This window comes from Erithacus rubecula (assembly GCF_903797595.1).
Source record: "Erithacus rubecula genome assembly, chromosome: 2".
NCBI classification, from domain to species: domain Eukaryota; kingdom Metazoa; phylum Chordata; class Aves; order Passeriformes; family Muscicapidae; genus Erithacus; species Erithacus rubecula.
This window is the reverse complement of record NC_136685.1, coordinates 18,192,380-18,480,737: the sequence shown is the minus strand read 5'-3', so window position 1 is coordinate 18,480,737 and position 288,358 is coordinate 18,192,380. Positions and strand designations below refer to the sequence as shown.

Here is a 288,358-nt window from a genome sequence, read left to right as displayed (position 1 = left end):
AATATGATTGCTGTGTACAATTTTTGGGCTACAGAGATAATAGAAATAAAAAAAAAAATAGGGGTGGTGTTTCAAGAACAGTAAAAACTTTTGGATGTCCACAATGATAGACATTACAACTATAGACTGACAATTAATTTAGCAAGGTAGGGGGAAACATGGTATTGTGACACCACAGAGCTGCACACTAATGTCACACAAATTCAAAATCAAAGAAGTGAAACTGCTTTGTAAATACCTTTGTGCAACTGAGAATAAGAAGATTGTGCAACAAGGAGTTTACCACAATCTGTTGATCAAAAAGACTGAACCCACAAAAGAAAATTCACCTTGATTCATGAACTTGTGTCAAAATCTGACTGAACCAAGCCCTGTTTGTTTGTGTTCTTCCTCCATCACCACAAGTCACATGGAAAAGCCACTGCTCATCCTGCTGCTCCTGCCTGGGCTGTCTGTGCACTGCCTAGCCCCAGCTCCAGGCTGATGCTCCCTGCCCATTTGACACAAGTGCTGCTCAGGGAGAACCACAGCTTCTACAGAAACTATCTGCCAGAACAAAAGTTAGCCAATGTTGCCAATCCTTTTTATGTTTTCCTTAGAGCATATTTTCAGGAAACAGTTGCCAAGTGAAGGAATTGAAAAATAGTGTGCCAGCATCTAGGCAAGTGAAAGTGAGGGAGAGTTGTAGATTCAAGGGACTTAACCTAGAGTCAGAGGAGGTCAAGGTTTTATGACCTTTATCTGCCATCAGCTTCTCCTTTCACTGGTTGATGTAAAATCCTATTTGATTCGCTTCCATCAGGATTTAAAAGCCACATGAAATAGAACATTCAGTTTTGTATTCTTTCCCCCACATTGAATTAACTTCTTACACCTTAAAAAGAAAAATTCTCCCAAACCAACAAAACAACAAACCAGCAGCAAAATCCATTATTCTATCCAAATGAAAAGGGACAGTAAAAATATATGATCACTTCTGAATGAGTCCCAGGGAGGAGATGTACTAGCTTTCTAGATATAGTTGTTTGTAGGAACCAAATATTTGGGTAGGAATTATGGTCCCAATCAGAAATAAATTATTGCCAGCATTACCTTTAAATCAATGAAATAGCAAAGCAGGAGTTGTGTTTCAGAGTTGTGTACCAGAGTCAAAATGCTCCCCAGGCCAGGCCTGCCTCTCTGTATGGCATATGCAAAAACATCCTCACAGCCATACTTTAAAAGAACTCTAGCCAACACTGGTTTACAGCTTGCCCTACTTCACATTCCAGTATTTGCTCCACACTTATTATGATCTGTACACAGAGATATTTTTGCTTAAACTAAAGTGGAAAACTGAACTCATTAAAAAAATAAGTAAAAGCCAGTAAGTCTCATATAATGTCCCTTGAAAATGTGTTTTGCAGAGATTATGCACAGCACCACGTTCATCACTAAAACATGTCCTCAGATGACACATCCAGATGGTTTTAAACACATCCAAGTGTCAAAAGTAGGTGTTTTAAGGTCACTTAAAGAATCACCAGCAAAGGTATCAGTAGAAACAGGTTTAATAACAGTGATTTCACTGCTTTCCCAGGCAGCCTATTCCAATGCCTGACCATTCTTTCAGTGGAGAATTTTTTCCTAATATCCATCTAAACCTCCCTTGATGCAACTAGAGACCATTTTTAGTATCCTGTCATTTGTTACTGGGAAAAAAAAAAAACAACCCCCATCTGACTACAACCTGCTTGCAGACAGCTGTAGAGAGCAAGGTTTCCCCTCAGCCTCCTGCTCTCCAGGCTAAACAACCCCAGGTCCTCCAACTACTTCTCATAATGTGTACTGTCTCCATTAGTGTTGAATTTACAAAGCTGCAGGTAGAAAATTTATAATCTTTTCCTTCTCTGAAATCTGTAAGCCAGCTAATAGCTTACATTCTGCTGTTTTCTGGAGATGTCACACCCCTCAATTCTGCAGTTCTGCAGTAGAATGCAAACTCAGATAAATATCAATAAAATTTGGACACGTTTTAAGTAGTTTCTAATTAATGATTCTGGTTTGCAATAAAGCACCTACTGAGGGTATAGTTTGAACAGGGTAATCTTTCTGCTTCTACATGAAGAGACTGATCAGGGTTCAGAAACTGGGTCTGCCATCAGTCAGCAAGTAGTGAGCAATTGTATTGTGAATTCCTTGCTTTTTCTTGGTTGTTTATAATTATTGTTGTTATTTCTACTACATTTTACTTTGTTTCAACTTTTAAACCATATTGGGCTCAAACTACAAGTTTTACCTTGCATTCTCCTTCCCATTCCACTGGGGCAGGGGAAGTGTGTGTGAGTGAGTTAGCTGTGGTGCTTAGTAGACAGCTTGGTTTAAACCATGACAGTACTTTTATATGCAGTATTAGATTCATATAAAGTATAAGATTTTAGGCAATGAATTTTAAAATCCAAAAGTATCACCTGGTTGATCTTTTTCAAAGAAGTGTAATAAACCAGCAATAAGGACAGACTTTTAATATCTTGGCAAAACAAACATTTCCATTCCCTGGAGAATTAATTCCCTAATGTGAAAAGACTCTTGATGTCCCAAAGAGCTTACAGACTGAGACAATGTTGTGTGAACATGGATGGAAGAGGGGAGAGGGGAGGAGTGGGAAAGACAGTGCAGCAGCAAGCAAAGACTGCTTGTCACCCATTGTCCCTAACACACTTAATCACTGATTTATTCCAATTCCAATTCCAGGAACCAGACTCGTGGCCTTTGCTTTTGTATTAATTACAAGGTTTGCCCCTAAGTGGATAGGTTGTATGATGGTACACCAAATAACAGGAAGCAGAAAGTCCTGCATGTAGGAAACATTGTAATTGTTGATTATCCTGTGGTATTTTTGAAAAGCACCCCAGAGCAGTCAGAATGCTTGTCTGAATGCTGTGTAGTGCTTTGCCTTCCCACAAAGTACCAATGTGTTTACTGAAAGGCACTGAACCCTTTCACCGGAACAGAAAGATCAAAACCATTTTGGGGGATTTAGAAACTGCAAAACAAATCAAAGTCATTGCCTTCTCCTTTTTTTTTTTCCAGTTTCTTCACATTTCCATTTATCTCCCTACAAAGAAAATGAAACTCAGAAATACCAAAAAATTCTTCTGTTCCTATAGAGAGTTTCAAAAGAAAAATTGCTTTTAAAATGTAAATCAACCACAGTGTTAATATGAGGAGAAAAACAGGTACAGGGAGGCAAACACTGGAGAAGAAAAAAAAGGAGATGAAATAAGATAATATGAAATATTTCTTATTATAGTTAAAGTAGGATGCAAAGGGATCAGTAGATATGTAAATGTGCAGTCTCTGGTCCTCTGATGAATAGAAAAATATGCCTAGTATTTCTGAAAAGAGTGTGAATAAATCAGATGTCACAAGTTATGCAAAAGTATTTTGTGAATTTGGGAACCTGTCAATTGATACAAAAATAATGTATGCAGTAAAACAATTCCTGTATTATTTATAGGTGTAATTGGGGACAGAAACAGGGAAGAAAAGTTTATTGAGACTACAACACAAAGCAGTTCTGGGTAATGAACCTTAAAAGAAGATATTGTGATTTTCAGAAATTACTGTAATAGAGGAATAAATAAAATTAATTTTAATGAGTACTGAATGTTTTAATGATCCCAGAAAGCTTTTAAAATCTTGCATATCTTTTTTCTCTCATGTCTGATGGTTCTAAACAAGGCCACAGAGATAACTTTAAAAATTTGCAAATAAGTATCCTCAATGAAATTTTCTTCCTTTTTTTTTTCTCCAACTTTTTAAAAGCATCGGCAAGATGAGGTTTTTCAAGGTTTGAAGATTTAGGGAAAACTCAAGTGTTTAACATCATGAGCAGCAATATCACAGAGGCAGTGAGGATCCCTAAAAAGAGCAAGTGAAGGTGGCAGAAAAATAAACTGAGAAATGGCTGATATCCAGTAGTCATCACAAATGTAGCTGCCTTCGAGTCCAAAGCCAGATTCAGCCTTGAGCTAACATTTCAAATGATTGAGAATAATAAATCTGAACATTCAGAGTACCCAAAGAAAAGCTACAATAATCCCAGTGCTCCATGAGCTAGAGCTGTACTTCATGTGAATTGGTACATCTCCACTGAACCCAACAGAGCTGCCCCAGCTGTCAGGGCTTAAGGAAAGAAGCTAAAACATCAAAAACCATCCCTAAAAGATAAACCATCACAACAGGCACAGCTGGAAAACATGAAGGTGTTAATTTCAGGCCTACACAGAGGTGACAGGTTTGGCATTAACACACTGGACAAAATTCCAATGTGCAAACTGTGGAAAAACAGCAAAATGAGGGAGAAGCAGATCTGGATAACTTATCCAGAAGAAAATCCCACCATGGCAAACTGTAGGAAAAGAAGCAGCTGCTTACAGATATGCCATCCCAAGTTGTGGGAATGACACATTATGTCTCTGGATACCTGGGATGTGGACTGTACTTCTATAAGGACACTCCAGAGACACCCACCACCAAGATCAGAAGAAGGGGCAGTGGGAAGCTGCAGGCACCCAAGTGGTGATGATTGCAATCTCTTTCTTCCTCTCTCACTGTCTTTCTTTCCTCTTCTTTTTTCTGTCTCTCTCTTTCTCACATACACTCTTAGTGTTAAATAAAATCCTTGCTATTGACTTTGGCATATGGTCTCATTTGTACCTTAATTCAGGCAGAAATTTCTTTAATAATCAGATTCTAATATTATTTCAGAAGTAGAATCCTGAACTAGTTTTCCCAGACAAAACAACATCAGTATGAAAATGAATTCAATAACTACAAAAGCTGTGGTATCCACAGCACACACAAATAGACTGTACTTGTAGCAGAGAGCACAGAGTTTTAGAAAGCAGCCCATGTATTCTCTTAAGGAACATTCATCTGCCAGTCTTTTACCATCCAAACTGCGTGCCAAAAGAACTTCCCTCTGTGGTGAGCAGAGAGCCAGGAGCTTGTCCAGAGGCAATTCAGGTATCACAGGAGGTCTACCCTACACTCTGGAAGTGCACACTTCTCCTCTGCACACAGATGTTACTGCAACCATCCTCCTACCGTGGATTCCCAAAATTAGATTCCATGACTCCCTGCCTTTCTTTGCTGGAGAGCACAGATGTTATCAAAAGAAACCATTGCCCAGCACAATTTCCTTAAACTTACCAGCTATTCACCCTAAACCAGAGTGCTATTGCACAGTATTCAGCTGAGAAAATTCCAGAGTCAGCAATCTCCTTTTGTCCTTCCTCACACAGATATCACAGATATCACAGAGACATCTTTCCTATTTTTCTTTTACCTCAAAGAAAGCCAAATCACACTAAATTCACAGGAGGTTTCTTGAAGGATGTGAGTTTTACATCTGAAATAAAAAGTAAAAAAACTTGGAGAAGAGGAAAAAGAAGGTATGTCCATGGGGAATAAAGAAGAGGTAACTATTAAAAGGTTTGCAGGAATCTGAATGATCATGTGAATCTAGTGAGACAAATTCAAACAGATCTATTTGAAGTTAGTCCCAGTGCAGTTGGGATGTGATATGGTGGTTGTTAGCAAATTCACTATTAGAATGTTGGAAATCCTTTAAATGACAAAGTGAGAAAGGGGATAATGAGGAAATCCAAAATGTAGCATTGGATAAACCATGTTGGCTGAAGCTGTAAACAAAATATGAAGTCTAGCCCACTGAAAAATAAAGGCAAGAATACTTTTAGTAACTCCTATTAAAAACTTGATCAGGTGAAACACTGTTTATTTCTCTCAAATATAGAAGGTGCTGATGTTTCCAAAGTCACTATTGACAGGGTGGTTATGTGCAGGGCCAGGAGTAGGACTTAATGATCCTTGTGGCTCCTTTCCAACTCAGCATATTCTGTGATTCTGTGACCATGCCACCTGCAGTAATTAATAAATAAATTCCATGTTGAGCAGAATGAATGTGCTTGTCCTTTAAAAATGACATTATTTTGAAGAATCAAAGTGTCTTAGGGATAAATGTAAAAAAAAAAAAAATCTCTTTCTCTTTCTCTTTCTCTTTCTCTTTCTCTTTCTCTTTCTCTTTCTCTTTCTCTTTCTCTTTCTCTTTCTCTTTCTCTTTCTCTTTCTCTTTCTCTTTCTCTTTCTCTTTCTCTTTCTCTTTCTCTTTTGTGACATTATCATAGTTCCCACTAAAATGACCATACTCTCATTGGGCAATGAAGAGGCAACTTCTGGTTAAAAAAAAAAAAATACCTTGAACACCTTGAACAAAAACAACTTTCATGCATGTCTAAAGATTTTTCTCTGCTTTCATGTATTATGCCACAACTCATACTCTAATTTTAGTAAAGAGACTGCTCCAAATTACTGCAAAGCACAATTTTGCATACAGTGTAGCACTGTATGCCATACTTCACTTTAGATCTTGTAAGGGATGTTCAAAGTCAGTCTCTAAAGTACAGAAAAATTAATTTACTCATGATTTAAACCCTTTGCTCTTGTATGATAGTCTGAATTTATGAAACTCAATCACAGATCATCCTGTGTTTTTTATTTACAGAATATTATTTATTTATATTTGCAGCACCAAAGAAAACCATTTATACTGGAAGTGGGTGTGATTGGAGCAGTAAAACGACCAGTTTTTGCAATGGAAAAACCCTGAGTCATCTATAATAGAAAAAGCAAACCGCAAAGCAAACTAATTAACTAACTAATTAACTATCAAACATGTAGCATACCAAATATGTGGCTACATGGCTAGGTAAAATATTTTCTGGAACTTTTACTTTCAGAATTTTGATATTATATTAATCTTCCACAGCAATAATTTGCAATAAAATGATCAACTACCTCTACTAATAGAAGCCTCTACTTGCACTTAGCAGTTGTTACTTTTCTTAGCATTCATCAGAGAATATTCTCTCTGGGTAGAGCTGAGTAAACAGAGGAGTAAACATTGTTTGGACAAATAATTCTGAAGACATTTTTTCCTTTTTTAAAAAAATCACCCTTTGAAATCTGTGGGTCTTTCCTATTTTTCATGCTCTTGAGATAAGGAGAGCTTTTTGTATCAGAAACTTTCTGTGTCATATTTCCCCAAGCAAAAATTGTGATTATTAATATTCACGTGACTGGTGAAGAAAATCTGTGGATTCTCTAGGGCATTCCCTAAGAGTCAGAGTTTCAGCTTCACAAGCTTAACCAGAATATTTGCATAATGCCACCCTTGATCATCGTGCTGATGTAAAGTACAAATTTGATCCAGTTTTCATTGCCTCTGCCTATTTTGTTTACTATTTATCTATGTAATCCACAGTTCTTGAAGCCTCTTCAATGTCCTTCTCTGTGCTGTAGCCTCAATTTGAAATACCAAGTCATAAGAGAAGCATGGGCTTTCACAATAACCCAGTATTATCCTTCTAGACCAACAGAGTCACAACTTTGAAACCAATGTTTCAGTATGTTATTAAAGGAGGAAAACTCCCAAATACCCTTCTCTCTCTCCTACAGTTTTTCATAATTCATAAACAAGAGACCACATTTATGTGTCATTTCCTTTTGCTTTGCAGATGACTGCCTTTATACATCTTATGTTCCTGGAGAGAACGATTCTTTAAAAGTTCTCAAGAGTTCTCAAAAAAACATTGAGCTTGCAAAGAGGCAAAGTAATTTTTTCTAACTTTCTGGAAACAGATACTTTTGCAAATGAAACCAGTCTTAATAGATTTTTCTGTCTCAGTGTTAATTTCTTTAGGGAAATTGAAAAAAACTCATCTTACCTAAAATAAACTTTAGATATTTAAAAGTTACACTTATAACTAAACTCTGTGTGTGGTCTCTAAGCAACCAAGACATATTTTTTTGTGCTATTACTTGCCCACCAGGTAAACCTATTCTAAAGAGAGCATAGGAAATATGATTAAGTCTGACTAAGTCAGACAAGATGCCTAACCTTAGATGCTGAAGTTAATCTCACCAGTATCCCAATAATGCAGTAAGGCAGTGTGTACTGAATATTAAATATTGTCTTTACAATATCATGCATCTGAAAACGAGAGAGACACAGACAAGTCCCAGAAGGAATTTCTGGAATCTGGACTCTGAGGCAGCACTCTCATGCTAAACACTTCTATTGCTCTGGAAAGCAGCAACAGGATCCATCAAACTGGGTTTGACTAGAAACTACAAAGTAATACAGCGAGTCTTTATGAGGAACTAGTGTACAATATCCAAGCCAAAACAGAAGCCTGCTGCCTTTGAGGAGGCCAGGAAAATCATGAAGGGAAGGCAGCACTATAACTGCCTGGATAATACTCATATATAATTAATTAGAAAGAAAATTAAATAGTATATGCTACAGTTTTCCTCACCCAAAGTGAATGTTTCTGCTGTCATTGCTACTGCAGTAGGATTGGGGAACTCTGCTTCTTTTTGCTGGGTGAAATTAACCCTATTTATTTTCATTTTGAATTATCAAGCTGCAACTGAACTGTGATGAAAATTTCCAAAATGTCTGTTTAAAAAACATTTCTCATTGTCATTTTGGGGGGAATTCTACTTAAAATCAGATGCATGTGTTTACAAACACATTTATAAATAAGATATTCAAGTACAAGTAGTTTCCTGGCTGAAGAGCCAGTGCAGTAGACACACAAATGCTGTGTGATTGACAGGGCTTAGCAATGGCTATAGATGGCAAATGGGGATTTTGACATGCAGCTCCTGCTGCTGTCAGAGAGAAAAGTAGATCAAATTCTCACATGCTGTGCTGAAAGATAATCTCCAAGGATCAGATATTCTCTCTCCAAATTAGTTTATTATAGAATTGACTTATGAAAAAACAAACAAAAAACCCCCACAAAAAACAAGCAAACAAAAACAAAAAACCCCAAACCAACAATACAAAAAATTGGCAACAAAAAAATAACCAAAACCAAGAAATCCTATTTGGCAATGCAAAAAATTGCATCACTGACATACATTAGCATGATAACATTAATTCTCCAGCTTTTTCTTGTGGATTTTTTTTCTTTCTATATCTGTTTCTCTACTAAAACGCGATCTTCTCTTCTATTCTGGCTTTACAATGGATGTTCTTACCATCAATTTAAGAAAAACAGGTGTAACTTTTAAAAAAAAATTCAGTCTTGTGGAACACATCTTTCTGGAAAGTATATCTTAGTAAAAGTTCAGAGAAGGGGGGGCAAGGCTTTTAGGATGTCTAAGTAACTGATCTTATAAAAAGTGGTGGAAAAGAGACTATTCAGACAAAAATCAAGAGTATTTTACAAATATTTGAAGATGCAATATGTAACCAGATAATAGAAGAAGTATTTCAGTTATTTGACAATTACAAATTACATTAGATTTTGATATGCAATAAGATAATTTCCTAATTTTTAAAAATTTGTATCTAAAAAATAGACAACAAAAACAAACAACAGAATTATAGACTCAGAAGATCTAGATGTCATCAGAATAACTGTGCTACTTTTCTATATTGAATTTCCTCCATGTTTGAGACACATGATAGACTATCACATGCCTGTAAAATCCTGAAAACATTCATAGCACTATAAAAAAAATCTTAGACCTGTTGGTGTTGTCGTAAATTTCTCATTTTCTGACTCTATTTTTGTCCTTGATATCATGTACCTCTTTTGTCTAAATCCCACTGAAAAACTGATTTTCAGTCTTTCTTATCTGTCACAGTTACTCTCCTGATTTTGAAATCTACTAATCTATGAAAAAAATGAAAAGCATAATTATGGAAATATAATTAATAATACAACATTTTAAATATCTATAAAATATATTACTATTAAATGTAAGAGTAACATTAAGGTTTTAAATAAATATGGTTTTTCAGTCTGATATCAGTATGCTTAAAATTATTTAAAGAAAACATTAATTGTGAAGCAAATGAATGAAAATACTGTGCTCCACATATTCTAAGAAAAAAATGCCTCATGACTTTTTAAATGTAGAAGAGATTGGTCATGCAAATGTAACAAGCAACCAGCAAGGACTCCTTTTAACCTCCTTTTCTAAAAGACTTGTTTTCAAAGGCTGCAACACATTTCTGTTCTCATTGCAGAGCTTCCTTAAGCTGCCTGTGGAATGGTAGATTAATATTAGAGGATTCTCCCTTGTAAATACTGAAAGCTAAAAATTGTGTAGTAAAACATGTAGGGATCATCTTCAGTATAAGTAATATACTGAGTTTAGTTCATTTGAGAGACTGAAAGCTCTCTGTGTGCAAACCCCATCAAAAAATAAAAAGGTGGATAAATTTGAAAGCTGGAAACAGGATAGATTAATTCCATTATCATTATCAAAGCAAATTAAATTTATTTTGAGATAATTATAGGCAAAAACATTTAGCATGCTGCTAAACTGATTCATCAGTTACAAGAAACACAAAACTGATTTTAGACCAAAAAGTTAGTGCAGTAAATTTAAAAAGTGAGTCCTAAATGTGTCACTTGCCCTGACAATACCATTCACCCCTTAATATTCACTTCTTACCCTGCCATAACTCAGAACCCCTTTCAGCCCTGCACTGGTGCCCCAGCTGCCCTGCTCTGGGATGGGAGGTGGGAAATGCCACTCTGGGGAGAATGCACTGCTCCCTGAAAATATTCACAGGGAGAGAACTGCAGTGTGAACCTCTAGAACCAAATAAACACTGTGGAGCAGAGTGGGAGCTAGGAGTTCATTCCCCCTTACAGCTCTGCATGAACTTGCCTGTGTTCCTGAATAGCATTCATCAGAGAAATATAAAAATGTGTGACAGAACTACAGCCACATGCTCTTGCCAGATACATGCAGAGTCTCTCATCGTATGTAAATCCTTATAATTTCAATCTACAGCTGTCAGCACAGTACTGACCAGTGCTTGGCTTCATTTTACTAAGAGTTCTGGGAATAAAATGCATTACTGACTGTTTAAATACTTCTGTTTCCATGAGCCTTTGTATTTCTTCTGCTTTTAGAAGGAATGAATGTGGCAACAGGCCTTAAATTCTGTGCTTAAGATAATACAGTCCAGTTTTAAAATACAAGCAAAATTATTGTTTCAAACAATAAAAACACAGCAGTTTTAGCAAATCTAATGATCAATGTGAACTGCAGAGATGTTCTTTCTGGCAAAGCTTTCATGAATCAACAACCAGGTTGAGTCATGAATCAGGAATTAGCTGTTGGTATTCAAAGATGCCCATACTATGATAATTGTACTTTTTTCATTACAACAGGACTTATATCAAACTGAGATTTATAGTTAGAAGCACTATCATGTGTTTCTAATCAGTTTTTTCACACCCTTTTTTACACAAAAGGACTTCTACAGGGTGATTGTCAAGGCTGGACCAACTTTATCAAAAACCTGCTCACACTGGAAAGAGTGATAAATTGTCATCTACTACAATCACTTATACCTGTGGGTGGACATTTGGGTGCTTTTCATCTAACCTATCTTTAGATATCTACTGCAGAGATACCTACCTGTGACCTTCCCACTCTATGTTACCCTGATAATTAGTAGAAAGAAACAGACTCTAGGGCATGATTCATACAACCTACTTTGGGCATTTATTCTGGGAGGAGATTAATTGCATCCTAGAGGTGTCAATCTCCCCTTTGATTATAAAGAGTTTTAGATCACTAGCCACATGTACAAAGAGATGTCTAGATTTGGGCAGATGAATCTCACCCTGAGTGACATGACTGAATAGGGTCTGAGCTAAGCAAGCTTTCCCTGAAAGCAGCTCAGAGCTGGCAGCAGCAGAACTGTAAACCATCAGTGACCTTGTGACATCCTGTTATTCTAGTCCATTATAAAAAAAAAAAAAAAGGAATACTAGTATCTTGACTCTACTGATTGCATTTTGAACATTTTTTGTCAGATTAAAAAATGTATATGAGATTTATTGCAGAGCATAATCCACCTTTTTTCTTTGATCATATTTTCAAAAGAGTTGCTCTCATAAATCACACAGATGTTGTATTATGTACTGGTTTAATATAGTAACTATTGCTATTTGGGTCAACTTCTTTAAGGTTTTTTCTTTATAATGAGTGTTGCAAAGGTTTGGTTTTTGGGTTTTTTTAATGTTGTTTGTGGTGTCTTGTGGCGCTACATGCCATTTCAGAGATTTCAAATTTTTTACTGCTAATACTCTGTTGAATGCAAATGCAAAATGCATTTTAGTCTGTCCAATTGCATTTTGCACTGAGTGCATATTACAACCAATTATCCCTCATAAAAATGTAGCTGTCTTCTTATGCCAGACCTCATTACTGTGTCTTAGAGTCAGAATTCTGGTACCCAGGAGTTTAAAATAATTGAATGCAAAGAAACCCATGGACCAAACTCTTTTATTTTAAGGATTCCATTTTCATTAGACTGATATTTTAAAATAATTTGACTCTAAGACCTTGACTTCCTTGCTCTTGGAGAGTTGGATAATAGTGCTGTGAAATGAAATATCATGTTTACTGAAACTTATGCAATTAGCTTTTTGTATCAGGAAAATAATTCAGCAGATTGAGACTTTAATAAGTTACAGAATAAAAATTTTAAAAATCCTGATTACTTTTAAAAAAATACAAATTTTCTCATATATTTACATAAAAGTCTGCAGTAAAAAGTATCAAGAGAATTTACATTGAATCATTCTTGAACCCCAGGGATCCAAATATCACATAGGTGTTCATGTAACTACTGTTTTGCTTGAATTTGTGGATATAGGAAAAGAGGCAGCTTGTTTCAATTCCTGTTGGGGACAGCATGCAGCCAAATAAAACAGATATATAGGTACCAGCCCATAAATTGAGTTTTAGATTTAATAATTATATAAAAGAATTTTAAATGTTAAATTTAGTTGCCACCTATGTTTATACTTGTGTGGATGTGTACACACACATGTATGTACATAGGTTACAGGTAAATACCCTGTAAATAAAGGCCACAGATATAAAATATTAGCTCTTTACAAGTTATTGCAACAAATTATTTCTCTCTACAGTTCACACATTATGTACTTTAACAAAGTCAGGCTAAAAATGTCAAAAATCACAAGCTCCACCAAGCACAGGAGCTATATGGATCACATGTAGCAACTGAAAAATGAACTTGTACAAGAACTTGTAACTCTGGTGATGGTTTTTGTGATAGCTGAAGGGGTATTTGAGAAGCTGCCCCCTTTTCTCCTACTCAGGACAGGAAAACACTAAGGTGATGGGATATAAAGGCTTTCCCACTCCAAGATACCTTAGCAAAAAAAAAAAAAAACAGCTGAAGGAAGCAAAAGTTGCATGCCTCAATTTGCTAAAAATAGTGCTTTTAAGTGCCAAAAGAAAAAGAAGCTGCAGAAGAGAAGAAAGAAGCACTGTCAGTTGTAGAGTACAGTCAAGAGAACATGCTTGTTCAGTGAACCCTTTGAAAGGAAAGCAAGGATATAAATGTATATTGCATTACTGACTCTCAGCTGGATATCATACACCTACGAGTTTTAGCACATATCTGACTTCTCAATGTTTGTGGTTCTTTTCTTTCTCTGTTTATTTCCCTTTCAAGTGTTTTCTTTCACAGCTGACTTAATTTTTATACTCTGTCTTACATTTCTCATTGCATGGTCATTTGTCATTTGTTCCTAGTATTTCCTAGTTAATATCTAAGGTGTTCTGCACTGAGCTAACTTCAGAAAGGATGGAGATGCTGCATCTCCCAGGAGCCAGTAAACAGAACATTAACAGTTGTCTGAGGCAGTGCTTCATGTTCCATATTTTCACTCAGCATAACAATTTTAAACTCATTGCTCCACTTAAAGCTATATCACTGAGACAGATCTGTCATCTCTCCAGCAAAAAAGCCCAAATTTACAACAACAAGATGCATAGCACTACTGTCCTTAATATTGATAAGTCTGGTATCCTGTGAGTGCAAAAAGCACCTGTCTCTGGGCATATGGGTACAGTGTACTGCTACTCTGGAGTGCCAAGGTGAGGGGGTGGAGACAGGAACCAGATAAAGCTCTGTGCAGAAAAAATTAAGTCAAAATTAAGGGGGGGGCAGGGGGGAACTAAAGAAAAATAAAATAAAATAAAATAAAATAAAATAAAATAAAATAAAATAAAATAAAATAAAATAAAATAAAATAAAATAAAATAAAATAAAATAAAATAAAATAAAATAAATTTTGTTCTGATAAGTTTCATAATTCAATTTCAGGAAAAAAGCCAAAAACTCCAGGGGGGTTCTTTTACTATGTTCATCTTGCAAGGTCATTGCCCAAATAGCTATTTCCTTTGGAGTCTCCTTTGCTCAAAATGAGGAAAGGATTTTAGGTAAGCCATAGTTCTAGCACTAAATAAAGAAGAAAATAACTATTCAGAACAATAAGATGCCTGAAAATCTTTGCTGCTATATTATTAATTCCCATGACAAAACATTTTAGCCTAATTTAATTTTTTTTATTATTTAACATCACAAAAAGAAACCCATATTTTCATTTTGCTGTGTAAACATTATTTATTTAATTTCTTACTTTGTTTTTATTTTGGCAAGTTCTTACTGTTTTCACAATTTCCCTGAAGTCCACTATACTGTTAACAAAAATACCATACATTTGTGAACTGTTTATATTTGTGTTCAGCAACAAGTTTAGTAAACCCAAATTTATTTATTTTTAATAAAAGGATCATTTGCTTTGTGAATAAGAATAGAAAACTTTAAAGATGTGAACTAATTATTATGACAGAAGAGATATGGTCTATTACTCTGCTATGCAATTCTGAGGTTGGATTTTGCTACTGAAACATAGTGTTTGCATTTTCATATGTAAAAGTACTTTTTTTAAAAAAAAATCACATTTGTTTTATTCTTAGCCACGATAGAATCACATAGAGGGTATAGTTGTTAGAATGCATCCCCTAGAGTTCAGAGGCTTTTCAACCACTGTATAAGTTCACTTGACTGAGCTTTTTATGCTGGCATGGCCATGGCAAAAACCATTATATTTCATGTACACTACCCTCTTCTCAGAAGTAAAGCATTTTTCTTCAAAAAGAGTGGAGACACTTCTCCTCCTGCCTTTATAGAACAATCTATCAGGTCAACTTCAGAGCATTTCCTGCATTTCTCTCTTTAAAAAATTTGTAGTTAACATTACTCTTTACTTTCACTGAATAAGACATATTCATAAGTATCTTCATAACAAAATACTGTCATCTTTACACTTACTGAACAAATTAAGTACAAACTGTATGAATTTAGATCTGTGGGGAAGTATTCATTTATTGCAGAATCATCTTAGAAACATTGAGGGGTTGGGATTGAATTGCAGGGATGCTGCCAACTAAATTAGGTTGCTCAGAGCCCCACTCACCCATACTTCAAATGTTTCCCAGGAAAAACTACAACTTCTCTAGTCAGGTATGAGGACCGTGAAATTGATAGAAACAATGTAAAATATGGTATAATAAGAGTGAACTTCAGTCTCTCAAAAAAATCAAAATTTAATCTGCAAATTCTATCTTCTAATCACTGAATTTGGTAGCAAAATTGATTATTCTTAAAAAATAGTGGTAATAAATAAATCTTTAATACTTTCAATGCAATTAGAATAATTCATCATATCTGTAATATGGTCTTAAAAGATGTATATTCTAGAAAATAAATCACACAGGTGCACCTTTGCAACAATATCAGACAAAGAATACCTTAAAAAGACAATGACAGTTTATTTCTTATGCCAAATTTTGCAAAGGCCTTCAGTTTACATAAAACTGTCTTCCATATAATTAATAATTTCCATGAGATCTTAGGACACAAAAGTTAATTTCTGAATTGTACATGCACAAGTCCCTTATCAACAAATTTCTGTATTAAGGACTTTTCCATGGAAACAAGTTCATCTGAATTGAAAAACTATATATAGTTCTTTAAAAACAGTTTGGGAAAGAAAAAGAATGTGGAAATTATTACAGAATTGCGATTCTTAGTGTTGCAACTCAGACAAATGCTCTACTTCCTCGTGTTTTAAAGAAATAAGTTTGACAACATTTATTACAGAAACTAAAGCATCTGATGTTCCAAAGAGTAATTTCTAGTTCAATCATATGTCTAGTTTAAAGAAAAGTCATCTCTATTCTCTGCTTCAAGAGAACCATATTAATATTTTCATAGAGCAAACATTTACCAACATGATATTAAATATGTGTTTGAGCTCAATGCATCATGTCCATCAAAAATTATGCTAGATTTACCAGAAAACTGAAATATATAATTCAAAATGCTATTTCTGTAGAGCTTATCAGGGGCTTGTTATCATAACAGGCAATTACAACAGAAACAAGTTTCAGTAGTTTTTTCAGACATTCTCTGAATATAATAATCTACCTTTGGAACACAGGTGATAAACATAAACTCAATATAGCTCTATGACTCTTCTTTTACTGTTTCCATAAAACCTGATTAAAAGCTCCATGACATATTAGAAATACAGTCTCTCTTCAATGTTTGAACAAAAAGTAGAATATTTCTACACTATTACAAGTAAAATCATCCAGACTAGATTACATGAAATAAATCTCTCAAAGGAACTACTACTTCAGACAAGATGGAGCTGTTCCAATGTTTTATTGTAAAGATTAGATATAAGTTTCTTAAGTGACTTTTATAGATAAGAGTAAAGGAAAATATATGACATTTCATTTCCATTACTATAGATAAGATGCAGATAAATATTCTCTACAAGTGAATTATACAACGTTCTATAAATAGCTTTGATTAAAATTTGCTTAACAAAGAATTAAAGATCTACTACTACTACTAATACCAGTAAGAATTTACAGTAGGAAGAAAAAACCCGAGTTTATGACTGCAGGCAAAATTGCCAGATAATTTAAGTACAATATAATTAACCAAACTCCAAGAAACCACAATGACATCAAAATTAAAAAAAAAAAAAATTGGAAGATTTATGCAAGAACAGTTTGCAGTAGTCAAGAGAATGAGTAGGCAAGGCATGAAATACTCAAGGCTCAAGCTGAATTTCAGTAATACAGAAACAGATCACATTCCAGGGGCTGAGCACATAAATTAGGCACACCCTGGGTGACTAACTAAAGGAGGTGGATGAACAAACTCAGTATAAGAATTTTAATTTAAGCTTTCACTTGTATTTCATTCTAATAGTAGATATAAAAGATATTCAGGGAAAGAACTAGAACTGAGAAATAGGAAGCGTGACTTTTACCATGGAATTCATTGGTTTAAGCAAAATTCATTTGATTAAGCAAAATTACACACAGATTAGAAAAATTTCATTTTGTATACATTGTTATACATTGTTATTTTAATTTTGCACTGTTATTTCCCATTAGCTTTCCTGCTAATCATTTGGTTTGATCATGTTTAGTTTTGTGGGGACTTATTAAATCTGAGTAGTCTTCCACATCATGTGCAATATCTTTTTACTAAAATTAAATCCTATTTTGAAATAATTATATCCTAAATTCCACATGTGCAAAATGGAGAGGACAATTATAATGTAATTTTAAATATGAAAATGACTTAACTATGAAAAGATTTTGAATATTTCCTAGTGCATTCTCTGAGGGCCCCTTTCATTCATCTGAATATCAATACTTGTACAACCAGCCCACAGAGATGCTCTAAATTTTCAATTGTTACTTTAAAACCTATTTGTCTCCACAGTTCACTTAATTCAGATCTGTCTTTTTTCACACAGAAGTCTAGACTCCTGAGATTCATTTTAAATGATACTTAAGCTTAAAACTAAACTATGTTTTGATTTAGAAGGAAGAGGATATGTTCCTGAATATACTGAAAGATAATAAACTTTGGAAAGCTAGAAAAAGGAAAAATAGAGAAAGGAATTTGATTTTTGCTTGCTGGTTTGTTGTGATTTTTTGGTTTGTTTTTGTTTTGTTTTGGTTTGGTTTTTTTTGTTATTCTTAGCCATTGGATTTCCTTCTAGTGTTCAGGTTTTCCCAAGACTAAATCAACATGGAGTTCTGTCTGTTCAATATCACTCCAATCCCACAGTACTGTAACTTCCTTGTCTCTAGGGCAGCTAAAGCTCTTTCACATTCTCCTCAGTTTCTCAAATACAGAATTCCTGCTGTCTCCAAGATGATCTTTCAGATCCCTTTCCCATGCACTTATGCAGCTTCAGTAACAGAGACAACTATTGACATGCTCATTCTTCATTCTTTGCTTGCTACAAACTATTGATTTAACAAGCAGAACTTTTGTCCTTCCTCTGGGTTTTTCAAGACGTATCTTTCCAGTTTGCCCAGCAATTACTGCTTTGATTTCAGCTTTAATGAGCATAAGATTTGATATCTGTGTGTAGCTCTTTCCAAATTCACAGCTTCTGGCTTACTTTGGCAGTTTTACAAAGATTACAAATGATATTTTAAAAAGAAATTTCTGTATTGAGAGCAATTTTTTCCATTCTCCTTTGCACTGTCTGACTATTCTAGAAATTCATGCTATCAGGATTATTCACTTAAAATGTATCAATGGCTTAATCCTACCTTTATCAGTCTTTGTTAAGTGATATTTCTTGAATAGAAATGTAAAATGAAAGCTCTTATTTAAAAAAGGTTTTTGTTATACTGCAAACTATGTAGGATCTCCTGAACTAATAATAATACATTTTAAAAGTGACTAAATGGGTTTATCATTTTTTTACTCCAATATTTGACCTTAAAATGAGCCCTGACTTTCAAATTATAATTTTTTGAATCTCAGAAAGCTGAGACAAAACCAGAATAAGTAGGAGAAAGAGCTAAAACCTGGCTGGGCATGGTATTTCTGCCTTCTCTGTTGCCCCTTTTTATAGCTTACAGTAGAAAATCAGATATTAGTACTAGAATACATTAAGTTACCTTAAAGGAGGCATCAGATCTCTTTTTAAATGGAGAACTCATTAAAATGAAAAGGACAGAGGGAGGCCAGGCTATGACATCTGTCCAAGAAGGTGCAGGACAAATGGCTCACCTTGTTACAACAGAAAAGCAACATGCACTCTGCTAAACATCCCAGGTAGGGAAGCTCTAAAATCAGACTTCTTTCCAGAGGGCAAGGCATCACTAGTTTTAAAAATTCCCTTGAATGAAAAATTTATCCTTTATATGCTAATTGATTCAGTAAAAAGATCAACTCAGTTATTAAAAGTAAGAATAAAAAAGGAAAACCAGAGGGTGTGGGTATCATAAGTTGCTTTATAAAAAGAAAGAGTAAAAATAACTGGCAAGGAAAGTGCTACCCATTCTCATTATAAAACATGTTTCTCAGTTGATCTAGCTTGAGGAGAGGTATACAGTGGAAGAAAAGATTAGTTTTTGCCACTTGACTGACAGACTAGTTTGTCAACACAACATGTGAAATAGTAAACATTTTAAGGTTCATATACAACATATAAATGACTACTACAAACAATCTTTCACTCTGAGGGAGTGGAATTTAATTTCTTTGTGTGTTCATGTTTCTATTTGCATTCAGTTTCTGTATTTAAGTTTACTTACACAATACCTGCTGTTATGACAAATAAATCAGACCAGTTAGCCCTGAGCAGCCTTTCAAATGTTAGTAAGTATATTGAAGTACACTTTAATGGGGCTCATAACTTATAATATCCCACAGATCTCAGCAGTTGTCCCATCCCAGAGGCTGTTGAAAGAATTCATCCCATGGTAGTGATGCTTTCATTATTTCTCTGGGATGTGGAATGTCAAAGCTTCCAATCATTCTCCAGTGTCATGATGGAAGGTACTTACCTTCAGGTACTGGCTGGTATCACCAGCAGTCTCTCACACTGCAATTTCTTAGTTCTTCATTAAAAATTAAGAAGTTGTAATGTGAGATATCACCACTTGTATCAGTGGCAGACTGAGTTTCTCTGAGCAATTAAATAGCTAACATTTATATTTATACAGTAGAATATTTCCCAAACAAGACAGAGAGTGCTTCTTATACAAATAATATGCTGCTTAAATATAACTGACTCGATCCCACTTGCATCCTGAACATGTCTCTCCTATATACTGGATGGAGAGCTAAAGGTTATGCACTCCAAATTATTGGAGTGCTACCCTTTGCCATTCAGACCATAAAAATCTAATCTGAACCTCAGAAATCTTTCTTTACTTGATTACTGTGGAACTGTGACTTTTGAAAGAAAAAAGTTTTCATTTATCATTCTGGAATTTTATCACAGAAACTGGATACACAAATAAAACAAAAAACAAAACAAAACAAAACAAAACAAAACAAAACAAAACAAGACAAAACAAAACAAAAGCACTTGACAAGCCTGAAATGGAACATGATGCAAAAGTTCAGTATGTTTTATTTGCATTGCTGTGAGAATAAATGTTCAAAGGTTTCCTAAAATGTTTTAACACTTGATTTTTGCAGATGACAAGAGAAAAATTCTAAAAGGGGTAATGTAGCAGAAAACTATTTAATAATGTGTTTATTCCATGTACCCATCTTGCTCCCTATCCTTTGACTGCCCTTAAATGAGATGATGGAGATGGAAAAGTATCATGGGACAGACTCATGGCTCAATCTGCTAAGCATGATCACTAATGTGATCAGGTGGGAGGCACTCAAGATAAAGGGTTTTGAAACATGAGATATTTGAAAGAAAGGTAGGACACAGGTTATCTGGCATCATTTCACTGCCATCAGTAGAGCTGTGATGACTGACTGATAAAAAAACTGACCCAGACATCAAACACTAACTTTCCATTTCATGAACTCAAAACCAAATCTGTGCATGATCCCATACTGTGGGTAGGTTGGAGAGAGTATTTCAGGGATCTCACTGAATATGTATCCTCCATTCCTTTAAAAGCCCTAGGACCCTGCCTCTACATTCCCCTTTCCCCAACCTTCCCCTCCCCCATGGCTTTTGCTCCCAGGAATCTGGTGTCCTCACTTGCCACTGACTTCCCCTGCTTATCTCCTTCACCAGGTTCATCACTGGTGGGTGATGCTGACCACAGAAGAGGATGAGGGTCATTCCTTTCATTACCACCAACATGCATGAGGAAACTGAAACACTAATCTCAGACCCTTGGAACCAGAAATCAGATGAGCAATGCAATACGAGAAAAGTTAATTGCTATCTGATTCCAGAAAAATGACTAAAATTCTGTTTTCCTTCTGTCTTTAACAGAGGCTAAAGAAAAGCCTTTTAAAGAGAGTTATATACTAAAATCTCCATAAGCAAGTCTTATATATTAAAAACTGTAATTCTTGTTTCTGAGTAGAACTAGTACTTTTGATTTTGTACCTCAAAGATTCTCAAAATAATACCACTCTCATAGTAAAGTATAATTTGCTTTTGACAAAAAGATTTTGTTTATTATCAAGACATTTCCTACAAGGGAAGAGCTGTAGAAATCTCTTGGTCCATTAACTCCTGCCTAATTATAATTAATTATTGTATTACAATAGAATAGATATGTGAAAACACCTCAATGCTCCATTGTATTGGGCAGACAATTCACAGAGCAAGAAACAGCCCTTGTCAGGCAGAGATTCTGATCTGAACACAGAGGAGCAGACAGCTAGAGATGAGGAACGTGTACAAAGTCACAAAGCAGATAGGCACTGGACCAGCAACCTGAATCCCTAGCAGAATTTCTCTTCATACTGCTTGATCATATGTGAGAGAAAATTTTTAAGGACCCTTTTCTAGGCATAAAGTATTTTCATTACAAAAAATCACCAAATGTTGGTCCAATAGTAGAGACAATGGATCTGAACAAAAATATAAAACTGTTTATTTTTAACCTACGTCTTTTGGAGCATGCAGTTTACCAATTTGGAGGACAGTAAATGAGGCTGTAATGAGGCTGAACAAAACTAGTCCCTACAATTTTATATAATGTCTTGTTAAAAAGATGTATGATACCAATGACTTTCAATGAGGGTTATACAGGAAACTGAACCACTGTATTGTAAAAATTAGACCCATCACAGGAGAGGATGAAAAAAAGGGATATTCTGCTAAGAGAAACCAAAATGCTGAGTGGGTGTAATTTTCAAGGAAAAAATCATATATACCAAAGATGAAAGATTTTTTCCAAGGAAATGAACTAATTCTGCTATGAAAAACATAGCACATTTCTTATTCAGAAAACCAGAAACATTTATAATTGTCTTTAACATTACATCAATGTAAACTCCATCAATCTCTAGATTTTGTTTTATCAGGTGGCAAATAATGAATGTCATCACAAAAAAACAACAATGCAATTAAATTTAAAGTCTGCTGACACTCACTGACTCACTGAAATAGTGACAGAGGTTTTTATTTTGGAATGACCTACAGGTTCATTTTAGAAAGCATCTTTTCAGAAACCCAGTGTTTTATCTCATCAATTTGTAGTAGTAGTAGTAGGAATAATGAAGTTCTTGTTCCTTGTAATAGAAATACATCAGATCCATGTTCAATGAGGCATGGACACTGCATGTTTCCCCTTAGAGAATGGCAATTGAAGCAGTGAAGTGAAAATTTCTATTCATCACTTTCTCACCACAAAGAGCAGTTTCTGTGTGTATTTACAGCAGAGCTTGTGGGTCCAAGATGATTGTTAATAATGCCCCTTTCTGCTTGGAGATTCATAGCTGGCAATGGAAAGAAACAAATTATCTGCTCTGGTAAGAGCCAGAGAGAGGGGCAATAATGAAAAATACCAAAACCAATAATATTTATTTTGGAAAGAGAGCTCTGTTTCAAAAGTTTTATGAAAGAGTAAAGAACTATAGTAAAAACTAGCATTATTTTAAATTTGTCTTCTTTTTGGGTCTCATTGGTTGGTTGGTTGTTTCTTTGGTTGTTTTTTTTTGGGGTTTTTTTGTTTGTTTGTTTGTTTTGGGAGAGTTTATTGCTGTTTTGTTTGGGGTTTTATTGTTTGGTTTTTGCTTTTTTTTGGTTTTTTTATTTTTGTTTTGTTTTGTTTTAGTTTTGCTTTGTTTTGTTTAAGGATGGTATTCTTTGTGTTGTGGTTTTGTGGGAAAACAGAACACTGAAGATACATTACTACATTTCAAGAAGATGCATTTTCAGTTCCTTTATAAATATCTAGATGTCTCAGAGCAGGGCCAGCTAGAGGAAGGACAGCAGGAACCCACATGTCTAAAGGTACTGCTAAATCCTATAAAATTCAAAGGAAACTGAAAACTACAAAATATGTATCCCTTACATGAACTTCTTGGAGAACATTTACATTATTATAAAGTGAGCCTACAAGTAAACTTGAGAGGGACTTTTTATGAGGGCAAAGACAAGGGGGAATGGCTTCCAATGGCCAGAGGTCAGGTCTGGATTAGATATTAGGAAGAAACTCTTTACTCCGAGACTGGTGAGGCACTGCCCAGAGGGGCTGAGGATGCCCCATCCCTGGCAGTGCTCAGGACCAGCCTGGATGGAGCTCTGAGCAACCTGGTCTAGTGGGAAGTGTCCCTGCCCATGGCAGAGGGGTTGGAAACAGGTTTTATTTCAGGTCCTTTATAACCCAAGCCATTCTATGATTCTGCCTTCATGTTCTAGGGCTTAATATCAGTTTGTTCAGATTACAAGTTTTGTCAATAGCGTAATAATTAATTATTAATTAATAGCTTATTAATTAATTATTCATAATCCTCTTTACATTCATATTATAGTTTCTATTGAATGCAAAACTTTTTGTCTCTTCTTTCTCCTTCTGCATCATTTTGAGAAATTTTTCTTTAAAAAAAAAGTTGAAGATATAGAAATCTACATAATAATTTCATTAATTGTATGTGTGTCTTGTTAGATTTCTAATTATATTTTTCCTTTAAAGGCATTATATAATTTTCTCAGAAAGAGTAAAAATTAACTAATAATGAAATAATGAAAATTATTTCTGGAACAAGTTTTAGTTAAACTGTTCAAGGTTCCTAATTTGAACATGCTATTTTTAAAACTGCAAAGTCTAAATACATGGGGTTTTTTGGGTTTTTTACGAGGCATGAGATAACTATTAGACTGGGAATAGTTTATGAACAAAGCAGTAGGATGGCAAAAGATCAGAATTCTTCTCCTCTCTGTTTTTCTTTAAGAAGAAAGGTAAGCAAGCAAAGGATGCAGCATTTCTCAGCTGAGACCCTAAAATTGATGGGTTTGAAAGCCCCTGTGAATCATTTATCTGTCTGCAAAAAGAATATCAAAATACCAGCTTCAGAGCTGTTGTGAAGTTCAAAGTCTTTTAAAGCCTTTTATTGAGAGATATAAAGCATTACTATTCACTGACCAATTTGCAAACATATGCTGTTGCTTTAAACTACTTTTATTTTAAGTGACTGGAGCAGGTAAGCATATGTCTGCTAAAATTAATGTTTCTCGTATGACCCTCTTTTTCTTTGTCAGACAGCTCTGCACCCTATCATGAAACAAAGCCTATTAAGATACAATGCCACTATATCTGACAAATGAAAACAACATGTTTTCCAAAGTTCACTGTTTTTCTACATTCTAAAAATGAGCCAAAAATACTTATCTTACTTAAAATCTGAAATAAGACATTATAAGATACTCTTTAAAAAGCCAGATTTGCTGATATTTTTACTACTCTAGAGATGGGGCATTTTGATATTTATTGATCATATTCTATCTATTGATACATTCTATCTACACATCTATGTGTACAAACACATTTTCTCGTTGGATTATTTTATTCCTTTACCCTTCTACGACCTGAAGAGTAAGAAAATATTTCTATTTTGCTTACATGGTACAGAGACACTGAGAAAAACAGGTCATTTGCCATAAACCACTGAAAAACAGTAAAATCAAAATTGGTTCTGTGATCAGGGAGCCATTGTGCTCAGAGCACAAAACAAGCTACAGAATCTGCCTTGGGGAATTTACAGAATTTATCCTTGAGGTAGTGTTTGACAGAGATGAGTCTCCAGAGACTCATCTTCTAGCTGCAGGCTAATGTCAGACAGACATTTCTGGTATTACTGCTCCATTTCAATAGAAAACTTGTTTTCTTACTGGATTTCATTGCACTGGCACCCTGTAGACCTCCTGCACTGTTCTTCTCCTGGACCACAACTGCAGCTGCTGCCATCTCCTCCTCCCCTTCCATCACCCACCCAACACCACCCATCCACCACCCAGAGTCTGCTTGGTTCCTCTCAAGAGAATGGCTCACTTGGCAAGTTTATTTTCTTCATCAAAAGAGATTTACTGAAGTGGCTTTTGTTTTCAGTCTTAATTATTTCTATATGTGCTATTTGAAAGAAGAGTAAATTTTATTTAAAAGACCAAAAGTCATGTCAAACTACAAACGTTTTACACTATTCACTTCTAGTATTGTGTACGTTTTCCTAGACCTCAGGCTACTAGATATTATAAGTAAACCAGGATTTAAAAAAGAAATATACTTCTTTCGATATTCCATGCTATAAATGGCATAATTTCAGAAATTAACTCTACAGTAGTGGAAAATGCTTCACATTTCTTCCTGTGTATCTACTTTACCGTCATTATTTTTTGTTTATAATACCTGTTTTGATTTGTTTTTTTCCTGAAAGCCCTTGATGTTAGAGAATGTAAAACTAGATGATGCTTCCTGGATACAAGTTTTATCTTACCTCACCTTTCTGAATAGATTATTTTCTTTGCCATATTTTTGTACTCAGGAGAAATATAAAAAATGTGTAATTCAATATTTTTATCCTTTTTGAATAATATTGATTTTGCTATTTAGTTGGTTGAAGAAGAGAAACATCCTTGGCTAGCTACATTTCCCTGCAGATACTTCAGCTTCTGGATTCACAAAATATTATGTGAAAAATTTTTAACTCATGATGGCTTTGAATTTCCTTCAACATGGTATGGAATTACCCTTTTAAAAATTATTGTGGACATTCCTTTAATCCAGCTAAGAACTTTCTGAAGAAGGTTTCCTACACCTAAGTGAGTCACCAGGTGATTCCCTTGTGACATGAATTTAGAGATATCACACAGAGAATGTGTGAGATTGCAGAAATTGATTTCTGCTCCAGCTGATCTTGCAGAGGTTCCAGATGGGAAGAGTCTGGGAAGGAAGAAAAGCCATATGAGCATCTTGTTCTTTCAAAGTGTTTAATGCTTAAACAGCTGTCATGTGAAAAGGGGAATTTTCTTGAACCCTTATTCAGAGGAGATTTCCCTTGGTGCTTAATTTATCTGTCAGCAGCCCAGGAAAGCTGAGGCCCTTGTGCCTCACCCATTTGTCAGTGCCCCATCATGGGGACCCTTCACTGGGCAGTTCTGCTGGATGGGAGGGCAGGACTGGCTGATTCAGTGAAATGCACCAGCAGCAAAAGGGGAACACCTCAGCAGGTGCTCCTCTTTACCGAGTATGCTACTGCCAGAGACTGCTAGTGACCATGAAGGACTCACACCCACACCCTTTATGAATATGAAATTGTGATAGATTAAGTTTTGATAGGTGCTGGTGATAGCATCTGGCTGTGTCAGATACTGGTGTGACTAGAGGGTTTGCCAATTTTAAATATTTAGTTTCCTTTAGAGATAGGATTTAGGAGTAAAGACAATGCAGGCTTAAAACTTAAAAAGGTACAAGAAGAAATTTATTAATAACACAAAAAAAAAATCAGAAAAACATTCCTAGATTATTCCCTTTTCCCTTAATTCTACATTTCTTACCAACCACATACAGAGAGCACTTCAGTCAGTTATGCACTCAAATAATCATTTCAGTTCACTTAAGAGAGAAAAGTTCCTTTTTCTGCTTTAGACTTGGGAGGTGTCTTCACCTTCACAGTCTGCATCTGTCAGGGACTTACAGAACAATGAATTTCCTCTCATTCCCACGGTCCCTCCAGAGCCGTGTTATGGGTTATGCATACATGGGGTACTGCTTTTAAAGGCAGGCTGCTGAAAAACAAAATCCTCTTCATGTTATTCTCTATCAAATGTCTCTGTTCATATTCCAGTCCCAAAACAGAGAGCTCAATTTCCCGAGGCAAAAAAAGTCTTCATCTCAAGCACCCATCCTCCCCAAGTATATTTCACAGTTTAAAGGAACTTTAGTGTAGTCACAATCCCCTCATAGCCCCACAAAAAAGGTTTTCAGCTACTTATCAGTTGCATCTTTTCAATCTCTTCCCATCAGGAGCTTTATTTTCATTCCGCTGACTTCTGTGGATTCCATGTTTTATTCCTTCTCACTAAGAGGGTTCAGGAGATCGAGCTGTCCATCACCAAATCAGCTCTCTGATTGGTGCCAGCAGCTCACAGGAGAAGCCCCAGGAGACAGGACAGCCCCCTCCATTCCTGGAACACGTGGAGCTTTCCATGAGGGGAAGCCAACCCTCCCGCCAAGCACATGAAACCAACACAGGCTGCAAAAATGTATTCAAGCAATACGTGGCCAAGCTCTAATCCCCAATAATATGTTCAGTGTGCACAGAGTGTGATTCTTGCCCAACAGATATCCCTGCAGGGGAGAAGACAGGCTCACATCGACTGAACCCAGTAGTAAAAATGGAATCTTCCCTCACTTTCCCCCCATTCTCAACTTGATTTTACACTGTTTCCTTATGTTTAGGTGGAGCTTGAGTGACTCTGGCCATACATGTCTTTGCTACTGATCAGTGTAAAATCTTCTCACTTTTCTTTTAAAGATATAGTCAAAAAGAATTTTGAGCACATACCCAGTGAAGGGTTGTTGTGCCTTGGAGATGAGTAACTTTGGGATGGAGATGTGTGTTAATATTACAATTAGGGTGCAGTGAACCAAGTTCATCTGAGGAGAGAGATTTCACCACAGCTGTTGGCTCAGCAGCAGGATATCTCCTCCCCTATCTGCCCTGGCTGACAGGTGTTATGTGGTTTATCACTGCAAATAACATCAGGTTCCTTTCCCTTCAAGGATTCCAACAGAGCCTGGCCACGGTGTCTCCACTCTGCTCCACCCTCTGTTCCATCCCCTAAGCAGGTGTATGTGCATGGGGAATCACTGTGGAATAGGTTTAGAGCAAACCAGATGCATTCCAGACAGGGAGCAGCAATTGTATTTACCCTAAAATTCCTGTACCATTGTAATTTCTTAGGATGTAAATATAACTCCTTGGTTTCCTCAGATTTTTTTTCCCAATCATCTTTCCACAACAGCATTAATAAAAACTAACAATTTTATTTTTTTTTTTTTTTCTTTGGGAAGCAACACAGATTCCCGCTAGTCTTGCAGGTCAAAGTTTATATGGCAGGAACAGATATGCTTAGATTTTCTAAGCTCTGTCTTTCTTCTCAGTTTTTAAAATAAAAGGATTGACATCTTCATGGCCAGGTCACTACTGGAAGACTAAAGACTCTCCAGATAACTGAAATGTTATATCTCTCACCTTGGAGCCAGAGTTACAGAGCCCTCTAAGGTTCATATTACCTCAGAACACTCTCATACAAACCCAATTTTAAACAGAAACTTTTTTGCATACAGCAAATATTTTCAAAATCCTTTCTTTTGAAAGTGTTTATGACTTAAGATTCTTTGTCAAAGAGGTATTCAAGAGGCATAAAGTTTACTCAGGTATCGTATTTTAACATTGCCTTCAATAACAGTTGAGTCTTCAATTTGCACGGCTATAGTTTAAGGATCATTAACATTTCTATTATAAACCTTGATTATTCTCACTGAGGATATCAGCTGTTACCAGCCACACATTTGAAAACAAAGCAAGTTTTCAGCCTCAAATATATTTTAATTCATTATTAGAAAATTTTTAATGGTTGATTGGTTGAAAAAGTACATTATTCAAGAATAAGAAGCAGGGTGTCATGTTCATTGAAATATACAAAGATTTTTTCCTAACATAAAAGCATTTTTTTTCACAATTTCTAACTAAACAGAACTGGATTAAAGAATAGTCCAAAGAAAACACTCACTGGGTTGTTTTTTTTTTTTTTTTAATTTATATAAACAGAGAAAAGGTCAGACTAAAGTTTTAAATGCCTCAGGGTCTTGCCTCTGACAAGGGACAAGAAAAGATGTTATTATGGAACTCTATAGTCTCCACCCCTGATGGAAACCATTGCAAACATTCAGATTCAGAGATATGTAAGTAGTTTCCTCGTGAAAAAGCATACTTAAAAAATCATCATAAATCTACATAATTGATTTGCAGAGCTTGGCAAAAACATGAATTTATGAAGACAAAATCATGCCTGACCAACCTGAAAGCCTTTTACTATGAGGTGAATAGATTGGTAGATGAGGGGAGAGCAGTGGTTGCTGCTTACCTTGAGTTTGATGAAGGCTTTGACACTGCCTCCAGTCATTTGCCACTGTCTCCCTCAACATCATTATAAATAAAGTGTTACATAAGGGGACAGTGAAGCACATTGAAAACTTGCTGAAAAACAGGTCCAGAAGGTTGTGATCACTGGTGTGGAGTGTAGCTGAGGGCAAGCCACAAAGAGTGGCTAAGGGTCAGTACTGGATTCAGAATAGTTCAGTATCTTTGTTAATGACCTGTGCTAGGGAAAGCAAGTTTGCAGATGACACAAAAGCAGGAGAGGCAGCAGATGGTTGTGCTGCTTTTCAGTGACATGGACAGTCTGGAGAACTGGGAAGAGACAGCTCTCATGATGTTCAACAAGGGTAATGAGAAGTCCTGCACTTGGGGAGAGAGAAGCCTGTGTGGCTAAGCATGCTGGGGCTTGACCACCAGGAAAGCAGATGAATGGGACACCTTGGGACCCTGGTGGGCAACTGGCCATACATGGCAACAAGGGCCAGCAGCTTTCTGGGCCTGCATTAGGAGGTGTTTCCAACAGGGATCAGTCCCCTCAGCCCTGCTGTGGTTGTATTGGGGTGTCCCCAGCACAGTATGTGCAAATACTAGGGCAAGCCCAGCACAAGGCCACCAAGATAATGAAGGGACTGGAGCATCTCTCACATGAGCAAAGGCTGTAAGGAGCTGGGAATGTCCAGCTTCATGACAAAAAGGGTGAGGGGTATCTTACCAATTTGTATAACTACCTGATGGGAGGGAAGGAAATCAGAAAAGAAAAGGAAATTACTCTTCTCATTGATACTTACTGGCAGGACAAGAAGTAACAGGAAGAAATGTAAACACCTTTGTGAAAATACATGTTCTGTCTGAACAGAAGAAAAGGCTTTTTTTACTTTGAGGATGGTCAAACACTGAAAAAAGTACAGTCTTGGGCTTTCTGCTTGTTTCAATAGATCTGTAGCTGCTGATATGTTTGAAGATGACTGAAAGGGAAATGTTAGTTAAGGGGCACCAATAGCCAATATCCTCAGGACCAGGAGACAAGTTTGTCAGAATATGAGAGCGCTAGGTCAGGTTTATATAGCAAAGATTTGACTATCAGCATCATGACTATCAGATTATGACCTACAAAGATTTAGAGGTCATAATTTTTTGGAAGTGTCAGAATTTGCAAAAATTTACCATTTTATTCTCTTTAATACAAACCAATTTCAGCTATTTAGGAAGGCAACTGGCCTTTGGAGTGATTTTGGGTATTAGCCCTTAGGGTGCATTACAGCTACATTTTAGATTGAGATTTCCTACTTTTCTTTAAAAAAAAAGTTTTGTGTCTCATCATGCCACCTCTTTAATATTGCAGTGCTTAAAATTTAAAGCTCCCAATATAATTCCTTGCTTGTGTTTCCAAGTCAGCAAATTAGCAACACAACACATGTTGTATAGGGAATAGCTCAGCAACAGAATCAAAGCCCCTCAACATTCTCCTTTTTTTAGATTTATTTTGGCTTACTCTTCCGGATGTGAACCAAATGACACATCATAAACCTCAGAGACTCTTTTGTAGCTTCTGCTCAGACTGGAGAATTCCATCTGCTCTATTAAGGATCATTAACAACCAGGAAAGTATTCCAGACAGTTTCTGTAAAGTCTAAAAGACAAAATTATTATATTATTATAATTAGTTGGGTTTTTTTTTTTTTCTCATTCAGCCAGAATAGCTTTAATCAGCAGCTGGCAGAGGAAAATTCCATGGGACCCAAAGGCACAGGGGCTCATTAAATTACATTGGGAGGATCTGCACATGGTGGAAGGTATAAGCTGCCATAACAGTGAATTGTCTTTGGGACTAGAGTATAAATTGTTTCACACTGCATTTTAAAGAAAAAAGCTTATTTTATGAGGGGAAAAGCAAATGGGAGAGTGTGCAAATTATGTCTGGAAAACAAGTAAACATGCCCACAGAGAATTCAGAATCACACATTGCAATAAACATTTACATCACTAGGATCTGAATATAGAAAGACTGTATTTACCTGTTCTGAATAATGTCTCCACTTCCTCTCAAGTGATATTCTCAAATGAGCTCCAATCCCTTTCAAATTTCACACACTTAGCTCTTCACATAGAGTTGCATACAGTTTTTCAAACTTAATATATGTCATATATTACATGTGTAATATTGTTACCTGAATACAGTGCTTTCAACACTTTATCATCACAAAGCTGGAGAGTTTATCTTTCAAAATCTAACACAGTTTTTGTGCTGCCTTAAATCATAAAGGACTTCAGCATACAGAAGTCACTCCTATAGTCACTCCTATTCTGAGCAACTCAGTCTCAATAAAAATGAGCTGCATGGCCAAGATCTTCCTTTAAAATACCTGTAGGCAATTAAGTCTCTGAATATGCAAGATTATTCAGGAGTAATCCTATTGTTTATGGACACAAAATAGTTTATGTTAGACAAATTATTAATTTATAACTTTTTTTTACCAAACAAGAATGCAATTTCTTCCATGCTATCTTGTGAATAACAGCTGATTTCTTTCTTCAGTCTCCATTACAAATAGAGTCTCTTTAACAGAGGTTTCAAAGCTAGTTTGGGGTATAACGGATTAAAAAACGGGTTTTCTTTTGTTTTCAAAGATCTAGAAACCCATCTAATTGGCTCTATGGTCATTGTTTAATGTTAGTTTATGTTAGACAAATTATTAATTTATAACTTTTTTTTTACCAAACAAGAATGAAATTTCCTCCATGCTATCTTGTGAATAACAGGTATCTCAATATTTTTAAAAAATTGAATCAATAGAATTTCAAACTAAAAGGGGCAGATTAATTAGTGTGATCAGTTCAATTAGTCAACTGGTGCAACATATAATTTCAGTATGACTTTCTTATTAATTATTACCTTTAAAAAGGTTGCAATTTAGTAAATCTCGGTGGTTTTTTATCTCCCAAATAAACATATCCAAATCTGTGCAAAAATACATCTTATAAAAGTTAAAAAACTTACCTTCCTCATATGCAAGAACTGCCAGGAACAGATTTGTAAGAATGATATTTTAAGGTATGACAATGCTTATATTTCTCTTTTGGTTGTAGATGTTGATTTCTTTTTCAATCATAATAAGTTCATAAGAAAGATTTTCAGAGATGAAACCTTCAGGTTTCTAGGAAGAGTGAAATAACAAACACTGCTGAATGCATTTTTGCTTTAGTTAACATGAATAGTGAATAATCCATAAAAGTTCTGGAGTTTTTCCTGCTATTTATAGTTACCTAAGCATCTTTATCTGAACAAAACCCAAACACAAACAAAACACCAACTTACAATGTTACTAGATTGTCCTAGTGTTCTCCAAGAGTAACACATGCAATCACTTGCTTGCATATTTATATCTGAAGAGTAGGCAGGTTTTCCACATATGTTCTCTGTTATTATGAAACCTAAACATTTAATTATGACATCTGGCTTATATGAAAGCTAAAATTTCTTGAAAGTTTTACTACATGAATTTCAGAATTCTAAATTTCAAAGTTCACGTTTCAGAAGAATTCAATAAATAAAACTGCCAGATAATTAATTCAGATTTATATTTCATATTTTCCTATGCAAATTTCACAGAAATTTGGAAAATTTTCTAATGGAGACTACCTTTAAATTTAGTCCTGTTTATAATGAAATTAATGACCAGTTTACATGGTAAGCTATGACTATAAATAGTGGGAAGCTGGTAAAACTCTAAAACACAAAGTATTGAAACCCCTAGGACAGACAGCTAAAAATTAAGTAGGAACATGAAAGTTTTTCATATGATGTTTATAATCAAGGTGTTCAAGGAGAGCTGTAGCAGAAATAAAATTACTGAACTTCACATAATTAACTTTATTTTTAGCATTTTCTCTACTCAGTGGATTGATTCAATTCCCTCAAAGAAACTCACTTTGCTTAAGCAGACAAGGGGTTCTTATAACAAAGCAATCAAGAGAGCCAAGAGACTAGAGGACATGTTTGACAGTTTTCCATCTCTAGTTCCTGAGAGAAGGGATAACAAATAGTTGAGCTCTTCAAAGGTGATTATTTTTTATCAACTTACTTTCTTTCCTTTGGTTAGAAAATCATATGCAGTCCACTTAAACCAGGCATGATTGACTTTGATTGTATCCATAATTCATGGGCAACATTAGGTGAGTGTTTTTCAGAGATGGCTTGTGGGCTTTGGGCATTTGCTGTTAGTCAGATGCAGCATGCATTCAGTCACATGTGATGGTTTCTGCTCTACAAATGGACAGGTATTCTGTTATGAAAATCACACAATGTCACATTGCCAGAGAGTCATGTTCATGACAGTTATTTGTACTAAAACGTGTTTGAATTTCAGATGCACTATCCTTCCTAGCCCAGAGAACTGATGAAAGATAAATGAAAAATGAGTATTGATGATCCTAGAAAATAAAAAAGTGCAATTTCTGACCAAGTGTTTAAAAAAAACCAATTTTGTTTTTAAAAAATTCATACAGAATTTAAAATCTCTCATTTGCCATTTTCCAGGTTTGTGACTGATGTCAGCTTTAACTTTGCATTATCTTCTTATTTAAACCATTAGGGATGTCCTAATAAGGACTTGTTCTTGTCTCTTCTCATACATTTATTAAACTAAAATGAGAGTAAGTAACAAAGTCAATTAAATTATTGTTGTGTGTTGCTGCCTGGAGGTGTTTGTTCTTAGCCAAATTTATAAATATTTCAAAGATCAAGAAACAATCCATCTAGCCACAAAATTTCCAAACTGGAATTAGGATTGGTCAAAAAATGCTAATAATTATCTAAGAATGAATAATCAGATCTGTTTTCAAAATAGTATATAACAGGTGACCCAAACACTGCCACAAACCTAGGAATAAATTAAGGCAACAGGTAAGTCTTATTTAAGTTCAAAAGAAATAATTTATCATGGTTTTATCACACAGATTTTTCTTCATTTTTCTTTTCTTCTTTTAACAAAAGAAAATTTTACTAAGATCCAGAACATATCCAGTGCATTTAAAACAAATACTACTAAGAATAAACAGTAAATGATCAAAAGAAGGGTAGATAAAATTAAAATTATCTACTTTGTTCAACAAACTAAGTTGTAATACATGTTCAACAAAACATATTGATGAAAAGCAATTCTTGTTCCCTAACAATCCATGAAAAAAGTCTAATTTTGTTCAATCAATTGTTTAGTCTGAATTAATTCTACTACTGTTGAAAGAAGACTGATAATCACAGTTTTTTGACAGAATTTCGTGAGAAGTAGTGGCTTAATTTTGCAAGGGCACTTAATAATCAGAAAAAAAATAAAAACCCAAACAAATATTCTTAAAAACCAGTGCATTCCTGTAAACTTTAGAGTTGAAAGCATTTGAAAACCCTTTTCTTAGCTTCACCTGTATAGATATATTTAAGAAAATCATTAGAGTAAGGTTGTCCTTTGAAGGACCATAATGAGTATTTCATAAGGCAGCTGTAAATGCACATTTTAGTGCAGCATTTTATCAGTAAATGAATATTATTTGTAATCTACATTCATTTCATACACACAAAGATACACATATGCATTATTTTTATGAATATTCATGACCCTTAGAGACAATTCGAGAGACAGTTGAATCAAAGATTTCCACAGAATTACTGTGTAAAATATGGCAAACCTATCCTGGAGCCATGAATCCTGGTTTGCCATGACCAGATGCACTATTTCCATGGCAGGGTGAAGGTGGGTTTGGGGTGTCCTGTCTTCAGGCACTTGCTTCTGTCAGAAACCCACCTGTGTCTCAGCTGAAGCACCCTGAGGTGCAAAGTCATCTGATATTTCTAGTACAAAACTTGTATTTTCCTGAAAAATTTTTGATTATCTTTGCTCAAGACAATCCTTCTGCAGGGACACCTTTCTAATTCTCCACTACACAACTGGTCCCTGCAGCCCACAACTCCTTATGGGGTAGCCAGAGTGCCTGAGGGTATCATTGGTTTTGGTGGGATGCCTTCTGCTGCCCCACTCCTTCTTTTAGACCTCTAACACTCAGTGTGCTCCTTTTCTCTCAGGGCAATGGCCCAGTCCCTCCGTGCAGGACAGCGAGTCACAAACAAGGTAAAACCAGAACAAGACCAGGTAACTCACAGCTGATTTCTTTCTTCAGTCTCCATTACAAATAGAGTCTCTTTAACAGAGGTTTCAACACTAGTTTGGGGCACAATGGATTAAAAATAATGTGGGTTTTCTTTGGTTTTCATAGAAAAAAAATTCAAAGATCTAGAAGCCCATATAATTGGCTCTATGGTCATTGTTTAATGTATAGACAACAGTGTAGTATAATACAGAGATTGATAATATTGAGACTGGCTTTTTATGGTGGTGGACAACAGTCTACATTTACTTGATACATAATTGATAATGCTTACTCATTTACAAAGTCAAATATAAATGAATAAGCCTGTTGGGCAATGCCAGCTTTTGGTTTTCAGTCATGTTAAAGAGTGTATGGAGATCAGTTCTTCATTAATTAACTAGACTGAAATGTTTACTGTAGAAAAACTTAATTATGCTTCAAAGAAATTGAATTGTGGAGAAAATTAGCAACAGACACTGAATAGTATAAAGCATAAAACAATTCTAAAAAATAATATTTGACTGAAACTATTAAAACCTCACATATTGATTCAACTGAAAGCCTGTTGGACATCCACAATAATAAGGAAGGAAAAAAGCTGCAAGAAAAGTGCTCAGCACACATGCAAAACCTTATGAATCCTGATCTAAAACTATAATTGCCACTCAAATAAGAATTCTTTTCAAAAGGGAATAAGAACTTAGCAGTTCACATAAATGAGCTGGTTTGATTCAAATGATGCCCATTTGACCATATCCAGTCAGGTTTTGAATATCTCCAGGGGTGTATTTCCCCTTGTGCCCATTGCCCATTGATATGTGCCACTGGGCACACCAAGAAGGGGCTGGTTTCTACCCTCCTATCAGGTACTTCATTAATTCTGCATGTTCCTTGTGCCATAGAGCATGGAACTGGACACAGCACTCCAAATGGGAAGAGGAACACTGTGCATGTACAATTCCAGGTTTTGCACATAACAGTAGGAACAGTTTCACCACTGAAGTGGCACATCAGCATGCTTTGTGCATGCTGTATATGCACCAATTTGTATCATTAAAACTGAGATTGCTCTTGACTACACTTTTTTTAGCTTTTAGAACTGACTATTTTTGGTTCCATTTTTTGTCTATCTGTTAATGTCAATGTGTTATAACATGGTTCATATAGAGTGAGCCCTCTTAAAATAGTACAAGACACTGTTACACAATAGTGCTTTGCATCCATAATATATTACATACCCACTGATTTCAATGGCACCTTCATCAGTTCCACTAATTAACTTGTTTCTAGTATATTGATTCTTTTAATTGACTTTAGCAGAATTCTACAAACTCATTTAGTGTCTTAATATACCATATATTTAATGGCTCAGTAATTTATTCAGCCTGTTAGACATTGCTCCTTGACATTATTGGCCATTATAAGAAATTCTCCTTACTTGTAACAAACACTAAACAAATGGCAAAAGCATTCTGGCAGTGTGAATCAAATATTAAAGATTCATATCAACAAGATTAACTTTTAAAATCCTTGCTGGCATAGTATTTACACATTGTGTAGATTAATGGTTCTCACTTCTACATCTGTAGACTTCTGCAGTTCCTTCACAATCAACTTTATTTCCCTTTGGCTTTACCTAATAGAAGATAATAGAAGATAATTGCTCTGTATAACTGTTCATGGCAGCCCCCAGTATAAAAGAGGACAGTCCTTGTTTGTCCAGGAGTGGTGTGATCTAGCTGAATGTTGTGGTTGGTAGATGTGATCTAAACCCACAACTTTATGAAGGTACACTACAATGTTGAAATGCAGTGTCAAAACAAAATACAAAACTAAGCAGTACTTTCTTGAATTTACTGCAACACTTAGCTGCCAGAGCATCTACCAGTGATGACATCTCATTGGCAATGATACAAGACAAAAATCATTACAGAAGTGAATGAATTTTCAGTTTTCTATAAAAGATGGGTATTTCCTAGAACTGTGCCCAGTTCAAAGAATGGATCTATTACCTGATAATTATTTTACTTACTGGTAATCAGTACTTTTGTTAATAAAGGTAGAGGATATGTGTACTGTTTTGTAAACAAGCTGTTTTAAAAGTAGGACAGACAAAGGTGATAAGATGGATGAAGGGAATGCAGAAACTCCAGAAAAAATAGTTATTATTGGATATTTTATTATTTTATTTCTTAGTCTATTAAGATTACTCTCAGTGGTGACCATTACTGAAATCTTTTGTAATTTCCATCTTGTAATCTGCAAAACTCATTTGTGTTATTTAGGTGTTATCTTCTCTGTTTTCCTCTTATCTGCTGTGTTGCTTTCAAATGTCCTATCTTCAAAACTACCTTCTGCACAATATTGCCTTCACCCTTTTCTGTCACTTTCTAACTGCTGTTTTTCACTTTGCTGAAGAATCTTTCTGCATTCCATACTTAGCACTAGTGACTTGTATTTGTCAATTTTCTACACTTTCTTTACTTTTTCCTTTATCACTGTTCCCATTACCAGGAAGGCAATAGAGCAGAATATGCTCAGAGATGTTCAAAGTTTAAAAAAAACCAGATCCATCATCTTTTGTAAGAGTTTGGGATAGTAGTGCAAGAGCCTTTATTGGTATCTCCGGCTGCAGAAATTCTTCCCCCAGCACATTACCCTTGTTACCTAATTTTTTTCTGAAATAGCCTTGTTGGGTGAAATTAACAGGACTGTTATTCTTCTTTCCTAATGGTTTTTGGAGGATTTTTTGGTTGTAGGTGTGAGAAATACTGGAAAGTAAGCAGAATATGAAGAAGGGATGACCAGCCTACAGGTGCCAAAAGGTACTGTCTCTTGTCACAGTTTTTCAATGTTTCCCCCAGCTACAGAGTGGATAGAACAGAGGATGGCAGAGGCAATGGCAGGATCAACTGCACTCACTGGGTGGGTGAGACATGTCAGTGCACTTTCCCTTCTGTTCCCAGCTGGGCATTCTGCACTATGGCTTGAATTTTAGCTGTGACACCAGAAATCCTTCCTTTCTGCTGTTAAAGTGTGGTATCATGCACTTTACTATTAGCACTGTAAATGTCACTGCATGATTAATGTTCTGGTTTGTGCTAGTGGAGAAGGGGGTAGGACTGAATCACTGGAAAGATTATTCATAGTAAATTTGCCCCTAGTATCCCATAAAAGACATGAATAGCAAATTACAGGCTACTTCTCTGACAAAGTTTTAATCCACCTGCCTTCATGGTTTACAAAGAAGTATGCATCTCAAACCCCTAAATTTTTTGGTTAACAAAAGCAAGGAAGTGTTATCTTACTTATGATATCCATCACATATTCCTCACTTCCCTGAGGATAGTACCTCTATAAACAGAAGCAATATAAATCAATAATTGGTAGTCTGATAGCATATTAGTGCTTTTATATACTGCTTATCCCAGGCAATACTCTTTTCATCAATCAGCTTCTCTTCCTTTCTATCACTTATGTATTCTTTACAGCATGCCTGTATGATGCAATGAAGGTTTTCCCTCAGGTGAAAATAATTACACTGAGATATGAAACATCCAATAATGTACAGCAAGAGAAGCTCAAGTATCGAGGATTCAATTTCTGCCTAAACTTATCCCTAATTCTGCTTAGATTCTACAGATGGCTGAAAAATGCTAAGTGACTTGCTGAACTTCAGCAGCATACACTTACATCTGGTTTCTTTTTGTCACCAACTTGACAGCATCATAAGCCATAACAAACTCACCTGTCACACAGTACTAGCTGAATTGCTAATCAGGTCGCAAGAAATACTGAAAGAAAAGCAACACAATTTTAATTGCACAGCCTGCTCTGGCTGTAGCAGTGGAATGTCTGTTAAGGCAGTGCTTATTACACCATATCACATTTTAATTTAAAAAAAACTTACTTCAGGCTGTTAAGATATTAATAGTCTTGTCAACAAGCTTTTTGGATAGAAAAAAAAATAATTTCTGAACATCTCTGTTTGAAAAAGGCATAAAGTTCCAAGTGAACAAAAACAGAGACCTTACTATCTTGTGTATTATCAGTCTCTAGTACCCATATTCCTGTTTGGTCTTTAAATGCAAGCTTCTCTGTGCAGTCCTTTTTGGTACATAGTCACTTCCCAGTCGAGGATATAGATATTATTTATCAACATTTTGCTGAAATGTTTTTTAAAGGATCCTCAGTTTCATACAGAAAGTGAATTACAATAATATATAAAAATTGTTTCCTTGGTCATTTTGCCCAAGATAAGCACAGGGACAATTCCTCTCATGAAGGATAGGTAGCAGTATGTCCTTGCTGTCTATACTCTCCAACTCCTTTTCCATTTCTGTGCATTTTTCTCCACTATATTTTACTTGATCTCTAATCTCACTCATTATTCAGGATTGTAGAGCACAAGAGAGCCCTTAACAGCATTTCACTGTAGAAGAGCTCAGAGGCCTTGGAAAGCAACTGCCCAGAGACAAAGAGGTACATGTGGATCAGAAAAGGGGCCAGAGGTAAGACTTCCACCACAGGCTCCAGAACTCTACCCCTCACACAGAACAGGTATCTCAGATATTGAAATACTGCACAGTCTGGAAGATCTCCCATCAGTCTCATATTCACTGCAGGCACCCCTGCAATCCTCGTGGAGGTGACCAGAAAAATGCTACAACTGCTTAGTTTTCCTTCAGTTGTTGTCTGTACGGGGTGAGACTGAAAAACTTTTCTTCTTATTAACAGAATTCAAATTGAGGAAATTTTTCATCTTTCAACATAACCCAAAAACCAATTAAAATATAAGAACAGCTAAGACTTGATCATTACAGAGTGTTTTTAATCCTGTGTTCAGAAAAAAAATCCTTTAAAATTCTCACAGCAACAATCAATTTAATTTTGATCTCTGCACTACCCTTTTCAATAGCAGCTGATTCTTTTTTCTTTAAAAAGTAATGAAATGTCATGGACCCCGTTATAATAAGACCACAGAGATATCTTCCTGCACACACTTCTTCATTAATTTTACCTTAATTATTCTATTGAAAATATAATAGTAATGGATTTGGAATTACAGTGGACAGTGGATATTCACAAAATTCATAGAATGAATATTACATTTGCACTGAATAGAAAAATGTATACATTTTTATCCATTTTGCTCACATTTGCAATATTACTGGATGCGATTTGCAAGCTGGACTATATATTAGTACGTATTATCTATTTGTTATGAAAATAGTGGAAAATTATTTCAGCAGCACTTCAAGTGTAGCATGTCCTTGTTTCCACACAATGAGAATATATTTTTGGGTGTGTAACTCACTGTTGGTTTTGAAAGTTAAAAGTAAGATTCTTGCTACCTTTCTCTGAAAATATTTGTGTTGAACTGTCAGGACAGATTACTGTCCAGAACTGAGCAGTTGTGTGATTTACTCTCTGCAGATATAGCATATTATTTGCTATTAAATTAAAGACAGATATTCTGGAGATGGAGCATTAACTTTGCTTTAAACGTGTTTTGGCATTCTTTTTTTTTCCTCAAGCTTGTTTTTCCTGGGAAAAAACAGAAACAGAGCTGGACATTCTTAGAGTTTTTTGTACTCAGAATAAACATTATTATAAAAATAAAATAATATTAGTGATTCAGTCAAGGTCTGATATATTATAAATTGGTTTAATTATTTTTGACAAAAATATGTTTCATTTTATATGGTATATCATTAAAGTTACTGTAGAGTATTATCACACAAGAATAGTTCATCACCTGCATCAAACAAAATTAGCACCTTTTCTGGCAATGAGAATTGAAATATTTAATGTATTCACTATGTGGTTTGAAATCATTCATAGAATCTAAATTAATTTAAAAGCTCCAAAATATGAATAATCAGGCTTTTTTCCATTAGGCTTGGTTTACATTTTTCTTTAAAGACAGTAACAAAAAATGAATTATTAAGCAGTGTATCATTCATGTTATATTACAGACATATTACTGGAAAATATAATTTATAAGAAGTTGTAACACTTCTAATTAAAAGAAATTTTAATTTAAAAGCATATAGCATATCTAATACCCTTTCTAAACAATCTGAACTATTTAAATGGAATCCTGCTCCTGGAAAACTGTGAGAAGAGATTTGAGATTAAATTTTAGTAAATTCTTTTCAATAAAATTTCTAAATTCCCACACTTGGTAAAGTGTCCTCTACACATCAATTCAGGTTTTCCCTGGCTCCTCACATGTTTTAGGAGACACAGAAAATATTAAATACTGAACACTGAACAGCTGCCAAAAGATTATTGGATTTTTGGAAAAAGTGGGGTGAAAATCCACATGATCCCAGTTAAATCTAACTCAACTGGAAAGCTGGCAGCAGAATGGAAAATGAATAAATGAGGTGTTTTCTCCAAGTCCCACAGTAAGGCAGAAGGAGTCACTAGAACTCCATAACCCTGCACTAAATCTAGGTGGTTAATGTATAACAAAGTTTGATCTCTATTCCTAAACATATCTTCCTCCTTTGCACTGAAACCAACTTGAATAAAAGACCAGGAGATACATGTTTAAATTACTGAGACTCTCTTTCTCAGGTAAATAAAGCATGTAATTTGGAAAGTCAATATTTGCTAAAAGTTTTCACCATGCAGTCACACCTAAAATGACTCAGCTCTTTGAATTTCATTTTCTACCTACAATAAATCATAGCTGTCATCATAAAATTCAAGTAGTTTGCAGAAGAAATAACTTTACATCTTGTTCAGCCATAAACTGAATATTATAAACTGGTGACTGCTGATGAGCTGTAATGTTATCCAGGGTACTATAAGTTCACTTTATTGCTCTGCATGTGTTAGTATTCAAGTGAAAATCTATCTACTATTTAAACCTTTGATTGATCCTTTGTATTCTACTAGTTTTCAAGAAAACAAAATAAAATAAAAGCCCCATGATTATTTCTAGTTTATTATGTTGCTTATGCAAACATGAAACAAGAAGTCATGGATAGTTTTTTTATTCAGCAAGGTCTTACACTTTAAGAATTTAGATAACCTGGACAACTATCCAGGATCTGCAGTGCTCATTATACCTGATTTTCAGGGGTCTTCATCATTATCGAAAGCTTTTCTATTTTTTTTCTTTGAAACTTGTTTGATTACAAGTCAAGTAATGTTTCATTAATCATAGTAATGTTTCATAGTCATGTTTCATTATATACTGTATTTCCATAAATACTTCATAAAGTCTTTGAACATGAAACAAGTTATTCCGTGTCATAAAACTTTTTAACATTTGTCTCAGCTTTTCTACAGCAACAGAACCTTATAGAAACTTCCACTGTCTGTACTCCTGTCCACACTCTAGGCTCTAATCCCAGAAAAGTGTAAGAGCATCTGACTTACATTGTCTCTTGCCCTTCAAATTCCTATTGCTGTCCAAAAGGCTCTACTAGCTCTCCAACTAATCTATTTGCATGTACACATTTATGCACTTACAGTGGCCCCTCCCTTTGAACTGCAATGCAGTGGGACCATCCAGCATCCCCACAGATGCTGCTACTCCCACATATCACCAGAAAGACTCAAATCCCAGCACAGGGGTAGAACCATGATCCTGAATGCTCTGCTCCTCTCAGAGTCCAGGAAGTCATGACAGAGACCACAGACTTTAGCCAGGCATCAAAATCAACAAACTTTGGCCCTGAAACATGCATATTATTGGACAAATTAGTGGAAAAAAACCTGAAAACTTAGAGTTCGGTGTCCCTGTTTTAGGAACCTCTTAACTGCTGTGTGAATGGATGTTATAACAATGTTTTTTCTGTAGTGTTGTGTGTTAACCCCAGCTGGTAGCTCAGCCCCACATAGCTGGTCTCTCCTCACCATAGTGAGATGGGGGAGAGAGTGGGAAGGTGGATTGTTAGCACAGTGCAGGAGGCAATCTTTCCCAAGGAATTACAGCTGTACTGATTACTAAGGAGTAGAAGCAGCCTCACCTGCCCAATGAGGTCAGGTGTTATAAAAAAGTGGGTTAGGTGGCCAGAAGTTGCAGTTTGGGGTGAGAGGCTGCTGGATGTGTGGTCCTTCAAGAGACAGGTAAGGTGATGATGTGTGGGGGGACAGGAAGGGTAAGGCAGATGGATAAGGGGGAAAATTGATGTCTTAAAATTTAAGTTTTTCTGTTCTTCTTGTGTGGTGAAGACAAAACTGTCCTGTTCCAGCTGGGGACTCAAGCACAATTTCTTCAAACTTCAGACACTAACCATAAGCAACATGAAAAGAGGAGCATGGGCAAGCAAATAAGGAGGATGAAACTTCATGATTTGAGGCTGTTAATTGGACAAATGGCTCTTGCATGCAAACGGACTAAAACCTATAAATGTGTGAGATCTCAAGACCAAGCCCTCTTTTGCTTCCATCTTGGAGCAGGGGCCACAACTGTGGCACTGGTGCTGCCAGGGTGTGGCCTTTGAAGGCTCCTCAATAAATATCCAGACTTTTAACTCTGTCCAGCCTCTGTTCTGGCCCCTCTAGGCATCAAGGGGGCAAGTTAGGTTTAGCCTGTCATGCAGAAGGAAGGAGGAAAGGAGTGCTGTGAGGGAAGAAGTCAGAGTTGGATGAGAGAAGTCCATTTAAAGAAGGCACAAGAAGTTTTATTAAAAGACTAGTGTTGGTGCAAGTTGTGTCCATATTGACATAATTACAACAGAAGAGAATCAGAAAGGCAAATGTGACAAAACTCATGGGTCAAGATAAAGACAGTGCAGTAAGAAAAATGGGAGTGGTCTGTGCATGCAGAACAAACCCAGGAATTCATGCACCCCTTTCCCATGGGCAGGCAGGTGTTCAGCCAAGCCCAGGACAGCAGGGCTCTGCCAGTGTAGGTGGTGACTCACAAAACAATGCCATTGCTCTGAACAGTCCCTGCCTTCCTCCCTCTTGTCTATGGGATATCCCATTAACACTGAAATTGCTACAACAGGTGCACTATAATGGATAATGACAGAAAAAATGTGTCTTGAGCCTGGTTTAGCAAAGCACTTGGATCTACACTTTATAGTAATAAAGACACATGAAAGAAAATTTCACAAAAAAAAAAGTACGAAATTAAACTCTGGCAAATATTTTTTCAACCCATGTGTTTGATATTTTTCATTATCCAATTCAATATCTATACAATCAGTGGTGCTATACTGCAACAGAAACAAATCAAAGGTTGTTTTATCAGTAAGTGTAGTACAAGATATGTCTGATTATACTGCAGGATGGTCCAGTTTGGATCTAAATAACATACCTTTTCCTAAGTTTTTCTCTGAAAATGAGGAAATTGAAACCATCAAACCATATTTTGCTTTATACTTTTGCTCATTTTCCTGTGGCAAGCCTAAATTCAATTTCAGGACACTATTCCCCAACTAAGAGTAAATTTTTCATGTTTCATTTTAGCAGAGAAAAAAATTTAAAATCCCACAGCCAACCAATGAACCAATCAACCAGCTGTCTAACCAACCATCCAAAAACTGAGAAAAGATATTTAAAATATTATATAGGGATTTTCTGTATCTTATGTACTCCTTTTAGGAGGACTAATATCTCTTTCCTTAATTTATTTGATAAGTAGGAAGATACTGTTACCTCTTGAATTTTAAATATTTATTCTCTATAGCAAAACCATGGGTTTGCTGTCTTTAAGAAGACTAAGAGTAGGTTTGCACACAAAATGTGATGCAGTTCAAATTCAATAAATCATTTGTTGAAAGGCCCCAAGATTACATTGTTTTGAACTGTTTTTATGCATATGCATTTTACTCTGATCCTGGCAAATAAAATTTATATGTGAATGTTAACAATTAAAAAATCTGTAATTTTACTTTTTTTTTTTTTTCCAAATTTAATTAGGGTCTCATGTATAATCCTTGTTAATTCTTTGTTTTTAAATTTTTTAATTTGACCATTATTTCAGCTGTAAATAGTAACCAAATTTAAATTAGTGAAGATTTTGAAGGACAATGACAAGTAAAATATGTATTTATAAAAAGAAAATCAAAAATATGCAAATTGTCAAGTCCTCTGTCTTATATCTGACATTATTTCTATTATTACCCACAGTGTGTCTAATGCCTTTGTTCTTGGCTATATCAAGAAATATGATTTCCATCTCTGTTTGTGCTCCATCCTCATTTTCCTCTGAAGAGACATAAATAAAGCATCAGTTCAGCAAATCTGTTGTTCTTTTATCCTTTCTATCCCTTCTCAGCTACAATTTCAGTGCAGCAATTTTCATTTTATCTTCAGTCTCCTGTAAATATATTTGCAGAACTATTTACTATTAGCTGAAAAGCCCTCTGCAATGCAATGAAAGTGCATTTTTGTGTCCCTGATTATCCTTATAGTGGTTTTCTGATCAGTTTTAGGTCTGCTTAGCAGATAGCGTGTAGCTTGAAAATCTTAGATTAATATTTTATTCTGAGGTCAAAAGCTCTGCTACCCTGGGTTCAGGATTTGAGCTCAACTCTTTCAATCTATAAATCTCAAGGGGAAAACAGCAGGTTCTGGTTAAAAATAAAATATATATATATAATTTTTATTTTTAAGTATCACCTATTTATATGCTTAAGTGTTCATGTAGCCATTACCCTCTCATTTTTTTTATTTATCTGATTTATTTGATCGCCAACTATTTAAGAGCAACATATCTAGCTGAATTTCTCTTCTTATCTCACTTCTTAAAGAGACATATCCATCCAGCTGTGACAGGAAGCTACAAATGGAAAGTAAGCAGAAGAGATAAATGTTGGTTTTATTATAGTACATGTGAAAAATTTCAGTGATTCTTTTCTGCTGCACTGGTGGGCATCAATTCTGGTCCAAAATGAAAACTCAGTTCTCAGAAGATCATGGACCTCCCAGGACTAGCTGACCTCTCCAGCTGGGCCAGCAAATAGAGCTGAAAGGAAAGAGAAGTGATCTCTGAAGTTGTGAGGGACTGGTCCATGAAGAAGTCAATCTCTGAACTGCATTTTACAGATATTCACTTTTCCTTCTTTATGTTCATTCCATTTTTGGAAGTGGTGCTATTTTTTGATCTGGCAATTCAAGAATAACTCTGAAGAATCACCCTATGTAGTCCAGGAATTCACATTTCAAGGAAAAAAAAAAATCACTCAAACCCCTGCCAAGCCAAAACTCTAACCTAACATCAAAACCTAATTCCAAAACATAACAAACACCAAACATGCCAAAGATATCGTGGTATCAACTTTTAATTGATCCAATGCACAGTTTAAGATATCTTAGAAGAGACTTATTGTGCTATAAACTTTAACTGTGGAGTTTTGAGAAGTGCAAAATTACTGCACAAATACCTACAATACAAAAGATAATCTCTCTTTATCATGCTGAACTTTCCTCATATAACGCAGTCACAACAATTTTAACAGTTTTTGCCTAAAGGCTTGGGATATTTAAGTTTCATTCTGTGTGTAAATTGGATTGGTCAAATGCAGGATGAACTAATTTGCTAATATTATACAAAAGAAATATCCTACTGTTACATGCTAGCTCATATTAGTTGTTATTTATGACTAGTTATTTATTCATGAAAATATTCATAAATCCTTAAAGGATTACAAAGTTAAGCATAAACAAGGGCATGTCAAAAATATGCTCTGGCTATTTTTTGTTTTCCTTCAGTATTTACCATTCATTATTCTCTATTTTTTAAAGAGTTTCAGTCATCTAACTAAAGAAACAATATATAATTTGATTTATGAGGCATATCACACTCACTGAGCAGTCAATATAAATAGTTTCTAAAGAATACATAGATGGAAATTTTTTGAGAAGTCATTCATTTCACCTGTCTGAATAATGAATACATCAGCCAGAAAGAGAAGGTATTTTTGCATAATCTTTATAAACAGGAACAAAAATAAGCAGACCTAAATACAGTCAAGAACTGGTTTATAATTTAACCAGGAGTACTAATGATACTTGAACGATTGCAGTATATGGTAATTCAGTGGTGTTCCCCTCAGTATTACATTTGTCTGTTCAAACACAGAACTCTTAAGCATGTATATATGCACAAATATGTGTGGATATATAAATTCAGATTATATTCATGGAATATATATATACACCTTCAGCTTTTATTAGCTATTTCATTTCATTTGTAATTTTTCTTTTTGCCTTTCCACATCTTCATAGAATTTCTATCTAAGAGCCCACAAAGCTCTGGTTGCAAACAGCTGTTCATGAAGAACTCCAATAATAAAGTTCTTGAATTTATGTGAGCATATTTTTACACCTCTGTATTACAGACAGTGTAAGTCAGCAGACAGAATGCCATAAATTATTGATGATGGTGATGACAAGCAGAAGCTGAGGGTCTTGTAAGCTAAGCTACCTTCAGAGTTTCTGTTTGTCTTCTGATGGGCATTAGAATGAAAAACATTAATTATCTACACACAGCAGAGCATGGCTTATATTATTTCATCCTTATGCCTCCCACACAGCCAATTCCAAGAGTTGTTGCATACAGTAAGGCATATATTCCTTTATCTGGCCCCACCATTCATTTTTCTTGCACTATTCTTGCTTATTATTCTTTATTTCTATGAATACTTCTAAAATACACTCTTCCTATGAAAACTGTTGAAGAAACTGCAAAAACAAACTTCTGCAACTTATAAAAAAAAAACAAACTTGTCTAATCAATGGCAATCTAAATTTCTGATTTCTTTGAAAGGTTTTCTTCAATTACCTTGAATTGTTATCACTTTTCCAATTATTCTGGGAATACACATATTTCTAGAAATACAATTAAATAATATAAATTATTTTTAAACTCTGTCAGGAAGCCTTTTTTCTTCTCTTATTAATTTCCACTTAGATTTGCTCATTATTTCAACCTAAATAGTGATATATCAGCAGCTCACCACTCTACTGCATCGAATTTGCCATTTCCTGTTTTATTTTCCTTATCCCTTCAGTAAATTCTGAAATGTGGTATTTCAAACCCCTGATGAATTTCCAATTCAGTGTCCCTGTCATTCTAATATTAATCTCATACAGTGCTTATCTTTGAAAACATGAAAAAAAGATGAAAGAGAAAAAGACATTAGAATTCTTTTTAATATATTATGCTATGCCATACCAGCATAAGGCTTACAGTTTTACTGCTGTCCTTAGTGATGAAACAGAATCATGTCTTCAACTCTCCTTGTTTCCACAGTTATCTGCCTTAGGGATTTTGTTCAATTTTATTTTTAAAGTGTTAAGCTTTCACTAATGATTTTTCAATTTCTAACCTGTTTCTGTCAGCTGCAACTGCAAATCAACTCTTAAAGTTTTTCTAGTTAAGACCTGCCAAAGGTTGGGCTCTTATTGGTTTGCTGTTATGTGGCCTCAATTCAGCAAAACACTTGAAGTAATTACCAATGTCCTGCCTAGACACAGACTGAGACTACATTCATGTCTGAAATCAGAGACCAACACCAATCCAGCCTAATATTAGGTGTGTTTGAAGAAATCTTCTAGAAAGAGCACTCCTTTTTCAAAGTCAAATTAAAATTTCAAGAATTCCACTCTCTTTTTACTTTTTTGGGAAAATTTTCACAGCAAAGGTACAAACTCTGCAAATTGCTGTGTAAAACTTGGTGGTAGGATTAGAGTTTGCAACTTCTTATGCTTTTATAGATATCCTTTTCTTGACATAAGCAGGGCATTTCTTTACTTGAATCATTACAGAAAATGAAACATTTGGCTTTTTCTGCATCAATGGAAAGAAAACTCTTCAGAGATTCACAATGCCTTATAACTTTGTGCAATTTGTGGCAAGTAAAAGTAGCCGGCATGCAGAAATGGCTTTCCACTTATCTGTTGGAGTTGTTTAAAGAATTTGTGATAAGATTTCACTGCTTGTTGCTTTTATTATTCATGTTGTGGTGGTACTGTGTAACTCTTACCAGAAAAAAGGCCCTCCTATGCCAAGAGCATATTCTAGAGCCATGCTTCAATTATGTCCCTTAAAGAGCCAGAACAAGAAAACACAGATATCAACCTGCTTGAGTCTGTAGATTGGAAAGCACTGACCTCTGCAGGCAGTTTGCACCTGCAAATGGGGTGGCTCTGGCATTACCATGAAGTTTGCAGGTGAGAGAAGATTCCTGATGATTATGATGCTGTTACCTCAGTCACACAGATTCTCTACTGAGCCATTTAAAACAAATGATAAATGAGCAATTCAAAAAGACACTAGTTTTCAGCCTGGAATTAGAGCTGCTGACATCAATAGAATGCTTATATCACTCAACATGTGAGTTTTACCATCTCTTCCACATTTTACATACAAAATTTTGTGATTAGTTAGATTTCAATTGTTTGTGGCATTAGCATAGGATCAGGAAAGATCTTGAAGAAAAAATACACTTTGAATTTGCTCATCAAAGGAATTTGTCTCAATGTGGATACTCAATTTTGCAATACAAAATCACAGAATCATAGAATGGTTGAGATTAGAAGGGGCTTTAGAGGAGAGCTTTTCTAACCCTCCTGCTTGAGCAGGGTCAGTTCCACAGGACCATGACCACATGGCTTTTGAACATCTTCCAAGGGAGAAGACTGCACAACTTCTCTGGACAACCTGTGACAGAGCTAGATCACCCTAACAATAACAAAGTATTGCCTGATGTTCTGATGCTGCTTGTGTTCCAACTCATGCCCATTACTGGTGCTCATGTCAGGAGGCACCACTGGAAACAGGATAGCTCCATCCCCTCAGCTATTTATGTACATTAATTAGATCCCCCTGAGCCTTCTCCAGGCTGAACAGTCCCAGCTCTCCCACTCTTTCCTCACAGCATAGATGCTCACATCCTTTCATCTCTGCAGCTCTTCAATGGACTCTCTCCAGTATGTTTCTTTGTTGTGCCTGTAACTGTAGACAGCACTCCAGGGCAGGCTTCAGCAGTGCTGAATAAAGGAGAAGGATCACTTCTTGTGATCTGGTCACAATGTGTTGTCTAAAGCAGCCCAGACTCCCTAAGCCTTCCTTGTGGCAAGGCCACATTGCTGGCTCCACCAGGACTCATGACTCTGGAACTTAGATAACCCTTTTTTTTTCTTTTTTTTCTTTTTTTTTTTTTTTTTTCCATACTGTAAAATATGTCTTTGTTTTTAAATAATTTTCAGGCTGGTGTAACGTGTTTCAGTATAGTAGCTTTAAATTACACTGGACTTTTTAAGTAGTTAAAAATTATATGGTATGAGTTCTGAATAAATAGATGCTAAGGAGAGAAAGGGAGAAAGGAATTACTTTAAAGAAAGTCAGAAGGACCTGTAACATCCTGTGACCTAATTTGTAACATAGTCTAATCTTATAAATTGACTGAATAAAAAGAAATTTAGCATATAGTGCTCTCATCATGTTCAGCCTTCAGGCTGCCTTTAGTATATATTTTTTCATTAGATTAGGGACTTCTACTCAGTCAGAAGCAGTGCTAGAGGAAATTCATTTTCATTAATAGATTTTGTGGCAAAGCTATGCAAGCTTTTCTATGCCAGATTTCAATTTCTTTTTCCTTTCTCACTTTTCAGGAAGTCAAAGTCCACTATTAAAATAAACAAGCATGCATTTCCTCTCAATGCCATGAATATTGACCAGTTATGTTCACAATAGCCACATATAATTCTCCTATTGGGGAAAAAAGAGTGCTCTCCATCTGAAAACCAGTTTGGGTTTTTGACCTTCAGCATAAGATTGTCTCTTTCCAGTTTATTAATTTAATTTATGCAGACAAATTTTAAGAGTGTTTCTATGGAACAGAGCATCAAACCAGGGCAGAATGTCAGATCAAACAAAGCAACTGAAGACTAAGCCAAGCAGCACCAATAGAATATGTACTTCCCTTTGATGCTAATAATAGTACTTACATATATAGCAACACTAGATATGAGAGTGATAACTTTTGCATGTCAGGTTCTGAACTAAGATATATGCACAGCTAATGGCTTTCTTATTTTCAAAATACAGATGGCTCCACCTCTTCTGCCAGTCATGGGCACTAATTGGTTGTTACACAGTTCTACAAATGTTGAAGTAATACCCTAAAATCAATCCTATCCAGCCCCAAAGGTTTGGGTTTTTTGAAATGATCATTAATTGGTCAGTTACACTTACAATTTTACCTATAGGGCTTATGTTATCCTGCTCTTATATTTCCATGGCCACCCTGTTCTTAGACTTTCTCTTTTGCAGTCTCTGGTTTTTCTTCCACAGCCTTGAAGAGGTGATTTGCTGCAGACATAACTAATGTTTGATGAGCCTGTTGTTGCCCAAGGGTCAGTGAATAGTTCACCTCACAGACACAGTGGATTCAGGACATACAGATACAATACCTGGGTAAGCATCATGAGCAATGGGAAAACAACTGGTGTTTTTAGTAAAATTGCTTTCCAATGGAAGCAAGCTGCCATGGTTTGAAGTCAAGGTTCAGATCAAAATGACAAACTGCATGCCAGTGGCTGAGAGTAACTAACCTGAGAAACAGGTCACCAGGAGATTCACTACTAGCACATCTCTGTGCTGGCTTTGAATACAGGCAAAGGTAGTGCAGGCACATCTACTATTGAAACAACATCATCATACCCTACAATTTTCTTCTTAAGCAACCTGGAGTCAGAAACAGTTCTCTGAGTATGTCCCACAATTTGCAGGTTCTTTAGATCAATATCTAAATATCAATATCTCATCAGCAGGTATCTTTAGTTGTCTCATAATAAGTGCATTTGAATTGTTCAGTATTGCTCTACCAATTGTTTTTGTGAAAGCATTGTACAAGCTGGATTTCTGACCTAATTTTTTTAGTTAAATTTCTTTTACATATATGAAGATGTAACTTCACTGTGTATCTATTTTCTTCAGAATGTTAATGGTGAAATATTCAATAAGGTGCATTTTCTCTATATTTCTTGAGCATTCATTAATGCACTTGATGACTGTTTGAATATTCAATACACTGGAATATTCTGGATCTTATTTAGCTGCTACTTGATAAAAGAATTAGGATCATTATGCAAGATGTTTAGTCCCAACAAAAGGTTTGCTTCCATGGACACAATTCAGTAGCAAATGACAATGTGTCAATAACATAAGGAGAAAAAACACTTAACCTTATAATGGGGGCAGTTCTTTAGTCTTCATCCATATGCTCCACAATCCAAAAAATCTTAAATTAATCTTTTGGTGGTTAAGCAAGGACTAATCACTGTTGTACCACAGTTGTTAGACTACAGTTCCAGGGCTGTTCTCTCGTGTTATTGCACAAAATTAAAGTAAATCAGGTGATTGCAGTGATCCTGACTAGAAAACCATTGTATAAGCTGATTTGGTGATGCACACAGAGTCTCTAGCACCATTACATTGTGTTGAGCTGCACAAATCCTATGGCTGCATGACAGCCTCAGCTGTCTGCTCATAACAGATTAACCTGGGGACAGCTCCCACCTGGGGACAGCTCCCACCTGGTGTCAGCAATTATGCCACCTCCATAGTCTTGCCTTTATCTAAAACTGCAGAAGGAAGTTCTCCTGTTCTCCTCTCTCTTTTATGAATACTTTTTTTTTTCTAACAAAATTATTTATTACCTCAAATGATCAACAGGGAGGAACCTGCCCCCATGGACAGGGTCTGCAGTGTGACATGGAAAATCCTCACAGGGCCAGTCTGATGCTGCACAAACACAGATGCCTGCATCTAAAGTGGCATATCATTGACTTGCTTTTTGTATTCCTCCTCTTATCCTGTCTCAATAAAGCTATTAACTTATTAGCTTTTATTACTGAGCCTTTGGTACCGAGAATCATTAGGAACCCTGCAGCAGCAAGCTCTCACTCTCTCCCTCCCTCCCCCTCTCTCCCTCCCCCCTCACCTCCACCCCAGTACAGAACAGTGACATGATGTCTAATCAGTGCAAATCACACAGGCACTAAAATTAGTAAGCAACATTTGTTTGTTTCATCAAGTTCTTGTGTTAAGGCAGAACAAATAGTATATTGAAGTGACACAATATTTTTCAAGCACTCAGAATGAGGAAATTTTTAGTACCTTTTCCTCTTCTCTGTGCTCCTGAAAAACATTTCCAAGATTCAGATTTCTTAGCATTATGTGTAGCATCTAAATATATTATACAATCATCTAAAGGTTAGTGGAAGAACATACTTACAACCCAGCACCCAGGCTCCATGAAGCTCTACCTATGGTACTTCTTATTTTAACATAGAAAGTTTATTCCATGGCATAATTAGACTACTCATGTTACTCAGTTCAAAGTAGCACTTAAATAATTGTGATGACATCTGCTAAGTGCATCTTGAGAGAGTGCTTTATAATTAATTACTCATTTTCATGAATCATGCATCCACCCAAAGTATACCTGTAACCAGCAAGATGGTGGCAGTGGAAATTTGATATAATTTTGGTAGTGCATTGCAGGGTTGAGATTTTAGTCCATGATTGGTGGACATTATATGTGAGTTGTTTCATTTATATGGCTTGGCAGCCTTGATTCCTGGGCTGCATCTATAACTGCTAAATCTTTTAATGTTTAGACACTGGTAATGGGCTCAGGTTGACAGAGATGCAGAGGCTGCAAAGCTGTAGCCCTTCTTTTCTGAGCAAAGGAGGACTTCTCTGTTAAATTACTACTGAGTATATCTGACAAATGACAAGACTTATGGAACAGTCTGCCTGTGTGCTTCTAACATGGTTTCAAATATCATATTATTTTAATAGTACAATGGGCATATATACTTCTCCCTATTTATGTTTGGTTTCTTATTTTTAAAAAGAATTTCTGCTAATCCATGGATGTATAAAATTTGCTGAGGTGGAAATTGTTGAGTTTTAGTTTACAGCCATTGTTCCTCACCCTGTTGCTGGGAATCACTGAGAAGAGTCTGATATATTTACAGGCATTATTGAGATCCCCTTTCAGTCTTCTCTTCTCCAGACTAAACAGGCCCACGTCTCACAGCCTCTCCTCATAAGAAAGATGCTCCAGACCCTTTCAGGTGAATCAGGCACTCCCCCCAGTTTCATACCATCAGCAGACTTGCTGAGGGTGCATTCTGTATCTTCATCCAAGTTGCTGATAAACAGGTTGAATAAGACCAGACCCCGGTACTGATCCCTGGGGAATGCCACTGACCACAGGCTTCCAAGTGGATTTGCTCTGCTGATCATGACCTTCTGAGCTCTGCCCCTCAGCCAGTTTTTGATACACCCCACTGTCCATTCATCTAACCCACACTTCCTGAGCTTACCTATGAAGATGTTAAGGGAGACAGAGTCAAAGCCTTGCTGAAGGCAAGGTAGACTACATTCACTGCTGTCTCCTTGTCACTCCATCCTGCCATGTCATCATGGTGGGTTATCAGATTGGTCAAGCATGATTTTCCCCTGATGAATTCATGTTGACTACTCCTCATGACTTTCTGTGCTTTACATGCTTGGTGATGGCCTCCAGAAGGATCTGTTCCATTCCCTCTCAAGAGTGGAGGTTAGGTTAGGCTGATTGAACTGCAGCTTCCCAGGTCCTCATCCTTGCCCTTTTTGAAGATGGGGGAACACTGGTCTTCCTCCAGTCATCGAGCACCTCTCCTGTTACACTTTTTCAAAGATGATGGAGAGAGGCTTAGCAAAAACATTTGCCTCAGCACCTATGGGTGCATCCCATCAGGACCCATGGATTAGTGGGTGTTAAATGTGTCTAACCACTCTCTAATCCAACCCTCTACAAAAAGGGAAACTTCAACAATCAATACTATACAAAAGAAAATTCTTTAACTTCTAAAATCTGAAACTACTTCTATGAAAATGTTACCAAGAGTGGTCAGTGCTACAGAGCAGCTTAAACAGGTGGAAAGGCCATCAGTAATATGTGGAAAGACCACCACTGAAACAGAATTCTGCACCCAAAAAAAAGGCCCTAAATCTGGAATACAATGAAAGACAATACTTCTTTTTTTTTTTTTTTTTTTTTTTTAATTTCAAATAGTGCCTGACTAAATTGCAGAACTCTCTCATAGGATCTCACCCAAAAGTATATATGCTGTTTAAGGGTAAGGGACACTCATGGAGGAGGGGATTCAATTATGTCTCTAAAGGATAGTGGGCCAAAGAGACTTTTGGATTGCTAATTCACTAAAACACATCTTGTTCAAAGACAAGTTTTACTGAGATCTAGATATAACATTGTTCCTATACTCTTTCCTTAAATATCTGCTCCTGACCAGATTTGAGGTAATATAAAAAGTGTTTTGTATGAGTATTTGACCTACATGTACAGATGAAAGGCTAGTGAATACAACTGGAGAATGTATCCAGAGAAAGCCATGGGAATTTTACTTCAGTGCTGCAGATGCATACCTTAAATTTGTTGCCCCTGGATCCATTAAAACCAGTTATTTCCCTCAATTTTCATTATAATAAAAATATATATCTCCACAAACAGTGGAACTAGTGATGTTTGATTTCCTTTAGAGTTTACCTCTTGGTCAGCTTTGAACTTAGAAAAAATATTGGCCATCATTGTGGCATTATAACACATCAGATCATTGATGTCTAACTGTTCTTCAGTAGTTCTTTTCTTTATTCCATTGTTAGTTTGTTCTTTTTCATTATTATAATGCTGTGGCAGTCTTTTTAACAGCCTCTGCCCTTGCTTACTGTAATAATATGTAGCAACTGCTCAGTGACACACACCTAGCATTTTTTCTTTCCTATAACTGTTCACAACCATTACCCAGATACCTAAGAAATCTCAAACATTCTGGAACAATTCTACCCAAATAAAACAGAGATTGTGATCCCATCACACTTAAGAAAAAATAATTCAATATTAAATTATAAACATTTAAAACAGATTTGTATGTTCAATTTCATTGTCTTGAATTATGCTTTTAAATTATTCACAACATGTAGTAATTATGCATTTTTTACTAAATCAGTCTAATATACATAAGCAATAGTGGCAGTGAGTCTGTCACCAGTTGTTTTCAGAATTAGCACAACATTGAGACAAATATAGGAGTACCCTAAATTTCAGCTATATGTTTGCTCTCATCAAAGACTCAGAAATGTTTAATTCTATTTTATGAAAAGCTGAATAACATATGGGAAAAGGAAAGAAAAAATAATTAGTCCTGTTTTCTTGTGCTCCAGGGCAGATTTGGCTCAGAGATTTTGGTTATGCAGAGATGTGATTTCTGAAGTCTTTTTCCTGCCTGAACCAAGATGATTCTATCAATTTCTGAGAATGTATACTATATAAATCTAACTTATTTTACTCTTATGTTGAAATCCAAAGAGATAAGATTGCTAGACAGTTAAATATGTTGCTGAAATAACTGTTTTTGGTAGAAAATTCTTCTATTTCTTCTGGCAGCTGTATTGGTGAATAAATGCTCACCTGATTTAGTGCATTCTTGACATGGATATATACACTTGCATAGGTACACTAACAAGGTCAGCAGGCAGTAAACGCATAAAAAACAAGAAAATATTGTGAATTTCATTCATTCATTCATTCAGTGATAATCTCCTTCAGTGCTAAGCCAATTTTCCTAAGTTATATTATGTCTTGACTTATTTTATTTGATTCTTCATGGTCTCCTGCTGGGCCAAGTGAAATCTTCCCATATTGGAATCACTACAACACTACATTTTAGGTACTTCCTGTAACAAAATGCAGTCATGAAAACAGCAGAAGAAAATTATTTTATTTTAGCCTGGGTCCATGTAGCTCTGTGTGAAGAAGAGCTTAGATCTCAAAGAACAACGATTTTGCTCAGAAGGATTATTTTAGCACCTTTTGAGAGATTGCAAAGCAGTTGTTGTATTGCTAATCATTCAAGACACATGAATCCCAGCTAATGAATCAATTTGTGGCATTCCCACAGTGAGACTCAGCAGGCAGCCCAATGTGTCCCTTCACTCCTCAGCTGCTCTCTGCTCACTGGAGAAAACAGAGACACGACTGCCTTCCTATGTGCTCTGACCAGCTGAGGTACAGCCTTGTGTGGGACTTATCCAGCACAATCAGGGCTCATGCTCACCCCTTTCCTGCCATCCCTGAAGGAAGGAGATTTCAGGGGAAAAAGGCATGAGCTGCATCTACCCTTTCCCAGCCAAGCTCCTTTCTCCCACAGCTTGGCATTGACGGTATCACCTTTATTCCCTGAATTTCCTCCTTCAACTTGTGCTACACAATGAAATAATCAACCTTCAGACAAAATTATAAAAAAGTTTGCATCTGAGGCTGTGAGATGAGTGATGTCAATAGGTGATGAAGTAGACAGCAGTTTCATACTCCATGTTTAACATTTCTTATTCAAACTTCAGTTTTGTTCATTCCTACCCTTTCACAAAACACTGATGCATCTAATTAATCATTGCTTCAACTGAGTTGTTGTAGTCATTTTGCCTATGCTTCTCACCAAGATAAAAAAAATTACTTCAATAAATAATGAGATGCAAAGTTATCTATCTCCAGGACTGTCACCAAAAAAAACCCCAATATTGGCAGGTATACAATATACATCTATACAGATGTATAGAAGAAAATCAGGCTTGCTTCTAAAAGAATGACCAAACCACCTGTCAAACTTTCTTTTGTGGAACATGAGAATGTCAGTCTTACAGTGTGATCTAAAACTTCTTGTAATCCCCTTCAGTTGCTGTATTAATCTTATTATATGGGACAATTAAGAAAAATAAGACACATTAAAAACTTAAGAGGACACTTATTGCTAATACATAAAAACATTTAATAAAAGAATTCATACTACCAATCTGAATTCAATGTGGCAGCTTGGCATGCAACAGTATGTGAACCAAAGTGCAAGGCAGGCAGAGAGTGGGATGGCAGTGGCAGTGGTCTGCAGGCCAGGAAAGCAAGGGGCAAAGCACACACTAGTGTGGGAGAAGTGAGGAGGCAGGAATAACAGAAGAAGCATCTGGTCTCAGATTTAAAGGCAGAAAGATTACTAATCCCTCATTAGGAATTAGGCATTCTTTTTAACAAGCATTCCTATTTCTTTCTACATATTTGCCACTTTTGTGTACTTCTGTTGCTTAAAATAAGTGCTCATAGCTATTTCTTGTGCACTTTATTTTTAGAGAGCTAGCAGCAGATAGGATCCTTCATACATCCATATTTCAGAGTTTGCTGCTGCAGGTTTGACTGTCAGCTGTGAATTCTATGGTTTGAAAATTTTCTGCTTTGACACTGCTCTTTTAAAGAAAATCCCATTACTGAAAACAGAGATGCTTGCAAAAATTAGCCAAGGGCATTAAATGAAAGAAGTTGCTGTTTAATATTTTTCTATAAATAGCATAGTGTTTCTCTTCTCAAGAGACCAGCTGCTGTATCTGTTTAAGAAATTCACACCTATTAGACAAGAAGCTGAATAAATAAATGTGATAAATATAAAAATGTAAATATACATAAGTGTATATATATGCAGAATATATTCGATTTATTCACTGAATTTGGAATACATATTTCAAGATTATATTTCAAATATATTTGAAATATATGTGTGTATATATACACGTGTATAATATATATTTTTTATATATATATATATATATATATATATATATATATATATGTATATGTATAATTTGGTGTTTAAAGGATCAAACTGACATTACCACAATAGACCTTTTAGCCTGTCACAGGAATTGGACTTGTTAGAGAGAAGGAGTCCCCAGAGCACCTATTCAGGATCATTTTTCTAGGGCTACTTGGAGTTAGGGTAGTTTCAGACTAGATATTTGCTCTACAGTTGGTCTTCCAGACCAGATGTCTGGATTCAAAGTTTCAGTGATATTTACTTAAGTGTGATTAAAATTATATAAATTTTTCAATTGAAATTTCTATTTTCTTTTAATGCCTGCTTCTGCCTTTCTTAGTATGACTATATGAGGTAAAACATCCAAGCTCACATTTTCTCCTGTTAGACCAATATTGCATGTATGTACAACAGTTGCATATAGCAGAAATTTCTGAAAGTAGATTCTATCCTGCCATCTCTAGCTTCTTTAGAAACCTAAAGCTGTTAAAGGATGGATCAGAGTCCTGCAAAGATATGTAAAAATCTCTGAATATACCAGATTCAGCCCCAGCACAATCCATGTAGCACAGCCACTGGCACTCCTCCTGAGCAGGAGGTTAAATAGAATTAGACTGATGTGAACCCTTCCTCAAAACCAGGAAAAAACCATACCCATTTGGAGTTATTTCCCAGCTCTGAGAGAGCAAGGAAAGGGCCCAACATGTTTGCAGCTGAACTTCAGAGCTGTAATCTATGCCAAGTCAGAAAATATTCCAGGTGTCTATGTTTCTATATATAACCATCTACCACACACAGGCGGATTTTGGGTCCAGGTCATGTAACAGATCTCCCAAAGAATTCCTGATTGTTTGAAAGAAGTGTGCCTCTGCCATCCCCTTCCAAATTTCAGGCTAACCTTAAATTGTTGCTTGTTAACAGCTTCAGAGGCAGAGAATGGCCCTTGGCATATTTAATTTGCTGGTATTGATACAGCCAGAGGGTCTATGAAGAGCATTGTCAGCAGCACAGCAGATTTGAGACATCATCTGAACTGCTGTGATTCTTTAGGCTCATAGGGATTGTAAAACAGACTGACAGTAATTATACATAAGAAAATGTGAAATATGGCTTGAAAGCATTCTGCTGATTTATTTCAAAATCTATACATATTGATTATAAACCAGAGGAACATGACTCTAAAGTTAAACAAAGTAGAAGTCTAGTAATTCTCTGCAGACAGAGAATTTTATAGCATTGTAAGTACACATGCCATATATCATGCTCATATTTTTAAAGATAATATTTTAATTGTACTTCAGCTAATAAATTATTCTCATACAAACATAAAGCAGTAACAAAAGCAGCAATAGGCTTACTAATACTTACAACTTTAATTTTCTACTAAATGAAAATAAGGTCATTAGTGAGCTCAGAACATTGTCCCTCTGGAGTAAAATAAACTGGCTTAATATTTTTGGAGCTGCTTAAAGCATAGAGATACTGTATTTTCCCAAAATTAAAGTATTTTCATTTCATTGTGCTGAAGAAATAATCCCTCAAGTATTTATAATGCATGGATATATAACAATTGGTAATTTTGTTTAATAGTGCATAGAAAATAAGGATAATGGATTTTTGAAAAGTAAGATTAAGCAGCTTCAGGGACCTGAGGAGGCAATATGTAGTCAAAGTATTTGAATGGCTGCTTAAAAGTGGCTTCCTGGTTTACACAAGATGTAATATCCAAAGACTTGGTCCAGTGATCTTATCTCTCCATTTTAAAAGATTGCCATCCATGTTGGTAGCTTAACAGTTTGTACTTTCCAGACCTTTTTCATTCACACGAACCTCAAAAAAAACTCACTGTGATGGTAGAGCAAAAATAATAGAAAGGGCAGAACTGAAGAGAAAATCTCAAAATGCTGGCATTGAAAAAAAAAAGCAACTAAAATGTGGAAGCAATTTAGAGTTCAAATGCAAGACAGGGAATGCAGGTGAAATAAGGCTTGGAAAAAACTCCAACCATTTTTTTCTTCATGAAGGTGAGAAGAGTCGCAGAAAGCAATTGCATAAATATATTTTCAAAACTAAATTGCTATCTTGGAGACATGTAACTACCTTCAATTAAGTCAGGAAGAACAAGTTATCAGATAATGCCTCAGAAGTTTGCAGATCATTGCACTCCTAAGAAGAATAAAGCTTTTGAAAGAATAAAGCTTTTGAAAGATCCTTCTTTAATCTCATAAAGCAAGAAAAAATAAGAATATAAAATATTTCAGTCAGATTTTTGTTTAATTGAGTTAAACACTGAGCTTTGATGACTATTTAGACTCTGCAAGGGATCAGATTTTAGCAGGCTCAGTAGCCCAAGAGTGGGGTAGTGGCACAAAAGAAGTTGATGGAAGGCACTAAACCAAAGTGAATTAGAAGCCAGTGCTGTTCACTCAGCCCAGATTGCATGTTCTGGCAAGGCAAAAGGAAGCACTGCACTGCAGAACAGAAAATCAGGCTCCCACACAGCCATTTACCCCATCAAGTACACAAAATGCTAACATCTTAGCCTTTTTGTCAAGACACAAGTACCACAGTAGATGTGGAATAAAACCATTACAGTGTGTGCCTTTAACTGGAGCTGCTGTAAGGGTTTGAACAGGCTCTCAGTGCTGGGGCACTGAAATGCTGGAGCTGAACCTAATCCTAAAAATACTGGAGCATGAACCTAATCCTAAAAATATAATTGATTTGACGCCTAAATGACTATTCTATGAATATATGAACTATACCTTAGAAGTCAGTTTCTTCCCATCTTTGACTCAGCTGCAAAAGTCCATATGAATCACTGAGATGTAGCTTAGGTAAGTTGTACAACATTAGTTAAATATATTCTAAGTCAGGCATCACAAGAACATAAGAAGACAGAAACAAAACACATATATAAAGAACACAAAAATGCAGCTTAAGAGAACAAACTGATTAAAAATAAATCTAATTAAAGAAATTGAAAGCCTAAAAATACATAAAGACAATAACATAACAAAGAAGAAATCACAATATTAAGCTCCCTCTGAAAATGCATTGCCCAAGAAGAATTGTCCAATTTATGCTGCAAGTTTTGCATAGGTTTATTTATACTGAATAAATAATTATACCCTGCTTCTGGACTGTTATTCCCATAATTACATCCATTTGTTTCAGGAACCTGTAGCAAGAAAGCCAGCCTGCACTGTTGACATCTAGATTAGACATGGATTCCAACTTTGATAAGGACAGGAATGAAATCACAAGTAATTGTTAAGAACTTAAATATTTTACAAAAGAGGATGGATCCCTGTATCAGCAAGTGGGAATCAGATTCATAAGGAAAATCTTGGTGCTTAGGACCCTACACTCACACTTATAATCCTCCCAAAGTACTCTTATGTAAAAGCATTGTAATTGCTACAAAGATTTTGAAGGAAAATTTGGGCGAGCTGCTATAGACTCCATCTGCTGGATCATTAATCTTGCATGCTCCTTATATAATATTGACTGTGAAAGAGACTGTCATGCACCTAGCAGTGATCAGGCATTAGTCTTGGTAACACAAAGATGGTAGTACACATACACTCTGCAGGTATCAAAAGAAAAGTGTAGGTTTCCATCTTTCTTTCATGAGTGCTATCTTTATGATTGAAAGGTGATCTTGCATTACTGAGGCTCTTTTCTGCTATGTGCTACAGAACAACCTAACAGAGCTGTAAGCAAACAGCTGGGCTGTCCTCCCTGCTGGGCACCAGCACATAACCCAGAGAGTGTGCAGTGTGTGCTGCTGAAGACTGTGAGCAAAGAAGAGTGTGAGCAGCTGCCTGACACTAACCAGAGAAGCTTGATTTTGTTAATAGTAACAATTAAGGAGATTCTAAAAAATTATGGGTGTCATCTCTGTGTCCCCCTAGCTCAATCAATTGCCAGAGAAGGAAGTTTAAAATGGTCCATCCAGCCAACCTTCAGCTATCTCAGGGCCTCTCCAGAGACTGCAAATACCACACTGTATCAACCAAACACCAAATGTATTAACTTTTAAGGAGTTTCATACCTTTGGCACTTACATGCCTTTTCTCTTTTGACTACCAAAAGGGCTTGTATAGGCCTGGAATAAACACCAAGCTTTCAGAAGGTTGAAGCAGGATGAAGCCTTGTCACAATAATATGTTAACGTCAAAATAATACATAAAACACTTTCAGGGACATTGCTTTTTCCATAGCAAAGATATGTGTATATCACACATATGAGAATTATATCCAAAAATGACTTCTTAGGGACTTACTTATCTCCAAAGATTTGTCATTTCCCTGCACGCTGATAAAGAACAAAGGAAGAGTTTTGCTAGAGGCAAATCCTATTGTGAAAAAATTAAGGCTCTAAAATTAAAAGTCCTGAGCACCTCAAACTTTTTAGTTGTACATAATCCTCAATGAATGAACCAATTTAGAGAATAACAGTTCATTTACATTTTAAAGAAATTACTACATCCCTGGATTTTGACGTTCTTATGACTAATGAGATACTACATAACCATGAACATAGACAAAAACATCAAGTGAAACATTCACATCAACTTATACTCACTCACCTTTGAATATTGAATATGCTTTGAATCTACCCACTTTTTACACTGATGTGAAAATTTGCATCTCTCAGTAGTTCCAGTGGAATGTAACGTTAAAAGGTGCCATGAAATTGGATAGCTTGACAGCCTGTAAATCATGAACCATAACCTTCACTCTGCTTCTTCTCTTTTTGGTCTAATAATACACTTTTGAACTGAGCAGCACTTACATTTTACTCGGTGGCTTTAATCTGATACTTTAACTTTGCGTTAATTTTTTCCAGGGTAAAAAACAGTAAGAGTTTCGAGCAAGGTGCTGGACAGAGAAGAGTTTTGAAATAAAATCTTGCAGAATAAAACCATTGACAGGAAATGCTTATTAATTTAAAACTTTAATTAGTGCTGTAGTATGTAGGATGTTTTCTCCCTCTGTGTCAGATATCACTACAATATATTTTGAATATTGTCTCAGAATCACACTTGTTATCATAGAATAGACATACCTTTGAAGGAAGGCTATCCCTAGGCAGAGACTTCAGGTGAATTTCTTATAATAACAGAGGAAAAATACCTGGATTCACTCTTTATCTGAATTAGGTGCCCTGCCTTGACTTGTGTGGGCATACTTGCAGAAGGGTGTCCCACCTTGAGGCATCTTGTGGATTCCCTATGCCTGGAAGAGTTCAAGGCCAGGTGTGAACCTGGGAAACCTGATGTAGAGGGTGGCATTCCCCCATGGCAGATGGGTTTGGAATTACATGATCCTAAGAAATCCTCAAACCCAAGCCATTCATATCCAGTGAGGAACCATACCCTCATGCCCAAAAGATGGAAACTATTCCCACAGAGCAAAGGACCCCAAGACTAGTTCTTGTGCATGAGACCCCCAAATTATGTAAGAGGGGAAGGGAGCAGAATGACAGCTATGTGAGTTTTGAGGCTTCCTGGGAAGAAAAGAAAATGGAGCTTTTGATTCCTGCAGAGAACAGGTCCTATGAGGAGCAGCTGAGAGAAACTGGGTGGCTTATCCTGCTGAAAAGGAGACACAGAGAGTTTGCTCTCTCCAACTACCCAAAAGAAGGTTGCAGCAATGTGGGGTCAGTCTCTTTTCCCAGGTAATGAGTGACAGGAAGAGAAGTCCTCAAGTTGTACCTTTCACAGAAAGGATTCTCAAGCACTGGATGCTCAGGCAAGCGGTTGAGTCCATTCCTGGAGGTATTTCAAATACATGTGGATATGACCTTTAGGGAAGTGGTTTAATGGTGGACCTGGATGTGTTAAGTTTACTGTTAGATTCAATAATATGAAAGGTCTTTTCCAATCAAAATCATTCTATGTTTCTAGTCTATGACCTCACATTCTGCATTGCAGTAATGACTTTGATGAATGTTACCAACAGCAGGCAGGACTCCTGCTGAAGTTTTTCCTCAGATCTATGCACCTGCAGAACACCAGCATAGGAGATAGCCTTAATATATTAGAAACTTAGCAAAAATGGGCAAAGTAAATCTAGTAAATTTAGTAAATCTATTGTACGTACTCTGTGTGTGATTTGTGAACTCACAACTTGGTCAATTCAAAACAAATGTTTACTAGAACATGCAGACATACTTTTCCACAGAAAGAGAGTTTTCCTTGCCACGTTTCATCACTTGATACCAGCAGCAGTGGAAGCAGTCCTGTTAAAAAAAGAAACAAACAAAAAATAAACCAAAAAACCCCAAAAAAACAAAACAAAACAAAAAAACAACCAAAAAAACCCCCCAAAAAACAAAGCAAAAAAAAAAAAAAACCAAAACAGAGAGAGAGAAAAGTAGCAACTGTTCCTCAAAGTTTGAAGTTTAGGAAAGTGAAAGGCAAGTGAAATATGTGCTTTGAGACTTCATTGCTTTGAGACTTTTTCACTGCAGTTGCTGCTTTCTGCAATGAAAAAGATTTTCAGGAGACCTTTCTGAAACCCATTAAAAATTTTGAAAATGCAAGGAAATCCATGGAGTTCACTTATTTTATTTAATTTTTATATCCTCAAAATTTATTTAAATATTTTGATTCTGATTGAATTATGGCATATCCCTGCACTTTAAGGGATCAAAATACAAAGGGGCTGAATGTTTTTGTGCACACTAGGGAACATGTGCACGGAAGGTCAGGTATTACAGGTGTTCCTTACTTGAGTCTCTGTGTACCAAAGGGGAAAAGCAAACTCCCTGCAAATCTTCTCACTCACACAAATATTTATATTGAAGAGCAGGCTGAGAGAAAAGAAAAACAGAAATTATTTTTAGCTAGGTGACCACAAGATTTTAACAATTCTAAATGCATCAAATGAGATAGATTTAAAAAGACAGCAGTCTGAAGATATGGAGGCCTGAAATTCTTGTCACTAATGGATACTGTGTTTATCATTAAGTATCTCCACTTGTAATAACATTGAAAAAAATGCTATTATGCTGCCAAAAAGATGAAATACTATCAGCAGCAGCAGGGACAAATCCCATATAAAAAGGAAGCAAGAAAAAAAAAAAAAAAGGAAACAAACCCCTTGGTGTTTTCTACTTCCTATCTCCCCTTAAAAAAATGATAGTGTTTTTAATAAGTATTCTTTTAATACTTAATTAAATATTTAGTTTTAATACACAATTTAACATGTATTTACAGCAACAGACTGTGAGGCTTAGAGACTGCACATACATTCTCTTTTTAGTGTCAGTTTACCTATAGATAAAACTATACTTATGATTCCACCTGCATATATCAAGATGCCATGCCTTCACCAAAGATGAAGAGGACAAAATCTTTGGAGGGGCTGCAATTCTCTTTGTCAACTACCCTGGCCAGGCAATGGAAGCTAGATGGGATAGTAGGTCCACAGAAAAAACCTGTTTAAATCACAGAAGCAATCTTGCTTGGGGTGATTACCCAACTATGCTAGCCAATATGATGACAGCTCATGGTGTTGTTTTTAATATCCAGATTGTTTTAAATCAACATAGTTTAGCGGTCTATTTTTAAATTTCTCGAAGACACATTGGTTTAGTTTATTCAAATTAAGACTCCATGTCAGCAGCGGCAGAATGTGAAAAACTGAATAATGACAACTGATCATTAAATTTTAAATGTAAATTGTAATTCTCACTGAACTGTGATAATGTCAGTAAATGAACACAGAAGCCCACAAGTATTTTGCAAAAATAACACTAGAATTTCAAAAGAGAGACACTTGTTCATAATTTTTTAAACATTAAAGGCCTATTTTAAGATTAATAGACAAGAAATTGGAAGAAATGCTAATATGACATTAATTGTCCATAACATACCACACCTTGTTCCCAAACACAGCACCTGGAAGGTTTTTTTATGACCAATATTATGACCACTTACTCAAGAGAAAGGGACCTGGGGGTGCTGGGGATGACAAGCTCAGTGTGAGTGGTACAGCTGGGGCACAGGGAGCCAGCTGGGCTGCATCAACAAGGGCATGGCCACAGAGACACAGAATCCATTGTCCCATCATTGTCCCATCATTGTCCCATCAGGACACACCTGGAACATGGGGCTCAGTTCAGGCTCACACTGTGCAAAAGGATGTGGATCAGTTGGAAGGGGTCTAGAGAAGGACCAAAAAGGTGATCCAAGGACTGTAATTCTGTCAAGGAAAGTGTAAATAGATGATCCTCAAGGACTCTTCCAACCTGGTATTCTATGAGTCTATGAAGAGTAATAGCACAAATTAGACACAAACCTTCACAATTCAAAATATAATTTGCAGATTCAAGCAGACATACTATCAGTGGTGCACACAAAACTGGGCTTTTAAATTAGAGACTTCCTTTGAAAATTTGGCCCACTTTAAAATGTATTCATAATGTTCTAACTTGATGAATTTAGTAGAAAGACTATTGTACTATATGCTGATCATTTGATTCAGATTTTAGTTTTTACTTCTTAGCCATCTCAGTGAGGTAGAAGATGGATTCTTTAACAAACAAGAATAAATACGAAGAAGTGTGTTAGGGAAACAAATCTTCACAAATTTAGTTCTAGTTTAGTTTAATGTTCTTAGATTTAAGTGACTCTTAAACACAAGAAGGGAAAAAATCATGAACCAGGTTATCATTTGTTGGAACTATGGTTGATCTTCTATTCCATGATACAATGGAGAAATATGCTTGACTATGAAAGATATCTTTACATTAGAGGCCGTAGGTTTTGATTTTGTTCTGTTTTTTTTTTAAAAAAAGCATCTGACCTTTCTATAAGAAGACAGTCTTTGTGTCTTGAACTTTATGGACACACTGATGTTCCTGTTAAGCTATAAATAATATACTCTTGGGAACAAGTTTTTCTTAGTTTAAAAAATTTTTCTGAGTACATCAAAGCACTTGACATATGTTGATATCAACTCTTTCAGGAAAAATATTTACCTAAAAGATTAATTATGAAAGCACTAATTATTCCATATTTCTGTAAGGCAAACTGTTTCTGTCTAGAAAAGCTTTATAATTCTGACCTAGTGAGGCATTTCTGTCAGGAACTAAAAATTAACATACAAATTCACTGAACCATTAGTGAACTTTGATGTTTAAATTCTTTCTGCTATGAAATGGGATGATCTTTTATTTCATGAGTAATCTTTGATGTTGGCAGTTACACAAATAAATTAGGAAAATCCCAGTGACAGGAATAGTGCTGATGAATTATTGTATTGCACTAATAGTTTCTTAAAAGTGCAGAAAAGACTGACTCACTACAAATACATTTATGCTTCATGGAAATTCTTGCTCAATCAACCTGGGCATATAGGTTGCCTAATCAGTACTCTATAGCTACTGCACAGATATATGGGGAAGTAGTTTTATAGACATGGCTTTTTAGGAGGTGACTTACCATTTCTTTGAAGTGATGATCTCTGCTTCATTCAGTGTGATATCATATTTTTAAACTTGAATACAGGTTGCAGACAATAGAGAGCAGAGCAGCAAGATTGTTCAACATCTTTTTCTGTTGTGCAGTTAAAAGTCATAGCCCAAAACTTTGACTTTGCCTGAAGTATTTTTATTAAATTCTCTAATATTTATAAATCTTAAGTAACAGAATCAATTCATCTCATGCTTCCTATTAAACACTGCAAAACTGGAGGTGGCCTATGGTCAAATGCTATACTGGTGAGAGGACAGAAAACAAGCCCCTCTTTTCTGGAATTTTTTTCCTAATCAAGGGGAGGGCACAGTTTTGGCTTTTAGGTCATCATAAATTTCAGAAAATCTTATAGCTTTAGTAATCAAAGGTTTTTGTATTGAGATGATATTAAGCATGAGTTGTTCTCACTCGTGTTCCCCACACTGGGTTGTTCTTGTGGATCTTCATTCCTATCACAGAGAGAAGCAATAAGCAAATTTTAGATCTTTTCACTTTCTCAGGAGAGAGCTGGATGGAAAACAATACATCTGTGTCAGAGTTTTAGTTTGGATTCACTTTTGAAGTGCATCTCCTGACTTACCATGCTTGGATTGGCACCATGGAGTGAACTCTCAGTGTTTAAACTGCCTTTGGGTATTCTTCCAGGATAATGATGATGTGTTGTCTAGAAATAAATTGAAGGTCTTGAGTATTCAGCTCAGGAGGCCAGACAAAAATTACTCTCCTTGAAACATGCATTGTGTAGGCATAAGGTCCTCACACCTGTTCTCTCCTTCTGCATCATATTTTTGAACCACACTAATTACATTATTGCTTGGTTAGTCATAGCTGATAAATTCAAGGAGTGATGGAATATTAGGGGATATATTGGATTGGTTGGTTGGTTTTTATTTTCAGCATTTCAAGTCTTTTGTTTCCTGGGACATATGCAAATAATTTGTCTGAAATTTTGATTTATGAGGGATTTACAAGCAATACTGGCTGTGGATACTCTGTTGTATCTCCTACCTTAGCAGCTCATTCCCCTTATTTGGTAATTTTTAACATTGATTTTTTCATGCATGTGGTCTACAGCACAAGTCAAGGGGTAGCACACAGGAGGGATGTGAAAGTTTCTTAATCAACTGCCAAAGCAAATATGTTCTTCCTTCAGTTTTGAATCAATCATATGATTTTATGTGGTGATTCATCCTATTTAACGTTATTTTTTACTCCTAAATTTTAAACAGCCTAAGATAATGCCTCTTCACTTTGCATAATCTATTATTGATTTTTTCCCATTCTCCCCAAATGCAAAATCACAGGCACTGCCTCAGACCAGATTAATTTTTGTACCAGTAAATGCAATAAGTGTCTTGACCTAATTCTGTTGATTGTGTCCTGAAGTTAGTTTTATTTCTCAATATTTCTAGTTTGTTTTTCCCAAAACACTCCTTTAATAAAACCAGCCTAATTATATGAAGTAAAATAGTGAAAATAGAGACAATAAGCCATTTGCCCACCAATACTTAAGAAGTCAATGACATTTTTCTAAGTGAGCTTCCTTTGTTTTTCTTCTTTAGCTCTCCTTGCATTGCAATGTGAGTTCCTCAACCCTCCCTTACACATCAGACAAAAATTCCAATTCAAATTTGATCCTGTTTCATTGCTCTGTATTAACACCTGAATTGTAGCCTCCTTTCTTGTTCTTTGTGGGAGCCTAGATCTGAACTTCACTTTGTTTGGCACTCTGAAATGTGGCTGGAGTCTCTGGATCTTCTTGAACTATTCAGTAATCTAGATTGTTTCTCCAGTTCTATACATTATATTAAAACATAATATTAAAATAGAGTGTACTGAAAATAATATTAAAATAGTTCATTTTTAAGTCCAGATTTCTTTTTCTTGATGCTGCTTTTCTCTGGTCATAATTAATTAACAGTGGGTGTCTTCAGAGCCAAAAATATATTTGAGCTTTTGATAAACATTTTCTATTTCCACCACAAAAATGATGCAGGTACACATATCACTGCATTCTTTTTAAATATTGCAATAGAAAATGAAATCAGTTTCTTAATTTATAGAACCTAAAATAGAATAGTTCACTTTCAAAGGAGAAGAAACAAAAATAAATAGAATGAAGAATGCTAGAAGCAAGTAAACCAATAAACAAAAAAGACCTGTCAACACTTTTGCAGAAATACTTTTTCTGCTTACTATACAAATAACGACCCATACAATCCTCTTTCATTCTTCAGCTGATAAATTCTAAGTAAAAAAAGCACCCTATTTATATTAATTATCTTTTGCCCAAATGATCCTATTGCATAAAAAATTAAAATGCATTTTGCAATACAAACTTGGTGAGTGGAGAATGCTTCAGCTGATTTCTCTACAGTGTATAGCCTATCCATATATATATATATATATAATTAATTTCAGGTCCACCTAAAACCTAAAAAAATGCTGATTGGTATCAAAAATAGAAGGAGGCTAGCAATTGGTAAGAAGCCAATTAGAAGTAAAATTGGAAGAATTCAAAGTCATGACTGATCAATTACAGTATGTATAAAACATGACATAATAGTTATATGCAGATTATTTTTACTGATTGTCTGTATTCAATAAAAACTAGATCTGAGCATATGGAGAAGAGACTGTTGACCTGATATATTTTATATAGATCAGAAAACAGCATTTTTACTCAAAGTATGACATTTACAGCTGGACCTGCATCTCAGTGAAGATCATTTTAAACTCCTTTGCACACAGATGTTAATAAATATTTAGAGCAAACAGGTCTCATTTGAAAGAAAGAGTAGCCACTGAATTGGTGGCTAGGTTTTTGTACTTTCTTTAAGTAAACTTTTCTTTGTTTTCAAAACAAAACTGTTAAGTAAAATCTGAAGGAAATTAATGGAACAAGTCTCTTACTGAATAGATCAGCTCATAAGAGAAATCACAGAAATGTGTGCGTGGGGAAACAGGTATCAGGATTATAGACACACTCCTATGTATTGATTAAATTTAGAACTTCTGCTGTGATATGCACTTGAAATTGTATCTAATCCCTACCCCTACTACATAAATCCTACCTGGGATTTAAAAAACTCACATAATTTTACATTCCTCATAGAGAGTGTCCGTAGCATATTAGATACAGGTCTCGCACTTGAACTGGTAAAAGTTTGAGAACATAAGCTCATTTAAAATACTCTAAATTTGAGCAGGCTCTTTCTTCCTGAAAGTGTATCAAAGTTATTTATACTTGACATAGTTTTGATTGAATAACTACTTTCACTGAGGTACTAAGGTCATTTGGGACATACATAACTTAATGCATAATTTTAATGCATCTAAAACATAATCATCTTGTTTGCATGCAATTTATTTTGGTAGCTCCATACATGCATCCCCAATTACTACTAGTACAAGACATTTTACTGTCTTTAATTGGCATTTTGCTTTTTGGTCTTTACCTCACTTCAGAGTTTAAGCCTGTTCTACAGAATCGGAGCCTCCCCTTCCCCCACCAAACCAGGACTGAACTGGGTCATCCAGGTGAGCCTGGGTAAATGTGGATGTGAGACAGTGAATCTCCTAGAAACTTCTTGAGAAATCCTGATCCAGCAGGGTTTTATTTCCTCTTCCCTTTCCCCTTTTTATATTTTATCCCCTCTATAGAGCTATAGGGTTTCATTCCTTATCTCTTTGAGCTTTCATGTCTACCCCCTAAATTCAGAACTACTCTACTCCAGGGAAAAAGCAGAAGATTGCTCCTTGGCCAAGGAGATTAGGAGTTCTTCAGATTACTCCTTCTCATGAACAGCACAAACTTCCCACAGCTCACTCTTGTCTTCCTCTCCCTCTCAGATTTTCAGCAAGTCCTCTCAGCAGCAGTTGCCCACATTGAGCTCATACACCACCACTTTGTTGCATTAGCCATGGGCAATTTGTTTTGGCTTAACAGGGCACTCATCATATGCAGATCCATGAATTTATTAGTAGTCTAATTAGTGTTTTGGCAGCATAATACAACAAAGACATACATTAATCCAGTTACAATGATACTAACACATGTATTCCAAATTATCCAATTATTGTTAATCCCCATTAACTTGATTCTTTCAGTTGTATACTGACTTTCTGCAATCTAATCCTGCCTTCTTGTGTTATGCCTACCCTCCCCATGACCTTCAGGATACTGAAATTGCTGCTGTGAGCCTCACTCCAGAAGAGGAAGGGTTTGTACTGAGTCACCAATGACTAGACTTTGCTGGGAAGTTTGCTCTTGCTGTTCTCTCTGCTCCTGGGTCTTCTCATGGTTATTTTATACAGGTTTGTTTGACTGGCCTGCCTCTTCTATTCCCCTCAGGTTGGTTACACAACAACCACTCTCATTGCTGCACTTCCTGAGGCTACACACACAGCTGCAGCCAGTGCTAAGCTAATGCAAAACCTATTGCAGTGGGGCAACAGCCTCCCATGGGATTTTGCTGTTACACACCCACAGTTACCCAAGACATCAGTGAAAAATCCTGAAGTCAGTTGTTAAGTTTATTAGAAAGTCTATGGTCAAGGGTGTATAAAAGATACTGGTTGGTTTTGTTTAGTTTCACTTAATACTTGCATTTAATTCCTCTGTAAATAAATTAAATTAGCTTAATCAGCACTTTGTCCAACCTACGTCTATGACTGAATATGTAGAAATAAAATAAGATTTAAAATAAATTGGCAGCTAAATGTATTTGAAAAAATATTTTGAAGATTTGGTATATTTTTCCTATGTCTTATAATACACAACTATGACTCTAAACCTTAGAGCATTAAAAGCTGGAGAAAAGCCTGTTTAAAACAATTAATATTTTGTGGTGCTAGTACACAGAGCAAACTTTTGTTCTGACTGTTACAGAAAGATGAGAGAAATGGGATATTACCACTGCAGTGAACATTTGCTTGTATTTCCTGTTCTGTACTGCATGGGGACTATTAAGTATAGATTCTCCTAGCACTTTCCAGGCAATAAAATTCTTACTTTCTTCTAATTGTCTGTCTCAAATGAAACCCTTTGAAAATTTGCTATAAATTGATTCAAAATAGTATGAGGATGGGATGGGATGGGATGGGATGGGATGGGATGGGATGGGATGGGATGGGATGGGATGGGATGGGATGGGATGGGATGGGATGGGATGGGATGGGATGAAGCTACTTGAACAATTCAAAAACTATATTGTACCCTTGCTTCTGCTAATGAATTACTCATAAATGAAGCAACAAAAAAAAAAAATCATGTCCATCTGTAATGAAAATATTGATAGACAAGGCAATGGAGTTTTTGATAGAAGTTGGCCATGAATTATGTACTCATATGTTCCCATCTGATTTATCTATTTGTGACACAAACCACATATTATTGCCTTGGTTCACTGTTTATAACTTACCAGTGCTTTGAATTACAGTCAAGGTTACTTTCTTTGGGAAACACATTTTCTTTCTTAGTTAAATGGGGTCTTGGTTACTTGCATATATTTATTGCATAAGAGAGATTTTGGTCAAGTAATGTTAAAGCACAAATAAAGAATCTATGAATACAAACTATGTGATATGATAAATAGCTCACAATGAGACTTATACATTGGCTACTAAATGTAATGAGCAGAAACCAGTGTGAAATGGAAAGCTGAAAAGAGCATCACATCCTATCTCAGTGAGACAGGCACTTCCTGAGAAGGAAGGATTTCTATATTTTACTGTCTCTTCCCAGAACTGGCAACTATTTTGGAGCCAAGCAATTTCTGGATAAAACTGAGTAATGACAGTAGGTTTCCAGAACTTAATTCCTCCCCCTCTCACAAGCTGAATACTTGTTTGCTTTTCCTTTGGCCATGAAATACCATATTTCCTTTTGCATATTGGCAGAGCTTCCACAGAATGTCTCGGCACAATGTTGTCGGCAAAGAACTCATACACACAAAATACTCAAGTTTGCAGAACATCAGCTCCTCCACTTGGTAATACAAGGCAGATTTCAAGGACAGGCAAGAATGAATATTTTATCAGCAGCTGTTTCAAGAAGCAGCATAAAATCCTGCTGGTTCCACAGTGCCATTTAGCCAACTGCTTGCCACTTGTTACTTGCTCCTTTTCCTCAGCTGGTGAAAAGCACTGGAAGTCTACACTGATGTTTTCAGTGTTATCAAAACTGTCTGATTTTGAACAATACATGCTGATCAGTTCAATGTTCCTCTATAAACACCCACTGGGAATACGTATTTTAGATACCCAGTTGCTCAGCTATCCATTTTTGATCATCTTTCATAATAACTTGCCCAGGACAGCAGTGATGAGTTGTTCCCTTGAATAGCCTGGGATGCTGAATTCCTGATTGATACAGTCAATACTCACTCCTGTGATAGTTACAGCCAGAATAGTACTGGTTTGCCCTAGCTAACCCTTTACTTTGGCAGCATGGTGCCCTGGTAATGTGGTCCTATGCCTCAATAAGGGGTGGGGAAAGACAGTTCAGCAAACTTTTAGTCTCTTCCACATGCTGCTCAAGCTGCCTGCCCCAAAGAATGAGACACTTATTACAACCTCCCTTTCTCAATGAACAGGAATTCAAGGAAAGTTTTTGTTTGTTCGTTTTTCTGAAATACAGCAGTCTCTTCCTTTCCTTTAATGTTACAGACAATTTTACCCTTTCAAGTTTGCTACTGCTATATGTTCCATTTTTTTGCTCTACTCAATGAACTGAAGAAACGTCTGGAACAACTTACAGGGTATTTGATGCACATTATAGTTTTGGGAGAACAAGGGAATGTTGATCCATTGAATCGAACATATCTGTGAAATTTTAGTGATCTAGTAGTGTATGTTTTAAGAAGCCTTAAACATTGTTGTCCTCTGAAAGGCTGTCCAGTTGTTATTTCCTGTAATTAGCCCCTTATTCCTGAGTTTGACACAATAAGAGTGGCAAATGGAAGGCAGATTGAGATTGGGATCTAAGGCTGGTTGTCAGCATACTAGTGCCTTCTCTACTTAATTGGAAAGCACTGGTGGCTAAATGGCAGAATCCTTATCAGGATAGGCAGCAGTTTCTTTGGGATATCTGGCATTTTTACAATGCCTTACCTACGATTTCCAAGTCAAAAACTTTTTTTTCTAGTTGATTGACTCTGACCGAATTCCAGGTACCCAGGAAAGCTGCTCTCTCATTCCCCTTTACAGCTGGACAGGGGAGAGATAACATAACAAAGAGTTCATAGGTTGACTTAAGGACTGGGAGAGATCACCAAATACTGTCAAAGACAAAGCAGATGCCAATTACAAATTTATTACTAAAAAAATTGAAGCAGGATAATAGAAAGCAAAATGAGACCTTAAAAATATCTTCCCCGACCCCTCACTTCTTCCCAGCTCTACCTCCTCCTCCCCAGTAGTGCAGGGATATGGGAATGGGGGTTATGGTCTGGACAGGTTGTTTCTCCTCTCTCCACAGGTCTACAGGTCCCTGCCAGGACCCAGCTCCAGCACGGGTCTCCCATGGGTCACAGCCTCCTCTCAGCCACACACTGCTCCAGCATGGGCTCCTCCAGGGGCTGTGGGTGTTTCTCTGCACCCCTGTGGTTCTCCATGGGCTGTGGGTGTTTCTCTGCATCCCTGTGGTTCTCCATGGGCTGTGGGTGTTTCTCTGCATCCCTGTGGTTCTCCAAGGGCTGTGGGTGTTTCTCTGCATCCCTGTGGTTCTCCAGGGGCTGTGGATGGATCTCTGCATCCCTGTGGTTCTCCATGGGCTGCACCAGGGGCTGCAGGGGAATCTCAGCTCTGGTGCCTGGAGCACCCCCTGCCCCTCCTTCTGCACTGACCTTGGTGTCTGCAGAATTGTCCCTCTCATGTCCTCATCCTGCTCTGCTCTGGCTACAATTACAACTGTGCAATCAGTTTATTTTTTCTTCTTAATTCTGTTATCTCACAGTCATTACCACCATTTCTAATTGGCCCAGCCTTGGCCAGGGGCATGTCCATCCTGGAGCTGTCTGGCATTGGCTCTGCTGGACATGGAGGAAGCTTCTGGCAGCTGCTCACAGAAGCCACCCCTGTAGCCCCCCACGACCAAAGCATGGCCACGCAAACCCAATATACTTTAAAAAGTATTATTTGCTTCCCCATATCTTTTATTTCTTCCCAAAACACAAAATTAAAGGGCAGAGCTTTTTATTATATTAGATGTAATAAAGTTCACAAAGCAATTAAGTTTTACAAAAGGCCTCCTTCCTGATTAATACAGGAAATATTAACATCTCAAAACTAAAATGGCATCTGCAAATTTTGGAGTTTGTATTAAAACAACAAAGTGACTTCAATAGCTTTGTGAAGGTTTTTGTATAGACAGAGCTATGTTTTAATGTCTGCATACCTACATTTCCTGGAAAACCAAATCATACTGTTTCATCCACTTCTCTGGAAGAAGTCTTTATCTTTGACATCTTAATAAAATAAACTATTTATTTATTGTTTTAGTGCTAATAGTCTTCTGTTTCCATTCTCTAAGCCAGGTGTCATCTGTGTGTGTGTGTGTGTGTGTTCTTGTATGTACAAATGCAAAGTATGTCTTATGAAAACAGAAGGAAATAAAGACAGGTCTGTAATACCTTCCAGATTCAGTTGTTTGCATCTCTTTTCAAGCATGCTGATTTCATTCAAATCTTTGGAACTATTTTCGATTTTCCTGTTGTGACCCAAGTCAGATCTGAATGAAACTTCTTGGCAATTACATAATGTAACACCCGGAAATAATGAGTTTGGCTTAAAGTCATCTTATTGAAAACATTCCACAGTGTTGTGCACTGCTGTCTCTTTGCATGATTACTTTCATGATATTTTGTAGATTTTTTTGAAATTTTCAAATAATTGCCTTATTTCAAACTATAGGGTTTAATGTAATCCAGAAAAACAAAAACTGTCATCACTAAAATAGCTACGTGACAGCTAGCTTCCATTTGCTTTATTTCAGAAATGGCAAAAGCAAATGAATTTACAGGATCAGAGATGCAGTAAAATTGAAAAAGTATCAAAAAAAAAAAAGAAAGGGAAAAATGCATACATGCTTTCAGCTAGTAACAAACTAGAGAAGACATCAACTCCTAAAGAAGCTCATGGGTTTCTTAAGTTATTAAACCTGATCACCCCTTTGAATAAAGCATTAGACGAGGCTATCACAAATTGGCTTAGCTCAACTTAAGTAAAAAATATTTAATTTATTTTTTCTAATCCTTCCCCAAATTCTATGTACCCACTTACGTTCATTACAGCAATACCACAGGAAAATATAATTCAGTGAAGGGCACTTGCTCATTCCAAAAATAAATTAACATTAATAGTTCCTTGGCTGTCTGATTCTATTCCGTTTCTGACAAATTCCAGAAATCATTTATGTAATTGTCAGTGTTAAGATAAGCCACTAAGGAAGTAATATATTGTGTATAAGGTTTAATTATATCAAATGACAAAGATTTTTAAGTTAGAAAAGCACAGCTTGAAGGTAAATATTATAGAAAGTAAATTATTTCTATTTTACTTATCTTTGTTAGTAATTTCTCATATATATTCTCTGTATATTATCATACAGCTATGCCATTTATTTTATATTTACACTAACATGCATCTCCACTTTTTAACCCCACTTATGTGCAATATTTATGAAGAAGAACCATGAGAAGCAATGCTGGATTAGGCAACAAGTTTGTAATCACAGGAAATCTATTATCCATACTAACGAATATCCTCCAGCACTGCTGCTGCTATTTGCTGGTGCCTGGCAACCCCATGGAGCCTGGAGCAGTCCACCTCAAAAGTGATGCAGCTCACCTGGGGGCTTTGTTTTCTTTGATTGTCTTTAGCCTGAAGCAGACTCATCCCTCTCACAGTGTCTGCATGCACCTCAGTTTGGATGGTCAAGTGTGGCAGTGGCCCAGTCTCATCTCTTCCAACATTTCACACTCTGGTGTGCTGTCACACAATTTTCTACAGGCACAGAGTGAGATAAATGCCTTTTCACGCACAGGATGGATTGGGGCAGATTGGCCTGAGTACTCCAGCTCCTTAGCAGAATGGCATCGACTCTGCTGCATGTTGAACTCCACACCTCCGTGCATAAAACAATAAAACAACTCAGGCACATGTGGAGAGCCATGAGCAGCACTGGAGAACAAATGAGTCCCACAGAGCAAACTGCCCTCTTGTCTACTCCTCCCCATCTTCTCTGGTACCTATGAAGATGAAACAGCAGACAGGGATAATGTCAGGTATTTTCTGACCAGGAAAACCTATGTGTCTCATTTATGATACCTGGGAAAAGAGGAATTCATTCTAGGGTAAAATATAGCAGTGACAATCAATGTTTCATATGGATTTACCTCCAAGAAAAAGATGATGCATGTTTCTTTCCTGCTTTACTCATGCATTTTAGCAGGGGGAAAAAAACTCCCAACTTTAAAAGCAACTTTGTAAAAAGACCAGCCAACTCCAGTCATACTTTGTTATTTATTTGTGCATGACAAAGGTAGAGTTGTCAAAACAGGAGCAGAGATATCTTTCTGTCTTCATACCTAAATGCAATTTGAAAAGGCATATGCATGAAGCACATATTTTTAAATCAACAGATAGGAAAAATTAAAAGCATTCCCTTCTTTCCCCTTGAAGTAGAAATATGTGTCTACTAATAAAGTAGTATGTTAAGGACCAGGATGAACTTCTTTGCCTTCCAGCTTCGCTACTGGACTGCAAGGAGCTCCCCCAAAACTGATTGTCAGGAATTGGATGGAAACTAAAGATGCAAGGAAGAGCAAAATCTCATGACAGTGTTTAGCGACTGGGGACTTTTCCTGGCCATGTGTTACACAATGCCAAGGGATACCAAGAATACTCGAGGGATGTCAAACTACTCTCTTGGGTTTGATTCAGAGATCAGCGAGCAAGGGCCACGTGCGGTTGTCGCTTTTGACCCACGAGGCTCAACTGGCTGCTACGGGCGGGGACAAGGCGCGGGGGGCTGCGCCCGGAGCGGCAGCACCCGCACCCCCAGAGCGCCGGCAACAGCCCCCAGCAGGCCCCCAGCAGCATCCCCCAGCAGCCCCCCAGCAGCATCCCCCCAGCAGCATCCCCCAGCAGCATCCCCCCAGCAGCATCCCCCCAGCAGCATCCCCCAGCAGCATCCCCCCAGCATCCCCCCAGCAGCAGCCCCCCAGCAGCAGCCCCCGGCAGCAGCCCCCTGCCCCGCGGGGCGGCGCGGGCGGGCCGAGCGGAGCCGTGCGGTGCCGGGGAGGAGCGCGGCAGCGCTCGCAGGAGCACCCAGAGCTCGGCTGTCGGGATGCGCCGCGGAGGGGAGGGGAGCGGGAGCGCCGGCACCTTCCCCCGGCGAAGAGCCAAGTTAAATAGCCAGCGCCACGCCGCCGCCTTCCTCTCCCCTCCCGGCTCCGAGCTCTCGGCGAACGCCCCCCGTGCCACCCCGCCCCGCCCGGGCCGCGGAGGGCAGCGCGGAGCCCGCCTGCCCTGCCGAGCCCACCGAGCCCGCCTGCCCCGCCGAGCCGGGACGCCGGCGCTGCCGGGAGGGGCAGGCGCTTGGGAGTCGGTGCCGGAGGCGCCGCGTCCCGCCGAGCCGCCCGAGTGCGAGGACTACGGCAGCTGCATGGGAGGAGATGAGCGTGGCGGGGAAGCAGCCTGCTCCAGCACCGCTCGAGCGGCCCGGCAGCCTCCTGGTCCCCACCTGGGCAAGTACCGCTCCCCCTCAGCCCGTCCCGGTGCCAACTCCCGCGGCGGGGCGGGGGTGGGGAGGGTCCCGCCGGCGGCGCTGCCCGGAGCGCGGGAGGGAGGCGCCTGCGGGAGGGACAGCGAGCGGGGCGGTGCGGCCCGGGCTGCCCGCGGGGCTCTCCCGGCCCGGGCTGCCCGCGGGGCTCTCCCGGCTCGGGCTGCCCGCGGGGCTCTCCCGGCTTGGACTGATCGCGGGGCTCACATGGCCCGGGCTGCCCGCGGGGCTGCCCCGGACCGGGCGGCAGCTGCCGCCGTGTCCCGCCTCCCTCCCGCCGCTGGACAGCTCCGGGCCCCGGGCGCGGCCGCGCGGGACGGGTCCCGGCTGATCCTTGCGATTCCCAACGCGCCGTGACAGCCTGCAGCGGGAGGGTGCCGGAGTTTCCCGGGACCGCGTTGAATCACTCAGTTTGAAACCCAGCTGCAAGCCTGCGATGTGATATTAAAACAAACCAGCAAAAAAAAAGTCAGCTACTTGGATCTATTTAGCACCTCATGCACTTTTAGGAGAAGCCCGTGAGGGAGTTAGAAAATAACTTGCTACTTCACGGCAGCGTATTTGGCAAATCATTCATGAATGATGCCCTCTGATGGCGGTTCTCCGCTGTCCTGGTTTATATAAAATGCAGTAGGTCTGCCCTGCGGACCTTTTAGAATCATTACAGATTCCATGGTTTAACATGCCGCTATTTTTGGCATATAATGATGTTTTGTTGAAGCGTCATCGCAGTCGTTTTCGATCACCAGCTAAAACATTATTCATTGTATTTATATAAAATATGTACTGTGCTAATTTTTTTTTTTTCCCTGTCCTTCGAGCTGTTTCAGTGGTCACAGCCTTGCAATTTTTAAAAGAAAAACTGTGTTTATCTGCCTGGTGTTTTACCCAGAGAGTAGTTTAGAAGGTGCCTCAGCTGCTGAAAGCTGACTTAGAGAGACATTCTCCCTCACAGTGAATTTGTAACTACTTCAAGCTTCTGTAATCGTAAAAATGAAAGTAATATTTGGAAATCCACGGGTAGAAGTAAAGGGTAGAGGATACCTGACATCATAAGCTGGTATGACAGTTGCAGATAAATCTGTGGAAACAAGCTGTTGTCTTGTCTGAGAGGCTTTCACTGCCTGAATTTGCATCTATCTTTTGACTGTGTGAGGAGATGCATAAATTTAAAATAAATTTAAAAGCCTTTGGGCTTTTAGAATTTCTATAATTCCAAAAGAAATAATGGAATTAAGCCTACTGTGGAATCCTCTGTGTTTTAAAGTTGTTTCACAGTTCTTAATTTGTAAGACGTGTTCAGGAACTGCAAAAATAATCTGTGCAGCAATTATCTAAAATGTTAACAGCTGAGTAGGTTGTATGGCAGTTCAGGATATTTCAGCATTAAAGGTGAGGGATAATCGCTATCATTAGGTGAAATTTATGACTGGTATTCTTGTAGTTGTGTCAAATGTGTATGTTCCAGACTAATAGGACATGCCATTTCTGCTGTTACTCATGGGACTTCTGCCTGGGAACAAACTAGACACTTCAAGAATGGTGAACTGGCCTTTTGGATAAGAGCAATAGGAACTAAAGGCATGTGAATACACAATTTACCTTGGCCCTAAATGAGAAATAGTGCTATGAATCTAAGGCTTTGGCAAGCTGTCTGTTTCCAACAAACAGACAAATTTTACCTCACTTTCCTGGCTATTTCAAATAGAGGTATGTGACTGAAAGAAGGAATGAATATATAGTCTTAGTAACAAAGCCATTTAGACTCAAGGTCAGCAGGGACATCTTATGGCAGATATTTATTTAGGTAAGTTCATAACTGTTTGGCTCCCCAGATATGCCACATATTAAACTTCTGAAAAAAATTATGCTCAAAATGTATTGAAAAATAAGAACTTGATTTATAATTCACAGTGTGACAAGTGCTTGACTTGCATTATTCTTGAGTTATTTAACTTTATTGGAATCTAGATCTGTTTACCTTGTTAAAAGAGAAATGTGTGTTTTAACACCTGTGTATTGACTGTGTTCACATTTTTCTCAGAAATAGGATAGATATAATAACAGTAGTTAGTGTTTACTAAATATTGCTTGCTGAGTTAAATTAATTGTTTGGAATTCTGGTAGCTAGACAGTATTAATACTAAAAGATAGATGGGTTTTGTGGTTTTTTTCTCTTCAGAAGGATAAGAGTTAAATCCTACTCCCTGGAAAATAACTCAGCATACTTTAATTTAAAGACAATGCTAGATTTGAAATACAATACTAATTTGTTTCGCATGCATGTATTCTTAGCATTAGTTCTCTTTTAAGAATGTTTCTCACAGTGTATCTGCAAACTTCTTGAAGTGCAGTTACGTTCAATTCTATAGAACTGAAGTTTCAGTCAGACCTTGTTTCTAATGTTTTGCCAATCTTAGTGTAATTCCTGACACCTGATTCTTTCAGTATCAGACATGCATTCTTATTAATCTGATTTCAAAAATGCATATATTTCCTCTATCTGTGGTGAACTTTTTGTTCTAATTTCTCATATAACCCTTTCCCCCCTTTGCCCCTGGAAATACTCAAGGGGTAATATCTCTTAGTAATTGTTACTATGTTAGAGTGCTTATGTCATGTCCTTACATGGGTTTTATGGTCTTGTTAGTCTAGTGTGCATTAGTTACTGTGGTTTTAATTGTGCTGGTAGAAGCAGGGAATGATAATGTAACAGGCACTTGCACTGTTGATACACCATGATTTTAAATGAAGAAATAAATGTATGATTCATTGCTATGTATAAATAAACCTATTTTAATACAGACTCTTAAACTTGTACATATTGTATGTAGTAGATCCAGTTTTCTATTAAATTCCATACACAACCAGAAAAATAGCAGTAGGTGGATGGTTTCTTTTTGCAGCAGAAGCCCAAAGGGAGAAAACCAGCAATATGAAACTTGTTTGGATAGCACTCTTCTCTGCAGTTACCCAAATTGAGTACTCAACAGGAAGGGCAAGTGCAGCACAAGCAGATTTTCTGTTCCTTTTCTCCTCTCATTTTTCACTGTGTCTGTGGTTTAGGCACTTGCTTAGAGATGCTAGTATAAATATCTACCTTTTTGTTTTGGTTTTTTTTTTTTTTGGAAAGAGGTCCTGGGACATTGATGTTTCTTCAGCATTTGGCACCCACCAATACTGAAGCTTCCTGAAAGTGAACAAGTGAACACTAGGTGTCATGTTACCACAAGCATCAGTGTCTTGTCTTCTCCCTATCTTTTCAGGGTCAACAGTTAATCTTGACAGTTTCATAAAACAGATGACCACCATTATATTCCACACCAGTATTTTAGTAAGTTTGGAATCCTTTCATTCATACTGTATGTGACTGTCAGAAGCTTCAATTTTCCTGTGATTTTTATGAGAAGTTATCAGCACTGAGGTGGCATGTATTTCAGGATTATTTCCAAGATCTGTCTATGCCACAATACAAATCAGTAGGGTATACTTGTAATTGAAGCTTTTTCTCCCAGATAATCAAAAAAATCAAAATATCAACTCAAAATATCTCTCCCAGATACTAATTTTCTAATTAAATTCCTTGCTTGTCAGAAGCTGATTTTGGGAACTTTTGCTGCAAAGTGAGCAGAATTTGTCTTCTGATTTGGGGATGGCAAACACAGGAAAACAGATGGTGGAGCTCCTATGAGAGTGAAGGTGTCCATGTACTCTGTTGTGTGAAGCTTTCTAGTGTAAATATTGTTGTCTTCCCACTTATTTGGGAAAATGTTTTTTTTCCCTAAAAAAACCTGTGAAATTAAAGTTTCAAGATCCTATTAAAGAACTTCAATAGTTACTAAATATCAGAGATCAAATATTTTATTGTTCTTGTATTGGCTTCCTTGCTTTCACACACCAAATCTGAGTATGGCTTTTACCTGCACGTATATCCATGAAAATATATATCAAAATGATAAAAAAAACAAAACAAAACAACACATCCAAGCTTATGGCTTTAACATCTTAACGGAAATAACGTTTGTGCCCACCTGCTGCTCAGGAAAAGAAGAGCATTGGCATTCCTTTTACACCTCAGATCTGTGTTTCATATTGTAAGGTGTTTTGTGTTTTTGTTTTTTTTTTCCTGATGTTTTAAACATTTTATGAGATGAATATAAATAGAATCACTTTCACTTGAGAGTTCAGAGACTGCTTAGAATAGAAATGGTAGTAGAGCTCAGCAGAAAGCAACAGAGCACTACTACGTTCCTACAAAACTGACACTTAATATTGCTTGTCAGTGGCATTGCAATAGTGGAGACAGCAACCACAAGTCAGATTATTCATGTTGAAAGGGACCTTGGGAGGTCCACAAGCATAACCTTCTCCTGAAAGCAGTGACTGTATAGAATGCAGATTGAGTTGCTCAGGTCTTTTCCTAGTGTATCTTCAAAACCTCCAAGGATGGAGACTGCTCAACCTCTCTGTGCAAGCTGCTCTCTGCTGGGTTATTCTCCTGGTGAATTGGATGTGCTGTTAGCTCCTCCCTTGAAGCCCTTCCTTAGGTTCAAGCAGGCCCAGCTTGCTCAGCCACTTCTCACAGGGAAAGTGCTTTAGCCCCTGGCCCATTTCAGTGGGTTTGATGGGACTGGCTCTCATTTGTCAGAGTGTTTCTTGTGTTGCAGAGCCCAAACCTGGGTGCAGTGTAATGTGTGCCAAGTAAAGGGAGATGATTACATGGATTGCTCTCTGTTGTGGCTAATGCTGTCAGCCTTTGTGGCTGGCATTGTGCACTGGTGACTCCTGCCCATCAGGACAGAATGACCCCTGGCTTTTTCCAGTATGTGTTCTTCCTCACACCTCACACATACCCAGCTTGCCCCCCTCTCCCCTGCCATGTCTCAGGGGAAAATCTGAAGTTTTTTAAAAGCAAATAGCCAGTTTAAGTGCCTCTTCTTGTCCTCCTTTAGTTGGGAGTCAATGCAGCACTCCAGGAGAATTTAGCAGATTATTGCACTTGCTTTTTTGTGTGCTCCTTGACATTTTTTGGATTTTTTTTCACCACCAAAAGCAAGAAAAGGCTCATGCTGACTGTCACCTGAAGTTGAGACTCATTTACTATAAAAACTGCATGTTAAAGTAGTTGGAACAATTTAGTTGACTTACTCATTTTTCACATTACAGATGAAGCTGACAGTCAAAGCCAACTGAGGCCCACTATTGTGTTTCACTACAGACACTTTGTCAGTAATACTCTCACAGCAGATATGATCTAAATTTTATTGGTCTGTTTTCTTTGAAAGAGGGGGGCTAATTCTACTGTTCTGATCTCTTCTGTACCTGCTTGTCTGAACTTTCTGTCTGAAGAACAGTGTGACTCCAGTGAGAGCTGTCATGCTGGAACCCTCCTGCCACTCTTTATTTATGTATATCAACAGGCAGATTTCTGTAATGAGATTTACAAACTCTCTAAAGGATATAACCTTGAAGAGCTGGAACCCTTTAGCACAATCTAATCAATATTATCTCATTTATCATCTCCTTGTGAAGTTCTGATTGCTATAGGGACAAAATGCATTTCTAGTATTTAGAGAAGTTGTGGGCAGAAAAATCAATGCAAAATATCAGGGCTTTTTGTACTGTGTTTAAAGAGGCATTGTACATGTTTGTGCCATATGATACTCTAAAATCATTATCCTTATAATGCTTCCCTCCACCATGCCAAACTTGCATGACTGTTTCATGCCTGTTGTTTGTGATTTTCACCTTTGCAGAGCTTATCTGAGAATTTTAAGCCACCAGTTAACTTAAAGCTAAGGAGAAACGTTTTCCCTAAACAGGCAAGTTCTGTGTAATGCCATCTGCTGTGCAAAGTACATCTGGAGTAGCTTTTTTTCATAGGTGCTTAGCATCTGCACAGTACACACAGTGACTTCCTAGAGTCTGAGTGGCTGAATTCTATGGCTCTTCCTTGACTGAAATCAGTAGTTCCAGCAAGGTGCAGCAGACAGGCTTAACTGAGTTTTTGAGGACCACAGGAGCAGTCTTCCAGGGCTGGAATCAAAACTTTTTGGTGTCAGATCTGTGTCATCAGTTCTTGATGATTTTTCCCTTGCCACAAAACAGTAGATTGTTGGTTTTACCTTTTGATGGGATTTCTTGCTTAAGGCCAGGTTTTGCAGGATGCCTGACTACAATGGAATAAGTTGAAATGGAGCTCAGAGTAGCTCAGCCTCTGTTTTGTGATGGTCTGTTCTCACACAGCCAGTAAAAAATCCCCAGTGTTTTGTCTGCACTGTGCATGCTGGCAGACAGTGTTTCCACAGTGGTACTACACTGATTTTTACTAACTCATGTTAGTATGTTAATATCTATCTGTACACCAGAGAAAATGTAAATAGTAACATGGTAAGTTTCAGAGCACACTGTGAAGTGGGTGAGCATTATTGTTCGTGCTTTTACCAGTGGAAAAACTAAAGGAAAGGGATTTCAGTTAAAGTTTTGACTTGGTTTTGGGGTTTTCTTTGTAAATTTGGATTGAGGGAATTGTCTTTCAGTACTTTACATTTTGTAAATACCTGATAATTCCCAATATATTATGCAGATAATGTTTTCAAAGTTTTCTTTTGTATCTCAATTAGATTTTTTCTTCCCCTCACTATACTATGTACTGTGCTGTCCCATACAGTAATGGATGTAGATTTTGTAGAAATCTCATTAATTTAACTTACTGACTTCTCTACTTGTCTAACTAAGGACTAGTATGTTTAGGATTACCATGGACATGGATATATTATGTAGCTTATATAATGCTATTATGTAACTTGAAAAATAGAGAAGAACGAAGATACACACTCAAAACAGTGCTAAACAAAATGGGAAAGAGTAAGGGATGTTATTTTGTTTCCTTTATAGAAGCTGTGTTTTTCTACTAGGTATATGTGCAAATAGTAAGTTTATTGGAGGAAAGTGTCAAAAGAATTGATCTCATTTGGGATAGCATGAGGACACATGCATATTTGAAAGCTGTTTGTCACAAGTGTGTTGCCATCTTCCTCTCTAGCAAGCCTGTTAAATCAACAGGCAAGAGATAGATATTTCATTTGTTTCACTGGCTGCAGCTAAGACATAGACACTGTAAAGAAATTCATGGGCACATCTTTCCATACAAATCCTATCTTAACAGTATTAAGTCACATTTTTAGAAAGGCTTTAGGAATTACTCATAGATGTTGTTGTGTTAATAAAATGCTAGTGTCTTCTATACCAGTAAAATACTCACTTCAAGCAGACGTTATAATCTTATTTTATGTGATGTGTCTTTTCCTCTTTCTCAACCTATCCTGTTGTCTTAGGTACTGTAAATGCAGCATTTACATTCTTCTGCCACCCTTCATGAGCCCTGATGGAGCAGCAGTATAAGGATATGCAGTAATCTGTGCTGTGTACTCATTTCCAGAATGTAGTTGAAGCATAATTAAGCATATGTTGCCAGTTCAGTCTGACAGTATTGTTTTGTGACATAGCTATTGCTCTTTATAAAATCTCCTCTTTTTTCTAATTTTGAAAGGGTAGTTATCAGCAGCATTGTCACACAGTTTTATGCAACTATTTATTGTTCTTTTCATTAAGAGATGAATTATTTACTAAGGCATCTGGTGCATCATATGGTGCATATGCTGGGTGTGCTAAACAGAATACTCTTTTTTGAATAATAAAGGAAAAAATACACTACATGAAAGGATTAGACTTCCTAGTGTGCTTTGAAGAGTAGCTTTACTGTTCTAAAATCTCCAAGCCTGTTTTACAGGATTCTGTGATCATTAAAGTAATCTTTGGTTCTAGCAGAACATGTGGATACCTATATGTGTCTGTATTCATAATATCTGAAAAGTTGAGGGATAAAAAATACATTATTCTCTGACAAAAACAGCATTATACATGGCCATTTTATATCATACTTCTTCCACATCTGTGACTGATAATCATAGAATAAATTATGGTAGAACCATTTACAATTTGTAAGGCAAGAAATTTTTATTCCTACAGTCTATAGAAATTATATGTCCTCCAAGATAATCAAACACTAAACAGAAACTTTCTCAGACTTTGGATAACCTGTAGGCAATAGATATAATTCAGCCCACTGTATCTAACTCCACACAAACCTCCAATTTCTTTCATATATTTAAGACAAACTTCACACTCATTTTACATTATAAAATTACTGAAATGTGCTGTAGGTGAAACCATTGACTGACATTAGTTTAAGACTGATTTACCACTTTATTCCATAGTGTCAAGAGAAGGATGGCAGAAATTTTATATGGGCTAATTTATTCACTGTTTAGAGTTCCCAATCAAATAAAAGTTGGTACAAAACATTCTACTTATAAAGTTGCAGAAAATTAGACTTAAATCTATTCAGTGTACCTTCTATTTAAAAAACTGAGTTTGTTCATTGAAATTAGACATTCAGGAGTTTTAACAGCTGTAGTTATTTTGTTAAATGGGATATTAACAAAAGCATGGCAGTGTCACAACTCTGTTTAAACAAAAAAAAATTGGGGATGCATGAGGATATATTGTTCTCAAAGAACTTTAGAAAGTAACATGGTCTTTTCAGAAAACATGCTTAATCCAATAAGAAAGCTGTCTGCTTTAAGTGTATTTGGCTTTTATATAGGTGGCCGCTCCTAAAGGTAGAGGGTTTAGGAAGATGGCCCAGGAAGAAAGTATGACATCTGAGTTGTCAAAATCAAAAAATCACAATTAACTAGGTTGGAAAAGACCCTTGAGGTCATGGAGGCCACCTAATACCACCTTGTCAACTAGACCATGGCTTTAAGTGCCACATCTTCTCTTAAATACCTTCAGGGATGGTGACTCCATCACCTTCCTGGGCAGCTCATTCCAATGCTCAGTCACCAGTTCTGTGAAAAACTTCTTCCTAATCTCCAACATAAACCTCCCCTGGTGCAGCTTAAGACTGTGTCCTCTCATCCTTAAAATGCTAGCACAACAACCTAGTGATTCAACTTACACTGAAATAGTTTAGATCTGAGTAGCATGCATAATCGCAAGGAGCTCTCTGTTGTTTATGACAGTCAAATAATATAAACAGTAGCTTGAAGGAATGCTTCATTCTTCTTACTTTTACTATCTGTAATTGAACCTTTTGAATAAGAAAACAAAAATTAGATTTGTAATTCTTACTGAGGGCAGTTCTGTAGCAGTTGGAACCATCTGTGACTAAATCCTCAAGACTATTCCTTTCAAATGTCAGGAAAGAGGAAAAAATATGTAATATTTTACTGTCAGTAAGGAAGAAAACCAACTGCAGCTGACAGGCTGATTTGATGTAGGGTTTTTTTATCATGTCTTCAAGTTTTAGTTTATTGTGACTAATTGTGCTTATGTACTGTTGTGCTTATTTACCCCTCTTATTCTGTACTTCACCAGTTTGTGCACTTTCTTCATAATCCTTGCTGTAGATATAATAAAAACAAATCAGATTTTCTCATTAGCTGAACATGTATTCTTGTTCAGGTCCTCTATTTCGGTTAACAAAAAAATGAAGAGAGGATTTTTTCCTACTACCAGAAACTTTATAGGGCACTTACAAAAAGAGAATGGATGTGAGGAGACGTGTGTTGCCAAGACCTCAGGGAGTACTGGGTTGTTTCTAACGGATTTTTTGTATTTTCATGTGACAGGGAAAGTCCATACTTATGTCTCTGCTATCTCTGTTTCTTCTTTCCATCGTTTAGCAATTTGACAGACTTTTATGAATGTTGCTGAGCTTAACTCAGGATCAGTTGCCTGTAGTTTTGATAGCAAAAAATACCTAAATGTAGTAAATCTGCTTCAGTTGACCCTCTAATTCTCATAATACCTGTGTCACTTTAATTTGACCAGGGTCAACCTAATTCTGTTTTGTAAAAATATCTTGCATCTTAAGTTCATAGCATAAAATGAAGACTTAATCTTTTAAAATATATAAAATTTGCCCTCTATTAGTCCAATATGTGATTAATTGCCAAGTGCCACAAAGAAGTACAGAGAGTGCTTCAAGTATAATTTTAAGCAATTAGTGTTAGGGTTGTCTGCTCTGGGAGAATTATTAAAATGAGTTTTTGTAAGGCAGACAATTCTGCCTTTAAAAAATTATGGCTTAGCCCAGCATATTTAGCAGAACTGAGAAATAAAACTAAAACAAATCCACCAACCTATTGCCACAGTTTATGGCACTGAGGTGTGAGATTAACATAATGACATTCTATAAATTCCTTTTGGATGGAACTTATAATTGGTAAAAAGTAGATTGTTTTGCAGAGCACTATCATTTTTCAAGTATTTCTGTAAAACCTTAGCAAATAGAGGCCAGCCAAGAGAGTATTATCATTGTATTTATTATCAATATAAATTGAAAAGCTCTTGTCCTATGAAGAAGGGATCTTTTTCATTTAAATTAAGTAATCAAAACATTTTCCAAAATGAAAGATAAGTATGCATTATTTAGTTCTAAGAATCTTATTTCTCTGTAACTGACCAGTCTGACTGTAATCCTGGGGTTCATTTGTTGTATTGATGTTTCATTAGGAGGGCTTCTGCTCACTGAGGAACTAATTCTCTATCTTACATTTAACTGGATGTGACGAAATAACAATCAAAGCAGTATTCTATGTTCTCTGTATATAATCTGCAAGAAATACTGAAAAGTATGTTCTTGGTTAAATATAATGGAAACTTGTGATCTTGAACGTTATTGCACAGAAGAAAAGATTAGATACGTCAGTTATAAATTACAGTCTAAACAGTCTTTCATCAATTTGCTTGGTATTTACAGATCAGATATCTTGTGGAACTAACTCATGTTCTTATGTGTAATTAAGGTGCTTTCACTAATGAGTTCTCCAGATACTTTTTATGACTGTTTAAGTTAATTGGAACATAACACCTTGCCTTAGCTTTACAAGAATTGATAGTTTTCAACTTTTCCACTGGTGGTACAGGGTAACTCATGACTTAAAGGTACAGCCCTGCTTTGGGATTTGGGAGTTTTGTTGGATACCAAGTAACTGCTGTATAAGCAGAATAATATTCCATTTAAATGGTACCTTTCTGTAGGTGGGAATTAATACTGCATGCACTTCAGAGATGCAGTCAGTCTGGCTTTCAGATGGAGCAAAATTGAAAGGTGCTTCATAGATGGACCTGCTTAATTGCAGACTCCAGTGAGGGTCCAGTCTGTATGACCATGCCGTAACAAATCCAAATTAACATCTCTCCAAAATGCCCATGGTAGGAGTGTTGCATCCTTGACAAAAGCAGTTTTACTGTCTGCAGATTGAATTCTTCTGTACTGTATTACTAGTCTGTGTAGATACCGACTCAGCAAATATAATTCTGTTTTTATATTTGTAATATGATTAAAAGATGTAGTCCCTTTACTATCCACTCTTTCTCTTCCCCCTCTCCTCCCCCAAGTACACCAATGAGGAAAGTACCTGTGTCTTCCTTGCCTACTCTGTTAAATCCCCACTTTCATTAGATATTGGTGTAGACTTTATTCTAAATTTATTATTTATTTATGCTATTAATAAAATTTTCTTTATACCCTTTAAGTTTTAAACCTGCCTTAGTTTTACTCTAATCCTTTCTCACAGCAAAAAATAAATATATTAAAGTTTAAAAATTCTAAACCACTACAGAAGAGAACTGTCGGAGTTGCAGCTTAGGGAAGGAAATTCACTGCTGCTGTAGGAGCCCAGCCCAGAGCTGCTGCTTCTGCCGTGGGTGAACCTCTGCTTGTGAGAGCAGCCACTGAACTGGGACCTTATTATCACCTACCTCACTAGAGGGACCTGTCACTGTCTGCTGGGGAATCCTGAGTTTGCCTCTCCCCACCCTGCTGGGAGCTGGGCTGCCACTGCCCTCCCCTCTGCTTCCTCAGCACTGCTCCGAGCTTTGGCTGCACTGCAGCCTGCACCCCCTGCCTGCCGAGACATCCTGCCATCCCAGCCTGCTGCTTCTGAGTCTTGCAGGGGAACTGCAACAGGTGCCCCAGGGTTTTTAGACCCAAAGCCTCTCCCATCCCTTCCCATCCTGGCACTGGGATCAGCTGTCCCAGGGTTTTTAGACCCAAAGCCTCTCCCATCCCTTCCCATCCTGGCACTGGGATCAGCTGTCCCAGGGTTTTTAGACCCAAAGCCTCTCCCATCCCTTCCCATCCTGGCACTGGGATCAGCTGTCCCAGGGTTTTTAGACCCAAAGCCTCTCCCATCCCTTCCCGCCAGGCCCAGCTGCCATTCCCGCTGTTCCCCGCCGCACAGCGCCCCCTGCAGGCTCGGAGGAATCCCCGCCTTGCCCACCGGGAGCCCGCAGCGCCCCTGCTGGCCGTGCCCGGAATTGCACCCAGGGAACGCCCGCGGCTGGGAAAGGTCCCTGGGCTCCTGCTCTGGCTGGGTTAATGCTGCCCTGCTGTTTGTTTGCTTTGTTATACACACTACTAAAGAATTGTTCTCTTCTTATTCTCTTATCTTTGCCTGAGAGCCCCTTAATTTCAAATTATAATAGTTCAGAGGGAAGGGGTTTACATTTTCAATTCCAAGGGAGGCTCCTCCCTTCCTTAGCAGACCAATGTTTTTCAAATCAAGATACAGTGATAGCCAGTTTAAATGTTTGAGTTGGAGCTACTTGTGTGATTTCTGTGTAGCATATTCTGCAAAGGGTATTTAGACCTATAGACAACAATCAAGTCCACAGATCTTCTATGAGTTGTTTGCTTGGCATATGTAAGAATAGAATTATTAATTACTATTCCATTCATATCACAGAATCACAGAATAATGAGGTTGGAAGAGAACTCTAAGATCATCGAGTCCAACCTATGTCCTAACACCTCAACTCAGAGTCTAGACTATAGCACCAACTGTCATGTCCAGCCTTTTCTTAAACACATTCAGAGATCTCCACCACCTCCGAGAAGAGCATTTCAGTACTTTATTATTCTTTCGGTGAAAATTTTTTTCCTAACATCCAACCTTCCCTATACCTTCCCTGACGTAGCTTGAGACTGTGTCCTCTGGTTCTGTCAGTTGCTGCCTGGTGGAAGAGACTGACCCCCACCTGTCTACAGCCTCCCTTCAGGTTCGAAGGGAGAATTATTTTAATTAAATTGCTGCTTCATCTTTCTGCACTGAAGTAATTAGTGATCCAGGAATCAGAAACCTTTCAGGATTGATATGCCATAATATTATGCTACTTAAACCACATGAATGTGTCTCTGTATTACGTTTTAGGTATTTCTAGTTTTCTAGGCTGGACCTAAAAACTTTCAGTTAGAGCTGGGAGCATCTGTGTCTTGAAAGTAAGATGTCCAAAATATCTGGGTGACATGTTAGATATCACAATTCCCAGATCCAAGGTTCAAGTTTAGATTTCATGGGATCTCCATCCCTGAATATGAAAAAAGTTATTTGAGCCAATCTCTTCCTTTGCAGTTTCATGCACTTTGCAGTTTCTTCCTGCACTCCAATTTTAATTCTAAAAAATATTTCTAAAAATAAGAAAATGAAGAAGCATAAGCAGATGAAGGACATATTTCTGAATCCTGTTTTTTACCACTTACTCTCTATTATTTTAAGGAGAAAATCAGTCGAAGACTACAATTTTGAGGATTATTAAATGTTTTTCATTGTATCTATTCTTATCCAATGTATTTTGATTAACAAAGTTCTTTTACGACAGAGAATAAAGGAAGGCTCAATTACAGACATTGTTTTAGTGTATGTTAAGTAAAGATTTGCCATAGCATTTATCTTCTTGATCAAGGAAACTTCTGGATCTAAGGGATGTAAGATTTTAGTGTAACTTCATACTAATAAACACAGATAATTATAGTTTGTCTTGCTGTGATTTAACTTATCTGTGTGAGATTACTTTTGTCATGGTGAAATTTGTAGGTAATTTAGTTCAGCCATCTCTCCAGCCAGAGTGGAGCATGAACCTCATGAAGAGATCTTCTGGTTAAACAGAGAAAGGCGTACCTTGCACCAATCTTAATAATAGACCTATAGTTAGATATGGGGAAATAGAGGCTGGCAGACTCAACTTGGGTCCTCAAAGTATTGTGGAGTTGGATCCTTTTAGAATGTGACAAAGATTTCATGAGTGCATGAAGGAAAAGGTGATTATGAACAGTCAGTGTGGACGTCAGAAGGGTAGATCATTCTGGACCAACCTGATTGCCTTTTATAATAATATGATGGGATTTGTGTACAAGGAGAGACTAGGTTTTGTTTACCTGTACTTTAGTATGGGTTTTTAAACTGTCTTCTCTAGTATTCTTATGCAAGGATACAGGTACATTATGATCTGGACAGATGAGTTAAATGTCTGGACTCTGGAGGTAGTGGTTGTGGGTCAGTTTGTCACAGCAGACCCTGCCTTAAGCAGAAGGCTGCACTAGACATCTCCAGTGGTCCCTGAAGTGGATTGTGTCATTCCAGGATCTGATGCTTCTCCGTAGTACTTCAAGAATTGAAATGTAAGTAAGATAACCTGTATGGGATTACAAAATCAGTGTCCAGTACTTTCTTTTTAGATAATGTACAAATTAGTATAATAATATTTTAATTTTGTCAGGGGGAAAAAAAAAAGTTACATTAAAGCTCTCATTCCTTTGAAGATGTTGAATATAAAATTAATTAAGGCAGAAAGAGAAATGTAAAATATAAGAAAGCCACATGAAAAAATGACCATGGCACACTGTGTTACTGAACAACAACTAGGAATATTATATTTTCTACCAGGAAGATTTAACTTAATGGGTATATAGCAGTGGGAAGGAGAATGCATTTTTAGGACATATCTGAAAGCTAATGTTATACTTTTGATTTCTTATTTCTATAATGTGACATGTAGAATGCCTTTCTGCAACAGTTAATTTAGTAAAAGCTTGAAAATTCCAGCATTCAGAAATGGATTTTATTTTCATATCATAGAATTATAGAATGGTTTGGAAGCCTTGCCTTGAACACTTCCAGAAAGAGGGCATCCACAACCTCTCTGAGCAAGCTCTTGCCTCCCTCTTAGTGAAGATTTTTTCCTAATACCTTATCTAAATCTACCCTATTTCACTTGAAGTCCATTCCCCCTTGTCCTCTCATGCTGTCTTGGTTTGAAAGACAAGTGTTTGCCGAGGAACATGGGAACCTCCCTTGGAATGGAGAATATGACTGCCTTACCTTGGAATTATTCTAATTTGAAATTAAGGGGCTTTCAGGCAAAGATATAGGAGAAGGAATAACAATTCTTTGCTACTGTCTATAACACAGCAAACAAATGATTACAACAGCAACGGCAGGATCAACGGACAGAGCCACAGACCCAGGCCCAGCCTTCTCCCGGCTGCGGGCAGTTCCCTGGGTGCAGTTCTGGGCACGGCCAGCGGGGGCGCTGCGGGCTCCTGGCGGGCAGGGGGGAGGGATTCCTCCGAGCCTGCAGGGGGCGCTCTGCCGCGGGTTGTGGCCGTCTCTCCACACGGGAATGGCGGGTGCAGCCGGCAGGAGAAAGGAGAAACGCTTTCCTTTACAAATCCCCTGGAGCAGCCGATCCCCATGCCCCCTCTGGATAGCTGTAGCAGGAACTGGAAGCGGCAAGCAGGAACAGCACGGATCAGGGTGGTAGAGGAGATGTGTCAGAGCCTCCACAACTATAGCAGGAGTTGGTCCCAACAGGTAGGGGTGCAGAGCTACAGCATAACAAAAAAACCTTGGGATCAGTAACAGAAACATGGTGGGGCAGGGCAACAGTCATGTGGCTCCCAAAAACAAGGCGGTAGGGAAAGGTTCCCTTGAAGGGAAAAGGGCTCGGGCACCCAGGGTTTCCCCTGAGGCACCCCAGCAGATGGTGAAAGTCCCTTTATTAGTAGGCGTAGAGTGTTAATAAAGTTCCAGTTCAGCTCTCACGAGCAGAGCACAAGTGGCTGCTCTCACCCACGGCAGAAGCAGGACAGGGCCGGATTCTGGTGGTGGCAGCTAATTCCTGGCCAGTAAGCAGCAACTCAACCATCCTCCTGCAAAGCTCACAGCGAGAGAGGGGTGAGAGCTGTGCCCAGCCCCTTTCCCAGCCCACACCTCACAATATCCCTGCCCTTCCCAGCAGAATGTCCCTCAGCTAGGATGGTAAAGCCAGCTGCACTCCTCCCCTTCTCTGTGGTTACTTCTTCTGTCTCTTTTAAGTACCAGTCCTTATTGTTTCTTAGCAACAAAAAGGGAGAAAATTCCCTAAGAGAAATAAACAAATTGAAAAATCCTAAACCCCAACTTATGCTAACCCTTGTCAAAAGTCTGGCTTCCTTGTCGGACCCTTTTAGGGAGTAGGTTTAAGGCAAGATGCTCGAAGTTTCCCCAGAGTCTTCTATGGGCAGCCCAATGCTCACGTTCATGGCTCTCCCCTGGACTCACTCCAGCAGGTCCACGTCCTTCTTTGTTGGACACCCAAGAGCTGGATGCAGGACTCCAGGTGGGGTCTCACAGCAGATAGAGGGGTAGAATCCACTCCCTTGAGCTGCTGGCCATGCTTCCTTGGTTGCAGCCCAGGATTGTTTGGATTTCTGGATTTCTGGGCTGCAAGTACACATGGATGGATCGCATTGAGCTTCTCTTCAATGAACATTTCAAGTCCTCCCCTCAGGGCTCCTCTCAGGACATCCTTCATCCAGCCTTTGTTTTTTGCTTGGGGTTGCCCCAGTGTAGATGCAGGACCTTGCACTTGGCCTTGTTGAACTTTGTGAGATTTGCATGGGTCCCCCTCTCAAGTCTGTCTGGATGACATTGCTTCTCTCCAGCTTGCTGACTGCACTGCACAGCTCAGTGTTGTTGGCAAATGGTGGCAAATTGCCAATTTAAAGTAGGCAAAATGTTAGAGCTGTATTACTGGGTCTGGCACAACTACATTTCAAATTCAAACTTAGCTTTGCTGCTGCAGTTTTTAATTACTTAATATCAGATCTTTTTAAAAAGTAGCTGAAACTGAATGAATAGTAGCTGATAAAAATGTGTTGTGCTGTTCAGGATTTTCATTAAAATAGAAGTGCTCAAATCATGAGCTAGTTGAATGGAAATTGGAATCTCGACCAGGACAGAGAATCAACAAACCAGTTTGTAACCATGGAGAAAAATTACATGTATTTAAAAAGATGAAATAAAGCATCTTCCTAAAACATGCAGAGGTATAAAAAGAAAAAAGTGTACTAAGCAAAACGTATGGGGGTATATCAGAAAAAAATGAAAAAATGAAACATGCTATTTCTTTTCAGTAACTTTTTTTTCTTCCATGGGTGGTTGTCACCATTTTCTAGATATTACTGAAATATTTTACTGGTCTCAAACACTAAAATATATCTTTTCTATATGAAATTCCATGTATAAATTCAAATAAATCCCATCTGCAGTTATTTCGCAACTTATATTAATGCTGTAGCTTATTTTTTTTAAATTTTCATTCCACATGAGTTGTTGCACTTTTATAACAGTAACTTTAGATCCACTGGATCTCATTAGTACAAGTGGAATTCCTGTGGGATGTGTTAACTTGAGTGAGGGTGTACAATTTATAAATCAGTATGAACTTTTGTAATTAATCTGTCAGAACTAGGTTTGAGTCTTACTTTACCTTGTGCATGAGTGTATATATTCATTTTTTTTTCTTGCCTGCATTACTTCTTGGTAGTTCTGGAAATTTACAGAGTCAGACTGTGCTTTGCACTTAGGAAGAATTTCAGAGAATATGCTTTCATATTCCATGAGACAGAGATTTCATTTGCAATATATATGAAAGCTAAATACCTTAAAGAAATATATGGGAACAGTTTTTTTTTCTGGACTGTTTAGTCCAGAGCAACAGAAGAACACAACATCAACAATTTCTGAAAAGTTGCTTTTTGAAAAACTTCAGATTTTGGCATGATTTTTCATAATTTCAAACAGGAAAAGAAATAATTGTTTTTTGTTTTGTAAATAATGATAATTAATGCTTAGTTTGTTTGGAGGTTTTCTTTTATTGCATATGGATTTTACAAAACTCATTAGTTACATATAGTGAAATATGTAGCAAAAAGTTATTTAAGTGATTATTATGTTCAAATTATCTGCAAAATTACCCCCCCCCCATGCTTTCTGTTTCACAGGACTATTTTAAATGTTGTGTAAAGTGTTTCTTTTCTGTAAATACAAGTGAAGAAGGAAATTGGGAATGTCCTTAACTTTTCTAGAATAATTCTAATATGTTTTTCTGTGAAGAGAGATAATGCTGTGTAGCTTTGGGTGGGGACACTGGGTTGTGCTGACTCTGGCTGTAGGTGTGAGCCATCAGGCCACAGAGCCAGCTGGCTGTGGCCATCAGTGACAGTATGTTTCCATCAGGCTTGGTGACCTGCTCATTTCAATGTTGCATCCCCATAAACCAGAGTGTAAAACAGGATAAACACAAATGTTGTTTCTTACCTTTTAGAGTTTCTCTAACTTTGTATAACAGCTAATGATCTTTCTAAACTCCCTGTTTCTGAAGTGGGCTCATATTCCAAAGCAGCATTTTCACTATCTAGTTTAGTGGAGTTTATATTTTCATTTAAAAATTTGATTGGATATGTTTGGAAAATGAAACAGTTTTGATATGCTCTCCACTTATCCTTTCAGACAAATCTTCTGCAACATTGAACTCTTCAGATTGTATCATCTTTTCTCCCTTGACATGTGTGGTTTTGGCTTTGATTCTTGAGCTGACACTGAAATGTTAGATTTTTGTCAGACGTTTTGTCAAGACTCTAGCCAAAATAAATTATTTCTTGTGTTTATAAACTTAAGATAAGAATTTATTTGTATTTAAAAGCTCTGAACTGAAAACAGATTTTTAAACCAATGGAAATAGACTACGAATACCAGTATTTATTAAATAGCCTTTCTTCTGGGAACTTTTTCCTTGCATGCTAATCTTGAATCTCAGTGGCTCCATACTTAGCAGGATCAGATGAAACCCTTTTATGTCGGGCACCAGAAGATGAAACTTTATATGAATAAGTATGTTTTTCCTGTATTTTAGGATGATTGTTTGATCAGCATCCAGGAGTGCCTATTTACTGATGTCAAACAGCACCTTCCAAACTGCATTGAAAGAAAATGTTAATATTACATTCTAGATTCAATATACATTTTGACACTTGCATTTGAAAATGTAGATATATTAATTTCTGTTCTGTTCTGAGTGTTCTGTTCTGCTGGAAGACTTTCAGACATATGTATTGTGGGAAGTCAGTTTGTTTTCTTCAGTTTGTTTTACCTAATAAGTTTCTTTTGGTCAATTAATGTTGTGCAGACAATGTCACAACTCTTTTCTATTTTGGCTATTGCATAGACCTACTTCTGCAATGTAATTTACAGTAATTGGATTATTGAATGACTATAATAGTTACCAAGAATTGAAGTAATAGATATAGGCAGAGCAATTTCATGCTTTTCAGATGAGATTATATTACATTTAGGATAAGCCACAAATGACTTGATGACTTCACCAATTTTAATTAACTTTAATATCTAAGAAGAAAAAAAAAGCACCTTACTAGATTGTCAATCATTTTAATTTTGGTTGCTATTTCACAGCTAGCATTTTTCTATGTTCAAGATTCTATCTTTTAATTTTTTGACGTGTTTCCTTTTCATGGTCTTTACAAGATGTTATTCTGGGCTGTCCTTTAAAGTGAAGTGCATGACCTTCTGAGCCAAGATCAATTCTTTGTGAGCCTGACAGCTTGGAAGAAGACTTTTGTTGAAGCTTTGGTCCATGTGTTTCAATGTTTTGCCTGTGAAAGTCATTTAATGTGCAGCTTGAGATGTCTGTAAGAAAACTGATGAGTGTTGGAGTTAAATTAAAAAAGCCCATATTTCCTCTCCTAATCTGTGGAAGCCTGTTCAAAAACAGTGCTTGCAAATCAGGCAGTGTGGTGTTTGTCACTGCTGTAGTGCTTTTTACTGCCCTTGCTAATTTCATTACCTCTAAGTTAATGTATGCATGAAACTGAACTTAATGTTTTCACAGTTCTCACATTTAGACTTCTGTGCCATTTACTGGTCACTAGAGCTGGGAGGAAGCCTCCTCCCAGTGTGGCAGATGTCTGCAGAGATGCTCATTTTAAGCATAGCCTGTCTCTGTACAGTAATAGCTGCATCATGCTGACAGAGGTTACCCTACCTGGACTGAGATGGTTTAATTTTCACAATTACCTGGGCGTTGTAAATAAAATTTGCTGTAAAGGTGAGAAACAAACCCAAATGTAATAGCTAAATTACAGCATGGCATTTCTCAAAGCCTTTGTGCCTTCAAAACCTGTGCCTTCAATGCATTTTGATGGTGGAGGTCAGTTGTCTCAAACCTGAGAGCACCATTGGGCTGCAGCATCCCTGCTCAATGGCAGCCCCATTTCAGGCCAGCCTGACACCCTTTCCCCCCCAGACTGACCCATGATGCCACCAGCTTTCCTCACAACTTGTTTGGGCTTCCTGGCTTGGCCTTGTCTGGCCCCTTTGCCTGGTGCTGAGATTCTGGTGCCCAAGCCACCTTTGCTCTGGCTCAGGGCCCCCTTGGGAGCACCCCTTGCTGCAGCTCCTGGACACCAAGTGCCCTGTGCAGACCTACCTGTGACAGCCTGGCCCCTGACACTGCCACAGTGGCTGCCCAAGTTTAGTTTCCTCACATTAGATATAGAGTGGGATGAATGGCAAGCAGGTGGCATTGTTTTTATGTGCACAAAAAATACATGCAAACAGCACAACTGAAGGGATTTTCTGCCCAAAACAGCATTATGTTATGCAAAGTTATGAATTTTGAAACAGTAAGAAGAGAAATGAAGGTTTATAACAAAAGCTTCATTAAATACACTGCCAGTCAAGCAATATTTCAAGAGGCTGTTTGTTGTAGCACTTCTCTCTTACTGAATAAACAAAATGATGCACACTGTAATAACAAGTAATTTTTGTAATGTAATCAAGCCATTTTAGTTTTGGAATATGTTTCATCTGGAATTTATGGACAACCCATTACCATTTTGGCAAGGCAAATTTATTATTTCTGGCTTCTCTGATAGGTGTCATGTTTCAAGAGATAATGAGTCTGTAACTTCACTTGGCAGTTTGTTTAATGATCTAGTGAGTGTAATTTTTTCCTCTCATAGGGCGGCTAATGTACCCTACTGCAGCTTGAAGAGTTGCCTCTTGTTCTGTCATTAAGAGCAAATGAAATTAATTGATTCTGATTTTCTTTCAAATCTGTAATGGTACATTACAAAATAGTTGTCGTCTCTACTACCAGAATTTTCTTTCTGATGTGTCTGTGCTGTCCAGTAAAGGGTCTGATAAATTGACAACAGTAGCTGGAGATAAAGAGTCAAATAAGGAGTATTTAGTCTATGTGTTTCCATGAAGAAGTGATTTTTGATCACTGATTTTCTGTGCTCTGGAGGAAGTTTGACCAAAATTCAAGAGAAAGCAACGTGTAATGGGGGTTTAAATAATGGAAACTGGTATTCACTGAAATTTGAAAATAACACAGCATATCTCTTTTGGTAATTTCAAATTGTTTCCATATGTAGTAACACTTTAAATTGAAAATTCATAAGTTCATCATGAAATAGGTTGTGAGGTGGAAAATGCAGAGAAAGGTTAGGGTAAATATAGGGCAATATTTGGTTCTCATTGAAGCCCAAAGTTAGATGAAGACAACACTAGGATATATAATCTCACTATTTTTAGCAGAAAATTAATTCTGAAACCTAGTAATGTCTGTGACAATATTGTCTTACCAGCTCTTCTCTGACCAAGAAAATCAGTGATTGCAGTACAGGCTTCTCTGTTATTTTCAAACTTTTTTTTTAAGACTGTGATCTGGAGAACATTTGTATTTGCAGTGGTCTGACAAATTTTCCTTCCCACTGTGGGATGTAGGATGGAAATCTTGAATCTGAGGCTGCAGCTACCCCTTGTGATTGCAGTGCTTGACTGTCAGCTAGCAGTCTAGAGGTCCCAAATATGTCTCACAGGTCAGCTAATGAATGCTTTATTATATTGTGTGTGGAGAAGCTATATAGTTCTCGCTTTTAAGTTTATTAATTTTGAAATCAGTTATGTGTAAGTATAAATAATGTTTCCTATACTTGATAATACGACTTTTTTTTTATGCTGTGCATGCAAGTTTTTTCAATACCTCCTATGGTTGAATAATCAATTGGAGCATTTATTTTATCTCCCTCTATCACTCATAAGCCTTTAATATTAAAATAAAGAAGAAAAAGTAGGAAACTAGCTATAATAGAGGAAAACTTGAAGCCACTCCTTAGGGCTTTTGCAATAAATGATAAATTAAGGAATTATATCTAATTTTGAAGGCTGCACTTTCTATTAGCATGGTTCTGCAGCCGTGGTAAGATTAAAAACTGAAGACTACAGCCAGTGCTGAGCATGTAAGGTGTCAGCTACTGGCTCTGTGCTGACACTAAGTTGAGGATTTGAGGATTACTGTCCCATGTTGCATGTAAGAACAAGCAGCATTCGCTCACAGTGAGGAATATGATTAAGTACGTGCAGGTTTACTAAGTGCATCTGAGAGAAGTCCTGTGACATTTCTCCAAGTGAAGATGAAAGACTCAAAAGTATTCTGAGCTGGATGTTTTCAGAGACCCCTACTCTCCCTTTTGCCAAACTATTTACTTTGTGTTTTAGGATCACAGGATCCTAGTATAAATATTCATTAAGATGGATGTTTTTGTAATTTTCCTGTTGTTCAGTGTGAGGCAATAAACATGATCTTCTCATATGTTGGAATAGAGAAACTTTGCTCAAGTTCTGGGCTCTGGGAGAGAGCCAGAATTTCTGCAGTTCCAGCTGGCTGGGTGGGTGTGGGGTCTTGGTTTCCAGCTGCCTGGCAAAGTCTAACATATTTGTCTCCTTATACTGATTAGACACTGGGGTCCCCAGCCTTCAAGAGTTGAGTCATAGCAGGACACTTTAAGGTTCCCCTTTCTTGTACTAAGTTTTTTTTCAGACTTAACCACAATCTCTTTGTAAATTCAGGTGTCTGTGTCCTTTTTTTGAGACTACCAAGCATAATTTTAACTAGACTAGGACAACTGTGTTGTCCTTTTAAAGCAAGAGTGTTATGTGATGTTACTGAAATATCAGGAATTATTGTAATAGTGTTCTTTTCTTCTTTCTTCAAACCTAGATGTGGCTGATGTAGTAATTTTAAAAAGGTGAGTGTGTCTGTATGTTTGTGCTGGGAGTGCAGCACATAATTATGGAAGTGGAAGGGTAAAGATATGAACAAATGCCTTTTCTTTTGCAAAGAATGTGGGGAAAATCAAACCACCATTATGCAAAGAAAAAAAAACAAACCACCTAGTATTACATTTCACTCTTCAATTATCGTGGAATTTTCTATATTGGTGTGAAATGTAGGGATGTAATTTTGAAATACTGCCTTCTTTTAGCTGTGCTCTGAGATCAAAAATGAAATTGTTAAATCTTTCTGTCATGTGAATAGTTGAGTACAGTGTCTATTGACTCCTAGAAGAATTGAAATTGCTTCTCTATGACTCTATTACACAGTGAGTGAGGTCTTCATGTCAGAATGTTACCAATAAAAATTACAGGGTGAATGTTTCTTAGGATTTATTTCTCTATAAGAATGACATATTTCGAGCACTAATCAGTTAGCTACTGTCATCTTAAGATGTCTGATTAATTTGAAATGTGAATCAGTCCCTCATTTTGAGTCTTAATTCAGATTAACTGCAAGTTTGAGGATATACACTTGAGTCTCTCACTTAAGCTTTTAGAGATCAAAGAGTTGCTGTCTAGCTTCAAAGTGTGTTACTAAAACTCTACATAAACAATTAAAGCTGACTCAGTGTCTTTGGAGAGAGACTTCTTAACCTATGTGCTACACAGAAGCTAACACAAAATCTGAAGTATAAGGGGTGATCGGTTGCTTATATTTTTGTAGTTATTTGGAGAATACTTGCAAGTAATATTAACACAGTTAACAACTACACAAAGAGATAAAGGTTGATAAGTGAAAATAATTACTTAGGAAAAAATGGTTTCTTAGGCAGCTGAAGCAAGAGTGTTCCAAACCTTTTCTATCTGTTTTCTGTCCCCAGTGAGTTGCATATGCTGAAGGCTATCAAAAGAAGCAGGGCGTGTTTTTAAGCTGTGTTTCCTGGGAGCCATTTTCTTTCCATAAGACGCAGCAGAATTCAAGTAGTTTTAACTGAGTGAATGTATATCCATAGATTAACTTTATTGTTCATGCAGTGAAATAAAAATGGTTGATATTCACATAGTCATTTAGGAAACTGTACTTTTGTGGGGAGCAATTACGAGAGAGTAATTTTGATGAAAATTGTAACGTCTGATAAAGTGACATTTATACAAGCCCTACATCTAATTTCTGTTTAAATGTCTTGAGGCACAATTAGGACACTTCATTATTTTCTGTCCTAGTCACATAATCCCAATTTCAATACAATTATAGCTGATTTAAGATGATTTGCAATGAGCTTCTTCTATTTCACCATCAGTTACTTCTCTTTTTGCAGTGCTTGTTGCCTGGCCAGCTACAACCTCATATCTTTGCAGGACTCCTCACATGCCAAAACTTTTCTCACTAATACCTCCCATCTTGGCCATGTACAGCTGCAGATTTTTCATGTCATTTTCAAGAAATGACCTTTAGACTGTGGTGGCATTAAGTGTCTGAGGGTGTTTCTGTGAGATGCAGAAGTTCATTGCCACTGTCACAGGGAGATTCCATTCATGGCTGTATGAACAGCCTGCATTCTCACTATCTTCTATTGTGCATAGACATTTATAGGCAATTACATTCCTAAATACTGTTGGCATCCTTTAGGATTAGCCTCTCAGCAGTGCTACTAACATGAAAGACTTTGAAAAAAAAAATTGTTTTGAAGAAAATTAAAGACAGAATAAGCTTTAAATATCATATATTTTACTTAAGAAATCTCTACTGGTAAAATTGGATTTGTTGCCCTCTGGAACTTGTGATCGAAATTAATGTGGAAAATAAATTTTCAGCTGCCGTTGAAGACACCAGAAAAAATTGTATGATTTACCATTGTTGCCTTCCTCTCAAGATTTTGTATTTCTTACCAGAATGTGTAACTGAGATACAGTAGCCATGAACATCTGATTGGCAGAGATGAACAGTGGGGAAAATGTTTGCACAACCTTAATTTAAGTGCAATTGAGTGTACTGATTTTGTGAAAGGAGCATCAAAACATGCAAGTCTTTGTCTCTCATTGAACTGAAAATCCCACTATTCCTTGCATATAATTTCTTTCAAATCATTTGGGTTATTTCACACTGAACACTTATATCAGTTTTGCCAGTTGTATGTGTCTGAAAATCATTGACAAGAGCTTTAGAAATCAAATCTGGTAATAGTTGTGCAGGATCTTGAGTGTTTCTACTTAAAAGGAAGTGAGAATGTTGCCCCCTTGGTGAAGGTTTAGCCTGGTACTTTATAGACTCCAATTCAAACCTGACATCTTTCATCCTAAAGCCATTCCCCCCCTGTCCTATCACTGCTTACCCATGTAGAAGTCCCTCTCCAGCTTTTCTTGTAGGCTCCCTTCAAGATGCACCTAGACCTTCCTGGAGCCTTTGCTTCTGCAGGCTGAACAATCACAGCTTACTCAGTGTGTCTTCAGAGAGCTGTGAGTTTACTGCTTTATTCATCACAGGGTTTTTTTGCACACAGGTTGTGGTGATTGGGAATGGGGCTGTGGCTGAGCCTCATCCCCAATGGGCTGCAGCTGTGTAGGACAGGTGAACAGCATTGAAGGCTCTGAGCCATGGAGTGCTGAGAGGTACTGACCAGTCACAGAAGGGAGAGAGGGCACAGGGTGTGATGCATGTAAGATGAGTTGTATAAAAGGTTGTACTGAAGAGCAGTAAGATGCTTGATGTTTTTTTTGGTGTCAGTTGTATCTCTTCTGTAATTTTTTCCCCGTTGCATCAATTTTTTTATGGAGCCATGTTAGTGCTTGTACTAAAACTGTGGCTATTTTAAATTTTGAGAATAGCTCCAAAGTTAATCATATCTCTACCATCTTCTGCTTGGAACTTGCTTGTGGTAAGTCCTTGTGGAGCAAGGCAGAGGAAGCTCCTGTCTGACTGCTTGGCAGCCTGCAGTGATGCCCTTCCTTCTCTGGGTGTCTGCAGAGCCGGCCAACAGTGCTGTGCCTCATGAGCCTGTTGTGTGCAATGCTTTCAAAGCTCTAAAACAGTTAGATGTTGTGTGAAAAGGGAATTAAAAAGGACTTTACATGGGGGATTGCTGGCATGTACTGTGTTTGGACTTTTTTCACATACTTAGGAAGTACCTTTCTTACTGACTTCTCTATATTCTTCATCCTTTTAATTAGGTTTTTTATTTTTTTGAATATTGAACTGTGCTTCTGACATTGCATAGACAGGAGAATAACTGACTGTTCCAGGTATGAGTTGTAATCAGCTTAAAATAGAATAATTTGAATTAATTTTTAATGAGTCAGTCTTACTTTTCCAAGAAGATGAAAAATATGAATGTTTCTATTTCTTTAATGCTGTATTATTCTGGCTGTCACTCAGACTTTTCCAGCAAATCCAATGAAAGACTTAATTTGTTATGATTAGGTACAATACTTCTGGAAATCCTTTAAGGCCATATTGTGACCAAAAGTAAATTAGTTATGAAAATATTCTTGTTTTGCATTAATAGAAAGCTTTTTTTTTCCCTACTTAGAAGCAAATAGCAAATCTCTGTGGTGAGTATTGTTTTGAAGATACTTCCTTTTATATTTAAATTATTTTTGAAAGAGAACATCATAGTACTTTTTGGGAGAGGAGAGGAATAAAGTCTTGGCAAAACTTGTTAATATGCATTTTTAAGTCTTATGAATTATACTCTAAATGCTTGTAATAAACAACATTTTTGTACTCAATAGTGATAAAGTAGTACAATGTACATTTTCTACAAGAAAATGTATATTCATGCTATTAATATTTTTGATAATTTGGAAAATTTTAATAACAGCTTGCTTTTCACAAAACAGTCCAATAAAAAGTTGCATGGCATAATTCATCACTTTTCTAGTCTTCTATCAATACAGTTCTTGTGGAGATGAAAGAAAGGTGCAGTGTATGAAATAATTTTGTGTTCCTAATTGGCAGAGGTCCTGGGTGGGTGTTAAAGAGCACAAAACAGAAAAGAAATATGCAGAGATTTAGCATATTGTAGAAAGCCAGAGATGGCTTCTGTGAGAAGCTTCCACTGTGTCTGGCAGAGCCAATCCCTGATGGCTCTGAAGATGGACATGCTGCTGGCCAAAACTGGGCCAGTTAGAGATGGCAGAAGCCCCTCTGTTGATAATGTAATAAGGAAGAAATAATAAAAATATAAAAAAAAAAAGTTGTAGAATCAGTTGTAATTCCATGCAGAGAAAAACACAGTGAGAACATGTGGGCAGAACAGCTCTGCAGGCACCAAGGTCAGTGCAGAAGGAGGAGCAGGAGGTGCTTCAGGCACCAAAGCTGGGACCCCCCTGCAGCCCCTGGTGCAGCCCATGGTGAGGCAGCTGTGCCCCTGCAGCCCCTGGAGAACCACAGGGATGGAGAGAAACACCCACAGCCCCTGGAGAACCACAGGGATGCAGAGAAACACCCACAGCCCATGGAGGGGCCCCATGCAGAGCAGCTGGATGTCTGAGAGGAGGCTGTGACCTGTGGGAGGCCTGTGGAGAGAGGGGCCCTGCTCCCATGCTGGAGCAGTCTGTCCTGGAAGGATTGCACTCTGTGGAAGAGTGACCCGTGCCTCAGCAGTGTGAGGGGAGCTGCTGCCCATGGGATGGATTCACATGGCAGCAGTTCAGAGAGCTCTTGCTTCTGAGATGGACTCACATTGGAAAAATTAATGGAGAGCTGCTTTTGCTCTAGGCTTTTAGAGGTCTTTTGCAACCATAGTGATTCTGTAGTTCTGTAATTAATAGACACCAAATACTGCCTTACAACATATTCTGTCAGGAATAACTTCTCTGGTTATTTTTGGTGTAGAAACCAGTGCTTTTACATTGATTTCATAAATACTCTGTTTCTAAACCTACTTTAATTCATGCTAGCAAAAAGATCTTAAAGCTTTTTTCAAGCTTGTAAAACCTAAGCTTTTTCTCAAAAAACACTTTTTTTTTTTTTTTTTTTTTTTTTTTTTTTTTTTTTTTTTTTGCTATTGCAGTGAATAACATGACAAACAGCTGCGTTCTGCCACTTCTTGTCAGTTTTGTTTCTTTTTCTTCCTAGAAAGGAAAGTCTTTGTCAGTTTGGGAAGGGTGGTTGTCAATTTTCCTTTCTTTAATGGTGAATTAAAATAAGCCAAGATAACTCCTTCGTTATGTTGATGAAAATATTAAACTATGAGCTAAAAAATCCCTCCATGCCTTCTCTTTTTGTTTGTTCTATTCTGTATGACTAGTCTATTACTTTGACAACTCAATGTCTCTAATGAAAAGAAATTTCAGGAATATATTTTTTTCACACAAGGCAGGTTTTTAGATTGTTTTTCTTTCAGCTTGGACAACTCCAAAAGCACCTACATTAAATGGTTTTCTAAAGACTAGAGTTTAGTTTTATATATGTGATTTCTACTAAACTTTCATTTTTTAGAAGAAAGGGAAAGCATATTTAGCAACATTCTGCAACTTAAATACTTCCATTTTTAAAGTTTACAACTTTATGAGAAAACCAATTTTTGTTATGATGATTGCAAACACCACTGAATTTGATTTCAGAATGGAAGATTGGATGTTCTGAGTTGTACTTTAAACAATTTAAACATGCAAAATATTGTTTGAATATGAGACAAATATTTTATTATTCAGTCAGTTTTAAAAGAAAATGCTCATTTTAAATTAAAGTCAGTTAAAACATAGCATTGATGCACATTCTACTTTGGCCTTTGGATATTTTGATTAAATGTTTCAGGAATTTTGTATTTCTCCCTGGCAACTTAAAAGAATGACTATTACAAAAGTTGGCATTTAAAAATATATATTTTTTCACTTGCAATATATGTTTATTATTTTGTCTGCTTCCTAATGATCAATAGTTCTCTTACTAGAGCATAAACTACAAAGGCAAAAACAAGATGAAACAGCAAATGTTTCAGTATTCACAAGTAATTAATGTCAAGATTAGATATCTGAAACTGCTGAGGCTTAATACACTTAACATTGCAGATTTGGTCTAAAGCCAGTTTAACCTCAGTATAAGTCTCAGCACTAACTCAAATAACTGTTGATTTTTCAGAAAGCAGAGGTATGTACAGATACTCTCAGAATGGTTTCTGGCTCTGTGAAAAGGGAGGAACATTGAGCATCTTGCTAGACAAGGAAGCTTCAGATATGAAAATTTTAATTTATTAATTTGAAGTATAAAAGAGTAACAGAAAAATAACTGCTATTTGGTGGGATGCTGCATAAATAGAAAATAAAGTGGAGCAATGTAGATTTTGCTCCAGTGAAATGTGAAGTTCAACATGCAGGTGCCACAAACACTGCTAATATCCAGAGATGGCAGAGACTTAGAGTTTATGGAACCCTGGAAACTGAAGGGATTGCTGCTAACAGGGAGAGGCACAATGAGAAGCTATGGAGCATTAAACCATTCAATGTATTTTTGTGCAGTAATTGTCAGGAAGAATTGATTAATGCTTGCTGCTATGAAATCTCCAGAGGCCTCTATAAAACCGTTAATGTATCATTGCATGTTATATGTAAATGCCTTTGTGACATTATCAAAGTCTCTAAATATAATTGTTTGGGATTTTTGTCAAGATTATATGGAACTAATATGCAATCAAGCAACTGATGTGCTAAATTCTATTTGCTCTAAAATTTACAGTGCTAGTTTAGCATCTCTAAAATTCACCAAGACATAAAATGCAATCAGAAAGCAGTCTCTCTTGAGTGTTGGGGAAAGAGCATGTGGGCTCTGTTTAGTTTGTTAAATTATTAAAATACATGTATGTGGAAAAAAGTTGCTAGTTTACATTTTTCATGTGACCACTCTATTAATAACACAAAATTCAATATCTTCATTCTTCCTAAGAAAATATTTCACAATACTAATCTTTTAGGTCTTCTGTTATTGACTTTTCAACATGTTTAAGATACATCATCACCTATATGTGACTTCAGAATGTAATCATAAGTAATTAGAAATCAGAAAAACGTTCTCACATTGCTCTGCAACTTTTTGCAAACTTTTAAGTCAATCTGCAGCTATTTTAGAATGCATTGTGAAGTTTAAATATAAGGCGCTGAAATGTATGCACATTACACAAATTGTTCTAAAAATGAAAGTAGGTCAGATTTCTGGAAACTCCATGCTTGAGTGAGTGACTTCTGATTAAAAGACTTTCTCATTCCAGATACATAATGAATGTTTATTCCTAGCTGTTTATTTGCTTGTATTACTTGAGTTATACAGCAGCATTTTTGTGTTGCTTGTTCAGCACTAGTTTTGTTTAAATATTGTGTTATTACTTTTTAAAATTTTTGCATGTTGTTTCTTTGTGTGCAGACTCCATAAAAATCTGATCCTCAATACCAAGTGATACATTCGCAGGTGAGAATTTTAATTTCAGTATGGAAAGAAAAATTGCTCATTATATGGTCTTGGGAGTAGTTATTTTTTAATCTTAGTGGCCTGTAAACAAAACCTTTTAAGAAGATAAAGGACAAAAGGATGGTGTAAAGATTCAGGACATAGAAGTGTTATAGAAAGGTGTCTAAGGAGCTCATTGTAGACATTTGAAGACCATTGGAGGGCACTGAGGACACATTCCAGTGAACATTTTGAGGCAGCCTATGTCAGTTCTTGGAGGCACAGAACCACTGGACTGGAAGGGCACTTCTAGAGTAGATTCACCAGGAGGAGGTTGCTCAGGATGATGTCCAGTGTTGGGCACTCCACAGCTTATTAAGTTTTCCCAGTGCTTGATCCACCCTCACAGTAAATCTCTCAGTGGTACATCTTAGTATGACCAAGAGTAGAGCTAGAGCAATTTATGACTCTACTTTCTACTCGCCTTAATATAGAATAAGCCTTCCTATATTCAGTTGAAGTTTGGGTAGGGGTCTAAGGTGTGGCTTGTTACACTGCTCCATGTTTTGTCCTTTTCTACTAAACAAAGTAATGGCTTCTCTTCCATGTTCCATTTGGTTTGAGTGCAGTGTATTGTAAATAATCATGGGGATTACACATTGTGTTTTTGGTCTCATGCTTAATTTAATGTCCACAGAGTGGATTCAGTAATGTGAAACTAGTCAAATATTCTTGGTGTTCGACAGGTAATGAAAGCTTTGCTCAGAAAGACCTTGTGAATAAGACAGGAAAATAGATACTACTTTGTACTCATGGGTGCAGTGTCTTGTTGCTACTGCTCTGTCAGGGCAGACCATGGAGAGGCTGCACAGAAGTCTGAGTGGCTAAGTTACGAAGGTAAAAAGTAAGACTGTAAAGAATAAGGACAAAATGTTTATTCTTCTCCAAGTCAAAAAGAGTTTGGAAAACTTTAATGTTACTTGGAAGTCAGAATGAAAGGAAACAAAAAACCTTTAAAGACAATGTTTCCAACATGCTTGAGGGAAGGAATTGGGGTGCCAAAAACCTGAAAAAGAAAGAACTACAATAACCAAACTCTATAATTAGAGTGGTGTATAAGGAAGAGGAAAAGATAGAAACTTGCATGCTATTGTTTTAAGTTTTCAATTCTTTATATTTGTGGGCCCTTCTCATTATAAAACCTTGCCCTTTTCTTCAAGAGGAAGGGTAATGTGAACCTCTGACAAGATGATGTCTTTTTATATTTTTTTCTCACAACTTCCACACTCCTAGAAACCTTCTAAAAATATCAGTGTTTGAAGCTCTGTTATTTTTAAAGAGCAGCTAATCACAAAGGCAAGTTGTGTCAGACAAAGCATACCTGTTATGTACCTACATGTAAACCTTCAGCCTCAACAATCAGGAGGCTGAAACACAGCTTAGAGTGAAGCCCAGCTAGCCTTGCTCATACAGCTATTTTGCCTATGTTCAGAGTTGGAGGTATACAGAGTTTTTTTTTTAAACCAGAATAAGCAAACCACTTTTACTTTTTTTCTCCCATTTCAGCATGGAAAAATCTTTGTGTTCAAGGATTGCAGTGGTGTTGCCTTTAATTGTCAATGTGTGGGGCACTTGTGAGTGAATGCAGTATTGAAGTATCTGAGAGACTAGCCTCCAAGTGACACTGAACATGAGCACAAGACAAATATATTCTTGACTTGTTCTTGAGATTTGACTGATTGTCTGTCAGTGTTAAAAATGTAATTTCAGTATGACTTTAAAAGAATGAGATCATTGAAATTTAGAAATGTTTATGTTGGTTGTTGAATGATATTACTGAAAATAATTACAGTGTAATATAAAATATGTTCTTACCAAGAAAATTTGCTATTTTTTCCCATTACTTTTATTCCAGGTGAAAATTTCATTGTATATGTTTAAGCTCTGGGTTCTTGATTCTGTGCCCAGTCTTTTCAAGCAAGGCTAATGAAAAATGCCTTGTTCAATATATAAATTTTATCTTCATTAGTCTGTTAATTGCCCAGGATTTCTAAATGTAATAATGAGGTACATCAGTGTGACATTCCTTCAGCTGTTCTGGGATGCAAAGTAAGATTGGGAATTCTCTTTAATAGGGTATGTTTAACTCTGTATTGTATTGCCTGAAAGAAAATGAGGGCTAATAAAAGAGAGTATACAGAGAGCAATATTAACAAATTGAATAAATAGAATGTTAAAAATTAAGCTGTTACACTGTACTTTTCATTTCTAAATAAAGAATTGGGTTTTTTTATTCTTGTGTTGCACAGAACCCCTTAAAAGATTGAAGATACATAAGAAAGGTAATACACATTATAAATTCCAAATGAGAACTTAAATATACAAAAGTATCAAATTACCTACTATGCTAGATCAATATAGTGGTTAATACTGCTGATTTTGAGGATTCTCAAAAGTTAGCTTAATCATACAAATAACTGAAAACAAAGAGGATGGCTGTGCCAGATCAATGATTTTGTAATGAGGTGAATAAAGTCCTTATTGAGTATAGCAGTTCTAAACAATAACCAAATATGTATGGTTTTTCATAGCATGGTTGGGAGTAGATAAAATAAAGAATTTGGTGACTTCAGGACATGTTTCTTTCCATCTAAAATATATCATGATATAGATCAGCCCTAATTAAGAATTGTATTTGGGTACACCAGATTTCAGCCAACTGTACTAAGTGAAAAGCTTTTCTCCAGTTTGAGTTGGTTTGTTTGAGCAAATGATTAAAAATCATTGTACTGCAAAGTGATTATTAACACACAACTCTACACACAGAAGGATAGGGAAAATCTTGTCAGTAAGTGAAAAGACAGTAATTCAGTGAATAAGATTGTTATCACTAATTTTGAGAAAAGCAGTTATTTGAATTTTCATCTGGATTACTGATAAAAATATGAAGATAAGCAGGGTAGAAAGAAAGAAAAATGACAGGAGAAAGTGATAAGAGACTGGGATGAGATAGAACTATCAATAGTTAAGTAAAAAGGTGCACAAAAAGTTGTTTAAATAAATTTTTTTAGTTTGAGTCTGAGTGAGCGTATTTTGCACATCCATGTATTTAAGGTTCAGATTCTTATTTTGAAACAATTTAGAACTGTATGTTCAATGTACTATAGACCAAAGCCTTCTGTTTCTTTGGAAACAAAATAGTCAGTGTAGTTAAAGGTATGAGAAGAAATTTTGAAGGTTAAAAACTATTAGGCTTTAGATACAGCATTTATTTGTAAATGCTGACATGCCACCAGTCTCTAGCATCTTGGTATAGCTGACAAAAACTAGTCTGGACTCTACTTCTGAAGAATTTTTGATGGAAGGGAAGGCAATTTGCAGAAGAGCTACTTGGCCTAGATGATCTGGTATTTTTAGCCCCCCAAAGCAATGCAGATACATTAGTGTCCTTAAATCAATTATCTACTGAGAAATGAAGTAGGGTCCAGCCATTTTGGAGCCACTCTAATATTATGGTGCTTCTCAGAGCCAACCTACCTTAAGCAGTTCTCTCTTGTTTCACTGAGAGCACAGCTATTGGCTTTTACTCATTCCAAGGCAGCATTTTTGGCTGGGGTACCAAATACATGTTTTGAAGAGGCTTATATTCAAAATCATGCCTTGAGTGCTGAAAATATATATTTTGGAAATCTTTTCTCAGTTGAGCACTTACATTGCTCTCTATAATTATGAAATTAAAATGATTCCCTAGGATATATTTCAACAGAACAGTTGTTATAATCAAACAGATCCTGCTGGACTGGCATGTACATTTTTGATGTTTTCTGATCTTTATGAAGATGCTCAGCAGCTTGCTTTTTGAGCAAGTTTACAGTAATACCTCATCCTGCAGAGCTTTAAGTGGGTTTTGCTGTCACTGCACCTCAGTGATTTCTATATATAGCAGGATTAGACATAAAGTGTTTTTCTGAATTGATTTCAAAACTCAAAAAAAAAAAAAAAAGAAAAAAATGTCAAGAAAACAGATTTATTGAATTATTTAGTTTGTCACCTGCTCCTTACATTTTAATACTAGTTTGAGCTATTTTGGTGTTTTTGTGTAGACTTCCTTGTAGACTACCTTGTCTGTGTCAGATGGACACGATTTTTATGAGTTCAAACTTTGGTGGAATTTACTTATGGTTTTAAAAGGGATGAAGAATGCATGTCTGCTTGGATGTTTATGAAGGCATGACTGTATTTGTTTTCATGGTGTGTTTTAATTTGTAGAACATGTCATTATGTAAGACTGTCACGAGGTGTATCTTGTCTATTATGCTAGAGACTGGATTTTTTTAAATGACTAGTCATTATGATATTGGTCTAAAAATTCTTTGTAATAATAGATACAATTTTTAATTATTTCTTGCTAAAATATGAACAAATTATTCCTTATGATATTTTGGATTTTTTCTCCAATTTTGCTTATTCCAAAGCAATGGAGATAATTCAGGATCATTGCACCATTTCTGTGTCTCCATTTGTGACATTGTCCCTGCCTGGAGTGCCCCTGGAGCCAGAGCCAGGCTGGTGAAGTCTCTTGAGAATGGTCCCATGTGTATGTTCACTCATCTGCTCAGGGGCTGGCCATTGCCAAGGCTGATTCTGTTGTTTGTTAGATCTTGGTAGTAAACACTCATACCAAGTTAACCTGTGGGGCAGTATTCACCTGAATGGTAGATGACAGTAAGCACAACTAAAACAAATCCAGATCCTGAGAAGTGCAGAAACTAAACACCATTAGTTAATATAGATCCTCCTTAAGACCTTTTAAATGAAAGGTAAGAGCCTGTTTCCTGCACTGTCTCAGAAAACTGGAGCATTTTGAAATTCTTCTAGATCCAGGAGACTGAAGGCTGGTTAATTGGTCTCAGACAGTGAGTGTCTCAGTTTGTCTTTTTACAGCTTATGAGCTCTCAGTGTAGGGGGTTTGGGTCAGAGAACAAAGTTGTTCAGCTGGTGATGCCACTACACCTGCATGCAGACTATCCTCCTTTGCAAAGCCCTTTGACTTTCAAGCCTTATATGTGGCCTTGAAAAGTGCCGTGTTTTGACATATTTACTTTTATTTTTAACTGGCTCAGTAATAAAAATGTTATAAAAAAAGAACCAAACAGAATGACAGTGAAGGTGAAAACTCTAAACTAGCAACATTTTCACGCAAGTTGCATTTATTTTTTTGCTTTGTTTAGTATAATAGTGAGGACAGAGGCAGTGTCTTGATATCTTGCCAAGTCTTTCATATCCTATTCCTTACGTGGGTACAAGTGCAGCATCGTGTTGCAGTGATAACTATTCCAGGACATTGTACCTTGGTGGTCCACACTGGGATGCTGTCACCATGAAGCCTAGCATTGTTTGATCCTAAAGAACCACAGCTGACTCAAAGCCTCCTCAGGCAGAATCACAGGTTAGCAAGAACCTGAGGAGTTGAGTGAGGCCTCTTTGACTGGGATGGAAACGTTAACAGTCATGGACTCTCAGGAGGGCTCCAGGCCAGAAAATAGTTCTGGCACATTAAATTCATGAGTCTAGACTAGTTTTTGGACTGAAGCCATACTAGGGGCAGCAGCCAGCAAAGTAGATATGTTATGCACAGACTTGTGCAGTGTCACTCCAACTTTGGCTGAGAGCTGACTGCACTTTTGACCTTGCAAAGTACTTGGCTGGGGAGCTGGAGCAAGTGAGCTCCTACTTGCCAAACAGAATCTGTTCACTGGGCAGTGGTGCACTACAGTCACAAAGCTGGGAAGCTAATAATCTCTTTTGGCACAGCAAATTTCTCTGTAACATGTCCTGAGGGTTTACTCATCACTGATTAAACTTTCTTGCTTCCTCCCATGAGGGGGTAGAAGTGCACAGGCACCTGCCCACCTCACCTCTGATGGCATCCTTGTGAAAAAGCAGGGCTGCTGAGTGTGAGCTGCTAATTTAATGTCAGTGCTGCTTGTCCCAGCTAAAGCAGGAAAAGTGTTGGACAAGATAAATAGATACAGTCTGAATATAGAAGGGCTAAGTTTTGCATCTGTAGGTTGGAGATCACTTTTTTTTCAGGTTGGGGGCTCAGGCCTTACAAGAAAATAATTGTTTGTGATGTAATGGAGTGAGGAGAAATGATGGAGCAAAACTTAAGCTGGGACCAGAATGGATTGAGAGGAGAGCTTGGAAAAAATGGCTCCAAGGTGATCAGCTCTGACTGTGCTGGATCATTCTTCAGGTTGCTTGACCCAGCCACCCACAACAGGTGTCATGTGCTAACAGTGAGTACTCTGTCTTGAGATATGCATGTTTCTCTTTGTTTTGTTTGAAGGCAAAGCAGAAGGAGGAATTAACTCCACATAAATATATTGAGAGAGATTCCAAGTAATAATTACAATTTAATAGGAAAATTAAAATAAAGGCAGTAGTATAGAAAAACTGGCTTAAACTGACAGAGTCAGAATACAAACTGGCAACCTGTTGGTCAGGGTGGTGGGAGCAGTGTGATCAAAGGGTGGCTACAGTACTGTTGGGGTGGTGGATGTGTTTTTGTTGGGTGAACCCGTAACAGGACCTGGTCATTCTCTGGAGGTCCAGTGGTAGTTACTGAGCTCTTGTCCTCTGGGAATCCACTGGTAGTGCTGCTCTGGTATTCCAAATCTCAGATTACATTCAGGTAGGAAAGTTTGGTTCCTCCCCCAAGGGCGAGGCATCTCACAGCAGAATGTAATTCTGTGAGTCACCTTGATGGCCCATTAGCAGAGACAGCCCCCTCAGGGCAGCTGCTGCTTCCCCAGAGTGTGTTATCAGGACTGAGTCATGGAGAAGACAAAGAACACTGCCCCAGCTATTTTAACAGCTTATGTACATGGCAATAGAATTTTGGTTAACTTTTGGTTATACCTTCCATTGAAACCCAAGACACTCTTGTACTTGTGTCTTTGCTCAGCCACTTGCCGTAAAACTACACGGTGTCTAACTTGTTTATTCACTAATTAGTTCTTTGGGTAACACACTTTTCTTTAAGATCATGTAGACTAAAGGTATTTATAGGATATTTTGAGCAGTCCTTATGAAAATGCTAGCAAACTATTTTGTGAGCCTTGTACTAGCAATAAAAAGACATATTTCTGGGTTTCATAATCCCTGCAGCAATATGATAAGGCTTTTTCTATCTTCTGGACTTACATTACAGTGTAGGTTTAAGATATTCAAAGGGCTTTTTGAAGTGTCATTATGTTCACAGACCTGATAATTAAAGCAGATGATAATAGGAAAGGGAGGAGTCCTACAAAATTAGATAACAGCCTAAATAGTTAGGTTGTATAACATAGTGATGGGAGAATCACATGTAAGAATGGCATCTGTAATATATGGAAACATGTGGTGGTAATTAGGAGTGGCATTATAGTAAATGTAAAAGATTGAATATATATTGTTGTAATGGATGCTTCATTATATTCATATTAAACTTGAAATTATAATGTTTGTGCCATATGTTGTGCTGTGTTGCTCAGCTAGTATGGAGACAAGAAAGACTTGTATATTGTGCTTCAAAATCCAAGTTCCATTAGCTGCTTGGGTTTTTTTGTTGGCCATGGCTTTTTGTTTTGTTGGGGTTTTTCTGTGTTATTATTATCATTATTATTATTAGTATTAGTATTAGTATTATTTGAATGGTCAGGCTTGGAAGCATAAGACTGATAGGGGAATTTGTGTTATGCTTTGTGTTTTGGGCATAGGAGTGAAATTTTTTATTTCTTTGAACTAAACAACTCTGAAATAAGTATTTAGCCTAATAAAGATCTATTAATAAATATATTTGTAAGGACTGCCTTAAAATGTCCACAAGCAGACTAAAAGATGAGAGGTATTTTGGCCTTAATTGGCAAAGGGACACTGTAGATGAACTTTTGCACCACTGGTAGACTGAGTTCCCTTCTTGTCAAAACACGTACATCTCACTTTATCTGAGAACTGAAAAGTGATTCTTGCTCACAAACTCCTCTTAAAATGAAGTATAACAGAGGGGTTGGAGTTTTCCTCAATGAAACATTAATTGCAAATGAGGCCAGTTCATTCTCCTAGACCGATTCTTAGTTGAGGTTTGAGGAATACATTTGCTAAATGACTATGTAAATTGTGTGGTAGTCCAGTTCTGTAGTGATTTTGGAATATTTGGCATACATTCATTAATAAGGACTTGGGTTTTGAAGAAAACTCTGTGAGATGTTAAAAATGCAAGTGGATTCTGTTTTGACTAGCATTCTCTGTTTGTTGTTTAAGTTTTTTTTTAGCTTTGGATCCTGCTAGGTTTCTTCAGTGTGAATTGTCATGCTGATACTTGAAAATAGTTTGGTTCATTTTTATAATCTTTTAGCATGATATACTTTCTTAATATGTTGCAGATAGATTTTATATTCTCTGATGTAATTGTTTTCTAATAAGGGCTTTTTATAAATAAACAGCATAATGTTTGTTAACACTTAATCCAAATGATAACATGCAAATATTTATTGACCTATATACCATAGTATAGATTATAATTTCAGTTTATTACCATTACTGCTTCTCAGAAGGGCAATGTAAATGTCTGATAGGTACTGTGAATTCTCTCATTTTGGTAGCAGAAATGCAATTTCCAAGTCTTTTGTGTCACAAATTGTTTTGACATTGAAGAAAGGAATTTATGCCTTATAGGAGAGAAGAACCTTTCTCTAACTCTACATACTTGTTCATCCCTTAATAACCAGTTATTTCACTGACCACTAATGTAAGATGTACAGCAGGTTCCTTTCATTACATGACAACTACTTCTGGTTTGGGGGAAAAAGTCCTGGAGCTTTTGAATTGTGTTGGAAGTTATGTTCTGCTGTTATTGTGACAAATGAAAATGAAAAAATTATTGAAGATCTTTTTCTAGACTCTTAATGTTCTGTGTTCCACATGGTATTTTTTAACTAATTAAGTTTCTTTGAGTATAATTTGGTTTACTCTTTGTTAAGATAATGGTATTATTCTAGCCTTTTCCTTTCTGACATTTTTGGTGCCTTTTGAAGAAAAGTACATTGTTTGGCATCTTTTCTTGAATGGTAGAAAGAACAGGTGGAAGGGTCCTGTCTTCAGTGGTGTTTTGTTTGTCATATCTCAAGTAATGAACATGATTTAATGGGTGTTAATAGATGGAACTAGTGTGAAACACTTTGAGAGTTTTACTTGGTGAGCTAAGAGAATTTGTCTAAAATGATTCTATGATTTCTTGCGTACTGCAAGAGTAGATCGACATTAATTTTATGTTGCTAGTGGAAAGCATTATATCATACTAGAACTCAGCATCTGGATGGCAAATTTCATTTCTTTTCAGTTAATATCATTGCTTGTAATTGTACACAGCTAATTGTTTCCACTCATGTCCCTAAGCAGACCAGTTTGTCCCTTGTTTCTTGTATTTTAAAAGATAATGGGAATACACAGACTTACTTAACAATAAATTTTTTCTAAAGGCAATGAAGCTCTATCCAGTAATCTCCACTGCAGCTTTTTTAGTAGGAAGTGGTCTGTATATATTAACTAATTGTAAACTTTTCTCGCATCTTCTTCTAGAATATTTGGTTGAATTTCAGAGTACAGATGCTAATGTAGACTGTCTTGTAAATCATGTTCTTGCACTTAGATGCACAATGTGTTAGTGTTCTTTCTGACTGGTTTTGGAGATGACAAAGTTTTGTACGAACATTTAAATTTTCTGAGCTAGGTTTTTGTGCTGCTAAAATGACTAAAAAAAGACAGTGACATTTCTCAAATGAAACCAGGCTTTAATTGAATCGCAACATCTTTTTCAGTCAGTTTCTCAGAGAAAGGTTGTAGTCTTTTACATCAGTTAAATGCTACTTTGTTCTTACAAAGTTTTGTCTGAATTTTGCTTATACTAGTGGTGAAGCTCAGATAAAGCACCAGGAATTAAATAAATGTTCTTACAAAATCTGAGATCAGTAAGATGTCTTATCTAGCCCTGCTGATGCTACATTTTGATACTTGGTATCATCTAATTTCTGTCTTTATAACAGTGAGGAGCTTGAGGCAACCACTGAACTCATTCCAAAGCGAGTTCAGTGTCTGTAAGCATCTTCATAAAATCTTCTCTTGCTTCAAACATCCTTTTGAAAAATAGGCATCAATGAATTAGATGTAAGATCTGCTTTAGAAAACCCTAGATCATTTTCAAGGAGAGACATAGAACTTTTTTTGAAAGAGCAGATTTCAGTGTTTAAACTCAAATGGTTTTGCATTCAAATTTGCTTATGAAAGTAAGAAAACAATTCGAAGCATCCTGGAAATACAGATGAGATTCTTGTACCACCTGGCATATTTTCTAAACAGCTTTCCTCTAAACAGATTAAAACATTGGACAATTTCCACCTGAAATGTAATAGATGAGATTCATCCAAGAATACTCAAAGATCTTTCTGACGTCCTTGTGAGGCCACTCTTAATAATTTTTGCATGGTCTTGGGAATCTGGAGAGGCTCCAGCTGGAAGCTGGCCAGCCTTGTCCCAATTTTTAAGAAAGGCAAGAAATATGACCATGGAAACTACAGGCCTATCAGTCTCGCTGGTAAAATTAAGAAGAAATTATTCTGGAAGATACTGAAACACATTTACAGGCAATGTAGCCAGTGGTCACAGCTAGCACAACTTCATGAGTGGAGAGTGTTACTTGTCAAACCTATTGTCCTTATATGAAAGGTAACCCATGTTAGGGTTAGGTCAAGGGGGGCCATTGACATAGTTATATGGATATAAAATACATTCCTCAGGGTTATGTGGGTTATATAACATGGCAGAGAACAAATGGATTAAAAAATAAAAAGAAGTTATTACTGTGGTAAAGGAAAAAATGTATAAATAATGGATGCTGTTTGCAAAAACTGCCAAACAAAATGCTTGAATATCACATGATTTCTACCTGTCACTTCTTTAAACTGTTGACAACATCTGCAGGAAACTGAGATGGCCCAGGAGATACCTCTGGTCAGATGGGTCAGCTCTCTCCTCTCACGAGTTTCTTAGGCTTGGTTTGGTGTGGGCTGCACAGCTTTCTCCATCTGTCATCCTGAGAATTTCACTGGGACAGAGGCTATTTCCAGTACACAACAGGTGTGTTTGACTCCTCTTCTGAGGAGTAGAATAGTTCCTCAGGCTGGACCTGAGCTGCTCCTGCCACTGGCTGCAGTGGTGGAGGATGATCATGGCTCCATTGAATTATTTTGAGTTTTGTCTCATTGTGCCTGTTAGCTTCTTGTGAGAATAGTGGGAAGGTCTCTGAGAGCTTTTGCTCACAATGCTCTCATGAAATGTCAGTACTGTAGTATTTATATTTAACCTGATATAGAGTTTGTATGATACCACTAATGAGAATAATAAATCTTATTAGCATGGCAGAAATAGAATTTTCCCATCGTTACATTGTTTGTGTTCCTGAACAGAAGAGATATGTGATATTGAAGGGTGTGTGAGAGTAATACAAATGCACATTATTGGCTTCTGACAGCCTTGTATTCAACTAAAAAATTGCATTACACTGTTAAAATAATATTTATTTTCCGTTTAGGTTCTGAATTGATCTTTAGTAATATTGTTTATTGAAAATATTTGCAGAATGTTAAAGGCCTGTTTCTGTGCTAAGGAGATTTTGTTGACACACAAGGGTGATGTTTTTCTGATCATATTAAAATTTTCAATTTAATAGTCAGAAGCCTAGGAAGTGAATTTGAAATGCTGGTGCATTTGTTTTCTGAAGAAAACAATTAGGGAAAATATTTTATGTCACCCTGAGAGGGCTGCTAGCTATTTGACACTAGCCTTTCTCTCTGCGTTAGTTTAGTTTTCCAAAATTTTTAGATGATATTATTGACTGGTAGAGGACTATTGGCTTCAAACAGAAAATACCTGATTGCTTGAATTTGCTCCAATCTTAATCTTTACCATGGCATCCCACAGCCCAGCAGCACGGGAAGAAGTGTGCCTCTTTTGCCTTTAGAGGCATGCACTTGGTGCTTGCAGGGGATTCTGCATTCATGCTGGAATGCCTGGTCCTGGGACTGCCTCATATTTCTGGAGAAGAAGTAACATCTCTTGGGTTTGAGTTACTTATCTTTTTCAACAAAACATACAGTGGAATAGAAACCACAGGAGAATTACACTATTGAGGAAATAATAGTATTGGAATCTCATATACCCTGAACTCAACATAAACAACTCATATTCTGAGTTCCATAAATGACTAAATGAATGCATTTAAGAATCTAAAGAAGCCAAATTGAAGTACCTAGAACACGTTTTTTGTTTTTTTTTGCAATTTTGAGGAAAAATTATGTTCAAGAGGTTTTGATTGAATAACTGCATCAGTTAATTGCTGTGATTAATGCAGTAATTGCTGTTGCTGATATTTGCAAGTTTTATGTAAAACTTTGTAGTAAACTAGACAATGCTAAAAATCCCCTTGAAATAATTCTTTTAGAAGGGAAGGGTAGCACCTCCTGTCTAGGATTGTTTTGCCTATCCAAGGTCCCTTATGATTATCTAAAAATCTCATCACATGAATATTATTCTTTTTTGGCAACAAGAATTCAAATGAGTAATGTGTTTGAGGATTTATCCAGTTTATGTTTTCCAACAAATGTAGTTTCATATCTCTCTCCTTTTTCTCAGAGACATCATGTTTTACGATTTTAGTGACCCAAAATTTTATTTCTGCATTCCAGCAAAGTCAGTAAAAATACAATAATACAAAAGAATAAAAATTATCTTTTCAATATTTCTAATTGTATACTAAAACAAATGTATTGTGATTATGTAAGCTTTTAATCTATTTTGTTCTTTACAAATGAATTTGGATTAGTTGCAATAGAATATCTGAATCTTCTTATTAATTTCAGCTAAGTCGCTGTAATTTAAAAATGTCTGGTCAGCAAGAAGGATGTAAAAGAATATTAATTTAATAAATCTGTTCTGATTCTGTGTAGGGAAATTGACTGGTGGAGATGCAAAAGATAAGAACAAGTAGAGATAATTGCCAACCAACCTTTATTCCCTACTCCTTCAGAAAGTTTCTTAATATAAAAAATATGACTGAGGGATCACCTCCCTCCTACTAGGAGTGGCAAAATGTCCTAGAATAACAAGTATCAGAGTCTGTGTTGCAAAGATTTCACTTTCATCTGGTGTTTCTAGATTTAGCTACAAACCATTTTTGCCATGTAAACAGTCTTGACAGGAAAAAGAGAACATCAAATAACATTTAAGGAAAATACTTAAACTTGTTAGTATATCCTGCATAGTTAATCCTATATTAATTTGAATTATATAAAGTCAGCTCAGATATAGAATTTATAATCTTTCATTAAATAGTATTTTCAACAGAAATTATAATTTGGTCCTGAGTTTATAGGGTGTTAATTATGTTACAGTAATTAATTTTACCTCACTTTGTGACAAAGACCCTGAATTATGTGCCAGCATAGCTACACATGCACTGAGTCTTTTGTTTATGCCTTGGCAGAGGTGTCCTCTCCCTCCCAAAGAGATAAATTAAGAGTTGTGCTTTAAATACATCTGCTATAGCTGCCAGTTAAACTGTGCTTTTATGTCCTTTGGTAAGCTTTTCTGCAAAGTTTATAGTTAGGATTTTTTTTTTTTTAATATAAAGTCTGTTTGTTTCAAACCATTTTTAATGTGTTTATATACTTCTTTTTGCTTCAGGAACTCTACCAGTGACTCTAGTGGTAAAGATTGTCTGAAGGCTTTGCAGTTTTTTAGGTACAGCCTTACTCTAGCTGCAGTGCAGAGCTGCATCTCTGCAGGGGATCTCAGCGGGAGATTTTGCACGGTACCAGAAATCAGCAAAAGCTCCTGCAGTGTGGAGAAGGGTGATCAGCACAGTGACACAGCCTGCGTGGCTGGAGAAAATTGTTGTGGTAATTTGTTCAACTGTCCAGTAATTAAAACCATCTGCTGTCAGTTACTCTGCTGTTTGCCCTGATGCTTTCACACAGCTCTGGTGTGAATCTCTTCCAAGACTGCACAGCCTTTACTCTCAGAGATACATACTTTACTCTTTTTGGTAACTTTTGATACCAAACTTGGTGTAAATGTTTCCAAACCTTTTAAAATAACTTATAATTTCCTAAGCTCTGTGTCATGCTGGTTCTGAAGGGTGTAAATCAGGTTCCTGAAAAACATCACTTGTGTTGCTGTGGTACAAACATTGGTGAAGATGAAGCTAAAAAGTGATCTTGTAGCCTCCAGGTATTTGAGGGGCAATTGCAAAGGTGGTGGAGACAAAAATCACCTTAATACCAGGTATTATAACAAAGACGCAAAATGCAACTTTGGTTGTTTGGCTTAGGAGTAGGGAAGAAAATTCCATTTGGAGGATTGAGTACTGCACCATGAGAACAGGTTGTTTAAAGGTTTTAAAACCCCTTTCCTGGAATGATTTTGAAGACTTAACAAGATAGAGCAACACCTGAATTGGTGACTTGATGCTGGATACTCTCCCACTTAAAGTTCAATATCACACAGGGCACCTCCAGAGGTTTTTACTGGCACAGTGCTGTGTCTAAAGTCTGGAGTGGGTTAGGCAGACTCCAGCTGTGCTCACTCAGTGCTCAGGGGCAGGGTGAGCCCAGCATGGCCATTCTCCTTCTAAGCCATGTGCTCCCTGATGCTCCTTTATCAGACCTGACTTATAGAGGCTTACAGTGCTTCCAGTAGAAAATAAGTTCATTTCACTATTTTTTTTTTCAATTTGCTAGTGGCCTGGTCTGACTTTCCCTTGGTTGCAACTGCCTAAGCAGTAACAGGAATTTATGGATAAGGCACTACCAGGCTTATAGTTTCAGAAAGGCCACCTGTGGAAATGTGATGCAATTACATGTGTGGAGTGGTGAATAAATGTAATTCTTACATATAATTTGCTTTGTCTCTTGGTTACTGGCAAATTATATTTTGAGCAAAATATTCTTTACTTGCTTAGTAAACTGCAAATGCTGAAGAATCTTTTTATCAAACCAGTAACATTTAGACATAAAGAGCAGACAGGTAAAGAGAAGGCATCAGGAAGAGACATGTTTATTTGATGGTTGAGTGTGTATGGGCAGGGCAGTCAAGTTATGGTTTGTGTTTACATCAGCAAAATCCCTGAACTAGAACAGAAAATTATAAAAAAATGAAGTTCATTGGGTGAAAAAGGTCTTGTAATAGGAAATTGGATTTTCAGTTCTAAATCTTAGATTAAAGCTCTGAATAATCTTGAAATCTCAAGGAACTACCTGTTTGTGCTTTTATATACTGGTGTTGCAGTATTTTATTTTAATGTTGGGAATGGGAACTGAGAGCAGGAAGGTCCCCTGTGCAGAGGGTTATGAGGTCATATTTGATTATATGGAAGAATACACTTCCAATAGTGAAAACTTTTGCTTCTCAAAAGAGTGGAGCTTTTTTCATCCATTCTGCCATTTCTTAACCAAATTCATGGACTGTGCACCCTCTTAGAGTCCACTTTTTGACTTGCATATGGAATAGTGTATACCACTGACTACTGAGTAATAACTCCTTTGAATAACAGATAAATATAGAAAGGCTTCAGGCATTCAGTAAAATACATTTCATTTTATGCTGAAGGAGAAAACTTAATCCTTGGCAACTTGCATGGTTCTAACAGATAAAATTAAATTACTGAAACATGAAAACCTGCTGTATTAAAACAGCTTTTAAAAAATTTCTTGTATGCTATTTTCATGTGGAAAAGGATTCATTTAGCACCTGCTTATGTGTGTGATTGCTGACCTAGTGATTGATTGCTTGAACTATAAGCTTATAAACAGATGCCTGTTTTACTTTCCCAAATATATTAGCTGTCTCCTTTATCTATTAAAAAATTATTTGGGTATATGCAACCAGATATTTTTGTTCCTTTGCCTTTCTTAGAAGACAAAACATAACTGCTTTAAAAGTGAAATGTATGTATTTAAATGATTGATAACGATAAACTCTTTAGAAGATATTTTTCTTTCATTGCAGACATACCTCCCAGTGAATTAAGGAGATTTTGTCAGATTTTCTATGTGTGAAACTAGGTTTCTGATGGATCCCTGCTTTCTAGTTCAAATGAGTACTTTTTTTTTTTTTTTTTTTTTTTTTTAATAAAGGGTTACATTGCTCCTTTAATCAAATGGTTAAAAAAATTAAAAGGGCTGAAATCCATGCAGAAAACACTATATATATTCAGCAGAAACAGTGCAGAGATATTAAGTTCTGGATAGCTCTGGATTTAGGGGAATATGTAGGTGGCCATCTTCACTTGAAATTTGCCATTTTACTTGTCAACTTCTGGTTACAAAATCTGTATTTTTTAATTTTCCCATATAAGTGGTTGAAAGAAAAAAAACATATTCTTGTATTACTTTATTTCAAATAAATAGTCGAGATGTTCATCTCCCATTACTGATTTTGTTATTCCAGGACTGTTGTTATACCTTTCAAACAGGATTTTGAAATGAATTAGTGTTATTAGTGAGGAACTGTGTGTCTCTTTGTCAAGAAGCATTTTTTCACATTTTAGTTGGCTGATTCACTCAGAATTAGATACCTGGCTAAAAGGTGAATTAGTTAAGAAGACACAGGTGGTCAAGAGGATGTAGGAAGAGAACCTTGATTATGGAAGTTTTCCCACTTTCAGAAATAAAATAAAAAAGTGAACCTGATGTGTAAATCTGGTTGTTACTGGAGATTCAAGTTGGAAGTAGTTGCTGGAAGTGCTCTGGTGTTTGTGTTGCAGGCAGAATACCTGCTGAGCTTTGAAAATTGGCTGAAAAAAATAGATCAGATCTGCACCCAGTGGCCAGGGGTTGATCTGCATCCAGCTAAGTATAGCTATGGAACATCTAACAGAGCTCCAGTGTTCAAAATGAATGGGACTGAATTTGGCCCAGCAGGACTGTTGAAAGTCTCTGGTGTCATTTTCTGTGTTTGCTCTGCCTGCAGACCAGCTATTTGCAGTCCCACAGCTGCTGGTCCCAAACAGGAGCCCTCTTCAGGTAGCAGACTCATACCTATGTCACAAGAAATATTTTCATTGCCTGTCACTGACTAGACTTGTTTTACCTTACTTGGCTTTCTGGCAAAGCTTTTGAGGCATACTTTACATCTAGGTTTATCTGTGACTGTTTCAGCTTCTTCAACTCTAATAGCAACTGCATAGTGACCAAGAAATTCTTCCCTTATCTGTTTTTAGTTCAGTGTAGTACCACTGTGTACTGAAAAGCCTTTGTTTTTCCCCACAGACTCTCATACACTTCTATGACTAATAGTGTAATAAGTTTCAAACTCCATGTAAGATGAGCTATGACCATAGGAGAAAGGTATAGCTCAGAGAACCAGGGGCATAGAGTGACAGCAAAACAATTAAGTTGCAAGCACAGAAGATGACACACACATATCCCAGAGCTATACACAGCTCAGAAATGTTCAGTTACTGATCACAGAGGGATTAAATTCTTTTGAATGAAGTAAAATTTGCTTTAGGAGTTCAAAACTGAAATACATCTAAGATATAAAATATAATGAAGCATACCATTATAATAAAGTTAAATGGTATAGGGAATTGCAGACCAAGGAAGTAAAAAGGATTTTTTTTTTCCCCTCATACCTAAGTGCTTCACTATCTCAGTTTTCTTCTGTTTGGGTTGGTTGTAGTTAATTTCTTGCTCTATGGTCAAAGACAGCAGGAAAATTGGCTGTGCAATGAAAAAATTCCAAGGTAGCAGCTCAGACTTTGGCTTAACTTCAGCACAGCTATGGAGCAGTGTGCCTAGATATAAAAATTAAGGATAATCTGAGCAGGACAGTGTCATTGTTTCATTTGGAAAAAAAAGATGAAATTAAGTTTTGCTGACTACTTCCTTTAATTAAACTAATTAAGCTAACTTACAGCCCAGCCCCATAGTTTCATTGAAAAAACTGAAGAGGTGGTAAATTGGGGGATCAGAGAGCTGATTTTGATTTTTACATTGCCTTTGCCACCAAACAAGGTTTAATTAAATCCTGGAGTCTTTTTTTCCCAAGTATTTCATTGCAGTGCTTGGAAAGAGTGCTTTTGAAATGCAGATGTATTCATGCTACTTTTTCGCCATCCTGCATTTGGGTAGGACACAACACTATTGTGCTCTTTCCAACTGTTTTTTGTTAATAATCTGTCAGTTTTGATTTTTTTCCTGCCTTGTGTGCTAACATTAAAATACTTAATTAGTTTATGAATGATGGGCTCATATTTTCAGGATGCATTCATAAATTGTAACTTATCTATTAATAAAACCTTATGGAAAGACTTGTTATAAAAAGTTCTCACAATATTCCACTAGTCTCTTTTTTCTTCATATTCCTTTAGGTGCTTTATCAAAGATTGAGAAACAAAATATTCTTAGGAAATGAGCATTTATGGTTCAAGAAACCTGATGGGAAAATTTTTCAGCTTTTCTTAAGGGTAATTTATGGGCCAAGTCCTTGAAAAAGTCTGTGTGTTTGGGAAGCCCAAATTTGTGCAGCAGTTATGTATAGTTACCCTTAATAATTGCATTGCAATCATTTTTAACTTTGCATCATATGCTTTCTGCCATGGAGGAACTGACTTAAAAGTAGTGTTGATTTAAGGTGCTATTATATGGTCTAAACAGATTTCAAGTTGGATGTTGTCATAATATACTTTTTCTCAAAATCAAGGGTTGGAGTACTAGAAAACATCTGATAAACCATTGAACTTGATATTGTGCAGTCAGTTTTGTGTTCTCTAAATTCACTAAAATATTGATATGTATTTATATATAGCCATAGGTTTTTGTAAATGTGGATGACTGGCAGGGCTAGCCATCTTGGGCTTAATTTACAAGCATCTTCTCTCTTGCTACCTAAAGATACTAAGAATAGAGCAAGCGTTTGTGATAATTCCTCTGTAAGGCAGGTGGACATGGACTCAGATAGGACTATGCAGAGAGATAATAGGTTGTAAATAATCAAAGTCATGGAAAAGTGTGTAGTGGAGACAGAGAGAGCTTGCAGGGCACAGGGGAGAAATGGAAGTGAGAAGGGAGAGAAAAAGAGACAAAATGGTAATCAATTATTTTTAAAAGTGAAAGTTTACCTAAAGCAGCTTGTTTAGAGATTATATGTACATATATGTACATATATGTATGTTATATGTATATGTGTATGCCTTAGTAGCATCCTAGATAATTACTTTGCATTCAATATGGGCTGTGTATTGAAAAAAAACCCAAACTGTTTATATGAGATTATTTAACTTTTGTTTTCTTTTTTTTTTTGTAGCATTCTGTAGTAGAAGGATAGCAGATATGTGCTCATGCCTGTGTTCCATGTATCTCCCAACAGCTACATGGTTCATAGTTGTGTTGTCATTGTTAGTTACTGTAGGGTGTTTTATACCATGAATGACACGTATGATTTTTTAAACTTGTTTGCAGTTTTGATCATGTCTGAATATTTTTGGTTGATGAAGGTTGTGTAATGACTGGAAAAGAGGTACCATCACATAAGTTTCAAGTGGAGATGGATCATGTAGAAATGGTTTGCTTACTAATAGCTTACTTGCAAGAGGGATGGAAATCCTTGCAGGCAATTTCTCCATGGTGTAATTAGCATATGACGTCAAATGTTGTGGACAATGTTTGTTATGCAGTATGATACAAGGATCTTCCTTATGGGCGTGCTGGTATCATCTGGTGTATTCATTATGGAATTACAGTATAGAGCCAGAATAGGTATCTGCAGAAACATCTCTGGAATATTGTTGAGTTTTGCATTAAGAACTGTGGGGAGCTTGGCAATCAGTTTTCTGCTCAATTGTTTTGCTTCATCTTGATGTTTAATCTCTGCTTCACACCTCATAGTCTTTATCATAGCTCTTAGTTGAGTAAGGGAATATAGTATCATTTCTTGGTAATACAGATTGAATTCTAGTGTGAATAAAACTCCTTGTAGCATAAGTAATTTATAGCTACATTTATTATATGTGATGCACATAGTGTACATTGCAGTAATCAGAAAAGAGTAATGGATTTGGTATGTTACTCAGAGGTAATGATATCATAAATATGCTTTTAGGAGGATAGTATACATAATATGGGGGGACACAGTATGCAACCTGTCAATGCAAACTTTGGGGAGAATAAAATGACCGTGTAAAATGTTTATTGTTTCAGTGAAACAAGTGAAAATGTGAACAGTATCCTGCAGGGCTGGAATATTTACTGCGGAAGGAAATGTAATCTGTGCTCTGAATATTTTCAGAATTCTGAGTTTCTGAGAAAAAGAAGAAATAATCAATCTCACAATTACTGAAATTGCTACAAACTGGATTTACTGTGGAAAATTTGAATTGTACTACAAATAGGAACAAAAATTATGTACTCATCTTACCTCAACTGAAAAACATTGCACTGTATGCCCTAAGCACAAACTGAAAAAACATTAGAGAAGGGATAGACAATTGAAAGATAGTGAATTCATGTCCATTGACTCTGTCACACAGCAAAAAACTATCTTTAATGAAAATCTTTGTTATTGACTTTGTTCTGTTGTCATGCAGAAGTTCAGAACCCTTTCACATAGAAAGTTTTCGATCTACAGAGATGTTTCTTCTGGGAAGGAACTATTGTAGAAAATTAAATATCTCATAAAGTTTATATAGCATAATAATAATGGATTGAAAAATATGCTCTTCACTGTGGAGGACACTTTTGAATGTTTCTGTTTTTCTTGCAATACTGGTTGGAGTGGGCTTTTTGTTTGCTTTGTTTTGTTGGGGGGTTTTTGGGTTGGTTTTTTTTTTTTTTGTCCCCTTCAAAGGTGTCTTTGAAACTTTTTAAGTTTAGTTAGCTTTCATGGAGTTGTATTTGACGTTTCCAGAATAATAATCAATATGAAGTCAAAGTTTTTAATGGAACTATTTTTCCATACCGAATAGTTGTGAGTATGAGGAATAATTTTTTCATTTATTCCAAATATTTTACTTTCTTGCTTTATCTTTGTTGTGTCGATCCAATCAACATTTAATTCTGTCTATCCTCCAGCAATGAAACTGACACTTTTTGCTCCTTCCCACTTTCAGAAGGCTCTCAGATATCATAAGCTTACATTTTTTTGGAAGTAATTAGGATTAAAGTGGCTACATGAGCTTTCTCAAGCCTTTGTCATCGCAGTTTTCAATGATAAGAGACTTCCTGTCTTCTTTTGTAGTAATGCCCTCAGATAAAACTCCAGATGGAACACTTTCCTGAGACTAAAAAGTAATCTGATAAAGCAGCCTGGAGAACAGATTGAGGATCAAGATTTGATACACAGGTCTCTGTGTGGGGTGACATAAGCAGTAGATGATATGAATGTGTCTACAAGCAGATCTGTTTCTTACAGATTTTTAACCTCTGCTGTGCAGAGTTGCTGCGCAGTTGGTTGAATGAATCCTGTGAAAATTGTTTGTAGTTGACAAACTACAAATTGTTTGGAGTTGACATAACAACCCTGAAAATTGAAGTTAGCTGTGCCTAAATTCAAGTTAGAAAATCATTTGTCTGGATGTCACAAAGAGCATCTCTACAGTACTGTGGTGATGTTTTAAGGCTCAGCAAAGGTTGATGTAGATAAGCCACCAGTTTCTCTATTGTGAGCTGCTTTATAGAAGAATAAAGCTCTTCATATAGTGCTGCTCACTTCTTAAATATTGTAGTAAAATTAATCTATCAGGCTTTTCTAGCAGTCTTCCTGCAAAGATGTCAAGAATGGAAAACTGATCTTTGTGGGTGAGGATTTTCAGTATTTTTAAGTACATTTCAAATGCAAGAAAAGAAAACAGATGTTAAGAATTCAAACAGAAGCAGGTTCTTACCAAGGTCAGAGCTGCAGTCTGACCTCCCCAGTCTGTTTCTGATAGTGACAGTGGAAGATGCTAAACCATATTCTAACTTTGGAAATTGTTTTCCTTTATTGTATCTAGTTTCCTTATTTTATCTAATTTCTCATTACAATAATACAGTAATACAGATGATGCTGTCAGCCCGGAGAACACTTGTGATGACAGATTTTCCAAGTTCTCTACCTGCTGTCTAAATGAGGTATTTTTGTTGGGTTACTGAGTTGATGCTGTGTTTTGGTGTTTCACAGCACTTGGTGAAAAACCCTTTGGTATTCATCATAACCCACTATTGTTACAATCTCATAAAATTTGCTCATATGCTCTACAGACTTTTATTCCTGAGAGCTCAAAATTTCTTTATTTATGTGCAGAGCAGCTGCTCTACTCCTTGGCTGCACACTTCTAACTCTGCTGTGTCTTCCCTGATATAGAGACTGGAACTACAGGTAGAAATTGTGCTATGTCAAATGGATGCCCTGAATTTTATCATTGGAAGTTGAACAGATTGAAGTTTGTTGAGGGCTGTTTGGTGTGGATGATCTTAAGTTTGGTATTTGGAACTATTGTTTCTGCAATTGAGTAATACAACACTTCAACTTCAGAAATAGATTCTGTTCTCACATGCATTTATTTCATAACAAGCCCAGAATTTGACAGGATGGTGCACCAATTCATTACCAGCTCAACAGCTTACATAAAGAGTAATTTTAGAACCTAATAATTTTTTTTTTTGTAAAACTTCATTAATTTCTGTTCTAAACTGATCTAGGACTTCTTTTAAGTCCATCATGCAGGTCTGGGAGTCACCCTATCTATTACTTTCAATGTTTTTTGCAGAGAAAAATCAATGTAAAGACAAATACAATTTTCATTGTTATGGTTTGGAATTGTTACACTATTAATTAAAAGTTAATTCAATGACAGTTATGTGTTAAAGGTTTTAAGGCAGTATACATGAAAGATTTACTTAAATTATTTTGGAGTAATGTATTATTGAAAACACTTCTTCAGAAAATTTATATATTCATGAAAGATATCAATTCTAAATATATAAGTAAGTATATGGGTTGTCCAATTGTATCCATTACATTTATCAGACTAAATGTGGTTTAAAAACTGTCAGGCAAACTATTTCTCTTTTCTATTTCAATTGCAGCCTAAAATGTATTGATCTTTATTTACTATAGAACTTTTTGGATTGGAAGGGACCTTAAAGATCATTTAATTCCAAGTCCCTCTACCAAGGGCAGGACACCTGCCAGGCTGTTCAATGCCCCATCCAACCTGGGCTTGGACACTTCCAGGGATGGGGCAGCCACAGCTTTTCTGGGTAACCTGCTCCAGTGCCTCGTCACCCACACAGTAAAACACTTCTTGCTGGTATCTAATTGACCCCTTTCAGTTTAAAGCCATTCCCCCCTCTCCAATCACTTCATGCCTTTGTAAAATGTCCCTTTCCCACTCTCTCTTATTCCCCATTTGGGTAATGGAAGGCTGCTGTAAGATCTTCCCAGAGCCTTCTCTTCTCCAGGCTGAACATTTCCAGCTTTCTCAGCTTGTCCTCATAGGAGAGGTATTCCAGCCTACTGACCTTATTTTGAATTTATTGTGGGTTTTTTTGTTTTGGTTTGGGCTTTTTTGGGGGGGATTTGCATTTTTTTTTTTGGGTCTTCTTAGGGGCTTTAATGTTTTGCAGGAAATTAATCTGACTTTATGTGGGAATTTCCCCGTTTCTCTCCAAAATGTCCTAGCAATGGAAGCTTGGTTGTTTTCATATGCATTTATTAGCTTGAAGAGCTGAGGCTTTGTCTTGTGCAGAAAAGTGTTGTAGGCTAAGTAGACAAAAGTCCCAATGAAAGGATAAAAATTTCCATGTATTTATGCATACTATCTTCTTTAGTATCTTTTAAAAGCTATTTCATTTACACATCTGTCAGCATCCCTGTAATTTCATTATGCATATTCATATGCCATAAGCAGATGTGTTGTGAATATTTAAAATGCATGTTTATCTATATGTATGAGTGCCTACAGATATTTCTTCTTATAACTGAGTAGAGGAGAAAATATATACTAAATTGTTTCTTTTAAGTACCTGTTGCAATCATTTAAGTAACCAGATTTTTGATTATTAAAGTACTTAGGAATTTACTTCCATATTCTATCTTGTTAAAAAATTTTCTGAATTTATTTCATGCCTTTCAATTTAGCAAAGATTTTTACACTTAGTGTCTCGTAGAATCGTGTTCTATGCAGACAGAAATATTCAGAGATTTTATGTTCAAGTTGCACAGCATGTTGCACACCACAGAATCACAGCATGGTTGGAAGGGACCATGGTGGGGTCATCTGGCAATCTGTTCCACTGCTCAGCCACCCACAAAGTAAAGAAGTCCTTCCTCGTGCCCAGGTGGAACTTCCTGTACATCAGTTTCTACCCATTGTCTCTTGTCCTATTGTTTGGCACCATCAAGATGAGCCTGGCAAAATCCTCTAATACCCTCCCTTCATTGGGAGGCTTTGGCAAGGTCTCCTCTCTGTCGTGTTTTCCCAGGTCTTAACAACCCAACTCTCTCAGCCTTTCCTTGTAAAAGACATCGTTTTAATTCAGAGGTTTCCTGTCCTCTTTTTTCTTAGTGAGAATGGTTTAATCTGTAAATAAACATTTGATAGTAATAAGGTTCAGTAAATGAGTTTTAATTTTCCCAGAAAAAATAAAATGGCAGTTGAAATTTGATGAGAAACTTCCAAAGAAAAATTCTAAAGAGTAAGCTCCCTTTGTTATTGAACAAAATGAAACTTTGACAGTACAGGAAAATTTTGCTGTTTGCAAAATTGAGTTTATGGTTTTTAGTGTCTTTGACTTCTCTGGAGAATTCTTTGACACAAGTTTTTACAAGAAAATTCTTCTACCATTGTTTATATCTCTGCTCGATAAGTCCCTTTCTGTCACTTCTTCCTGTTCTACCCAGTGGGGTTCTGGAATCAGTGCCTAGTTTAAATCTGGATGAGGGCTGAAAGATAGTAAAATTTTCACTGGGTTGATAAGGATTGGTAAGGGAGGGAGAATAAAGTTGATCATCTCTCACTCTGAACTCAGGAAGACTTTAAGACTTTTTGTTATGCACCTTGAGAGAAGCTGGCAGAGTAAATATGTATTTTTTTCAAGCTGTCTCTTCTCTTGAGTAGAATGATAGATGTTGAAATAAAGGTGAGAAGTGGAAAGGTAAAGAAGAATAACCTGAGTTTATGGGAAGAAAATTAAAATAAAGTGAGGTATTGAATAAGGATCTGGTCTGCTTTCATGACGATCAAATCCTTTTTTATGTTTAGGGACCTGTTGGTTATGTCAGAGATCAACATGAACTGATTAATCCCATGGGATGCAGTTCCTGGAGAAAAGAGGGATCCAGGACAGTTGGTTTCTTTTCAGAGATCACCAATAGCAAGTATAGAATTAGCAAATGGTGTTTCAGATGTTATATCTACAAATGAGAAGAGTTCATATGATCATCATATCAAAAATGTGTGTGATGTGACATAGGATTCTTACAAAACCTGCATCCAGGTTCTGGAAAAACACTGGAGAGGCACTTGAGAATCAGTGTGGACAGAGCAGTGCAATCAGAGGCCTTTGTCAAGAAGTGACTGATAAATGTGCTACAGTTGAGTGAATATCATCCTTTCTGTTTGCCTGCTGCTCAACATTGCAACTAAAAGAGAAGATTGAGTGTTATTGTAAGGTAAGTTATTAAGTGAAAGAAAAGTTGAAACTTTATGTTTAGAAACTCCCATGACAATTATATGGTCATGGTACTACTTGGCAAGTTTCTGATTTGCTCTGTATAGATTTAGAGTGTAATTTCTAGTTTCTCTTCTTAAAATTAAAATAAAAAAGTTGGGAGCTTAAACTAAATGATCTTTGAGATCCCTTCCAAGTCAAACCATTATACAGTATTTTATTAACTAAATTGAAGTATTTGTGATTAGGAAATAACTGAAAAATCCTGGAGTAAATCTTGGACTTTCTCTTTTAATTTTCCAATGTAGCATCCATTAATATGTATTTAAATTTTATCTGTATTTGTTTTCTTTAAGCTAAAAACAAAAGGCTAATGAATTATATTTGATTTATAATATATGGAAAATATTTTCCAGCTATTCTGTGTATCTGTGTAATGCTTTGTTCTTTTCAGGTAATGGTGTATTCAGTGTTACCTACTGTTTTATCTGTTCAGTGTCCTCGCATACTAGTTCACTAAGATGTCATTATCAAATATTTTGTATTCAAAAATGAAACCTCTGTTATTAGCAGATGTATCCTTCAAGTTAAATAATAACTTTCTAAAAAGTATTGGACTGTGAGTGTATTTAGGTGATCATAGAAGATGGTGAAAGTAGAAATATGTATTTATTCATTTGAAATTGATTCTTGTTCATACAAGGTTAAACTGAAGAACTCTGAATACAATTTTTCTTAGAATAAATGTTTCAAGAAATCCCATTAAGTCCTCAGTGGTGCACACTGCTCTTCCCAGCTCATAGACATTTAGTGGAATTGGTGAGAGGTTTCTGTTGTACTAGAGGCAATTATGTTCCTGCCAAGGATTATAAACACTGCAAGGAAGCTGACAGTCACAGAAATGTTCGCATTTGAATAAGTAGGCATATTGATTAGAAGAAAACTTTCTAGTCAGGGTCTTTTCTATTGCTGCTACTTACACATTAAACAATTTTGATAGGTTTATTTAGGCATAGGCTTAATTCTGGGTAGTTAATTTTGCATTTTTTGTGTCATTTTTTTCTGAGGAATATGCTGCCTTCAGATTGACTAGATCTTGGCTCTCACAGGTTCCCTCAACCTGAGCCATGTTTGAGCAACTGTCTTCTTTTCCTTTCCTCTCTTGCTTTGCAAAGCAAACTATTTCCTTGTGATATTTTATCTTTAATTCAGTCCTCCTTGAAGAGAATTCATTAGAATTAAGCAGAATTAAAGATCTTTTTCATGCTCCGATTTGCAATCACCTTGTGACATTTGTTTGTGCTGTGAGTGTACTGCATTAATAGTTCAGATTCTGAATGCTGTACAGCATTTCTTCTCTTCCAGCCATGGAGATGCTAATATTTCTAGTCATGACATTTGTAGTCTCTTAATTTTATTGAGCAAGTGCTTGCCCTTCTTTTTTTTATTTTTTTTTTATTTTGGCAGAAGAGAATTCCCCAAGCACACTGTTTTATACCTTCTCCCTTGAGTGAACTGTGCCATGTTTCCTAAGATTTGTCTCTTGCTTCCTATTTTTTTGTTTTACTGACATCTCTGATGGGTTAGCTCTATCTAACTTCCCATCTATAAGGATGAAGTTGATACCAAAATTAAGTTCTACAAGGCAGTCGTTGTTATAATGACAATGTGTTTTATCATGTTTTGTATTTACACTGTTGTTTACTTACTGTTTTGTAAATTTTGCTGTCTCCTTGCCTGATCAGTAGAGTCAGAGTAGATCATCATTGCCAATTACCTTCCTCTGGAAGGTAATACGGGTACTTTACATACACAGTAGTCCCTCCACATCTTTATACAGGAAATAAATAATTGGTTGCAATAAGCTCAGAGCAGTATAAAAGATTATATGTAGGGTAGTATAATTTGTCTTGCTTGTAATGATTTCATTATTTTAGTTTTTATATCTTAAGCATCCTATAGCAATGCAAGCTTGCATGTCAAAAGAGTTTTTAATTGTCAATTATACATCCTTGCAAAAGTGCAAGTGGATTACAGGTGGTTTAACCGACTTGGATACTCAATGCAAATTTCTTAACATGGTACTTATCACAATAAACTGACTGAGTAAATATGCTAGAAAAATCTTAGGCCTTCTGCTTTATTAACATGTCATATATATGTGTGTATGTATATATATAGAGGTGCACAAACATATGTATTTGTGTGCCCGTGTAAATACTGGTATGGACATGTTTAGAAACATGAGTGCAATAATTGGAATGCAATTGCCTTTTTTTTTTTTTTACCTTGTCTCCTCGTAAGGTTACTATGAAAAAAATTAGGCCTTGTGCTGATCTGGAGAAAAATACTCGCCAGAATCATGTCTTTAGTATATTAAAGAGATGTGTAAAGACCCACTTCAAGACTCCAAAAGCCATATTCTAGGTAGAAACCTTGTTTGTCAGCATTTCCCAACTTCTTGATTCACTGCCAGTTCATCTGACCCTTAAGGGTCAGACTCTCACTGGAGTATGGAACAGGAAAATGAAACACGTGTAGGCAGAGGATTGAATAAACTCAATAAGAAACAAGCTTTTATCTATGAGTACAAGGCAGGAAGCACTAGCATAAAGCAGTCAGGTTTGTGTCTAAAGTAGTTTATGTCTTTATCTTATTGTTTGTGCCTTGATGATTAGTAGGCACTGTGAAAGTTAAAAGAACTGGAAAAAATATTAATGCCTTTTTTAATCAACACTTTGTGTGGCTACTTCAGCAAGCTATGATGAGTTTTGTGTACTGTCTGCTCAATATCTGATTTTTCTTCCTTGTTCAGAACACTGGTATCAAAGATGGAGCTGGGAAGGATTGTGCATATTAGGATCAATTAGAGAGCAGGAAGAATACAAAAAAGAAATTGAAAACTGACACAAGTTAAAACTAAGGTCTCCAAATCACTGAAGGCAGGCCAATGATTTTTTGAAGTTACATTTAGTAAATGGATATAAATATGTGTTGCTATTATCTATAGTCTGTGCCAGCAAGACAGTCCAGCTTCATTGTGCAAGAAGTCTAATTTTATTAGCAAAGAACAGTTTCCAGTTTGTTGAAAGCTTTTGAGTGCAACACTTTAGTAAAGGCAACTAAATGTGCCTTCCAGTCAAGGTGGGCCATTGTCTGGCAGTCTTGGCAAACAAGAAGAAAAACCTTCTGTGCATGTAGATCCTAATTGTCTTCTGCACAGTTAGTGAGAACATTAAGTTTGGAAGGATAAGGACTTCATCAATTATGAGGAGGTTCTCATGATGAAGGCCATTTCTTTTATCATTTATATACCAATAGGATAATAATTTACATTGATTCAGGAGCAAAGATAATGAGTCCTTTATTTGAAATACTAGATTCCTTTAAGAGAAGTTTGATTTTTGTTCACTGGCAGAAGATTGCCAAGACTGCTGAACTGCTAGTTATTAAAGTTCCTGTGCTATAGCCAAGTAATTTAGAGGTATATCATAGATTGATCTACTGAATGACTTCTGCCTAAGAACATTACATCGCTGATGTATAATCAGGATTGTCATTGATCAAACAATAGTAGGTGGACATCCTTACAGTAATGTTTAAGAAGTACATTGTAGATTATTACATGTGACAGTGTGAGTGAAAGGCGAGTGTGATACTTCACATAAGGAAATCTGCAAAATATAGTAGAAGTATTAAGAGAAAGAGAACAGATGAGACTACTTTTAATGAACATGGTGTTTATATTAAGTGAATTGTAAATCAAATTAAAGGTCAAAGCAGCCCGGAGATGTAAATTGGTTGTGGTCATCTGCGTCAATTTTATTGGTAATCTGTAACTGAACTGAAGTATTGGGCAGAATCTGAATGTTGAAGTATCTGAGGCCCTTTAGGTGAAGAATTAAGTGATATTTCTCTTCAGGTCTAACTGCATAAGGTATTTTAAGAGTGTAGGGCTAATTCTGACACACAAAGTTATAGTGACTGGTGATAGGGGCGATATCAGACTGGGGACATGTCAGTGGTGGGGCTCTACAGGGATCCATCCTCAGCCCTGTGCTCTTCAACATCTTCACGAACAACTGGGATGCAGGACTGGAAGGGTTACTGGGCAAGTTTGCAGATCATACAAAACTGGGAGGAGCTGTTGACTACCTTGAGAGCAGGGAGACCCTGAAGAGAGACCTCAACAGCTTGGAGGACTGGACAATCACCATCTATAGGAAATTCAGCAAAGGAAAGATTCTGCACTGGCAGAATGCAACCCTGGCTGCACAGACAGACCAGAGAATGAGATTCTATACAAGGAAGTGCCATGGGAAAAGGACCTGGGGTGCTGGTCAATGGCCAGATGAACATGAGTCAGGAGGGCCATCTCTGTCCTGGGGGGCATCAGGCACAGCATTGCCAGCCAGGCAAGGCTGAGAACATCATATCTTACTCAATGAAACTATTTTCAGAGATCACTACTGCAGTCAAGTTGTAAAACATTTTAGTGGTCCTGTCCATTAATGTTGTTGAAAATTAAACCTAAGAAAAGTTTTTAAGTGATCTTCCATCAGTCTGATGTGAAATAAGAGGTGGAATATGCAAGTGGAAGTGAAAAAGGAAAGATACCTCTTGCTTTAGATACATTTAAAATGTTGTAGAGATGCAATTGGCTATTTCACCATGTAACTTCTAAATAATGCAGTTGAAAGCCTAGTATTTAAGAAGTTCTTTGTTTCTAGAACATTGAAGAACTAGAAGAGGCCAGGTAAATACAGTCAGTTTGAATTCAGAGGAAGAATTCATCTTCTACAGCAAGTGACCAGGGTGGAAGAGAAGGGTATCTTGAACTGCTGCTTTCTGCTGTTACGGAAAAACTCTGACTTCTTACCTAAGTGTTGATTGGGGTATCCTAAGCTGTGCTGTGTGGTGTTAATCAGTTAAGAACCTAATTTATAAAACATGCTTAGTTTTACTCATGGTTAAGACTTTCATAACTAGACTGCCACCTCTTCATTGCCCTGTGGTTGTTGTGTCTACCTCAGAAGCCTTTGAAAACTTTGAGACTTCAGCATTAGTGGAAATTACCCAAAACCATACTTTGTAAGAAGTTAAATGGTTCTTTATTCATCATATATTTAAAAGCAAAATTATAAGCTGCATGTAATTTGAATATTTATAGTTCATGCTCTTGCCTCTTTTGCCATAGTTGAGCAGTTGCCATGGTTCCCATTGTATTGTCTGCTTTAGAGGCAAACTCCATAACCATGCTAAATGGAGCTGAGTTTCTGAAGTGTACTACATTTGTAGTGCCTTCAGCTGCATCTTGAATTGATCTGTATTTTCCACTGTCTCCCCTTAATAGCATGGAACCAGAGATTAGGGTTCGCAAGAAATACAAATATTAATACACAAAATTAATTTTCTTCATCTGTCTTACCAATAAATAACAACAAATTAAGTGTATTAAGTGTCAAAAGAAGTAATTAATTTTCTAAAATATAAGATTCTCTGTTAAATGTGGATGACACCATAATCTGTAGGCACAATAGTTCAACTTTGCTTTGTACAGGGGTTACTCTTCTTTCTGAAAGGATGTAAATGGGCATAGAGAGTTAATATAATTATGCTTTGTAGGTATGAAAAGACTGGGGCAATTTGGAAGATAACAAGTTCAAGGAGAGATGTTGTAAACTTGATTTTGATACTTTTTTGGCATCACAGCTTCCAGAGCATTTAGCTTGCTAAACCTGCCTTTTTCAAGAGTTTCTGTTTCACTTCTCTGGTGTATCTTTATTTGGGTTCAACATGTTCTGAACCTCAAAAGGAAAAGAGTTCTCCCCTACCTAAGCATTTAGAAAGACCTCATTCTGATCTAAATTTTTTTCTAATCTGCTTTGATTTCTTCAAGAAAGATATTCTGTTAGGGATATGCGTTTATTTATACACATAAATATATGTAATTAGGTATACATATGCATATATATATAAACACTAGATGATTTTGTAAAAATTCAAGTACTTGCTGGTTCAATCAGAAATGCTTTAACAGACAAATGTTATGTCAGATGGCTCCATCTAGAATCAGGTTGTTTTTTCAATGGAGTGTAGCCTGGGACTTTACAAGCCTTTGCATATTCACCTTTGCAATATCTTCAGTATTGATTTTTATGTGATAGGGATTTGCAATTTACTAAAATTCAGAGCCTAAATTTTAGGCTAAATTTTAGGGGGGGGGTGGAGAGGGGAGGGAGAGCAGACGACACACACAACTCAATAGGTACTTTTTAAGTGTCTCCTGTAAAATAATCATCAAAACAAACTGATCCATTTATAGTAAATAAACCTAAAATCAAAGAGCTTCCCCAACCCCATCTTGAGTCCAGCAAAATTCATACTCAAAGCAAGATTGTGACTCAATAAGTATATTGCAGTTGACAGTTATGGTACCAATATTACACAGCAAAAGTGAAATAAAAACTCAAAATATAATATTTCTATAAATTTAAACAGATAAACTACTTGCCACATGTAGGATCCTTAGCCTGTGTACACTCAACAGCATGTATCTTTTAAGGATTATTAAGACATATTGATTGGCTGGTGAAACACAAGCCATTTTAAGATTGTTCTCTGAAGTTAAGCTTCATATTTGTATTATGGGGTTTTTCTTTAATGAGGCTCTGCAATAATCAGTTACCAGAAATGAAATTAAAACTTCTTCTTAGTTTATATGAGCATACGAAGGGAGAGTTATTCAGAAGAACATCTTCATGTTTTATGTTGGTATTGCAAAACCACAAGTAATTTTTAAAGCTTTAAATTTCGACATGCTTCTTATAAATTACCTCTGCAGAACCTCTTTACAACTTGATTGTGTGTAGGAGATGTTCCTATACAGGCTTGAGCTACTCTCTTCACCTTGAAACCTGCTCATTTCCCCCATCCATCATGCTGCTCTGCTTCCGTTTTTATTGTCTTCTGCCAATCAGATACTAATTAGTGTGTTAGAGGTTAATAGGTCTAAATTAGATAATCTGTTGGTGAATCCAGCAAATTCTGAATAATGAATTTCTGTCTGGGTAATGTAGGTTCTTGGAGGCTCTGTGAACATGGGAGAGGTGCTTCATGGATGTACATGTCTGCATTCACACCTTTGTCAAAAATAGGGCTGTTAGTTATGGTTTGTGTAGATGCCAAATAGCTTTTTTGTAAATAAGTTATTTTAAAATAGTACTTAGTATAGCATTGTGTCTTTTGCAAAGGGTAGTTAGATCTGGAATGATAAAAGAATGAAATAATATTTGAGAACAGCAGCATTGGTTGTTTCTGCTGTGCTGTGTAAAGGTCTGAATACTGCTTTCCCTATTATTTCCTAAGCATTAACTCTTATTATGCAACCAGCTGTTTACCACTGAATGCACTTCTTTTTTTTCTCTCAAAGGTGCAAAGAGTATGTGCATTTAAAATGGGTCATTTATTCCCAAGTAACTCTGTCTCATCATCAGTCTGCAGTGTGATGAATATCTGTTGTCTTATCCCTTTTCATAATATAACTCTGTTTACTTGAGGAAAATAGTAGACCACAGGGAGCAAACTGCTGTGGAGGAGCTGTTAAACTGCACACTCCTATCTAGACTTATGTTTTCACATGCTGGGAATAGCAGCACTCAGGCTGTGACTGGCAAGGGACAATTTTAAAGTAATTTTTTACTATTGAAATAAATCGGAGGAGAAGAAGGGGTATCTAATGTAAAAGTACAGCATGAGACTTTACAATGAGTTTTGTTCCTGTGGACATTTAAAGACTATGGCTGAACTTTCTCTCTTGCTTTCCAGGCTCTCTATTGCCATTTTCACCCACTATTGTTTTGGTGGGAGTACAGTATGTTTAAATCATGCTTTCTGATTCAGTAAGTTTTAATTTGGTAATATGAATGAATAAATTAAAGGTTTTCCCTGTCCTCATTCCAGTAATGACAAAGTTGATGGGGGAGAGGTAGTATAATTTAGGAGATGTTCTTGATAATAATTTATTCATTATTTGTTGATATTTTTCTTCCTTCCAGCTTTAATGGTGTTGCAGGAGTATGTTTTTCAGAACAGAAACTATAATTTCTGTGAACTGTAATGCAGTATAATACTGCATTTTTTTCAGGCATTACTGTAAAACACAAACAGAGAATGATCTTGCTTTTTGTCAGGGAACACAGTGAGCACACTATACTGCTGGTTTTTTGTCTGTACGTCCACCAGTATATTGCTGTTTTTATGTGTTATTAGTGCTGGTGCTAGATTTTTAGTCTTAGATGGTAAAATAGTAAAATTGCAAATTTTGTGATACAATCCAACATAATTAGTATTTTTCACCTTAAGTGGAAGAATGCAGCATTAATTACTCATTAGATCACTGAAAATACATTGAAAATACTGGTATCTACAGTTACTAAGGAAGAAAAATGTGCTATGGAGTGTCTGCCCATATGTGATACTCAGCCTGTCTATTGTATTGTGACATAACTGTACTGCAGATTTAAGGGTTTTTTCATATTTTCTGAATATGGACTCTTAGATCCTTAGTGATATCTTTTTGTGGAAGAGTGATTTGGTTGGATTTAGTACATTTTACAGAGAAGTACACTATACTCTTTTCAGTCTATACATAACATTTATTTACCATTTCTTTGTATATTGCTAACAAAAAACTTCTATGAAAATACCTTAGTCTTTGAATCTTGTTTACTAGTGGAGGCACTCAAGCTCAGTGTAATTGACTAATTTAGTGAGCTCTTTCATGTGTATGACAAAATAGTTCCTTTTCAGTATAAAATGTAATTTTAAAACATGTAGATAATGCCATTTAGTTGGGCTATCACTGCAGTGTAATTTGTGCAGTGGTGGTGTCCTGTTGCAGAGCACCACTGAAAGGAGAGCTCTGACTGTGGTGCTTGCAGTGGCAGTTTCCAGACTTTGATTTCTGGCCAGATGAGGGATCATGAAAGGGTATTGCCCTTTAAAGTGCTTTCAATTAAATGTTGGATTATATAAATACCATGAGGCTAATTAATGTTGATCCAAGAAAAATCTTAATGGGTAAGAGATTCCTTTGGTGTCAGTTGGTTCTGTTCCTGGGAATGTTCCTGGATTCCCAGCTGGGGATATTACAGTATGAAAAGGCAATAAAAGAATCACAGAAGAATGAAATGACAATATCATGTGTCCAAATGATATGATAACTAGCTTATAATAATATTTTATTGAATAAGTCCATGACAAATTTCAAATACAGCTTTCTGAACAAAATGCAAATGGTTGTGGAAATACAGGCAGCCCAGCACAAGGGCTTTACAGAGCTGTCACCATGCATGGATGTAAAATAGGGGAATCCAAGTATTTTGTTCTAGAAGGAGGAAGATGAATAAAGGGAAAAGTGAGAATGCTGATAATGATAGTGCTGCAACAGACTCAGTGAAATATTGACAGTTCTCTTTTTTCCTGCTCTAATGTCTTCATTATATTTTGTGGATGACTTTTTGATTCAGTTGGATCTTTTACAAATTGATCAAGTGACAGAAATACGAAATCCAGTTATGTTCAACTGCATTATATACCAAGAGTTCTTTCTGGACTATGTTATTATTATTCTTGAATTATTCTCATACTCAGATATTGTACTGTGTTATGACTGTGTGTAAAGGTAAAGCACAACTGAAAACTGCCACAATGTTCATTGGATTTGTGACTTATTTTTTAAATGGTTCATTATAAATATGGGAAACTACTTGAAAATGCAATTTTTTAAATTAAGCAAGTAATGCAAATTCTTCCAGACTAATTGCATTCTATGCAATAAACTCTTTTTTTTTCTTCTTTTTTTTCCTTTGTTTTTTTTTTGTAAAAGCAGTATTTACCTAATCTGTCTCTTCTGAATGTGTTTATCATACTTGGCTAATCCAACAAATATCATGTAAATTTAAAAACCAAAACCAAAAGGTGAATGTAGAGAGACAAATTATAAGAATGTAGCCCAAAGTCTTGGCTCTTTTTTCCTTTTTTTTCCCCTATGTTTTACTGGCCAGTGACAGGTTTCAGATTATGCTTGACTGTGATGTTTGTTGATGAAAATGGCTTTTCACTAAAGGGCTGAAGGCCTGTGAAGGCAATGAATGTTATCAGGGAACATCTGTATGTGAACCCAGGCTTGCTGTGCCATTGCTACTCTCCTTAGGCAGCCTCTAAAAAATTGAGTGGTGATACATTTCCTTGGCTTACCTGCTGCTGTTCCTTCCACAATTACAGGATCCCTACACCCATGAGAAAATTCAGGCATTTTGAAGGCTAATGACTGTGGTAGCAGCCAGCTGAAACACAGTTTCCAACTTCCCTCAGTATTGCAGACAAGTGAGAGTTTCACACGGGTTTTCAGGGAATTTGAGGAGTGAGGAAGGAGCTCATTCCCTGCTTTTTGTTCTTTCCCAAGAAATTATTTATTTTGCCTTCTGGTAATGGACTCTTGCCAACTCCCTGAGGATGTCCTGGAGATCTTGAGGGGTGAATTTAAATATGCAGAATAGAAAGATACTGGTTAAAGGAGTTGTCATTTTCCTGCAGTAATAGAATGATAGTGTTTGTGCAATTGAAATTATGAAGAAGAGTAACATTAGGATCTGTCCACTTGGACTTTGCAAGAGAAGCAGTAAGGCAGTGGATATAGCTCATTCAAATACCTAACATTTTTTATTTTAGTGTCCTGCTCAGTTCTAGGGTTTTTTTAGTCAGTGTTCCCCAAAATTCAGCTTTCAGGACAAACAACCTATATGAAATGTACAGAACTATCTGTTCAGTGTGATACTTGAGGAACTTTTTTTCCTGTTTGCATCTTCTGCTTTGTGAAGCTCTTTATCTAACAATTCATTGATTTCTAAATCAAGAAAAGAAATGGTTTTTTAAATGAAGAATTTATGTTAGCATTTTTTTAAATTACTAAAGAGAGATAATGATAAAATTTTGGGAAAGCATACTGATTGACATTAAATTAAAAGGATGCCAAAATCTAAAAAAAAACAAACAACAAACCCACACATTTAAGAACTCAGGAATATCCATTAATTAAAAAATTGATAACTTAGACTATATTTTGGCAATACTTAGATAAATGTCCAAATCAAATTATTTACTATGGTTGATTCATACACCACAATTTAAAAGTTTCACATATTTTTCTCATTATTTAGTTCTTGAAGGCAATTTTTATGGCTTTTTACTCAGTTTTCTAATTGTAACATTTTTAACACAAAGCAGCATAAACTGAGTGTTTTAGTCTTTACCTGTGCTGTGCAGAGGCACTGTGCAATTATCAGCCGCCACTCATATTAAAGATTTCTTATAATAAGTTGCATTGGATTGCAATGTTGAGTTGGGCAATCATTTTAACTTCTTCACAAAGTATCTTCTTGATTCTGCTGTAAATATTCTTTGAAATATAGCTCTTTATATCCATTATCAAAAAATCCCACTATTGAATTATAACTCCCCAATGCATGTTTTTTCTTCATTAATCATTCAATTAAGTTTTGTTTCTTACAAGCCATTTTGGTAGCCTTTATTTTTGACCTAAATATTAGCCATGTGTGCCAATTTTGAGTCCATTGGTCTAACTTTCCTTTAGTCCACTTCCTCTTTCCTTCATTTTCCCTTGGTCACTGCTTAATTGTTACTGTCAAACAACTGAAGCTTGTGTACAAATTTACCTTGTTAGGGAAATCTGAGCTAGTTTCTTCAGAAGGGGCAGTAAAGTGCCTTTACAAGACTCTTGTGGCTGTGGTGTGGCTGGTAGCACTTCCCTTCACTGATGCCCTGGTGCATAACTTGTGTCCAGCTGCTTGCCCAGTCCTGTGGAAGGAGTGGAACCCAAGGAATGCTGGGAGACACAGAAAGGGAGAACATGGTGAGCTGGGGACATTTAAAAAGGGGTTTTTATGAGGATATTGGATGTAAATCTTTGTAAAAACCAAGCAAGATCAGGTTTACTGCTCATAGAACTGCATGATTCAACAGGTCACAGCAGATCTTTCAAATTTATCAACATGTATATAATAAATTCCATTATGCACTCACTTTATCAAACTGACTTGTGAATTTCTCCAAGAAATAAAGGCCATTTTGAGAAGTTGGTTTTGCTTTAACTTGAGTGAATTTGTTTCCAATGTGTTAATATCAGAGAATTATGGTTATTTTACTTGTATATAACAGCTGCTTGTAGTTACCTAGGATGTCCTATTTGCTCATCTGAGGCAACAGTGTGTTTTCAAAGTCATTTGGAATTTTTCTGCTATTCTATGATTTGTGAATTAACATCAGTCTCCTGAGGTGTTATGAGTTGCACTCTAGTGCTATCTGATAGCAACTGTCATAATTTTAAAAGCCTATCTACATTCTGGTTTTATTTTACTTTCTCAGATTTTTGCCATTTATAGAGTCTGATTTTTGCTGATTTCTATTGACTTTCCTATCTTTCAGGGTTTATGTTTTTTCTATCTTTAATGTCTACTTTGCCAAGATATGCTTTATTCTTACTTTCTTACTTATGCTGTTCTTTTTTAGTTCTTTTGGTCTCTTGACCTCTCACATCTGTGCTTGTTAGGCTGGTAATCTACCATTTATTTGCATTTTTTATTGATGTTCTTTTCCCCTTTTCTATTCATTTATTCTCTCTGTTAGACCTTAGCTTTGTGAACAGTCCATCAAGTGGAGTGCAAAATTACAGAACAAGGGCTCTGAACATGCTGAAGTATTTAAAGGCCAATTAATTCACTCATGTATTTTTAGAGGATATATTCTCTAGGAAAAAATATATATATAAAAAAAACATATATATATATATAATGGCTTGTTCTTCCAAAAGTACAGTTTGCTTCTGAGGTTTGCTCATTTTTGTCTGTCTTTATCCTTTCAATACTGGTATGATTGACAAACTGTTGACACACACCACGTTTCCATCCCTGGCTGAAAGTGTTGCTCCTGCTCTGCAGGTGCCCTGCCTTTTCCCACAGTGTGCAGGGGCTCATGATGGTCCAAGAGCCCCCTGGAGATCCTGCAGGCAGAGCGAGGTGGGGTCTCCATGTGTGGCACACCCCGCTGGGCACTGGTGACCTGTGCTAAGCTCTTGATTTCAGGAGTGGAACTGAATTTCAGTAGTGCTCTTGTTAAATCCTGGGTGCATACTAAAGTGGTTTGCTGAGTTCAGTCTTGAGCAAATTGAGTCACTGACAGGTCACCTATTTTGTTAGATCACCTATTTTTTACAGGGAGTCCTGTTTTCCCATTTGATGTAAATACACTCAAATTGTTGTATTTTTTTAGGACAGTGACAACTCTTCATTCTAGCCATTATGTGTATCCCCATAAAAACTGAGATAATTATAGTGCTTTTACAAATTTGCCTATGTGTGACTATGGAAAGATTTTTACTTGACTGTAAAACCTGACCTCACTATGGTTAGTGTTATTTAAAATTTATGATGGTCAATTTGTTTTTAAATTAATCCCTTAAAACACTTTAAAATACATTTGTTGACACACACTCAATCTGACCTCCTGTCTGACCCACCCCAGGAAGATACTGTTAGGTTATAATTAAGCTACTGAAATAAATCCATGAGACTGCTTTGCAAAATTCAGATATTCATGCAGCATTTATGCCATGTCTTTATTCTTTTTGTGAGATGATGACCAAGGACTTGGGCAAGGGCTAAGGCTTTCTGTCTACACCATACACTGCATTTTACAATACCTTTGTGGATGGAAACATGCAGAGTTGATGTCAAGAAAGGCTGACTTGGCTGAAGGATGGGGTCCTGTGGAGTCAGGATGCACCTGAGATAGGATGAAAAGCTGGACATGAACTGACAGTGTGCACTGGCAGCCCAGAAGCCAACCACACCCTGGGCTGCATCCAAATCAGCGTGGCTGGGGGGGCAAGGGAGGGGATTCTGCCCCTCTGCTCACTCTGGTGAGGCCCCATCCAGCTCTGGGCTCCCCAGCACAAGAAAGATGTGCACCTGTTAGAGGAGGTCCAGAGGGGGCCACACAGATGGTCAGAGGTCTGGAGCTCCTCTCCTGGGAGGACAGGCTGAGGGAGTTGGGGTTGTTCAGCCTGGAGAGAACAGTCTGGGCTCTGCAGAAATTTTACTGTTGCCTCCCAGTGTCTAAAAGGGGCATACAAAAATGAAGAACAATTTTTACATGGACATGTAGTGATAAGCATTGATGGTTTTAATCTAAAAGAGATTTAGACTAGATGTTAAGAAGAAATTCTTTACTGTGAGGTTGGTGAGGCACTAGAACAGGTTTCCTAGAGAAGTTGTGTATCCCTGGAAGTGTTTAAGGCCAGGCTGATGAGGCTTTGATCAGCCTCATCTAGTGGGTGGCATCCCTGCCTGTGGCAGGGCTGTTGGAACTAGATGACCTTTAAGGTCTCTCTACAAAGCAAAATTTCAGCATGAGTATAGAGAGAAATTACTTAAAACTTACTTCTTTATTCACCAGTAAATAACAGGGACATACTAATGTATTTTGGAATAGGGTAGTGATGTTTTAAGTCCTGAAGAATGTGCAGAGCCTTTTAGTAATGAAATAATTTAGTAAAAATGTTTAGAATAATTTAAAATACTTACAGTAATTTCTCTGTTGGTGATTGAGAACAATTTATAATGGAAAGCACTGTTTGCCTAGAAAATAGCAAACATATAGAGGGCCAGATCCTATTACTGGTCTTCCCTTTAATTTGAGAATAGGTTGCAGAGCACTGAATATTTTCAGTATTTTAAATATGTATTCTTTCCAATCTCAGATGTAAGAATTGTTTTGGCACTATTGAAATTCACAATAGAAATCATGTAGTGTTGGAGAACACAATTTGTGTCTATGTATACGTTGCTTATTGCAATCTTATTTTTCCCACTAGCACAAGCTTCTTTAAAATAATCATCTTAAACTCATTAATTCCACTAAAGATGTAGATTTGATCTTTACTTCCCTTTGGCTGTGTTGCTAGGGTGGATTTGCCATCTTAAGGAAGGTTACCCCCATTGCAGTGTCATCAATATCTTCCAAAAGAATTCTGTCAGTTTCTTTTCTGTGAAGAAATGACAATCCCTGGCTGTAGGCCAGGGATCTGTTTCAGTAGGGATGATGTTCTTTGCTTGGTCTCATTTTGCTGTGTTTTCTCTCCAAACTACTCCTGTCTCAAGATGCATGAAAACAAGCCAATAGGAAGATACCAAACAAACACACAAAAACATTGTTTTGTCTGGAAGAAACCTGTAGGAAAATATCAATCTTGAGGCTGTCTAAGTACTGCAGAATAAAAAGTTCAGCATTATAGTAGGGGAAAAAATAATTAGGAGTATGCCTGCTTGTATTGTGAATTGGCTGTTCTGTTTTGGAATTCTGTGCCAATGATATGAATAACGCAAACTATAAAAGGAAGACTTATTTCTGTATCCATGTGGGACAAATTTAAATATTCAGAAGAATGCTCACGCTTTTATTTCTGCCTACATAATAATTTGGGATGCTTTTCACATGTAAACCTAATGTGATTCCCCAGAATAATGTTCCAATTAAAAAAAAAAAAAAACAGCTCTTTATGTACATGAAATATTAATCATCCCTAATTTAACATAGAGAGGACTGTGTCAGAAATGTTGAAAGGCCTTTCTTGGGGGTATGTCCGAAAAGAAAATCTACCTTCTACAAAAAAGGCAGTGACATTTTGTGGTAATTATATAGAAAAAGAAACCAAACCAAACAAACAAGCAAACAAGACCAGAGGCAACTTATGCTGGAGTAGGTGTAGGTAACTATGCAGACACTTGCAGAAATGCTTTGGTAGAGAGAAGTTAGGAAAAACAGGAGAGAAGATGTTAGGGGTGATAGTCAAGGTGGAAAGACTTTTTAATTTCAGGGATTGTTTATCTTTTGAGGAATGCTCATTTTTATTTAGGACATCTGACTCCATAATTTTTACGTCTTTAGATATATTAAGTTAGAAAGTTGACCAGTCAAATTCAGGATCAAAATTATAATTATATAGTTATTATAATTATATAATGCTATAACATACAGTTCTTGAAAAACTCTGAAAACAGACCCTTTAATGTCAACAAGCCTTTATAGCTAAAAATATAAGCCACACTTAAGGTAGCCACTGGCTATTTGTATGTATGGGTAACAGTTGCATACACATTAGGTATGCCTATTTGCTAATTTTGATAGTTTTAAAAATTATATTTTTGTGTGCACTAGGACTGTATGTTTATGATGCTGGTGATGGCATGCATGGCACAGTTGGGACAGTACTGAGACTACAAGTTTTCACTTGTGTTTCACTGTCTCCAGCTGAAGTGTTTCAGGGATATATTTCTGAATGGTGATAAGGTTATCACTGAATACATAGACTTGGAGAAAATGCACTGCTGGTGGAACAAGCCTAGTTCTAGTTGTTTAGCTAGGGTCAATAACTGAGTTCACAGCTCTCCTTTTTCCCTGGGAAGACATCCTTACAAAGTGTGTGTGACTTCAACATGTCTGAAGAAAGTGAAAACTATTTGTTGTCTTCTTTACTTGATCTTCACCATTAGGAATGTTCAGCTGTGACAGACCTGAGTTAGATGGATACTGTGTGCAGGGAACATAAAGTGGTTGAGCTAGGGAGACCTGTGATTTATGAGCAGGCTGTGAGACACCATTGTTTCCTTCTTCACTTTTCCATTCATTGCTCCTTCTGCCCCTTTTTACCCTTTCAAACCAAGACTAGTTTCCTCTTTCTTTAGTGCTTCTTTCTGTGTTACTCATTTCCTCCTGTTTGGTGGTGAGGCAGCCTTTGCCTATCATCAGATCATAATGCCAACTTCTGATTTTGTCACAACTTGCTTTATTGCAAATTATGTTTTTGGAAGTTTTATTTTTGAATGGTTTATTTTTTTAAGAAAAACCTCTCCTATGCTTCAGCTCTTATATATAGGAAGTGTTTACTCAAAACTGCTATTGCAGCACTTCTCTTTTATGATAATGCCTTAGGACATATCTCACATGAGAGGCACCTTCAAAGGAAGGCTAATCTCTGTTCTTTGGGGATCACTATCTTTGTTCACTGACACCTCAGGGAAGTTAGCATAAATATGTTCTTATCTTAGGGATTTCAGTAAAGTACCTAGAATTTGGTGATGAATATGGGCTATGTTATCTCTGTACCTCTGTACAGACAGAACAAGGGATTTTTGGTCCATAATTAAGGTTCTAGTTATTATGTACAATGTACAATCAGTAAATCCATTTAGCAGGAGGAATTAGTAATCCTTTTTCTACCTCCATAACTTTTAAAAGATTTGTTTGATTTTTTTTTTTACTGTAAAAGGCACTGAAACTGTAAAAAACAACTAACTGTTCCAGTCCTAAGATACATAGAACACATATAATAGAAAATGAAAAAATAAGTTATTAACTGCAATTCAATAGTTTCTTATATAACTAAGAAAATGCATTTTATAAGATATCCAATATTTACAAAAATATTTCTATTGTTGTTTTTATTGATGTTTTGAAATATTTTTAAATTTTTTTTTAACTTTTATGACTTTTAAACTTTTAAAGGGTTGTTCCATCCCTTTATTAACTGCTCAATTATGCTGAATTTTTTTTTTTTTTTAAATGTAAATAAATGTCTGTTGGAAGGGCAAGTAGTTCGTTGGGTAGATGCCACTGTCATGGATGTCCTGGAACCTGCAATTTTATCCCTTATCTGTTTTAACCTAATACTGTCTTTTTACCTAATTTACTGCCTAACACTAAATAAGCTGTTCTAAGTTCTCCCTCAAGCCAGAGTTTCCAAAGCATGGCTTTAAAAAGTTTTTAAAGGACACTTATAGCACTAGACTTGTTTCCATATTCACTGTTATCATATCTTATGGTGAGACACCTGGCTGAAAAAATAAGAATGCACTTGCCTTTTTTGTGCTAGCATGTTAAAGCAACTAGGCAATCTGAGTCTTCTTGCAGGTTTATTTCAGAATTTTACTGTAAATTAACTTGAACAGGTTTCTATTATCTGACTCCCAAAATTCCTCTTTTATTCACTGCTGATGAAGTAATGTTCACTAGGAGTTGTTGGGTCCCAGGTACTCCTAATGGAGAAATAAATTGTTCTTGACTGTGGTATCCTTCATTTTACACTACAGTCTTAAATATTTTTAAGAAGGGCAATAAATATGGATCCTTGGTGAGATCCTTGGAGAGGTAATAAATATAAATAAATATATATATAAATAATAAAAATTTACCTGGAATCCACTCCAAAACATGTGATAGGCATGAAGGTGCTTGGAGTTTTCTACATTGATTTAAAATAGGGAAATTTCACCTGACCAGCATCACAGTCATCCATAAGGAAGTCATTGGATTGGTGGATGAGAGTCTAAGAGTGGAGTTTATCTTGCACATAGCAATTTTTTTGACACTGACTCCTGTCGTATCCTCATACACAAATTGATGGAGTATGTACTTGATGAACAAGGAGGTGCAATTTAAAACTGGCCATAGTCAGAAGGTTGTGATCTGTGGCATGAAGTCCATGTTGAGGGTGGTCACTAGTGCCATAGTGAAGAAATCCGTAATGGATCCAGTACTGCTTGCATCTAATGACTCTGAAGTCATCACCCCTTAGATGCAGGGACAGGGAAAGCGCTCAGAAAGTTTGTAGATGGTACAAAACTGGGAGGACTGGCTGATAATATCAGATGGCTGTGCTGCCATTCAGGGGGACTGGCACAGGCTGGAGAACAGGCTGAAGTTCATGAAAGGGTAGTGCACAGTCCTGCACTTGGGACAGAATAACTCCAGACACCAGCAGAGGCTGGAGGCTGACAGGGTGGAAAGCATCTTTACAGGAAGGACAGATCCTAGTGGTGACCAAATTGAACTGAGCCAGCAATGCAGCCTTGTGGCTGAAGACAGCAGCTCTCTCAGCTGCACTAGCCATAGCTTTGCCAGCAGGTGGAGGGAGGTGATCCTGCCCCTCTGCTCAGCACTGCACTGGGAGGCAGCATCTGGAGTCCCGTGTCCAGTCCTGTGCTCCCCTTTGCAGGGAGATATGGGCCTGCTGGAGCAAGTCCAGCAGAGACCCAAACAGATCAAGGAAATGAAGCATCTGGCATATGAGAAGAAGTGGATAGAGCTGTGACTGTAGACCTAAAGAAGAGAAGGCTCAGAGCAGTCTTAGCAATGTGCAAAAATTCCCAGGTGGCAGGTGGCAATGAGGACTGAGCCAGAGTATTCTCAGAATTGCCCACTGAAAGAGGCAGAGAATAAAAATTGGAACACAGGAAATGATGTTGAATGAGGATTGCTTTATTTTTCACAGTAAAGGTGGTCAAAACACTGGAAAAGGTCCCACATTGGTTTAGCCAAGATTCAATTCACAAAACCTGATTGCACATGATCCTGAGCAGAGCAGTGTGATCTAGTGGAAGGTGTTCCTGCCCATGGGTGGGGTTGGGATTGGAATATACATAAGGTCCATTCCAACCCTGTAACATTCTATGATTTGGATGGATTTTTCTGATTTTTTTTCTATGATTTTTCTGGATTATCTCCAGAAACCCCTTCCATCTTTAACCCTTCAGTGTTTCTGTCCTAGTGTTTTCCTGTAAGTTTGAGGATTTTTTCTTAAGTATAGTGTCAAACAAACAAAGAAATCCTCAATTTGTGAGAGCAGAAAAATGAATATGATTAACATTTCCATGTTTGTAATAATAATCAGCTTTCAGAAAAAACCCCCACATTGTTTTTTCTTTTAATAATTGATCAGTCTTAAAAAAACTAAGCAAACCCTAGCACAATTAAAAAACAAGCAATAAAGAGGGCTACTAATATGGAATTTTTTGCATATCTTTGAGTAGATTTAGTATAATTGTGATTGGGTTTTTTAGTTGGTTTCTTTTTTTTTCCTTATTTCTCTTTTATAATTTTATTTTAAATATCTCCATAGAAATCTATTCTGCTATTCAGCTACAATTTTTTGAAAGGTTCCTGTACTGTCTGATTATGTTTTCATTTTTATGTTCGGTTTTCACAGTCTTTTTTAAAAACACAGTTACTAAAACTTCATTTGTGTGTGGTTGTTTCTTTATTAACAAATATTTTTACTGTATTAATTCAAAGTACTTAGTAGATAATTTGGTCCTTGTTATTCTGAAATTGCCTTGGAAATAGTAAAATTTAAAATGATACTACTTATATAGTTTAAAAGCATAATTTTCATTTCTAAATGATGTCATTGCATATGTTTATAATTTGTTAATGTACCCTTTACTTTTTCAGAAACTTGAAGGGATTTTTAATGAGTATGAAAACCAGCATAGTTTGGCTGGGGGGTCTTGATAGCAGTTGATAAAATTGTTCATGTGGATTTCATGTAAGAAAACTGCAGAATCCTGAAATATGTCTTTCTACATGAATTTTTATAGTTATGATAATAACTATGCTATGAATGTTGCAACTTGAAAAGCTGTCAACATGTGTGACAAAATTTAAGCTAATTATTTTTACATTGAAAACCTGACTTGACTGAGAATTTTCAAATGACTTCAGCCTCACTGGGACTAAAATTAAATCCCTAGGATTTTTTTGAGCATTTGTGCTAGATTGCTGGTCCTCTTTTATAAGAAGAAAATAATAGCTGAGTTTCAGATACAAGCAATGGAGAGAGATTATCTAAGATTACTCTCAGGATTTTTAATGGCCCATGAACACCAGTAAGAATCATCTGAATACAGAAAATATATCCCTGTAGTACAGAAATCAAAGGAGAACAACAAAGGCTAAAGTAAGCCTTTGACATTCATATAATGAAGAGAACCTAAGAGCAGAGGAGGTGCCTGGTACTGCCTCTTCTAATAAAAAAATCCTTATCTGCAAAACAGAAAATCCTGACGTGATGCTTTATGTGCTATGGCATTGCAAAAAAACAGTGAAGATAGAACAGTAAAGTTTCTGCTGTAAGAATAGTTAAGTCTGAAACCAGTATGTCACAGAAAGACTGGAACAGTAATATTCTCACTGTTTATCCCTGTTACACTTAGAAAAGCACATAGTTTTCTTGTTTTCCACTGTGCAGAAAAGGGGTAATAGAAAGTATGGCAGTATGTAAAAGGGATACAAAACACAGGTAAGTATAGGTGTGGCAGCAAAAATAGGATTAGGTAAGCAATGATCAGTGATCATTAAGTAGGCTCATCCATCTTTGGGCTGGCACAAGATGAGAAGGAAGTAGTGGAATGCCAAGGCACATTTTCCATTAATGGTCACCCTGGGGAGCTGTGTGATAGTGGGAGAAGCAGTGGTAAACCTCAGGCAGGATCCTGTTTACCACCAGATGTGTTTTATGGCTTCTTGTTTGGCTTCACTTTCAAATACTGGGTACCATGGTTTCTGCACACAGATTTTTGTAAATTTTGTTTACATTTTTCACACATTTTTAATACTCTAGTAGAGCTAATATGTCAGATTCTTCTATGGATTATCAACCTGTGGTGATCATTCCTATGAAAGATAGATGTATTTGTCAGTGGACAGGTACTCTTTCTTAAGCATACAATTTCTAGAAATTACCTTTTTTAATATTAATTGTCTTTAATTTTTATCTTTCCCCTTTATTACTGTTAATTCCTCTTACTGTTTTCTGTTCTTATTTTAAATCTTCTCTTCTTTTTCCCTTACTGAGTTTTGTTATACCAAGAACTATTCTCCTGTCTTTTCACATTCATGTCTCTACTCCTGCTTTCTTTTACAAAATACAATCATGTTTCTTACCCTGCAAATTTGACCTGCATAAAACTTGGAACTGTTGATAGTGTATTTAAGGTCGTGTACCTTTTCTGAACACAAGCCTTCCAGAAGTATGCTCCAAATATACATGACAAAGGTATTTGTATTCTCAGTGTCTCATCACCAAGATACTTGTGCACTCATGGACCTTGATGCCTTCACTTTTCACTGTGAAATACCACTGGGATAATCTGTCAGTAGTTCTGCTATGGTACTGGCATGACCTCATTATGCTGTTGATGTTGTCTGAAAAGGAACAACTAAAATTTCTGCGTTCTCCTCTTTTAACTCTCAGGGCTTTTGTCTGTTTCTGAGTCTGTTTCAGTTCATTGGTTCCATGTTCTGAAGTTAAAAAAAATCCCTCAGTCCCATCCTTTTCTTCTGCCATTTCTCAGTAATAGGAGTTTGCTTGCGTTGTTCTGGTGAATACCTTTCTGGGACAGGAGAGTTATCATAAGATTTCCTGAATCCTCGGGTAACTTTGCCAACTGACCTATGTTTAATACTCCACCTTGCTGAGCACTGACTGCTGCTCATTTTATGCAGGAGCTCTCTTTTCCTATCTCACTGCTGTTGGAATATGTGCTCAGAGGAGCTGGTGCTCCTGTGCCTCGATTGCCTGCTCCTCACACTGTCTCACTGGCAGGCACTGCCCAGACCCCACTGTGCCCTGCTGGCCTGTGAGTGCAGTCAGAGCTCAGTGACCTTGCCAGAGTCTGCACTGGATGACACAGATCAGCTTCACCCCCAGTCTGTGGGAACGAGGCATTCCACGTGATGCCAGACAAATACTGTGGCAGTCCAGTGCTCTGTGACTAAAAGCATCAAGATGACACTGGGCAGATGGTTATGGACCAAATTAAATTCTGCTGCACATTTATCACTCCGAAATAAGATTTTTTTGGCAACATTTTATCAAAACCCTTAAAATGTCATGCTCATTTGTCAAGCATCTTACTTTTGGATCCTTTTTACTCAGAAATATTTTATTGTTTCCTACCTAGTTTCCTTTCCTAGTTTTATTTTCATTTTGTGATACATGCATCCAAATGGATAAATACACCTCCATAGGCTTAAGTCACATAATTAAAGGTCCTGTGTATCAGTCAATTGCATGTACTGGTTGTCAATCAGCAAATTATTGAGACTGAGAATCAGACAGCTCCAGTTCCAGGGTTTTTGGTTTTTTTCCTTAGTACTGATCTTCTTGTTTGTCTTGATGCTAATCAGACTACACTGTATATGCTTTAAAAATAGGAGCTTCTTTCAATTCTGAAGAAACAATAATTCATCCTGAACCATGTATTTAAAAAATAAACATAAAAAATTAGAGCTGAATCTGTATTTCCAATTGCTATTTCAGATTACATGTTTTCTCACTTTCAAAACGTGGTTTAGAGTACGCATTATCCATCTTAAGAAATCTTTTTCTGAAGTATGAATTGAAATAAATAATTGAATTTTCAATACTTAAATTATTTCCAGGTTTTATTCAATTACTGAGTATATTACAAAAGCCCTTCAGTTGTTCCTAGGTTTCCTGTTTCTTCTGTGCTATTTTCTTTATACACTTCCAGTTTCTGAAAGATAACTGCTTAAGATCTTCAAACTTGTTATTTATTATTATTTTGTTCTTCTTGTTTGCTTTTTTTTTTGTCTTCTGAAGAAAGCTTTAGTACTTTTTTTTTTCTAGTTGGGCATATTTTCTTTTCCACCTTATTCAGAAATTAAACAGTTGGATATGGCTTTCTTCTTGGTTTTGACAGAGTAAGAGAACACTTTAACAGGACAAAAAAATCCAAACTAACAATATGCAAAAGCTTAGGAAAAAAATTAATAAGGTGGATCTGCATCAGTCAAAAGGGTAGCAAGAGCAGGATGGATCAAAATCTGGCATTCTATTTAAAAAAAAAAAAAAAAAGAAAAAAAAAGCCTTTATATTGCTCTTGCTTGACTATTCTAGGTTAAGAAAATGTGTGAGGTTTTTTTATTATGATTTTAGTCTTTTGTTTGCCTTTTTATATAACAAAAGGAATATTTATTAATCAGCTAAAGCCCCACCAAGGCAATATGCATGGTATCGACAATATAAATAATCACACTAATTTTCTGATAATCTGTTTCTTAAATAATGTCTGAGGGGAATATTGTGGGTTTTTCCAGCTATTACTAAGTGGTTTAGTTGAAGTGTAAATTTTTTGCTTTCTTGTTTGACTGGTAGGAAACTACTGTAAGCATAGAAGCATCTTTCTATTCTGAGGTTTTATATTCTTAAGCCATTTACTTAAAACTCTGTCTAAATCAAAATAAAACTAGGCAGTTTTTCAAATAGTTTGAGCCTTGGCAATTTTCTGGGCTAGAATTTCTATTAGAATATATTTAACCATGTGTCTCTATTAGCATTTGCTTGAATTTTTAAGAAGGCAATTTTTATTCTGACATGACATTCTGGAAGTTCATTTTTCAAATGTGCAATACAGAATTCAAATATTTGTGTTGATGTTTAGAGAGGTGCATGAGAATGACAACAGTCAATCATATCTAATTAGCTCATGATGTACTGATCTTGCAGTAATTAAACAAAATATTAGTGCTTACTGATTAAGATCACAGGTATTGTGAGCCAGCTGTTAATCACCTTTCTTGCAAGGCTCATGTCATTAACAAATATGTATCCCTAAGGCTATTTTTGACTACTGAATAGGTTGTGATGTAAGCAACAAGATAGACTTTTAAATTTTGTGTATTGAGAGCGTATTTTCTGTTACCTTGAATATCACACTCAAAAATTTAGGAAAAATTGCTCTGAGTTGTTAGAAAGTGATATTGTCATGCTGCAGTTAAAACATTCAAATATCTTTTAATGCTAATACATCTTTTACAAGTGTGTATATTGAAATATCAATCCATAATATTATTATTAATAAATGCAGTTAAAAAAAAAAAAAAAGAAAAATCTATTGAAGGTGCATATTTCACATGCAGTCAATGCTTCTGGGAAAAATTCACTCAAAGATTTCCTAACTATCTAGTTTCGACCATCTTTATTTCTGATGGTGATTCTTATCAAGGTGTCCATTTAAAATTTACAGTACATTTTAATTCAATACCTTTAGTCTTAATGGACTTACACAAGAACAAATGGTGTCCATCTGATAATATTCCACTGGCCTTGATGTGAATGTGAACCACCTTTTTGAAAGGAGTTATCAGAAATTTATGGTTTTCTTTACTGAGAATGATGTGAACATTACTATGAAATTGACTTACAGCTCTAATAAAAATGCATGATCTAATATCTGTCTTGAAAAATGGTATGACAAACATAAGTACTCTTATTAGCTTCTTACTGAGGCTATAAAGCAGTTGTGTTTTTTTCCTGTAATTTCCTGTGCATTTAGCTTGTGGGTGTGCTTATTTTGAATAGGAGCTGAAAGAAGCTGTGTATGTTCCAAGTACATCATAAAAGTTGGGTAGCTATTAGGTCAGATTGATTGTATATTATTCTAGTTTAAAAGGTGGGGGGATTTCATTGATTTTGTGATACTAAAAATAATTCAGTGTTAAAAATTGACATTGACAGTGTTTCTTTCCTACTGGAGTGAAATTCATACTTATCTTGGTTTTATCTTAATTTGAAATATTTCCCTTCCAGCTACTTTGAAACATTTCCTTTCGGAGCAGTAGTGTGTGGGCTGGAGCACTGGGGCAGCCACAAGTTTCACCATCTGCAGCAGGGCTGGTGTTGGTGCTGTTTCCCAGCTGCAGGGCTTCTCCTTAGGGAAGGGAGGCAGCTGCTGGTGGATTATGATGGGGCTTCATGGGGAGGGTGTGAAAGGGAGGTTGTGAGGTGGGATGGGGTGGGCAGGGCTGATGGGCCTAATGGGTGTAAGGGCATTGCTGCATCCTTCTGTACATGGGAATTGGATGGTTGTGATGCTGCTGAGAGTGGGCAGTAGTACTTTAGACCAGAAAGATACCTGAGACTGCTCTCATCCAGATATTTTCTATATCGTCTTCTGACATTTTTTACCTATAGTGGCAGTCAACGTGATGATTTCATTCCTGAATTTTTAAAATCACTGTGGTTTTTGTGGATTTATGTCTTAAAACAAAGAATCAGTTTTGTTATTAACATTGCTATTGGTATTAGTAATATTTTACTGTAAGGACATAAATATTTTTTTTGCTAATTTGTTGCCATAACCTCCATTTGGATGGGTGGGTGGATGACTGTTTCAATGATCAGACTGGGAGCAGTGGTTAATGGGGTATCCTTTCCCTTGATTCCTGTGGCAAGTGGTGTTCTTCAGAGGTCTATCCTGTGACCCATCTTCTTTAACATTTGGAAGAGGGCACAGAGGCTTGGTTTTCATGTTTGCTGATGACACCAAACTGGAGGGTGCAGTCAGTATATCATTGACAGACGCCTAGGCAGGCTAATAAGCAGACTGCCAAAAAATTTAAAAAAATAACAAACTAAACTCATAAAATTCAACCAGTGCCACATCCTGCACCTGAGAACAAAGAGCCCCTGGTATTGTTACAGACTGGGGCCAGCTTGTTTGGGGAGCAGCTCCTATGAAGAGTCTTGGGGTGGTGAGTTATACCTAGGCCAGCAGCAGAGAAGTGAACATTATCCTGAGCTGTACTAGGAGGAGCACAACTAGGAGATCAAGGGAAGGAATTATCCCTCTCTCCCCAGTGCTCACTAGACTGTGTGTGGAATACTGTTTAGATTCCCCCCAGTACACAAAAGGCATTGATAATACAGAGAAAGTTTATTGTGGAGCCCCCAAGGTGCTGGGGGCTGGAAGCACTTTCCCTGTGCAGGAGCCTGGAGATGGTTTCACCAGGACCTAAACACAGCCTTTCCATGTCAACAAGGATATCATCGAGGAACCAGGCTCTTTGTAGTGGTGTCTGGGGGGACAGGAGGCAATTAGCAGAACTTGAAATGAGACACAATGAAAAGCCCTTCCCTGTGAGGACAGTCAGCAGTGGGGAACAGCCTCCATCCTGAGAGGCTTTCAGCTGGACTGGTCACAGAATTGCCTTGCTTTGAGGCTGGGCTTCACACCTTTCCAGATCCCTTCCAACATGTGATGGTAAATGATGTTTTCTCTCAATACAGGGGTCTTGTACTCTTCTGAGATATAATCCATACTGTTTCTTCTCCACAACATTTTTCAAGATGCTTCTTCTGACTTATTCACAGAACCCATCACCCTCATAGTATTGGGGAACCATAATCTGTCCTCCAAATAGTCTGTTTAATGTCTTCATTATCTTTATAGTCAGGATTTCTTAAAGGAAGGAGTGCTGAGGTTAAGTATTTTTGTCTCTGCATTTGTGGAACAGTGTCATTAGATGTAAAGTTGTAGGTATGTTAAAGTTGAGAATAAAGACAACTCCATGTGTAATTACAGGAAGAAACATACTCTGTAAGGAAGCTCTGTATGAATGATTTCAGCAAGTTATAATTGATTTCTGTCTGCTTTTAGTTTTACTGAATGGTTCTTTATGTGTTCTGAATGGTTCTGAATGTGTTTATGGTGCTAATGGAATAATTGATCAATTCTCTGTGTTCCACAGTTGTGTTATGCTATCTACTGCCTTATCCATTTGTTGGTCCATTGAAAAGTGGGTATTTGTGTTCTTACTCAAGGTACTTTAAGCCTGGAATTATCTTTTCATCATGAAAGACATAGGCACATTTTTTCTTAGGGTACAGTTATCTTTCAGATTAAGTGCTATGCAAATTATGTTTATTTACAAAGTTTGTTGTAAATGTCATTCATCCATTATCAAGGCCCCTAAGTGATAAACTTCTTCAGGCCTTAATAGTTGTTTTGTTTTTTTTTTTTCAAGTTTTCAGTCCAGGTGCCCTTGTCAGGTTTTCTCCTGGATTTGGAAGTTCATTCATATGCAAGGAGTCACATAATTTTGAATATTAGCATGAAATAGATCTAAATGAGATTTTCTTTTCTGGGAGTTTGCCCTGAGAGAGGATTACCAGTACCATTTGGACAGATGTTTGTTCACTTTTCTCTCAGAATCCCTTAGCAATGGATGTCCATAATTTTATCAAAGCAATCTGTTCAAGGACTTCCATTTCCTCATAACCGGAATAAATTCAAAGGAGGAGATTTCTGAATTATTTTCTTTCCTGATTGCTGCATTTGTAATAGATTTTGAAGTACTTAAAACTGTCACTATGTTCTCACATATGCTGTCTTGATATGAAATAACCTGAATTTATCTTGAATTACTTACACATCCTATTTTATAGATCTCTGACTACTTCTAATTTTTTTTTGTTTCTCTCTTGACCTTTTCCAGCTCATTACCTCTTTGATGTAGTGTAGCCAAGAAACAACACTGATGTAGTACTTTATAAAAAGAAACAATATGCTAAGATGCATTAAATGCAACACTGGTGATAGATTATGTGCATGAAATTTTGCTCCCTCACATATTTAAGGAACCTCCTCTACTACCCAGTTAAAGAACTGTAGTTCTATTTGTACCTTTAGGTACTGTCTTGTAAGATTGAGAATAAACAGATCAGTGGGAAAGAATGTGAAGAAAGAGTGTGTTTGCCTTTATTGCAACAACAAAATATTGATGCTCATATTTTTCTGCCAGTCCTCAGTGCTACATACCTGTTTCCATTCTTAAAGACATAGTGGAGAAGAGCTTTTTTTCTTCCATACAGATGTCTGTTCTTCCTATAGTGTAACATCTTGCACTTATTTTTGTCTTTATATTTCATCCCATTTAAAATCTATTTATCTTATTCAAAGATATTATAAATTTTAATGTCTCAAATAAATAAATTTGAAGTAGGTGTGAGCCAGCTGTAATTTAGTGCTCAGGGCACTGTGTGGGACTGACTGAAGTTCTCTTTATTCGTAATCTTAAAAGATGTAGGATAAAAATCAGTGACTCCAGTTCTTATGTGTCTTCATCAAGTATTCCAACTATAAGTATAATACAGATATGTAATTTGAACAGAGTTAATTTCATTTTAGAAAATGAAATTGGATTAGAAAATTTTGTCACTAGATCTGTGAGGTATAAATGTTGCTGATCAAATACTATTCTGGAAATATAATTATGTGTTTCAATGGGAAAAAAAAAGTTAAAATATCACGCTTGAAGAATTTTATTTACAAATAAAGGAAGGTCATTTATTAATTAATTTTAGCAGATAAATTTGAACTGCAGTGCCCTGGAAGCTATGGATGTATTTGTTAAGGACAAAGGTCAGCAAATGGTGTTTTCTGCTCGAGAACAAATGTAACTCAATGCAGAGGAATTTTTTTGCAAGTTATTTCAAAATAAAACAGAAGTGAAGACAAGAATTTTATGTCAGTAAGGCTGAAGTTTACTGTAGAGATACCTACCTTGAAATCAAATTTGCAGCTGTGAGCTTTAGACTGCAAATACAGCACATTGAAAGAGTCATATTCCTCTGAGTAGGGTCCCAAAACATTATACTGAATAGGGAGTGCTTTAAAGCAAGTACATTGGCTAGGGACCTTCTTAAGTAGTCAACAATAAAACTGATAAAAGGATTCATTTGTCATTCTAGCTCCCTCTAGAGAGGAATGTTTTGTGGTATTGACAGTTTTTGAGATGGTGTGAGAAAGTAGGTTTCAGTGTTTTTTCCTTTTTTCAAGAACAGAGCAGTGTCTATGCTTTCTTAAAAGTCACAGCTACTGTGATGCTTTTATTCCTGATCTTTTCTCTTCCTCCAACCACATAGTGAATGTGCACATGAACACCCACACACTCCTCATCCTGAAGCCAATGTCTAGAAAACTGTCAGAGATATAGAAATCAATATTTTAATTTCTTCTTCTGCCCAAGTGAATTTAAATTTGTATTCCCCTACCTCCCAATGTAAGCACTGAAATCCTATTGAAATGCAACTCCCTATGAACTTTCTTCATGCTTTTTATTGCAAAACATACGGAGTCTAACAATACTATATCATTTTGGAGAGTTATTTTGACTTTTCAGTCCTCAGTTTTTGGTTACAGTTGCCTAGAATGGCTACTGTATAGACAGTTTTTAAATGAGAAATGATGAACATAGCAGTTAAAATGTGAGATATACATTTACATGCAAAGACTAAGTTCTCTTTTAAAGGTCCTTGTTTGAAGAAACCCTTTGTCTGGACTGTGATTTGCCCACTAGAGTTATGTATGCCATCTCTTTAACACAAAGAGAGAACAAGGGAATGTGCTGAATTTGATTCAAAGCAATTTATAATGGTCTAAAAAAAGCTGACTTGAAAGGCTGAGAGAAATCCAGATTAATCTTATTGATTCTGAAAGCAAATAAGGTATTGCTGCATGTCATCTTGGATCATGTCAGGAGTTAGATGAAGTGTAATGTGTTGGATTTTTAATAGTTATAGATGAGCTTCAGTTGGGCTTCAGTTGAAATATGTGATGGAAAATGCTGAACTATTTAATAGGTCACTCTGCATATTTCACTTTTTACCTGATCATCTGTTACAAATGACAGTTCAGAGTTTTTTTCATTGTGTTTCTTCTAAACATATGTAGTAATTTCTTGCCTGAGAATTGTTGTGGGTGTAAGATGTGTAAAGAGTGCTCCAAAGCCCTGTTATTCCAGTGTTTCTGCGAAGCATGCTCTGGTGCACAGCAGAAGTAAAAATGGTCACCAGTCCAGGTGGGACAGTGATACACAATATCTGAACAGCAGTAAAATTCAGGGACAGTGGATTTTCAAGACTGTAGTTCTATTGTTTGGAAATACTTCCTGCTGGCTCATGGTTTTTAGGCAGATGGTACTGGGATAGTTTTCATATGTTGTCATTCACAAAAATGTATTGATAAGACATTCACACATGCTGAAAATATGAAAAGACTCAAGACCTTGGAAAAATAAGTGTTGGATTCCAAACAAGTGAGAATGATTAAGGCTTTATACCATGACTGAACTTTCTTTCCCATAGACATACCCAGCAAAGACTAAATAGATTTATCTGCCCACAATTAGGCACTTCTGTTTGAGTTGTTATTTATATTTATCTTGTAACTCGAAGTAGAGAGCTGTGACTCACTTGTTCCCTTTAAGATAATGTATAAAAGAGATCAGATAGAATCATGCTTTGGGGAATCTGTTACTCACCACTGCCTGGACAGATTCTAAATAACTGTCTTAGACTGGGTTTCTCTTACAAAAACAGGCTCAGAGAATTGGGGTTTTTCACTCTGGGAAAGAGAAGGCTCCAGGAAGACCTCAGAGCAGCCTGCCATTATGTAAAGGACACTTCAAGAAAGCCAGAGAGGGACTTTGTAATGGGATAGGGCTGAATAGCTTTGAACTGAAAGTGCACAGGTTTAAGTTACATATGAGAAATAAATTCTTCACTGTGTGGGTAGTGAGGTACTTGAATAGGTTGCTGAGTCCTAATACCACAGATTTTGTTTAAGAAAATATCTGACTGAATGTCAGTGAGAAATTTAATTGAATAAGCCAAAAATAAAAATAAAGTATTTTTTCTACTACTCATGGAGAAAACATTGTTTATACCAAATACTTGACTATTCTATAGAATTTCCTAGTTATTAGTCCAGTGATGATGTAACTTAAGAAATATGTGTCCATCTTATCCTAAACAAAATAAATTCTGTAACAACTGGGTTTAATTATGTGTTTTACAATGTGAAAACATAGTTTTCTACTGTAACAGAACTCTGTATCTTAATGGCAACTTTTATGAAGGGTACAGTTCTTTTTCTGACAGAGTGGAATGAACATCCTTAAGACAGGAACAATATTTCACTTCCCCACTCCTTGCCAAAAATGGAAAATGTGTTCACATACATTTATACACACCTATCTGTTTCTAGTACATTTTCATAAGTCTCTGAATAAATAAAGTCAAATAGCACATCATTAATTGGCAGCATTTTTTTGTGGGACAGTACAATGGAGAATTTTTTAAATTTTTTTTTGCACTTTCCATATTAATATCTATTTCTAAGTCCACTTAGCCTGTATTTTTCTGCACAAAAGAGGCTTTTTATGTCTAATCCATTTGAAGACTGAAAAGCAAACCATTTTTCCGCTTTCTGTAAATAATGCTCGTTTGTATGCTTTTTATTTATTGAATGGGATAGAACTTGTTATTGACCATTATGAAATGTTCATATTTGTAAATTTCTTTTGTATGCCTTTCTTTTCTGCAGACTAAAACTGGTATTGCATTGTTGTATGATGAAGTATCTGAAAATGCTTATGACATCCGGCTGAAGCTTACAAAAGAGGTATTAACAATTCAAAAACAGGATGTCGTCTGTGTTAGTGGAAGTGATCACAGTGCAAATGTAAGTGCTTCTATATCTCTGTGCTTTTGACTGTGCACTCTATTGTCTTCTGCAGAGGTCACCATACTGTGTTGGAGTGCAAGAGATTTTATTGGGTAACAGAAATGCAAGTAATTATCAATTGTTGGGTCTTCTGTGCTTACCTACATTTATAAGTGCAAAAACTGCATTTTGACCAGTGCTTACATAGTTTATTATGATAGTTATAATCGTAACAGAAGCAAAAATGTCTATAAATACCAAAATTAAAGCAATCTTCCACCAAATATTGCTGGGCCATTAAACTAAGGGAGAAATGGAAATGCATTTCCTAGTGAAAGTATTTGAAGAGCAAACTGATACACTAAAGTTTTCTTCATTTGTGGATCAAACAGGATGTCTGTTCAAGGGCACTGAGCTGACTGAGACAACACTTGTCAGGCACTTATTTCACTGTAATTCTCTTTCAGGCACAGATGGAGCTTCATCAGTGCCAGCACGTATGTGGCACTTTTTTTAACCAAAATTCAGTTATGCTGCATTTTCAAAGCCTGTGGTGCCTCTAAGCTATAGAGGAATCTTCTGTGTGACCACTTGGTAATGTCACTAGGTAAACTTGTGGCATTTTGCATAAGCAGTACAGCAAGGGTGTCTGGATTGTCAAAATCCCTGAGTAATGTATTTCATTTCCTCACATAAATAGTGTTCTTCTTGAATTTGGAATACATATGCTTTAACTGAGTAAAATCAATTTCATTAACTTTGCTGGTGTTTTTTAGAGTGCAGAATTTATGGCAGCCTCCTCAGAGGGGGCCAAGGGAGAGTGTTTCTGTCTGCTTGCTGTGCTGCACATGTCATGTAAACTTAAAATCTGGCACTATCAAGTGGGTTTGTGATACTCTGCTAAGAGTTAGAAGCAAAAAAAATCATATAATGGGTGTCTGTGTGTGTATATATGGGTATGTTAGAGAGTCTGCCTCTATAATATGTAAATATTTCATTCCTGCTGCAGTATTTATATATTTTTTTAATATCACACATAAAACAATTTGAAATATCTTTTAGATATTCATTATATACTTGTCCATAGAATTATGTGGAACATGACTTTGTCTTTAAAATATTCAGAAAGGTTGATCAGTGATAGGCATGTCCATTTCTGGTTGGTTTGCTGAGATAAGTATAAGCCTGGTTCATCAGCTTTGCATATACTTTCTGCTTCACTGAGAAGCATGAAAAAATGAAGCTTGTCTTTTTGATGTTGTTGTTTGTTTGGTTAGTTTGTTGGGTTTTTTTGTGGGTTTGGTTTGTTTGGGTTTTTTTTTTGTGCCAGGCATTGCTGGTATATGCTGATAAATTGTATGCAAAACCAGTTGCAAGAGTCATAATAAAACATAATGCAACTTCAGTATATAGTGTCTGTGCATATGATTATGTGATTGCTATGGACTCAATGGTGTTTAAATGCCTGTTTAAATGTGTATGAGTCTCATAGAAAAAGAACCAAAATTCTATTCTACCAAGTCCTAGGTTAATTCTTGGTTGAATCAACACAAGCTAGTTTCATCTGAGAAAACACTGTATGAAATCTGTGTATGCATTTATCAACACCAAAAATACAGCAGTACACATCCACCCAACATTCTCAAACTCCAATCAAAAGCAGTAAAAAATTCCATCCCAAAATCCCAAGTCTGCCTCTCCTTTTAGTATCAAGATTTGGGTTGATTTTGATGCCTTTTACTCCTACATTTTATGGGTACCCTAAATAGTATTTCCTGATGAAAGATGAGGCAGGGAGACAAGCCTTGACAATATTTAGGGAATTTAATTTTTAAATAAATTCTAGAAAGTAACAGGCCTTGCAGAGGAGGCACAGCTGGGATATGCAGCCACAGCTGGGATATGCAGCCACTGCATACAAAATGAGTCCAAGTTCCTTGGTTGTATTTCATCAACAGTAGTGATCACAGTAATGGGTATTGCCTAGAAAGAAGTGATTCTCAGGACTGTGGCAAAGAAAGACAGTTTTTCCTGAATTGTTGATGTAGTGTTAATGTGTAAATTAATGTGTGAATTTTAAGTATAATTCAGATGGTAATTTAGGTTAAAGTGGCAAAGTATTAAGTGGCTCTACGTATGACACCCATTCAGAAGGGTTTTCTCCTGCCTCATACTACTGAGAAATAAGAGTAGACAGTTCTGCTAAGCTGCCCTTTCCTAGAAAACGTTGTTAATATTATCCTTATTTTCCCTAAATTTTGTCACTGAATTTTAGGGGACTGATCTGTTTTTGAGTGTCCCTAAAGAAATCTCCATAAGGTCCCTTTCTGAAATTGTCCTCACAGGATTCTATTGTCTAACTCTAATGAGAAAATGGATTAGACTGCCTTCATGGCCATAATTCATTTTCTGCATTATACTTTGAAGCAAATAAAAACGTCTGGACAACTAGCATTTAATATGAACTCAAATTAAGCATAACATGATACATTGTTGCACTGTTTGTGTAACTGTTGTTAGCACTGTTAACAACACTGTTAACACTGTTGTTTTTTACCTTGTATAAATTTCTAATACATAGGAGGTCAAAAGTAGAATTTGAAATCAGGCTGAAACAGCTGGTAGTTCTCTAACACTGATTTTGGTAAGTGTTACAATTACAGTTAGATGACAGAAATTCCAGAGAAAAATACTTTTTATTTCAAGTAGTTAAAGAGAAGAGTTTTTATCCCTGATCTATATGATTCAAAATATTAATAGAAAATTGCAACCTAAAAGTCAATGCTATAGAAATCATAAATGATCACATTGTCTTACTGATTTATTCTCCTTTCTCTGTACTCTTTCATTCTCAGGTACTCATAGTTAATCTTTATTTTGCACATGGCCATTCATCAAACTCTAGTTCTTTTGCAACAAAAATAGAAATAACTTTTGCCTTCTTTTTGTAGTCACTTCAAATGCATGGGAGGAGAAAAAACTGTGTAGAATGACTTTTCCTTTTATGTGGGATGTTTGAATGGAAAATTATTGTAAAGTTCTTTTTATACTTAAGGGTAATACTTTTTTCTCCAGCCACTTACATGGGACATCATTTGTGGGATGTATTTGCTTCCAGCCTCCATTTTACTGACAGATTCATTAATCCTGAGGAACACTGAGGATGGGAATTGCAGCTGTGCATATTTAGCTACACTGAGGACTGGCAAAGACATCAATGATCACTAGAGCTACTGAGATGAGCTGGACTTCCAGCAATAGATATTATACCCAAGGATAAAAACTCTTACTACAAAATACCTTTTACAAGCGTCATCTAGGTCTATTCCTGTTTCGTATTTTGTCATCTGCCATTCATTTAAGAGCTACTTTTAAGCATTGAGAGGGCTTCACCTTTGATGAGAAATGTTATACCTGGCTTACTGCAATTTAGTGACAGTTCAGCCCATTTCACTTCTTCGTGCAATCTTAGACTTGGATGAGAAAGTAATGAGAGAAAAACATGGTTTTTGAAGTTCAAGGTGTACATAGAAAACAAAAATAAAATCAGCTGCTTTTTTTGGTTTTCAATTTTTTCACAGTAGTCAAGCTGCTTTAAAGTATTTCTAAAAATCCTTCAGGATTTTGAGCTAATTAGGGAAGTAATATTTTGCAGTGCTTTTAAATATGATATTACATTTATAAAAATAATTATCTATAAAACTATTTATAAATATTTATAGAACTTATATTTATGTGCTAAGCATTCAATCGTTCCGTCAAGGCACATTTTAGATTTTCAGACTTGGCAAATTCTAGTGTTCTAAGCAAGTCTTCATTGACTTGGTGTTATGTTTGGTGTGTTCAGATTTTAAGGATAAAGGAGAATGTATGAGTGCATCAGAATCACAGTGCCCTCTATGTGAGGCAACATTTGGACTGTATCAGACTCTGTCTTGTGGTGGATGATGAGAAAATTGGGAGCTTAAGAGTCAGGATAAAAGGGCAGAGTAGCAAGGGTGACACTGTTGTGGGTGTTTGCTACAGGCTCCTCGTCAGGAGGAGGGAGGGGATGAGACCTTGCACAGGCAGCTCAGAGCAGCCTCACAGTCACAGGCTCTGGTTCTTGGGGACTTCAGGCACCCTGACCCTGCTGGAGAAGCAGCGCAGTGAAGCACAAACAGCCCAGCAGGATCCTGCAAAGCATTGGTGGCAGCTCCCTGACACGGGTAGTGGAGGTTCCCACGAGGAATGGTGTGCTCCTCAACTTTTCACTGCAACACAGGGAGGGCCTTGTTGGAGATGTGAGGTTGGGGACAGCTTTGGCTACAGTGACAATGAGATTGTGAAGTTCAGTATAGAACAAGAAGCAGAGCAGCAAGTAAATCATAACCTTCTGTCTCTTCAAGGCTGGAAGGAGACTTTCTCTTGCTCAAGGAGGATTGGGTTTCAAGAAGGATTGGTTTAGAGAACACCAAGGCAAACCTGACATCCCCAAGTCCAGGGGCTCAGAAGGGATGCATCCACAAGTGCTGAGAGGGATGCCAAAATTAATTTCTTACATACAGCACCTCATCCTTAATATTCTTTCTTTTTCATCCATGTACATTGCTTCAGCCTTCTCCTGTTGACAGTCTGCAGTTTTATGCCTCTCCTCTTTTCACAAGCATTTTCTTTCTTTTATTTTGTATTTATTTTTTTGTAAGAAAAAGAACAGAAATCAGAAATCCATCTGTTTTTTCATCCAAAGTGGTCCTTCTCACAGAGCTCAATTGTCTCTGAGCTGGTGAGGGGTCAGGCAAAGAGGTTTTGAATGCAGGTGGATGGCATCTTGATTGGAAGAGGACTCCTCAGAGGCTTATTTGAGTCTGATAAAATTAGTATAACAAAAGTATTTGCACTCTGGAAACTCAATGTTCCAGCTCCACAAGCTGTGTCTTAGAATAAAGCAAAGTAGGTGAATAAGGAAGAAAAGCAGCAAGAATAGTTGTTCTGTTGATTAAAAAAAATATAAAAGTGTCTGAAAATACTATTTAAATCCCTGATGAGATTTCTATGGCTTTTCCTTTATAACTCAGATGCTAATAAGGACACAGAAGAATGTTATTTTATAAAACTTCTAGGGAACAGATCTTCAAAAAAATCTAAAAGTTGTTTTTTTTATTTTTTTAACCCAAGGCAATTTCTGTCTAAAGAGCTGCTAATATCTAAGTGATGTACAATTGCTGGTGTGGTATTTTAGTCCAAATTTGTTTTTTAAAAAAAAACTAATAGTGAGCAATCTTTATTTTCTTTTTTCTATCTCTTTTGAAGCATCAAGTGAATGATTAAGTCTGTTCCTTTTGAAACTAAGATCACTTGTGTGGAGAAAATGCATTATTTAACTGTTTGTTGTTTATTTTCCTTTCTCTGGAAAGCTGACCTAGATACTTAGTAGATAGCTATCAAGTAATTCCTTAGGAACTTTATTATGACAGATAATGTGCTTTTCTTTCTGCCAACCTGAGAATAGTTAGAATTTTGCATCACAAAATAAATATGAGTGTTTCTCAACATGATAAAAAAACTTTCTTATTAAAGATAGGAAAAATAAGTAGCTTTAAAAAAAGGCTGATAACTATAACAGAACAGAAGAATGTAAAGGACACTTTGAATATCCCTGATAAAAAAATCTCTTCCTGAAGTGTGGAAAGGGTCCAGCTAAGAGTGAATAGTCATACCAACAGGATAAAAGAAAGGCATCACAGCTTGATAAGCCACACATATACATACATATATGTGTCTTTTAATATTGTACATACAGGGACTTTTTTCAAAAATGTCACTTATAGCAATGATTTTGGAGTGCTTCAAGCAGAATCTCCTTCTGAAATCCTCATAGTGCAGTATTCAGACAGACAGATAGATAGATAGACAGACAGATAGATATGATATTTTTTTCTAAGGAGAAATCCCTTACCACAAGTGCCAATCCTGGGTGTTAACAACCTGGCAATAATGACATATTAGGTAGGCATTGGCAGGTGGATATAAAATCTTCCTAAAACACAGCAACAGAAATAAGCACTGCAATTGCATTCTCATGTTGCCCATCAAGCTCCAGTCATATCACTTCCTGTGAACAAATACCAAGACATAAAAGACCTTCCCAGAGTTAAACTTTTCTATTAAGTCATAGTTATTAAACAGAATCTAGTAAGTCTTCTGTGTAGAGCTATCTCATACCTAAAAGATAAATATTTTACCACTTAGTTCTCCCCATTACATTTGAAAAGGTCATTCAGTTTGCAGTTAATGAAAGTATAGAATTTTTTTTAGCTATAATATTCATTTTAGTTATTATAATCACCTGCCAGCAAGTATCTCTTCCCTATACAGTTGTTGACTTTCTTTTGAATGGTGTCTGTGTCTTACATGGTTTTTATAAAATTTTCTGTTGTATCTGCTTTTCAATATATTCCCTGTCTGGCATCATCCTTGGAGCTCCTGAAATTTTCTGCCTCACCAGTTGACAGCTTGCAACAATAAAAGGTCTCAAAAAGATAGGAATGTTTTATATTGGTATCCTGTCAACTACAGTTTTATTACTTACATTCTGTCTATTCAAATGCATCCTGAAATTTTATGTGGAGTACTTCTTTTTTCTCTAATCTCCTAGAAATAGAAAATAAAATAGGCTGTTGTGCCATGGGGGGTACATAATTGCTTCTGTATGGTAGCACACCTGAAATGAGTCATTATTATAGAGTATACATCAAGTGCTTTGGAACCCATGAGAATAAATAGATTCAAGAAACCATAGGTACTATTGAACAAAACAAAACAAAGGTCTAGTTAAAAAGCAAAGAAAGTTAATTTTTGAAAAAATTAACTTCAGCTTTGCTGTTCAGATTGATAATTAGTAAGACTATCTGAAGAGTCTTCCTTGCCTGTAATTAAATAAAATTACACAGTCAACTATAGCATTGTTTTATTTTTTTAACGCTGATACAAATGTCTGTCTCACTTCACTCTAAAACCATTAATAAATTCATCTAAAAAGAAAAAATTATATCTAGCCTGCAGGCAATCAAAAAGTGAATTAAGTTGTTAGTATGTTTGACTGTGACATACACATTGGGTTTCCAGCTGCATATGTGCATGACATTAATGTCACAAAAATAAAGGTTTGTTTATTTCCCCACACATATTGCAGTTCAGTCTTGGCAAAATATTTTGGAACAGAATTTTCTTTCATAGTTACTTGCAAATCTACTCTCCAAATTTCATAGTCATGAAAATTTTGTCCTTACATAACAAATTCAGGACTGATTCAGACCTAAAGTCTTCTGAGCCAACTTTTTCTGACAACAGCTGTTAATGTTTCCTTGGGAAAGAAAGTTATGCTTTTCTAGTAATAGAGATTATATATGATCATAGAATTGAAATAAATTTGTGTAAATGACCTTGATCATGATACTTAGTCATGATCAGCTTTTAGAATTTTGCTTTGCAATTTGAACATCTTGGAAAGAAGAAAGTTTTTGCATTTTTAAACATAGTATTCACTAAGTTGTTTTGTAGGAATCATTCAGGTACAAGTTTAATACGTTCTTTTAATAGGAATATTTTAATCTCTGTAATAAGCAATGCTATACACTGTTAAAATAAAAATATCAAGATTATACCAATGTTATGCAATTAGATTGCTTCATAGGGCTATCTATCATATAAAAATGCATTTTCACTCTATTAGAAAGTATAAGATGCCAATATGCAATACCCTGCTTGTCTTTTTAATAAAATGGCTAAAGCAGCTATTTATTTTTTGTATGATCATGTTAAAGCAAACAAAAATGTGGAAATATTTATTCCATTGTATCCATGTGATGGGATATATTAGGATAATATCTTTTCAAGGTGTAAGTATAGGTGGAGTTAAACAAGAATTGAGTAAGCAGACAGCTGTTAGTTCCTGGAAAGCATTTCTTGGGAGTGAGTCACTGAATTCAAAGTTCTCTGATTCAGATTGAATCTGGACTTTGTCAGCAAGTATGATCATTTTGATCAAAAGTGTGGCTGCAGTTCGAAATGCAGAAAAAAACTATGAAAACTTTTGCATTAGCATGGATTTCAAAGAAACTGAATTGTATCAGCTAAAATTGAATCATATAAACCTTTTGATATGTAAGGTACCATGTTCATAATGCAGTAGTTTCCCATTTTTAGCATAGACTAGTGCAGTACAGTATACATAGGAACAGAAGCAATTTTGAAAATGTATTAAATTATTCCTTTTTTTTTTCTTTTGCCATATGGATAATTTTTATGCACCTAGAATGAAACTGAAATACCAGATTTATTTTGTTTCTCTTTCCCCTGAGTCAATATGAACATATGTCTAGTTTGGTGAGTGTTACCAAAAAAAAAGCTATATATATTAAAATAACTACTTATTATAATATTATGGTATTTGCTACTGAAATAAAAAATTATATTTATCTGAATCAGTGAAATTTTAAAACACCCAGACAGAAAGCATACATATAGGAGTAATCTTATATACAATTTCTAATGTACAGAAAAACAAAAAAAAAAATTTCTTATATGTTCTGGAATTACTGTAAAGATGGCATTCTATCCACTACTGTTCAGCATGTTCCAAAAAATTCCCCGTCAACTGTAGAATTATTTTCAACAGATGAAGTGCTATTATTATGTTGTCAGGCACCATGAGTTCCACATTATTGAAACGTCAAATTCAGCCTACTGTTAAACATATGATAGGTTTCTCTAGAAAAATATTGATAAAGGTTTATCTTCCTTATGCCTTTATATCTGGAATGAAAAAAATAAACATTTGAAGCAGACAATTACTAGAAGATTTTCATCATATGCTGAAAAAAAAAACAAAAACAAGCAAAAAAAAAAAACAAACTCACAAATGCAAAAAACAAACAAACAAACAAAACCAACCCCAAAACCAAACCAAACCAAAACCAAAAAAAAAAACCAAAAAAAAAAAACCAAAAAAGAAACCCTCAACACAGTGATCTGAAGATATAGACTAGAAAACATTGGGTTTTTTGGTTGAAAAATTAGAACAAATATACATGCATGATAGCTATGAAAATGCACATATCTGAGCTCTCCATATAGTTTTTGCTTGTCAAAGGAAAAGTATGTACAAATTTCTTTTCAGGGAGACTATCACTTCAGAGATGGTAAAGCATCATGTCTGAATACACAACTCACTAGTTCTGCTCTTTGTGATAAGGAATTAATTAAGTGCCTATAAATCAATGTTGAAAGATACTTCAGAACTGATCATTCAAATTCTAGACTACTTTTAAGATTTTTTTTTAAGTAAATGAGATCCTAAGAACATCTTTTATGCTGATTCAGATATTGTATTTTTACCTAAATTTATTTTTTCTACAATTTTTTAAAGCACAGAACTGTTACACTTCGTAGACAACCAGTTGGTGGCTTGGGCTTAAGCATAAAGGTATGAGTAATGTCTCTTTTCTTCTTTTAAATTTCAGCATGACCACTTGGGTGTTGAGATCTCATGGTCAATGTGTCTCTCTTACAGGGTGGTGCTGAGCACAAAGTGCCTGTCGTCATTTCAAAAATATTTAAGGACCAAGCAGGTAACTTATGCTATTTACTTATATAGTACTGTAGTTATTAATAGTTTCAGGAATCAGTTTACTTCAGTAAACCAGTTATGTTATAAACAAAATATTTAAAGTTACTTGCAAAAATGTAAGTATGACAGAGGAAATCTATTGATGTACTTAACTTTTATAATGCAGAGGATAGAAAACCATTTTTTTTCCCCACACAATAATTCACTGCTGTATGGTCTGACTAACAATGTCTAGGTGCCTGCATAGAGTGATTTGTAATGTTTATTATGGTGAGGTAACTAGGTACTAAACCTACTTATACTGCAAACCTTTTTTTTAAGATGTATAATCTCACATATCTGAGAGAGGTGCTGTTATTCAGTACAGGAGGAAGATAATAACAAAGGCTATTCACAGTGTTACTCTTCTAGTATCAATATAGCTGGAAATTAAGGAAGAGAACGTGTCTAAGTTTATCTCACAGATGACATTTAGGCAACATTTCTGGTTTTAGATTCTAATGTTTAAATGCAAGAGAAAACAATCTGGTAATACTATTTAAGGGAAAATAAGAGCTGTTTACAAATATGTGCATTCTCTCTCCATTTTTATAATATATATTGATACACAGGCATGCATACCAAAATACAGATGTATTTACATATAACAGAATGCCTGTAAAAAGCTTAATATAATGAGAGGAAGTGTTATACATGACAGAGAGACGAAACTGATGCAGGTTTATCTAAAACTAAGTTTTGGACTGAAAATCTGTATATTCAGAATGTAGAGAAATCACGAATGTACTTTCATTACACAGAGTACTAAGAGCAGTGAAACTGACTGGCTGGCTTTAAGAATGGGTTTCAGTTAAGCAGTGAGATTTGTTACTGCTTCAAACAAATACACTGAACTTTTAAAAATAAAAAAGGCTTTATTGTCCAGTAACATTAGAAAATAAATAATTTAACTGATAAAAAAGCAAATTCTTATCAGGCATTTTACTGTTTTCTGTACTTTAATAAAATGCCTGAATGTACATAAGTAAAATTCTCTTTAATAACTCAAGAACTGATTTCCTAAAATAATTGATAATTTGTGATACTTTTAATGAAATTAAATGTCTTCTATATAACAACATTATAAAATCATGTTTACAGCCTTACTTTTTTTTGAATATAGTACTATATTTTAGTTCCAAAGCTGGAACCATAATAGAATTAAAAAATTGCTTATTTTTTAGATCTCTATAGCCTTTGTGCTATCTAAATAAAATAATTTGTTGTCCATTTTTGTACTATTTGATTTTTTCAAAAATCGGATAACTGATTTTATTGATACTGATCTAAGCATCAGCTGACAGTGTTTGTGCTTCAGTTTTTGAAATATAATGAACATTTCAATAGAATTTCATTATTCCACAAAAGCGCATCTGTAGCAGGACTGCTAATAAATACAATTCTTATAATTTTGACCTCTCAGCTGTGATCACTGTGTTTATAAATTTCAAAATAAGTTATTCCAGATCACTCTTGTTTCCTGAACAAATTCACTGAAACATACACAGAAATTCAGTTCAAGAGCACAACTTTACATTTCTGAAATACAAGATTAATTGGTCACTCAGGGCTGGAGATTGGTGTCCAATGCATTGCAAATCGCAGTAAAAAATTCCCTGAGTTTTTCCTGAGCACGTCCTCCTCAACAGTATTAGAGCAAGTTTTGCTAATTCCAATGACTCATCGTCAAGTTTGGCCTTTTACGGTTTTTTTTATTATTGATTCTGTCTTCCATTCCAGCAAAGGCTACTTTTTTTTTTTTCCTACCTCCAAAGCTTTTGCTGAAGTTAATTGCAGAGGGGGAAAAAGTTTTATGCCAGACAGTATGAGAAAAAGTAAATACAAATTTTAAAAAACAATGTACAGTTATAAAGTCGAGTGATAATAAAGTGATATAATCAGCTACAGAATAGTTTTTATTGCATAGGAAATGATTTCACATCCAAAGCCAGGATTTTTTTCTACCCATATGTCAAATCATCAGTTGACTCTGAGTATTAGCAACATTATTGATAATCTCCTAGATTATATTTATTAGTAATGTCATATAAGCCTGATTCAGACTGGTTTGGGTTTTTTTGTTTTGTTTTGTTTTTCAATGTAATTCAATACAGTATTGCTTTTCTTGTGTTTTCATTTTAAAACTGGCTTAAGATGTAGTACATTGTACTAATTGTACATTGATTGGTGATTTCCTATTAGTTTCTAGGTGTGTAATATTTTTTTTATATATGCTGTAATCATATTAACAATTTATTTAGGGCAAATAGTGCTGTGGACTTACGCTCAAATAAATGTAGAGTCCTATCCTTAGATTTATGTAGCTTAATGTCCTGAACTTGGAAAGGAATTATATCAGTCAGGTTTATTTGTTGTACAGTGAATCCATCAGATCAATTAAAAATACTTCAGAGAATATTCAGACACTTTATGTGGATAAAGTATACAAGCTTTCATGTGTTTGCATCTTTCTCTGTATATTCCCATTTTTGATTACTAAAGATTCTTTAGGAGTTTGTGGAATCTAGATGGTGGAGCTTGTAAAAATGGATTCTGAAATCTAAACTCATCCTATGTACAAGTGATCTACCACATATAATATTGGAAATTCTGATTGTTTAAACATCAAACAATAAAGTACTATTTGTGTTGCAGAATTATCCAGTTAACAATCACATTTTCATCTGATGCAACTTTTCATTTTGTGAGACCTTTTGCAATAATCTGACTACTGCTGTGAGTTCTGCTCATAGCTCATGTAATATATGGAGCCAGACAAGCAGCAATGAAGAAACAGAGTAGTCAGTTCAGCTCATGAGGAGGGATGAAAATAGATAAATAAAATTAAATAGAGCCCAGTGGAATAGGGTTTGTGCTCATTGTGCCAGTTTCAAGAAAAAAATATCTTAATTAGAGGCAAAATTAATTAAAATCTTAATTTGAACGCATTTTAGCACCTTCTGTAACAAGAGTTGACTCATAACTACCATTCTGCTGTGTTGAAAAATTTTCTGTTTTATGTTAAATCCATTTCTAACTGATGCTGTATACCCTGGCAGGACAGGAATGAACTCCAGACATTCAGCAGCTGAAACATCCTTGGCTTAAAACCATGTGCTCTGCAAACACAGACTGTGTCCAAATATCACATCCTGGCCTCCTGCATTCAGGACCATCTGGAGGACATGGTATCAGTTTGATGAGGGCTTTTAACAGTTTCACTTACATGCCAAAGATGTTTTGGTGTGAAATTGTATGTGATACCTCCTCCATGGGTATATTTCTGGGTTTTGGTGTTGGCTCCAGTTACCAAAAGGGCACAAGCATGGTCAAAGGTACAAGCCCAGCCTAGTCTGAGCAAGCTGGTGGGTATGATGTGAGATTGCACAGAGCTGCACAGCATGGCTGTATCCACAGCTGATATTTTTCATCCCTACCTCTGTATTCACCTTAGTGTCATCAGCCTTGGAGATTCATTCCAGTCAGCTCAATATTAAGGATGAGCTAAGTGCAGAGGTATTTAGGTTTATAAGGCAGCCAGAATAGATAAAAAATTTGTTACACATTGTGTTAATGAAGGTGAAGAGTGAATACAAAGCCTTCTTTAAACATATTGCCTCATTAGAACATAAGACCTCATTAGAATAAAAGACAATTGAAGATGGGTGGTGTTTAATTTTTGGACATTATTTCCTAATATCACTTTAAAATTTCTTTAGGTTTCTTTTAGCATTAATCTTATTTTTCAACAATCTTTTATTATCTTTGACAGTGTTATTTTCCTATATTATTAGAAAGCTAATGATGTATGAAGTTAGCATACTTGTCCTTCCTCATGGACCTATGCCTCCATATCTAAACTTATTTTCAGAAGGCATGGAAGAACATTCTTAACATTTTAGATTTCTTTTAAACTGTTGTTTTCTCAGGACTAGACAGTCCATGAAAGGCAGCACCTCTTAATAGAAGGAGCATCTTAATGAACTGTTGAAAATCACTCAATAAGTAAAAGCAAGGCATTTTGATCTCTCATTCAGGAATTCTTTTCTATTCAACCTAATAAGAATGCATTGAATGTCCAATGTCTGTCAATAATTAAGACAATATAGTTGTGTTTTAAAACACAGATTAAAGGTCTTGCTGGCATCAGATCTATCTTTACAGTCATGAGTGTAGTTATGTCCAATTGATGGAAGAGAGGGGAAAAACACATCTGGATATGTTGAAGTTGTCTTTTTTGTCCTTAATACTAATTTTCCCAATCTTTTAATTTCATCCTCTTTCTTAACTATTCCTTATGATTTTCTTCATAATTCATATATTTAATGTTAAGCTTGTGAATTGAGAGGTCTATGCAGCTGTGTGCTTTAAGCAGCATTTTTTATCATAAGACATAGTACCTTGTATGTTTCTCATGTGATTCAGGAATTCAACAAAAATTGAGTCAAAATATGTGTTGTGACCAATCTTGAAAAATATAAAGACATCATATTATCTACAGACTGAAAACTGTATAGAGATGTTCATCAATTAACTAGCAGTAAGCAAGTATTTCCAGAGACACTGTTCAGTAAATTTACCATTTCACTACCTTGGAAATTTTGTAAAATTTGATACAGATCTTCTTCAGCCATAGTGGATAGGAAGAGTAAGCAAAGCTAACCTAGAATTACTGGTTCTTTTCACTTCTCACTGAATGCAACAGAGTTTTTAATAGTTCATGGCTCTGTCCGAGGTTTATTTTTTATTTTAAGATTAGAATGACGGATCATTTGCATTTGGGAAAGTTTCCAAATCTAGTATTCTCAGAAGTAAGATTTTAGGGTTTTTTGATTATTTTCATGCCATTACTTCAGCATAAGCCCTTTTAGGTTTCTTTCCTTTGTTCAGTATTACTTTTGAATTTGAGCAATGTACAGCATTTAATCAGCATCAAACCTCTTTAACGATAATTAAGATAAGAGTAAAGATGATGTACACTATGTATTGTAACACATGCCTCATTTTCTTTTACAGTCTCGTATGTCTCTGCTTATCAGTACTTTGTCCTTAATTTCTTTCTAGTCTTTTTTTCTGGACGTGTTCAGTACACTTCTACTAGAATATTATTTCAAGTAAAGAATCAAGAGGCAAACTGGATTCTGAAAAAGTTGTCCTTATTGTTTCGGTGAAAAAGATTATAAACTTTGTGGTAACCCAAATCTCTTTATGAAGTATTTTGGTTTTAGTATTGTTTCATTTTACAAATAGTGTCTGATTATTTTAGAGAAAACTTTCATAAGCACCTTTGTATATGAGGATGTTGCCAGTGGGAGAAAGTTCCACAAAGTGTGGAAGATTATACTTAATATTTTTGACATGTAGAGAGAATGTGATTTTATGAAAACAACAATAGATGTCTGCAGGTTTAAAATATTCCTTAGAGAAACAGGACTGACTTTTTTTCTCCAAATAGTTTTTCCAATCACTTTGTTTCTAATATATTTCTAAACTATATTATAAATTCTGGATTGTAGTGCCACACCCTCTTCAATTTAATTTATGGAACATGTGTTTTTTAGTAATCATCATCGATTTTAAATTATAGATCATTGGTTAACCCAAAATCTTTCATCATAGACATGCAAGCATAGCCATGATGGCAGCAGCAGGTGTCCAGCTTATTGGTTTAGAATGTAGCATAATGCACTTCTACAGAAAATTCTCTGATTGTCCCAAATGCTGTTCTTGTTTCAGTTCATAGAGTGTTTGGTATTGACCACATAATGCTCCTTCTCTCATTTACTTATGTAGACAGCCCTGATTGTTTTTTGAGATTCTGCAAGCAGGATATAATTGCTTTGTGCTCTTAAACTATAGAATTTACTGGCTAACACACATGAGGTGGCTGGGGATATTGCAGTGACCCCTGTGGAATGAGCAGTGGGTCTTTGCTGACCTGTCAGTCAATAGTCCCTGGGGAAAGATTCAGCCTCCACTGCTCTCTGTGCTGCCATGTTACAATCCTCCATTTACCCAGGTTTCTCCCTTGAGGTTTTATTCCTTTTCATATCACTGCTTTTCATTTTTAAGCCTTGAACTGTTAAATAGTGCTATTTCAATAATTTTAGCTTTGTCTAGAATTCAGTGGTTTTTGCATGAATACTAGTCTGTGTATTCTCAGAAGACTTAGACAATGTTGCACAACTGTGCTGTTGTCTTTATGCAGTGGATCAGATACCTTAACATACAGGAGAATGGTAATACCTACCCACCTGCCCACAAATCTTCATCATGCACTCTTCCATCAGGATCTCAGCTTTCACACAAACGTTTTCTGGTTCACTATGATTTGCTTTCTTCCCCTCCATTTTTCTGTTTTCACCTCTTACAGAAATTCTTTCCAAATTCATCTCTCACATTTCCGTATCTCTTTCTTTACTGTGCTTTTTCCTGTATTGCTGTTTCCAGCTGATCTTCCCAAAAGCAGCAGCTGCTTTGACCACACAGCAGGGCCAACAACACAGGGTCTCAGGAAAGCAGCACTGCTGCTGCCCACATGTGCTGTCCTCATCACATCTGTGGCTCACACATCAGCTGGCTGGTACTTGTGAAGAGCAAACAAACATCTGCCTTACTGCAGGGAATTGGAATGTGAATCCTACTGTGACCCCCACACAGAGAGAGTAATATCTGAGGATTGGCTTACTAGAGTTTGCCTCTTGAAGGAGGCTGAGATGCACTCTCCCTGTGTTTCACCTTGTTTGGTTGCTGTCTGGGTTCTGCACTGATTCCAGTTTCAGGGACTATTGCAGTACTTGTAAGCATGGTCTGCTTCTGCTTATTGGGCAGTGTACAAATAGTGTGCCCATACCACAGAACATCATCCTTGGAATATACACTGTTGGAGGGGAATTGGTTGGGAGCTACCAGTTGCTGCTTAGGGATGGGCTGGGAGTCAGTCAGCAGGGAATGAGGAATTGTACTGTGCATCAGTTTTTTGTCTCATTTCCTTTGCTATTACTATGTTATACTTCAATTATTAAACTGTTCTTATCTCAACCCATGAGGTTTTGTCTGTTTGTTTTCTTTTTTTTTTTTTTTTTTTTTAAAGTCTTCTCCCCATCCCTGGGGACTGGCATGGGATAGAAGAATGGGGTTGGAAAGCAGGTTGAGCAAGTGGTTGTATGGTAACTAGGTGCCAGCTGAGGTTAAGCCACAGCAACTTGCTGATAGAAACATGCTTAAAATTTCTCCACTGACTTCTGACTCAATCAGACACAGTGGACAACATGTACACCCTTTGAATTCATCCTTTTCTGCTTTGCTACAACTGGAATTTCAAACTCACCCTCTTCCTTTTCCAATTCAAGTATGCTTCCACATTTTTAAAACACCCCAATGGCCCTAACATAAGCACTGAATTAAAAATCGCTCACATTTTTCATTATTGGTCTGTTTTTCTAACATCTCAAATAGAAGTTTAGTATTGAGATGTCCAAGCTAAGGTTCAGCACTTCTACCAATGTATGTACCCAGAATAGCCTGTTTCAGATTGCTTTGTGACAGTTCTGAACTGCTTTAATTCCATTAAATTTCTCAATGTAAATGTCTTTTCTATACCAGCTATTACAAATTGTATCCATATTTTTAAATAAAAAATAAGAAGGATGAGAAGTGGGGATAAAGACCTCCAATGCAACTTGTATCCTGAGTTTTAGAATAAATAGTGAAATATTTCCTGAGTATTGACTAATGAACTATAACTTTTTATCTGCCACAAGAGTGATGAACAATTTCTTTCTTACATAATGCTTTTTTGTAACAAAGGTGCATTTGCAGTAGCAACAGCTGAATTGGAGAAATCAGGTATACTCTATGCAGTCTTTTCTTTCTTTTTTACTTCTGTTTTCATTTCTCCTAATAATGTCTTCATTAACATTGATGAAGCCTCTTCTAAGCCTCAAGCTGTGACCCTAAAGGTCATGAATAAGGCTGATAGACCTTCTTTTCAGGATAAGAGCCTTACTTTTAATTAATTCATGCATTTCATGAAGTAAAACTTCTCAAATTCCAACAACAAAAAAAAAGAAAAGAAAAAGTTAAAATTTAAAAGTTAGAGAATACACTTCAAAAATGTCATTGTTTGTGTCTGTGGAGAGTTCTTTGAATTTTCATGATATTATTCCCATTAACACTGCAAGGCAGAAAACATGCAAATTGTAGATCAAAATGATGTTGTACTTAGGGACAAAACTCAAACTTCATGTTAAAGAATTGTATTAAATTCCAGTCACAACCTCTTTAATTACAGCAGTCCCTGTAAGTTTGTTCAGGAGGAAAGGAATTGCTAAGTAGCTTCAGAAACTCCTGATTCCCTTTTGTGGAAGAATAATGAAAAGTGTGAATTGCATTTTCCACATAATTTAATTAAATCCTTCATTAGTGAGAATTGACATTTGTATTCCATACTAAACAAGTTCTTTATGCTTGGAAAGTAGCTCTCTTAATTTGTTTAAAATTGCTAGGAATCTATTACCTTTTTTGGATGAATACTGATTGCTGTGCCATTGGTATTTTCACAACCAAACCAGTTTCAAATAGGATTACAAAGAGTGTGTTAAATCAATTGCTGGAAGAGAATATAGCATTTTTTTCAGTACTACTATCAATTAAAATCTACTCCTTCTGTAATCCCACAGCTGAACAGACAGGAATGTTATTTATAGGAGATGCAATAATACAGGTCAGTAAACATTCACTTTTTTCCAGAGACATTTGTTTCATACTTGATTTTATTTCAGTAACTAATTTTGCATTGCAAATCATTTTCTCCCTATCATATCTGTTTTTAGGTTAATGGTATAAATGTAGAAAGTGCTACCCATGAAGAAGTGGTAAGTTATTCCACTTTGATTTTTTTATTTGGTGTACAGAATATCTATGTCCAAACTGTTCTCTCTCTGGCCTTGTTTCAAATTAATTTATTATTTTCTTTTTTACTATGAAGACAGTGCTGTCATCAGGTTTGTCATATGTTTGATTATTAAGACTTTTGCAGTTATTTAATCCCATTTTGAAATGCAATTTACCACAATGTTTTGTCTAGCGTGAAACAAAACATTTTATGGAATAGTGGTCAGGTTTTACTGATGTGTGTCATTTATTAGATTGGCTGTATGAGGACAAAGCCAGTTCACATTCTCTTGATGTGCAGTGCTTTTCCAGTCTGCAGTGCAAGGCCATATAAATAAAAATTGTTACCCCCTGTTGCCAGTTTATTGGCAGTTATCAGTTGATTCACTGAAAAGGGTATCTCAGAATAGCATCTGTAGCAACCATAAATGACATGGGCTTTGGCAGTCTTATCAGCAAGGCAGAAATTACATGGGCAAAGGAGCTAAACTTGCTTTTATAACTTGAAGGTGATCTCTCTAGGTCAAGATAAAGTGCAGCTGCATGATCTTGCAGTCCTTTTCTTGGTGTTGATTAATACCATCAAGCTGACTCTCTCACAGACAGTCTCAATAAAGAATAGTTAGATCTATTGTGTATTGTGAACTGCCCTCCTGCTGCTTGTATTGTTATTGCACAGAAAAAAAAAATAAACTTCCAGAAAGTTACTCCTCATAAAATGGTAAGTTTCTTCCATTCAGGATTGTTTATGAAAACCAAGAAGTGCTCCAGAGCTGTCAGTGTAACACAACAGAGATGAGGAATGCAAGAGAAATGCATGGTGCTGCTCCTTGCCCTGTACATGGGAATTCATCAGAAGCATTAAGCAAAATTGCTACTACCACAGCATGCTACTATGATCAGAATGGGGTTAGAAGAATGTGTCAGGCAATAGAGGAAAGATGAGGTGGGCTGTTGCCAAAGCTCTGAGAGAATGGAAGATTTATTATTTCTTCTTTTATCTAAATCATATCTTTTCATTTTAATTAAATAGTGATTGAGATAAAGTCCTCTTTGTTTGAATATGGTGGGTTTGCAATTTGAAGGAAATGCTTTATAAAAGGAGGTCTGGGAACCAGAAACACCACTGAAGAAGGTATATAACATATTAAGCTGTTACAATATATTCAGCTAGTAATAGAGTGATTAGGAGTAGTTGTCCAGAAAGCAGGAGATTAAGGATGGACTACTCATCTAACTTTTAGAAAACCATAACTACAACTTCTCTCTCTTTAAAGGATGCCCTGTTTTCCAGATATCACTCAGGTTAAATGAGAGGTGCTCCAGCATTTCTGTTCAAAGGACACTCACCAATGAGGCATGGGTATTCTTAATGCACTCTGAGTTCAAGTTTACACAATCTTGTTAACATAATACAATGTACTTAATGGAAGCCTGTGAATGGTTATTGAATAATTATTTTGGCATCTGGCACTGTGGTCTCTTACATATTCAGTCATCTGCTTCAAAGTGGGACTCCTGAAGCACCATCCTGCAACACAGTTTGGATGCATTTCTTGCTGCTTGCAGAAGGCCTCTTTTGCAAACACCTGACTCAAGGTTATGAATTGTACTGTGTGATCCAAGGGACTGTGTACTGGGTCTGGGCTGAGACTACATTCCTGTTCTTTGTAGCAGCCAGTATGGTGGTGTATTTTTGTTCATGACTAAAACTTTAGTAACACTCTGCTGTGTCTGTTATTGCTGATCAGTGCTTGTAGGCCACCAACACTTCTCTTTTTCTCAGTTTTTCCCCTTTCAGTGAGTAGGCTGAGAGTGGCTCAGAAGCTGGAAGGGGATACAGCCAGGAAAGCCTGTCTGAACTGACCAAAGAGATATTCCATACCATATAACACCATGTTCAGCAGTAAAAATTGTGGGAAATGTTTTCTGGAGGAAGCAGCTGTTGCTCAGAGTCTGGATGGGCATCAGGAGGTTGTGACAGATTTCCTTTGCATCATTTGCTTTGTTTTTTACCTTTGTCTTTATTTATGTTACATAATTGTCTTTATCAGGAAACTGTCATTACCATGAAGGTTTTCTTCCTTTGTTGTTCCTGTTCTCTCCCACCCTGCCAGTGGGGGGAAATAGGAGTCAATCCACCACAGACTGCTAAAAGTGATGCTGCTGGCAAAGGCAGACATTCTGAATTACTCCTCTAGTCCAACTATAGTGATAAGCCATTAAGGGGCAGAAGCAAATATGTTTCTTACTTTTCATGGTGTTGAACTGATGGGTTTTTTCTGTTTGTTTGTGGTTTAATTATGTTATTTTTTGAATTGTAACTCTAAAAAATGTTTTCAAAAAATCTTCTTTCAGTTTTTTATTTTGTTTGTTTCACAATGACATTCCTTGCTGTTCAGACCTTTTCCCCTGTTTGCTCTTACTTTTTCTCCCATTTTAGAATGTCTGTTGATTCATGCTTGCAGGATGTGAGGAAGTGCACTCAACACAAACTCAGAAAACCTTTATTTCACAAACCTGAAGCTTAAGTGTAATTGTATGTCAGTATGGCTCAGAGGTGTTAAAGACTTAAAACCCATTGGGGTTAATACATGAAAGAGAAGGCCACAAAATCTGAGAACTTTAGGAAAGGAGGCCAGTTTGTTCTGTTTGCTACCTACCATCTTCTCTCCTGAGATGTTTATGTACCAAATAGTTTTGTTTCTTGACCCTTGAACTTCAGCAGTAGTAAAAGGTGATTACTTCTCAGCAAACCAAACAATTAGCTGCTCTGTCAGCAACAATTTAACAACAAACTGACTTTCCTGTTTTTCTCTTCTGATACTAAAATTTGCTTTTCTCCACAATTAATCAAGCTGCTACTATCACACATTAGTTCTGGATAAGGGTATGAATAGAATAAATAATTCAGAATCAGTGCCAAGAGAAATTCTGCTTTTGTAGTAAGTAATACAATAGTAAGGAAAATTGAAAATAATTTCTTTTCCTTGAAACTTAAGTTTAGTTTTAGAAAGATTTTACTGGTGTGGAGTGACTGTGGATGCAGAAAATGTTAATTCAGAGATTAATATAGTTTCTGTATTGTGTATCAGAGAGGCAATTTAATTTTCTTTCCCTGATGGCTAATCAAGTTGTCACTGTGCATAATATGAAAGGAGCAATCAGATCTCCTGAGTGGAGAGAAAGAGGGAAGCAAAGGTAGAGAGTATTTTGGTTGAAGTTCACAAAGGTGTACTAATTGGTGTTTTCGAGATATTCACAATAACCTGTGAAAGGAAATTAAACCCAAGATGGTGTTTTTCTGATTCAACAGAATTTTTTAAATTCATAGAATCACAGAATCATAAAAATGGCTTGTTTGGAAGGGACCTTGAAGATCATCTATTTCCAACACCCCTGCCATGGGCAGGGACACCTTCCAATAGACCAGGTTGCTCAGCCTGGCCTTGAACACTTCAGGGATGGGACCTCCTCAGCTCCTCTGTCAGTCTGCTCCAGTGCTTCATCATCTCACAGTAAAGACTTTCTTCCTAATATCTAATCCAAATCTCCCCTTCTTGGCTTTAAAACGGTTCTCCCTTGTCCTATAACTACATTGTCTTGTTAAAAGTCCCTCTTCAACTCTCTTGTAGCCCCTGTTAGTGTCTGGAAGGTCTCCCCTGAATTTTCCCCAGGCTGAAAAGCCCCAGCTCCCACAGTCTGTCATTATAGGAGAGGAGCTCCAGCCCTCTGAGCATCTTCATGGCCCACCTGATATTCCCAGGGCTGAACACACTTCCTGGCATTTTGTGGTGTCAGTCTGGCCACTTCTCTCTCCCTGTTCTTAGTGAAAGAGGAAAATAAGATCCAGAAAGATTTTTGTGAGTCCTCAAGGTTAGTTCTGCCCTCTGCTGAAATGCACTAGAAGTAGCTGTTTGTTTCCACCATAAGCAAATTTTAGATGTGATGAAAAACCATCACTGTTGCCTTTCAAAGGGGAATTAGACAGGGTTCTACATAATCTCATGCAGACTGTTTTTTATGAATCCATAATTAGTTCAAATGTAAGTTTGTATGGATTAATCCTATTTCAAGGATTAATAAATGGATTATTTCCATTAACTAAAAAATGCAGGAGAGGGAGTTTAGTTATACAAAAATGGAAAATTAGGTGTTGCATACTATTTTTTTCCTTAATATATCTTGTTCATGTATTTTAGAGTAAATTAGTATGTTTCACACGTTTTTAATATTAAACACACAAATGTCAATCTCTTTGGAATTTTGCTCAATGATCCAGGAAAGTACTTGGAAATATTTATTTATTTTTATTTGCTAATATTCTCATGGCAGGACATTGCTAAATAAACAATATCCATTAAAACAGAACCCATTCAGTGGGAATAATTTTAGATTTTCAGAATTTGAACAGGTTTTAGTCAATAATAAATATTTTTTTTTTTTAGTATTTAGTACATCAGATATTTACTGTAATGCTATTTAATGTGTCATTTGCATGTCTGGCTAGCAGTGATGAGCTTTTTCTTCATTAGGCTGATTAATTAGATACAAGGATTGAATCTGAAAATTGTTTATCTTCATTGAGATACTGAGATTTTATTTTCCTTTTTCCCTTTAATCCATCATCCATTCTGCATTAGGTATTTTGGAGTTGAAGTTCTCTTCTGGAATTCAGTTGCAAATGGTGGAACATAGATTACGAATTTTACCCATATAGTATCAGAAAAAAATGAGATCAAATAGAAAAAATAACAGAGCATACATAGCTAGAATAGGCACATAATGCTTAGCTACTCAACAAATAAATCAAAATTAATAACATAATATAAAACATAGGGCTAGAGTGATGGATTAATAAAATAAAGTAATAAAAAATAATTCTAAAATATCATGTCAAATAGATGCTTGGCAAATAGCAAAAAAAAAATTTTATTTACAAATTTTAGTGTAGTAATACCATATAGTCATATTAATGAGTAGACTTTTTTGATTTATGCTATTATTAAAATCATTAATCTTCAAACAAATTAAGATATATATTTACAAGGTTAAAATTGCAGTGTTATGTTCTATTGGTTAAACCACATGTTAATATTTGAATATGAAATTCATTAATATTTGAGGCAATAACCGTATGATATTTAGAGAAATTAAAAATAAAGTTCTTATTTTATATACACAGAAGGTTTAAAAACTTAAGATCACTGCTAGAAATAATCAACAATAGAGACCAAAGTTCAAGGAAATTTTGTTTAGCTAGATTGCCCAGGTAGTTATTACACTAACATGTAGACAAACTTTGTACGTGTCATTTCTTGGGGGTCTGTCTTAATGGTGCCAGGATGAAACTTCACAGGACTTTTAGCAATACTCTGCATGATTTACTTGAATAGCTCATCCTTTGTACTGCAAATTTTTTCTCAACACAGAAGTATTGGAAGGGTAATTATACCAGATCCAGAAACACCAGTAACTAAGATTTTCTCACATCATGTGAAGGTTGTGTGATTGCTCTGAATGTCACGAAACCATTTGATTTCTTCCTTCAACAGCATGGCTCTCCCATTTTCTCAGCAATTTCCAGAGTTTGCTTTTGAATTGTTTGATTGCTTTTGTTTGTTTAGATTGTTTAGATTATAGAAAACTATTTCTGTTTAGAATTTAAGCCAAAACTTTTAGCATCTTGTACTTTTCTCACTCCAGCTAATTTCCAACACTGACCTACATTGTCATTAGATATTCAAAAAGAAATTTAGAGGGTTTTACATACCAATTTTTCTATGACTAGTTTCTCTGTAATCTACTTTCACTAGTTTTTGATTACACATATTGTCTTCCCAATATGGTACTGTTATAATTTTCTTTGAATGGGCAATTTAGAGCATGGAGTAGGGGTATCTTGAGTGGCATAAGGTTTTGATGGGCTCCAGACTAAGAGAGTGTCTCCAGTTACACAGAGATGTGTGAACAGAAACAGCATGGGTAGAATCCATCACCCAGAAATATTATTGACAGGGAGATTGCTGAAATGGTCTTAGATTGACCCCTTGCTTGATTTATATTTGGGATCAGTCAAAGTGAACATATAGATTTGGAACCATTCGTAGGTTACTTTCAAGCACAACAGATTTTTGACACACAGCTGTTCAAGAAACTGCATCACTGAAATTTGCTTTCAATGAGAATCTCTTTACACATGAAAAATCCATGAAGTTTCTGTTTACTTAAAGTGTTGGAATATATTTATAGGTCTACAGATACACCAAAGAAAAGATATCAAGCTTTTGAAGATTCTACTTTCTTAATTTATATTGATAGTAGTTCTTACTCATTGCCTCAGTTCTAAAAGAATGCTTTACTCATCTATTATATGGACAGCAAATGCCTGTTAATGCTGAATGTGTATCTGCATGACAGCTGCATGCATCAGACCTGAGGCAGGAGCTGGGAAAAGTGAACAAATTCTCCTATTGAGCAGCATTTATTAATGAATTTAGTGTGCTTTCATTAAGACTTACTGAGTACTTCAGAAAATTTGCTGCTGCTATGTGGGGGGGAGGGGGGTTTGAAATAAGCATCAGTAGCAAGAATGCTGATATGTGACATTTGCTGGACATAGCTTTCTTTTAGTTACCCTATAGAATTTTCCTGAACTACTTTCATGGAGATTTAGTCACAGCAGAATAGGACTCATCATGACAGTGAGACAAATTATTAAAAAATGTTTTTCACATTGCTTGGATGAAATCTAAATTTACTTTCATTTCTGCAGGTGCTAATTTGCCGTAAGTATTCTGTATCCCAGCACTGCATAAAAATAATGCTATATAAAATCATCAAATTGCAGTATAACTTCAAAACTTTGTGGAATGTACAATTCATCCTTATTGTTTCCAGATGCTCTCAGAACTGTGATTATTTCCTCACTGAATGCATCTGACAACATTTCTCACTAAAAAACAAGTTATAGGATACTTTTGGTCTCCAAATTCTTTCATATGCAAATGATAAAACTCACATTCTTTAAAACTTGATTTTGACATTTAAATTTCCATCCATTTGCACCTTTGCTGTTCTTTTGTAGGAGACAGCAAAATTTCAGAGAAGGATTTTTTTAAAATGAAGTAACATGAGTACCTATTTAAAATGTACAACTCAAAATATTACAAAACTTTTGTAATGTAATTGTGGAAATCAACTTTAGTTCAAGCTCTAAATATGTTAAGAAACTATTCACAATTAAGTAGCTCATATTTCAGCAGTACTATTACCTCCATCATTTTGCAGGAACTTCATTTCCTGTGTTGGAGAAGCAGCAAGTACACTGGTATTATGAGCATTTCCAATGTGCATAATCTGTGATCACAAAAGCAGAATTACTATAATTAAAATGGATAGAAGAATTTAGGTACCTCACACAAAAGAGCTCTAGGAAGATTTGAAATCTTTTTTTAAGCTGTGGACACAAAATATAGCACTTAGGTAAAGCACAGCAGAGTGTGACAAAGTAAATACTAAGGGGACAAGGATTTAAAATATTAAATTTTTTTAAAAGGGTGTTTCTTTTACCCCTTTAGAATTTCTATTTATTTCATTAATAAATGTTGATTTATGAGAAATTATATCAACCACTTTAGTCATAAATACTTTCCTTCATCTACTCCTCCCACCTGTACAAAACTGAGTACCATAGAAGTAGGTCAAATATGTGAACAAAAAAGGGACTTAGAGTAAGAGCAAAAAGGTGTAAGCTATCTGTGAGTAAATCAGTGGGGAGGGTGTGGGGGGTAATGGGGGTTGTCTTTGAAAGGGCTGGTAGGAAAAGAAAAAACTACTTTGTAGCTTCAGGAACAATATTGTATTATGTCCCTTGTTATCCTTGATGAAGAGCTATCCACTCCTGGTTCCTTTGATCCTTATATACTCTGCCCAAAATAGTCCATCTCTTCATTTTTTTCACTCTACTTGGTTTCCACTCTGGCTGAGCTCACTTCTCTGAAGTATCACCTCCATCTCATTTCCCTCTCTTACACCTTCATTTTGCTACCTAAACAGTGTTTTGTGCTTTTCATTAATTTACTCCCTTAGGTTAGGTGACCTTCAGTATTTTTTCAGGGTATAAAGAACTTAGAAGTGCTGCACACTCTAGCTCAATGTTATCAACACAACATAGCTGCAAGCTAATAGTTAGTGTACACCCTGGTGATTCTGAACAGATTAATTAAATAAATGTTTGTGAAAGATTAGACTTAGGCTGTTTACATAAGTGAAAGTTAATAATTCAGTATTTTTAAAGTTTTTTGAAATGGAAAGGGAAATATGAGTTATATAGAGGCCTTACAACCACATAAAATTAACCCATCAACAAAATTGGTGTATTTCTGACAAAAGAGATTAACTCCTTTGAGATCACTGTGTAAATTGTACATAAATATTATTTCCCTTCAAAAAGTTATTGACTTAATATATATCTTATAATATATCTTAATAATATATATAATATATAGGTATAACTAATATTTCAGACTCATTTGTTTAGCTGCTGATTTGAGGATGAATAATAGCACCTGCTCTTGTTCCTTATTGTAGAGAGCAGATGAAACACACATAGAGCAGAAGTGTATTCATACACTTCAAATAGCAAATAAGCTATCACATTTCATAAAAAATATTAAAAGACTGGATTAGTAAATCAAAAGCAGTTTTGGTGTTGTTGTTTGTTTTTTCGGTTTTTCTCTTTTTTTTTTTGTCCAATATGATATTAGACATCAAAAGTCTAGTACAAAAGTGTCTAGTAGAAAAAGTAAGCCTTGCATTTAAACAGTTATGGCTCTAACTGTATTAGTACTCTGGGGGAAGAGAAACTATGTCATAAGATGGTAACATGACAATGGGATTTTAATGATATTCCCCTTATAAAATAGCATGGTATTTTCCCAGCACAGGAATTTTTTAGTATTGAATAAAAGCATATACTTTATGGTGATCTGTGCTGAATAAATATTAGCCTATAATGTAACAAAATTACAAGGAATCATGGACTATGGTCCTGAGACAGTATGCAGAAGTTTCAGGTATGGGACTTTGCCTAAAAAAGATTTCTCTCTGATCAGTGCTAAATACTGCAGATGATTTGCTGGTTTATGGTGATGGTAGAACTTTCATGTCTGCAGAACTGGGGAAACAAGAGTGTTAAGGAGGGGTACTACTACTGTGAAATAGTGCTGAACTTTATCCACAAGTATTCCTATTATGCTTTTATGTTCCTCTATATGCTGTAAGGAGTTTAGTAACAGAGAAATCTTTTTGTGTTCTAGGTGGCCCAGTTCTTTAAATCTGAAAGGATGAACAGAAGATTATAAATAAATTCAAGCTACATTGAACTGATCACTCAATGGGTCTTCTAGCTTGTACTTCAGCACTTAATTGTGGGAAACAAGAGCTCCTCTTGGTGCTTCCTATCTCTAATCCTATATTAACTATGTTAGGCTAGAAGACATAGATCAAAGAGATCATTGTGGAAAAGTTTGTTGCGAGAAAAGGAAGAAATGTCCAAATTGTTAACAATTTCTCAGTCAGAGAATGGAGCATATGACCTGCTGAGTTTAAAAACTTCAAAACCTTCTAGTTTTGTTTTTACATTCAGTAGCACAAGACAGCCTTCATTAAATATTGCCTGTACTTCTGCTGAAGTTACCTTCATCATCATTTTATACCATTGCCATTAAATGATGGCAGGGGTTTTTGGCTGATACCTCTCTCCTCAGAAACCTCAGGTCAGATAAAATCTGCTTCTAAGAGCTGTGCAGGTATATTACAGATACAAGCATGCAACAAAGAAAAATGGAAAGTAATGGTTTAATGAAAACCTGCATTTATTCTTTTTAGCTCAATCTGTGCTCATTCGAGTTTGTATAAACTCAAACACTTAACTATCATCTAGGAAAATTTATAGATATAGTTGAAGATTATGAACCTGCAAGGTTAGACTGTTCCAATTTCTTTGCTTGAAAAGGATTGCATTTACAACAGAAGTGTTTGCAATTCTATGGACACTGATTCCACTTTACCATATGGATTTCCAATCACATGTAGTCAGATGTGCATCTGTCTGTTGTGAGTTTTTGATACCTGAAACAATTCTTTTCTTTTTACAAGTAATTCATAACAGTAGATTAGCAATAAAACATATTCCTTGTTCTTTAATTTTGTTTTCTGTGGCTTTGAACCCTTTTTATTTAGAGCACACTGATCACAGTTAAGATAAGAGTGATGTGCATTTCCAGAGAGAGGTCCCCATAATGCTCTGATACTCTTGGGATTTTTTGAAAATGGCCAAGTTACTTTCTCAGGAATGGGTCTTCCTGATTCAGGTAATAGTTATCCTTAAGGAAATTTATTTAAACTTTAATTGCTTCAGAGAACAGCTGAGTTGACTCAAAATTTATTTTCCAATGTACAGTATGTAACAGCATCTTTCATATTCCAGACAGTTTTGCAAGCATTGTTTACACAATGCTAAATATAAAAAAGATAATTATAAAGATAAAAAAGATAATGCTAATAAAAAAGATAATGAACATAATAATGAAAAGAAAAAATTAAATAATTTTTTTTTCTTTGGTTCATAATGCCTGGTATTTATATCATACAGAAGCAGCATTATTTGTTTAAATTGATACTGAAGCTATCTGTAAAAATGTCTGTTACTATAATAATAGGCAGAAATTAGATAAAAGTGAGAATTGAGTAAAGAGAAGTTGCAGTTAAGTTTAAATCTATGAAACTTTCCAAAAGCATTGACTGTCATTTTTCCTAGCATGTTTGTATAAATTGTTCAGACAAAAGGCTTGCTTTGTATTAGTCAGCTAAGCATCTGGAAAGAGATTATTGCTCACTGAATAGTGCTACACTAAGGAAGAGAAGAATCAAAAGTTATTATTTGAAACCACTCCATACTTCACCATTGGAAAAGCAAAAAGTATCAAGAAATCATTGTTTCTTGAACTAACTTAATTTTGCTTCACGGTCTTCCAATATGAATTGCAATCTAATTTTAAAAACTATTTTAGAAGCTATTTTGTGTGTACTGTCATTTTAAGGTCTACTTGTACTTTGAGGTGTCTGTTTATCACACACCCCCCTTGCTATTCATAGACATATAAGCACAATACATGATTTTTTAGCCCTGTCCTTATGCTTTGAGCTGAAACTACCAAGTTTCCTAAAATGCCTCCAAGTATACTTTTGCCTAGGCAACATTTTAAGCATTAAATACTATTGTTCTGTCTGAAGATTAAAGTATTTTTTAAAAATTTTTAGTTATCTAGATTTCATTGGGGTTTTTTAGATTTTTTTTTACTATTATGTGTTATGGTCTAATTTTTCATATATTTTACTACATCGCGGTTGTTTGCCTGCTCTGTTGCAGGCTTGTACATAACCTTCCACCCAGAAACCTCTCAAGTCCAAGGCTTGCACTCATGTGAATTTCAAGTGGTTTATTTGTGAATTTCTTGCACCTTTAGCTCATGCATTTGTCAAGTGATTCACATCCCTCTGATTCAGAATTTTTGCTTCAGATTTTTGTCTGAGTTAGGTACTTAAATATTCTTAATATATGCAAGATAAGATTGATTTCATCTAACATATGTTTAAAGTGTAAGGTTATCATCCAGATTCTCTGTATTCAGAGATACATAACTGTGGATGTGGGTTTCTTTGTATCTTCAAAGATCTTTTGAGGATAAGATTTCTATAAAAGATATTAGCAAATACTTTTGAGTTGAATCTTTTAAATGGCCAAAGTGAAGTGATTTGACTTCTGCACTCAGAATAGATATTGGCTAAAGGGGCATATGGGTGAATTCATTCATGAAAAACATTCCCTTTTTCAATTTTAATTGCTGTTCTTAATAAGACAGAAACTGTTTTAAAAAGCCAAAACCTTGTGTAAATCTCTGAATAGTGTGAATACTGATTTTCAGGTATGTTTGAAGATTTTTAAAAAATCACAAAGAACACAAGGAACCAAAACTTAAAAAGAATGCACAGCAGCTATGCATTGTGCCATTGGCTTGTGTGCATAGAGATATTTAAAATTTCCCTAAATTGGGTGTTGACAGTAAAAATGAGTGACAAATGTCATTAGGTTTTCCTAAAATATGAGTATATTTTTCCCTGCAAACTCTCTAATGTAGTTAGTTGAGATATAGAATCTCCTATTTATATTTTTGACTTTGTCTCTGTTCTGTTCTTGAGAAATGCATGTGAGAAAGAGAAGTGTAATAAACCCTGGATTGATAAATGTTCTTAGAGATCTGCAAAACCTGCAAACTGGAACAGCATGAAAAGCATTTCAGCTGAAGCCCTTTTTTCCTTTATAGCTATGAACATGAATAAGTGCATAAACACACACACACACACAGAGTTAGCTGCACTGAATGCATTTAATCATCTTTTAAAAAATAACAAAACCCACTCACTTCTGCAATTCTCATTTTGTATTATTGCAACAGTAACAGTGAATGTTGCCCCAAAGATACTTGATTTGTCTTTTCTGGACCTAGTGGACTTTAGTAAAAGCTTCAGCATCCCAGAGCAGTGCATTATTTAGTGACCTTCTGACTGTTATGACCTTCTTGTGATCACTAAAATTGATTTTGTTTTGTTAGTATGTGTGTGGTTCAACACTTTGACCTCTTCAGACCCTACCAGAAGAATACTAAGCAGCTTCAGGAGGGTATGATACAGTGTAAATATCTTTTACGGTACTACGGATGCTTGGAAATTTTAAACCAATTCATTAATATTAGAGTTATTTGCTTTTCAAAACATAATTTGAAATTAAAAATGAAATCTCATAGTCTGCAACAGTTTCTAGTCTACTGTTTTGTTTTGTTCCAACAGTTTTTGGATTTATTTTTGTAAAATTTGACTGATGTCTTCCAAAAGCACATTAAGCAATATGTCTGGCATGCTGTCTCCTCTCATCACTTGACAAATATAAATGTTTGTGTGCAAAAATTCTTTGCTTAATTAAAAGAAAACATAGTTGTTCTTCTGTGTTTGGAAAAGATCAATTTCTATTAAGAAATTAAAATTATTTCTCTTTATTGCAAAGTTAAAAGTAAAGTACTTATTTTTTTTTTATTTTTTATTTAAAAAGGCACTTGTGAATAAGAAAGTGAGTTCTCAGTATTAATTTTATTTGATTTATATTTCTTCCCATTAGATATATAAGGACAATATCATTACTACATTTTTAATTTGTTGGTTTTGAAATTTTCTATTTAATTTTGCAAAACACTGTTATACTGATTATAAACTAAAGTCAGCTTTTTAAATAGATTTACCATGCAATGAAAAGTAAATTGGTACTACAAATATAGAAGCACTCGGTAACATGATCTTGTATTTTTTTTCCAGCTGTGATTTCTCCCGCCCTGATACTTTCTGACATTTTTAATTTGGAAGGGAATATATAAGGTGTCCTATCTTTGTAATAGTAGAATGATACTGGCAAAGCTACCAATCATCTTCAGTGTTAATTGAGTAACAAATAATGTCTGAACTAGGAAATAGGAGATTTCCTGCAGGAAATTAGGGGCAGAGGATTTCAGGAGACATAGTTTTCTTGCACCTTAGAATTTAAGACACATTGGTCTGCTTTGCAGCCCTAACATACCTTTGTGTAACCTTAAAGCAGCCTGCAAAGTTTGCTGCACTGTCATTCCTGATTACTTGTGTTGTGACCATCCTCAAATGTTTTAGTCAAAAATCAGGGATCATATAATTTTTCTCCCCAGTGTTTTTTCCCACAATGAGACCTCAGGTTCTCTTATAGTCAGAGAAAAGCACAACACTCAGATTTCTGGGGTTGAGTAGGTAGCACTGGCTGTTGTATTTTTCACAGTAAATAATTTAAAAGCAGATTGAGCTGCAGGGGAGATAGAAAGAAGGTTCTTAGTTTCTATCAGACATTAGCTTGATGTTTTCATGTAAGTGAATACATTACTCTCTGGTGTAAGCATTATTTTAGGTACACAAGTGGAAAACTTAAAATGTTTAATGCTGTGTCTCATGATGTTGGCCAATGTGACGTGCTAAAACAGTGGTCTGGAACAAGACAACCACCAACTTCCTCCCAGTACATTAAAGCATCAAATGCCTCTATATAATTCAGTTTGCTGCAGTTAGTAACTTTTCTGTCTGATTGATGAATGATCTGGTTGTGCATAGATTATAGACCACAAGCTGTAGCATCCATTTCATCCATCAAACTGAATCAGGGATATGCAGACCCTGAGTGTACAGGCCACATGCAAACCAAATGCAATATCTGTTTCCTGAGAGTCATGGATATGAAACTGGGGAATACTTCCGACCTATAGCAGGAACTGAGATATTATTCTGCATTTTAAAAAACACTCTATGTGGTAGTGTGTTATGCCCCAAAGTGAGTTCTGATGGTTTAAAACATGTCTATACATGTGTGTATGTGTTCTCTTTTGGTTAACAAATGCTTACAGACAATAAAGACACAGAACTTAAAACTATATTTGAAACACAAAAGTGTGCTTAATTTGTTACTAGAATCAAACCAAATACTTAAGATCAAGATGTATATGATGTATCAATATATTTCCATGTGTCATTCTGTTTGTATGCAGACAAAATTAATGTATAATATCTACATAAACACATATTTCTGTTCTACCCTATGCTAGTTTTATAAAATCAGTTAGTGGAAGTTGTGTTCAGCTGGTATGTAATATCAGGTTGCCCAGAAAATTATTTATTAAGGTTTCCTACTCTTTTCTGTTGTTGGTGTGGCTCGATCCTCAAGCTTTCTACATTCTACATCAGAAATACACTGAGTTTATTATAGATCAACAGGAATGTTGATTTCATTGTAAGTAATGTGCTTTCCATGACTGATGTTCTTTGGTTTAAAGTAGCTGTTATTTGTCACACTGACAGGTACACCTACTGCGAAATGCTGGCGATGAAGTTACCATCACAGTTCAATACCTCAGGGAAGCTCCATCATTTTTAAAGCTCCCATTAGGTAAGAGGGAATTAGTGAGAAGGAGTAATTTGTTTTCCTCTTTGCAGTATTCTTGTAATAAATTGACAGTGACAGAAGTAGAAATTCAATCCTTGAGTGCTTTACAGGAAGAAATAGAAAATTGTCTGTCTACTTTACTGTTTAACATATAAGAATCAAATGCATACTGCCTTGTTGCTTATGTATAATTTATTCAAAATAAAACTGAAAAAAGTCATTAAAATGCACTCATGGGTGATAGCTGAAAGTTTTTCAATAGAAGCTTTGCCTGAGTACAATAAAATAGTGTTTGCAAACATTTGAATCATGCATTTACACTGAAAGGTACTTTAAGAACACATACCAAACAAATGGATAACATTAATTATGTATATTTCATAAATTACTTTGCTATTTTGATTGATTTTGTCAGCAGAATTATGTTGAGATAACTGAGAACTTTAACAGTAGCAATAGTAAAAAGTGTATGAACAATACAGACCAGAGAAGTTTGGGGCTCTTTGAGTTAACAGATAAAATATGCAAGTTGCACAGTTGTGATCAGTGTTGCAAGTAGAAAAGTGTTCATGATGAATAATTTTATATAATCAAATTAAATAGTTTTGCAAATTAAATAGTTTATTGTAACAGATTATTTTCTTTCCAAAATAAGTAAAAAGTTTTGAAACGTGTCTCATTCTTTGGATTGATTTGGATTTTATTTATTTAAGTTGGGCTCAACTATGTACTTGTTTTTTCCTAATTTCAACAGACTCATAGGTATCATAGTTTAAATCTTGCCATTAGAAGAGTGTCAATCATTTAATCTAGATTTTTATACCTGTCAAAAACCAACTTGACAGGCCTCTACTTAGCTATACATTTCATGCTAAAACCTTTCTTTCAGTGCCTACTGGTTATCTTCATTTGAAAATATATGGTCAGTGTTTCTTGTAACGAATCTTCAGGTTTGGGTTTCCTACTAGATCATCAGAGAACTCTAAAATTGTGTTGACATTGCCTTGAATAACTGTGTCCAAATCCAACATTATTTTGGCAAGCTAGCAGCATCTTACCAGTAGTGTCTGTGTTGTTGGACATATTCATTTGTGACTATGGCAGTCCTACTGTCATAGAACTTACACCTCATCTTGTAAACTGACATCACATACTTGAACTCCATTGCAATAACCAAGGTCATTAGTTAAACTTAGCTAAGAGCCAAACTCCCACTCAGACACGCTCACTCCCTAGTCTCAAACAGAACATGGTGGGAAACTAGAACAAAAAAGCTCTGAGGTCAAAAGAGATTAGCTATAAATTACCATCATGGCCAAAGCAGAGGCACCATGGGGAAACTTATATAAATGTATTGCCTATTTAAATAGATTCAGGCAATGAGAAACAAAGACAAATAAATTGTCCATCACCTTCTTCACTAACATTGAGATTAATTTGATTTTTATATCACTCTTTTCTTTACTATTGTCTCTGTTCTTCTACATTTTACCCTTTGTTAAATAGCTTCCCAGAGGTGCTACCAGCTCAGATTTCTCACTAGGTGATACTGCAGCATTCCCATGTGGGAGGCTAAGACTATGGCACTGCTTCCATAAATTGCTATTTCAGGAAAGAGAAAGCAGTGATCATTAGGAGGCCATCTCCCCTCTCAGCATGACCAGATAGCAATATTTGGGGTCTGCCCCTGATTACTGTTGTTCAAAGAAAACCTTTTCTGGAATAGGGAAGACAGTGCCATTTACCTTTTCTGGTACCTTAGACAAGCTACCAGACTATCAAGGAGCACAGCAGTGCTTCCAAACTGAGACATCTCATCTACAAACTGCTCATTTTGAGCAGCCTACCAAGACTTGCTTCCTTTATGCAGAGCATGAGGAAATTTATGGCAAGCATTGTACTACCCTGCCCAGCCTTATACCACATGCTCAAAAAAAAAAAAAAAAAAAAGAACTTGCTGGGTAGTATCAGACATGTAAGGAACTTAAAAAATTACCCTTGTCCTGAACTGAACCTGGATCTCCACAAGAGGCTCATTTTCTAGAATGTTCTGTGTAGCCATTCAATAGAGGCTGAAACCTCTGTGAGTCACGCAATCTTTGGTAAATAAATATTTTTAAAATAGTTCTGACTGAAGACAATAAATAAACTGGAGTTACAGAGAATAGTAATGGAGTTACAGTAAACAGCACCCCATTTCAAGAAGAGCTTTTCACAAGTCCATGAACAAAATGGAATTCCAGTCATTTAAAAAGCTAAGTAGCAATTTCATTATGCAATAAAGAAATTTCCAAACCATACTGCAGGCAGGATTTGAGTGCACACATGCATAATTCTGAAGTATCTGGGCCTCTCCTGGCATCCCAGAAGACTCAGGCACTTGGTCCCCTATCTTCCAGCATATGGTCAGACCAGCTGCTGTGCTGGCAGTTTTAGTGCAGTGCTATGTTCACTTCAACTGCAATCATGCTGACTCTTCCCATTAAGCCATAGCATCACTGTGAGCACATCATCAGGAGCAGCATCTGCCTCCCCTGCTTCCTTCCTATACATCTCCCTTCCCTTCCCTACACCATCTCATGTCGTGGCAAAAGCACAAGATGTCATAACGTGGAAATATCTACCTACAGTTCTCACAATAGTCTTTCCTTTGTTTCACTCCTTTATTATTGAAAATAAAACAACCCCAAAATCTGGCATGGGTTTATTCGTGGGTACTGATTAACTATCACTTAAGGATGAGTCAAGGACTGCTTGTTTCTGTGTTTGGAGGTGGCCCCAACCAAGGGTGATATGCCAGTATTGGTCCTTGTCTCTTTCACAGCTGTCCAGGACACTTTGCACTTGCTAGACAATTAAAAGATGTCCATAATAGTAAATGAAATAATTCCAACAAATATTTTCTGCCACAATTGTTTCTTTGATCAGCAATTTTATATAATATTGCAGAATGCTTGGCAGAATTTTACATAGGGCAAATAGCTCTTTCTCAAAAAATTGTCAGGCCTGGATCAGAATTGTTATGGGCCAATAAGGGTTGTGTAGCTCCATGGCTAGAATAATTCCTCATTCCATGGCTGTGGCTCTCCCTAAGGTCCTTGTCAGCTAGAGTGAAGATAGATTTGCCTCTCTTGAAACCAAGAGGAGGAATTTTGGATTTTTGAGCTGAGTCAGAAAGATAAAATTGACTATGAGGGGGTTTATTTAGCCTGTTACAGAGTAATTATGGTATCCACTCCTGGGTATTGTCATTAAGGATTCTCTGGATCTAAGTTCATTACCCATCCCAGAGTTAAGTCAGGCTTGTAGGACCCATTTAAGTTAAATTCACTGCTGCTTGGAAAACTCAGGACATTTTCTGGTAAAACAGGCTCTTTTAAAAAGTTTCCTATTTGATAGTTATACCAAATGATCAGAATATTCTGAATTTGTAAAGCTTACAGTGTAATTAAAAATCATCAAGAGTGTTTCCTTTGATTTTAATTTTGTGGCTGTCCTGGAAAGAACTCTTTTGTCTTTTGGAGGTTGCCTCTGCCATAATCAGCAAGTTCAACATACAAGTTTTTATTTGTGTACAAGAGGTCTCCAGTATCATTCAGCAATGCCAGTCATAAGACAATGTTGTTAATAATAAAGTCTTGCTGAATGTTTGCTGTACATTGTTCTGCTGTTGTGCATTTTGAGGGTTGTTGCTTATTTAGAGATTTAGTGTAATTCACTGACTGAAATAAGTTACGTCCTGTTGATGGAAATGTTGAGTTGTCCAGAACTTTAGCAGACTTTTCTAGGTCTAGAAATATAAGGTTTTTAAAGTTAAAAATAAAATCTAAGCTTCCTTAAATAAGTAGTAAAATACCTTATGTTTTAAATTGAAAAATCTCATTTATTCTGTCTAAAATATTATAAAACAATTTATAAACAATTCCTACCTGTACCACTGCAAATGAGTTCTTGAGTTAAGTTTAATGTCACCTAACTTGGTGATGTCCTGAATTACTGTTGGCTCTCCAAAATCCTCTGTGATCCTTACAAAGTGTTTTTTTCCCTCATATTGGAGTCCTGCCTGGTTGGGGTTTTTTTTGTGCTATGCCCAGGGACATCCCAGTCTCCTCTGTGGACTGCAGACTCATACCTTTGCCATCTCTATGTCCCTTTGACCCCTTCTTATTTCACAGGGTATGTTGTAGCTTTTTTTTTTTTCCCCACTGAAAATACTCAGCTATTGCTCAGGTAAAGATCAAGCAGAGATCTCTTCCTCTCCCACAGGGTCATTGCTAACCCAACCTTCCCAAAAGAACAAGAATTCCAAAGTGAGAATAAGCAAATTAAACAGCCTTGATTGCTCAAGGGCTGCCTTGTGGGAAGAAAAAGAGGGTTTCTTGGAGAGATGAGAGCACTGCACCTTCCATGAAAGAGCATTTGCAGTGGGAATTTCTAAAATGCTGAATGAGGTCATGAAGGAGTATCCATGAGTAAGTGAGGCAGAAACAGCAGGAAAGAGACTAGAAGACTTGTGAACTTGTTTGTAGTCAAGTGATGGAGGTGGTATGGCCTGAGACAGGCTGTGTAGCTAGGAATACACAGAAAATGAAAATAAGTTGCTGGAAAGTAAATCTGCTAGGACTGTGAGAAGAGGGAATTTTCTTTCTTAACCTTTTATTCCTAGCTTTCCCATGAGGTGGATGTAAGTTTTCCCTACTTAGAAATACTCAATTATTGTAATGTGGTATTTTGTGTTACGGTAAAGCCTGTATTTTAAGATTTGTAAATACCTGGACTCATGTTTTTGGTGTTTGAATTGCTGAATAGGTGGGGTAATTCCACTTTCAGAGTCTGACTGATTCATGGACATGTGATAGTTGTCTATTGCTGGAGACAATCAGATTTCCCAGCAGGCAGACTCTTCAGTGGAGAATTTAATGCCAAGTTTTTTTTTATTTTGTTTTTTTTTTGTTAATTAAAAAAAAAAATTAGAAGTTTTCTTCTGTTCCATCAAGTCACTATAGTTGTCTATGACTATGAACATAAGCTTTTGTAGCTACTGTACATATATAGGAGCTACAAAGCATTGTAGTTACCACAGTCAGTGCTTAGTTTAGACCCATAGGAGCAAAGCATGACTCCTTCTGCTGACATGACCTAGCACTGTACAGAAAGGACTACAAACAAAAACATGCTGAAACTCCAAAATCCAGGCAATAATTCTGAGACCTCAGCATTGAACTGACAGGTCTGTAATGGAGAAAATGGCATTTCTTGAATTAAGTTCCATTTTTCTAAATCTTCCAGATATATGCAAAAGATACATATAAAAATATATGACTAAGAATGGCTTTTTGACTTCTGTGATGTTAGACTTGACAGACTTATTAAACTGAGATGATTAACAGGCAATTTCAGGTGAATTCTTCAGATGGATAAATGAGTTTTCAGTGATGATGAATATAGTGCTGTGCAATTGATTTTATGTGCATTATTGATAAGACCAAGTGCTGACAGTAATTGTGTATTATTGGTGCTATTTGTTAATGTCTTTGACTTAAGCAGAAATTTCACAAATGGTATGATTTTGTGCTGTTTCCATTATTATATGTTACAATTAAGCTTTCCTGGAGTCACTTTGAACTACCAAAGTAGGATCATGGTGCATAACTACTAAAAGGAGAGATATTTTGAGGAATACCACTGTGTAGTCTTAGCATATTGACATAGTAACAGTTCAGGGTGATTGCTTCCTTTCAATTTCTGAATTTGAGAATTATTAAATTCTGAATTATTAAAAATAATTGGCATTTTAAGGAAAAGATATATCCAATAATAAAGTGTATGTATGTGTCCAGTTAGTATTTCCCTGAGAGTTTCCTATCATCTTTGTTTATAAAATCAGTTCATGGTTATACTCTAAGGAGAGACTTCCAAGACATGATAGAAAATTTGTCTTTAAATTATTAAATGTGTTTTGTGTAACTGAACTTGTTATTTGGTTTTGCATTTCTCATTCTGGGTGGAAAAATGTTTAATCCTGCAAACACTCTCCATGCAAATAGATCCCATGAGCACAGCCCCTCTCAGATGACATCTAGGTACCTTTTTTCTTTCTATACATTAAGCATAGCATATAGATATATAATTGTCTAAGATCTAAATATTAAAAATTCTAAATAAATATAAAATTCTAAAATACAAGTAGTATTTCTGTCTTGGTTAGTGAATTATATTAAAAATTCTTCCTGTGTTTTACAGCTGCAATATATATTGTCTGATATATACAGATATTTTTAACATCAGTAATTGCTTTTCTTGATCTAATTTCCAGGTTCCCCTGGACCACCCAGTGATCACAGCAGTGGAACTTCATCACCTCTCTTTGACAGTGGCTTACATTTAAATGGAAACTCAACTAACACGGTATGCAAATGAATAATAAAAGCATGGTGTGGGTGTAAGCTCTGTAAGTTCTTTTCCCATTTTGAGCTTCAAAATGCTGGAGTAAGACTACCCTAGTTTTGTTCTTGCTGTTTGATTTGATTGATTTTTAAAATTCTATACTTAAAAAATTCCCAACACATGGCCCTGAACTGCTAGGTTTTTACTTTGAGACAGCTGAGAAATTTGAAAGAGTGAACACAGTAAGATTTAATCATTATTTAGACATGAATTCATGTGAACTTTTGTCATACTTTGTTGAATTGTAACATTATACTGTTGAATTTAATCCAGCAGGAGATGCTGAAATGCAGGTGGAATTAAGAAAATAATGTAAAGTTGAATTCTTGAAGCAAACTTTCTAAATAGGAAAGATAGAGAGAAAAAGAGAAAGAAATAAATGAGGAAAAAGATGTCTTCTCCTTTAACCCAGAGGATATTCAGTTCTTTTTTCTGCAATGAACAACTGTGATTAAATTAATTGCAGCCTTCTGGAGAAACAAGTTTCTTTCTCCAGGAAAAATGGTAGTCACCAAAGAAGATAGGATGTCTTAGTAAGCAACAGTGCTGTCCTTTTAGTAATGAAGATTGAAGATGCAAATATTAGCTGTTCAGGGTGGACCTTCACACTCAAAACCTGTTTGACACCTAAAAAATCTCAGCTCTAGTCTTTCAGTTGGATAGTAAATTATACAGAAAGAATACCCACTGAATGGACAGAAGGCTTCTCCTTTGTCTTTCCTTTTCTTCTCAGACAGTGATATAATTGTCTGATGCTTACTGTACTTCTCTCAAGCTTTGCACTTCTTTGAACACTGTCTCTCTATACTACTCTTTACAGCTTAACTCCTTAAAGTTTTAATCTGCAAAAAATATATTCATATAATATAAAGGCATTATGTACAATAAATAAATAAATACAAATATTATTTTCTGTGATGATACCTGTACATTAGCGTTTGGTTTCCAAAATGGTCATAGATACAAAAGGTTTCATGTTATTTGTTTGCAGTTATCCAGATAATTATTACCTTTAACTGCCTTGCACTGTTGTCTTACTAAAGAATCCAAACTTCAGGGTCCAGCATTCTGCAATGTCTGTCTACCAGGTTCTCTGCAGACAAAGAAAGTCCTTTGTGCAAAGAGTTTACATTATAAGAAAAGGGCTATAGCCCTAGTGATAGAATTAGCACGTTTTAGTAAATTAGTGCCTACTTAATGCTAGAATGTGTTGTGATAATTTTTAATAGTCATTATGAATACTGTGGGAATTGCACACTTTAAACTTCTCATATTATGAAAATATAAATTTGTGGCTGAAGTTTTATAGAGTTGTAACAGAGTAATTTAGAGTTAGTTGCCAAGATAGCACACAAAAGACTGGCTATAGGCTTGAAATATAAGGAGAAAAAAAGAAATTAAAAAAGATGCAATAGTAAGGTACTAGGTTTATTTTTTCTGAAGTCTGACATAAACTCACATAGAGAGCTATGTATACAACAGACATTATCACCTAGAAGTGGAATATACAGGACAATCTACATCATACATGGCAAAAGCCATGATCTCTCTTCAAAGAAAACAAAATGGATAATTGCTAGAACCTTATTGTGAAATTCAAAAGCAAGGCTCTGAATATTTTGAGCAGGAATGACTGGATTTTGAGATGATGCACTCTATGGTCAAGCTTTTCTCGAATTAAACTGTGAGTGTAACTGAGCTGTGATCATATCTTGAAAAGTCATTACAAATGTGTTTCAACTACCATCTAGTGAGAACTTCTATTTTATTCAATTGAATATTTTCAGTTTTAGATAAAGGTAGAACTGACATTTCCTGTAATGCTATTGCCTAATAAGGCTAATGATATTTGAATCCTCTTTTTACATCACTCTGGTAGGGGAGATCTGACTCACTTTGAACACTGCGTTCTTTCAAGTTTGTGTTGCAGTTTTATGTACCTTCCTAAGCACACTCAGGTCCACACTGCAACAGACAACACACTTATATTTATAAGTGGAAATTCTACTCCAAAAAGCACACCATGTAAAGGAAAAGACAGGAATGAGAGCTAAGGAATTATTGTTATGCCAGTTTTACCAAGCGGTCATTCTGGATGTCTTCTGAAAAACAATACCGAGGTGCTACAGCTGGCTTGTGTCATAGAGGCAGTAGTTTAGCCATCCTAGCAGCAAGCTTTTTTTGCCTAATATGATTATACCGTTTTCAGTTCTGGTGCTGTCTTGCCTCTGCTAGATTTATCTCTGTCACTTCTGCTGTGAAGCATCTGCTGTATGTGATGTGATACCATCTTCAGGATTTATATACATCTTTTATAATATCAGAACAGCATTTTAATGGGGTTCTCTGAAACCCAGAGAAATGGGCTGAAGTGCTCTCTTCACACTTAATTATTTTGTGCTTGGGCACTGTGACAAATGCTACAGAGATTGACAGTGGCAGTTACATTCATCTTTATCTTATAGATGGTTTATTGAGCACAATGTAAACTTCCAGAGGGGAGCATGAAGCATACAAAGGAGGTGGTCTCAAGACTACTGAGTACAGGTAGTTTACCTGGAGAGTTCTAACTAAAACAACAAAGAAAGTGCTGTAGAGATATCCTACTAGATGTCAAATATCCTGGACATCCAGGACAACTCCCTGGAGAAATTAGTGGTGGAAAAAAAAATACTATAAATAAAACAAATTACTGTTTAAGACACCATAGGGTAGTATGACAGTTACAATGCAAAGGCAGAATACACTAAGTTTTCATTTGTTTGAGATTACTGCAATTGTCAAAAAGTGATGTTATAACAAGTGAAGTGAGACAATTGTTATTTTCTGTGTGTTTGTGTAATTTAAGAAGTCTCAGTTTAATTTTGATAGTGTATGCTAAGTTTAGTTGGTTAGATGAAGATAAATTACATTCTTCTAAATTGATTTAAAATATTTTTTCCTTTATGCCATTGTTTCATCTGCTAAAACGGTTTTGCTTTAAAAAAAGACATTGCCAAATTCATCATTAAGTTTTTGAAGAAGAAAAAATACAAATGCTTAGGTCTTGATGGGGCCAGTAGAGAATTACATGGTTGTCTATGGTAGTCCTAGTTCCAGAGTGAGAGAATGATGCAACTCAATCCCAAGAATTAAACAGCAAAAAAGGGAAGAGAATTCAAGGCAGGGAGGTGGACACCCTTGTTCTGAGAGTAAAATCCATTCTGATGGATACTTTAGGGGAAGGCATGACCAGAACATTGAATTGAGATTGAATGGATGCTCCACATATGAAAGCTTCAATACTTTTGATTTTTTGCATATTCCTTTACTATCTTTCATTTTAATATAAACACACTACTGACCATTCTTAGTTTATTTTATTCTTTCGTTTTTGTTGTCCTGTAGCTCACTTTAAGAATAGAAACTTCAGAATTTCAGTTCAATACCATTTCTATTAGAATGATTTCACATGTGATACCAATTTCCTCTGACAACTCTTGATCTGAAAATCCATGATTTTCTCATGGAGTATAAAAGCAAGGTCACTTTGAATTGACTGTCAGTTCACAGTGAATCATATGGCAATGCAAATTAAAAAAAAATATTGACATAATTAATACAAAAAGTATCTCAGATGTACACAGTGGTTACACTTATCAAAGTAATTGTCACCATGTCTTCCATTTTTTGCTAAAGAAAAAGGTAAAACAGATGAACACAGTCAGCTGCACTTAAATAGAGTGGACTACTGCTGTGATGAAAAAAAGACCTTTATGAATGAGATAGACAGCAAATAAGTTTTCCTCAATTAATAAAATATGAAGTGACTATTACTTTTCCACCTCAGTGAAAAAAAAATCCAGATTTTCTGTTTCTGACTATACCTCTCAGAAATTATAGCAATAGAAGCTGGAAGAAAACTTTTATGTAAAAAACACTTCCTACTTCACTACAACAGAATTGTAAGAAAAAATATTTTGGATTGAAATGTTTATTTAGATTTAGCTGTACAGCAGTGATGTGTTTTTCTAATTGTGATTAGATTTGATTTAAACTTTCACTATGACATTAATGAAGCAAATGAAAAGCAGCAGCAAAAATAAATATTTTTCTAAATTTGATATTAGCATAGATGAACCTTGGCAAGGCAAGTTGCATCCAGTATCTTTCCACAAGTTCTGGCAACAAATTGTCACTGATCTCAGAGAGAGATGCAAGAGTCAAGACTCAGATTTATCCTGAGGCATGTGCAGACTGTGTGAAGTTCAAAGAGTTTCCCTAACCTTGAGCTAATTTTTCTAAGCAAGGACAGCATGCCCCATTTGGGAATATAAAAGGCTGCCTAAAGCTGTGTCTAACAGCTGAAGTTTGGGTACACTTGCATTTACAGTGTAAAACTATAGCAATCTCAACATTGTATCTTTTATTTTCCTTATATAAATTCAATATTGGGTTTTGATTTCTGGCTACTATTGTAGTTTTTGAGGAGTCATAATTACTTTCTACTTTTTGTGCTGAGATTTAATATAAAGTACTCTGGCCCCTGTACCCTACCCCCAAAGGAAGAATATATCTGGAAAGGTGTTCCAGGCAAGGTTGTTGAGGTTACTCAGAAACCAATTACATCATAGCTCAAGGGAAACAAATTAAAGAAAAAGGTGAAAGATTCTGACAAATAGTCCATATGTATTCTCTAAAAATACCTTAGTCTTGTATCCCATTGGTTCATTTAAAAAATAATCATGTATTAGCACCTACCAGCACAGACATAAGGAAACATTCGTTAATATTTCCATTGTAAATCACCTCTAGAGAAATTTATATAATTGAAAGGATTTTAATTCTCTCCTCATTGGTACAATAGTACTCCAATTGATTTAAATGCTTAGCTATTGCAGTTAGTAAGGCAATGCAAGCCTCCATTGTGTGCTGCTACATAGGCTCTATGTAAACATCATAAATAAGTGCTCAATGTCTGTAAACTCATATATTAATTAAAAAGAATTAAATGTCTTACAGAGCAATCATTATATTTCAAAAGCATGTAGTAATGCTGCAAAAAGTGCAGCATTGGAATTAAAAGTGTTTCTTTTCTCTTGTAGGAGTTTTTCACATGCTTTTTCATCCTCCTCACATTTAATTAAATATCTGTCAATTAAAATATTGTAGATAGAGCTGTGTAATTAAAAGGTGCTGCTTTCAGTGATTTTTGAAGACATCATATTACAACTCCAAGTTGTTTCTTCACCTGAAAAAGCATGTTTCCTCTATAGAAGCCTTTATTAAATGATTCAGTGATGCATAGTTTGCCAGATAATTACTGTCTTTTTTAAAACTGTCAGAGAATTTTGCACCTGCATCCAAGAATTCCATTAAAAATAAATAAATACAGACCCTCTCCTGAATTCATGCTGCATCAAAGGATTGCACAGGTATTTTGATATCATAATTAATGATATTCTGAATTAATGATATTCTCTGAATTCTGAAACAAGTTGAAAGCTCTGACTCCTATTTACAGTAGATAGCACCATAATTTGTTTTGCTGGCTGGGCATCACAAGAGTTTCATTCATGTCTCTACTCCTGGCTAAACATTTGGTATTTGTGTCGTTCGATGATTAAAGTAAGCTAATGTGAGACTCTTTTACTGCTAAATGGAGCAGTCATGTTTTCTTCTCCAATCAACATAAAACTCCTGCTTACTCTTTGTCCCTGTAAGAAGTATTAGGAATGCTAAACCATACAAAGGTCTGATTGCTTTATTGATATACTGAAAATCAACCTACCTATGTATGTATATATACACACACATTTCAATCACAAACAGGACTAAAAACTGTAGAGAGAGCACATCCAATTCACTTGGAGTTAAATGTTGCTGGGTGTTGTTTCAAGAAATTAGGTAGCTCTAATTCTCCTTTTTCAGAATAAGTGTAAGACAAATCTGCCTATTTGAAAAGCATAATATATTAAAGTTTTTTTTTTTTTAGTAGGCTGAAACATTTTTAGTAATGAAGCTTTCACAAATAACGTTCCAGTTGGCATCAAAAAGATGCATGGAAGCTGGTATTTTCTAATCTAAGAGATTGTAATGAAATCCACTGAAACTTAATGGCCAATGTTTTCAGTTATAGCTTAAGGCAATGAAGCTGTGCCAAGCTATTTTAGCATTTCAGAGTTTAAGGCATTTCTGAAAGATGCTCTTAGTCATATGATTTAATTTTAGGTAGTCCTGTGAGGAGCAGGGATTTCACCTCAGTGATCATGATGGATCCCTTTCAACTTGAAATACTCTATGGTTTTATGTTTCTATAATTTAAGCCATAGAGTTATTTTTACAAGGAAAATACATCAATATAGAAACATCAAATATATGAATGTTGCTGACATTTTCATATACATATTTTACAGAGAGATATTTTATATTCTTTTCAGAAATCCTCAGCAATGCTCACTAAAATGGAAACAGCAAAAATTACTTTGAGAAATAAATAATAGCATCATCATTACCATCTCTTTTTGAACCAATGTCAACAAAGACAGTAATCAAGATTAGTCATACCTCTTACATGAGCTTTGTATAAATATATGTTTACAGAACAGGATCAAGGCTTTAATGATGCACTTTGAAATATTAAGTCCTCTAAAGCAGAAAATTGATAAATTCCGAATTATCAGTAAAAGGTTATATTTTTTCCTAATGGACTCTTATTTCATAAAATGGTACAATCATAGACACATTTAGGTTAGAAAAGATCGCTAAGATCATCAAATCCAACCTGAACTTAATTAAGAATGGCCGAGTCCATCACCAAACCATGTCTCTAAGGGTCCTGTTTATATATCTTTTAAACATCTCCAAGGACAGTGATTCAACTGTTTCCCTGGGAAGTCTGTTCCAATGCTTAACAGCCCTTTCTGTGGAGAAGTTTTCCCTAATATCCAACCTAATCCTCTCCTTGTGCAACTGATGTCACTTCCTCTTGTTCTATCACTTGTTATTTGAGAGAAGAGACCGACCCCTGCTTGGCTATAGCCTCCTTTCAGGTAGTTGTCACGAGCAATACGGACCCCCAGAGCTGCCTTTTCTCCAGCCATTTGCCTTCTTAGTCCCCTGGACACACCCTGGCCCAAGTACAGCACACCCTGGTCCCTTTCCACCTTTCCAGTGACTACCTCTAGCCTGTGGCACTGCAGGGGATCATCATGACACATGTGGAGGTGCTGGCACTTGGCCTTGTTGAACCTTGTACAATGGATAGAGTCTGTCCAGATCCCTCTGCAGAGCCTTCTTCCCTTCTGTGTATCAACACTCCCACTCTGCTAGAGTCCTTGGTGTCCTCTGAAAACTGACTGAGGGTGCACGTGATCCCCTCCTCCAGATCACCAATAAAGATGTCAAACAGGGCTGGCCCAAATACTGAGCCCTGGGATCACAGTTTGTGACCAGCTTCCAGCTGGGTGCAATTCCATTCACCACATCTCTCTGGGCCCAGCCATCAAGCCAGATTTTACCTGGTGATGGGTACACCCGGTTAATCCATGAGCTGCTAGCTTTTCCAAGAGAATGCAGTGGGAGGCAGTAACAAAAGCTTTATTGAAGTCCAGGTAGATAACACGAACAGCCTTTCCCTCATCCACTACATCTTGTAATAGACGATCGGGCTGGTCAAGCAGGACCTGCCTTTCCTAATCCCATGTTGGCTGTATTTGATCCTCTGGGTTTCCTGCAAGTGCCACGTGCTGCCACTCAGGATGATTGCAGGTCAAAGCCCCATCCAGCCTGGCCTTGGATACTTTCAAAGATGGGGCATCATTTACCTTTCTGCAAAGCAGACACTGTAATATGAGTTAAAAATACATTTAAAACCAAGATTAATCATGTTGAGTAATGTGACCCCGAGCATTTCTGATTCCAAGTGAATTAACCCAGATTCAGCTTTCCTGAAGCCCGTGTTCAATGAAAAAGCTGTATCAACCTAAAATAACACTGTGGCTGCTTTCAGGGTAGGGCCCTAGAAGCAACTGGAAATTAAATTAGTAGAGAGGGTTCAGAAAGACTTCCTTCTGATAACATGATATTTTTCTTGCACAGATTTAAAATCAATGAGAGTTTAAAAGAAAATAAAGTTAAGTAACTGAGTTTTGCGAACTCTGCAAATTATATGTCACAAGAAGATAAAAAATTGACAGTCCCAGCCAGCTGGGATCTTTTCCTTTCCTTCCTATGTTCTTAGTGGCAACTTAATTATAGAGGCATGTCTGATTACATCTCCCTGCTAGTGGAGGGCTTTCTGGACTTATTCTACTTCTTGGAAGACTTTTTGGTTGCACCATAATGAGTTGTTATATAGGTGTTTAAGAAAGCACTAAAGCACTTCCCTACAGTGTTATTCATAGGTCAGTGATTGCTAATGGGATACAGATTCAGACCCTCCCTCCAGGTCAACAGTACACAGCTGTCTCAGGTAGGTAGTGATTATGTGCCATTAAAGTTGATTCTTGTTCACTGTTCTGTCAAAAACAAGATTTTTGTGTTCAATCCATTTCTTATTGGGCAGGTGTTACAAGCAAATTGGCATTAATTGGCAACATTGTTGGTGGCCTCAGCAGAAAAGTGAAGGTATAAAATGATCGAGAGCATAAAAACTGCGATTACAGAGATGATCTCAATTTTAGTGCTTTGGAGGAATGGTGTGAAGAGTTTTCAAGGTCAGCAGCAGTAGCAGCTGTTTAGTGGGGAAATGCCTTGAAGGTCAGCCAGTTCACTACACTGGGTCCGAACAAAGAGCCATCCAGCCAAAAAGCTTGCTCCCAGCAGATGACCTCAAGAGAGTGCAAGAGAAGGGGAAATATGTGCAGTTATTTCCAGGGAATATTTCCTGCACCTCCAGTGACTTCTGACATAGGTGCTTCCTGAACCAGTTTGTTATATAGACTAACACATTTGTTCTTTGCTTTTATCATTCAGTCTTTTACTTTTAATCAATACCCTTGCTTCTTATGTGCAAATGGCAAGTCAACCACGGTTTCTTGACCCCTTTCTCTGTGATTTGTTTTTTAACATACCTCAGTCATACAATTCCCTCAGCAATTTCTTTTCCAGACCAATGAATATTTGTTAACCCAACTGTTCAGAAACACTTGTGTCCAATATCTAAATTTCAAGATCCAAATTTTGAGTGATAATCACTTGTTCATATCCCATTACATTATGGAGAAAGTGAATATTGTCTTTCTTCATGTGCTATACATTTATTTGCTATTTTTTTAGCAGTTCTTTTATCTCACATTCAGTATAATGAACTTCTTCTGCAGCTCTTTCTCTTGTTTGTTTTTTGTTTTGTTTTGTTTTTTCTCCATTGTTCGTTACTACTTTTTATTCATAGGAAAGTTGGTCACTTTGGTGTTCACTATCTTGTCCAAATCATTAGTCAATATTCTGAACAACCTTTGTAACTGTGAGAGTCCACTGACAGTACCCCTCTGCTGTGTTTTCCTTACTACAGTTTAGATAATTATTATTTTGATGATTTCATCCTATTTCACAGCAAATTCATTAAGACCCTTTTGTGGGGAATGAATTGTTTTTTGAAACCCAAGTATGCCTTAGCAATTGCTTCTCTCCTATTAACTAACACTTTTGGACAACTCTAAAAAGCACATCCTCTGTAGCAAAAATTGTACTTGGACTTGCTTCCTTCTCAGTTTCTTATTTTTATCCGTGTGTTTTGAAGAGGATACATCAAGGAATCTCTGTATTTTTCAAATATCAAATCTTTGAGATGATCTGGGGAAGACCCATTTGCTGTAGCAGTTTTAACAGTTTAGCATCTTGACATGAATATTTCTATGCTGCAGTTAATAGATTTTTGACCAAGTAATGTTGGCCATTTCCCCCCCCTTCAATTCATTAAACTAACGAATAGCTGTGCTGTATATTTTCTAAAATTCTTTTATTTAGATTGAGGTACTTTTTTCTTTACACTGATACACTACTGAAGCATTTGATTGAAGTGTAAGAGGCTCAAATTACAAACATTAAACTGCCTATGTGACCTGCTCGTTCTTTTCTTTTTCTGCTAAATGCTCTTAAATTACCTAGAATATTGCAGAATATATATCAGGTTGTTCAATAACCTGATAAAAGAAGTGCAACTACTAGTTCAAAAGAAAAATATAGATTTTTATGTTTAGATTGTCTAGATGTTTTCTGTGTCTTGAGAGTTTAGAAGGTGAGAACAATAGCTGTTGCAGAAATTTTTATATTCCTTTCATTTTTCATTTTTTGGGTAGAAATTCAGTGATCATAATCAAGTATTTATATCTGACTGCAATAAGCTTCTTCTGTTTTATTCCTAGACACTTTGGTTTCCAGACAGAAAATGTTAATTATATTAATCCTTTTCAACTTCAGATTGAATGGGCTTCTGTCTATTATTTTAGTTTGTGCAGCATTATGTGTCACATTCTTCACCATTATACTAATAAATTTTTCCTAGATTTTAAAGACACCTTAGCATTTTTTGTCTAATTTTAGGTTAATTAGTTAATTAGAAAAAATTAGTCTGTGGACTTGATTATGAAATACTCATATTCCAAAAACACAAGGAGATCTCAGTCAAATAAAAACTGTATGGTTTTAGGGATAGATCTAAATTAAATTCCTGTACCCAAAAAGATGCTGTCTAAAACATTCCTTATTGTTACCAACTCCAGCAATTGCATTACAGATTTTTCTTTCACTAGGAGATTGTACTTCAGTCATTAAATCTCAGTCATCCCATCAGAATGTGAAACTCATCCTATCAGAATGTGAAATTCACATTTTGATTTATTTAAAGAAGTAAATAGAAAGATCAGCCCTTGTTGACTGACAGGAGGAGCTTTAGGGAGAAAAAATAATCCTAAATCCTTATGAGCAAGAAAAAGGAATAGAAAATTCCCAGAATGCTTTTTATTTTGAGTAAGTTTTACAGCTTTGGAACACCTGGGCAGAACAGAACTGCATTTGGGTCACTTTTGATTTTGTTGCTTTCATAAATACTACTCAGTGCTTATTTACAGCTCATATAAAAATAACTAACTTTCAACTCTGTTTTCTACTGGAAAGTTCCCCATGCAGTGAGGGATAAAAACTTTTGGCTCAGAAACAGCACAAATGCCTAACTTTGATCTAAATATGTATGTCTGTGAATCTTTCTCAGCCACCTTTATGTAAATTTTACTGCTATCTTTATAAAAGAGTGCAATGCTCAACTCTTGCCCTTCTAGTAAAAGCATTTGAAGAAAGATTTCAAAGATAAAATTTCAAAAGTCATCCATCTATAGTATGATAACACAGGAATCAGAAATTTAAAACTACTGTTAAATGATATAATAGCTAAAACTCACTATGCAGAAATAAATTTTCTAGTGTAGTATTTAATTTGGATATTATTTCTGTTCTTTTGTCTAACAATGGAAGAATGCAGAAGAGTTGTACAGAACAAATTAATTTAAACTAAAGATGTTTATTATGTTGCATTTTAAAAAAACCCATGGCATTTATGACTGAAAACTTTATAATATCAGTTATTAATATTGATATTAATATTATTAATAATTATTAATAATTAATAATTAATTTCTATTATTTTATTAATAATATTAATAATTTTAATATTAAAAAATTTAGATATGCTTAATGTTAAAGATTGTTGCATCAAGAGCAAAATTTCAAGATGAGTATCATATGGGTTTTCATTTCTCTATCCTATCCTGAGTTTCTTGAATACTTTTATTGTGATGATTATCACTTCTGAGACAAACAGAGCCAGAGATGCATATTCATGGGTTTTTCACTATAATGTCTTATAAGCTCTCCTACTGTTTCTCATTTATTCTGCACAGGCTCCATCATCACCTTCTTCACCCATAGCTAATGAACCAAAATACGAGAAGCGCTGGCTGGACACGCTGTCAGTCCCTCTGCTGATGGCTCGGATCTCGAGGTACAAAACCGGAACAGATAAATTAAGGTTTGTAACCCGAAAGGGGAGGCACTGGGTTGGTTAGCTGTACATACTGTTTGGCTGTGGATTGCTGGCTTTATAAGAATTGAGTGGAGATATTGCATTCTTCTTATTAAAACTGTGCAGTTCATTTTTTCCTGAGATTAATAGTATGCATAGTGATTACCAAAGATAAGGTAAAGCTCCTACAAATATGTTTCTATAATCTGTTGTATCTTGAGAATCCAGTTAGCACCAGCAGCTAGTACAAAGGTTAATCCTGGTGTTATGTGAATTAATTTTGAAGCCACTACATTTCCTTCTGTATCACTGATAGGATAATTCTAGATTCCCCAATACTAATATTGTCAATTAAATTTCCTTTTTCGTTATCAATGATAACACAGTGTATAATCATCATGCCTGTGCTATCATGCCATATGGATATACTTTTATCACTGTCATATAGAAGCTCCAATTGACAAGATTTTGACAAAGTACATAGTACAAAATATTGTATTTTTGATCATAGATTTTTTTTTTTTTTTTAATCTCAAGTCACAACTAAGGATTCATAAAGTAACTGTGAGAGAGGATGTCGGAGGCTATTTTACTGGGCTTCAGAAAATATGAAAGCAAAAGGGAAGTTTAATAAAGCTTCCATAAATAATACTCTTGAGAAAGTTTAACACATTGCAGCATACATAGGCTTTTTCTGTAAACCATTCTGTGATACCACTGCCCCAAATCACCAGTAGCTGTAGGCCAAGCAGTCCACAGTTGTCCATATGTATCAAAACAGGAGTTCATTCACTGTCATTATTTTCCATGGTCTTTATGAATTGCCCTATATTTATTTGCCTTTAATATATATAAAATGTAATATTTGGAATCTCTATTGAAGAATCAACCTACAGGTCACCTGGCATGAGGAGGTACCAGAAGTTAATGTGCATACCTTTCTTGATATGCCAGATTTTTACCTATTTCCTAAAAATTACCTGAAAAGCATTATTTTTTAGGTCAGCTATGCTGCTCTAACTTACAGCAGTTCATCTTCTAAGGCAGTTGGCAGCTCCTCTCCCAGACTTTGTGTTAAAGCATCACAAGTGAATAATAACAAATTGTCCAGAAAAGTTTTAGCTTCTTCCATAGACTTTGTCTGAACTCTTAATTCTCCTTTACTTAGTGTCTCATCACTTTCTCCATCACTTTCTTCCTCCCTACTTCAACTGACAAGTTCATGCTTTCCAGCCTTGTCCAGTATATCACAGACTCCAAACATTCAAGGCTTAGACATTCGGTGAAATAGGTGAACAAATATCAGTGTTCACATTTAGGCATCAACTTATCATCAGAGTTCTAGAATCTAAAGGATAAATAGAAGAGGACAGAACATTTAAACCTCTGACTTCAGTTATCATCCTGATAGTTTGAAGCACTTTCACTCCTGTGCTGTGTACTTTACACATTAGATGGAGAAATCCCAAGAGATTCCAGTTCCCAAAAGAGTAGCATGTCCATTTTGAAAATTCTTCAAAGTAAAACGCCTTCAGATATTGTACTGAGTCTGGCTAAGATGGAGATTATCTTCTTTATTGTAGTCCAAATGGTGCTGTGCTTTGGTTTGTTATTAAAGCAATATTAATACCACCCTAGTATTTTGGTTGTTGCTGAACAGGGCTTACACACCATCAAGGCTTTCTCTTGGTCTGCTCCTACACAGTAAATAGGCCCAGGGGAAGCAAAAAGTTGAGAGGAGGTGCAAGCAGGACCAGTGACCCAAACAGACCGAAGGGATATTTCATGCTGTGTAACATCTTTGCTCAGCAATAAAAACCGAGCAGAGAGGGTTTGGGAAGAGTGAGTCATCTGTCTCTGACAGGCCATCATTCTTCTTGTGAGAGATAGTGAGTGTTTGCCTTTGCTTCACTTGTTTTGTAGTAATTTAGTTAGTTGGGTTTTTTTCCCTCTTCCATTTGCTTAAACTACCTTTATTTCAGTTCATGAGGGTTTTTTGTCTTCTCTCTGCTGTGCCTCTGGGCTGGAGGAGTGAATGGCAGTGTGGATGCTTGGGTGCTGGTCCAAGATCAACCTACAGATATATATTTCTTGTAAGATTTGAGGAACTTCATGTTTTCAGTTTTACTCTTGGAGAGACATATTCTCTTGTGATGTATCTCACTCCCATATATATTTAGAATATATTCCACTCCTTAATTTCTAGTGGGTGTTTAATTATTGTTGCATACATTCTGAGGAAAGATGAAATAATTTCGTAAAGCTGACTGCCATGCCACAATGCTTTACTTCCAAAGGAAGTGCTCCTTGCTTGTTTTGGGGAACCAACAAAAACAGTTATATGAGCATTAAAGGGATACTGCCTTAAGGTTAATTGTAGATGAGGCATTTCCCATATTCTTACTTAAGGTCTTTTTTTTTGCCTGAGGGACAGCTCTTACCATATACTGTGAAATGCATGTGTGTATTTTTAATATTATCCAACTTGCATCATCTTTTTGCATTTCCCCATGTTCATATATGCACACTGTCCAACATTTGTTTTCCGTAATTGTTCTGTAATAATAATGTAATAAAATGTCTGCTTTGATTAAATAAAACCTCTGACCAGCCTAGATACAAATCCCACTTTCAACCATATGTACACATCTCTGCTCCCTTTTACACTGCAACCAGCTACTGGAATGAACCCACATTCATTCCCCTGACAGGATCACAGATCCTTCTGACCAATTTCCTATTTTTACCATACCCTGAATATTTACTTGGAGTGTATTTGCATACATAGGTTGACAGGATGCCTGTTTTTCCTGTACTGCATGAGTCCATGAGTGTATCAGACTTGTAACTTTTTTTCTCCTGCACGTTCTTTTTCATAACTGTGCTTTGTTGCAATACTTCATTATATTTTATCCACTAAGTTACTTCAGTTGGTTTTGCAAAGATGTTCTGGCATCAGAACAGCCAGATTAATTTTTAAGTCAGTTGTTGAAATATTGGAACTATCATCTATAGTGTCACATACACAGCTGTGTGCCTTTCCCTCAGCTAGATGGGGTGAATTAAAGGGATTTTTCCCCCTACTTCCTACCTGAATTAAATTCAGAGAGGTCTATACAATTATTTCTATCAAAAAGTACCAAGAGTCCATTGGCTTTTGACATAACTTTTTTAACTATTCAAAACATTATGGCTTTTGAAAGGTTATTAAAGACTGACCATTTACTCACAAGAAATGCACACTCTGCTTTTTTCAATCCTTCATTTCCCTGACATAAAAATATTATTTTCACCTCTGGAATTCTTGCAGTGCGCCATGGCAGATCTTACCATACTTTTTTTAGGATACTCTGATTTTTAAAAATATATTGTATAAAAGTATTGTTTAGCTTATGTATAGTAACTTGCTGTTCTGATAAACAGTGGTAAACAGTTTATCAGATGTAAAAATCTGCCAGTGTGGATAATTCCTCTGACCTCATTCACTTTACTTCTCCCTGGTATTCAAGATTGTTTCACATGTTCAGCATTCTTTTTCTGGTGCTGTAAGTAGCATTCATATAATCTTGTCTCATAAGGTTGGAAAGAGTCCAATACTTTACTTTACTAAAGGTCTGTTGTTGCCTTTATTTAAAAAAAATACAAAATAGGTCATGTCAGCATTTTGCTCAAAAATTATTTTTTTAATTAGAAATACCTTACATAGATAGAGTTTTCTGTTATACTATAGTATACTTTTAGAGTGCCTTAGATCAAATTTTGCCTAATCTAATCAGATTAGGCCATATTATTTCCTTTGTGGTTAAACTGTGCAATTTAAATTCTTTTGTACCGAGCTGAGTTTTCTGGTAGATTTGCCAAAAAACGGCATATTTCCAGTATACTCTTGTGTCATGAGATGGCCAAGATCACATGAATCTGTTTGATTCTTATTCATTGTTCATGAGACAAAGGAATTACCTTTGGCTTTTCACGTAACTTTTTATTGTATTTTTCAGAGGAAGTCTTTAGACTGTGACTTAATGACACAATAATATTTTTTCATGTATTTTAACCTCTATTAACACCATATGTTAATTTATAACACCATTTATTGGCATAAACAAGAGAGAATGGGATAGATATCTTCTTTCTATATAACGGAATGGCTGAAAATACTGCACACTGGACATGTGAAATGTGTTTATCAATACCACAAAACAAAAGACATTCCCTCAATATTTTAAAGGAAAGATAAGAAGCATAGTAGGTGTCATTCCTATTCTCAATGGAAGATTAAGCATTGTATTAACTACTGAAATCACTTTGAATTATTGTATTTCACATTGTTTATAGGATTGGAGTCTATCTGAATATATTTATATATGCAGCACGCTAATTAATCTTTTTGATTGCTTAGCAATTCAATAACTTTTTAATTCAATTTCCTGTTATATAGCTCTACTCTTTCTATTATTCTAGAACTTCTCACCAAATCTTTAATGCAATTTTTCCCTGTAAGAAGGAAGGTAATATAAATGTACTAAGAATGCTATTGCTGTGAATACTCTTAATTGCTAGTTGGCAACAAAAATATTTTTTGACTGTTGAGGATTGAATTGGTGAATAAATGTGATGTAAGTTTAACAGAGAAATAATATCATTATTTTTCTCACCTGAAGGAATTTGTGGTTAATATTATAGTTTGGGGTGGGCTTTTTTTTTAAAGAGAAAAGTAAAGATGGGGAGTCTTTTAGAAGTTGGAGAACATAGTTCATGCTCCCTAGTCTTTCATTTCTGTTATGGAATTGTTATTTGGGATAATGCAAACAACTATTTTTAGTCTTTACGGCTGATACTGGTAGTAATGTATAATAATTTTTTTTACAGTGTATTGACTGGAGCTTTGAGTAAATGTACAATAGCTATAACATCTTGAACACTATGAGTTTAGACACTGAAGAAAAAATGCTTATTTAGAATATAGAAGACTGAAATAGTGAGTCAAATGAAAGTAATTCAGGCCCAGTAGCTATGAGCCCATGTACCTATGATGCCAATTACAAAATAACAGGATTAGATTTGGGTCTTATCTTCTATTTCTTGGTACTCTGACCATTGTAGTTACTCCAAAGTATTGTGGGGTTTTTTTAATGCCTTCACTGGTTTCTTAACAGATTCTTTCTGAAGAATGGTATTTTCCTTTTGTCATGTCAGTAAGTTAACAAAATGCATTAGTTAGATAAATAAATTCATAACTAAGAAATTTAATAAGTCATTTTGAAAAACATCTAGGAATTAAGCACAATCTCACTGAGTTAAAAAACCTGAATGAGCTTTCTCACAGGTTTCTGACACTTAAGTTAAAAAATATCTATAGAAGCATAAATGCCTGTGCTACTTCAGTTATCCTTTTTGGTTTCTGTAAGTGTAACAAATATAAAAGTTACTATACTTGAAGCAAAATTCTCCCAAAAACCACAAACATGAATGCAATCCAATCCAAGTTTATGTTTAATTCTTTGATATCTTCTGAGCTATGTAGTTTCTGTTAATGGTCCAGTTATATGTGCACATTTAAAAATTTTGTAAGGTATGAGGTTCTGTGACATTTACAATACAAAATCCTATTAGTTCTAACATGACATTTTATCAACATTAAGTAATTCAGATCTAACCATAGTCTTTAAAACTTCAGTTTAAGTAAACATTCTAGCAGGAAGGACATGTAGAACTATAAAAAGCCACAAGAAAATGTTGTAAGAAAAGCAATAAAAACTAACTCAAACATCAAAAAATCATATAAACAGGAGAGAATACTTATTCAGGATGTGGTAAGATGCAAAGCTGATCAAATCTGTCTGTCTGTATCAGCATGGTAGTAAAGATAAAAGAGATGCTGTCAAAACTACATCTATATTTTTGTAGAAATATCTATATAATAAAATACCTGTATAATTCTAAGAGGGATCGATACTAAAAAAATATAAAAACATGCTTTGCTGGAATTCCTAGCCTCCAGTAAAGTAAAAATTCAGCTTTTTCCATTTCAGATGGCACTGAAAATACTTTTTATCTTAGAAAAGTCTTTGGATTTAATACCTCTATAGTAGTAAATTGTTTCCATGGAAAATTTTCCTTACTAATATTAATTAATAGTATTTGTTTAAAGGTGTAAAATTCAAGAAAACCTAAAGTCTACCAATGCTCATCTGTTATTCTGACTGCCATACTCACAAAGATAGTGTTTATTTTATTACAAGAGAATTTATTACCTGGAATGCAGATCTAGTCATCATTTCACCCTGAAAGTGAGCTAGAAAGATACTGACTATAGAAAATGGTGCCTCATGCTCCTTAGCAGAAATGCTTGAAGGAAGCAAAGTTACAGATAGGGAGACAAATGTCAAAGTAAGAAATGTTATTGCAGTGCAATACAAATTTCAAATATTTAGGAAATGCAAATATTAATTTCTTGTTCTAGTTGCAGTAGTCAGTAGCATAACTGCAGTAATAGATGTAGCAATTTCCTCTGTCTATGTTTTAAAATGATCTTAGGACCTCAGGAAAAAAAAATCCAAAGCAACAGTGAAAATAAAAACCCTACATCAACTTTATAGCATCTTGAAACATTTCAAATTTACTATTTGGTATTAAATGGAAAGCTCATCCTTGACAGCTAACAGGAATAGGGGGCTTTGTCGTCTCTCTTTTTGTTCCTTTCTCTGTTTTGAGGAAATAGCAGAGGGAAATGCATGTCATTTAAGCCTGTAGGATTTACTTTCTCATGAATTCCAGTGCCATCTTGGTGTTTGCTTTGATTGTTTTGCTTAAAACAAAAGCCTCAGGATTTATTTTGCTAAGCTTTTGTTTTTAGTTTGGATATAATTTTTAACTTGTAGCCTTCTGTGCACTATGCTTTTCAGAACACAATGTGGTAGATGGAACAGCATCTATATATTATGGGACCTTCAAAGAGAAACTTTGTAACTGAAAGTAAGAAATAATCACAGTAAAGTTGATTAAGATTCAGGACAAAAACACTGTGTTACTACCACAGACTTCATGACTGGCATATGTAAACTTAGAAAAGCACTGGCAGTTTTTATCTTATGTCATTTACACTGAACTGCTTTCTGGTAAAAGCACCTTCCTGCCAATTCAGCACAGTGGGAACAGCAGCACCCCAAAGGTCTCAGTCTGTGTGCCAGATAATGTGAGCACCACTGGCACATCAGAAGCCTCGAACCAGCCTGAAAAAGGAAAAGATGTCCAGGTGCCAGATTGCTGGAGCAATGGAACAAGCTCTGCAGGAAGGGTTTGAGGATCCTGGCAGACTCCCCACTAGGCAGGAGTCAGCTGAGCACAGGTTCAGTGATGATGTCCCATATGTGATAGCATTTACAGTCAGCAAGTGAAGGGAAATGGTTCCTCCCATCTATTCTCATCTACTTGCATTCCTGAGGCCACACTTGAGACAGCTGCCTCAGTGTCCAGTTTTGGTCTTCCTGTGGAAAAGATTTGTATTGTAAGAAAGTTAGTGAGGAGGCTGGACTACAGGACTTGCAGGACCCCTCACACACTATTTGATTCTGTGCAAATATCCTGTTAGTGAAGTGTTAGATCTCTAAATTAATACTGCGTATCATTAACTGTCTGTAATTGATAACCATATTTTAAAAAGATAAAGAACAACAAGAATTTTAGTGTAATCCACTCTATCACAAGCACCATGTTTCAAATGCTAAAATATTTGATAATTTTTATAGTAAAAGTTGTTTTGTAAATTTTGATTGCCTGTTTTGGTTGCATCAATTGCTAACCAAAGAGCTCCCTTCTGTTCTTTCATCAGCCACTTTTGTAGCTTGGTTCCAGTGCAATAAAGCATCCAGGTCTTTGTGTGTCTGCTGGAGCTGAGTTAGTATCTAGACACCCTGTGGTTCCATGGCTCTCTTAAATGCTCTGGACAGTCCCCTTGCTGTGTAAGGACCCTAGCATCTTACCTTTGATACTTGAATGGGATATCTAAGCTGGGCATTGTGAATGGCTTTTCAGAGCATTAAATTAAGTCTGTTTCCAGGCTCCAATGTGTATAATTGCATAAGGACTGACAGATTCTCAGTGGGATGTTGAAGAGATAACACCATAAGTAATTTCATAATTCTGTTGTGATCTTTGTGAGAACATTAGGCAAAAAGAACAATATGCTTGGAAGGTGATTATTTTACTCAGTTTACTTGAAGACAGTAAAAAGATTTTTAAAATTCTTTTTTTCTGTGTGAAGAACTGAAGAGATTACTGAAATGAAAGTGACACAGGATTGTGCCTTTGCCATTAAGTTTTAGTAGTTACCGGATTATTCAATCAACAGGAAAATGGGCAATTGGCTGATACATATCTAAGTCTTCAGGCCAAGCATGTTAATTTCTGCAAACAGCAGATATAATGCTTTACAACTCTCTTAAAAGGAAAGAATCTCATATATATCTATTCAGATACTTTTTTAAATGTATTTTGTGTATTATGGGTAGTTTATATAACCATTTTGCCAAGTATATAGAGTTCAGTATTCATGTTCACCATCAAACTCCCAACAAATTACAAAGGTTAGGTTAATAAATTTTTTGGTAAACCAGGAATGAGTAACTGCCCATTAACCTCTATATGTCTTTTGAATCTTGGCATGAATCATAAATTAAGCAGTAGAGGATTTCACCTTCAATCAGACAACCCCAGGAAGACTCAGGAACTTCATAGAGCACTATTCTGATTCAGTAGTTAGCTTTCTTCTAGGCTGGTATCAGAAAAGAAGCAATATAGCATATAAGTATAAATATCTATTTTACAAATGTAGACAGTAGTGGCTATACTCTCCATATTATACATAAAACAAACATATGCAGATTCATTGAGACAATTATAATTGTCTTTCACAATAGTATATAACTAAAATCTAATTCTCCTGGCAATCATAGGCATTTAAATAATCTGGTTATCTTTCTGAAGTTTACTTACTGCAACTATTGTGTGATACTTTTTTAAAATTTAGACCAGTGTACTTAATGAGCTTTTGTTGTTCCTGTTGGAAAATCTTAAGAGTCAAAAAAGTATATCCCACCAGCATTCAGATGCAGAGGATTTCAGAGGTACATACAAAGTGCCTAACTTACTGCAGATAGTAAAGAAAGGAAAACATTGGCATTTGAAGAATAAAGTTGCTATAAACATAAAAGTTGCATTAAAAGTTAATAAAATGCAATTGCACATTAGCCTGTGCCAGTGCTGTTTTCAGAAGACTATTAAAGGAAAAATTTTGAAGAAACTTCTAAGAATGTTTTTCAAATTCCTATGACGAAAAATTGCTTGAAGTAAGCATTTCTTTGAATGTTACATAGAAAATTTAGGAATTCAAGAAATGAAAGTTAGGAAAGACAGTGCTTTGAATCTTTGTACATTCCTAGTAAATGAAGCCAAAATGCAATAAATAAAATTGGCATTTTGGTTTAAAAAAAACAATGTTTTCTTTTTTTTTCAAAAAGACCCAATTCGTATTTCCTGAATGCATTACCTTAATTTTACTAATTATAAACATCATATGTATACCAGGGGAAATAAATTATCATCAGCACATGTATATATTGGTACAGAGACAGTACTTATTGTATCTCTTGCTCTTGGTACTGCCCCAATATACATGGTTTTATTGCCTTTCTATTGATTGGTAAATTAAACACTCAAAAACTTGTCAAAAGGCATAAAAACACTTGAACACTGGTAAATATTGGGCAGTTTCAGAAAACTGACATATCTTCCTTTACGGATATATTTCTTCTTACTGCAGATCTAATGCATTTGAAGTGCTGGCACTCGATGGAGTTAGTACTGGGATACTTCAGTTTTATACAGCCCAGGAGAGTGCTGACTGGCTGAGAGCAATGTCAACTAACATCAGTGATTTGACACTTCAAAATGTATGTTACTTTCTGCATATTTTCTTGTTTATGCTACTGTAAAATTATTTCTCGATTTCAAAGGGTGAAAAACAATTCACCTTTAAGTAAAATATATAAAATGCTTATGTATGGGGAGGAAAAGGAGAAAGGGAAAAGCAGGGAGAGGTTACCTGATCAAAAGTATCAAGACATTTTCAAGGCTTGCAGTGTTAGCATAGAACAGAAATCAGCAGAAAATCAGACTACATTTATAATTTTAAAGATTTTTGGGGCAAAATATTTATCCATACTGGTCATTTTACAGAGCTTTAGATGTGACAAAATATTTCATATTTACATTTTTGTAATTGATCTGTGCTTGAAATTAGCATTTTTTGATTTTAAAACAAGCATGTGAAAATTCTGCATCTAGTGAAGTATGATTTACTGAGGCTTACTGAAGATAGTAATTTTACATCTCTAAATTGTCTAAGAGTTGATTTATTTAAGGTCACATTATTCCATCTAATTTCCTTGAAGTATAAAGTTGCTTATGCTATTTTAAGTTGCTTCTGTAAATTAATAAGTAATTATTGCCTTTGCAAACAGAAGTATTAACTAATCCCCAGAAAATTACTATTTGGACAGCACATTTATTATTCCAACAAAGAGCAGCTAAAAGTGTTGATAATTATGGAATTAACCATAAAGTTAAATAGGAAACTCAATAATGTACAACTTTGTAAATATGTTTGTCTTTAAGAAATTCTAAAATTCCGTGATGAAAATGCAATATCACAGCTGTCCCTGAAAGAGTTGCCTACACAAATTTTAATCATTTTTTTTCCTCTACATGTGTAGAATCTATAACTTCTTTCTTAAATTATGATATAGTAGCCTGAATTTTATTTTTGCTTTGCACCCTAAACAAACTGTTGCTTAGGTCTACAGATTATATTAAGTAGAATTTGTATTAAATTTCAACATAAATCTCTAAGTCTGTTGGTTAAAACAGACTTAAAATATAATTTGTTTTCCTAGTCTTCAAAAGCTACATGAATCACATTTGATCATAATAGTTTATTTAATACATTAATTCTTTTAAAATATTCAATTGCTTAAGCAATCTCTTTGCCAAAATCAGACATTTTTACTTATGAAATATTCTTTTGAAATACTATTTAGTGACTCATATACTATACAGGATTATAAATCACAGGAATAATAATATATTATTCTTTGATAATTCTAAGAAAGTGTAAGGTAATATTTCTTGAGTAATTCAAATTCATAGTGAAATAAGCCTTTTTTTTTTTTTCCTTTCTAGAGAAATTCACTGAATAACAGCCTCTCCAATGATAAAATTGAATAAGAATAAAAATAAATGCAGGCAGCTTTTGTCAGTCACAGGATGCTAGTCTGTTTTTTTCAAAGAACTATGTGCAGTAACTATATATCCTGACACATTATTTTCACTATGACCTGTCAACAGCAATATTTTATTATAAACTCAGTACTTTTATACTTTTTATAGTCTATCCCACTATCTACTAATAGTGAATTCTGTCAACAAAGTAGTCCATCTGGTGTTCATATAACTGGTTGTTCCCAGGAAGAAACAACAGTCATGATGAATACAATATTTACTATTATTTATGTTTTTCTTCCACACATTTTTGTATTTTGTTTTGCTGGTTTCATAATTTTAGCAACTTTTCTCACACCTTAGTCATTCTTAAACTTATTTGTGCTTATTTGTGTTACTCTTATGTGCATTTTTTGTCCTAAATATTTACATGACATTTTGGATAATTTCTTTTAGAATTTTAGTTCTTAAAGAGCTCCCAATAGAGATTAATTGTTTTTGTACAGGGCATCCAATCTTTCCTGCATCACTTTTCCTAATATAATTCATTTTTTTTGTTTTACCCTAATGCAGTCATGTTCAGCAGCTCTTTGTCAGGTCTCCTGCTGATGCCAGGAGACAGTCCTAGTATAGGTAGTGCAAAAATAGCTCTGCCACAATGTGACACTTCTGCTAATGTCAGACTACTCTTTTGAAGTACTGAAACATCTAACTTCTATACAAGAGCAAGCTCTCTGGGGATCAAATGTATAGGAGGAGTCATCTTTCAACAGTGGAGATGTGAGAAGTTGTTACTGCATAGGAGTGCTGCCCCTGCACATCAGCATATTTGGAGAGTGTTACTTGGGAGATGAAACATAATGACTCTGGTACCAGCCTGGGCTTAGTTCTTAAGTGAGAGGAGCACAGGGAATGCTGCAATATGCACAAACATGTAAGGGTGTCTTTTCAGCCATCACTGCTGATACATGCTTTGTATGCTTAGCTCAGAAAGTCTCCTAGTTACAGTAAGCTTTACAAGCAAGATTCATTTAGTTTTATTTCTGAGGACTCTTGACCCAAATTATTCATCTCTCTGTTCATATTCTGTTTTTCACATACTTTTCTACCAGCATGAATCTACCCTATCATCTTCCTTTGTGATTGAATCCTCATTTTCAATGTTCTCAAAGATTTTACATTTATCTTTGATGGAAAAAAATACAGGTGAATCAGCACCTCGATTGTTTTCTTCATACACCTCTCTTCTTGCAGAAGGAGGTGCAGTTGAACAAACTGAGGGAATAGGGATAACAGAAACTGGCATTGAATCTTCCATGATACAGCAAGAAGCATAAAAAATGAATTAATCTGCATGTGCTTCTCTGTTCCTGTTCTTAATTTCTTCAGGTGAAGGGTTCTTTGTAGGCTGAAGTGACAATGGCTGTGATTTTTTAGGACAAAGGTCTTTGGGATAATTGATATTTCATTCTCTGTTTTTCACCATTTGGATTGACAGCTATTAGACATATGCAGGTTTTCTCACGGATCTTAATTATTTTCTTTGAAATACATCACTGAATATAACTTTAGTCATAATCAGTAGAAGAACCTAAAGATAATACTGTCAGTTCATTTACAATATAGAGATTTGCTTCTTATATTTAAAACCTTCTCAAGATTTTGTGGTTTTTCCCAGTGTACTCTAATGGTGTTATTTAAAAAAAAAAATTAATAAATAAATGAGTAAGTCATAAACAGGTCAGAGAACAAGGTATGATGCTCTTGTTCCACTTTAAGTGTTATTTATAATGTTTATAAATCATTCCAGCAGTTTCATTGAAGAATGGTAGAAACTTAAAATTTTGTATTAAAGTAAGGTTATTAATTCAGATCAAGTTTATGCCCATGACATCTTTTTTAATTGTATATGTCATAGTTGTAAACCTTCTATTTTATTTCTTCATGTAAGCATGTATCTGGGTGATATTCTGTATTACAGTTGTGTGAAATTTCTGTTGTAATAGGGAGAGACTTATGAGCTTTAAACATACATTAAAAAAAAAATAAAAGAAAGAAGATTGAGAAGGTCTTGCTTTCTTTACACAGCAGAATGTGGGGTACATGTAGATGAAAACAAAATCCTTCTGTGTAGGAAGCCATGTACAAATTCGACTGTCTCAATGATTATACAAACTGTTCTATTCCCAGGTTGAGAATGCATATTTCTTCACTGCTGCTTTTTGTTGTTTTAAATGCAAAATTTCCAGTTGAAAGCACCACAGTTCAAACTGTAGAGGTTCTAAAGGGAAGTCAATAAGGATAGGACCCACATGCCCCAAACTTAGCCAAGCAGTAAACAGTCACATAGGATGCCAATACAGCTAGGGAAAAAAATAGATGCCTGTCAAGATCCTTCACTCTCACTGTTTTCTTGAAAGAGAATAAAGGTATGCTATATGTGAGATAAATCCCAGCCTGGGAGGTATTTAGATTTAGATAAATGGTTCTGAATCATTTCAGTTCCTGCCCCATATATATCCATGAACAGAGTATAGGAATTACAATTTGCTTAACAGTTCCTTTTCCAAGTTGCCTGCAGTCTTTGCAGACCCAGGGTTTTTTTTTTAGTTCTCCTGCTGTCTCCAGCTCACATTTCTATACTGCAGTGCTGAGAGCTCATGCTCTCAGCAAGGTAAATGTATCCCATTTGTATTCCTGTCTGTCTGCACCAGCTGTGGAGACTTGTGAAGGGCACATGTGGTGTTTGTACTTCTCAGCCCCGTGACACTGGTTTGCAAAATGATATAGAAGCAGATCTTTTCCTCTCCCCACAGCTACACTGGGGCTGCAGCCATCCTGCTTTGAATAGGGAATGAGTTGTCTGTGCAGTGAACAGATGCAGAGTCCAAAGCATTCTTCCCTATTATCCTTACCAATGGGAATCTGAGCAGATTATGAGGATGCTCTTCACAATATTCTATCCACTTAGTGCAGAAAACCTGCATTGCCAGTCTGACACTTTTTTCCAGGCACATCTGAACCCATTTACTTGCACTGGTTTGTGCTATACTATTGCTATAGTAATAATCATAATATTGAGTATGATTTTGGACACTTGAAAGGAAATTACATTTTCTGTGTGTATCACATGGCTTTTGTATAGTTACTTTGTGTATGTATTTTTGTCTGAGAGACTTGTCCTCTGGCAAGGGTCTCAAAGATGTCCATACAGAAAAGACTTCTGTTGCCATCCTACCCCTCCACATTGCCTTTGTCCTAAGGTCATTTTGTTTTTGATCAGAGATATTTCACCCTATGGAGAACAATGACTTGTTATTGTCATCTGTTCGGTGCAAGTGTATGTGTGTGCATAAATCCTGACACATCCTGAGGCCTGTGTCATTACCATAACACAAAGTCTGTTGGCCCATACAGCTGTACTGGGTTTGGCTGGGATGGGGATAGCTTTCTTCTTAGCAGCAGATGCTGTGTTTTGTATTTGTGGCTAGAAAAGCATTAATAACACACCAGTGTTTTGATTGGTGCTGAACAGTGCTTGCACAGGATGAAGGCTTTGACTTTTTCTCACTCTGACACAGCCCACTCACCTCAGCAAAGGATGGAACAAGGAATTAAGAAGGGACAAGGATGTGACAGCTGACTAAAAGTGGGCAAAGAGATATTCCACACTATTGTGCTCAGCAAATTAAATAAAGTAATGAAGAAAGGAGGTGTGGGTTTGTCTTCCAAGACAGCTGTTACTTGGAGCCTGCTTGTGGGAGGCAGAAAGTGATTGCATTTATATCACTTGAATTTTTCTTGTTTCTTTCACTTAAGCTCTGTTCATCTTGACTCAGAAGTTTTCTTGCTTCTGCTTCTCCTATTTTCTCATCCTTCCTGCTGGTAGGGAGAAGGGAGTGAGCAGGTATGCAGGTGCTCAGCTACTGCCCAGAGTCAAGCCACCACAGTAGTCAATGGCATCACCATATTAACTGAGTTACATCCACAGATTTGATTTTACACATCTGGTATGTCCAGGATGCAAACAGTGGCCCCGGATTTCTTCTGCTTATTTCCTCTGGCAATTGTAGTTTTCCTTGTTCATAGGTGACCTGGTTTTGGTCTTCCATCACAAGCTTTTAATTTCTAATGAAGCAGTTTTTTTGACAAGGTCCTTTGGAAGTACACATCAAATCTAGGAAAGTTTTCAACTTACTCCTAGCATGTAGGGAAGTCTGGTTTACCCCTCCAATATATTTCTTTCTAAATTCTTATCTACACTTAATAAAATTGCACTTTAAAAAACGCACACTTTAAAGAAGGGAATATGTCAGTATTTGTCCACCACTCATTTGTACAAACTATGACTGCAAGAGAAGTCAAAATGATCAAAACTCTTCATTATCTAAACCAAGAGGAAAAACTTTGTCTTGAAGAGTAAACAAAGAAAAAAAGCCCATTCAATTTTCATTTCATCTTTAAATGCATCTTATGCTCTACGGTCATTTCACAAGGACTTAATTACAGACCTCACTTAAGAATCTGCTTAAGTAATAGTTTAACTGAGACCTAAGTGAGATGTCTACAGTACAGTATAGTATTTTCACTGTGACTGGCACATTTAAATTCATAAATGCAAATCTTTATGAGCTATTTAAGGAAAAATCTGATAAAAAGTTTTCGTCTTTCAAGTCCTTGGTTTTGCAAATTTACTATAATAGTAAAAATCTAGTATTTAAGTACCAAATAATAAAATTTCTTACAATCATAATTTGGAAGTATTATTATAGTATTCAATAACTAAGTTAATCAGTGCTAATTGCATCACAGAAACTCTTCAGCATATTAATAACTTTATGTGTTCTTCCATTTATCTTTAATAGATGAAAATGGCAAATAAATGCTGTTCTCCCTCTGACCAGGTAAGTTCTATTATTTTATCCAATTTTTTTAATTCACGTGAATACATTGTTGGAGAATTTGTTAATCTAGCATATACACATCTTGTCAGTTTTAAAACTGACTAGTGGATGGACTGTATCTATATCTCTAGATAGATAATTTGATTTCCTGAATAAACACACTAGTCTCCATAAACTGCCTAAATAATCAGTGCAGAAACTTATTCTGTTCTGGAGAGCTGTTCAAATATGAAACTTGGTATCAGTGCTTTAAATCATCTTTTAGAGGAGCAACTTTTGCTATCTGGACTTGCCTCAGCCTACCATCTAAAGTAGATGGCTAAAGTTAGGCAATACAAATCTATCCCATTTTTTCCATTCCAAGTATGAAAAAAAGGACAATTAGGACCTTAATTTTAGAAGCTGAAAATTTAAGGTACAATTGACAGCAACAAACATTAGATTGTTCTCTGCCAGAATGTGAGGAGGGGGGAAGTTTATAATGAATTTGGGCAGATCAAGTAAATAAAACTAGAAAACATAAAAAAGAAGCAATTGTGAACAGCTCAGGCTTTATATGTCCTGTGAAAATTTGCTTTAAAAGCAATCAAGATATGAATTCTCAGGTATATATATGAAACAAAAGCATAATGTAAAATTTGGCAATGATAACTGAAAGCAGAAGAGGGCTTGCTCTGGCCTAGATTAATGGTGCCTATTAGCGTCAGTTACAAAATGTTTGTACAGACCTGAATAGCTCTTATTAAGGCAATGGATTTAAAATTTAGAGAAAGGATAACCTTAACAGATTGAAGGTCACTTGAAGAACTGCCTTGAAGTAAAATTGGTGATAGTTGCAAATTTATCTTTCCTTTTGAGCCTGGACATTCCTGAAGAATTAAACAGGTCCTTAGAGTTTCATTAATGTGTTGCCTGCAGTGAGTTTCTTCATGGCTTTTAGAGTCCAACTTAATCTTTCATAAAGGGAGAAGGTTGGATGTGGATAGGTTTCATTCAGATTCTGTTTTTCACAGGCCATTAAAAAACTGGGATTCAGGGTCATCAAGAATGTAAAAAATTACTTTGTTAAACCCAGCTTTCTTCTTTGTCTTTTATATTGCCTCTGACTGGTTTAACTGCAAGCTGAATCTCCAGACCATAATGAATGCCACACGTATTTAAATAAAGAAAATGGTAAAGGATTAAAGGTCTAAACAAGCCTTATTATGGGTCTCTTTGCCAAAAGATGATGTGATTCTTGGGCTGTGAAGGGCCATAATTTAGACTTTGATATTTCTTGTGGATCCCTTCCAATTCAAAATATTCTATGATTCTCTGATTCTATGACTTTGCCCTGTGTCTGTGACCCAAAGTGAGAGGTAGTAGGCAAAGTTAGCAATATTAGGCAAGAAGTTGTAGTTATTCTTCATATATTTATACTGTTAAAATAAAAATTACCAGGTCATGAATTTAATTGTTCCAGCTACTTCCACACTTTAAAATTCTTTTCTCCCACCAAAGCAAGGTGTTTTCATTTAAACTGCCTATTAGAAATTATTTTCACTAAAGCTAAAATCCCAGACTGTCTGTGGAAATTGTTTTGTGAGTTCTAGTTATGAACATGTCATGATGGTTACTCCAAGTCAAGGACTATAAGATTTTAATAAATATTCAGGGATTGCACAAATTTGAATGATATTAAATAAGTAGCACAGCTGAAGCTCTAAGTGTCTATGTAACCTGTGTCAGTGATGAAACAGACAGCATCTAAGCATGATAAATTTTGATTTTACTTGATATCATTTATTATAAAACTCTAGAGATTTGAAAGCACTTGATTCTTTGTTAGATTTGGGACTCAATTTTCCAAAAATACATGTTGCTGGATTGATTTTTATTTTTTTATAAAAGCAAATTAGCCAATTCTCTCTCTGTACTGATAAAAATACTTGCAATGTTTTTTGGTTTTTTTGCTGGATAGTTTTTTGTGGTTTTAAGACTTAAACTTTTATAATGGTTATTTCAGGGGATTTGTGTCTGCCAAGTGACATATTGAAACATTAGGAAAGGGCAAATATTATGGATGCTGAATAAAGAAGAAGTTGGACAAAGACTATTCAATTTGGCTTCAATCCCTGTGAAGAAATTTGAAATAAATAAACAAAATACCTGTGTGGAACAGAAAGATGACAAATAACTGTCCTGAAGGATTTGTCAATAAGAAATAGTGACAACCAATCTAATTTTCTCTTGTGAACACGTAACATATCCTGTGGATGTGTGACAGGAGGTTGCTGCAACATATCTTGATTCCAGCAAGGTTTCTGACAGCTTCTGACATTAAAATATTTTAAACAAGTATTATACAGATTTGATTTTACAGCTTTTGTTGGACAATCCAGTATTAGGTATAGATGGTTCATTTTCAAAACTGACATATTGACTTGAAGTGGTGAAGAGGATCCAGTTCCCTTCAATACTGCCTTTGTGGCATTAGCAAAAGTAAGTCTTCTAATTTTGCAAGACATTAAGCTTTAAAATACACTGTTAAACTTAAGAATGATCTTGCCATATTGAAGAAGGAGTCTGAAAACCAGGGTTGAAGCCAATTAGGACACAGCATATATGCAAGAATAATTAAGTGAATGTAAAAGACTGGGAAAAACTGAAGAGGCTGTTACTAGAAAATGCTTGATGGTTATCTGTGGGGGAAAATTCTTTTAGAAAGGTTTGGTTAATCCACCATTGTCTTAATAGAACTCAGAGGTACCCCTATCTGCAGAAGCAAGTCAGATAGAGATAATATGAAAAACAATAGGTTCATTTTTTGGAATTATTATTATGGTTAATTATTATGGTTTAGTATTACATCAGCATGTTGTAATCAGGTAGAGGGTTGACCCAACAGAGACCCCAAAAGCTTGCATTCCTTTGGTTTACTGGCATTCCTTTTTTTTCCCTTTTTCCACTCCCAAATAAGGAATTCACCCACACTTTAGCTTCTTCATTAGCCCTTATTTTGTCCAAATTTTACATGCTCATTAGGTTATTTTAGCCTTGATCTGTGATATTACCACAATTGTCTGTAAGTCAGTTTTCATTATCTTTTGGAATTCTTCACCCATTATTCACCTTCTTTTTTCATATTACACCTTCTAGTTTAGCCCTTTATAGGTGTTTATCCCCTTGTTGGCTTCACTGACCAGCCGAGTTCTCCCTTCACACCATGAGCGACGTTCAGCAGTTTCTCACACTGTTACCTTGTTAGATTAACATCAGGCCAGGCTGGCTGCTCACCTGCATGCCAGGACAACCATGTCTGCTCAGTGGCTTTGAGAAAGGCAGGTACTGTGGGCTGTATCTCAGCCAACTACTGCAAGACATGCTAAGTGTTCAGGCCTTGGCAGGAATCCTGCCTCTGATTTTGTGCACTATGTTTCTGAAAAGGTATTGACCAAAGGTTTTCTGTGGCTTCTGTGGACAGGTTGAAGGAAATACAGATGTTTGAAAGAAATATTCAATAATGATAACTTTGTGCTCAGAGAATAATGTGAAAAGCAGCAAAAAATGACGCCACAGGACCTACAAATCCTTATCAATGGATTTTTGCTCCATTTGTGAACTCAGTAAGCTTTTTTAATTCTTCCACTTCAAGGTGAAAATAATTTAAGTCTTTAGTGGATAGGAAAAAAAAAAAAGTCTTTAACTGCGATTACAGCAAGACTGATTCATGCTTGACATGAGAAATAAAGTGTTAGAATAGATTATTGAGAGAAAACAGGAAGCCTCAACTAGCAGAGGTCCTGAAAACATTAAGGAAGAATTTTTTAGAAACAAGATAGGTATCATGGAGAGTGTAGGGTACTAAGTTTTTCAGAAGCTTCTTTTCTACTCTCAGTTTGATAATTATAAGATCATAATTCTAAATAAGAAGCTTTTCAAATATTATGGGTTTTCTCATTTTCCTCATAGCAGAACTGCTGCTGCAAGCATGTCAGGAATATGTTTGCCTGGCTTCATCCTGCAGCATACAAGAAATCCTGCACCTACTCTTGAAAGACCATTTTTTCTTTCTTTCTCTTTATCTTTTTTTTTTTTCCAAAACAGAAAAATGTTTTTTAAAATATTATGTATATAATGTATAAAATTACTTTATCCTTATCTTTCTTCAATTCCTTCCTGTTTTGCATCATTTACTATTCATAACTATTTATCTAAAAGTACTATATACAAAACGTACTGACTGTTTTATTACATTTAAAGCATTAAATTTCTAGACATAACAGCATCTAGATGCTTTATTGCTGTAGGGAAACAATAAGTGCAAATAAGAACTTTCATTTATTTGCTATGATTGGATTACATTTTGTTAGTGACTTGTTTTATCTCCTAGTAATGAGTGCCATTGCTCATTTCCTTCTTACAGGAACTTTTGGAAAATGTATTAGAGCATGTTAGAAACTTAATAATGCATCAATGATGTATGGGTAATTTTCAAATAGTAGTGAAAGCAGTGCTCTCTGAGAAGGGGCAGTTTATAATATAATGCCTTATAAGCACTCTTGAAAACTTCAAATTGCAGGTTTCAATAAAAAAAAACCAACTGAATATTTTTTATCCCAGACTAACATTCCCACCCACATACTAAGATCCAATTAAAATCTCAGTAACCCAGTAAACCACAGACAGCTTTCTATTGAGTAGCAACACTTTTTTTCTTTTGTTCCATACAGATTTTGTTGAACTGAATAATTATTCTTTCTCCATTTCTGAGGTCTAAAAGACCATTAAGTAAACCAGTCAATACGAAAAATATTGTCACAGTGTGACTTGGTTTTGCCAATTTTAATGTATTTAGTTTCCTTTAGAGATAGGATTTAGGATCAGAGACAAGGCAGGCTTAAAACTTAAATGTTATAAGAAGACATTTATTAATAACACAAAAAATAATTCAGAATAAGATTTCTAGATTATTCCTTCCTTCATTCCATGTTTCTTAACAACAACATACAGAAACACTTCAGTCAGTTATCCATTTAAATAATCATTTCAGTTCACTTTAGGGAGAAAAATCCCTTTCTTGGTTTAGGCTTAGGGAGTGTCTTCACAATCTACATCTGCCCGGGAAATATTTCAGATTATGACTCTCCTCTCATCTCCACCGTCCTTCCAGAGCTGTGCTATGGGTTATGTTACACACTTGGGGTACTGCTTTTAGAGGCAAGCTGCTGAAAGACAAAATTCTCTTAATCTCTTTTTCTATTAAATGTCTCTGTTCATATTTCCGGTTTCAAGACAGAGAGCTCCATTTCCTCAAAGCAAAAAGGTCTTCTTTTCAAGCACTTATACCTCCCCCAGTATATTTCACAGTTTAAAGGAATTTTAGTGTAGTCACTGTCCCCTTAGCCCACAAAAAAGGTTTTCAGCTACTCATCAGTTGCATCTTTTCAATCTCTTCCCACCAGGAACTTTATCTTCATTCCACTGACTTCTGTAGACTCCATGTTTTATTTATTCTCATTCAGGGGAGCTCAGGGATCAAGAATCTTATCCAGGCATTAAAAGAGTTAAAATTGCATCCAGAACATGAAGAAGCCACGTGGTCACCTGGAGGCCTCTTCTCTCAGAACAGGAGCAGGGAAGGGAGAGCCTTTGGTGGCTCCCGATTCCCCCGCTTGGGCAGACCACGTGGAGAGGGAGCCGAGCCGAGCCGGGAGCCACCAGGCCAGGGCAGGGCAGGGGCCAGGGCCACCTCACCTCCAGGGAGGCTGGAAGCCAAAAGAGAGCGGCCCACCCCCCACCAATGTGATTTATGAAAATGAAACAACTCTCTCCTTGGCCACCTGGGATGCCAACACCAAATCAGCCTCTGACTGGTCCCTGCATCCCACAGGGAAAGCTCCCAGAGGGGACAGCCCTGGTGACTCCTCCCCCCACCCTTCCATGTGGAACCAGCACAGATATGTAAAAAGAAAGTAAAAACCCCTAAAATTATATTGGATATCAGTCTTTTTGTATGTGTTATTTGGTATTAATATATATAATTATCATTGTAGTAGAGTATCAACAACAGTATCGTAATTCTTTTTAAGTAATGTGGTGTCTGAACATCCTGTTTCTACACTTTTGCTTATTACTATAGAATCAATGTTTTGGCGAGAGTTATTCAATTTACAGAATAGCAAATCAAGAACTGGAAGGGCTACTGTATTTATTTTGCTGTTTCTTAGATCTCCTTAAAATATTAGTGCTGGAGCGCGGTAGAACAGTATGGAGAAGGATGGTCTGGCTCGACATACTGATTTCTTGATAAGCTGATTGACAGAAGACATAATGATACATTAAATACCAACATTAGAAAACAATTTGTGAGGTTTTCATAATATAAGTATGATCATTCATCCATACTATTAGCTAGTACTTTGGCATTTCTTCCCCATGTAACTCATTACTGATTGTAAGTGTAGCCTTAGTTGAAAATGAGCAAGCTGCTCAGCAATACTTATACATTCAGATTGGTGATTCACTCTAGATTTAAGTACCTGTTTCAAGAGCAATATATACCTCTTAATGTATGCAAAATGAAGCCTGGAATGTTTTTTGCTTTGTTATTTTTCAGTAAAGACATTCATTATATTCTGCTACCACAGTATAGCATTATTTTTATAGCATTTCTTTATAAATTTGTATTTACCTCAAAAGTGAAGCATGCAATTTAATTTCTTCACTTCATTTTTTCTTAGCATTAATTTATCTGGAAAATAAAGGCATGCATTGTATAACCACTGAATTTGACATCTAATTCTTCGAAAACATAAACGTGATAAAATGTATATGAAAGAAATGTATAAACTCTGAAAGCCAACAAGTGTGACAAAGACTGTTAACAGCTGCAAACACAAGCCTGGTGAAAGCTGTTTGATTTCAGATAAATCTACTGATTTGTTTAGAAGTGTTTCTTTAGAGGTATGTGTAATAGAAATGCCAATATGTCCAAGTTTTGACATTGCTATAGATAAGGTATTATGGTTTTCATAAACTGCTGAACTACTTCAATACATGTAGGTTTTCTGCTGGCTCAAATGAGAGACTGCTTTGACCTGCATAGGTGGCTTTTTGAAACAGGGATTATTTCAGATAAGATTCAGACTACATGTACTACAAGTTTAAGTCTCTTCAAGGACTTCTGACACACTGGGATGATACTGTACACATCACGAATATGGAAATGGTTGGAAGGCATTCAACTAAAACCACTCTTATGATCCACTGAGAAACAGAACTTCAATTTTCAATTATTTTCTTCTACAGGTCATACACATGGGATGGGTAAATGAAAGACTTGAAGGAACTGATTCATCTCAGCTCTACAAATTCAAGTTTCTGGCTCTGAAGGGTTCATCCTTCTACATTTTCAGCACTCCACCGGTAAAAAAAAATTTATATTCTTGTGTCAGTTTCATTGTAAATGGAAACTTGTTTCTTACGTCTGGGCTTGTTTTCCTTTATCAAGTGAAAATTTTAGCTGAGATTTCAATGTAAGTTAAAACCACAGATGCCACTGAATTTTAATAAACTGGAGATATTTGGCATCTTTCAAGGTCCTCTGAAAAGCTTGCTGTATCTGGATAGTGTAAAGACTTCCTTATGGGATGATTGGTTTTTTGAAGTTGTCATGGTCAGGTTTTATTTTGGTTGATTAGGCCTCATATTTCTTCCCTTATTTATTCTAAGGTTTTATGTAGATGTAATGAGCTGGTAGTTACTCTGCTTTCTGAAAGACAAGATGCATCATGAAATAGACCATCCATACTATGGGATGATACTTGTGGATTTTTCATACAAGCAAGGGATTGAAGTACTAAGTGTACAGTTTGACCAAGTGTTGCTTTGATAATTTATGTACCTCATAACAAGAATGATGTTTCACATCAGGTGCCTTATCTAATATTTTCCTAAAAATTAATGCAGAATGGTGAAATGGAAATGAGCTGTAGAATTCTAAACCGTTAACATAAATTAGCAATACTTAGCGCATGGTAATATTTAATCCTTTCATTTTTCTCCAGAAAACCTTTGCCTCAAACAAATAATAAAAAAATAAAATGTGGACTTAGAATGCAAATTCAATTATACAATTTGCATACAGTTTTGCTCAGGAGGTGCTCAGTCTCCCAGTTTTGTCTGCTAATCCAAAGAAAATCTGATCCTTTATATGTGTACTCTCTGCAGCACCTTTGGGAAGTACATACTTTTCAAAAGTTATTTATGAACCTCAATGAAATGCATTAGGTAAAATTTCCCCCTTTCTAGATTGAAATTATTAATCCAATGATTCCAATTAACTCCAAACATTCTAAAATGGCCATAGTAATCTTGCAACTTGTGGTGAGGGTCCAGGTTCAAGTACATGGGATGTTTGGGGTGGCAGGAGCATCAGGGACCAATTACCAGGGAAGATGGGGACGGCACAGAGGTGGGGTTGGGGCATGGGACCCAACGGGGAAACAGGCTGGGAGTGACCAAAAAACAGAGGGACAGGGACCAGGCACGGATCCAGCCAAAGGAGCAGAACAGGGGTACAGGGGCATTTGCTGTGAGAGACACCTCTTGTGTCTCCCAAACTCGGGAATGCCTCTCAGGGTCTCCACAGCCCATGTCTGGGCCCAGCCTCGGCCTGTGCCTGCTGCCAGGGGGATGGCTGGTGCCCAGAGCCAGGGCTGCCCAGTGCCCATGGCTGGTGCCAGGGGGATGGCTGGTGCCCAGAGCCAGGGCTGCCCAGTGCCCATGGCTGCCCTGCTCCTGCCAGCATACGTACTGGGCCTTGCTGGGTGGAGGTCACTGTGTCATGACAGCCCATGTGGCACTGGTTCTTACTGGGGCCAAAGCAGAGGTAACACTGCTGTTTGTGCTGATGCTGAGCAGGGCTGGTGCAGCCTTTCCATACTCACTGCTCACCCAGCAAACAGCCTGGGGCAGGGACAGGCTGTGGGGGACATAGCCAGGACAGCTGATTTAAAAAGGCCAAAAGGGATTTCCATGAAACATGTACCATGAAACATCATGCTCAGTAACAAAAAATGGAGATTTGGTCTTCAAAAGTAGCCATTGTTTGGAGGCTGGCTGGGCATTTGTCTGCTTGGGCTGAGAAGTGTGTAATTGCCTTTGCATTAATTGATCTCTTATGCTTTCCATCACTTACTAGATTGTGCTCTTCTTGCCCCATACATTTTCTCAATTTTGTTCTTCCTGTTGTCTCTCCCATCCCTTAGCAGTGGGATGGGGAGTTAGTGAGGGGCTCTGTGGGTGTTTGGCTGTGTGACAAGGTCAGTCCACTGCAGGGCCATGAGCTGGGACCCTGCCCTGCCAGACCCTGGAGAGCTCCCATGGCACTGGCTCTGTGTCACTTCTCCCAGCTCTGTAGCTGGAAACACCAGTCCCCACACTAAACTGTGTAAAGACTCTTACACTGTTTTTAGAAATATTTTATGTTACTGCTCTTAACATTGCTCCTACCTAGGTTTGGCTTTTTTACTGTCTTAAGCAGGAAAAAACAAAAAAAGATAATTCAATCACAAAAATACAGATGTTTCAACTTGTTTGTTAGAAGATACAAGTTTAACATATTTTATTTCAGATAGTTATTGCTATATGTATTCTGAACCAACATTGCATATCAATGTATCAATATAGTGTACACAAAGCAGATGACCTATAAGTTCTACACTTATATTTTCCATCATTTTACAACTGCCTGTAAAAGGTGTAGTACAATTTCAACTCTTTTTGTATTTCATTATGTGGAAAAAATGATGTGCATGTAAATACAGCTGCTAATTTTCACAAGAATGGAAAACGTAGTTATCCATGAGCAAAAATTAAAAAATTGTAGAAAAAATGTGGATATGATACTATGAAATCACTATGACAAGTAATATTATATTTATACACTATTTCTACAATATCTCAGGTGGTGATTCCAGAAATGTAGAGGCTTCACCACAGACATAAATATCAAGAATGGTGTGTGGTCATTTTGTATCCCTGAAGAGACTTATCTGATTGCATTTAAGAAATTTATGCATTTCATTTACAGACTGCTATATTAGAAGATGACACATTTCTGAAAAACACCACTGAACCAATATAAATTATTCTTGTGTCAATTTTAATATACAAGCAGTACTTTATGATGTTCTAAAAGCCTCTAAAACCTTCCTGTCAATTTTCAGATATTGGAAAAGTTCTAAATTGATATCCCAGAATAAATTGAGGAAAAAGTAGTATAAATTGTTATTCAAAATCAAACTATTTTTTATATTTTTGAAAATTTCCAGAAATTAATTCAATGCTTTTTATGGAATACGGGCTAGATGTAGGGGACATTTCTACTGTTTAATTTTTTAATGTTTTCTTTATAATTCATTATGGTTTTACATTAAATCTTCAAGTAGCCATATCCTTACATCTGCTGTGTTACCCTTAATTACAAAACTATATTTTTCAATGGGATTAAATAAATGACAATGAAGTAATTTGACATGAAAGCAGCTAGACAATCCCTGCATGTGCTTTTTGTAATTTTAAGAAAAGAATAAATAGAAGAATATTGTGAAAGTAACAGAAATAGTTCCACATTTGACACTATAGAGAAACTTGCACGATGTAATTAAGACAAGCAGTGTTTTTAATGCTGCCACATTAGTTCTAAATATTTCTGATAGTAATTTACATTACACAAGAAGTCAATGTAACACATTAGGAGTGAGGTGGAAATAAGTTGGGGAACTTTGACTTGACCATGAACAGTTTTGGTGAACTTTCTAACTCTACACACAAGTATTATTTTTGTTGTTACAGGATTTGCTAGGATCTAACTGTTTTAGTGTGTGTTTTGTACCACCCAATTTGAGTTGTTTGGGGCATCTTTAGACTTCTAATAATGCCATATAATAATTCATTGCAGGAACAGGCCTTGAGTTCTTGTTTTCCTTTTTAATACCTTACAATAATTTTTCTAAATTAGTTTTTTTTTTTTTTGTTTGTTTGGTTTTTTTTTTTTCCATTTAGGAGTGAAGAGACCAGTAAAATTAATTATGCTTTACCTAGCAGTATTTAATCTTCTCCTTAGACCTTTTTAGTACTTCTAGGCAGATTGGATGCTTCTGCTTAATTCTAAGATAATGCAGCATTTGCTGTATTCCAGTAATAAGTACTATAGACATTTTGACTTTTTTCCCCTTACATTTTACTCTTCAAATTTATTCAAATGTGTTTAATATCCTAGGAGGCTCTGGAGACTTCTAGAATCACATTCTATGTTCAGAGAAAGCCCAAGAGTATGTTATGTTAATTTGATTTAAGTGAGTTTTGAAGTATGATTCTCTTTTACATTCACTCTATATTTCTTTATTTAGTGGTGATCTCTGAGCAGGCATGAAAGTCTTTTATGCTTGTTTTATAAATGCAGAGTTATCTTTTAGGGAGTAACTTCGTGAGCTAATTGTTTACTGCATGTGTGTATCAAAATGAGTTTATTGTTTTCTCTCTATTTTAAATCATAACTTTTTAAAGAAAAGCCAATGATTAACACACATATTTAAAGGTAAGTATGTTTGGAATATGAGATTGAACTGATACTGAGATCACTGGGTCTATGTAAAAGTAGATTTTACAAGTTTGCTTATTTTATAGAACTCCAATGTAATGAAGTTTCTCAGCCATGAGGAAATTGCAGAAATTCATGCTAAAGTAAAAAGTACTTCTGCAACATTTGTGACTGTTGTAACTCTTTGTACCTATTTCACTCTCTCATTAGAGACATAGAATTGTAATTTCAGGTTCCTATTTTATGTAGCTCTGGTTTTATCTTCCTGATCAGCTCAGTGCTAGTTATGAGTTTACAAATGTCTTAGTTTTGCAATATTCCTGAAAGGATTAATGTAGCTGAATGTCTACAGAACCAAGTATTTCATACATACTGCACTGGGTTAGCTGAGGAGTTGGTCTCCCAATAATAAAAATAACATCATTCAGCTCCTCTTGGTCATAAATTCATGTAGCAGACAAACATGAATTAAAGTAGAAGCTTATTGAATGCAAATTGAAACTCTTATATATTTGACACAATTTCTGAAACTGTCTGAACTAAATTCATATGAATGCAAGCATGTTTCATTAAGTCATCTATCCTGAATATAGCTGTTTGAAATGTTTTGTCAAATGCTTCATAAAAAATAATAATACTGTCATGCCAAAAAATTGCAATGCATAGAATACCTGCAGGATCAATTCCAAAGGGAAATAATGAGAAAAACTGTTTCATTGCCTAAGAGATATACTTGAGTATCTCATTTATCTTAGTTACTTATTACCCAGTAATTATATATGTGATGATGGATAACCTGCAATAAACTGGAACATTCTTTAAATCAAATGAAGGGTATTGCAGTTTTCATGAACTTTCCTGAATATTTCCAGCTTTTCTCCTTGACTAGGAGTATATGATTATTTGTGAGTTTTTTAAAAGTAAAGCAGTCAATAACAGTAACATTTTAAACTTATACATACTATGATTGTTCTGATAAAACTGTAAAGGTCAGCTCTCTGTTTAGATTCTAATATTCCTTTGTAATATGTTTATTTTACCTCCATAAAATTCCTCTCATCGTGTCATTTGTGTTTTGAGCACCTTGCACACAGTGGTATTCAGACTGTTTCACTCTGTAAGTTTGGTAGCCTTTCTCTGACATACACAGGTGAAGAAAACCTTATATAAGTGCCAGCAGTTGTCACTGTCACTGCTTGCCTCTGCTGAAAATGTCACATGAGGTTACACAGCATCAAAAGATGAAAGAGATACATGGAATAATGGGAAGAAGTCTGAAGTATTCAGAGTGAATTTAATAGCACAGCAGTGTCACCTTTGTCCATCACTAATGATGCAAAAAACCCCAACAGTTAATCTTCAGGAATCAAAATAAGTGACATGGGCAAATGAAAGTCCATATATCATATCTCAACAGCTTTCAGGTGATGTCACCAAAATCAGTTTAATAAACAGCAAATGAATCAGTGCTTATGCTTCTATGTCTAGCCACTTACAGCAATAAAGGGTTCTCCTGCTGTTGAGTGAGATGTAAAAGATCCCTTTCCCTTTGAGAAATTAAAGACCAAATAGTGAAATAGCTCCCATTCTACTCTAAACCTTATTTTGCAAGAAGCATGAATATCCCTTTGGAGGATTAACAGTAATAGGGCAAAACATGTATTATTTAATTATTGTCTTTTCAAAACAGCTATCAAAGTACAAAATATTTCCTTGGAAATAAGATTAAGCAAAGACCTGCAGTACTTACTTTACTGTGAGACTGTTCAAATGTATATTTCTTTAGCTTTATAATTACTCTGTTTCAGTTCTTTCAAAACTTGCATTATTTCATATTTGTACAATAATTAAATTGCAAAACTCAAATAAAATATTGAATGGACTTACTAGAAGAAAAATAGAAATGGAAACCTAAAAATAGAAAGGTATGAAAAACTGCTACATTTTATAAATCTAAAATTTCTTTGATTTCTTTTCTAAACCAGCTGGCATTACATTTAAATTTGAAAAATATTAATTAATACTCTATGTTTTTATCATGTCAGTTTAAAATTAACTGTATGTAATGTTTTGAGCTTTTATTTTTGAGGCATTTCTCATAGCAAAACAAAGCATGTAACCTGTTTTGCATATTCTAGTGGATGTATCATATTCAAGTTGTGTTTTCCATTTGATTTTAAGATATAAAACTGTGAAATGGAGAATCCTAGAATGTGAGTCTCTCTATATCCTGAAAAGATGTGGTTCTAGAACTTCTGGAGTTCTTTAATCCCATTTCTGTAGGGGATTCCTAATATCTAAGTTTAAAAATCTTAAAAAACCATTCTAAATCCAAGAGAAACTGGGAGAAGGCTAGATTATTAAGAATTAATTCAGATTTTTAAGATTAGAAAAAAATTAAGTTCCCATTACTTTTCCATAGGACTATGAAGTAACAGAAGTCCCATCAGAGGCCTGAAAGTTCTGTAGTGGTTTGAATTTTTATCAAGTTATTACAATTCTGTTTAACAGCTTGGAAATTAAAGAGACTTGAAAATTAAACTTTAAAATAAATTTTAAAAAAACCAGAACATGATGATATCTCCATGAAAATCATCAGGAGAAATACTAATTTTTTTAAAAGGTGAATTATGTGCTACTGTGAACACAAAGAATCTGTTATTGAATTTCGAAGGTTTTTTTTAGTTAATTTTCATCCACATAAACCAGATGTTTAACAAACAAGTTTTTCTTTATGTTAATAGTTTTAATTTTTTTTTTTCTGCTTTCTTCCTGTTGGGTGAGATGTGGGAATATATCAGCTTTAAATTATATCAATTATATCAATTATATCAATATCAATTTTAAATTATTCAAGTTACTATTAAAGTTACCAAAATACTTATTTCTATATACCAAAAGCCACAGAGTTACAACCTAGTCAAATCCTTCATTTATCTATGCAGTCATTCCTATGCATTCCTCAAGAGCTAGGATTTTGCTCTGAAAACAAATATAATGAAAATTCCCATTGAATTTTTCCTGTGTATAAGTTCTTTTTTTTTTTTTTTTATTTCTTGAGCTATGTAGGCTAGGTACACATCATTAAGTAGAATTTGGTATAAACCTCAAACATCATTCTCACTGCTTAGATTTTAACAGCCTGTCATGTCAACAGGATTAACTAATGAAATCAAAAGGAAACAAAATTAAGTGTTTTCATATTATTGAGCACACAGTTGATATTATTCTTGATTTTAAATATTGCAGTCACATAGTCCTTTTCCATTTTTGGAATAAATATTGAGTTTTTGCCTCCGTAGTGCATGTAAACTCAAAACTGAATTTAGGAATACATCTCGGTCTATTGATTGTATGATATTTTTAATATTGAGACATAAAGCTGAATGAATCTGTGTTTGAGACTGAGTTCTCTGTGTTAGCATCTTGAGAAATAAAAATGCTTGTGTAACTAACCACAGAGACTACAAAGAGGTTTCCATCATACTGGGAAATGAAAAACTGAAATTATTTAGCACTTTATAATTCCTGTTTCTGGAAAAATTTAATAATATTTCAATGTCTTTTCTAAATGCTGGATATTAAATGTACCAATGTGCCTGTTTTTAAAGGATCCAGTAGAATAATTATGGACAAAACCTCTTCAGTTTTTTTCATCTGAACATGATTTTCGAATAAAGAATGTGTTGATAATTTTTTTTTTTTTATATTATAGGTAAGCACACTAGACTGGGTGCGAGCTGAAAAAATCTATAACCTCTGTGAGGTTCTATTTAAAATTCACAAGGTAGGTTTACCAACGGTTCCAATGATTTCATTTAGTAAAGGAAGTTTACCTTTTCCTGTTGATGATAAACTCAATCTTAACTCGGAATAACTAGTATTCAAATAGTTAATCTGTTTTTTTGAAAAATACTATTTGAAATTGCTAGTACATTAGCTGTGCAAGTATGAGAATATGGAAAACAGGTTAAGCTCCAAGTGAGCAAGTTAAAATGCTTTCTTATTGAAGAAACTTTTCAATATAGCTGTATAAAGTATCCATGAGACACACTGCTAAGCATGATGATATTGGTGTGTGTGAATAATTGACTTACAGAATATGTTTTCTAATAAATTGTATCAGATAGATTAATTTTGTTCTCCAACAAAAACAAAACCTTTGTAGGTGAGATAAGGCTAATATGATAGCCTATTTGTTTAGGAGAGTAAAAATATTTTTCAGAAAAAATCTGTCTTTTCAGATAAAATGCTGTTTCAGTGAAAAATTAAAGCTCCTCTTTAGTTCTCACCAGCTGCAGCCCTTCTCCAATGCTTCTCCTTTGACCATGCACTGATGACTTGGAAAAGGCAGGTTGTTGCTGTTACCTGTAAGAAATCCTGCACTAAAGCAGAAGTGCTTAAAGTTTTTGATTTGGTATTGGTGGGACTTTTTTTTTTTTTTTTTTTTTTGGGTTTGGCTTGTGTGGCTTTTTTTTGTGTTGCAGGGTTTTTTTTATTTGTGGTTTTTTTTCCGATGCAACATTTATTCAGGGCTTGGGAAGGAAATGTTTTGGCACTGCCATGCCAGAAAATTGGCAGTCTTGGAGTTCAGGGCTAGAGCTCAGCTCCAGAGGCACAGGAGGAGAGCTATATTCTTGTAGGCATGGCATTATATTTGTGTTACCATGTCTCACTCTGGGAACATATGGGCAAATTCAGGTCCTGCCCATCACTAAGATTCCAACAAAAAGTAGATGTTCTGTCACAGATCATTTATTTAATCTCCATTATATTTTTTGTAATTTAACTTTTAGCTCATAAATAAGTCAGGCACTGATGAAATATATACACATTAAGCCTTTTGAGAAGATTTTGCTATGGCTTGGATTTTGATTTTGGTTTTTCTCCTACAAGTGCTACTGCTAAAACTCAGTTCTTCCAGGAATATTATGGTAATTTCAAGGATATTCTATCCTTAGAGCAATTTCTGCAGTACTTTTTCATGAAGAAAAGGAAGTGGGGAAATAAACTGCCCAAGATTCAACTCTTTAATGTTCTTGACATTTTAATAAGTGAATGCTTAATTGCCAGTCTTCATGAATACATTAGCCAAAGTGCAAAAGCTCAGATTGTACTCCTTAACATCTTTTCTGTTGATTCTTTGGTATAACTGATGAGGCAAACAGAACAAATAAAAAAAATTGTAAGAGATTAAGGTTTCTGCATTACCTATGATAGAGTTATGTTGTAAAAGCTGCCATTTGGGGAGGGTGTTCTTAAGGACTTTCAGAAGCTGATTAGAACCAGTGCAAAACTGTGGAAAAGTGTGTTATTTTAACTTCTCATGAAAGATGGATTTTAAGGAGAAGTGCTCTTGTTACACACCTAGTTGTAAGCTTCTCATCTATGTTTGTTATGATGCAATAGTTAAATACAGAAAATAAGAATGCAATGTGGAACTTAAATTTTAAAACATAATGCTTGATATATTTTATATTTGGGTGCATGTATACATACATATAAATGCACAAATATGTGAACTAAAATTCATATGTATAATACGCCCTTGCATATTTCTGGTTATTTGGTGGTAATAACCAGATAATTTGAAATGTAATGTCTTGCATCCCATATGTTTATTCTTATAACTTGCCTCATAATTCAAACTCTTACTGTAATCTTGTACATTTTTAAAAGTCACTTGTCTTAAAAATATTTTATTTTCTTTTGTTGCTTGGTATTTGCACATGAAAATTTTAAAAAGTGCTAATACAGTAGTCTACAAGCCAGAATATGCAGCACTGAGTCTGGAAGCAGATGTAATACCTGTCACTGCATAGCTGCTGAACACCAGCATATATGCATGAATTTTGTTCAATTTGCTTTTCAACAGTGCAAAGGAGTGTTGCAAAATAACAACTTCATCAAGTCTGTTCCCTCCTCAGGTAGCTGCAGGGCCAATTTTGACAACATAGTGCTCTGTATCCTGGTGGCAATATGTGCTGCTCCCAAGATGCCCCATGAATCACTGCCAATTATTTTGGGATTTCAGTCTATTCTGCCCCATGATATCACAGAGAAATGGGGATAGGGAAGGTATCTATCTCATAAATAGAAAAATAAAAATATGTGCAATTTGGAAATTCAGGCTGTGAAAGTACTTAAATATATAACTAGTAGCTTTTGAATTTAATTTTCCTCTATATTTATGTTAATCAATGAAGTCTTGAAATATTAGGGAAGTTTCTTGTATTAATTTGTGTACATTGACAAAACATTCTGTTGCAGGTATATTTTTTATTATGCAAGTTTAATTTAAAATTTCTTTATCTTGAAGATGATGGCAGGATCTTGCTTCAGTTCTTTTTTGTAGTTACAGAACAGCGTTGAAACCTATCAAAGGACATGCTCATGTTGTCATTTCCAGAATGAACCTAGGGGTGATAAATTACTGCATTCCTCAGGGTTTAGCACATTGGAACCCAAATAGAATTGAGTCATTATAGTCTCTTGTAGAGCTGGTACACAGCTCCTGGAATGTATTCAAACATTCAGGGATTTTCTTCTTTTTCATGATAAACAATATATCAGTTCAAACCCAAATTATGTATGTATTGCTTAGGTAATTTTGATAGTATTTTGGAACTGCAGTAGTAGCTTGGATTAAAAGATAGGGGATAAAGCAAATAAGAAGCAAAGAAGCTGTCTTTGACATAATTATTTAACTCCTAGAACATGTTCTTCAGCATAGTTGGTGACATAATGCCATAGTATATCCAAGTACCCATCACTTACAGAAGACAGTGTTGCTTCAGTGGTTTGGTTTTGCCAGATGAAGATCACATACTGAAACATGTCTTTCAGCTCTGGCTTGCTGATGATTGCTGGCTACAAGCAAACTTGTATTTAGGTATTCATCAGGACTTTGATCTTGAAGACCAGAGGCCGTATTGTTTCAGTGTTATGGTTGGACATGGCAAGAGCCATTACTTCAACGTAGAGCTGGGCAGCGAACTGGCAGTGTGGGAGAAATCATTTCAAAGAGCAATTTTTTTGGAAGTTCAAAGAACAGGGGTAAGTAGTGAACAATTTAAATCAATTAATCTGTAAAATAAGGATAACAAGTGTGTAAATTCTTTGTATGTTTAATAATTGCATTCAGCTGATGCCCTCCATGACTAAGGATCTGAGTACATTGAATACATGGAAGACTTCTGAAAGCTTCATCATCACATCAATATTTTTCTGTCAATGACTATGTGATAACAGTCAATGAGCATGTTATGACAAATTGAAAATTAAAAGTACTCATTTGTAAGTTCACCTTGATTATTAAAAACTGTAAATGGATACATTTTATCACTGGAAAACTCTGAGTTTATTTAGTACAGCTTGAACATTTTCTTACAGAAAGCTAATTTTCCTCTCACATAAGGTAAATATGTTATGTTTTACATAAGTATTCTGTATTCAAAGAAGAAATATTTTGCTCTTATATTCTTAATTGTGAATTGGGATGGTCTTTGTTACCATTGAAAGAGTTTGAAGACAGTATGAAAATGAAAAGAAGTTTTTAATAGTCTTGAATTCTCAAAATTAAACAGGAGATTATCACTTTTGCTGGCTAGTAGATCTAGATCCATACTCTCAAGTGAACTGGACGAATGTTAAGGGAGTGTATGCATTGAGACTATAGACCTTCTCAAATTAAAAATATATTTACACAGATTAATACAAATGCAAACTTGATTTGGTATGCTCAGGTTTGCAGTACCCTGTGGACCTCCTAGAGACATTTAAAATACTGAGAACACTGGATCACAGCTTTGTATTTACATGACTTGCAAGGAGCAGGAGTCCTATCACAGGTGTTTAATCAGCTCATCTAAATTGCCATATCTCTGGGATTCTAAACAAGTTTCTGGTTCTAACAAGGTACTTACTTAGAACCCTATTATTTGTCTCTTCAGTCTGATGAAGGAACAAAAAGATTTTGTAATAGTTCCTAATCCTGAACTTCTGAGAAGGACTGCAGTTCTTCAGGAAAAAAAATGATTTTTCCCAAAAACTTCTTGAGCATCAGGGAGGGATTAATAATACATATTGAACATGCATAAAGTCTTTTCTCACATGAGCTGTTCAAGACATTATGACACAAATGTTTGGACAGCCATTCAATCCTCGTATTTATTATCCATTTGAAACACAGATAGCATATAATTACAATTAAGTAAAACACACATGGAGATTAGCTGGCTCTTTATCTGATTAAATTTCTGGACATTTATTGTTAAATCTGGAAATTTGCTTTTCCTTTATATTCTTAAAATTAAGGAATCATTCTCTGCTTGTGGAATGATTTTTTGTTATTTGAATCAAAGCCATCTAGTCTCATTTCACACAAAAGACATTAAATTTCCTGCAGCTGTGGTTTAATCTATCTGAAACCTCCAGGAAAGTAATTAAAATAAAATCCTGATTACAGTTCTCAAGTCTCCATATGAGTTTTTTCCATGTCTTCATTTTATCTCACTTAGTTGGATATATGCAAATTTACTGTAGACTACTATGTCAGTAAAGTTCAGAGTACTGTGGGCATTCTCCAGCAGTGAAAAGCCTTTTGACTGCACTATTTTCTTTCTTCTCTCAAAACATAAATGCTGTCGTGAATGCCTTTCTTATCAGAATAATGTCAAGAGTGGCATGAATGAGGTGCAATTTAATATTACATAGTATATTTCAAATCATAGAAAAAGAACTGGCATTCCAGTATCCAGAGAATTCAAGCTTGTCACTGGTATGTCAGTTTGTAAGAGTTCTTTCTTTTGGAAATTATTTTTTTATTCATAAATGATTGAGCAAGATTCACGGCAGCTGTTGAGATCTCATTTTGCCATTTCAGCCATTCTTATTTAAATGGGGCTTGTTCCTGTTTACTGTCAAGTGTAGGTAGGATCTTGCCTGTGAGTTTTTTGTTAACCTTATCCTGTATATACCCTTTGTGTTTGGTGTTTCAACAATAAGAGCTCTATTTATGAGAAGATTCTGTCCTTACACAGTTTATGAAAAGAAATACTAAGGTCCAGTGGTCCTTTTGAATTTAATCTGCCCGTGTTGTGTGATGTTTTTTACATTTCTTTTGAAAATGGTAGCAGCAGTAGATGACAAAAAGAATGTAATAAAGCAGGAAGAAACACCCCTCTCAATTTTGTTCCCCTTTCAGATATCTAAAAGCCCTATTCAAGCTGCAATTGTTCACAAGAAGTTTACCAAGAAATTCTGAAATTCAGTGACCCTGGTAAAATTAATCTATTTGCAGACAATGATAACAAACAAGTAGATGTTGAATTCGTGTACTAGAATTACATGGGATTATTTCTCCTAGAAAAACTATTGTAGTTGTTGATGGCATAACTTCGATAGATGGGGGCAATAAAAATGCAGTAGAAGTAAGGCAGAAAGGCAATTGAAAGAGAGAAAAAGAGCTGCTAAAAAGTATTTCTATGCAGCTGGTAATAAAAGTCAGCGTTGTAATGGTGGGAGATAGGCAATAAAATCCCCTCAGTCATATCTTGAAGTTAAATCAACTCCCACAAGTTCCAGCAAGAATTTGTCTCATCTGAAACATCCTAAACAGTGCAAGATGAATAAATGATGCTCAGAATAGGTAATTTTTCTTCTTTTTTTTTTTTTCAAGATTTTTTTTTTTTTTAATTGTAGAAAACCTTTAAAAGTAAGAGACTAGCTCTTTTTCCAGAGCTCTTACTAATTCTTTGATCCTTCAGATTGGTCTTGTCAGTAGCATAGGATATTATGCCACATTTTTTCAATGTCGTCCTTTTTTAATTTCTCAATCAGTGTTCTTCCATTGTCTCAGATTATTTTTTCCAAATGAAATTATATTGACTCAGATGAGTCTTGGATATGATTTTAAATTAATGCAGAAACATCTCAAAGGGATGATTTGGATCAGTTCTGTTCTGCAGGACGTTGGAGGAGAATATTGGAATAGTATCTGGTAGTGGACAGAGGAAAGAGTGACAGTAATATATTTTACTGTGAGCTGTAGAAAAATTGGACCAACAGTTTTGTCATATTGAAACCCTGTACATGTTAGTTTTGCTTAATGATTGGAAGAAGACAGAGGAGAGGAATCTGCTTTGCAATAGAAAGAATTCTCAGGAGACTGGAAAAAACCATGCAGTCCTTGTAATGCTTCCCTCTTATCCTTACTTTGCAGCTCAGGAAACAATCTGTGCAACCTCTCATTACAACTGCTTGCTGTTTCTTCTAGACTGGTTCTTGATTTTAGATGCATATCTTTATTAAAAATCGTCTGAAAGTGTTCACTACAGCCAATTTAAGACATACAGAAGTGAATAAGTTCTTACCAACTGACCTCAATACCCTTTTAAGGAAACCAGTATTTTTTCCTCATGATTTGCCTCTAAAAGCATTCAGTTGACTATATTGTATAAAATTGAATAAAAATAAAATACTGTATACTTACTAACCAGTCACAAGCAATAATTGGTCCATAACATGAAAAGCAGTGTTTATATTTTAAATCACCTACTTGCTTCTATGGGATGTAAAACCACATAATGATGAAAGATCAAAAAGAAAGAGCTACAGAAAATTGCACTGACATTTTAAAACTTCAGATTTTCACCAAATTAATGGATAAATAGGCCCCATATGCTGAACAGCTCAAGAAAGATCCAAAATTAATTTAGTTAGGCATTTATTCTTTGTCCATTGGAGATATTTATAAATTCCTCATGATTTCAAAATAAGAAGCCAGACAGAGAAAATCACTTACAGAGAAGTTCAAATGGCTTCTAAATATTTTTTTAAACTGAATTTCAGTGCACATTTTAGCAATATGCCTTTATATATGCCTAAAGTTGAGCATTCAACAAGTCACTGAGAATATAAATAGTGAGGTATGCTGGTCAGGGTTATGGATTCCTAGCATTCCCAGTGTATGGGAGGCAAGATGCATGGAATTGTGGAATTAGCCCCATCTGAAACTATTTTTTAGCGTGAAAGGTTCACATTCAATTGAAGATTTTGGATTAAGAGAAAACAGAAGAGTTTGTGATATTCATATCCAGACAACCTACAAGAAGCTCGGTTCCTCTGTCTCCTTCCTGCAACATTATACAAAATGTGTTTTCTAATAATTCTTTAGTGGGATTTTGAATTGATTTTACTACAACTCAAGTTAGATGTAATCAGAATAAATTTTAGATACTGTCCCACCAGAACTTTGCCTGAGATTAGTTATCTTTTTCGCTTATCTATCACAGCTTACTTAACTCTTCCAACTACCTGACTCCTGAGATGCTCACAATTTTGGCTGTTTCAGTAACTCTACCTTCAAAACAAACACACTCCCTATTTCTGGGCATCTTTGTGAATTAAGTGGTGCTGCAGAAACAGGAGTCTAAACCACCCTTGGAGACTGAGCCAAAAGAAGTCCACTTAAATAAACAAAACCTAGCAGAAATTAGACAATATTAATAGGAAGTAATTGTCATTTCTGTGATCCATTAATGGACATTTATGGTTCTATTAATTCTTCACAGTGACCTAAGAGGTTGAATAAAACAGGATTAGTTGATCACAATGTAAGCCTTGTGAGCTGCAAATAATGTAGTGATTTGCAATAATAATAAATGCAGTTGTCAATGCTTTTTTTTTCTTATTCTGTGATGATTGCAAAGCATATATGAAACTGAGTTATATGTAGGAGCTACTTTAAGAATGGAAATGTCACCATCTTCTAATTTCAGAACTAATTTCTGAGACAAACATTTAAGCAAAGGAAATATTCTTCTTATATTCAGGTGAGATATTAAATAGCATTTAGATTAGGTTAGATTTATAGTGTCATTAAAAGATACTCACCAGTTTGTTACAGGAAGTACTCAGTTTAATTGCACAATTAAGTTTTAGATTGTTTTCATTATGCACAGAAAGCTTATTACAATTACAATTGCAATTTAACTGGTCACCTTTAGAAATGGTGTTAGATTATAAATTATTTTCACACTGATGCAAAAACCCCACCATTCTCTAACACAAAAAAAGTTTCTGAGAACCATATAGATAAATAGTATCATTTTCATATCCTGCTTGGATTTTTTTGATGCTAAAAGTGGGATTTTCATAATGACTTTTTTTTTTTTCGCATGCATAACTGGGCCCATATTGAAGCTTTTACAAACTCCCATGTTTTTGTAAATACATTGAATGCATTAAGACACCTTATTCCTCTTACTCCTGTATGATTTAGAAGCTTATAAAAAGCTGCTGTATGGACTCTTAATGCAAGAATCTGTGTTCCAAACCATCTGCTGTTGGTATAATTTTTTTCCCTCTCTGTCACTGTATCTTAAATGCTGGTGTGCATTACTTTATTTCTAATGCTGAATAAAAGAACACATAATTTAGGTTCTTCTCTCTTTCAGGCATATAAGTTCCTCTGAGAAATCCTACAAAATTCCTTCCAGTTTTTACTGACATTGATTGAAAAACAAAGAAAAATATTAAATGTAATGTGGGGAGAGATTTGGTGTCAAAAATAAAAAGATACAAGTAGAACTGATATTTGTAGGATGCTAAAATTTTATCAGTTCAAATTGGTAATGCTGGAGTCTTCTACTCCAAAAATATATTCTTTGGATTCATAGAATAATTAAATTTTAATGTAAATTTTTTTCTAAGATAAAGCAAATTTTCAGAAAGATTTTAGCATTTTTTACATTGATGGCATGTTATTTCTAAACAGGCATAGCACATATTTTAACTTAAAGTGAGTAAGTGGATACACAATATGTGCACTGCATGGATATGGCTGTTGCCTAAATGCTGTGCTGTCTGGTCATAATTTAATTTTAGAAAGTGTGTGTTAAATTCTATATCATGAGTATAGTGAGAAATAATGTTTTTGTTCTTATTTACAAGTAATAAACCTTTACAGCTCATCTTAGAGCAAATGTATATCTAGATCTAGAATGTAGTTAACAGCATGGCAGGAAAAATATTGTAGTTCAAGCAGGAAAGTATAATGGTATTGCCAACTTTCCAATTGCTTTTTAGAAAATAAGCAAGCATAATTATGTGCCTGCCCAATTTGTATTCACTTAGACTAGAAGGTAGGTATTATTTCTGGTTTTGGCTGATTAAAAAACACTAAAATTCCTGTTCAATAGAACATGGCTGACTCCAAAATTAATGAATCTTTTGCATATTGGTGCTGTAGCTAAGGCAAAATGAGGGTGTCCATCATGCAAGACAATGATTAACTGCAATGTAGCCAATAATCACCTGAATTTTTGAAACTGTAAATCTGATGAGACATTAGGACCAACAGCATTAGAGTCGTAAAAGTAATATCTTTTAAAATGAATATACTCTATGTCATTTTTCTGTGTTACACTTAGATTAGCAACATCACTGAGTCTTACTTATTCCTTAGAAAACTTACTTGCCATGAACTTAGGAAAAGGCTGATTGAAAAGGCTGGTGCCCTGATTCTTATAAAATTATGTTAAATAGTATTTTTTACTAGGAATCTTTGTTGATTATCTCAGAATGTGCTGTCTCAACTGACAGTTAATGTTATTTATCTTGATTTTAAAGAATTTAACTGAAAAACAAAAGGAAGTTGAACCCCTATTTCTTGGACAGAATACAATCCCACATCAGAATAATAATAAGATTCTATTCCTTCAAAAAATAATCCAGAGATACTACACTAGACGCCTGTGGCAGAGCACGGGCAAATTTAAGCCTCCCATCTAAAGCATTGCAATAAACTCATATTCCAGCAATAACAAAAGATATTGCAACAAAGCTATTGCATGTCATGATTTATTTAGAAGAATTTGGACTGCCCAGTCCCAGAAGAAACCAAATGTACTTACAACTTTAGCCTACATGGGAGACCTACGTGTGTGGAGAAATCAGAAATCCTCTCTGAAATCCAGGGAACCTGCTCTCTTCCTTCTGCCATCATACTACAGCTTAATGTGGACAAGGGCACTGACACACGGAAGAAACTGAAGAAGAGGAGGGTTCCTCTTTATCTTTGCCTTTCCTTCCCCAAACATCTGCATTTGGGCTGCAGTGATGCTTGCTACCCACACAGTCTTTGTGCTTCAGCCTCATCCCAGCCTTGTGACTCTCCATGAAGTGGTTCCTCTTTCTGTTTGTTCCTCAGGCTTTGTGTTTCACACATATCTGATGTATATTTCTGCTCTCCTCTCTGAGTGGAAATAAGTCCCTGTTGTCTTTTCCCATGCATTCATTTTCCAGTTGGAGTGTTTACTCACCTCTTGTCTTGGACACCTAACACCTATGAACCGAGTTCAAAGCCCTTCTTTTTGTGTTAGATGATTTGTTTGCAAACACATTGTCTCCTATGAGGGAAAAAGTCACAGTAATCCGTAACCATAAAAGCTGGTTTTGGAATTAATTGGCTCATCATTGTTTATATCTGTAGCGTTTCTGTCAGACAGAACACTACATCAGATTTTTTTTTAGGGTACTATAGCAAACTGTCCCTCGTCCTTACTCTTTTGTAAGAACTGATGAAGAAGACCTGTGACTTCACCAAGTCCAACCAGACTGATCACCACCTTGCTAATTAGATCATGGCACTAAGTGCTATGCCCAGTTATTTCTTTACCACCTAACATAGTTCAAAGCTGAATTATTTCTGGGAAACCTCTGTCTATGGGGAAGACAGTGAGTGCATATGTCTATTTGTTGTAAGTATTAAGCCCTCTCAGGGTTGTGGAGGACAGATGCCAAAGCCGGAGACAGACAAGGTTGGGCTTCTGGTCAGACACAGGTCTGTCTGAGGAATTGTGTTATAAAGTAGTAAGATACACTGTCCCTTTGCTATTGAACAGTGATATTATCAACTTAATGATCTTTTCATGAGTTAAAAGACTATGCATTGAGATACTGATGCCTGAACATTACACAGGTAAAAGTTTTGTAATTTTCTTTTACTATAAATATAATATTCCATGGATCATTACATTGATCAGAAAATATTTGATGATTGATCTAGGTCATCTAGTACAATTGTCTTACTTAGCTACTGCACTATGAGGCCTGTTCTCTATGCTGTTTAAACTGTGACTTAGCAAGCTGGCTATTTGCAGTGGTTTGGTTTTTTTTTTTTTTGCAAAAATCACTTCAAGACTGCTGACCCTAGACCTCTGATGTTAGGTTTCCACGTAAACAATTGTTGTAGATCCCCAAGAGTGATCACAATTGCAAGTGTATGGGAAGCTTATTCCCAAGGCAAAAATGGAAAGAAATAAGGCTCTGTCCTAGTGTTAATGAGTCAAGATGAGGGTCCTTACCATAGAGCTTTCTGATAACCTGTTCTAAGTCACCAAGGAGATGCCATGAGCAGGCTTTTAAATTTACGTTGCAAAATACAAACTAATTCTGTTATAAAGAGTCTGTTTTGTAAGTAGAAAACATATATCTATTTTTAATAGCAATGAAAATTAAGCATATTATGTTTGTCTCTAGTATTTGTAAATAATTTCCAAACTGTTTCCATTCTTTCCTAATATTGAATATTTTTAAAGAACTCCAAGCTCATTATTTGTGCATGGTTCATTTTAGTATTCACCATTTGGCTGAGCAATTAGATGCTTACCCATTAGGGGAATCTAAATTTATTCTAGTTTTAAAAATTGCTTTGCTCAGTCAGAGCTCAGCTAGTATGACCTTTTTAATTGGAAAATAATGGAGAATAAGTTATGACTGGTGCTTAATGCCACCTTTTAATTACTGAATGAAATGTAAGGATATGTAAATGTCACTCTAATTGAAAATCAATCACTGAAATCTTTTTAAATGCCAAATAATATCATCTTGAACACCAATGAGCAAATTAATTTATTCAGAAATATTACACATCTCCATTATTTTGGAGATTATTATAATACTAATCTGCATTTACGAACTTATATTACTCCTAGCCCTTTGAAAATGCTTTTTAAAATGTCATAACTGCAACTCAAAAATGCTTATTTCAGTATAACAAACTATTTTTATCAATACTGGTGTGTGAAAACCTTTAAAAATCACCCAGAAGTTTTAGACTATGCTAAATTTAAAAAAAAAAAAAATCAAATGGCACTTTGCATTTTAAGCAAGTTTTGTTAATATTTTCAGTCTCCTCTAGGGCATTCTTGTGTGCAAAAAGGTTTTATTTTTAATTAAAGGAACTATCCAGATACAAAACTTTTGTGGAAACAAATATCTAAGCATGAGGCAACATTGAGATTTATGATATAACAGTGACAGTGAACTAATGCTTCCTTGGAAGAAATAAATAAATCCAAACTATAATCTTAAAAATGGCTGCTAAGGTGTGGCAAGGAAAGCCTGGAGACAAGGTTTGATCTCTACTGGTGCTGAAGCCAATGGCCTTTTTGCTAATAACTGTCAACAGTGAATTTCATGGGACTGCTCCATATCACAGCAAATCTTGTTCATCTATTTTCAGAATGTGTCATATACCTAAATCAGTGAGCCTTAAAAATGCCTGGAAAGAGTTAACTGACGTTTTACTGTAAGGCTTATCCAAAAGTTTAACCAGAACTTCTGAGTTTTGTTAATAAAACAGACATTTTTCCTTCCTAATTTGAAAGGTTATCATGGAATTGGTGTATAGGTAGCAGTGCCTAGAAAATATCAGTGCTGAGACGTGATAGCCATTAGATCTTGCTATTAAATTACATTAACTAACATTAACATAGCTCTGCCCTGACTTGTCTCCAGACCCAAATTAAACATTTTTGTAAAATGGAAAGATTCTCTACAAAGTTTAAATCCAAAAGAGAGGTCAAGCAGACAGAATGATTTTCTATAATTAGATTGCAATGACTAAACATTTAAGCACTGTTGCCTGCCCATTTGCTGAAAGTGATATCAGAAGTCATTAATAGTTCAGTTCTAAGCAGTCTTCCAAAAGTTTAGAGCAGTCAGATTTGGTTTTGTTTGGTCTGTGTTGTGTTTTGCAAGGGTTGATTTTTTAAAAATATATTAATTTTGGAAAAGAGTGTCTTGAAATAAGAAAGATCTCCAGTTAATGTCTAGCTGACAGAAGTGACACTGACTTACAGTCAGAAGTTTTTGACCATTTTAAAACATAGTAATATAAACCAGTGCTGTCAACTGAGTGTCTTCCCAGCTAAAAATACTTGCATAAAATATTACTTTCATATGATAATTTACAGTGATGGTTGTCCTCTCAAAAACCATACTTTTTTTTTCAGTCTAAAACATATATGTGCAGTTGGCAAGGGGATACCCTGTGTTTCACAGTCGACTTTGCTCTAGGATTTACCTGTTTTGACAGTAAAACAAAGGTAAGAGTAAAAGAAAAGGAAAACATAACTCTATATTGTTTTACAGTCATTGAAGTTATCATCTATTGCATTTTCTTTATGTTTGTGTTCAGAATTTATTCCTCCAATATACTGTACTATGTATTTATTTATTTAGCCCTACTGAAATAGTCCATTTGGGACTTGAAAGGGGTGATTATAGTTGTACAGCATGTATAAATACATTTTGGAGAAAGATATAAAAAAAATAACTTCCTTTTCAAGTCATGAAAGCAAAGGAATGTTATTTTTAGCAGAGAACTTGGTTTGTTATAATGAAGAAACTTCAAGATTTATAAAAAATTACAAGTCATGGGAAAAAAATGAGACGTCACCTGATCCTATTTGTTTTGGAGCTACAGATATAAGATAGGATTAATTATTCTTCCATCATAAGAAATTCAGGTCATGTCAAAAATAAACAGAATACAGGCAAATGTTTTTCAAAGTCAGAATCTAAAAGATTGCATGCACTTTTCTTGCAAAACAGTGGCTTTATAGAAAGTGCCTACAGGGAGTATTTAATGATACATGCCAACTTCCAAGTCCTGTCTATAATGCTACTATTTCCTGTATAATTTATTGGTACTTTAATGTATATTATTCTAAGTGGATTTTAACATTTTTTTGACAGTAGAAGTAAACATATATGCAAAAAATGTTTCTTCATTAATAGAACTGTGCAGTAGAATGTTTATCTTCGCAATTTTCTTTTTAAAAATTCAGTCAGTGCTTCTGAGAAAAGAGGGAACACACTGCATTTTGAAATATGATGCAGGATCTAGTTTTTGCATGTTGACATTTCATGAGTTTGGAGCCAAAATGCCCCAAAATTTCAAAATATTGAAATCTTAGTGCAGAGAAATAATGACCAAAATTGGATGAAAATATAGAGTAATTAAGTTAAGCATACATCCCATGAAGCAGAATAAAACTTCAAAAAATACTTTTGTAAATCTGTCTCTCCCTCAGGTGATACTGCATTCTGGAATCCTGCTTCTTGCACAATTATACACACTTTTCATGTAACCGCAAATTAACTGTAAGAAGTAATCTCTCTAGCCTATAGGAAGGTTTCTTTTAAATGTGAAGAATGATTGCATGCACTCCCACCTTTAAAATTATAGCCTTACTCTATTAATAGGACTTTGTGTCACAGTACCTACCTTCAGTACTGATGAGGAGAATTTAGATGAATCATTGTTGCCTACCTAAGGAGAAACACAGAATACCAGCAGATAGACTGATTCCATTGTTAAACAGTAAAAATTCTGGAGAGCTCAACTACATTCATTCTTCATCTGTGTGAGAGACAGAGATGTTCTCTACATCCTCAAGCCTGAGTGAAGCAGTAATGGATCACTTCTGCAGTTCAACATACTTCCCATAATTATCATCTGAAGTTTACTGTGTTTCTCATATGCATAGCTATTTCACAATATTTCCTATGCAAAAAAGATTCTTAAAGTGGTCAAGCAATTAATAGTTCATTAGGGACACAGCAATTTTACTGAATTATCTTGGCATTAATGAAAAACTTCAGGTCTTCCATTGATGCAAAGAATGCTCTTATACCCCAGCAGGTGTTCAAAGAAGATTATAAAAATAAAGGCCAGTTCACTGTCTGCTCTATAACTCTAAATTTGGATCTTAAATTTTGGGCAACCAGCTCATGTACTCATTGAAAAATATTCTTTTTTATACTTGGAGAAACAATTTTAAAAGGGCCTTCATATTACAAATTCTGAAATAGAAAGCACAAGAATTTTTGCTTTAGAGTGTAGGGGTTTAACCCTGGCTTCCCCCCGAGTTGGGCAAATGAGAGAAAAGGCAACAAAAGCTTGTGGGTCAAGATAAAAGCAGGGGGAGGTCACTCACCAGTGACCACTGTGGGCAAAACAAACTTCACTTGGGCAAATTAGTTTAATTTATTGCCAATCAATTTAGAGTATGCTAATGAGAAATAAAAAACAGGTCTTAAAACACCCTCCCCCCACCCGTCTCTCGTTCCCAATTTTCTTTATCTCCTCCTCTCCAGCAGCACAGACAGGTGGAAAATGGGGGCTGTAGTCAGATCACCACATCTTGTCTCTGCCCTCCCTTCCTTCTCAGAAGGAGAATTCCTCACACTCATCTCCTGCTCCAGCATGGAGTCCCTTCCACAGGAGACAGTGCTCCAGAATCCAGCAAGAGTCATTCCCATGGGCTGCAGCTCTTGGTGAACAGTGTGGGTGCAGTTCTTCAGGAACAGCACCTCCTCCCCCTTCTTCCCTGATCATGATATCTGCAGGGTTTTTCTCTCCCATATTCTCACTCGTCTCTCCAGCACAAGAAATATATCTTTAAAGATTTTTTCTAGAACAGTTTCTTTTCCTGCATATTCTATTCCAGGCTCTTGATGGACTTAATTCGTTCAGCTTTTATCTTTTTTGGGCCCATCACTGAGATACTTCTATAGCCTGCATATGCTTTATATCTCATTGTAGAGATTCTTTTTATCTTGTTGGCTTGGATGGTTCATCTTCCCCATTCTGTGCCTCCAGCCACTCCCACAATATAAAGGGATCCCAAAGTGTGCATTTTCTTCCATCTTCCAGCACTCTCTGCTTCTCATCTTTCCCACTCGGTGTCAACTGTTGAGAGAGATGATGACTCCAGCAATGCTTATTATTGCTAAATTGTTCCTAAGTTCTTGATTCATCTCCACCATAGCAGTTATATTACACAGCAAACATTAATCTATCCTGTTTAGAGCCAAACTCATTTAAGCTTTGAACACTTTCAGGTGGTCTAATTAGGCCCTCTGGACCCAGTTAAAATGTGTTTGTGAATATAAAGTTTAAGCACCACCACAGTGCTGTAGCATACTTCAATTTTTCTTCATCTGTTACATCTCTCTAAGAAGTTGATGACATTTATGTCTGCAGGGAACCAGGAGAAATATTTTTATTTATAGGACATTCCATTTTAAACAATGAGTAAACAATCAGGGTTCTGAAGACCACTGGCAGCACTGGTCTACTTAAAAAAATTTTTTGAGAAGCATCATGTTGACAAATGGAACACAGCAAACTTTTTCCCATGTGTGCTTTTGAAATAACCTCCCAAGTATTTAAATTGTGTTTCTTCACCAGTGTCCTGGAATGGAAGCACATTCAGCATGTGCAGGGAGTTTTCATTAAGATTATAGACATCAGCAGGAAGTCTGGGTGCAAGTTGTTACCTTGAAGGTTTTTTGAATTACACATTTTCAGGTGATGAACAGAAGACATTCAGATAAATACAGAACATTGTCTTTATTTTAAAATAATTTCCAAATTTGGTTCTTACAAAATATCACCATAAATATTAATGCATATCTGTCAATCTAGAATTTACCAACACTAGTAAGATGCTGTGCATAAACCTGAGGGAGACCAAGAAGCTTAGAAGTCATATAAAAACCATTATGTAATGTGGAACAGATTTTTGTGGTTTCTGAGAGTATGTTCAAAAATAATATTTTTTAATTTCTATAACTTTTTTGAGAATTTCAAACCACATTTCACACTCAGTAAGTTCAGCTTTGCGATATCTGTGTAAGTCACAGTTATCAACGTTATGCAAATGAGCCTACTGAAATATGAAAGATCAAGATATGGCATGGAATTGTGTTCATACTGAAACTGATACAAATATGCTCATGGATCTTTATGGAATTAAGCTTTTGCCATCTTTATGCTATGTAGGCAATTGAAACATTTATATTTCAGAGAATTTCAAAATAGTTTAATTAGTGAATTTTAATATTGCATCTTTTGCTTTCACAAAGGGTACAGAAATGTTAATTTTAATGGCTCGGCAAAAAGCCTGTTATCACTCACTGCATTACTGCTGTAGTGCTTTATTTTAGTACATGAACATTGATCATCATTCTATAGTTCTAGGTAAAAACATGTAGCAGGGTCCTTATTCAAATTTCTTTTTCCTTAGAATGTGCTGTGGAGGTTTAAGTTCTCTCAGCTCAAAGGCTCATCAGATGATGGGAAAACAAGAGTCAAGCTGCTTTTTCAAAATCTAGACACCAAACAAATTGAGACAAAGGTAAGCAACATCCTCTTTTTCAATTTAGTTAAACATGACATAAAATTACTCTCAAGGCATCAGAAATCCCATATACTGGGACTTAGATATGGTGAACACATCACACCTTTTCCTTTTCTGCTGATTCTTTAGAAACTCCATAATAAACAGAAGCAATGTCATAGCCATAGATTTATTGCCCTATTTCTACAAGTCTGATATTGTGTTATGATGGTATTTTACTCTCTCAGGAAGATAATTTCCCTGAAGTTATTCTGTCAACCTGCAGTAGACATAATGTCTAAAAACTACATTTAAAAAGATGAAGTAAAAAAAAAAAAAACAAACTGATCCCAAGCTTGCTGTTGAATGAAAAATTGACAGTTTTTAGTTTTATGTGGTTTTAAAAAGAATCAGGAGAACTTTGGTGTGATATGACATAGAAGAGGAAGATAAGAGTTTGTTTGAACTGGGTTTTGGTTGGCAAAATCCTGTAAAAAAACATAAAAGTATCTGAAAACCTATGAAAAGTTTCAAATATTCTTACCTGGAGTTGTACAGGTTGCAATCACTTATAAAGTGATATTTTTCTATACTGACCATGCACAAAAGACATATATTATCTATCCTTCTAATGTTTAAAATAAGTGTATAGAAGAAGTCCACAACCTTCCTCACTTATCATAAATTTACACTACATGCAATGCATCTTTCTTTATACATCTGTATTAGTACATTATTCACGATTTCATCAGCAAGCTTGACCTGAGTTGCCTCTTGGCTCTACTGTAAAAGATGTTATAATATCTGTTACAAAAGGTGCAACATATAATAATTTGTCTAGTAGCAGGCCATTTCCACTTAATTTCTCACAGTAGTCCTTGGAGACAGGAAAGGACTACTGTCTTTATTTTATATGTGATCAGATGTTGCAGTGGGCTTACATAACTTGTTTCAGGTCAGACAGGAAGGTTGTACTCATGTATAAACTACTTTGTGTATCTCTGTGCATTAAATCATTAGATAGACCCTGTGTGTGATTAGCCAAGGGCTGAAATTCCATTGCTTGTAATGGAATTCCATTACTTTAATAGTGTATCATTATTCTTTCTGTTTTAAATTTTTAAATTTTATTTTACTATTATTATTATTGTGCAAATTGAATTATTTTTAGTTTGTTTTACCTGATTGTACTATTTAGACAGAAAAATTGTAAATTTTAGCATTTTAATGAAAATTTGTATGTATGTAAAATTATTATAAGTCAGTCATGAAAATTTTGCGGTAAATTTTGTTTAGGATTTTTTAAAACATTAAAAATTATTAAAAATTATTCATTTACATAGTTTTAATGAAAACATCTTGTAATTGACAAAATCCACATGAATCTTTGTGACGTACCTTGAAAGCATCAGATGGAAGTTGATATGGAATCCGTTCATACAGTCTTCTTAATATCTATGTACCTAAAAGTAAATATGTATTGTAAATGGTGGAAGATCCCAGGAAAAGCTCATTTAAAGGCCAGAGGAAAGGCTGATACTAAGTAGCTGAGGATTTATCAGCATTTCAGTTGATTACACCTTTTACAACTGCCTCTGCAAGGTGCTGTGTACCCACTATGACTTCACATGAAACGAGACTGGGACACAGCTGTGCAGCTTCTCCACTTCAGACAACTGGTATATGCAATCAGCTGGATGCCTACCACCCAACTGCCATGATTTCTTAGACTTGAGGGTTACAGGCTGGCTGGAAAATGCCCAGCACTGATACCCATGGTACAATCCAGTATTTGCCTCTGCTTATTTCACTGAAAGAGATTTCATAGGGCCAAGCATTTTTGGCCAATCATTTAATTTCAGATGGTGCTATACAGTTAAATGCAGTCAATAACAAGAAACAAAAAAGATTATCAAATAGATATGTCATTTTTCCTGGACAAATGAGCCACTATGCAAGAAAGAAAGCTTGATGCAGATGACTTATGTTCCCTTGGCTGAAAACAGAGAGTCAAGTTGCAAAAGAATTTTACAGACCATGTCTAATTTTATATTATGATAAATTCTTAGGGGTAAAAAAAGATCATATTTGGGAATTCTATATTTGTGTCTTGTTTACTAGCTAGATGTGATGTTTCATCTCCTTCTATTTTGGCTTCTAAATTTTAAGCCAAATTCTTCTTCCTGTGCATTTTAGTTCTAGGTGAATAATGCATTTCTTCATTTTAAAAGTTTTCTGTTGAATGGAGATAATAAGAAAAAGATTCCTGACAGTCATTTCTCCTTACAACTATTCCCTACAACTTCTTACAGTTTCCCACTTCAATACTTCCCTGAACCTACCCTGCCTTTAGTATAAAGAAATAACAAGTAATCTTAAAAATAGTAGATATTCTTTATCCAAATTTTCAAGGTGGCTCTAAAAATTTTTTAAAAATAAGATTAATAATTTCAGGCTTGTTCTGATGTAGCTATATATCTGGAAGATAAGACTTTTTTTCCCAAGCATTTCCCTTTTCATCTTAGTCTCAAATGAAGAAAGATAAGAAACCATTGTGGTCAATAGAGCATTATGAGCCATACTGAGGTCTCAACTAGATGTTTCTGGTCTCATAAATTTCTTGTCTGTTCAAGAAGATAACTTAAGAGCCCTGCATATTCTTCTCATCCATAATATGGCAACCAAGCCCTGCTTACTTGCTGAGATATAGAGCCAAATCCAAATTTAGAATTTTGGTTTCCATTTTCACTTCAATGATGTCTGGATGTAAAACCTGGATATCTTTATTTGGGCTTTTAACCTGAGGGAAAAAACAACAACAACAGCAACAACGAAGCAAAACAAAAAATAAAACCAAACAAGAAACCAAAACAAAACAAAAAAAGAAATAAACAAACAAAAAAAAAGCAACAAAAAACCCCAGCCAAAACCAAAACCAACCAAACAAAAAAACCCACCCTACAACAACTGAAAATAAATCAGTCTGATTGGAAAAAGTATCTTGAACAATTCAGTGTTAATAGCTCTGCCCTGCCCTGCCCTGCCCTGCCCAATTAACCTACACTGAGGTTTATCAGTGTTCTTAAAGTCATGAAATGCACAGGGCACAATAACTGCTACAACACTGTCAGCATCTCCATTATTTGCCTTTTATGTTATACAGGCTCATGTCTTGTTCAAATAGTGATTCAACAGCTCTCAGAAATTCTCAATAAAATTGTGTGCATCGTAATAATGGAACAGGCCTGTCAAGCTCTTTTTATGTAATAAATCCAACTCTCCTAGTGGGTGGATGAAATAAGAACATATATTTTTCTTCCTTGGCTGTGTACATACAGTGAAGGAGGTCAGTGCAGTGTGCTCATTTTTATATTTTCAGTAGCAGCAGGAAGTTTTGCAGTCTTGTCCTCCCACTGCTTTAATCCAATCATTTGTGTTCTTCTCTCAGTATCTTCCTTCTAGTGCCTTTGTTGTACTTAATCTACTTATTACGGTACATACAGTAAACTGAAATAGCTTTGGTTATTGAAATATTAGACATGACCAGATTCTCTTTAAAAACTGACAATCTCAATTAAAGAAAAAAGCAGCAAACTCAGATAAGGAAAGCAAAGGGTGCTGTTAGATGATACAGCGCAAATAAAATGATCAGTTACTCATCTGCCTTACTGAGTACAGAAAAAATGTTACTTTAAAAAAAAATTATCAGAGTAATGCATTTGTTTGAAAGAAGTGTCATTGGTGTTATTTTTTAGAAAGTGTCCATATTGCATTCCAAACCGAAGGAGGCTACATTTTCACCTATAAAACTGTATTCAAGGTAGCAAATATTGTGTTCCAGCCTTCTGATTATGCAACATCTACATTTTCCCAAGTCAGAAAGCTATCCTTATTTCTTACTAAATCCATCTTTTCAAACTAACTCCCAGTCCTCTTCCCCTTTCCCTGTTGTAAACTACATGCAAGCAAATCCCTATCCCAGCTTATCCTTATATATGTGTGACTATTCCTCATTATCTATGCCTGACTAGCTGGCTGCAGGATTGCAAATTGAGCTAGCACAGGCATCAAACTTCCTTCAGACACAAAGCTCCACAACCTTACCCTATTAGTTGCATTCTGGATCAAATACTACTGTGATAAGCTGCATTCCTGGAAGCTTCTGGTGCTCGAGGCTGCAGATGAGCCATTTTCTGATGCCTCCAGAGCCCTGCTCCTGTTTTATGGTCCCAGAGGATTGCTCATCCCTGCATTAACCTAACATAAAATAGTGGAGATGTGAGAGACCATAGGAGTGGACGAGCAGGTAAATTGCATGAGGAGTGCTTATATGCCACACATTTTGTTTTTAAGCTCTGTAATAAATTTCAAAATTGGCACCACTCTTAAAAATATTCTAAAATGGGAAACTTGTAGTATTAACTACAGAAAATGGAGGTGTTGTCACATAAAACATAGTTTAGTGTTACTGCTGGTCGTTAACCTCCATGTAGATTATATCTCACAGAAACAAGAGTATGTTAGTATTCAAAAGGTTATTCACAACAGATTAGATGACTTCCAGAAACAGAGAAGTATCTGCTTTTTAATCCATACTCAACTATGATGGAAACAGAAAGGACTATGCAGTTGGGACATTGGGAAAGACTGACTCACAGGGAGGAGACATTCCTGTCTTTGCCCTTTTCCAAACCCAAAGCCCTCCAAGTAATGTTGTTAGGTAGTCTGAAATCCTGTCTACAGTCTGTGTTAGGTTACCCCTGTTTGCTTATCTCCATAAACATTTACAGAATGAAAGTGCATAAAGCTGGAGTAGAGAAATGGGAACTCTGTGAAACACTCCCTTCTCTCTGTTTGTTTGACTGTTTGGTCGGCGTGTTGAATGTCAGAACCTAAGGTGAAATTGTTGGGTGATTTTGGAACAAATCTAAGATTATTGGTAATGGTCATATTTTTTAATTTCTTGGTTTTGAAGATGGAATTTCAGTAGATGTAAAACGTGTGATTGAGCTGAAACTTATATATCAAGGCCTGTATTATTTTATATTCCATATTCCATAGTGCATATTTCACTCATAATCATGACTGTGTATATAATTTTAGCTTTATAAAACTTAGATAAGGATATTTTAATAGTGGCATTGTAGGGTTTATTTCCTGGAACTGTTTCTATTCATTTATATTAGTATTTAAAGTCAACATTTGCTGTCAAGAAAATATTTTTTAGGAAAACTCCTTGCATAATTTCCTCTCAAATGTCAGTTAAATTTAATTTTAAATGGAAAAAACAGGAGCTTTTAGTCCCCCAAATTTATGACAAGGATGACATGGACTTAAATGCAAATATTCTGTTTTGGCCAATTTTGTTTAGAACATACTATAAAATTCTGTTACAGAAAAAGCAGAAGTCTAGTGCTTTGCTTTTTGCTTAAAAACAAGCATGTGGAGTGTACCTCAACAAACATCAAGTTAGCCAACAGATTGTTGAGAATAGTCTTCTGCTCAAACCAAAAACTGTCTCAATATATTTACCAACAATCACAATATATTTACCAACTGCAGACTGTACACATAGTGGTATCACTTAAATTGAACATAGTTTTTACATTATATTTTTTTTAATATTATATTTACATATCATTATGTCAGACTATTGCTATATGTGATAGTATGGGTTCATAGGAAAAAAGAAAGTTAAATTGTGCACAGAAGATGAACTATGTTGTAAAAAGTCAAACAAATCTGTTTGAAGAACTGTTTAGCAATAATTTTGCCTTTCTTTGTGAATCAGGGATATGAATTTCATACCCAGTCATGTTTGTTTCTATCATTAGGGTGTGGTGTGACTTCACCGGATCTTTCACCCTGCCCTCTGGCTTCTCATTCTCCTTCAGAGGCAGGCAAAGATGTGATCTCCTCACCCTACCCTCCTTGATACCACATCATCCTCAAACATCCTTAACCTGTCAGATTCTTTAATAATGTTCAACAAGGCCGACTGCTGAGTCCTGCCCTTGGGTCCCAGCAATTCCAGGCAGTGCTACAGGCTGGGAGAAGAGCAGCTGGAAAGTTTCCAATAAGCAAAGAACCTGGGGATGCTGGTTGACAGCAGATGAACATGAACCAGTGTGCCCAGGTGGCCAGGAAGGGCAGTGGCACCCTGGCCTGAACCAGCAATGGTGTGGCCAGCAGGAGCAGGGCAGGGACTGTCCCCCTGTGCTCAGCACTGGTGAGGATGCACCTCGAGTGCTAAATCCAGTTCTGGGCCCTTCACTTCAAGAAAGGCAACAGAGCTGGTGAAGGATCAGATGGGCATGGCATTTGAGGAGTGGCTAAAGGAGCTGGGGGCTTTTAGCCTGGAGAAAAGGAGTCTCAGGGAAGGTCTTACCACTATCTGTAACTGCCTGAAACAAGCTACAAATTATAGGATAGAAGGAAATGGCCTCAGCCTGTGTGAGGGGAAGTTTAGGCTGGATATTAGGAAAAATTTCTTCACCAAAAGGTCTGTCACGCATTGGTACAGGCTATGTAGGGAAGTGGTTGAGTCACCATCCCAGGAGACATTTCAAATGTAGATGTGACACTTAGTGGTATGGTTTATTGGTAGACTTAGCAGTGCTGAGCACTGAGAATAGTTGGCCCCAGTGATCTTAAAGATATTTTCATACCTGAATTATTCTATGTTTCAATATTTGAATGTTTTTGCAAGTTGACTGATTTCATTGTACAAACTGAGCACAACGTAAACAATAAAGTAGCAGAGAGTGAAAACTAAATTGACACAGCACTGCCAGTGGGAAAAGGTATGGATACACAGTTTTTATTCTTCACAAATTTTGACTTTACAGTTTCCTATAAAGATTCAATTTTCACATTAAGGTGATTATTGTTTTCCAACTAGTCTGTTCTGTATTCATGTAAAATGTTTATAAATCTAAATTGAATTCACAATTTCTTTTTTTTTTCCCCTCTTCTTTCAGGAACTTGAATTTCAGGATCTGACAGCAGTTTTACACTGTATTCACTCTTTTATAGCAGCAAAAGTGGCATCTGTGGATCCATTATTCATAGACAGTCAGAGTATTGCAAGAAGATACATGTATAGTAACTGATACTAGATGATATGTCGTGACTATGGAAAATAAATTATTTTCTTAACAAAAGTAGTTATTTCATTCACAATATTGCAACTTTGTGATTTTATAAGAAGCCTATCGTTGTGTTATCTGTAATGTTAAGAATTATCACAATCTGATAATTATTTTGAATCTGAGTTAATAACGAAGTCACACAATTTGTTATGTTCAGTATTTATCTAAAATTTTTAGTGAATATTCATTCAGTAATATTTGTAGAGTCATTTTGATTTCTGCGCTTGTGATATACATTCTCCCCCTTATTAGACAGTAATGTGAAGTAAAATTTGAGAAGTGTATGTCCAAAATTTGGCCTCTAAGTTTGTTTTGAAAAGTGTTGGGCATACAGACAATTACTACAGTCTTCACCGTAAAGAACTAATTATTGAAGACAACTGGTTCTGTAGGAATTGAACTTTAATCTTCCTTGTATATGTTTGAAAAATTGTAGTTCCGTGGTTAGGCTCCTTCAAGGCCTGAAATTTTAGCTCTTGCAAAACACTAGATACTCAATTTCAGACCTAGGAACACAGTTAAGCACATATTTGGCTCTAAGAATATTCAGTAGGCCCAGTGTATGTGCACAGTAATGTTAAGTGTATATTTAAGTATCATGGTAGATCAACTGTGAAGAGCTTTAGACTCAGCTAAGAAGCCTGACTATAGACACTTAGTTTAAAGAAACTTGCCACAGGGTTTTCTTATCTTTTAATAAAGCTTCCATGACCTGTTTGTTTATTCATTCATAGGTTGATTTGACACCTATCCTTTGATGTAATGCTCTGTATGCTTGGGAACAGCTTTTATTTGGAGGAACATGTTTCCAAGATATGGTGAACATAACAAAAGACAGGTATTTTTCTGGGACATCTGCCTTTCCTATAACTTTAACCTTGACTTATATTCAAGCAAATTGGATTTTGTCCTTGCTGAGGAAACAATATCATTTTACTTTTGACATATGCCTAACCTTCCTTCTGAAATCATAATCTTAAATGCACAGATAATTCTTCCTGATACTGAAAAAATTCTTAAGAAATAAGACATTTTAGTCTTAGAGCATGTTCCCTGTAAGTCATACCAAATGTTGCAGGTTTTTGTGATAGAAGTTTCAGTTTTTCTCACTTGTACTTTTGAGGCAGCATCAAGAAAATAAAACAATCACACTAAAACAAGTAGAATATCTTAAGTAAATGCCAAGGATAAGGAGTGAATTCATCAGTATTTCCTAAATTTTAGGAATCATAAGGTGTCCTGCTAAAGTTATAGCCTAAAGTTACTGTATCCTAACAAAAAGAGGTTGGTGCCTTTGAAAGGTCTCAAGTGAGGAGCGTTTTTACATAAACTCAATGCTTAAGTTTAGTCATTTAAATGCTCTCCTTCAGGTCTTAAGCTGTCCTGGCAGACTGCAGTGGGACACTTACTTCCAATGGATGCTTCTCTGTCTGCCTAAAGCTTAGGCACAAATAAAGTGCCTAATGCAGGTGATTTAATCCTGCCAGGAGGATCACTTGTTTCTTAGTGTTATCCATAAAGAAACTAATTTGGACAATGCTGACTCTGCTTGTAATTCCAGTGTTGTTTAGGGTTCCAGTGTTATTTGCAATAAGGCATAGTAGGAGTGCTAATTCATGGTAAAACAATATTTATCAAATGTGATACATATGTTTATTATTTTAAATTAAATCTTCATAGCCATTATTGTATTATTAACACACATAATCTCAATTTTGTAATAATTTTATTTCAAGAAAATAATTTAAGAACTTTTCATTTCCAAACATGCATTTATTGAAAATGTTTCATTTAATTCTCAGCTTTCTTTTTTATTTTCAGCTCATTGAATTTACTGAGGTTTTAACATTCATAAATTTAATTAATAACAGTAGAATATCTTTCTTACAAATAATTCTCAATTCAGTTTATTAGCATGAATAATTAGAAACATCACAGTTTCTGTAGGATGAATAATTATGGAATTAATTCAGTTTTGTTTTTCTAATATTTTCTCATAGACAGAGTTCAGTACTAACATGGTAGTTACAGTAGAAAACTGTACCAGCTAGTACTGAACAGTCAGACATCTAGACTTAATGTTTTAAGAATCATGTGATTATAAACTAACATATCTCCCCAAGTATTGTAATAAAACCTTAAAATAAATTAGGCCTATTTTATTAAGTAATCTTTCATTTCTACCAAAAAAAAAAAAAAAAAAAAAAAAAGGTTCTGCAATTCAAAAAGAGCATTATTGATTTTTTTTTCCAAAGCAGCTGGATATTGCACTTTTTCATTAGCACTTTCAAATCTCTTATAGAAAGTTGCTTATGCTGATTTTAAAAATTTTTGTTATTTGTGTAATGAAATTTCTAAATTCTTTTAGTTTTTTTATGAGCTACTGTTTTTGAAGACAGTCGTTTTCTTCTGTATGTCCAAGTCAATCTCAAGGAATATTAGAGAAAAAATTCTTATAAATTCACCCTCTGAAATCTAGCATTGTATTTTAGAAATAATTCTCCAAACATATTTGTTTAATGAGGATCCCTATTAGCTCACTTGCTTTTTCCTTTCACATTCTGCAACAGTCTCAAGGCAGGGACTAGAGGCCAGTTTTTTGAGGAAGTCGCCAGAGCCTGGGAAAAGCTAATTTTTTAAAAAAGCTAATGGATTGCTTGTTGCTCAGCTGTTATAAAAGCTGTATAGGACTTCCATAGCACCTTGCATTTCTTAGTCATATACCTCATATTTGAAAATGTTGCACTCCCAGTTTTTTTTTGGTTGCTTATGTTTCTTTGTCAAATTTTTAATTGTCAGTAAAGCATATTAGTTTGTCATTGCCTTCAGAATGTGGATCATATGTTATGCATATATTTTTCTCTGTCAAAGTTTTGAGTATTTGCACCACATTTCAGCTCACTAAACACCTCAAAATAGGAAAATAGGAGGATTCACAAATAGATCTGCTGGTAGATACCTCCCACATTCACCTCTCAGATTCATAGGCTGAGGGAGAGGACATCTGCTTTAGGCATTTCAAATGTCAAATATTTAATTTCTAATGAGATCATAAAACAAATTTTAATATTCTTTGCTGCATACTTTTGATATATTAAGCTTTAGTCTTACTACCTCATTATGTATTTGTGTATAGTTTTCCTTTATTTTACTCTAGGGAGACAAAGGTGTACCAGAATTGAATATGGAATAAGAAAAGACAAGCATTGCTAAAGTAGCACCATAAACAGCAGGCTGGGTAAGGAAGCATACAAACAATAATAACAAACAATAATAACAAACAAACAATAATATAAAATTGGGCCCCATCACAAAATCAAGATAGCTGCTTCTGATTAGAAATGAGTAAAAAGAGGACAGTCACTATGTGTCCAAATTATCTTTATGCCTTTATTCAAACTAAGGATTTGGTTTAAAGGCTAAAAATAATCCTATCTACAAACGTGATTTTTTAGCAAATGGGTAGTACTGTTAATTTAAATTAGAACAATCAGTGACTTAAAAATTAAGGGGTGGGACAGCCTGGACTTAGGCACTGGACTTGAATCATACTGATGATTTGTTAGTATAATTTGTGGCATTTTTTTACTTTAACATGATTAAAATCTGCTAAAAAAATTCTGTTCACAATCAAGCTAAAGTCAGCTCAGCTTTGTTCTCAGTGCATGACTTGGTTGTGCTACCCTGTTGAAAACACCAGAGCATTTAATAGAGGGAAAGAGGCCAGGCTGGGCCAGATGGCCTCAGGGACAAAAAACAAGCATGACAATTTTATTTACAAATTTAGATGTTACCAGAGCATTTCAATGACTCAATCTGACTTATAATTATATAATAAAGCCTGGGACATTGAGACTGTGCTGATCCAAAGCTCAAGTTGTGGAAATCTGACTGAATTCTGCTAAGGTTAGGATCTTAGAAAAAGTATTTCAGAAGAATAATTCTCAACCTCGAGCCAGCAAGCTTGAAGGTTAAAAAAATAATTTTCTGGGGGAGAAAGACTAAGTTCTGCCAAATTTTGCAACCATTAATCTAAAATCCTGTATAATATTTGAACTACATTAATTCAAAAGTAATTTCAGACAAGGCAGGCCTTTTCCAAAACCATTAATGTGTAGTTTGATCTTTTTAGTGGCCTAAGCAGAATTTAAAACTGTCTGAATTTCTTTTTAAGTACATCTCCATAAATGCTTCCATCAAAATATTGTCAGTATTTCATAGCACTTTCCTGCCCACCTGAGTATCTCCTCTGTCAGGGTGCTCAAAGTGAGGTGTGTATAATGGCAATACATTTTTTCTGCTTTTTGTTTACTTCTGTGGTTGATGTTCTTTCAATATAGTTTGCCTGTATCCCCCAGTAAGCTTTTTTTCAGAGCAGAGAGGGTGAATGTTAGGAAGGAAGCACAATTCTCCATGCTCTTATGAGAGGCAAAGTGATGATTTCTGGCCCTCTTTCCTGTGCACGAGAAATGGGACAAAGCACAAAGCAAAAATGGAAGCAGGGGAGGAATTAACAGACAAACAGACTGTGAAATCTTAAAAAACTCCTCCACTTAGGTATTCAAGCTAAAAATACCTCTTGGAACTAATTTGATTAATTTTTGGAACTTCATGGGGAAATGCATCTTTCAGTGTAGTTTTCTTACTTTGAATTGCTATTCATTGAGTTATGGATGCTGAAGAGTTAAAGACAGCAAAGAAAAAAGTAAAATGTATAATGTAATCATGTTTTTGGGGGTTTTTTTTAACTTATGCTTCAAAAACGTTTAGGTACTTTTGTGTTGAAGCATGTAGAGAAGCAATTATCTTATGTGAACTAAAGGCCTTGTAGCAAATTTATTAAGTTCAAAACAGATTTGTGTAAAATGCAACATGAAATCAAATATGTATTCTAATATGGTTCAACCACAAAAAAATTCTTAAGTAAAATATTTCTATGAAATTTGAAGTTATCAAATTCCATGGACGTGAGCCAAAATCTCATGCTGTTTTAAATCCCAGTAAATTATACAGGACTTTGCCTGAAACAAAGATACATGAGTTTAAATAATAAACAGAGAAACAAATGCTTTGCTTTTCTAGTATTCCCTTGGTGCACAGCTGCCTACATGTTCACTTAAAGGATCCATTTCTACTGGAAAAAACCGCTGACTTTTCAGCAGGGAATCAAAATCAGAAATATTTGTGCTGAAAGCTGTAATTTTCTTTTTTAACAGCTGTCATGATGCCCTGTAGAAGTTGCACTTATGCAGGTATTCTGACCTCTAGTTTAAATAGATCACAGCCTTTTTTTTAAGTTCAAATACATGATCTGTTGTACAAGTCTACAAACCAGACATTGTTGTGAGTGGCAGAAGCATCTCAGCAGCATAGATCTCTAGGATTGCAAGACAACCAAGCAGGGAAAGGAACTTAAAAGTAAGAACTTCATTTTTCTTTCCTCACTACCAATTATTCTTGGAACACTATTTTTGTTATATTTCTAGGCTAACAGACTGCTTTTTACAAGTCTCTAAATTTCCAACTGTGATAGAAATGTCATACTTGATGCTTAATAATGAATTAATGTAGAAATTAGGTGCCTGGTCTGTGTTAATCATCTGCTCTCAACCCCATAACCAGTGGATAGAAACCAGGAAATCCAAGGATTGCTTTATCCTTCCTGCAATAGCTGCCTAAAACCAGTGGATTGAATAATATTCTGAGAAGACATCTTTCTCCATCAACAAGCTATATTACCACACAGATTTTTGACAGCTCAATTTTCTTTAGATAGGTTTTATATCAGATTTATGTACCAATACAATAAAAAGTACCAATCATGAGCAATATTGCAGGATTATGAGACTAAAATAAAACAACCCTGAAGTGAGTGAAATTTAAATTAGAAGTTTGTTATCCCAATTAACTGGCAGAGGGGAGGGAAGAAAAGGTCTTAGCCTGTTTTTCCAGATAGCAGTTACTACCTGGGACTTAGTAGAAAGTATTTCTAAAATAAGACAGTGGTAATTGTATTAATTCATAGATGAGTTCTGTGTCTCAGGGGATGCACTGATTCTTGAAACACAAAGCAACTCAAAAAATATTAGAGACATTCTACTGTGTCTTCAAGCACATAGTTAAATTAACATACAGAACTGAACTAAATTACTACTCTACAGCATCCATAAGCAGAGTACATAATCAGCTCACTGCTTTCTTTTTGCACAGAAGATAGACAACTATTCCCTGGTGGACTGAATATGAATATTAAATTGGTTTTAGGGATAAAACTTTCCCTGTGTTTTAAAGTAGAAGTCCTTTACTGAGTCAGTGTGTTTTGTTCTAAGATAGAACTGGAAAAAGTTGCTTCTTAAATTTTTCACACTAACACTTGGAGAAGTGCTATGATTTGCATCTGTCTTGTACTCTATGTTTGTGGCTTCCACAAAAGCCCCAGCAGTTACTAGCACATATCACATCATGGTGCCTGAGATATATTGATGCTTTCACAGAACTCAAAAGTTAATGGAAAAGGAAATGTGTGCAGCAGAGAGAAGTAGGAAATAGCAACATCCAAATGACTGCAGAGCTGAATGCAACAGCCATTTCCACTTCAGTTCTTCATTCCAGTCAATGATTTTTTTTTTTTTTTTTAGCATTTGTAGTATTAGAGATTTATTTCTTCCCATCACTGAGATATTCATAAAGGATGAAAGGAAAAAAAATCAGATTCATAATCACAGTTATATTTAATTTACCCTTTACCTTCCTTTGGACCAAGGCACTGTGGAATTTCAGTTAATTCACTCCATACAGTAGGTAAAAATGCTCTTTCTTATGACAGCATCAGATTCTGGGTTCCTGGTCACTTACATAAAGTTCATTTCATCCCAGTCCTGCAAATAATCTATCTTAGTTTATTTGCTTGTTGTGTTCTTTTGCACTTTAGAGTTTTACTAATATCTCAAATACTTTTAACATTCTTTTGTTTCATTACCATATTTGCCACCCTAATTTTTTAAAGTCAAGTGCTTCTAATGCCTTTTGTTACCACATTAACCATTTATATTCCCTCGATATTTTTGCATTTCATTTTAATTTTTTAATAAGTTTCTCACTCGGTGTTTTATATCCTGTAGAGAAATATCTTCAATTGCAATCAGGAAATTATCCCTAAAAAAAGAGTTTCTGAATGCTCATATGAAATGATGTAAAAAAGGTTTCTCTGCTTTAATCATGAAGATCTTTTGCTGATTTTCTTCTTGGAAAAACTTGTACCATACTGCAGTTTTTTCTGGTATGTCACAGTAAGCACAGCAGTGGAGTTTTCTTTGCCATGCTAATTATTACACAGCCTTCAACAACATATGCCTTTCATCAGTAGTAAATCCATTATATGGCATGCTCTCATGATTTTACTTAATTTATCTTAAAGATACATAGGTTTCATGGTGTGTTTTTTTTCCTTTATTTAAATTACATGGCCAGTCACAAAGTGGTTCTTTTCACTCAGAATTGCTTAGATCCTCTGCCTTCAAAGAAAATATTCTCCTAGTTTGACATGACTGATATTTTGTTTTGCAACAATACAGGCAAGTAGGTAAGCTATCGGTGTTATTTTTTCAATTATTTTCAATAACAGTCTATTCTTTACCATCCAAAGCTGCACTACTTTTCCAATAGGCTGAAAATGCCTGTGTGGTAAAATGTGTCTAAGAGTGAGTCTCATTTTTGCCTAATTCTTGCTAATCAGTTTCTTCATTTTTATTGGTGCATTTTAATCTGCAATAAACACTATCCTTAGATTCATCATACCACTTCCATTTTATCAAAGTCATTTTTCTGAAAGATTATATGTTGTGTTCATTTGTCACATCTCTTTCAAAAAAAATCTATCAAACTTTTTTTTTGCAGTATATTCTCATCTCTTGGTCTCAAAAAATTCAATTGTCTGAAAAAAAAATCTCTGCAGTTGTTCTCCAACAATTTGCTTCATTGGTGTTATTTTTTTTCCTCTCCTTTTTTTTTTTTGACAAAAAATGAGAAGAAAGTTATAGTTGGAATTTAATTGCATGCTCCATCTTATTTTTCTTTTTCCTACATTTCTTTTTAATTCTGATATTCAAAACATACCCAAAATTGTGTCACTGTGGCAGGAAAGCATGCCATCCAAAATCAAAAATTAAGAATCCAAACGGTGTGAAATAACCTCACAGGTACATACATGGGAAGGTTACTGTACACTATTGTTTGGCACCAGAATTTAGAAATTGCCAGAACTCTGTGCAGCTCTACTTTAATTATCTGAAATGGATAAATCACAACTGAGGAAATGGGTGTTTCATTAAACATTGCAAAAACTAGGAACATTTCTATAGCATAAGAAAGAGGGCACATTTTAATATCAGGCATGTAGGGGTTTTTTATATTAAAATGTTTTGCAAGCCATGAGGACATAACTACCAATTTCTGTCGGGCTGTTTTTTAGGAAGAAATTTGCCATACAAAATTTCTTGTGTAGACAGACATCTTGTCTCTGTCATTTTAAAGCATCATATACTAGACTTCAAAGGTGAATTCTTGATAATATAACCCAGCAGCATTCACTGTCTGCTACTTGCAATTTGCAGACCATAGGGTTTTCCATCAGAGAACAACTTCCATCTAACAAAGAACAAGCAGATGATGTATTTTAAACACCCACAAAAAGGATACAGAGCTTTTAACCAGGGTAAGCAGAGTCATAGAGTCATCAAGGTAGGCAGAGATCCCCAAGCTCATCAAGTCCAACCTCCCACCCAACACTAATCACTAAAGCACATCACCCAGCTCCAGGTCCAGACTCTTATAAACACCTCCAGGGATGATGATTCCACCACTTCCCTCGGCAAGCTATTCCAGTGCCTGGCCACCCTTACAGTGACATTTTTTTTCCTAATATCTAGTCTGAATCTTACCTGTTTCAGTGTAAGGTCATTTCCACTCACCCTCTTTTCAGTGTTGCATGAGCAATGAGGTCTCCTCTGAGCCTCCTCTTCTGGAGACTAAACAAACCCAGCTCCCTCAGCTTTCCCCCCAGGCCTTGTTCTCAAGTCTTTTCATGAGCCTTGATGCCCTTCCCTGGACACATACAGCACCTTAATGTCCTCCGTGAAGTGAGTGGCCCAAAACTGGACACAGTACTCAAGGTGTGGCCTCACCAGTGCTGAGTACAGGGGGATAATTGCTGTCCTGGCCCTGCTGGCCACACTATTGCTGCGACAGGCCAGGAATCCATTGGTCTTTTGGCATCTGGGCACACACTGGCTCATGTTCAGCAGCTGTTGGCCGGCACGCCCACGTCCCTTTCTGCTAACACCTCTTAAGCCACTCCTCCCCCAGCTTGTAGCACTGCAGGGTGTGACTGTGACCCCAGCACAGGACTCTTCACCTTATTGAACCTCCCACAGCTGTCCCCAGTTCACTGATGGAGTCTGACCATGTCTCTCTGTAGAGCCTTGCTGCCTTCCTCAGTCATATCAATGCTTCCTCCCACCCAGCTTGGTATCATCTACAAATTTACTGAGGGTGCACTCAAGCCCAATGTTCAGGTCTTCAATAAAGATGTTAGACAGGACCATTCCCAACACTGGTACTGGTACTGACAGAGCCCTGGGGAACACCACTAGTGACAGCTGCCAACTGGATTCAGCTCCATTCACCACAGCTGTGGGCCTGGCCAGCCAGCCAGTTTTTACTCTTTGAACAGCCTACACATCCAAGCTGCCAGTAGCCAGTGTTTCTAAGAGGATGCTTTGGGAGATGGTGTCAAACACTTTACTGAAGACTAGATAGGCTACACCCGCAAGCTTTCCCTCATCAATTAAGCAGGTCACTTTGTCGTAGGAGGACATCAGGTTGGTCAAGCAAGACCTTCCTTTGGTGTAAACTGTAGCTCGTCTGTGAACTCTAGTTAGTGAGAACAGGGAGAATCCAATGTCCTTGGGAGTTTCTTCACAGGATGCTCAAGAAATAGATTTCCATAATCAACTTCCTCCTTGTTGAGTACATTCTGCAGTGGGAAATAGATCTAGTGTTCTAGAATTACGTATAAGTGATTATTTAGATCACCCTAAACGAAAATTGCTAACCTAGGCACTCATTTTTAATGCCTAGATCTTCAGAGTTTTTTACTGAGCATATTTCAGTTAATAACTAGCCAGCTGGGAGTGTGCATATAAATGATTGCTGTGCCTCAGTAGATGAGTGGAAGTTGTCATTAGGCTCTAATGGCTTGACTACCTATGGTTGCTAATCTGTGAATCTATCCTTAGACTTCTCAGGTCAAATAGATTAGCCCCACTAGTAGTATGCTTCAGTGGAGGGTTTGAAATTAAATTAAAAATATAAGAAATTTTCTACAAAATATTCTTAGTGTGGTGAGAGCAAGCAAGTAGTTGCTTTAAGAGTAGAAGAAAATAAGCACACTTGATGTACTTGAAATCCATCTTTATGTTTTTAAACTCTAAGGATTTCTAATCATATCAAAATGAGCCATTTATTTTGTACTCATGGCAACATAATTATGCAGTGTAGGAAATTCATACTTTAAGTTGTAGTATTGTCACATTTTTAAATGTGAGAGGTCATTCAGAGCATCTGCCTGATCAGATGCATCATTGCTTTTGTTGCTGTCTTTAAATGCATGCCTGACTCATTTGAGTTGTTATCCAATGCCATTGTCACTCTTCATCCTGCACATTCCTTGTGCTGCTATGCCAGAAAGCAGAGCCACAATTTCTTAAATCCATTTTGTCTCAGGTTTTGAAAGTGAGGATGTTTTATGTTTAGACCTAGAATAAAAATGCTTTCCTTC

General features: G+C 35.9%; 1 protein-coding gene across 1 annotated transcript; it reads left to right on the top strand.

Annotated features, from left to right (window-relative positions):
- Window positions 1-168,946: 168,946 nt before the first annotated feature.
- On the top strand, window positions 168,947-277,494 carry SNTG2 (syntrophin gamma 2). The gene is made up of 16 exons (XM_079297577.1): window positions 168,947-169,085; window positions 178,482-178,533; window positions 178,621-178,678; window positions 187,398-187,441; window positions 187,551-187,592; window positions 202,597-202,684; window positions 208,998-209,089; window positions 221,005-221,132; window positions 230,947-231,076; window positions 237,269-237,307; window positions 244,598-244,714; window positions 252,610-252,681; window positions 255,741-255,950; window positions 266,195-266,287; window positions 270,278-270,388; window positions 277,351-277,494. Exons 1-16 carry the CDS (start codon window positions 169,048-169,050, stop codon window positions 277,480-277,482), a joined length of 1,446 nt encoding a protein of 481 aa, XP_079153703.1. The 5' UTR covers window positions 168,947-169,047; the 3' UTR covers window positions 277,483-277,494.
- The last annotated feature ends 10,864 nt before the right edge of the window (window positions 277,495-288,358 follow it).

Bases quoted from the DNA above. Each gene is read 5' to 3' on its own strand.
- SNTG2 (XM_079297577.1), top strand. From the start codon at position 169,048: ATGTCGTCTGTGTTAGTGGAAGTGATCACAGTGCAAAT. The intron at 221,133-230,946 runs GTTTGTAACCCG...TTCTTACTGCAG, and splicing joins ACCGGAACAGATAAATTAAG to ATCTAATGCATTTGAAGTGC. The intron at 266,288-270,277 runs GTAAGAGTAAAA...CTTTTTCCTTAG, and splicing joins GTTTTGACAGTAAAACAAAG to AATGTGCTGTGGAGGTTTAA.